This window comes from Dufourea novaeangliae, unplaced genomic scaffold (assembly GCF_001272555.1).
Source record: "Dufourea novaeangliae isolate 0120121106 unplaced genomic scaffold, ASM127255v1 scaffold56, whole genome shotgun sequence".
NCBI classification, from domain to species: domain Eukaryota; kingdom Metazoa; phylum Arthropoda; class Insecta; order Hymenoptera; family Halictidae; genus Dufourea; species Dufourea novaeangliae.
The window spans coordinates 517,390-793,495 of record NW_015373942.1 but is presented as its reverse complement, the minus strand read 5'-3'; the positions used below and the strand labels follow the sequence as shown (position 1 = coordinate 793,495).

The window sequence follows — 276,106 nt, the reverse complement described above, 5'->3', positions numbered from 1 at the left end:
TCAGTGTTGAGATTTTCGGGTAAATTAATTTTCCATTGTTTTGCAAGCATTCCGGTTAGCTTCATGAAGAGTTAAGTGACACACTGATATCGGTATGTGCCTGGTGGTGTTCCACTGGTCAGCTGAAAAATTGAAAATGATGGTTGATTGGTAAACAATGAACGTCAAATAAACAGGCTCCAAATTAAATAATAGTAAAATACCACAAAGCACACACCAGTATCAGTGCGTCATTTGACCACCGATGAAGCTAGCTGCAATGCTTGCGAAATTAATTCCAAAAAGGACACGGCTTAAACACGAAATCCTCAACAGTGAAAATGATACTTTCCTCTTTAGTTTAGTTCTTCGAGCCAACAGATATACGAAGCGCTGGAAGAAGGCCTACACAGTCACCTTGACGGGCCAATTTTATTCCGCCCCGAGTGCAATTCCCTGACAACGACGTCCGTCTCGCCCGGTTCCGAAACGTCGATTAGTGAAGCGTCGCGGTTAGAAAAGGTTTATTTTGGAGCGTGTGTTACGGTATATGGGAGAGGCGTGTGTAGTTACTGTAAAGGATCAGGTTGTGATCCAGCTTGTACGCTGTACATCGGCCATGTCCATCTATTTATGTATGTGGCAATAAAGTCGTTATTGTTACTATTATTATTAATCACGGTAGCCTTTTCTTTCTTGATCCATCAGATCCCCCCAATGCGGATCATCATCCCTGAACCCTGGTTACGTGTTCCCGGACTCAATGTTCCCAGTTCTTCATCACGAGCTTGAGAGGTCTCATTAACCGACCGTCGTACGATTTTTCGCTGAAGGGAACGGAACGGTTCGTTCGTTCAAGCTGATGAACGTAATACAGACAAAGACCGTCGGACGGTAGGGTGGTAACCGTGCTCAAGTAACGGGCGGCGCAGTCGCCGGCACGATAAACGATAACGGGCGCGAAATTAGGCGAAACGAAAATAGTTTCGAGGGAAGCTGATCTCGCTACATAATATAGTATATGTCAGGCGGGCTGACAGGTAGCAGGGGCAATCTCACCTAGTAGCCTCTTAAACGGCTCTGACGGCGAGGTAATTTTCTCGGAATTCGAGATTAAAATTGCATCCAGCTTGGAAGGGAACAAAGTGCGGCCCCACAGCCAACGCCGGTCCGGACGGAGGTACGGGAGAAGAAGGGGAGGAAAGGTGGTGGGGGATTGGAGCAATCTAACAAGCGGACCGTAGGGACTGTGGGCGGTGTGAATTAGCAGCGGACAAGTAAAAAAAGAAAACACTTGCACGATGAAAAATGTTCCTTAGATCCCACTGTATTACCCTAAAACGCGGAAACGGTCGGGGGAACGCGAGGGGAGAAGAGAAAGGGATTCTTAAAGCAGACTGGTTCAAGAGAGTTTGGTTCGTTACGTTGAGATACGTGAAATTTTAAAGAAATGGCGAGTTAAACATTCACAGTTATTTTTAATGGAGACAATTGTGTGTTATGCAAATCAAATATAGAGAATTTCTTCCCTTAATACAGTACAATTGGAATCGTCAATAAGTAATTCTAATTCAGTAAGAAATTTTTAGTCGGATAAGTAATCCAGGAGGCATTCTTACTCAGATGAAAAAATACGGATTCTTCTTCATTAGACAGAAGATGTACGCGGTTTTATTGGCCATACAAGTAGTACAAAAACTATGTCTGATCAATGAAGTTGTACACGACAAATTTCTGGTCAGGCGAGTAGTATACTTATCTCTTACCAGACAAGTGGTGTAACGAAATCCCTTACTAGGTAACTTGCATACGAACATTATTTTTCAGGCAGATGGTATAGATTATATTCCTTATCAGACAAATAGTATGTGGCTCGTCCTTGTCAGACAACCAGTATAAGAACATTCCTTGTTAGGCAAGTAGAACATGGGGTAATAGAACAGGATGCATACCATGTCAAAGAAGTGATGTGTGGAATCTCCTTGGTTCAACAAGTAGTATAAATGTATTTATGTCGGACACGCGACATAGTGAGCACTGCTGGACAAAAAAAGTACAGAACTCATTTCTACTCAAAGAAGTAGTGTAGACGGTATTCTTGGACAAAGGTAATGTCGTCAGTGGTGAGACAAGTAGTACAGGAACACTACATGGACAGAGACTGCCAATATGTGGTCAGTCATACATCCTAGAACGATTATAGAAACCGTCCCGCGTCAGATCAGTAGGACATAATGTAGACACAAGTCCATCCACTACCAGGCGAAAGAAATATGAAAAGAAGGTGCTAGTCCTAGTTCAACAAGTAGAAGACGAATCTTTTCTGATCAGACGAAGTCTTCTCAATATCTTCCCCCCGAATGTAGACCTACTAAACATCCACTACACCGAACCAGAAAAAAAGGAATTAATTCCAAGGTAACAGTACACTATCGAATCCACCTGCCTCCAATTTCTTTCAGCCATTCGCGTCCCGGACGTATTTCGTTGCGGGCAACCGGCCAACGGACCATCGCCGTGGCAGCGTATTTTCAACAAAATCCTAGTTACGCTCGTTCGGGGTAAAACTAATTACGGTATCGGTGGTAACCGAACGACTGACCCCCACCTCCTCATCGTCCCACTGAACCTACCCTTCTGGTAACCGAGTACTAATTATACCGGGGAGACGACGCGGTCCCGGATATCGTGTGCGCGAAACCGTCCGGGATGACGTAGCGGGACGCCAGGTTTCGCGTGGCACGAGTGCCACTAATTCGTATTTAAAGCTTTATCGGCCGCGCCAGTACACCGCGCAACAATTTCACGGTTCACGGAATCCATCTGACAGCCGCTGCCGCCATCGACTCGTTGCTCATCCCCCCACCCCTAACCCACCCTCCGTTCACGGTTTCCAATTGGGTGGCGGCGGCGGCGAGGGGACGTCTGAGGCAGCCTTAGCTCGGGCGGACAGAAAACTGCAACCATGTCGCGTCACCTGGTAGCATCGTGCAAGTAATTTAACTGGCAAAGTACTCGGTAATAGTCTCGGGACTACGTAAACAAAGCGGGCCGGGTTAATTAATCAGTCCCCGGTTTCGAGCACGGCCACCGCTCTCGAATAGATTCCAGATTAATTATCCTCTATCGCCTCGAGAACCCGCCTGTCCATCGCCGTGTCGCGTAACTTCTGTTCAATTATTTTCTTTTTTCTTTACCCTCTTCTCACCGGGTACCGAGAAGACTCGGATAGTGTGGGGGATGAGACAACGCGGGGTGGTCTTACGAGTGGGGGTAGTTTGGATCAGGGGATAATTTTAATCGCCGGGAGCCGAGGAGCGATCCTTGAGGAAGATTTAGAAGTGGTCGATCGTTTAGCGCTACAGGCTATTACTTTTGTAGTATCGTTAATTGGAAGATCTGTGCACGTTATTAGACAAATGATCAGATGATTATTAACAGGAATGATAGAGTGTGAGGGATGGAAATTACGGAAGTAAAACCGAAATGATTGTTAAACTTTATTTTTAATTATGATAAGGACCTACGTAACTATTTATCTAAAAGGCAGACGCCTTACGGTACTCGCATATGGGGATAGGGCAGTTAAGATGTAAAGTTATTTATTACTTACTTCAGGCATCATTAATGTACACGTTAATGAAATCTGTTGCCAACAATTATTACACAGGCCGTTTTATTAAAAGGGTGCCAGCAATCACTCCGATCAAAACTAGCTCAGTTGACTCGGGCACGACGCGATCGGAACAAGACGAATTACAGACAATGGGTGAGATCCCTCGAAGACGGAGAGGATCTCATAGACCGCAGTAATGTCGTCATTGGCTGGCGTGTTTGTTTAAAGTGTAAATGCAAATTACGGGGCCGCTATAACAGGTTGTTGCTTCGCGAAGCGGGGAAGTGGAGGCTCTAGTGGAACGATGGAAGGGTGGGTCGAGCAAACGTTTGCAAGGTAAGGAGATTGCGCCGGTCGGGGATTGTGCACTGTAGATCGCGAGTAGCTATCCTAGACAAGGAATTGGTCTGAGATCGGGGGTTGAAACAGCCACGGTTGGAGGAAGGGCTATCCAGACTCGATCAAACCCCTAGATAAATTACTCGATCTTCCACCGGTGACACTGTCGGGCGCCACGTCAGCTCCGTGTCGCGACCCTTTCGATTCGATTTAAGACTCGTGTCGTTGGACAAAAGTAACAGTAGCTCCGCCGTAGAAGCGACAGGACCAAAGAACAATTCGTCTCGGTGGGTCGTTGGTTCGATCCCTTTCCGGACTTGTTGAGTTCGCCCCGTTCACACGAACGGTGTCGCGTGAAAACCTCAGGTCGTCGTTTCTTTCCCTGATCCCAGTATTTTCTAGCAGAGGGGAGAAAATGGGAGGCACTAAAAGATTCACGAACCGTACGTTCCTGCATTCCGCGTACCACGTTACGTTTCTATGCGGTACGCCGCGTGGAATAACGATTCGGCTAAGCCGATGGAAATTTCACGAGCGAGCTCCCGCGGACTATTTTAATCACGTGAAGAGGACCGCGAATGAATTTACCAACTGGATGACGCCACCGACGCTCCGAGTCCGCGCCGCGGGCGTCGAGCTCTCCGGCGTGAAACATTCACGAGCCACCCGCCTGGATCTAGCCGATCGAAACCGAACGGTCAGGAAACAAAGGAGGATGTTCTAACACTGCCCAAACATCGTTCTCTCCTAAAAAATTCAACGGTCCGATTGGCCAATCGAAGACACAGACAAGAGCAGCCAGCACCTGAAAACGAAGCCTCACGGAACCAGGAACTTTACAAGCACGTTGAAACAATCTTACTCGAATACCCACGTCGGGACAGCGTCGATCGTTTATCCAACCGCGCCAGGTAAACCACGTCGAGTTGTCGAGTGCGATACACGGAAGTCGGTCAGGTCTCGATTCACCGAAATTCAACCACAGCCTGAAAGGCGTGATCCCTCAATGGTGACGCGCGAGGAAACCAGACACGCACGAGGGCCACCCTGGCGCGGGTTAGGTACGTTCAAGAGGGTGGGTATGACAGAAAGGGGTTTGGGGGGAGGGCAATAGACGCCGTAATGGCGGCTAAATTCCTGCAACGACCGGATGCAATTTAATGCCAGTCGTCGTGGCGCTATCATCGCCTCGCTGATGCAATATCTTTCGAGTTTCCGGCGTCTAGTTAGTGCGGAACGAGCTGTTGATAAATCTCTCCCTCCTCCGTTCTCCTCGCCCCCCTTTTACACTCCCCATCCCGCCCCCGCCACCTATGGCTTTGCACCGGTTCCTCCACCTACTCGTTCCCCCCTACGTTCAGCCACCCCCGGTGCCTCGGTATGTGCAGGCCATTTCTCCGGAGCGGAATTACATCCCCCAAATTGTAATTTTGTCGGGCACCACTCTCCGGCAACACCCGCATTATTTCCCCCGCTCGTTCCCACCCCACACCCCTTCCCCCACCCTTGCCCGTTCAGATAGACACCAACGTCCCCCCACTTCACATCAAGCTCGTTCCCCAGACGCGCTCTCTTTCCAACAGCTCATTCACCCTTGTGGAAAGTGGAACGGCGCAAAGGGGTAAGCGGAGAGGAAGGGCGAATTCTCCTCCCGCGGAATGACATCGTTCCCTTCGCGTGACACGTGTCTGCGAATGAGCATCGATTTCCGGTTGCCATCAGAACTCCACCGGTTCCCTATGGTGGCTGAAAGCCGTGGAAAACGGAATCAGCCGTTGAGGCAGGTTCACGGGGGTGGCCGACAGTTGGTTTAGAGGAAGAATGCGCAGAGTGGAGGTGAACGAGACGAGTTGAACGGTGATAAATGGAGAGGGTGTTCGATCGAATACTTAGTGGACGCTTGATAAAAGTTTACCGTATCTGACATTTATTGGGAGAAACTTTTAAATAGTTCGTCAGAAATATTAACCGGGAGCGCTGTTTTTTAGTGAGAAATGGTCTCCATCGAGGTCCTGGTGGGTGTGCAGTACGGTTCGTTCACAGTCCTCTTATCAGAATGCATCCCTTACCTTCTCCCCCTGTTCATTTATTATAATGAGTTTAGTTTATGGTAATTTATTTACTGTTTATTCTGTGCGTGTGTAGACAGTGCACTTTCTGTGGATTTGGCGTCCAACACAATTTCGTCATTCTTAATTTTCGTTATTTTTGATCGACAATTTATTTCTTCTATATAATTTCGAAAATGTTCGTTACAGACACAGTCATTCTTTTCAGTGGAATATTTTTACTTTCTTAATTAGATATTAAAAGTACACGAAACGGAGATAATAATAACTAGACTGCGGATTTTATGTATTTATAGACTCTAGAACTCTATGAAATACAGTAAAAGACAGGACGTTCATGGAATACAACGACTTTTCTATTTTATTCTTAACTCAATAATATACTTAAGAGAAGATAGAAATTCCTATTTTTGTCCTTGTCTTCAAGAATTGTAATTTTATTTTGCATAAAAATCCGCAGCTAATAATAACATAAAATATAGGTGAAAACTGTAATACCATTGAATGACTATTAATCTATATCGTCTTTCTTTCAGAACACTATCGCAACACTAGCTTCTCACACAGCATTTTCTCAACGAACATTCTTGAACACGCTAGAACGCTAAATACACGCTAAATACACGCTAAATACATGCTAAATTCATCTCCTTTCACGACCGATGTTTTGCCCCAATTACAATCGTGGCGACGAGAAAGCAATCTCTCAAAACCTGTCCGCGGGAACCCGAATAGGAAAAACCGCCGTAATGCGCGAACCGACAAACAAAACGGACGGTAAGTAGTTGGCGAAACGTCGGGGCCGCTAATTTTTTCCTCCGGGGGAAACCCGATTAAAGCGTCGGCTGACCCCGCCCGTGTCGTGAAAACTTTCCTGTTGCGAAAAGTCGAAAGAAAAGCGGCCGAACATGCGCAGCGAACTTTGGAGGGGCCGCGAGATTATCCTCCGATAATCGTCGTCGAGCGTCAAGTAGCCCTTTTCTGGTCGGACCACTCGAGGTTACAGGACAAATTGTATTGGATTACCTTGACGGTATCTCGTGGCTGATCCCGCGGAAGCGGTCCGCTTGCAAAATTAATGCTGGACGAGGATACTGGACTCTTCGAGTTTTACTTTAAACGTCCTCTAAAGTGATCCTTTAGTTACTGTATAGATGAAAGATAGATAGCAGTCGTAAGAAAGTTTTATGGGAGAACATGTTAGGAAAACGTATCATAACAGTGGTGTGACAATCAGTGCATCGTAAAGATTTATATTAAAGTGTCCCGTAGAATACTAACGCTCGAAAGTATTAAAACACTTATTTTATATGCAGTGAATGTTACAAACTATTAGAAAATTTGTGAAGTCTTCTCTGAACGTGGACTAGAGTATATAATTTTTACGAAACGTCACGTTTTCTAGTTTCTGACCAGGTGGTCTCATTCTTTTTAGCGGTAGTGGAAGAAGTATTGCAGGGATGGATTCAGGACACGAAAATTACCAAAAAAAGTTCATATAATCGTATGTTCGAAATGTACACACATACACATACATCACATTGTTAACTTTATATTAACGTCTAAGTATGTTACTAAGTTGTGTCAATCGTTTAAAACACATATTACCACACACCATCTTTCCAACAAGCTCCGCGGTATTAATTTACCAAAGAGCGGTGGTTAATTGCTAGCTTATCGCGAGTACAAGAGGCATAGCCATAGATACGTGTTTTATTTTGAGGATTTTTATGAACACAGGTATATACTGTAAAAATTAGAAACATTTGTCATTTCAACGGGAAATTATTACATATACCAATTCGTCGGAGAGACGTGAAATGAACACGGTACGGAGAGAATTGGAAAATCAGGTATAGAAATCTGTCGACACGAAATAAAAGTATTTTTTGTACTTCACTACGAAGTAGAATGGCTTTCTGGGCGAACAGAGACAAATTGAACGCGATAAATCAGGGTTCCTGGTCAATTCCCATACATAGAGAGTTCTACTTGCAAGTATTAATGAAAGTAGCTCGTACGGCGAGTGAGTTATACATGCGGCTATTGAATATTACCGTAGAAGTTTAAGAAGTGAATTAGTTCAAAGAATTTCAGCGTGACTTCAAAGTGGCAGTGAAGATATTAAAAGTAATAGAATATTAAAAGTATCAAAGCTATTAAATTATAGCACAAAAGTATTAAAAAATGTATTAGAATATGAAATTTTGAATTTTTTCCAGCTAACAAGAAATTATTCCATCAAATCCATATATAAACTACTAAACACATGGATCAAAATAAATCCTATGCATCGTCGTCCAAATTACGTATAAACAAAAAGCACAGTCCCGATATTCAAAATTCTTCTGTTTCTCAAGTTTTTATAAACATCTGTAAGTCTTCGACCTATTTCTTAACTCTCCATATGGATACCGAATACACGTGGAAGGAAAAAAAAAACAACCAGTGTTATCGTACTTCAACGGGCATTTTACGTCCGACGAGAAGATTGACGCAAATATAGAAACAATTAAACAGTCCGTTGTTCTCCGTCCGGTGAATCCTACACCGGCTTCGACGGCCATAACGGCGCCGTATTCCAATCGAGACTCGCTGCGAACGACACGGTCGCGATCGTTTTCCGAACTTGGAACGACGAGGCACTCGATGGCCGCCCGATTTTACGACGACCACCCCGGTAACACACCAGTTCGTAGTACGCTTCCGGTTGCCCGCCTGTGCAGGTTTTATCGCTGTGCGATGGACAACATCGAGCGCACGCGCGCGCAAACGCTTTAAAACTTCCGAGATAATTAAGTAAACTAATTAACGCCGGCGGACGATACGCCGACGTAGCGGAAAACTGACAACGGGGATGCCGGACCGGAGGCGTGATTGTCACGGCTGGCCTAATAAGTTCGCGGATAAAGTGACAAAGTTTGCGCGAACGGAACATAGGCACCTATTATCAATCATTTCCTCTTCGTGCATTTCAGTCTGTCTTTCGCGACCCCGGTGAAAAGAGTGACGGGAGGTTATTTGTATTTTAAGATGATATCGGATTTGTACGTTGTTCACTTGCATATCTTGCTCGGTTTATCAGAAATGTCTGGACGGTTTTCCATTGAATTATTACAGTTCCGTTTTGTAAAAATTAGGGCAAGCAGAGCGTTACGAAATTATCGATTGTGTGAAGGAAAATTGTTTAGGGGATATTAAAGCTTGCTGGAAAATATTCAGTTTCGAAATTTCAGTTTCCTATATTTTCTCTTGTCCGCATTAGTTGCTTTGTAAATAGTAATTTTTAATAAGAATCCATAGTCTACTTATAAATTCCTGTTCGCAATAAGTAGAAACAGAAGGTAATGACGAGACACGTTATTCAAATTCATTCTATTTAATCTAATTTTATACACACAGATTACAAAAATGCACACAGATTAAAAATATTAAAATGCGTTACGAGACATATTAATTAGCCATAGTAAGTATCCGGTGAATAATGCTTCCAAAAATATCCTCTTTCATTATCTCGTCGTTTGTCCAAAACACGTTCTATTAGTTAACATTTAGTGTCCTTCGGCATGCCTTTTATTTCCCACTTTCCGCCCTCGCTGTTGGCGCGTGAACCTCTCCAAGGCATCATTAACCGAAAGGAGCAGGGCGAGAGTTCGTAGAACGTTCAAGGAGGAGAGGTGGGTCGCGCGGTACCCGGGGCTATGACGACGTTAACGGCGTTATTAGTCCCATTGCACGCGCAGGAATGAGGAGGAAGAGGGTGGGAAGGATGGCTGGAGGGACACGGGGGCAGCGCGGCGGCTGCACGGTGAAATCGAGCTCGATCGTACTCAATCAATCAAACGGAGGCAAATCGAGTCCGGGTGGAGGAGGAGGGCAAAAGAAAAGGGTGGACGAAGAGGAGCGTAAAAAGTGCCGTGGAAGGGAGACAGGGAAGTGGATCGAGCGAGCGGGAAACGTAGAAAGAGACAAGATGAGAGGGCGGAGAAACATCACAAATCAAAGAAGCGGTGACAGTTAATTCATAACTCGCAACCCCCGTGCCTCTTTCGTATTCCCCTGCCACCGTTCCACCCCCTACCCCTTTTCAATCTGCACGCCCCCGGCAGTTGCGTGCAACGTATGCACCTCGACGAACACTGCCCCCCTCCACTCTTCTACAACCCCTCCACCCGTTGCATTGATACACGCCAGAACGGCGTATTGTTGCACTCTTGTTCATCCCCTTCCTTTCGCCTTCCGTTACACTACCACGGCAGCCTTTTTTTCTCCCACTCGTTTCGTGTTTCTGGCTTTTATGTCACCGCTACGTTCTGTCGTGGTTAGGGTGGGGGAGGGGGCACGAAGATAGACATTATAACAGATACGCGGTGCTAGTATTCTGCGGTATGAAACACGTGCTACTGGAGAAAATGATGTATATGATTATTCGTTGGAGACTAGCAGAGAATTTTTACGAGCTGTTTTTGGCTTCGGTTGGATTGGAAGTGACTTTGGTTCAGTAAATGGACTGAGGGCTGGTCCTCGTCAGGGAAATAGAATTAAGATAGTTAGTATCAGCCTCGACAGCTAGACACTGTATTCGGTTAGACAAGTGGAAGAGGAAACCTTTGTGGCTGAATTAATAGAATTGGGTATTCGTGGTCAGTCGTATACAGTAGGGACGATGTTGTTGATATTAGTAGGATGGGTGTTGTTCCTGATCAGAGAAATAAAGTAGACAAGATTCCTGGTCAGACAAGAGCCATGAATAGTTACGAAGCAACTAACTTTTTCTCAGTAGCATTGGGACAATTCTGAGTTTCGGGTCGAATGCAAACGTCGCCTGGAACTACTAGTTGTCAGAAACTTTCTACCGATGCTTGGATTTTTAATAGCAACTGTATTCCTCAGAGATTCTGGGGTAAGTGGAAGATGGAATAAATTTCATGCAGGTTAGATGAATAGATAGAAACAGTTCTTATTCTGTCATATGTACCAGACACGATCCCTAATCTGAGAAGTGGAATAAGGAATATGCTTGGCTAGACGATCAAAATACAGGTCTTCCGGATCAGATAAATGGAATAGAGGTCACGATCACAATAGTAGTGTAATTAGCCAAGTAAAATTGACACTATTTCAACTGAGACAGAATCCCTAGATTAAGGTACGTTCGTGTCTTCGTAAGTAGAGTAGGTATCATCCTAGGTAGGTAACTGGAAGAGAAGGTCCTGGTCAGGAAAGTAGAATAGTGGCAGTAGTATGATAATCGTGCCAGACCAGACACATGAAATGGACACAATCTCTATTTAAATCAGTAGAACGAGATCCCTCACTGTCACACAATTTTGAATGCTGGATCTCCTACGAGAAAACGACTTGTCCAACTCACCCTTGAAATATTTCACACTTATTCTGGGATACCCTGTATATACAGCCGTCCCCATATAGACAAGTGAAACCAAAATTCCATCTAATAAGACAGCTAAAATAAATTCAATATTTATCAAACACGAGTGGACGTTAGCAAATGACATTTCCAAATGTATCCGGCCCACCGTAATTTTCATGACGACGAGTGATCCAAACATCTAAATTAAATCCCATGAACGAAATTCCAAGTGTCTTCTCGCACGCAGAACATAAACAGAGAGTTCATTCTGTTATCCATCAATCAAATTTCATTCGGACTTCACCCGTTCCCCCTGATTGCTGTATCATGACAAAACGACGCACCGATAAAAGTGCTGTCGAGCTAAAGATGCGAAAGATAGAGCAGTTGACGCGAGCGATCGCGTCGCGAACACGGAGACGACGACGGCGAGCTCGGGCCGAACGATGAAAACGAATTACAGAAGCGCTTTCGCGCTGTATCTTTCTGTCGATCTGCTCCGCGCCGGCCGTGAGTTTCGTGCGGCGTACGTGCCGCGAATGGGCGTCCGTAACTCATTTACATTAATACGGGGCGAACACGAATGTCTATCCCTCGGATATCATCGTGCGCGATAAAAACGTTGGAAATGAAATGTACTAGACGGCCCTGCATCGCGCGTACATCGAAAATCCGGCCTGATACTTCCCGTCGCGAATTATTCGACTTTATTATACACTGATTCCTCGATAAGTGTTCGAAGGCTTCTTGGCACTGAACATTCAATATTTCATAAATTAATGGCCATTTGCGGTTGATGTTTAAATTTTGAAAAATTGACTTAATTATGTCATTTTGAAGGAAACAAACAAAATTTTACGTAAAAAATGTCCAACTTTATTATTGAATAATAGCCTGAAAAATTAGAAAATCAAATCAAATGGCTGAGTAAGTCTAACATAATGTTATTATTGGTGAAAAAATATTGAAAATTGACGATGTTACCGTGCAGTCTCCGAAAAGTGTGTTTCGAGAGAAACGCGTTTAATGTTTCTCCTCATTGCTTGCTGTGTCACGCTTTCACAATTTGCACTGTAACTTCGTCAATTTTCAGAATTTCCTATAATCGATTTTTTGAACCTCCCGATGGTAGGTACTCTTTTAATTAGATTTGTTAGTGAATGGGTATATCTGTATAAGATCTGTGTTACATACTGTAGTAGAATTGATTTATTTAAGATCTATTAGGTAGATCTACTAGGTGCTAAAGAGACCTCAAGATCTTTACGATCTTTGAGATCTTAAGGTCTATTATATAGAAAAATATAGTTCTACCCTAGCAACAGAAACACTACGAACTTTCCCATTGACCAAATATAAATTAAATCTGTTGTGTTTTTTTATAATACACACGGGTACTATACTGACACAGAAATTGATCCGATCTATGATAAGCATGGAGAATTGAAGTATCTACGGGATAGAGTAACAGGAACGATCTCCTATCAAGACGAGGAGTAACCCACCCCTACTATGTAACTTTGGCATCCCCCTCTAACGACGCGTTTCCATGAAACGGAAGTTTCCCTAATCCGTGGACCGGTAAGTAGTCAGAGCTAGCGCGTAGCGTTGAAATATTTAACAGCCACTCACCAGGTCTGAGAATACCAAACAGCCGCGTAGCCGTCTAATTTATGCCCGATGATGGAACTCGATACCAAATGCGCCCTTGGACAATCCATCCACGTGTCATCGCGGTCGATTAAGGGATGCAACTACGACACTTTGGTCTGTGAATACTGCTTATTGGTTACTTGGTCCGTTGAATGGAAGCTCTTACATTGGGTCTTGTAAAATGCGCTGTTGTTTACAGTTTTGCAGGATGTTTACAAAGATGAAAGGAACCTATTTATTAATATTAGAATAATATGTTACACACATCTTCGCATATTCTATTTACACTCCAATCATTATGCAGTTATTAGACTGTAGATGTTTATATAGGATGTCATTCAAATCGATCCCCGCGAATATCTTCGAAGCTGTTGACGATACTAAAAAATGTTTCATGTAAAAGTTGAATGGTCTCAAGAGGAGAATAATTTTATATCAGTAATTTTCTGGCGAGTAAACCATATGAATGTGTGGGGGCATATGAAGGTGATATTTATTTTTCTAAATAGAATCATACATTTTTTAATACATGAGTCGACGTTGCCAGTTATTCTCTATAAAAAAGTATGAAGTTATTTTGTCGAAAAATAATTTACCCCCTCTCTCACTTTCCTACAAGTGAGGTCAAGGGGTTGAAAGGGTCACCAAGAAAAAGGAAAGGTTATTTTTCCCTTTCGACGCGGTTACACTCTCACCACCACTCCCGGCCACTGACATGCTGGTAATCGTCTCCCGATTCGAGTAATTCGTCTAATGAGGGCCTGCCATAGCCGGAGGCAGCGCGATGCGCGATTGCCGGTGCTTTAAAGGGCCTAATCGATGCTTGATAGGGGCAACATTATTACCTAACCGCAGACCCCCGGACCGTGTCATTATCTTGGGGGGGAGAGGAGCAGCAGGGGTGTCATTACGCACACCGAAGCCGCCACCGTTCTCCTTTCCATTCCGCGGATTATGCCGTTGAATCACGCCAGAGCTCTATGCGCTGTCGGGCCACGAGACGCGGACTAATAGACGAAATTAAACTTACCGCTCTCGTGGATGAATGACGGGAAGGAAGTGGGCAGCCGGACGAAGGAAAGAGAAAGAGAGAGAAAGCCTCGACGAGTAGAATTATTGTTGGCCCCATAGGCTTAATAATGGGCTCGCAGGGTGTTTGAAAGAAAGGAACAGGAATGGAACCTACCGAGAGAAAGAGAGTCACGAGACTTCGCCGTGAAGCCGATTAATTCGAGCTCAGTTAGTATCATGATCGAGGACTCGATGATTTCGTGATAAACCACGTCACAGTCAGGATTTTACTTAATGGTAGCGAATTATTCTGCGAGGAACTGCGTCTATAGCACGTATACAATGTACACTTTGATGTCAATTTGACAATAACTGCTGGTATTATTCGAATTCTGATTTCGAAGATACATCATTCTGAAGCACGTTCTTCTACGGACATTACCGTGTGGTTGAACGTTGTGGTGAGACTTTATATTAACCGAAACTTTGAATGAATGTTCTTGGTGGTAATAAATTCTGGGCACTTTTTCTGAGGAAGTATAGATATATGTGTACTATGAAAGCTGTGAGAAATGAATTATGAGGTCTTAAAGACAGGTACGCTACGGGAAAAATGGAAATGGAATTATTCTAGCTGCGATGAATAGATTGGAGACAGATATTGATTAAACAAGTAGCACAGGAACTGTTCTTGGCCAGACGAGTAGAATAGTACTGTTCATGTTCAGACTAGTGGAATAATATCTGTTCCAGTCAGACCAATGGAATAGGAGCAATCACGATTACCTCAGTGGAATAAGATCATTCCTAGTCAGACAAGTATAATAACAAGTTTAGTATAATCATTCCCTACCTGGAAATGGATATGGGACCGTTTTTGATGACTAGAACGCGGATTTTTATGCAAATTCAGAGTTTTGGTAGAATAATTTACTGAATTCAAGTCTAATGCCTGAAAAAAAGGGATCATCACACTTCTCGAATATCGTCATAAAAAAACGCGATGGAAGCTAGTAATCCGAATATAATCCAATCCAATATGTACCAGGTTGATAAATAAAATATTGCACCCCAACGAGCAGTTTACTCGTCCGAGTGACAAATGCAACGCCAGAAAATTTTAACGAATTGAAACTCATGAATATTCCCGATTTACGGCGATGTAATGATTTATTGTGAAAGTCAGGCGAAATGCGCCACCTCTGTTCCGCCAATCAAAAGTTTTCTCCCGCGAAACATATTCGATCCCTTTTGCTCGCAATAATAGGTAAATCTTCATATTAATGTGCTCGATCATTCAAAAAGCATTTCACTCGTTCCTCTTGTGTGGAACATTTCCGGGGCAGAAATCAGCTGTCGGTTAGTGTCGGTGGAATTGACATTTCAACAGAGACATTTGGATTTTCGTTCATTAACTCCAAAATATGTCACTGTATATTGTAGTGTTCATTTAATTGTGTTCTCGTACCTGCCTGTGCCATAAACCCATAAATATTTGTAATCAAATCATCATCCGGAAATAATAAGGGCAAATGTAACGGGAAGAGAAAAACCAGACGAATCAGTCACTCCTATCACTCTAAGTGGGTCACACAATAAGGCCACAGCCATAGTCAACAGGTTAGCCACCGTATAATCAAACTTTTAACACAATGATCGATCAGATAAAAAATTATCGAAAATTCTAATTCCCAATTACTTCGCCCAAAACTTTCAAATCACAGTATACACGATAACAAAACCACTCTAGTTCGAATATAATTTACGATGATTACAAATTCGAAGAGAACAAAAGCAAATTGAACTCGTGACATATTTTTTACAGTAATGTTTCCTCAGAAACTCAATTTTACTAATTGCAAAAATAAGAAATAATATGTTATCGTCATTGAAAAAAGACCGTTATGCTAGCCAGGTAGAATGTAACGGGCGACAAAATGTTAGGCTGGTGCAAATTCATACTAGTGTGGTGTCCGAAGATTAAATTTCATTCATCGCCAGGTGCAAATTCGTACTGTTTCGTCCATGAACACCTGCGATCGATGTGGCTCAATCGCAATCCAGCACTTGCCCAGCTAGTTATGAATCCGAAGCGAACTGTACGACAGCCGAGAGGAAGACACAGGCGGCATCGACGCGCGCCGAACAAAAGTGAAGCGACGAGAATTTTCCGGCGGTCTCCCAGGGGGCTCTTGGTCGCGCGCGCGACGAGATCGAATGCTAATTCCTTTAGGCGCCCCGGGGCCGGAAATTTGAACGGGATTAGGTCGGTACAGGGCGCGCATCTCCCCGAAAATGTTCACCATGAATAACGAAAAAGCAGACCGTCCTGGTCGGGCTACAACCCTGGATTACCTATGCATCGGCCACTCGGAACGGGATTCAATTAAGAGCCTACCTGACTGTTACGTACCTCCATCGACTTTCACTCTATGCTCCTGGCCGTTTCCATTCGCTTCGATCTTATTTAGATGTCCTGAAAAATGTCACATTGGTCACTTCCTTCTCTGTTATTTTCATTTACATCTGAGAAATAGACTAACTTTTTCAAATATGAAAATAAACTATGTATTGATCCGGACCTGTCCGTTGTCAATTTAACACGTTTTTCTACCAAGAGATATATTTTCTCCTAAGTTATTCTGTCATATAAGGAAATTTAGTTGTGGATCGGTGAATTTATTTTAGAGAATTTGAAAATTTTTAACTATATATCTTGTCAGTATATTAATTTTTTACCACTGTGTCAGTCGTAAGTTTGAATAGGTAATATTTTCTGGAACACCATTTGAACGAGAACTAGATTGCGTGGATGAAATGTATTTCTGGCTTTCTGCGTGCCAATACTGAGTACAATTAAACGTTTAACAACAATTTAATGAGGTTTTTATTTTGTTGTGGGCCTGGTAGGACTCAACGTTAGATTGATATTATTAGTTTATGATCCAAAAAGGGAGCAGACCTTATTTCGGATTGTTCGGAATCTGGCTTCTCCAATCCAATCGATGTGACAAATTTGATAACCCAAGATTAGCTAACAGATTTTCTGTAATTAGAATCTGGTGACGTAACATGCATGACTGACACCCCAAAATGAGTCTAAATGGAATTTGGATCAAAAGATAGAATTTCGAACTAACATTACAAATGTTTACATTAAACTAACATTAAAAAAAAATAGGTCTCGACATAAAAGACTCGGGGAGTTCACGGAAGCAATATAAACAACGGTGTTCACGGTGTATTAAAGCACAAATTCCCTTCTATTCTTAACCAACACTCTTCTTCATTCGCAGAAAAAGTTCGGTCACGAACGCCTAAAATCATCTATTCGCCCCAAACACTCAGCCTCTTCATTTTCACCTAAGAATCTCAATCAGACAAGGCTCAAACATTCTCCAATTTCAATCATTTAAAATTTACGCTTGCTACAAACATTCACACATATCCTTCATTCCCGACGATATCTACAACAAAGAAACACTTCCGAAAATAAGCAAAAACCGAAGAAAGAATGAAGGAGAAATTGTTCCCGAGTGGTAAAACAATCTCCAGAGGGCAACGATTACCGTTGGGGGCGACGGGGTGGCGGCCATGAAGAAAGGGGAATGGATCTTCGGGAACGCACGTGCCGCGGATTGCGCGTGGAGACTTAGCAGGTCCGACAGGGCTTGCGGGGAATTCTCGGTGCAAAAAGCGTCGCGGGGAACACGTGCTTCGTCCTTTTCAGTTAGCGCCACGATGAGGATGGCATGCTAGGTTGGGTGGGCGTCGAAAGAGGGTCGAGGAGATCGCTGGATGAGCGACAATGGAAGGGACCAAGATGGAAGAAGCTTTGCCTAATGGCTTGGATCACACATCGCAGATCACTGCGTTCCTAGCCTCAAATATCCCGTCTCCCTTTCACGAAGGAACCTCGGATTTTCTCTCTATCTCTCTTAGCGAAATCTCCGCCTCCTCCGTTGCTCCTTGCCTCGTCCCAGAATTCTGTCGACGATCCCTCAATACCGAGGAACCCTGTGACATCCCCTGACGACGATTTGAATAATCATTATATGCACGGTCGTACCCTGCAAACGAATCCGTTGCCCCAGAGTCGCGGCGGCGCACCCTTTTCTGCGACTGCTCGGGAGATTGGAACCTGGAGGAATAGAGAATGAACCGGGCGCTGAAGATGCTGGAGAAAAGGTGAACGACGGGGGCTGGACAGAGGCGGGATTATATGGTAATTGCGAGACGTGATGAGATATAATTGATACCGTCTGAAGACTCGAGCTTGTCTGGTTTCCGGAAGCTTTTAAAAGATCGAGTGAAAGATCGTGGAACTGATCTGGTGACTCGAATCTCCTGCAGGAAGTCTACAGGGTGGTTCAGAAAAGTGTTAACACTTACATGGAAAGTTTGTAATACAAGTATATAATTCCTTTTTCTTTGATAATGTAATTGTAAGAATATTGAAAGAAGTGTGCCTCAGGAATCTGCAGATCAACTGCAGATGATTCTAAAAATGTAGTGACAACGATGGTGAACAAATGGAGACTCTAACCGTCAGTTAAAGATGAAATAACTAACGAAAGAAATATCATTCAATTTTTTACATTTTACTCAAATACTACAAATTACACTATCTTCGTTTGAAGAAAGGACAGGAAAATTGACGTTGTCAAAATTAATAGAATTTATGTTCGACAGTTAGTTTCTTGCCTCAAAATCCCGAATATACCATTACAGGGCGGATAATATTTCAAACGGCCAGTGCTATTAACGTTTCGGCGAATTTATTAAAAATCATTAGCGCAGACGCCACAAAGGGAATCGTCGTCAAATATCCCGCCTTTACCACGCCAGTGTAACGCGATACGCAGACAAAAATGACTGTCTCACGCTCGTGGGTGTGACGGCGCACACGCGCGTAAACGATCGTGAACAAACATTTCTTTTTTATATTCCTCCTTGCGTCTTGTCTGTTTTCTCTGCTGTCTGCAACCGTGTCTGTCACTTCTTTACTCTGCAAACTTAGTCACACGTCGTTTGCATACACAAACGGAAGTGCACAAAAATCGTTCGGCCTCTAATGGATACGCTCCCACGTGAATATTACTCCAGTAAGTCGCCTTATTGCTCGATCGATTGAGCAAACTTCGTTATAATCATTAATATTCCGACTGGCGACGCAGTCTTCGGGCGTTTCCATGATACAACAAAGACGATGTTTTTACATAGACGATACTACTATAATGCCTCACAAAATATTGCCTATTTAATCATTTATTAAATTCAAAGGTCTGCTTAAAGTTACTAAAGTGTCAGCAAATACCAAACTTTTGTCCCGCAAATATGACCCACTTATATTGAATGTAGGCATACTAGCGTCGATAAAACTTTCTAGAAAATATTTTCCATAATCACTAATTGCAAAACTAATGGTCTTGTCATTGGTCATTTCCAAACCAATGATTATTGTAAAGATAAGGACGGTCTTGCACCTTTCGCTAATAGCGTCCATGTGACCTAAGCTATCAGGTTTTTCAAACATGGAAGGTAACATTATTGTTGCAAACAAAACTAAAATAGCCGATAGAAATTTTAAAGGACCTTCGATTACTAGAACACGGGGTCTGGAGATCATAAAGCATAAGAAAGATGTTATTGAGAAATTCTATCCGATTGAGTGATCATCATTCGCAAAGATTTCTTTGAAGAAGGATATGGACAGATTAGAAGGGTTACCCAACCAAAGGGAGAGAGAGAGAGAGAGAGAGAGAGAGAGGAGGCAACCATTTTACCCAGAGAACGATCAGGATAAAGGCGAAGACCTTAAGGAGCTTACCTTGATGACAATGTAGACGCTTCGGAAACGAAGAGCGAAACGTTTCCGGAAAACGAAACGGTTCGTTTTCTTCTCTCATGTATTAGTAATCAACCGAGCACGGGATACGCTGCCAATTCCAAGGGAACGATCCTTCGGCTACATTCCGTGTAGCTGGTCATTTCCTGTGTCCGGATTATCCCCAACCATGAATTTTTAATCGCGTTACGAAGAATAACAGTCGCCGGAAAATGAACAATTAGAGGATGCTCGAAGTGAAACTTTGGAAAGAAATTTTATCTTCGTCCCACGATAAGAATCAGCTGAATCAGATTCAAGTCACAAATTGGCGAAAATATTTGCGTTTAGTTAATCGAAGCAGTTGACTTTGTTTTAAATTATACAGTCACATTAATTTGACGCGAAAATTTCGTAACGGTATTTAAATAATCCAGCCTCTTTGCAATGTACGTGTCACCCTTATTCGTATGATGTAACACTCAAAGTGTCGATAAAGTTCTATTACAATCCCGTTCGACAAAGTTTCCACCATCATTCCCCCCCATACAATATTCACAAACCTCAAACTCATAAAATCAACAGTCTAATCTCTATATAAACCACTACTTATCCTAAAAACCCTTCGTGCACAACCAATCGAATAAAAAACTCACCAACAACAAACTCGACATCCTCGTCAATCGCCATTCCCCATACGTAAATAAATATCATTTCACTTTTCGCTGTTCGCTTCAACAGTCTGCGATAATCCTGTTCGATTGCCCCACGCTTTCCAATGAGACCGTCGTAATAGCCGAGAAAAAAAACGACCGATACGTATGATCGGTCGAGTACGATTGAAACGTCAAATATGTAAAAGTTTTTTGGCCACGAGCGAAACAAACGTTTACACAGATCCTGTGCTCGCTTGTTTACCCCCTGCTCATTCTCTGTTCGGTCTAGCCCACAGGGGTTAAGTGGACGAAGAGAATTTCGGTGGGATCCGCGGGCGGTTGCGCGACCGCGGTCGCGTCTCGCCACGTTTCACGGCTAAATTGCCGTTCCGCGATTGGCAGCCCGTCACCGATTCGATGCTCGGTCGGTGTCCCGACCACTGTTATCATTATATGTACGCGTACCGGGAGGATGTCTGTGGTTGGCCGGTGCACGACACCGGACCGCATAAGCCAATGTGTACGGATTTTTGTCATCGGGAACCATCGTCGCACATGATCCCCCGGCCCGGAATGACGTTTCGGTTGAATGGACAGAGGGAGGGGGGCAGGATGAAGCCTGCGGGATGTGAAATCGACGCAAAACGACATTCTGACCGAATCGGAACGGTTACAGGGGATTCACACCAATTTCGATCTTTTCGCCGACTGACAGAGGAATCGAAAACTGAAGGCTGGTTCGGGTCGACTTATCCTGGGAGTGATATGTCCATGGGTTGGACGCGGGAACGAGTATGCAGAATTTATGACCGTCTTTTGATTGTATATGGACTGGTCAAAGTACTGTGGTTAGTAGATGGATGTGTGAGTAAGATTGTTAGTGGGTGGACAGGTGGAACAGAGACGGATGTAGTCAGACATTTTGTGTGGGGATTGTTTCTGTATGGAAGTATGAATAGAGTTCTACGAGGACTTGGGAGTCGGATAAGTATTGTAGGGGCTGTTTCGAGTCGGTAGAATTGAGTATATATTGTCAAGTGTGATGTACTGACAAGTGGAGCTGAAATATCGTTTGCATTCCAAGTGGAATAGTACCGTTACTGAACAGACAACGAGTGCAGTGTCTTCTATAGGCAGACATATAGAGAATGGGGATTGTTCACGGTCAAGCAAGAGAAATAGAGGTTTCTCCCTGGTATATCTAGTAGAATGGAGACGTTTCCTGGTTAGATATGTGGAGAATTAGGTTGTCTATGGTAAGATAAATTAAATAAAAATCTTAAGAAAACAGATAATCAGTATAAAGTGTTTTGATAGTCAGGCAAGTAAAATAGGACTGTTCTTGTTCAGGTAAATAGCATAGGTCCGTCCTGGTCAGACAATTGAAGTAAGAATTCGTGTCTGATCGGACAAGTTGATTACAAAACCTAGTTGGTTAGACAGGTAAAGAAGGAACCTACCCTCAGCTAGCAAGTTGATTGAAAAATAGTTTCTGGTCCGAGAAGAAGAGCAGAAATCCTTTCAAGTTAAAATAGCATAACAAGGCTACTGCAGGTAAAACATATTATAGCGTGACTCCAGTTTCAGATTACACAGATACAATAAGATGAGAATAGTTCCCAGTCTCGAAGATAAAGGAAGAGATCATTTTCACCCATCCAGTGAACTGACATTGTCATCATAAAACAAGCGAAACATGAAGTGAAACGCGTGAAATCAACGCGACCTATATCCTAATCTGTCAAATAAACAATCAATAAGACCTACAATACATTCTAACTACTTTGTCAAGAAAATGTTGCGAAAAGGTGCTCTTATAATCTTTCCTCGCCCCCACATCGACCAGACAATACCACCTAACTTGCTACACCAACTTCGCGAATATCCTGTCAACAGGACCGTTCGTATCATGTCCATCGAATCCCAGACACAGTCCCCTCAGCCCCCATAAACCATCCGCCGCCAATTGACCGGGGGTTCCTACCGTCGACGAATTCCTTCCCTCGTAAACGTGCCCGGCCTTTTATCACGGCGATCGCTTAACGAGTCGCCCGACCCGTAAACGCAATTTTACTATTACGATCGTCTGAAGAGTCTCCTTTAAGAGCAATACTCGTGCCCCTAAAGGATTCATGAAAACGGGGACGAGGCGAACGTAGTCGTCCATCCCCGTACCCCACCGCCCCTTTAGCAAAACCGCCATCAGTCTCCGCGGCTTGTCCCCGCAGCGACCGCGACGATAAGTCAACTCTCTAAAGAAAATCGAGCAGCCTCGAAAGGACGTTGGATCGTGGAGGTTTTCGGGAGGGGCGGGGGTGGGAGAGCAGAGGAAGCGTAGAATTTAATAACCATAGGCTCCGACACGGGGGTGGCTCTCCGCGTAAGACATGGATGTAATCTTGGCGGGGGTAACTCATACGTTACCATCCGTAGGACACATTCCGGCGTTGCTAACAAACGCTGCCGAGGCCCTGTCTCGCGTCGTCGATGCCACCCAGGAGCCAGGGGGGCGAACATAATTCTAATTTTATTGCCAGCCCAAAGGGGGTGGGGGCGGGACCGCTTCCTGTGAACGAGACGCGTTGAATTTATGGGCAATTTTTCTTATTAATTTTCATAACTTCGACATGTGAGTCGATAACGCGACAAAGCCAACCTTCCCCTCCTTCCCAGGTTCAGGCATCTTTTAGAGACGTACGCCATTGGCTTTGGGGAAAGCAGATTGACGGGCATGAACGGATTTTTACCCTCTTTTTCTTTTTCTTCGAGATCCATGGGTATTATCCGCCAACGTTCATTTATATACGACATTTATAACTAGAATGTGTATTATTAATTTTGGTAATGCGAATGTGTACTGGGCCCTTGAAGACTGTTGATCGAGTGGGGGATATACGAGGTTTTTATGGAAGTACGTGGGTAATGTATACTAATGTCCTGAACTTTGGGGTAACGTGACGTTGCAGGTGAAAGTACTGTGTAATCTGTGAAGTATTTGGAAAGAATGTTTTTTGGGAATTTGAGAGAGGAAGGTGTCGGAACTTTATGAGGTTGCAGAAACAACTTCCATGAATTTAAGGTTATTTGTAGTTGATTAATAAGAGAGAACCCAAGGTTATTCGTTTCAGACAACATATTCTTCCGAAAGACTTCATTTTGAACAATTCTTAACAATAACAGTACGGTAATGCAGTATGCCAACACTATCTTGGAATTTAATTTACAGTAGTCTAAGGATGTTTATGCATTTACGACAGAAAAAAGAGATTGAAACTGCAATGAAATCAAATTTTTAACAAAAGGTTGTTCATATACTCCTGATTTAATAAACCTTTGATCTGATTTAATAATACCCGTAGATCCCGAAGAAAAAGAAGACCCGCGTAATAATTAATTTAAATATTAATTAATCAAAGAATTTATTAATTAATTTAGAAATTAATTGTTCAATACTCTGATTTTTGTAAAATAGCATTTGAAAGGAGGTATTTGCACAAACATCCGTCTAATAATAAGCAATGGAATTAATTAACGCAAAATTCTGAATTTCTTGTTTCTCGTATTACAATTACTGAAACCAAAAATTTGTATTTACTATGTTCCAACTAAATTCTATTATCTATATCATTATGTGTATTTAATAATATCACTACGATTGTGTTATCTGCATCACTACATTACACGTGTCAGTTTCATACGCATTCAACGGTAAATTCTACTATTAATCCACCCGATTGAAAATCCCCAACGATGTTTCAATCGTCGATCGGCTCGATTTCATGAATGTTCGAAGTGCACGGCTGCGAATAAAAAAGAACCAGCGAGTCCTTCGAGTATTATGAACAGAGCAAGAGGAGGTCGGTGGATCGGGGGGCGGCCCTGACATTTTTCGGGCACGGCGAAGCGGAAAGGAGCGTCTTCGACGTTTGGAAGTAGTAAATAATGGAGGGTGACGAACGGATGCGGAGTGGCGGATGTGCAAAGAGGAGAGCGGGGAACAGGGAAAAAAGAAGGAATGGAAAATTGCACGGCAAACTCGTGCCACCGTTTCCACCTCGGCGTGGTAAATTGAGAATAAATAGGCACGGCCGGGAACGAGAAAATATTTCGTGGCGGAGGGACGGGGGAGGGGGAGGTGGAGTCGCGAAGGAATTTGCCAGGAATGAATACCTCGAAATCCATGCGGCGCATAATTGAAACGGAGACTTGACTTAATCAATTACATTCCATTCGCCTGCGACCAGTGGAAAATGAGATCTTTTTTTAATTATAAAATTTATGTTGCATCGACTACTAACAATAAGTCATTAGCGACAGCGAATTTGTTGTGTTATCAGTCTAGATAGAATTAAATAGTATAGTATCGTATAATTTGGCTTAGGGTTAGCTCTTTTCGTAGAGTAAAATTTCTTTGATACACAAAGAACCACCGAAAATACCCTAGTGACCTTAAAAAATCTTTGCGTCTTAAAATCAGACGCTCATATTTTCGCAAAATCCATGGAGAACTGGATCTTTGCGATGGCCTCTCTGTTTCCAGCAATATCGCGAGACGCGTACATTTCGGATTGCACATGTTGCATCCGGCTCGTCCGTCGACGAGCTGGTATTGCGCTGTCGGCGAGGTCTGTGTCCTCTCATCCATCACCTCTAGGAGGACGCGAACGCTCCAGATCCGCGACGGAGGAAGCCTTCGGCCATCGGGAAGGCGCTGTCCAGCATCCCGACGGAGACGTTACGATTCGTACGCTCGAGATCTAACCAATAAAACGGTCCAATAAAATCAGTCATATTCAATAGAAATCCAAGGATGATGTCGCCACGTTATTTTCTCCGTCTGGAGGACCATTCGCGTTTCTTTTCACGGGGATGTAGAATCGATAGAAGAACAGGATTTCATTGTAATATATTACAATTTTAGATGTATAAATATCTTTATGACGCAACGTAAATTTAACATTTGTTACCATCAAATTCTTTCGATAACGCTTGTCACAGACCACGCTAAATTTCCCTCTGCTTTCGAATCATCGTAAATACACGGATCAGTATAATAACTTCGCCAAAATTTTGGAAGAAGAACACGGTTGAAACATGTTTAAAAATTAAACTAAATTGCCAGAAATGATCGATTACTTATTGGTACATCTAATAATTACCTTGATCACCATGAATGATCACGTCGTGTGGCACGATCGTCGAAGAGGAGATCGTTGTAAATTCGCGACACGGTAAAATTTCCCCTCGTCGTACACGCCATTGGTCGTTGAACGGCCAGCAGCGATTAATCCATTTTATAGATGTTACCGATGTAAATGAAGTTTCCGTTCGAGTGTCCGGCCGACGCGATAGAACGCACGAGAATAAGGGGAGCAGGGAAACGGAGGCGGCCCGTTCGACGCTCGTAAAAAGACTCGAGGCTTTAACCGGGCCGGTTGTAAAACCCTTCTGGAAGCAATTAATAATAACCGCCCTTCGCAGCTTTTCCAACGATAAAACGAGCGCCCTGCATCGTTAACCGTCCAGATTCAACGTCGTCCTCGGCAAAGCCTTACCCAGAAATCATTGCTTCATCCCTCATTTTTCTGTTGATACCATTAGCAATTTATCAAGACATAAAATAGAGAATTCTTGATTCAGGAGACATTGTGGGATCTTCCTGTTGGTTATTTGTGGGTACTTTAGATCAGACAAATGGTATAGTAGTTGCTATTGGTCATATTAGTGATCCATGGACGGTTTACGAACGGACAAGCAGTATACGGACTGTTCCTGGGTGGACAAGTAGTATAGGACGATTATTGGTCAGACTAGGACTTGTATAGATGTAGCATTTGTAGTGTAGAAGTAGTATATGATCGCACCTGGTCAGACAAGTTGTAACTGGGCTGTTTCTGGTCAGACAAGTAGTAGGTAGACCATGTCTATCCGTAGAAGTAGTATACGACCGTTATTGGTCAGACGGAATGTTTGGAGCAAATCTTATTTAGGCGAAATATGTAAATATACCGCCTTATGACACGAATAATACATAAGATCCTTCTTAGCCAAACTAATCTATTTAATTTATCTAATCAACTGTGAAATTCTATTTTGTCCTGAGAAACAAATAGTATTGCACTTATTTTAATGTGACAACGTCAAAGTAATTAATTTAACCTATGGCATTGGAGACCTAATCGGAAAGGATTCGAAATTTTATTTATTTACCTACTTTCGTTCGGCGATATTCTGTCCACAATAATACTTCGCAAACTCCCTATTTTCCGTAAGGGAACGAAAGATCATCGGTTAGAGGAATCGCTGGAGGGAAATAAATATTCCTACGGAAGAAGTTCGAAATTGTCGAGCGCCAAGGGAGCACGTAGCTTTGCCGGAAACTGCTCACCCCTCCGACGGTATACTTCGGATCATTTGGCGAATTAACAATTATAATTTCTGATTAGAAGTCTCGTCGTTAGCATAAACGGTAGCCAACGAATCTTCGAAGTTCCTCGACGATCCCCGAATATCTGTGAAGGAAACCGCAATTGCTTCGGAACATTACAGAAAGCTTCCCCGAGAGATGGATGAAAATCATTGCACGATATTTGTATGGTCAATTATGGGAACATTTATAAATTAAAATAATTAAAGAAACTGCTAGAAAAAATTGACGTCTGATATCAATTATTCTGGATTACTTCGAAGAATTCTGATTGGTAAAACGATGACGAACATAACAGAGTGAGGGTTAAACCAATGGAAACACGTTTTATCAAACAATGGGTAAGTATATCGGGGACGATGGAAATTGGATTCGAAAGACTGGTACTCTGTATTAACTCATAGCAGGTATAAGAATAAACTAAACTTCAGACGAGTCTTCGTGAAATTAGGAATCTGTAACGCCGGTAAATTGGATATTTGTGAATTAAATTTCTGAAAAATTGCATTGGGTCGCCATCTATTGGTAATTTTCTGGAACAGGGCCAAAGAGGTTTAGTTCAGGAGTTGCCGGGAAATGGCGCCACAACTCAATTCTTAATTCTCGACCCATTCTGTTATCAGAAAGTTTTATTCTCGGAAGAATTGACATGTGACACCATCTTTTTGCGACCAGGCAAGCTAATTCCCTGAAACTTATCTGTATACACGAAATATATGTACATATTGCCAACTTTTCCAGCCAGAGAAAATTCAACGTCCTACGGTATTGATCCGAAATGTTGAGAACTCTAAAGGAATTTATTTTACGGACACCTGGTACATAGAAACAACTGCAGAATCGACACTGCATATCTCGTCTGTAATCGCAGACGATATTCATGCTTTGATGATACACAGACGAGATATGTGTCACAGACAAGATATATAAAATAGAAAAACATATATATCTATAGTAGGAGCTCGTTTATTGCAGACTATTTTATACTTCATAGAATAGACTTCGTGTCACATGTTCTGAAATACCGATTGAGCAAAAAATCAGAGTTTTCTGAGCCATCTACGTTATGAGAACGGTGCATTCGGGAATTACATTTAATTCAACTCTAAGCTAACCCAAAATCATCGTATAACTTACTTTATTCTTCTTAGTGGTTTCTATCAATCCAATCCTTTGTTGCAATAAATGTTCCCTATTGAAACAGTTGCTGATCAAATAGAACACTCGTTGAGTGTACCATCCTAAGGTACCGCCACCAACACATGATGCCTCCCTTAACGTTAGAATCAATTTCAACCCTATGCATGCACCTTGAATTCGGTCAGATTTTGTTTGATCGATAGTCGAAACTACCATGAAGAATATTTCTCAGTAGATGTCACGATGCAGGTTATAGAACCTGGTTGAAAACAGAATTTCGTCCTTCTAATATTTATTGACGTGACCGAATTCACTGTATTCGAAATTCTATCAAAATGAGTGATTCTTTGAGTAATATTTGTGAGGAATATATTACATTCGGCGAAAAAATGAAGCTGGATGGACGAAGGTACGCGAATCTTATGATAGTAATTTCATTCTTTGCAACCCTCGAATAATTCATCCTTCTATTGGCAGATGGGAATATCCAATTCCAAAATCCAAAGAATATTGGGAGAAGTTTTGCGAGAATGAAGAAAAGAAGCTGCTCGTAGTAAGAGATCCTTCTGTTAAATTATCCTATAGCTCCTTTTCCAAGAATGATTCTAAACCAGTTCATTTTAACGAATTCAGTAACAATAAAGCGTCTAATGTAAATTCTTATAAATTTCACGTAGATGATTCTGTTGTTTCCAAAGGCTCTTTGCATAAGTTGTCAATTGCAACATCGAGGCGTAAGTTGAATAAGAATTATAATAATGCTGCGGACTTATTTCCGAAGTCAATATCAAAGGTTCCATCCCAAGCACCATCAAAACGTCCGGATACATCGTGTAATCTTGGCACACCATCTAAAGTTGTACGAATTCCAAAATTAGATACTCTCAGCTCTCAACCTAGTTTCCGTAAAATTTTCTCCGGAAAACTGGATCATATTCGTAGCTCTTTCGACGTTCAAAATGAACTGAAAGCACAAGGTAAAAGTTTGTCTACCAGCTCTTCGACTCTTCCTCTATTGAATGGACATCCTGCAGTGTCCGTACAAGAATCAAAATTAACAAAATCGGATCATTCTAAATTAGCACACAGAGATAGCTTACCAAAAATAAAATCTACTCCGAGCACTAAACATCATCCGCAAGAAACGTTCTTACAAATACCAGACACGAATGTGAATATCCAAACACTCGAATCACATCAAAGCTCGTTAAAGTACTCCATTCGACGCGCTTACAAAGCGTTGAAACATTTAACACCTAATAAAAAATTAAACTTCGATCCCCGAACGGTCGAATATTTGTCCGATCAATCTGTTTCTCGGTTAAAAAATCATTCTCCTCACAGTGACAATGAAAGAATGAAGCTACTTGAATTCAGAGATACAGAAAAATCTACGGAAATACTTAAGGATTCACAATTCACTGGTATCGATGCCCAGTATACAACTTTGAAATCGGAGGAGACGACGTCGACGATTCCCTCGGGGTCGCGTTCTACATCAGGGCCGAGTCCTCGATTCATGCACCCAGAGCCATGGAAGAGTCCTTCGAGCTGCGTTCTATCATCGATCCCGAAACTGTCTAGCTTTCCAAGGAAGTATCGCGATAAATGCTTGCCGTGTATGCACAAAACGTTCGAAGTACAGCCAGAACGAAAGATTTCTCTCCCTCTGACCGCATTACAAAGAATTATAAATTCCCAAAAGACGCAAGTTGCTCCTCCCCAAGAAACAACCGAAGACAGCGACACAATTTCTATCAGCATTCCGGACTTCGAGGACAAAACCGAAAGAATTTTAAATTGCGAAGTCAACACCGAGGGCGTAATGTTTGATGAAGCGTATAATATTCAGGAGAGTCAAATAGTTAAAGAAACCCCCGCCTTGTCCCAGGAAAAGTATGAAGAAGTACGAACCGAAGTGGGACGAAGTGATCCAAATTCAGAATCTTCGCATAAAGCAATTACGCAGAAAGATAAAGAGTATCAACGGGACGACGAGTCAACGTCGGTGGGAAAAAATTTGAATGATACCGCGAAGTCTGAACAAGTTCCACCTCTGGAACGATTCAGAGTTTCCTCGTCGTTCCACAGTTGTAGTTCCGAGGAGGACGATTCTCTCGCTATGTCGATAGGCGAGGATCAATCCAAGCCTAAATATTTAGCTCCCTGTCACGCTCCAACGGTTTTTAAGCCTAGCTTAGAACCTCTAAAAGCGCTAAGAAACAGAAAACCGACAACATTGCAGGATCGAATCGCTTTTCTAGAGTCCTCGCCCATGAAGTATAGCACATCAATTGAAGATTTTGACGAGGCCCAAGAGAAACAGAAATCCAAAGACGTTCTTCAGAAAACCGAAGCAGGCAAAGGGAAAAAAGACGGTCCAACCGGCAGAATCTTAACGAAAGCGAAATCCGTTCCGGAAGAGTTCACTTTGGAGAAGGTAGAACAAGCTACGAGAAAGGAACACGTTCTCAGAAAAGGAACCAGCTTCGCGAACTTCAGTGTAACGAAAGACGACTATGACGCAGAAAAGGGTGAATATCCATCAAAGGAAGTGTTAAAGGAATTGGGAACCGATTCACCTTCGAAAACAACAGCCCAATTTTCAAAACTGGTATCGAAACTGCCATTGAGAGACGTAAACGAGATCGTAGAATTACTGAAGGACATTAAAGAAGTAGCATCATCTGCGTCTATGTTGGAAATCTTATGCAAAGAGTTTTCGGAACGACTTTCGCGGAATGTTTCGAACGACGATTCCGAGATGGAAAAGAATAGGAAAATGATTGCGACGCTGACAAGGTTGTTAGTAGATTCTAAACGGTATTTGAATCCAGACAAATTCCCCTCTGACTTACTTTTCTCCACGAATCAGCCGCCCCCGTGCAACCCTCGACTCCTGCAACGAATCCTGCCCCAAAACTCCTACAATCTCGTTGCGCCTTTGTTGGGATTGCCGGAATGGTATAAGAAGAGGCGCATTTCGTACGTGGACGATAACGATCGTACGAGTTCTAGCGAAACGACGATGACCAATGATGACCATAGTTCGGCGTCTCTAGAGGCACGTGTGTTCGTTATTCGGAACAAAAGTATAAGTTTTTATAATTTTGGATCATTGGCGACGACACTATTAATAGGTCAGCTGGTTGTCTTTATTTTACTATAAATCCTTTCAAAGACACTGCTTTTTATAATTATCAAGGTGCATCCGCCGATGCCGGGAGACATCGAATCACTCAGTGACGAGGAGAAAGTGGGTCACCATCGTACATATAATCCTTACACTCTATTTCTGAAGAAACCGAGACGCAAGGTGTGTGTGGTATCGTTGAATTAATGGGAAACGGGCGATTTTGAAATTACGAAGTAAGGAAGGATGAATTGAGAGGTAATTTCTTTTTATTTCTTTTTTTGCACGTCAGGTTATTACTTGGCGTCCTTTAAAGAAAGCTGATCTCGAAGGATACGACGCGGATGCGACCCTCAAAATGAGAGCGGATAATATAATGTCGAGGATATGCAAGGACTTCTGCCAGTGGCTCGAGACTTTAGGCGGAACGGACAACACTGTGGACGAGGAGATTCTGCAGGATATGTTTGAAATCGATTTCAAAGCGGAAGCTTGTAAAGCGATGCAGGTGAAAGAGAAACATTCGCTTCGAAGTCTTCTAGTTATTTCCTCGTGACGAAACAGGACTGTATTTGAGGAGCACGTTTTTAAACACGATAAATAGGTTGCGGTGGTTTCATCCGACAAACATTTCCGTGGACTAGGTTAGGATAGAGAGAAGTAAACAGAAATCCGTTTTCCCTCGTTATGAATTTAAGTGGATTAAATATGATATAAAAGCTTCGCTGGACTTTGTTAAAACTTTTATTCCAATTTATGCCAGTCAGGCAACTGACAATTACTACAGACTCCTCTCGATTATCGTCCCGAACTCGGGTCCGCGTCGGGACAATAATCTTATAGGAAGAAATGCTCTAGACTCTGATAAATTCGTTTTTTGTCCGAAGTCCGAACCTCGGCAACAAAAGCAGAAGGGCAACAAAGTATGCGCTTGATAGGTTCCAACCTCTCGTCCCCCAGTGGTGGGGATGACGCCTAGACAATAATCGTGTAGATAAAGCCATACAATAATCGAGAGGAGTCTGTAAGTAGTTTGTTCGATCGATGTGTTTCTTGTGTACAGGTATTGTTCAAGGAAATGCCGGTGGTGCCCGCGGAGGTAGCTTTCATAAGACACACTCCAGGCGCGAGTAAGCTCGCCATGACGAAGAAACACGTCATGAGAGACGCGAAAGCAGAGAGGACACCGGCGAAGACAAAGGCGTTTGGGACCGCGATACCGTGGGGACTTAAATTTGTGCCGCCTAAAAATCATGTTAGCAAGAACTGGCTGCAATGCGAGCATGTACCGATGGATCTGGAATCGATGGACATGGTTTGGAAGGATATCACACATTTGAAGAGCGTCAGAGCTTTCGTCGAATGGCTTCAACAGCATCCGGAGGTAATCTGAATATCAGTTATCAATGAAACTTGACATGACTATTGTTTCCGTTTCGATGTACGGTTTCCAATTCGAGAGAATTTCGGGATTAATTCTGAAGACTGAAATGAATTTTTGAAAAAATAACAAAGCGGTTGATGAACTACGTTGCGCTGATCTGCTGTAACAATGCTACAACTCCAAATTTGCCGTTTTTGAGCTTTTGGCACAAGAAAAACGGTTTTTGCTCGTAGTTTTTATTGACAGAACGGAATAATACTTTTCTCCCACTTCGATATCTTATTGTAGCAATTTAGCACTTCAATATGGTCTTCCTAAAAGTTATAATGAATATTAATTTTTTAAGTTTGTCATTGTTGAAGTAAATGAACGATTTACAGTGACCGATGAAAGTACTCGAAACACAAGTTTTCGTACCTCAAATTATTAATGAAGTAAATTCGCAACAAAATGTTGAATATTATTTTAATCAACAGTATTAATGTTAATGAAGGGTTCCGACATAATATTTTTATGTTTCATTTGTTTTGTTGTTTAATTAACTGTACAAACTAAATACGGCTACCAAAGCTAACATTCGTTCCTTTTACCGCTAAAATGAGAAATTTTATCGTATGCTTCCTATAGTCTACACCCTCTTCTGTAGGATAACCAATTATTTATATTTACATCAAATTTTTTAGCAAACCAGCATTTTAAATACACTTTAGTTAGTAATACTCAAGAATTTATTGTTAATGGAACTTATAATCTTATAAAACCTTAGAAATATTTTTAAAAAATTATGTTTGCCTGATGTTTGTATTATAAAACCATACGAACTTTTTTCCGGCACCTAGTAATGTTTCGTATCAATTCAAATTTATATAATACATATTTAATATACCTTTGTTAATATATATACGAATTTCTTCAGTCAAACATAATATTCGTTCAGCTGTTATGTACATAAAGTACCTTCTGAGTATTCCATACTATTGTTCGAGTGCATTCGTTGCACATTGCGCCAAGATTCTACGGAAACACCAGCCTCTCGAAAAACCACACTGACGATCGAAGCGTGAAACATTGCTTAAACGCATTAAATGTTACCCACCCGATGACTTGCCTCAAAATAGATCTTGGTGCACAATGTGCAGCGCGTTAGAGACAGAGGATAATTAAAGTCATCGCTTCCGAGTATTATAATATTATGCAAGGACGCATCGAAATCCTCTTACCTACTGTTACAGGTTCCACCACCGGAGGCTTTGAAGACACTCCTATCAATGGATATTGAAGCTTTGAGGCAGGTAGAGGACGACGAGGGGTTCGCGCATCTCGAGTTGGATATTTATCAAATTACGAGTCTGAGAGTGATAGACACCGGCGAGCAGTAATCGAACGAACATTTTACTTTATTTACATATTTTCGTATACATATATTTGTTTTTGTATATTTATTACGCTGTTGATAACGTACATAAAGAAATGACAAAACTATTCATGCAGGAGAAATATGGATATAGGAAGAGCTACATTTGTAATATTAATACTTAAAAAATAGTATTCATACGTCAGCGACTGATGATTACCAAGTAACGGTACTACTTGTAGTACAATATTATGTTAAAAATTATTTACTCCTGACTATTGTATAATAATATAGCATTTCATTTAACATATGGATTGGTAGAAATAAGCTTTAACTTGGTAGAACACTAAAAACAATATTGTCCATTGATGTTAATAGTTATCGGTCAATGAACAATTTTTTTCTATGTATTCATACGTTACACGTATTTCTAGACATTGGCCATAACAAATACGTAAGGACAGAAGTTAATTACTCTACTAACGGTCCCCATATATTATTCGATACGCACGAATACCTTTGACCTTCTCTGTACACATTTGTCAGTCTCCGTGAGTCTCCCCCTCCAATAATTTTCTCTTTTCCGCGTTCACGGTATTAAAACCGAATTATTCCAATTCCCGTGTAACTTTGATACTCGTTTCCCCTCTGTTTTGTCGCTTTATATCGAGCCGGTTGCATGAATATTTTAATTGCGTTTGATTGCGCAGCAGTAAATGTCGGTGCCGTATACGAAATGAGCGTCAAAAATCAACGGGGCGAACGTTTCAGAAATCTCTCGCCGTTCGTTCCCCGCTTATAAATGAGCGGAACGTGGTGCGTGTAACCGATACGCGACCGGCCGATGACACGATGTCAAAAGCACCGTTTCGCGTACGAAACGAAGGGGGTTAACCTCTGAAGCCTCGACGAACGGCCGGCCGCGAGGAATTTCTGACGGACCGTTCGGTATCATTATTTGCGCGAATATCAGGCATCGATCGTGTTTCAACCGCTCTCCGAAACGAAATATATGAAATCAAGTGGGGACGGAGGTCATAATATTCTCGGGGTTATTCTCGTCCGATAAATATACCCCGAAAAAATAAGAACAGAACAAAATAGCCGACGGGTCAAAACAATTCACGGTTTCAGAGGCGGACGATACGAAAATCAAAAATCAAAATTCTGCAGCTCAATCAGATCGAAAATAACTTTATTTCATCTTCCAAAAACCTGTAATCTACTTATTATTTACCGTGGAAGATTTGTTCCATGTATTATTGTTATCCTTAAACCCTGTGGTATCATTAATCTCAGTCAAAAATAGAAAAAAAGCTTTCCTAAAAATTCAGACTTTCGTGAAGATGTTAGGAGAAACTGTTAGTGAATGACGAAATTATCGAAGAGGATTTCTGAAATTCATAAAAATGTGTTCATTCAACTACTTCTGTTTGAATAAAATTTGTAAGTATCAACGTTTTTAATTTCTTGAACTAAATAAGCCTATAAGCTGCTAAGTTTCGATTTTGGATCACTGTGCGACGCCTCGGCTGCTTTTCGCAGGACCAAGTGGAAATGAACGATGCTTTCAGCGGGTACGATAATAAATTGCAAGCTAACGCGGCCCGCGATGTCAATCCAGGCCCCGATCCCTTTGACCGCGAAACGGGGGAATCGTCCTCGTTATTGCCGATGTCAATAATCTTGCGGACGGCATAATGCAAACAAGAACGTCGCGGGAATATTGGAAATGTATCAGGAAGGCTGACTGGTTTCCCCGTTGTTGCTCTGGCCGCGACAGCGGGGACACGAGACACGGAAGATTTTTCTTAGCGACTTGAGACCGGAGAGATTTAACGTAAAAAAAGGAAGAGGAAGAGGACCGGAAAGACGATGAGACGTTCTAAATCGCGCGCCGTTTACGAGTTATCCTGTCGACATCCGACACTGATTTCTTCCTTGCCAGTGAGCTTCAATGACATCACGATTCGATTCATTTCACCGGCGATGTTGGGGGGGGGAAAGTCATTGTTGAGGTGAGTGGAATAACGAGGCGAATACTGTTAAAAACACGAACGAGAAATAATTGAAAGGAGTGCATTAATAGTTGAGATTAATAACTTGACCACAGATGATATTCTGTCGTTTTTTTAGTCACTCTAGGATATGAAAGGTGAAAATACTCTAATCGAGCTTTGCAATTTTTTTATTGTTACTACTTGATTGGCCAAATCGTTCGTGCGAAACGCAAATAATATTAGTTCAACTCTTGAAAGCACATGGTTATTTCAAACCTGAAAAAGTTATACGATGTGTACGTATAGAATGGTATCAGAAGAATGCGTGTGCCAGGAGAGTGGTTTGCGAAATTTCGTTCCGGCGATTTTTCGCTCCAAGAAGCATCACGCTCTGCCCGGCCATGAGAGATACACAACAACCATACGAAGTGTTAAACCGACAATAATTCTCGTTAACGTTTAACAAAGCAAAAAATTGAAAAAATTCCTGAAGTATCGCACAATGAAGCGCAGAGAACCGTTTACATCGGCTTCGGCAACATCAGCCGACTTAAAGACGAAGCACGAACGTATGGCCAACCCAAATACTTCTGCAACGGTCAAGCTTTAATCCATCCCCTTATCGTTGTTCCCCTATGACTTTCATTCGATGTTAACAACGCCGATCCATGGATTCCTTAATCTTCTTAAATATATTCGAAAAAGACGGGGACAAGAATTTTCATGAAATCCCCGCGTCAGGACGCTTTTGTTCGTTAGCCGCGTCGGTCTTTATGCTTCCCTTTCAAGGGATTTCCCATGAGGTAGTAGTATCCATGGGAAAAAAGGAGGGGCGAGGGGGGGGGGTAGAAGAAAAGGGAAAAGACGACGAGGAGAGTAAAAGAGACCTTAAAAAAGAAGCAGAAAGGGTTCCGAAAAAGTCGACGTCGGTGAACGAGGAGGGAGAGAAAACCGACGGAGACGGGAAAGGGAAGCGGAAGAAAGACGGGAGTCATCATTGGCCATTGGCCATCCGTTTCGCTCCACTTGGAAATAGAGACTTGCGCTCGACCGAGAAATTTAACAAGGCGCGCACGCTCACGACCCGACAATAGCCAACTTTTCTGGCCCTCCTATGCCTGGGATTTTAATTACTTCAATTTAAACCTTCGGCTCTCCTTCTGTAGACGCGGCCGAAGAAGAAATCGCGACGGTGATTGAACCCTGCCGAGTGGAGCACCACCGTTCACGCGCCTTTGAGCGCCGACTAATAAAAGAAAAACTGATTGAGACGACGAAGAACTTATCACCAGGTTAAATTCACGCCATTCGAGACTACATTAACGAGTATATATGTATAATAATCGGAGACGAGCTAGGCAAATTACCGACCGCGCGTCGCTTATCGCATTTCGCATTCGTGCTCCTCGAACCGTCGACGTCGTCGCCCGGTGGGGATCTTTTATTCATGCGATCAAGTTTGCATTTAAAAACTCCGCTTCCTCGCGGGTTCCATCTGGAATCGCCCACTTTCGCGGTGGAGGGAGGTAACTATTCTCGAAAAAGATCAAGATTCAGTTCGCACACAGCGCACGAGAGAGCAAGCGAGCGTGTACCAGGTGAAAATGTCCGCGAGTCGTGTCGGTTCGGCGATTTTATGCGACGTGACGCGCGTATTACGGGCTGGCCGGAGGAAAAAAAAGAAGGATTGTCAAAAGTTTCATTTTCTTCGTCGACCGAATGACATTTGCGATTATGAAAGGAACGGAGTGCCGGATGATCGAATCGGATGGCCAGTTTTATGTTTTTTTCTCTCACTTCATCTATCACTCGCTCTTTTTTTTTTTCGTTTTGTTTTGTTGCGCGACATAGGCGCCGGAGAAGCGTAGTTCTAGGGCGATCCGGTTCGGTACGTTCATTCGACTTACACGAGAACTGGGAAACGTGTGAGCGCGTACGTAGCTATTCACAAACGAAATGGGAAGCACTTCCTGCCGGCCGTGCGCGCCAGTTCGATCTATTGTCGGCAAGTTTCGTGACAGTGTGTACAACAGGAGCAGTGTGTACGTGTGTGTCTGTTACGGCTCTATCTCGATGCATCTTTCTCATACATCCCGACCAATTCCACCTCTCTGTCTTCTTTCCTATTCGCGATCGCTAAAAATACAGCCGGGGGGCCGAGTTTAAATAGATTTCAACTCGCGGTATTAAGTCCTTTCATTTCACCATATTTTTTTCTCATCCTTCCCAGCCCCCTCGTAGATCGACGAAAACGCGTGTAACCATCCTCGAGGATATTTTAACGAATTTTCAGCCGGATAAAACCGGGCGAACACTTGCCTCCACACACACGCACACATCCTGATTGAATCGTTAAGACTCGAGGTACTGGCTTCGTATAATAAACAAGTTACGTGCCGAAGAGTGGATAACTTGGACAGGTGTAGGTGGGAGATACGGAAGAGGAAAAAAAAATTGAGAAGGCCGAGAGGGGTTAAATGAAAGTAGTAGATAAAGAAGCTACGGTGTAACGCGTCTTGTGTAAGATCGATCCTCGAGTGGTTCTAGGCAAAAACTGTACTAATAACCGACATGGAAGAAAGGAAGGAATAACCGAGATGGATGAAAAGAAAGAACAACCGACATGGACCGTCACTTTTCGAGCAATTTCCGATCAAATCGATAAAACTATGAAAGTGGTCTTGTTATGAAGCCATGAAGACTTAAAAAACTGACATTTCCATGTAGGTCGTTCCACGAAAACTCTTTAAATTCCATCGAACCGCCCGAACGACCAGGTTGCACAATGTTGAAAGGCGACGCGTAATAGACATGAACGAACATCCGGTTTCACCCGGAAGGCCGCTCCCATCACGGTTAACTCCCGGCATAGTTAGACCGTCATAGCTCAGTGGCATAACGCGATTCTTCTGTTTCTCTGTCGTGCGTCACGTTTTATTGCCAAAGAACGGCCGTGTCGTCGGCGACGTCCAGCCGGTGTGGATCGGGTCAGTCTCTCGTTGTCCTTTGACCCGATGACACCCGTCCATCGCCTCGTGCATGTACGAACACCGTTTGTCCGTAACCGGTCGCGATTAATCGTCGTGCAAACATCGGAACGTGTATCGACTATAATTTTCTCGAAATCTTTCGGTTCGTTGATTCTACAAAGACTAGACCGATGGTTGGTCTTGTCCACAGCTGGCTGCAGGAACGCACACGACGACACGAGAAGAAGGACAAGACTGGTTCACAGGGGTGGTGAAATACGGTAGTAAGTTTCTACGATTTTACGTTCAAAGGGAAACTAGGAGGGAAATTTTTCCAGCGGCCCGGTTTTAAGTAATGGCACCCGTGGCCGACACGTGACTTTGTATCCTGCCCTGCCACGGTCCCGTTACCGCGCGCCCGGCAAGCAAAGCAATTAGACGGAAGTGCGAAAGAAAAGGTGCGCGAGCGTAATGACGCAAACAGGGTAAAGTGTGACCCGTCCGGCGTTTACGGATGGATTCACCAAACCCTCCTCGTCGCAAGGATGTACGTATCGTAGGTACGTACGTGGTCTCCTAGTTTTTTTAAGTCCCCTCGCCGTGGACCCTACTCGGTCGCCGTTGCTCCAAACTGACCGTAAATAGGACGCGCGGATTCATCGACACCGTGGTGCACGGTAGCTGTACACACGAAAAGAAAGATGAACGGTCGATTAACCGGCCTCGTTTAATTTTAATTGACCATCGGTTATCGAGCTCCTCTGGGGCGGTTCCCTGACGAGAACCCCGCGGTTTATTCGTGGAATTTTGGATTCTTAACGCGATGAACATCGGGAGCATAGTTGGGTACCGTTGCCTATAATTATATTTCGATTTATTAGCTTTCGATATTAGCACGATGAACAGTTCTTTTAAAGTGATTTATACGATAATACCTAAATATAATTAATGTAATTGTATGTACTATTCAATACATAATATTCGTACAAGCATACACATACAAAGGAAGTAGTGTTGCCTGAAATCTTTAACACTTTGACTGCCAAGTCACCCATATATGCCCAATAATTTTGGATACAGTGGTTACAAAATTATTCTTTGGGGGAAATATTAAATTAAATGAATTTGTCTGTGGTTATAAAATTTAACAAGGTTAATAAGTAAAAGTCACGGCAAATTTTGTCTCAGATCTTTTGTAGTCTGTTAACAAAAAATATTCTCATTCCGAAAGAATTTTCATGGATTCGGTTTGGCGGTCAACGTGTCCAAAAGAAGAAGCTTAAACCGAACCGAAATAATTGATCAAACAGTCTGATTGGTGAAATTTACGGTATCGAGACTGAAATATTTGCAAATCTAAAAGAACACACTTCCATCGCGTGACCGAATCCTCAACGGACGTGTTGCGTTTCTTTTTCGGATTGAAGCGACTCGAGTGCAGTAGATCGATAGACAACCCTTGTCCGTGGACGGCGTAGGTTGGCATCATCGCCGAGAAGGCTGCAAAGTATATTTACATACGGAACCTCGGTCAAAGCCTTTACTTTGCGCCGATATCAGCCGTGCGAGTCACGCTACGTCGTTCAAGGATAGGCCCTTTCCATCGGGCTCACTCACCACCGAATTGGGGATGACCCTTTCCCGTTGCTCGCTGCTAGACTTTGCGGTTACAATGTGATGCTGAATGCATTTCCTGCCGCAAGCAAGGATATGATCCCCTAGAGTTTATTACAACGTTTTACATAATTTATTTCTTGCGATAGACAGCTGATTCTTTCAGCTTCTTCCACATTTCTTGCGAATTTCTCGCTCACACGAGAACTCAATCGTGTTGCTTTAAGAATTTCAATCGATGACGAAAGACTCCAATATGATATGCAATATCTCCAAGGTTCGATAAAAATATAATTGATTGAGTTTTGGGTAATTGTTAGTCCATGAGTTGAAGACACAATATTTTAAGCTTAGTGTATCTTCTTTCATTACCTGTAAGTACGTAATTGCTTTGATTTCTACTGATATGTTCAGCACATACGATTTCGCACCTTTAACGTGTTATTCAGAATTTTCTCTTTATAATTATAACCGTGTTACGTCATGTAATACATAAATCATGTGACGCCCTAACGCAGGTAGACAATGGTCGCTACGTTCGTTGCGTCCTGGGCTGTCAATAGGATCGACAAACCATCCTAAAGGGGAATTCCTGGACAGCTGTAGCTCACGTGTAAAATAGTCACTCTAGTCGAAACAGTTATTTATTGTAACTCAACGCTGAGTTCCAGATATCTCAGAAAACAATAACAAGCCGAACTTCTTCTACCTCGTATTACCACTCCCACACAACATATGTACACCAACCAAAACTCTTTATTTCCAACACCATACAAGTACTCACAACCAATCACAAGTTGATGCGCATCAAACAGTGACTATAAATGTAAACATCAGATAGAACACATTTAGCAGTCGAAGAGAACACACCCATTATTCAGATCAAGCATAATCAATGCACACATTCACTGTCTGTCAGTTTTAGTGAAGTTTTTAGTGCGTTACCAAGTTGTGTAAAATTATTCAAGATCACATCGTGTCACAATTCACAATCACACCAGTCTTCTAACGAACACCGCTGTATTACTTTTTCAACGAGCAATGGCAAACCACGAGCTGATCGCGATTAAGCCACAACAAATCATTCCGAAATTTCGCAAAGTGGTACTCGTATCCATCACAGCCTTCATCGAACGATACACGGATCCGTTCAAATTCTCCTATAGAAGATTCACACACAACGTAATTGAAACGAATTGTTTCATCGATACAAGGTTAATACACGAGGTTATTTAAATTAACTATTTCATTGATGGTTCTCAAATGAATCTCATTTCGAAATATTTCCCTAAGTCCATGTACATTTTCGGTGCCAACAATATTGCAAAAGTTAATAAGCGAAAGGGATCAGCTAAATTCATTTAAACTACAAAAACAGAAATTTTTCTAACCCATGGCGAAACGAAGTGAGATGCAGTGAGGATCGACCTTAATAAATCTCGTCGACCGCGAATACAGGCTTCACAGGTGAACGCTGAAAAAAAAGGGAAATAGCAAATTTTATGGTTCTTCCGCAATTTTCGAAAGAATAGTCTTTCGGAAGAGAAGGAAGCCTGACGTGGGAGGACTGGAGAGCCACCTTTTCCGGGATTTTTCGTCATTTTCAGGAGATATAACCGGGCCGAGGTCGAATCACGGCAGGAATCCCGTGGCGAACGATGATAGAGAGGGTTTCTGACGGGCCGAGGAGTAGGCGGGGATAATTGCGCGTCGGAGTTGACTTATAGCTTCTAAATCGGTAGCTTCTCCGCTCCCTCAGCCCCCAATGATCCTTGTTGCTTGGTTCTCGCCCAGGGATGGACTCTCATTAAAGTGATTTCGTTTATGACATGCTTTGGACGAGATATCTTGCAACGCAATGTCTTTCATGCGATGCTCTGTACGAAATATCTCGCATGCCTTTTTATTACAACGCGAGATACCTCGTCCAACGGTTTCTATCAAACTAAATTCGTAGGTCACTGTGAATGTGAATGTAGAAAAGTTTAGGAATGTCAAATGAAGAAAATGTTTTGTTTCTAGAAACTAATGATTTTATTTTTTATAATGCGATTCTTACATGCTACACTTACGGAATGCTCCGTGAAAACTGTTGTAATGAACTCAGTGTAGAAGCGGAATACCATCGTCTAAAAAGCAACCGATGAGTGACATTCAGTTGTAAGCAAAGAAAAACGGGAACGCGAGCGCGAGGTCTCTCGTTCAAAGCAGAATGCGAACGGTGTTCCTTCGCGAGATATTTCGTACGCAGCATCGCATGAAAGACATTGCGTTTCAAGATATCTCGTCCCAAGCATATCATGAACGAAATCACGTGGCGAGATATCTCGTCCTCCGATGCGAAGGGGTTAAGCAGTACAGTGACTTCGCAGAAACAAATATATATCGGAGCGAGAGTCTCAGCTTCATCCTTTGACGCGTGCCCGGGATCGTTTCGCTGACAGTCCATGTTTGAGGTACGGTTTCGATAACACGAATTTCCCAAAACCAAGGTGATCGATGGTTGATGACTTTCTGATGTGTCGCGATCGACGTCTCACAAGCTTCTCTCCTCAGCACGTCAGGTAGTCGTATTTATCCCCGGCGCCTTCCGCCGTGCGACCCAATAAAAGGAAAACCCCGTCAGGCCTTGCCGCGATGCTTATTTAACGCCGATTTGATAATTAACTCCGAAATATATAGAACCCCGCTTGCGTTCGGGCCCACGATCCTCGAGCTCTTAACGAACACCCCCACGGATGGACCACGCAAGAACGGAGATAATTTCGCGCGAATTGGTTATTCGTTTGGAAATTGTTAAACGACACCTTGCTCACGCCCTTACACGGGGAGAGGGGTAGGGGGGACAGATTGAAATCAAAGTAAGAGAAACTCCACGAGTTTCGCGTAATTACAAGTGTTTCCCTAGCGCCGGCGATAGATAGAGAGAGCGAGAGGGAGAAGGTAACCCAGGATCGGTTAAGCCGAGCCGTTGGCAGACACTTAGCGAAGTTTCGATTGTACTCGGTGTGCATGTTTTTAGCCGTAAAGCCCTCGCCAGGAGCCGGGTAAGGAGGACCTCGGCAGGTGTAGGAGGGGCGGGGGAGGGGGTGGTATCAGGTGCGGTGCGCGAGGCTTTCGGTGCTCCAACCCCAGGGTGAACTTTATTAAGCGATATTTCTCTAATTATCTTAGTCGGCCCGTGGCAAGTAAAACTCTGGCTACGTCGGAAGGGCGGGGGGGGGGGATGGCTGGCGTTGCCTGGTAGTAGCCCATATTCATGGGCCGCGTTAAGCGCCTCGAAAGCATAAACATTAAAAAGAGCCGGGGCATCGAAGTTAGCGGCCGCTCAGCTTACCTCCAACCCCCGCCGCGTCTTGGCAAACTGGAAAACTTCCCGCGGAGCATTTCGAGGGAAAAAAAGTTGAAAGATTAAACGCCACGATGCTATCGCCGCTTCGCTACGCACCGGCGCGCGGCGATGTGTGGAATCGCGAGGAGCGTCGAATGTAGTTTGGAGATGCCTATATATATACAGGGGAATCCAGACGTTGTAGATTGTAATAGAAGGTCACTAGTGTTTCAATTGATACACATTAGGAAGTGATCGATTAAAGAAGATGGGAAATTCGTGTTCCGATGGTATTTATTTCTTGTACACCTCGAGGAAGATTAACGTCGCGGTGATCGTTACAGATAACAGGGGAACGGTTCAGTAATCCAAGAGCCATGAAGCAACTCGACGAAGTGTCTTAAAAGCGACGGATTAAGGGCGCCGTTTCCTGTTTACGGTGGTGCACGACAGCGTTTCGAAATAATAGCGCGTCGCCCCGGTTCTCGCTGCGCCAGACGCGCGAAACGAAAGAGCGCGTATTCTAGATACATTACTGGAGGAAGACGCTCGGCCGACGTGGCTTGTTGGCGTCTGGAATGGGGGTTCGTTATCGTGCTCTGATGTTTATTATTAGACTCGGAGAGCACGGACAATAATTGGACGGTTTAGGTCGTTGAAAAACTTTCTTCTGGTAACTACCGCGCTGACGTTGCCCGCGATTATAATTGTAAATCGACCCGTTAAATAACGAAAACTTCGCCGATTGTCAACGAACGTTATTCGTATCGGGACCGGCCGGAGCAGCCGTGTGGATGTTGTGTGCGCGAACGAATATTAATTTCACGAATATCAGGGAAAATTCAAACTCGAAAAATTAATCACCACAAAACGACCAGCGATTTCGCGAACGATTAAATTCAACTTCCGCTCGACGGTCCCGGATGTTCGTCCACGAATCGCTCGAAGTGACTGGCAGCGCCTCGAAATAGAGCGGAATAAAATTCACGGCTCTCTCGAACGGCCGAGGTAATTACGTGTAATTTATATTACTTGCCATTGACATGCAAATCTGCGAACCGTGCATGTGTCTGTCCTGGCCTCAACGGTGACGGTCTCCCCCCGTCCTTCCGAGCCTCACCGCCATCCGTGCTACCATTTCCATCTGTCCCTGTCCATCTATCTCTCTATCTTACGCGGAATCATTTCTCCCCTCATTATATTCGATACCGCGGAAGTCGCCCCGATCAATCTGAGAAGATATTCCTGAAAAAGAGACGAAATTTCAAGCGAACTCCCGGGATCGGGAACAGAATTGCAACCGAACAAGGGAAACCAGCGATTCGGAAAAACTAGACACGACTCCAGGATTACTAAGCTAAACGAATTTATCTCGCTTACATTCTCGACTGTGGCGTGATCCTGGACCATCTTTGTCCTCTTTCGAAACGAACGAACAAGGAAGAGGGAACAAATGCCCCTGGCATTAGCCGCATACGTGCCCATTATCGAGACGCGAAGAGGACCAAAAAGCTTATTAACCGGCCGAATAAGTCGGTTCAATTCCAATTTTGCCCCCCTTTCACGCCGCTGCCGTCCAAGCACGAATTCCCCACCAGATATCAAAGGGTCGAACACGCCGAGATGCATATTCATATATGCAACAGAATTCGAGGAGGCAACGGCGGCGAAGGCGACGCAACAGCGATCCAGAGGAACGTATTTAGTGATAAATAAACGGGATCATGTAGAACGAGGACGGAAGAGAGACGGAGAGTGAGTCCGGCGGCTTAGATACGGCTGAATTGGCCAGTAGCGTCAGTCTTTTGATCTAAACTAAAATACCAGGCCGAAACAACGGCCAAAGCAAATCTGTTCAAAGTGCCCGGTCTCTTCAAAGTACTTGGTTTCGTCCATCTCGCTCCGTGCCGTTGCGACGGCATACACCGATGATCAATTATCTTTGTATCTTTGCCGATGACAAGTGAACCGCGAGTAAACCGTCCACCGACTGGGGGGGAAAGGGTTTGGGGTGATGTGTCCGGTTTATCGGCAAGGGTTGAACCCGAAGCCGACTCTCTTTTCGTCTCACTTTCTTCCACTTCCACCAACCATCCCCCCTCTACCCCATTCGCCACACCTGGTCGCTCGTCTCTACCTGATCTTCCTCTTTTGTTCCCGCAATTCCTAATTTCATGTACGTCCTCCGTCCCTCCGGCGTTTACGTCGATAATCCATCCTCCCGTCTAAGAGTTCCTTTTTTTTTTCTCGTTCCGATCAGACGGAACAACGAGACGCGAGAACTAAGAGTACTACGTCCGTTGTGTTGCGTTCAGGAAAGGGGGGGGGGAGGGATAGAATTAAATTAAAACTAAATTAAATCTATCCCCTTCCTCCCCGTGGAAAGTGATCCTTCCACACGGACAGGATTGAACCGGGGCCAGGACGGAACTTTAATTGAAATTCGTGTGTCGAACTAATTATACACGTCGTTTCAGTTATAGTTTCCGCGCAAAACGGCTGCTTCAAGGCCTCGATTCGAGGGCGCATAATCGAAAATACTACCGTTTTCCCGGAAGGTAACGACAGCGGATCGATGTTTTTCAATTTCACGGAACACGAAGAAGAGGCAGCTAACGCCCTCCCCCCCTCTCCCAGGGGGGGTGAGGGGATATTGGTGAATATTTAAAACGTGTTTTCTTCCATCCCCCGCTAACACCACCACGGCACTTCTTGCTCCGCTGCAACAAACAATCGCCGGCGAAACAATAGCTATCTAATGCGAAATAGGATGCCAGCCCTCTTGCGTTTCCCGCGAACTGGCTTCATTTCGATGCGCACCCGCTTACTGCTTCGAATCCCCTGTTTGATGTTCATGATTCTCTAACATGTCTCGTTAGACATTCACCAGACGATCTCTATTCACGTTGAAATTCGTTAGACGGATACGAAAGGGTTTTCTTCGGGAAACTCTTTTGCTCAGACATTATACTGTGACGTTCTTCTTTTCCCAGAATTCTTGCGTTCAGTCGGATATGTACAATATGGGAGTATTTCTTAACGAATGCAGAATATTGATGGGAATGGTTGAGGTACAACGGTCAGGCCGAGAACTTGTTCGCTACATACAATCTCCGATTTTCTTTCACGAGCTATTCGAACTGGCATGAACGCACCAGCCGAACGCGATAGTTGTCCATTGCAACGACCGGTAGAATTCGGGTCATCGTCATGTTCTATTAAATAGATGTCTGATTTTTGAGTCTGTTTGACCTGTTAAGTGTCATAGGTTCCCAACGTGAGCGCTACCAGCCACCAGTGAGCGCCGAGGAGATCTGGGGAAGTTCTTTATTTTGAATCTAACTGGTTAAATTCAAATATTACACGCACAACTATACTTGCAATTACACAGATTATCTACCAGAAGATAATAAAGATAGTTCACCAATAGGAGGCCCTGAACAAAAATGTCTTTGAAAAGGGGACGATGAGCAAAAAAAAAGGTTGGGAAAATATGATTTTGGTAAACGTAGAGAAAGATACAAAACATCTTCTATAATTAACTCTCGAAAGACGAGTATTTTTAAATATCGCAGCCACAGTCCATTTATGTACATCCTCACGTCTCATTACAAATCTTCAAAATAGTGTCCATAATCTCCTATCAGAAGCAAGATCATATCATAGCACCTATGAATTTTTATTTCAGTACTCGAATTCAACCCCATAGTGTCTTCTTCGCCCATCGAGGACCAGCTCGTGTATTATATCAACTCGCACAATTTTTCACGTTCCTTTTAACTCTTGCATACTTCTCCAGGAAAGACATAAATCATCCAGGTTGGCGGTAGCCCGGATTATTAATTCGTGGACGCGGATAGGTGTATCGTCTGGCGCGTGACACGTGAAATACGTCGTCGTCTCCCCCTTCCTCTGGGGCTAACGAGAAGAGATGGAACGGAGAACCGTCGGTGTTTTTGGTGTCCAGCACACGTACGTGAAGTGGTACGGAGTACTTATTGTTCTGATGTTGCCTTGCCATTTAACGCACCGCGATCCGGTATCTAATCTCGCAAGAGTAATCCCTGTGTCGTACGGACGCACGACTACCGGGACACAGCCTTACTGCACGGTAAATCGGACCAGTGACGTGATTGGAATTTGTTAGCAGGATCAGCCCACGCTGGAAAGAGCGACGACTTGATCGCACTTTTACCGATTTGCCAATTTCAACGGACACTGCTAACCATGGAACTACTATGCCCGTCAAAATAACGGATCGTAGATTCGATTTTGACACTACTGAAACTATAATAGGAATTTTGAGTGACATTATGTTTACTGTACATTCATACAATTAATACTGTACTATATTATACAATTTAATTTAGTATACATTCAATGCTCGTAGTTCCAGTGTTAACGCCTTTGAATAATTCAAAGTTAAGAACTATCGAAATTAATCTGACTGAGAATTCTGCTCTGATAAATTTCACTACAATTCCTGTAGCTTATACTAGTATAGATATTGCAGTATCGTCAAATGAAATAGTAATTAGGTAAATTGATAATAGTAATAACGCGACAGATTAACATCTCTTAATATTTATTTAGTGATTGTAATTGTAATTATAATGTAGTTTGCATAAGAACAGCTATTATATATTGGAGCCTATATTCAGATGACCGGAATATTCGAACGAAATCCTTCCAAAGTCCTGAACTATATAAAATTCAGTAATCCTTCAACAATTTCGGACGAACTATCGACGTTACAGGGAAAGTATCTTGGAGAATGTTTCGAAGTTTCCTTAAATAATTCTGGCACAGATTATCTCGTGTTCCAGAAAATGTTTAAAAAAATAATTATAATTGGACCGGGATCACGTGAAATTAGAATCTTCGTGATCCGTCGATATTTGACTACTTATACCACAGTATTTTAATAATCTGTTATTATAATTTTACGTTCGATGTAGACTTCTGTCCCGAGAGGAATCGATTGGTACGGTTTCAACTCGAGTACAGAATCGACAGACAAATCGAGAGAATTTTTTCGATGTACGTTTCGTCAAAGATCGAAGAACGGTCGTTGTGTCTCGTGAGCGGGCATCACGTTAATTTCGCAGGACGTTACATTAATTCCAAATTGGTTTTAGCCGAGCGGAGATCCTACGGTGATGCCGCGCCCAGGACGAAGGATCACCGATCCGCAGAATACCCAGCTTAGTTCCATCGTAATTACAGAGCAGGACAAGGCTTAGCCGATCTTTATTTATACACGCGTCACGGTGCGACGCGCGTCACACACCGATACTTCTTGCATCGAGATCAAACCTATAGCATCTCTCGATCGCTAAAATTCATACGCGTTATAACGAGAGCCACCTTTCAGTGACCACGATATTCAAAATTTATAATTTCATAAAATTGCGGGAGCCCAGTAAGGCCCGGATTACGGCAGTAAATTTGAGTTCGCCCGAGGAACGTTAAACCTTGGATTAACACGGTGTCCATTGGACCAAGAGTGTAAACCACATGTACCGATATGATGTAAAACAGAAGCAACTAAAAAAGCCAGTAGAGATATATCTGTTATCGATAATCCAAAGTTCACGAAACTTAGATTGACCAATCGAGATAAAAAATTATATATATACGATCCAGAATTACTCGTAGGAATATAAGGATGGTACATGGTTCGTGGTTCGGAAAACGTATCCCCCGACCGTCGAAGCTGTGTCATGAGACTCAAGTTTTTATTAAATCTCGCCAGGAGATTGGAGTTACGTAATAAGTCCCCGGGTTCTCCGGCCATTTGCAGCCGGAACTCTCGGTGTACACTTTACATCGAATCAACATCAGTTACAGATTTGCGAACGGTTCCGTTGGAAAGTTCTACGTCGAAACTCCGGGCATCGTCTGGGTCCCCGAGCGTTTCCGAAGGTAGGAGAATGTCCACGAGTACACCGGCGATCGAATCCCATTACCGAACGATTGAAAAATTAACGAGCGTCGCCTCCGCGTTTCTAAACTGTATGACGCATCGTACGAAGGGGATGGAGGAGGAAGGGAGGTTATTGGCTGTCGGGCATTCGAGCGGGAAGTCCGTAGGATCTGGCGGAGGCGCTAAAAGGAGCATGTAAGGCGAGAAAAAGAGCGGTCCCGGGCGATGAGAGGGTGGATGGGCGGTTGGAGGATCTTTTAAGCACCATGTCGCTATATTTAGGGCTCATCCTTATCTTCGACGACCCCTTCTAACCGCAGTTTTGAATCGCGGCGCGCGCATCCTCGCTAACCGCCGGTCCACATCGCTGGTGATTTCGCGACGGGGTCAAAGGAAGGGGCTGCTCTCGCGAGCGAGAGAGATAGAGGGAGAGAAAGAAGGAGAGGAATGTATCCGGGGACTGAAGGAGGACGCATTGTGGCGTGGAACAGTGAGTGGGAGGAGGGAGGGGGCGAGGATACGCAACCGGGGAAGCGGGAAACACAGAGACCAGGGAAAAACGAAGTAAAAAGACAAGGGTACAGGGAAGAAGAGGATCGAACGTACACGGGCAGAGAGGCGGGCGACGAAATAGACGACAGGGGAAGAGACACAGCCGAAGAAATAGACATAACGAGGACGTGAAAAAAAGAGCTGAAACAAAAGGGAACGACGAAGGAAGGAAGCAGAGAAGAGAGCAGAAGAGAACGGCTAGATAGGGGAAGAGAGATGGTAGCGTGGCCAGGTGTGGGGTAACCCAGCAAGTGGCCAGAGGTGAGGGAGTAGGACAGCCCCGCTGGTAGAGACAAGAGGGATGGAGCTGCTCACGTAGGAAAGGGTGTTGTAATAAAGCTGCGCGGCAGAGGTGGACGCTGGAGTGAGGTCGATGAAGAAGGGGTGGAGAACCGCTCGTGGAACGGAAGGAGAGGGCGGCAGCGCGCGAAACCCCGCTGGAGAAATAGGGGATAGGTTGATAGAGAGAAAGAGAAAGAGAGACAAACGAGAGAGGGAAACAGAGGAGTATGTCACGCTCAGAATTCTGGTGGGAGCATCGACCAAGGTGGGAGGGATGAGTGGCGCGCAGAGAGGGGTGTAAAGAGGGGTTGGAACCAAGGGACAGAGCCATAAGAGGGTTGATGGTGGCTCGGGTTGGCCCCAGTAGCACAGTCGCGCGCCAAACTCACGAAGGAAAGCACGTATTCGGTTCAACGCGCTTCCGCCACCTATCTTCCAGCCAGATTTTCCTCCCTCGACCCCTCGCCACCCCATCCACAACTACCCTTTCGAATTACTCTCTACGTAAAGCCCGTTCCCATCCCAGTTCCCGCTTCTTTTGGTCCGATTGCTGTCCTCCGTCCACACGCGCCCAAAGTCCAGCCTGTGACTTGCCGAGAGAACGATGCGACCGATCGACCAGATGCCTGATTCCAGAAGAAAGAACCTTCGCCGGGCGAGACGAGCGACCCTGGAGAGGACCCATCCAGGGGGCAACCTGTCAGGTGATTACTATCGCTTTACTCTGTTGGTAGCGTTTAAGTGGATCGCTGGTGGCGATACCGAATTCACGTGATCGTGGAAAGGACGGTAACGGTACCATCGAGATTGTTGGTAATATTTAAACCTGATATCGGCTAGTTAAAACGACGCTCATAAATAAATCGCGAACGTCGACACGCCTGCTCGCCTACACGATTATTTATCGAGCAACGAAACGGTTTTTGCCCCAGTCACGCGTGCGAATCTACTTCATCGATTATCGAATAACGATTTATATCTCGGCTTCCGTAACGATTTCCGTGTTTAATCAGCCACCGTGATTCGAAGTCTTCTCTTCGCTTATCGACGTATTGTATTTCTTCCCGCGCTAGCGTTTATCGACCCCAAACCACAGGGCCCTTTTCCAATTTCCATCGAAGTTACGCCAGTATAAATGTTTAGAATACCGCTAATCAAAGCGTTTATCGTTTCTCTCTCGTGACGTCGATGCACTAATAAAAATCGTTCGTCTGATAACTCTGTGGACGAGCGTAACAGCGAGGAGAATAGTTTCCGCCTCGAATCGATGAACGTTGGAACGACCGTCGTCGTACTGGTAGGGAAAAACTTTTCCAGGCTTTATCGTTCTCGATCGACGATATCTCTCTCTCTCTCTCTCTCTCTCTCTCTCTCTCTCTCTCTCTCTCTCTCTCTCTCTGTCTCTTCGGGATGAATTTCAATCGTGCACGCGGAAAATGCTTGCGGTAAAGGAAACGCTCGACAGTGGCCTCGCTCACCAATCATATAGGAACGCGTGCGTTCTTTTTTATAAGTCGCTCGAGTGCGCAATAGCTGTTTCATCGTTGATCGGCGGATTTCATCGACCAGCTTCCCGCGTAAAATAGAGGGAGAGAGGAAAAAAAAGGAATGTACGAGAGCTTTGTAGCCGTAATGTAAATCGATATTATGCCCGTGCACGGCGATCGAGTGACGATTAATTATTGTGTACCGCGGATGGACGCGTTATCAAATTCAGCTCGTTGTAGATGAAAGCTTGGTACATAGTGGCAACACGTTCCTGGCGTCAAAGAACATTGTCGAACGTTGTATCGTGGTATCGGTTCGATGGGAAATAAATAATCGTTTGAAAGGAGAGCAAAGTTAACAGGTCCAACGTTATTATGACAGGAATTGTTGAGTTTTTATAGTTATTTTTATACTACGGTGAAAAATTGATTTTCTAGAATTGTAATGAATTTCATTTTGATTAAGGGCTGTTCAATAGAAAAAATTGTTGATGGCGCCTGAAATGTCATTGCCAATTGATACATCGTAGGCTTAGAACGAGATACAGAATGTAGATCGTAGAGAACGTGTAATTCATTAAGTACTACTATATAAGCTTCTGTTCTTTCGTTATAATATCTGTCGCGCGATTTCTGTTGGTGATAAATATTTCCCTACGCAAATCATATGATACGTTTCTGTGCGTCGTATGTCCAAATACCCATCGGCCATTTATTTCCCATCAGTTGAATAATAGCATTGGCAATATCTCACTCGAACAATACGACGCAAAAAAGGCGATACTGTCATAGATTTATGGTTTACTCGGCACGATATGGCGCGAGACTTGTCCAAACGTAATTATACAGGATTGCCAATTATTGGCGTTGCAACCAGTCATCGAAAAATGAATCGAAAATCTGCAATACAATATTTTCTGATAAGACTCAGTTTTTGAGAAATCTGCCTTTGAACATTTATCTGCTACTTCCGCACGACTGCTTCGAATAAGTAGAAATGGCAGGTAATGAACAGACACGTTTGCCGAGTCCTATTCACTGACACGTACAACCAACAATTTGCAACTTAATTTTTGTCCATAAAGCCTTGTTTTCAAGAAAGATGTCTCTGAAAATTCATAGGGTACCATTCCCTCTAACTAGGATTCGACTAACACGTTTGCTTCTTACCTACCGTTTCTACTTCCGTTAGGCGGAAATGAGTGCGCATAAGAACAACGTTTAACCCTCGAACGACGTTGATTGGGTCATTATGACCCGAATTTTCAGGAACTTCATCCAACTCAACAGCTTTCGACAACTAATTTAAATTAGTAATTGTTTATTATTTTATTCGAAAAACTGTGTTTACTATTTGTTTTTATATTCAAGTAAAAAGAAGGCCAATTCACGAAGTAATTTCTTCGAAAGTATTTTTAAAAGGGATGATGCCCGGTCTGGCTCTCTCTTAAATTTATTTGAGATTAGAAGTAATTTTCTCGAAAACAAAGCTATACCTTCTGACAAAAAGTTTATCGCAGTCCTTCGACTTATTATTTTACGATAAATCACATTTTTGTCGGTTGTACAAGTACAATGATTAGAAGGGTCGAGTATCGTTAAACAATTTCATCGGCGAATAATTCTACGCGAGCCCGTTCGCAGTTAAACGCTTGTTTTCCGGGAATTAATTACTCCGTAAAATAGCCTGACTCAGGCGAAATGCACGATGTTTCCGGACGTAACCGGAAGAGCATGCAGGATCCTCGGGGCGGCGGAGAACTGGCCAGATCGTCCGAGGGGGCGTTTGCGTCCCCGCTAACGGGATTAAATGCCAATTAGGTTCTTAGCACCGCGAGATTGCGCGGCACGCCGAACTTTTAATTCGATAAGTATCCATTAACGCCGAGCCGGCGAGAGACGCTGGCTAATCGAACACTGATAACGAGTATAACGTACCCGCGAGTGTTGTGTTAAACACAGATGGTCTTTTGGCGCGAGGAAAGAAGAACGTTAGAGAGACTACAGGGTGTCTCAGGTCAAGTAGTACAATCGGGTCGGAAGAGAATCTATAAGAAAAAGTAACTTGAAAATAGGAATACATTTCTTCGTTTGAGGTTCCGTTTTCGAGGAAATTGTATTTGAACATTCATGTAAACTCTTATTTTTTTGTTTGGATCGTAATGGAACTCTTAATAGATTAAACACGTCCTATTTGATTATAGTTTCTATTAACTAGTACTCAAATGTCTACATTAGCATAAATATAAATGATCATTGCAGTCTGATCCCAGTATCATGACATTTTACAAGTTACCATTTTTGGTACTTCACCTAGTCAATGGGTTAACAAAAATTCCACTCGAGACTGAAGCATTACCATAGATATACAAAAGTCACTATGCACACTCCAGTCGAAAATACCATATAAGATTCAATTTAATTCAGTTCTTCACCGTATTGCGTGCGGATATAGGTCAGGGAGTTTACCGCGTCCCCCTTTCCTTTAAAGAGCAGAGTAATTATTGGAATTGTATTATGGACCCAAAGGACACTCGGCGATACAGCTGCACTTTATCGATGCGACACTCGGACGGTACTAACATGCTAAGAAATTACCCTGACACGTTTACCATGGCACGCAGGTCCCACCCAGGAAAAACATCATTCCTATCGCTCGTTAATCAACTAATGTCGATTAAGTAACGGAAATTTATCACCACCAATAAAATAAAACGCACCTCTGGATACCTCATGCAATTCGAGACGGCACTCTCGCATCGAATCTGGTAATGGAAACGCGATTTAGCTCGTCGACGTTCGTGTGTTGCGGAGCGGAAATAGGTAAACTATTCTCAGACAAGACCCAAGGGGGTTACATCGCGTTTCCCGACTGTAGGTCACGGAAGAAACGGATTCGTTTCGGGTTCGGGATTAAACGAACGAGTTGCTCGGTGCCTGCGTAAACAGAAGTCGATGTATCCAAGCGTCGCAGGCGAAATTAGTAATTAAATTAGAGATCGAAACAGCCCGGGATCGGGTTTCTATTCCACCCTCTGCCAGTCCCCAACCCCATCAGGATAAAACGACGCTCCTCGTTTCGACCACCCACGTCCTTGCTGCAACCCCCACCTCCCTCCTTCTCTGACAGTCGGTTTCAAAGTTTCCGGTGTAAAACCTTTTCCATCGCCACCGTAAAAGTGTACTTAAACTGGGTGTAATGTATTTTACGTCATCTCTCTCCTCTCTGCCATCCTCTTTCCGCTTCTTCTCGCCCTTACGCGCTTCCACGACGTTCTATTTTCCTTTCCCTGTTCAGCATCCCGAGGAAAATACACCGGCAATTTCTTAGCAACTAAGTATTTGCTGGGTAATCATCCTTTGATTCGCGGATAAATTTTTACTCGGTGTTTCATACCCGAAACAGCTTCGACTCTAATACTTCTGAACGTATATTTCCTCGTAATTAAGTTTCGAATGAGTATTTTCCATTCCGTGCGCAGCTTAGTTACCATGTGCTAAGTGGATCGCAAATGTCTGCATGTTCACAGTTCCTTGGGTTTACTTAACCCTTTAACGCCTAGACCTTTAAATCGTTATTTCAAAGTTATGACGTTGATATAATGTGTTGTATCTTGTTATTTAAGGTCGAAAATATTAATATTAACTCGACCTACTTTCTTTCATATATTCTATTTTCTTCATTTATTTCTGTAGGGAGAACTTGAACTTTTCAGTCGAAAACGTTGAGATCTATTTCACGTCGGCGAAACTAACGACAGACACTGATGCTCTTTTAAAATGACCGTTGCATCGGTGCAACACTGAGAGTTAAAGGGTTGGAGAAACTACTGCAAACGCTGTTGAAAGATTTATGAAATTCTATTAGCATTTCTATTTAATTGAATTTTGCTGCCTTGACTATGCACCGAATTTGTACAGTCTACAAATACAGTAACACCTGATCCCCTTGAAAGTGTCCAATCTGTTCAAATCCCAAAGTACCAGCCAGCTCCTCTTACCACCTCGAACCCGTGAAATGGTAAATTGCGGTAAATCGACTAGATTAAGTGTGAAATCACAGTCCCTTAATGCGCCCGGTAAGCAGACCGCCGTCGTCGCGACGAAAGAAGAAATACAAGACGTCGCCCGGCTTAATCTCCATCCCCTAACGAGCCTCTGCCCAACGATCCCGTAGAACCCTGAAACATCGTTTAAGGAAATCTTACCTTAAGTCGAGTACCGTGCCCGTTTAACGCAATTGAGGCTCATTTAAAAATCCCATCAAAAATATACTCTCGGTGAAATATCTGCGTGCTCCCGAGTTGCACTCGATTCCGTCGCTGTCCCCTCTGCCCCGGGTCTCTCGACCCTTCCAGGGCTATTTCCGCTGCCCTACGCCTCCGTCCATCTTCAATCTGACCGTCATCTCTTGTTCCTCCTACGCCCTCTCGTCTTGGTCTTCGCACACTCTCGCCACGATCTTTCTCCTGTTCCTCGTGTACGCCCTTTCTCGACTTTCCTACGCCCCCTCTCCAGCCCCTCGTTTCACTTCCGCCTCTCGAGTTGACGAAGCTCGTCCAGACCGAGACACCGAGGATAAAGAGGCCGGGGGAAGGAGGGAGGTACGGGCGGCTGATTGGATTGTAAGCTCAATTTACACTACCTTCGGTTTCCAGCTTTCTTTTTTCGCGGAAACGACGCAGCCCCGACCCGGTCGGACAGACCGGCGGGGGGGGGAGGGACATGCTGCCGGAGTCGTTTCCACCGAGAGCTCTCTCCGGTGTGTTTCAGAAAGTTACCAGTTCCGAGCGAGCTCGCGCTCAGCGACGGGGCGATGGATAACAAAGCGCCCGTTATAATGACCAGAACTGGGAAGAAACTTTCGACAAAGTGAAATTGAGTGTGCATGATATTTCACCGAGTTACCTTTTTTTTTCCCCCCCGTCGCCCGGAACGTTTCGTTATACCATGGACCTGGAGTTATTCACGTTCCCGGTACTCTGTATCTCTATCGTGCTTTTTCCAGGCTGTTCTCTCTGTCGGGAAAAAAGGAGCTCGTCGCTCGTGACGCAAAATCGAATCCCCTCGACTCTTCCAGTCGAATTTTCCCCCCTCCCGGTTCGTAAGAGGATCGCCGCCCAGGTAAATTCAGTGTCTTCGCGCGGTACGTCGAATCCTGCTTGTCCCTTTGACAGATGTGTTTACGTGGTCTCACGTCGTTCATGGTCCGCGACACCCTGTCAATTCGAGGACAGATTATCAAAGTGTCCTCGCGACTTGTAAAACGCGACCGACTGTCGACGATCCTACGCCACGGACACCATCGGGCTGGTGGATAGTTCCGCGTCGCGTCCAATAATCCGTGGAACGCTAACGGATCCATTGTTCTCTGGATACGCTTTTGTTTCTCCTGGAGCACGGCCCACCCCGATTACGTCGCTCTATCCCCATGCCCAGCGGTGATGTGCCCTCCGACATGAACCGGCGAACGTCGTCTTCTCCGTTCACGGGGAAAAAAAACACGAAAATTGGAAACCGATGGACGGGGGCTAGGTTACGTGAAACGCACGAATAGCTTTTTTTTATACCGGTTTGCACCACGAACGGACAAGGGAACGCGAGCTGGAAAACAGCGATAGGAGACGGATTGAAAAGGAATGTTGGTTGTGCCCCGTCTCTAACAGGGACAAAGAGCGCTCTCATTGTCCGCGGTCAACAGTTTGTTCTATTTCCTTGCTGGTTCTTCGTTCCCGTTCGACCGACATTCGCGATGGGCGAATCGTACCGAGAGCCACGACTGGTTACACCGATACCGCTACCGTGCACTCGTGATGGAAATTAATTCGCAAGAATTTCCTGATGCACGGGCACGGTGTTTCCTTTCCTCGATGTTTAATAAAAATCCTCCCGCGGCTGTTGGTGATCCTGGAATCCATTCTTCGCTGTGCGCGAATGGCTGCGTCGCGATTCGTTGCGGGATAATTAAAAATACGATATGAAAGGAACGCTTTGACTGCCGGAAATTTAAATCACGGGAATGATAATAAAAATCGGGAATCAATTTCCACCTGGTTTCGCTACGACGACAGACGAGCCCAACACTGGTTCACATATACTTTTTTTCGTGGGTACGATTTGGTGATTCGCGATCTGGTATTTGGAACGACATTTATGAAAACGTATACGAAACGTTTCACTGTCACTGGAAGTATTACTTATTGATTTAAGTAAGTGATCGGGTAAATTTGAACAGAAGCTGATGTTTCATTATTAATTATATTTTTTATTGTAGAAATTTGTACATTAATTTCACACCAATAGCTTGCATGTACTATAATCTGGCGATAGGCAAATGTATTTCCTTAATTCGATTTCAAATTCAGGCTCAATGTAATTAAAGGAATAGTAATGCAATTGCTTATTGAACAGTGCACGTTGGTTGGGCAAGGTGTCATATAACTGATGGTACAACGGGGTATGGGCTGATTCTAGGTAAAAAAATAAGTCGGAAATATACAATAAAATTGTTTCATTTGAGACTTCATTTTCAAGATAATCGACTTTGAAAATCTGCTGAATACGCGTGCAATTGAATAGGACTTGGTTAGCGCGTCTGATCATTGTATTCCGTTCTCCAAAGAGCTATTTCAATTCATTTTAAGTATGACGACTCTTAATTTCTGCGTTTCTAATGTCGTATACATGGTGGTATAACCCAAAAGGATATGATTCTATATGAAAAAATAAATCGAAAAGATACAATAACATTTCTTCTTACGACGCTTCGTTTTCGAGAAAATTGATTTTGAAAATCTGCTGGATACACGGGCAATTGAATAGGACTTGGCTAACGTTTGAACACGTCTGCTCATACTATTCTGTTTCTACTTCTTGTCACTATGCATACATACGCGTTAGATGGATTTTGAAAATTGATTATCTCGATAACGAAGCATCGTACAAAAAAACGTTATTCTACATTTTTCATTTTTTTTTTTACATGTGGAATCACATCATTTGATAAGGGTCGCTTCACGAAGACACCTGTACACCCTCGAGAAACGGCAATGCAAAACGCGATGCGAATGATTCACAAAGAGGTAAATACCGTTGGACTTGCATGGAAAAAGATTCTGTCAGCGAATTGTACGGCTCGGTCGACGGAGCTTCAGTCGAACGAACGAAGGATTCGATTCTATGTATATGCGACCTCAACAATCAGATCTACCGAATCTTCTTTTTCCTACAGTTCCTCAAAGAAACAGATGCCTTGCATCTTTATGCTTTGAGTCGTTTCACTTTGGACTCATTTAATTTTTCACATGATAGAGACGGGACTTCATGGAAACAGTTGAAATTTACGTGGTGACCACTAAAAGGTTCAAAAAAGGATTATACACTACTATTCAGGAATATTAAAGCACTGATCAAATTTGAACGAGCTTCGAAATGGGAATAGAAAGTTACTGAAGTTAGTGAGTAAATACTACCTAAAAACTATTAAAAATGAGAACTTTGTATTTTTGTTGCTACGATGTGATAAAAGTAATGTTTGTGAAACAATGCATTTCGTTCACAAGGAAAGTGTTTCAGAATGTGTACATTGAACACAGAAAGCTAGTGTTTTGATGACTCTAGAGTTCATGATGCTTACGAACCCTTACATCTCTATTTTTTTACGGCTGTTGCGCTACTGTTACTTTATTACTTAATTTGAGAAAAGAAACATAAACTACGAGATCGTTGTGCATAACTACTTGCTACGAAGATTGAACAGTAATAATAACGACTCAGCATTAAATTTTACGGTACGAGATAATCCTAATATAATAATATTGTATATTACCTAAAAAAACAACTATTCCAAAAAAATACATCGAGGAACGAAAGCTCTATGTTTTTAGAGAACCTCTCTTTGATTCAGAATGTCTTCGAAGAAATCGATGTTTGACAAACATCCAAAGAATTGAACCAAGATCAGTCTAAGACTATTTGCCACTCATATTAGCAATTTAATCCTTTTCCCAATACGGTATTACATTACACAGAAAACTTTTTACAATAGATGAATCTACGAACGGAAGCTCGAAGTCTTCGAAGAATGTCTCCACCGAACCCTATTCCACTCCTAACAAGAGGACTCAAAGGCTTTGCTAAAAGACAATTCAGCATTTCAATTAATAGAGGGATATGCCCCCTAATCCCTGCCAATAACGCACAATTCTCGTCCTAACGCGACGATATCCTCGGCAGTAGATTACTAGACAACGAGTTTTCCATCTAATTTAAAGAAGCGCCACGATGCGCCCGGAGGCGTTATCCTCGGACTCGCGCGTACACGGGACGAATCGATAAAATCCCCATCGAAAGGACCCGTCGACCGAGGAATGATGCCGGCGCGATCATCGGGCGCGACGCTGGCCTCTATATTTTCTGGTAAAGACAGGCGCCGATTACCCCTCGGTGCGAACGTAATTACGCTGCTGCGAGATACGAGGTGGAAGCTTACATGTAAATTGCTGCTTAAAGCCCGAACGTGCCCCCCGTCAATCCCGACGGCTAGATTAGAAAAAGCAAGGAGCCTCTTACACGGTTCACTAGCCACGCCGTTCAGCCCGCTGAAGAGTGAACCCGTGGGATGGCGTTAACGGAATGGGCGGAGGGGGGATGGGGGAGAATGAAACTTAAAGGAAAATAGGTATACGAAGGAGGAGCAAAGCTGTGTTGCTGAGACGACGATACTTCGATGCTCCGCTAATTCGACGCTGGATCGATAATCAGACGCGTCTGAAGATCCTGCCAGAATCTTTCAGGATCTAATCTCTCCTAATCTTGCGCGGGGAAATGCAATCAGCTGGCTGAAACACTTCTCTACGATCAATTTTTTTATTTAAATCGCACTTCTTCGTTTTCGTGCGCGAACGTATGGACCGAATGGTGAACGTGTTAACTGGAACGGTTCCTTTTACTTTCCTATTAGGCAATTCGGGAGTATTCAGTCTGTGTATTTGGCTTTCAGATTTAGACATTTCAGAAGAGAATGGAATTGTTTGATCTTTGAGTAATCCATATATAATTTGTTCTTTCGTAAAAGGTCAAATGTAACGGAAATTACTTGTCAACGTGGAATGCAAGAAGATACGAAATATGATCTGTCTGAGACGAAAGTATAACTCAGGGCGCATACAGGATATTATACAACTGGTTGTATAACAAGGAAGGGGATGGTTCTACGTGAAATGGGAACTGAAAGTATCGAATAACGAAACTGCAGATGACCTTTGAAGAGTACAAGAGATACGTGATTGAATTGATGAACCTGCGTTTTCACTATATAACAAAATAGCGGTATATAACAAAGTGTTACATAAATTTGCTATGCAACATGTTTTTATAGTTTCTTTCAAGATTATAACTTCTTGACAAGACTATAACAGGTTGGTATAAAATTTCGCATCTAACTATTAATAATGGCGAGACATTTGATGGATAGCATATAACTTGCTATATAACACGAAGAATGTTATATAACATCATGCCATAAAATTATGTTGTATAACACTTTTCTTCCTGTTTTTCTAACAAATTGTATAACTTCGCTATATAATGAGTTTTGCTATCGAGTGTAGACGCAGCGTAAGACTCTGTCTTCACCCTAAATTACTAAATCCTCGTTATTCCCAAAACCATAACCAGGTAAATACAAGACCCTTGTCAGTAGCTAGTAATCATACACCGTACCCATTTGCCAGCGTCATATCGCAGAAATTCAAAATGCAACGTTTGAAAAAGGTATTTAAAAATACATCATCGAACCACCGGTTGCGCCACATAATCCTAGAATCTCAGAGATTTCTCGGTTAGGCAAGAAATTTGGGGTATTCTCAAGTCTCCATGGATATTTTCCCGAGATCGCTCAAAGACATGATCCGTAATAACATTCGTCGAGGTATATCATCGATAAAATATCGCGCGACGTCGAATATAGAGAACGAACTCCCAGCGATGCCTTCTACAAGGACCCGTATATATTCCCCGATCCTATCTACGTGCATACGTCTATCTTCGTTTACGTATTTTACCGCCGCCGCCGGTTGCAAGGGGATCGAGTGTGCGTTCTGAAAAGAACCTGAAAGAGCTAGAGGGAGAGAGATAGAGAAAGAGAGCCCCAGGTTGACTCGAGAACGCAAGGAGGCCATAGGTGGTTACGTTGAATTCAGAAAATGATTGATTCCGCACGGAAATTCCTCACGGATATCCATATTTTTTTCGCGTTGATTGAAAACACTCCGACTGGTGAGCGAGGAGAGGGGGACGTGTACTCGGGGTCGCAATTAAGAGACGGAACCGTGGCGGATTGGAGGCGCGGAATCAGCGTTAAATGCGAGGCGAATTTCCGTTCGAAATAACGTTGTGTTCGACGTGAAACTCCATCGGCGAAGGCAAAATCGGATTTGCCGAATTTGTTATGCTCATGAAACACGAAAATCGAGACGGGGACGAGACCAGGATGAGGGCTGGGGCGACGCAGACTTCGAAAGCGTCACCCAGATTCGTGAGCGGTTATTAAATCAATTTCAGTCCGTGGGAAGCTACCGGGCGGGATGGTTTTTTGAAGGATATTAAACTTTGCCCCCCCCCACTCTCTCCTACGTTGTTGTATAGCATTTGGAGACTTTTACAATAAAAATTGTACGTATCCTGTCTTATGGTTCTTTTCAGTGTGGATACTGTTGTTGAAACTAATGGGAGTAAATATTATTTGTGTCGTCAGTGTATGGAGTGTGAGTACGTACAGCGTCATCCCCACCACTCGAAGGGGGGTGGGGTGATGGAATCAATCAAAGCAAAGTAAACAAAAGCTAAGCAGAGATTCCGCAACAAAATAAATTTACGAGGAGCTGAAAACATCTCCGTCTTTCAAATATAGTGTTTTCTACTGTTGAGATGCCCGTCAAAGTGAGTATATCCGTATTTCGTATATATGAAAAAAAAAGGCGACTGGGGAGTCGGACAAGCGGTTCTGTGATTTGGAATAGTACATCGTTCGACGACGCAGGGCAATAAAATCGACATCCAGGACTGGATCCTCGCAAAGACATTTCTAGACACGTCACCCCCGGACGAGCGACGAAAGTTTTCCGTGGCGAAAGTTCCAAGCGCGTGCACACGTCAAAGTCCTGACACGTTCGACCGATCGTGAGCAGCCGAGATAAATGAACGAACCGATGGTAAAAGGAAGCGAAGGATAACGATACCGTCTATCGGGGGAGCTCCGAATCACGAGCGTTCCGGCCGAAGTGAAGTAACTCCGGTCTATTAACGTAATGAAAAGAAAGCGCGTTCGAAAACTTTTTCCCTTCGTGAGCTCCTCCGGCGTTCGAGATGAAATAGAGGAGAAAGAATAATCGCGGGAGGGAAGGAGAATCTTGGACAATTAGATCGTTTGCGTCCGCCGTCGAATTCCCGGGATTACAAACGCCTGTCGCAATTAAGGCTCCTGAGATCGTTTCGATAGTGGCCGGCGACGATAACGATATCTGGACTTAGGAGAAACGATCTCCAGACGTTTACCTCCTTCCTACTCCCCCCTCCCATCATGAGCAAACCCCCGAAATACCATTTCCCATCGCGATCGCCGGGTACCGTTTCGGTATCAGCGTCTACGAGGATCGTTTGCGAAAACCAGCCAAAATTGTCGGCAGTAACGGTTAATACCGGTAGAAGGGGGAGAGAGAGAGAGAAAAAAAAAATTAAATTCCCTCGTAATGGGCCGTGATAGCGGCTCGTGGGAAAACGGGTTACGATCAAATTAGAGACGAAGCCTCGAAACGCTGTAAAATTTTATTTTACACCCCGGAAGGCAATTCGACCAGGTTCCAGTAGCGTCATCTCGTTCTTCCGAGGCCTGAACAGGCTCTTGGCTGAATGTCGCGCTTACACACCAACGATTATCATTAATAGTTGAAAATGCGGTCGAATTGTGCTCGAAATATTTGGCGAGTGAGGAGAACATTATACTTTCCTCTGATCGTTAGATGAGCTAGCTGATAGTATATGCAATTTCTTAAGATTTTTTCGTAAAGTGTCATTACAATCGGACATTATGTGATCCTGTAAGGAAAAATAAGTTGAAAAACAAGAATATTTTTCTTTTGTTTGAGGTTTTGTTTTCGAGAAAATTGGATTTGGACATTCATCTAAAATGCGTGTATTCGTGCTGGTAATAAGTAGAAACGGTCTACACTGAACAGACGCGTCAGCCAAGTCCTAATCTACTGCTCATATACCCAACAAAAATTAAAGTTCGATTATCGCAAAAACGAAGCATTACTCGACAAAATTATATTTTTTTCTTGGAATTATTTTCCCTTATAGAATTACCCTATGCCTGGTTTTACTATTCGACCTGAGACACTCCATATACTTTGAAGTTCCATTGCGAGCTGCAAAATAATCGTCATTCTCGTCATGTTTAAACAAAAAAAAAGAACACATGATTTTTAAACAACGAAATAACCAAATTCTAAATAAAAGTGCACAGAGTTGTCTACAGTGAACGAGTTAACCAAATGAATCCTCCTCAACAACTCCTTACGGTATCATCACAGCTTGAATGCTACAATTACAAATTCTTATTATCCCCATTCCACCACATTCACCCCTACATTCTCCCTCAAGCTGATATACCATCATTCCCAAAAATCCCACTTCACTCATTCTCCCGCCCCTTTCACCCACGCCCACCCCCGAACACGACAAAGACGTATTACGTTGCAACAGCATCGAAACAAAAAATAAAAACGACGCAAAAAAACAAAATAACGCCCAGTTACAAAACTCACTTCGACAGAGCGAGCGAACGGGGCCGCAGATTAATAGTCGGTACACGTAGGCGTAGCCGGGTTCTCTGATCTAACGGAAGCGCAAATTCGACGACAGTTTGATAGAGGCAGCTTCGAGTTCGACCGAGGGTGGTGGGCACGGTCCTCGCGGCAATCGCGCGATAGAATAGTATCCAGGCGCGAGTTCACCAATACCACCGAGTGTCCACGTATATATCTACGTACACGTGCACGCACAGGGACACGCGATCGCATTTGAACGCGTTCTCTCGGAATGGATTGCGGTTGAAGCACGGTGGGGGCCATAGGTGCTTCAATCCGCGCGGCAGACTGCTCGGTTATATATCCGAGCCGGTAACGCGCGCGTAGGTCGTCCACTAACGGCTGGCGCACGTGAGGCACCAGCAACAGCAGCGGGAGGGCTCGAGCATTCGAAGTAAATGCCTCTCTCCATATAACGGGTCGCGCACATAAAGGAGAGTTGTACATGGGGTATGAAGAGAGGAGAGAAGCGGATAGCACCCGGATAATAGCGGAGAACCATCCGCCAGAAAATCTCTTCCCCTGGTGGATATAGGCGTACGCGGGTCGAAAGGCGGCGTAGGTGGATAGGTGGAGGGATGAAGGGGAAGAAGAGGGATCCGTAATATAATGGATATACGCGGCTGGTGTCCGTGCAATGCATACTAAGCTCGCCTGACTGTCCGCTAAGCGTGCAACCCAGCCAATACCGCGGCGTTTTTCCGTGCCAGTCGTCCTGGCCCAGGCTGCGACGAGTCTGCGATTAAACCGCAGACCACCTGCGCCCCAGCCGGCTTGAAATCGCTACGGGATTAGACTATCGGATTGAACCTGATAATTGGGATCATTTACCAGTGCCTGCATCCGCCGAGATCTCTTTGACGATTCGGCTTAAGATTCGAGGGAGCCGCGACGACGAAGAAATACGGCTTATGAGAAAGATCGTTTCGCTTCGCCTACCGTGAATGTGAATTCAACTGCGCCGGTACCAGATCGCGTGGATCCGAATGTACTGTATGAATATTTCGGTGTTTTGTCATTTTTTGTACCGAGACCTACGGGATAATGAATGCGTAACATGCGGGAGGAGCAAACAGAGGAAATTTGTTGAAACTTTCAGTGGGATTTGTTAATTGAAGTTGTATGTGTGCAACTAGATGATAAAAATGTAACAACTAGCGTCGTCCAAAAAAGAGTTTCTAAGCCATTCAGTAGATTCAGAGACAAGAGCACAAATTATTCTTGCAACATATACCTATAGGTGTATCCTCTTAGTTTCCCTACGTTACACGAAAAATGAGCTTCCGGGGGTGTGTAAAGTTTACCGAGATTGAATAGAGAGGACTTTTTAACGAGCAGGACGAAAAGTGTTGCAAAAAGGGTTAACGATGTATGGTTAATATTAAAATAAAATTGCGAACACCGTTTGTACCCTTAAAAACGTCACGAGCCCTCCGCCCTATGCGATTAACATATAAACAAACTTGTAAGCTCCATTTTTACCTTTAAGAAGCCAGTAGTATCCAACGGACACATTTTCAAACTGATTTATTGATACGATACCCATACTGGATTGTTAAGGATTCGAAAAAGTCACGAATCCCCAGACGACTCAATAGCCCCATCCAACCCTGAATTGGTATAATTAAATATTCGAATCAATTTGCACGATTATTGTACGAAAGGTACGATAACCACCGAGACATTCCCATAATTCAGAAGTAACTCGTATCGCGCGTGACTCGGACGAATTAAATATTCGAACTGAATGCGATCGAACGTTAGAGCATCATTGCCTTCTATCGATCGTTCCAAAGTAGCCCATTCCCATTAACCGTTCCCGTCCACTTTCAAGATCTATCCGAATCAATGAAACATTAACCACAGATTGAGCCCCCGCCGTATAAACAATTAACGAACGACTTCCGTTACGATTGTAGCGGGGCTCGAGCGTAAAAAAAAAACACAAAATATCGCCTGGAAACTGTATAGAAATGAAAAACGAACGAGAAGAGGCTCCGAGAGATGCCTGATGCGGTCGTAGTCGAGAACGGGGGACTGTAATTAACTCGGGATCGTGGACCGCGATCGCGCTAAATGGATCATCGAGAAAGCCGCAATCGAATTCGGTTCACGAAGTTCTATAGTGGGAAGGGGGGTGGGGGCAGGCAAATCCGAAATGGATCCGGTCGGCTGTAAATTCGGTGAATGCGGGACGGGCACGGATTCACGCGCGTTGTTCGCCCAGTTTATACGCAAAAATTAACGCTTAAGCCCGCTGATAAAATGATACTAAACGACCGTTGATCCCGATAAGCTCTCCGGCCCGTAGCTCCTGATACCAACTCGTATCTAGTAGATAGGTATGTACCATGGTCTATGTACGGCCGTGTCTGTATAACGGTCGGATCCAGGGACTCGTACAAATAGATACAGCTGTGCCACTCGCCGTTACTCCCCTCTCTCTTTTTTTCCTTTTATTCCTTTCCCGGGGTTCGATCTCTATTTCCATCGGGCATACGTTCTCGTTATCGAGGCGATATTTCAGTTAACGGGCTTAACGGAACCGATCTCTTTCTCTCTCTCACTTTCCCTCTCTCTCTCTCTCTCTCTCTCTCTCTCTCTCTCTTCCTCTCTGTTTTCGTCCCTACGAAAAAAGGGGTTTACAGGACCATGGTCTCTGCGATGCCACGTAACACTCGGTCGATGGTCGTGGAATTTATGGCAGCGAGGTGGCGCCTTCACGGCCAGTTAAACTTAACCCCTATTTACGCGGAAAGTAACGAAAATTAACATCCCGCGTATTCGGCGGGTAACGACTGGTGAAATTCGTTCGATTGCGGAATCGGATACCGCGAATCGATTATTGCGCGAGAATAACGGTTCCGAGGTGATCGTTCCCGGACTAATTGCCGGAAAAAATTGCTCGTTTCCACGATGCGAAATGGCACCCTACCGCTGGGGTCGGCTCGTCGATCGGGAAGGGATCGCACGCGGAGTGACGAGCATTCAACGCCTCCGCCCCGTAACTTCCGACGCTTTTTTTCTCCGTGTCTATGTATAATCAAAGCCGTGGAACTTAGTTTATAGAGAATTCGCGACCGGTATCTCGCCTTTGCCGCTGGAATACGAGGAAATTGGTGTCCGCCGCGGCGTGAAACTTTGACGCGATCTGTAATTGGAAACTGCGATGGGGCCGGAAATGAAAATCGAACTTTGGTCGGACTGGTTTCGGGAGGAAAAAATGTTCTTGAACGTCTGAACAGAGGATTCGCGATTCCTTGGCTTCCGGCAGGAGTCCTAGACCTGGTGTCGTTTACACGCTACGGATATTTATGGAAATTCAGTAAATTTAGTACAACAAATTTAGACATTATTTTTATTCGATCTTCAAACGGCGCAAGATGTTGTGCTTCAATGGACATTAGATAAATGAATAAATAGCAGACACGAGTGAAGCTGTAACTGTAACTAATTTTATTGTAGTCGCTAATGTTTCGATCAATATGGCGACACCGTTTATAAATTATTATTTATGTACATTTTCTCTGATATTGTATAAATTACTTTCTAAAAATCTGCATTTACATAAGCTTCTGCCGTTTAATAAAAACAGTACATTTCATGATTGTATCGAATAGAAACATTGAAAATGATAAAGGGTTTTACTAAATTTAATAATTCGTCCCTTTGATTACATTAAAGGTCTTTAGATCTTCAAAATTACGTCGTACTGTACTATATAGGCGATAATATCGTAACACAAGTAGTATTATTCCCTTACAAAGCACTCTTTGATTTCTTCTATTATTCTCTATAACGAAACACTTTCGAGTGAAATTAATTAATAATGCGCGTAACAGCAGACCGTATTAAATTATTCAATTACGAGAGTAATTTACTATGCGAATTAATTTCGTTAATAAAACCACGGCAGCCGGTTAATAGTAATCTCGCTTTAATACCCCCATTATTCTCTCCCCTCTGTTATCCCAATGTTTCTTTTTCTCAAGCCGGGCGCGGTCTCTACCGCATGTTGAACTCTTTAAATTGTTTCGCGGCAGGCCGCATCAAACAATAAACACACCGACCCCGGAATTACTCGAACTTCCGTTCAACCGAGAGCAATTTAATCGGCCTTGTTTCATGGAATTCTGACCAGAAAGCGATTCGAGGGAAGCCCGACCCCAGACGTTTCCACGGGGTAATCCTCCTTTTTCTATGTAATAATTGAACGGTGCCAGAGGAGAATGTCTTTTCGCGACACGGAGTACAAAAGGGCGCCCGCGTAAACGGAGCGAGGTGGACCAGAAAAGGAAGGTAGTAACGAGCCGTAGAATATTTGCAGCCACGCCTTTCCGAATCGTAACATTCGAAATTACTTCAAGAATCATTTGCATACCGCTCGCGAGCTTCTAGGGTTCGCAAATTTATTCAGAATTCCGTAGCTCTCCCGCCCTCGTTTCCCTGCTCCCCCTCTTCATCTTTTCATTCCGACCAGCTTTTTCCTTCCGGTTCAGTCGGGTTTCGAATTCGTTCTCTCCTTTTGTCGTTCCTTCCCGTCGACCATTTTTCATTTCCTGTTCCTACGCGTGCACTTCCCACCTTTTCGGTGAAAAAGGGTGGAAGGGGAACAGATCCGATTTGCGATGATGGAACCGCACGACGCGTCGGCCGCGAATCGAAAATTTTGTATTATCACCTGCTCCCGTGAAAAACCCTCGAACCTGCGAAACCCCGAGACGGAACCGCGAATAAGAAATTGCTCCGACGCGATTACCCCTTGGGGGACGAAGGCACGCGCGGATATCGAAAAGATGGCCCACGGCGTTGTAATGCCATCTTTGATAACGCGGGCGGTCGTCGTGGTTTTAAATGTGCTGCGGGGGAAAACGTGATTCGAGGAGAGAGCGTGGATACTATCAAGTTTCGTAGAGTGCTACGGCTGGTTCTCGTACGGTGTCGCAATCTATACGCGTTCGATGGAATATTACATTCTGCGATCTTCCTATTCAACGTTTGTTCGAATCGAATGTTCTATTCTCGATGGCCAAGATTCCCTTATTTAGGATACAATCATATTTAATCCCACATACACTGTTTGGATCAATTAGACGCAAAAGAAAGGTTCACTTTTAATTATGTCTATTTGTTATAGAAATTTATATATTACTTTTGGTATGAAAACACTGCGAGTCAACTTCTACTTCGATAAAATTTAATTTAAGAAGGCGAGTAACTGTGCCCTTTAACTCCCTGTGTTGCACCGGCGCAACAATCATTTTAAAAGTGCATCGAAGTCTGTAGTCGGTTAATGTCTAACTTTTGTTATCAAGGATCTGTAGTTTCACTGATGCGAAGTAGATCTCAACGTTTTCGGTTGAGAAATTTAAATACTTCCTCCGAAGATAAATAGAAACAAAGAAAAGGAAAAAATTTGTCTAGGTCTGGGCGTTAAAGGATTAAACAGAGTAACAGAGTTAATAAGTATTATTTAGAATAGGAATGATAATAATAAAACGTCTTTATTACTGTATAAATAATAAGCATATACAATGAAGTATCGATAAGAAAGCAACGATAGAAGTTTATAAAAACGTAAAGTGCCGATATGTAGCAAGATATCTTATCTCATAGCAAGACAAATTGTCTCAACCATGTTCCTCAAAATACATATTAATACCAATCCACTTAGTAACGATCACCGATGTACCCAAAGAGCTGATGCCTGTTATGTGAAACGAGTAAATCGATCAAGCCAATCCAAGTTCAGAGATCGGATGAAACCGTGTGACGCACGAGTATTCAGTGAAACTTTATGACATCTCACGCCCACAGTTCGGTACTCAAAGATCTCGACACGCCAGCGATCATCTGAAAGACAAACTAAACCCTGTATGTACCGAGGACAGATTAATCAATGTCTGTTTACCTATATTAAATATACATGTATGTTATAGATTATCGTAGAGTTTGTCCAAAATTAAATATTTTTTTTTTCAACTCGTACATAAGTAACCAAATATATTTAAACAACGTTAGAGTAAATAGAAATGAACGCCGGTCAAAATATTTCACTTAGAGGATCATACGCGTGAACGTGACGTAGAATTTCCGAAAGTCTATTTACAAAAGCACGTATCACACAAGTGTAAATTTTTTCGTATCCAGCTTCATCCCATTTCGAACTCTACAATTTTAAACACGCATGGGTCAGTCAAAACTCCAATACACACTATCCTCGTATCACAAGCCCCCTGTATTTCCGCCCGTTTGATCGTCAACGTCCAATATGCAAATCGAAAGGAACAATAAAACCGAGGCCAATCGATAGAACGAGCGAAAACCAGAAACGAGATTGTACAGTCTGATCGCGAACATCCTTCGCTACTTACGGAAACGCTATCCACCGTTGACGCCCGGCTTGGAATTGGTTCGCGCTACTGCGACCGGTTTAATCTCGGGTCTCAGCAAAGAAGCTGTGAAATGCAATCCTGGCCCGGGGGAAGATTGGCAAAGCCGTGCCGCCTTTTTCCGCGAAACGCATCAGGATATCTATATTCATTAACGGCTGTTTCGCGAAGTTTAATTAAATAAGAAACTCTCGGGCCTTCTTTTGTCCGGTCGACGGGGCAAGAGGGTGGAACCGGAGGGTGACAACAGGAGAATCGTGGGGGTGGAATGGGGGTTGGAAGATGGATGCCAGGACAATCGAGAAAGTAGAAACTGTTCGACGATCGTTCGAACAGGAAAGGTTTACAGGGGAGCATTTATTGAGCGCGCAATTTATTCTTTCGTTCACTCCCTCCCTTCTGTAGGCCCGCCGCAATCGATCGATCAGGAACTTTTTCGCTCGCGGTTTCCGCAGCATAACGGAATGAAGCGCGGAAAAGTTACGCGAGGAATTCAAATATAAACGTTTGCCGCGGCCAATTTAAAAGAAGAAAAGAGTAGAAACACAGGCGCGGGTAGACAGAGAGGGATGCAACCCGCTCAGGTATCGAGGCTCGCGAACTTTCATAATTGGCACGGCGAAATTTCGAAGCGTGTAGCGCGCGTGGGTTTAGTTCGTTTTAAGCTCCCGGTGTTTCTCCGACTGCGTCACCGTCGTCCGGGCAATTTCTCAAATTGCAAAAGTCGCGATATCCGACGTGCCCGGGCCCTTATTAAAACGTTTCCAACCGGAGGTCGCGGTTAATAATGGCGACGACGCGCGACGGCGGAACAACAACGAGAGAGACGAATGCTAGAAAATGAAATCCTTTTGCGAATGGAAAAAACATATTTTGTTTGCTCGCGGTTTTAAGGGTCACGGTGCTCTGTTCCAGGCTGCTTTAATATTTCATCGCGATGCTGTTTGCGCGTATAACGTATCCATGGGTGTGTGCCTGTGTTTCATTTACGAGTGTGTGCATTAGACTCGTCGGAATCTGTGTTCTTTGTAACGAACATTTTTTATTAAATATTTGGTTCCTGTTTATGACAGTCTTTGACACACTGGTGCATATATCTTTGAGAGAGTTTTTAACTTGTCTTCGAACCTTCGAAATTCGAAGATAGGCACGTTTCGCCGCTTTAGGAATCAAAATTAATGCTTCCCGGAATGTTCTGTAGTTTTGTATCATTGAAACTTTAGGGGTAATTTTATCCCAGTAGAAATTTAGGTAAGATAGATTTTACGTAACAAGAAAATTTGAGTAAGAGTGAACATAATAGAAAAAGCATTATTCTTTTATTCACAATGTGTTCAAATACAATGTGTTTAAATTCAAATCCGAGCGAATACGTCTTTTCATCAATGTACAGAACTAAATACTGATTGAAGAATTCATCATAACAATCTTCGATCTAAGGCACTCCTCATGAGCTGAAGTGTCCAAAGAATTTCTCGCAAACATAGTGAAAATAGACCCAACAACAATTCAGAACGATTTCACTCTGAAAAAAAAACCTCAAAGCCGAAAGAACGATTCCATTGAATCTACGTACAGTATTTCTCATCTTTCCTCCCGAATCTATTAATAGAAAAGTCCATCAATGAAAAGAAACACAGTGTCATCCTCCACCGTCTCAAAACGTTGACACACAATTGAACGTTCCAGCTTTCATCCGAAAAGCAAGCATCTGACCATAGAAACGTGTCGTAAGGGCTGCACAGGAAAGTTTCCGTCGTCACAGAGCGCGCAAGTTTGGTCTCCCCGTGTATGGAGTAACGGGCTGAACAATGACATTAGAACGGGGTAGAGCGAAGAGATGGGGCTGTCAGATGGAGAAGAGGCGATAGCGACGCCGACTACCTCGCCCTCGCGACTGTTCGCGCGTGTGTTCCACGGGGCAACAATGTGGCGCCGCGTGCACAATTGTGCTGCGATTGCCTAGTCGCGGGTGCGGTACAGCCGACCAACCAGACGAGAAACAGAGAGAGACTACGTACGAATCGTATCTCAAGCGGAAGGCGCAACGTCGCCCATTGTTTCTGCGGCGTCGCGACGTTTGACATCGCCGACGTTTCCTTCGCGCTTTATACAAACCTATAGTTTACCAGCCGGTATCTCCGAACCGTCTGGCAATGCCGTTCCCATTTTATCTTGGACCATTCCACTCTAATCTACGCCTCTCCCTACGAGCCAATCGCGCATTAGAATTTAACGAACCTCCGCGCGGCATTCTTCCGGGACTCTGAAGGCAATTAATTGCCACCAGAAGACAGTACATCGCCAAACGTAATTTATGTACATCTATTCTACTTTCCCTAAATCCGTATAATAAAAACGATCAATAATCACATCAAGAATACCAAGAAACAAGATCCACTAACTCAGCAAAAATCCCAGCCACCGGAATATTACCTCCACCCACCCCGGGGTGAAGATCTGTAATCCAGAAAATTCAATGCACAAGGCTTCCCGAGTCTCGTCGAGGTTCCTTTCAATTCCACACCGCCGATAACGATTCCGTTCAACCTCTTTAATCCCGGTATACGAGGCGTCTCAAGATAGATCCAATCTCCGTCTCCGTTCGGTAAAATTAATTTCGAAAGGAATATCCGTGCTTCAGCGGCTAGAATTCGGACCGTTGGAAATCTGGTCAACCAGCCAGCAAAGCCAGTTGCGGAGGAGGCTGACGAAGGGACGAATGGAGGATCCCGTTCGGTCCCCGCTCTCAAACTTTCCACTCGGCCGCCCCTATGCTGCGAAACGTAATTTTATTTCTCGGATTTTAAGCGACGCTCCGGCCTGTAATTTTGTTAAATGAGTTGTTTGCTAACATGGTTAAATCCGCGTAGCAGTCGGCCGGGGCTGGGAGGTTCGGGACAGACAGGCGAGCGTGGAGCCGGTTGTGGCGACTAGAGGTTCCATCTCGTCGAGCGGCCCTGGGCCGTCAACCGAGCAGTAACGAACCGGCCGACAGGGTCTCGTACGGGTAATGGTTTGACATGGTTATTGACGTTTCAGGCCGAAATCTAATTATTTGATATACGTGCTTGTCTGCCGTCACTGCGAAATACAGATACGTCAGCCATCACCGCTTCGTGGCCCCCATCTCCCCCAACCTGATCACCCCCTTTCCCCTGTTGTGTCCGCCTGACACCCGGCTCGCCTGGATATTTCCAGGTACGTACGTTCACGTATGCTCGAGTGTCGATGATAATTGCTCGCCGACGCATTACCCTAACGTCCGTGCAAACGTTCACGAGCAAACGACGATTCTATTTAAACACCTCTCTGGGTTAATTGCCTTTACGAGTGCATTAGTAAGGTAAGACCGGTGGGTATGTAGAATCGAGCGAAGAGTGAAGAGGTAACGAGAAAGAAAACGAACGACGTTTGTTTTCTCGATTAGGCCCCGCTAATTGGTGATGATCGTGGAACCGGTTAGAGACGAGCCAATGGCTGGTTCTGATGAACGATGCCGAGTAGCCGGGCATCAATTTACGTACAAATGCGAATTGCACGGGGAAACAGTGCGTTATGACGAAATTAAGTGTCCGTCAGCTGCGTTGCAACGGTGCACGGGAACGTGAACATTATTCTTTCGTTTTTCCCGGGAGTCGAGACTCGACGGTGGAAAATTCGAACGTCGAAATGGAAGATTGAAATCTCTGTCGGCCGGGTTTAATTGTCTCGTTGCTCGAGAACCGTTCGCCGCCCGTTTAGAAAGGGATTAAAACGGAGCTGTCGCGGACAGGGCGATCGGGCTAATTGAATATTTATTTACACGTTCGTGATCGCGTGTCACTGACGACCAGACCGAGCCCCTGGTCTTAATTCGACGCGGTGAGAATCGAAATGAAACACCGTGACGTACGGTACACAAATGCACCTGGAAAATTTCTCGTTGCTCGACACGAATTACGTTCGCCGCCTCTGTGTGAAATACAGTGGTGGTTCGATCACTCGGGAAAGAGGTTATACGTACACTATATTTATGATAAGAGGAAATCAATAGCGTTTGTTTTCCTGCCATTTTCTTACGACTTAGACCAAGTGCATTAACTTTTGAGACTATATTGTTGGTGCAATTAAATAATGAAACTTTCACGATACGATGAGAATACACAAATTGTGACTGGGAATTCACAAATATTGTATTTCAAACTTCTGAGTCAAGCCTGTATTACCTAGTCGAGAATATTGTTCGACAATAACCTGGAACTACATCGAATACCACATTTTCTTGCTGGAGGATCATCCGTTGAGGGTCTGGTTCTATACTCGACGTTTGTTTCACTGTCTTACACTAATAAGCTCTCCATACATATGGAATATACCACACAGTACTATAATTTCGTTGCTACCTACATGAAGCTCGTGTAATATAACATGTCGAATATATTGCTTCATTAAACTTGCTCTTAACATTTACTACCTAATTATCTCTACCTATTTATAACAAGTACTGACAGAATAGAAATATATTACTTAACGCATCTCTGAAAACCGTGTAATTTACGAGAAAACATTTTGTTGTCTTTTTGAACCCTGAACATCATAATCTGCTCACATTGTAACACGTTCTCCAGTCATTCTCGATATTGTGTATTACACAATTGTAAGACATAATTATATAAAATATAATTATATCAAGGCGTAATTATATCAAAAGGCATGTTCAGGCCGTTGAGAGAGAGCGGTAAATAAACAAATGCTTCCTTAATGTATCCTTAATGTATCCTTTAATAAATTATTAATTTCTTTCGTTTACGACCATCCTCTATTTTCGGCCCCTTACAATCTTGATATAATTATGTCTTACACAATAAACATGAAATCTCTTTTGAAACAGACATAACTACATAAAACGACACTACTACATATTTTTGCTTTTAGTATTACTGCGTTTTCTCGATCATTTGAATATTTCCTGTTGCATCCCGTAACGCAGACGTTTCACATTAGCGTGCTAACAAAATGCACAGGAGCCCTCGCGCGCGCCAGCGACAGGGATGCGGTTAGTTACTATCTGATCACACACAGCGATGGTCGGCGGTGATGTTCCGTAACAACGTTAGGTTATAGGCCAGCTCGTAATATGCGCCCTTTCCCCCTCATTCACCCCCCTTCACTGTCTACAAGAGGGAATCTCCGTGAAGCAAGTGCGCGCGGCCTGGTTGGTGGTAGTTTAGTTGCCGTGCCATACTGTTTCCATGTTCCGGCGGCGTACTTAACATAATTATAGGATGCTGTCGCATTGTTCCGCGGCACGATGCCTTCGGGACAAACGGTGGCAGAGGTCGAACTTTGGTCCAGGATCCGCGCTAGCTGATTTCCGGCATCAATCTCCGTTCCCCGTGCCTTCCACTCGTCGCACAATAGGCGCGTATGCGGAAAATGAGAAACACAGGGGTTGGGTGGGAGGTAGGTGGCGTGTGAGGGTAGATGGCGGGTGGGGAGGGTGGACATCAATCAGGTCAATCGTTCAATCGGACGTGATTCGACGTTGGACTGATAAAGGCTACCCGAGCGATGATTAATTTCCAAACCGCTCGAAATATCAAAGGAAGGGAGGCTGTCGGTTTTCCACGGAGAACGCCGCGTCAAAGTGCGTCCTTCTCTTCCCCCTTCATTCTTCGTCCTTCTTTCTCGAACAAAAATTCAGAATAAAGAGAAGGGAACAGAATTTATTAATGGAGTTTCCTCGCGGCGACCGATCGATGTATCCCAGGCCCCGCTTTAAAGGTCAAAGGACATATTCACGATGTCACGGTGAAATCTGCATGTGAAGGTTTTATGACTTCAACGCGAGACCTCGCCACAGCCTGTTATAAGTGACGCAAGTTACGTCCCGCGCGGTGGTCATCGTGGAAAATTTAGGAATCCTGAAGGTAGGTAACCAACATTGAGGGCAACATCTGTGTATGTGTGCAAACTCGTCGCGAATCGGCGTATAATCGATTCGAGTTTTCCAGCGTGTTCGACAAAAAAAAAAAAAAGGCCGGAGCACGTCAAAGGACGCTACGCGATCGGACGGCTTCCCTGGGCGGAATATTCAGTATAGCTGGCACACGGAAATTTAGCGGCTTAATGGAAAAAAGAACGAGAACATGGTAGTAGGGGGTCGAATACTTTGCTCCGCGCCTCCTTTCCTCGTTCTTTTTCTCTTTTTATCCGGTTTCCCGTCGCTCCCACCCCCTCTATCGCACTTTCTCTCTTCGCAAGTGCACCACCTCGCCCTCCGACCAGTCTGCCTGCGCTATGACTATGGCCTCCCTCTCTCTCCTTCCCACCTCGTCTCGTTTTTTTTTTGCTACCCCTACACCCGATATCCCCTCGTCCACTAATAGGAAGGCCTGTCAATTGCGCTTTTCACAAAGCTCTCTTCCCGGTGCTTTGCGAGCAACTTTTACACAACGAAAGAGCATAGAGATGCACCCCCGGCACATAGCACGCGTACACCCGCAGACACACACACACACACACATGACTCTCACAGTTGCACACGATTCTGCGTTGGTGCTGGGGACATAACGTATACACATACACCTGTCGTTACGCATCTACGCGTACGGATCGGGAGCAGTGGAGCTCCCTAACCGAGAGCACAGACTTTGCACGCCCCGATCGCCTCTGCACCCTAGTCTGAATACCGTCTTTCAGGCAAGTGACATCGTAATTTCGTTAAAGTCCCAGTCTGCTTGCTTTCAAGCCACGTCTCCCTCTCTCGCCTCTCGGTTTCTGTGACATTATTTGCTGGAACCTATCGCTCGTTTGCTGAGGATGTTTTATAAGGATGCCGAAGGGGGGGGGGGGGATCGATCGTGAATTTTGATCGTGTGTTATATGGTGGGTAACTTTGTTGTTGTACACTTGTTACTGCTACTGTTTGTACATTAGCAATATATATTTGTTTTAACTTAGATCTTTTTTGTTTCACAGTTTTAACCGTACAAATACTTCTGGCTCTCACTCCATAGTGTATGTAAAACCATCCTTATATTATTTGTTAATAAATATCACTTACATTTTTCTATAACAATTTAATATATTCACATTTCAGAAGATAAAATTATAAAGATCAATGAAGACATTTCGTACAAGAAGAATTACAAATATTCGTGGACGATATCACAGATTCGCATGATCATATAATACTTAATTAATATTGTAATAATAATAAATATATGTCATAATTATATAAGTCCGGACACTTTGGGACGATAGTGTGCATAGAAATAACGGTTACCACAATCTAAATGAAGTTAAAGAAACTTAACTAAAATTATCATACTACCATCCATGGAATGGAAAGTCATAAGATTATCATCTTTCGATCTCGTTATTCTCTTTTGCACCAATAAAATAATCTTCGTAATTCATTCTTCAATAAAGGGGACAGAGCCACGAAATAAATCAATGAACATAAAAAGATTATTCACGGAACCCTAGACCCTAATAATGGAATCCATATAAAATGTGCTCATTTTCAGAACACGTCTATCAGACATTACAGTGAATCGACGTTAATTACAAAACGTAATGGACAATAAACGAATCCGTACATTCGTCCGCGAAATTATATCGATCACTATTGAAATAATACGCCCCGCAAGCAAATTCCTTCATCCCCCGGACCTAGCGATGGTCGATCAGACCGCGCCTGGCGTGCTTATTAACCATATTCGGTAGTTAATAGGGCGACGGAATATTCGAACGAGGCCGGCCGGATTATAATTTTGTTACGCGTCCGGCGTAATACCGTGCACGCCGATTAAACGCGAGCTGTATTTAACGATCGTCGCCCTCCTCCCTCCGATGACGACGGCGAGTGCCGCAATTTCGACGGGCATTAATGCGATGTAAATGAAGTTGATAACAATTACGCAGCGCATGCCGCCCGGACCCGGTCATCTAATCATCGGCACGAATCACCAGGTGGGGATCAGTTTCTTCGAAACGACGAACGATGACGCATGGAAACCAGGACCATTGGAAACCGAAATGAATCACGAGGAACGAGAAGAAAGTATGGACGCAGACGTCTGGGTTTCGTGACAGGCGAGCCGTTCTTTACGACTTGGTTCGTTGTCGACGAAACCTGCACGATCTGCAACCACATCGACGATACAACGACGACACCGAAGGCGATCGTTTCAAGCAGCCTTTGTCAGTGCAGTACTTTCGCCCAATAGTTCGCTTAATACAGTAAACAATTGATGAGAGTTTGAAGGCACCTTGGTACTGAGTATTCAGACGTCATCACCGACATTGGCGGGAGGGGGGGTGTCTCTGTGGAACTAGTCAAGCACCCAGTAGTGGGGATGACGTATCAACACTCAGTGCCGAGGAGCCTTCGAACACTCATCGATGTTTTACTGTAATTCACCTTACCCTCCATCGTACTCAAACGCCTCCACCGCCGCTGGTCAAGCACATTTGCGTTCACAATTAAAAACCGATAATCCTAATAGGTCCTTTTGCTTCGAAATGTCTACTATAATACAAACATCTTACTAGTAAATTATAAAACTATGTGAAACTAGGAAATATAAGAGCATCGAGAAGGTAGGACACCGTTGAAAATATCGACACGCCTTTTCCGGTAACAGCCGCGAGAAAAAAACGGAGAAAATCTCAAAATAGAGGAAAAACAGTGCGAGAGAAACCTGGTCCCGCGCGGTGATTAATATGTCTCCGACCGACGGGAAAAAAAAAAAGAAACCGGGGCTAGAGTAACGCGACGGCCGGTCGCCGTGCAACGCTTAATCGTTAATATTAATGAGCGACGACCAGGGGTAAAGAATGTGACGGTTCGCGCGGAGACAGTAAATAAATTGGGAAAGCAGCTTTCGCTAACGAACACGGTTCACGAAACGTTCGAGCCAACCGGTGGGAGGAAGGGTTTCAATTTCCGCGACACACATACGCCTCGGCGGATCAGGGATAGAGCAGCAACTAAAATAGAAAGATCCCCGAAGTTAGCGTGACTGATAACCAGAGGCTACACACAGAGAGAGAGAGAGAGAGAGTGGGCTTCGTAGATCCTAATCGTTAACGATCACACGATATAGCTCGAGCCGCATACTTGCGTCGAGTCGGGGCCGATGCCACGCCAGGAAAGGAAGAACGGAAGACACTCGAGGTCTACTTAGGGGGTTTACTTAACTCGAGATTAACTCGGGGGTTAATTCACTTAGAGGGAGTTCAGGCCCCGACACCGCTTCGGGCTGCTATTAGGTATTACCACTCGCATCAGTATTACCGCTTTACCGGGGTCACGCTCCGCCAGCGCATGTGGCAATCTCTTTCTCGCTCTCCGCCCTTGCCTCTGCTTCTACCACCCTCCTCCCCCAACCACCTTTTCCGTCTCCACCATGGCTGGTTCCGGTCCCCTTCTCCACTACCTTCGTTCATCGACGAAGCAGACTTCACGATGCACGAATCCGCATTAGAAATCAGACTTGTTCATAGGACCGGTTCACCCGGAGGCTATTACCCGATCATTACCGACACACCCATCCCCCAAGATGAAGTCACCCGTACGTTAAACGAACCTACAAGATTTTCGATGCCTCCAGCCCAGGACCTTTACGCGACTCCCTGCGTGGAACAAGAAACCAGAGAGGTCGTTATTCCGCGGGGTTAATATCCGATTACGGTAACGTCGTTATCGTTATCCCTCGTTACACGGTTTGCTCCCGTGTTTACGTAGGCGTACGCGCACCCTCAAACGGGGACGGGGAACGCGCAGGTGGGGTTGTGCGAAGCGTGAACGCGATACGAATTCCATCGGAGCTCTCTTCCGAATGAGGTCGTGACACAATCGGAAATGTGTCGCGTATTGGCCATTAACGGGACAGATCGAACGAGCACTCTTCTCTCTTAGCCCTTCTCCCCCTCCCCCGCCCGCCCTGTTTCGACCGAGTCATTTGGACGTCGACGGCCCGAATCAGCCACCGGCTTATAACAGCCTCCCTCCAACTGGCTATGATGTTCGTACGATCGGCAACATATTGGCAATCATAGGACGCGTTCGGCATAATAACGAGACGGACCAGCACGATTGTCTATCACCTGCGAACGACTGGGTAGCCCGAGGTAGAGAAAGAGCATGGACGCGTGCACACAAATTGATACAGGACTGATAACCGTACACCCGTTTCCGAGCTGGCTGCCGCCAGATCGGTCCACAGGTAAATTCCGTGTGCAGTAACACCACCAGTTCAATTGCTCACACGGCCCTCCTGCGTATGAATAGCGAACGAATCGGTTGGTCGAACAGTTTGTGAACTAGCGTCGCGAGCGCGAAAATCATTTAAACGTCACGAATTGTATCTGTCACAGAGAAAAGGGGGTTGGGAATTTTTCGCGCTGCTCCAGGCACGGTTCGCTGGTGACGAGAACCGTTGGCGCGACGTTGTTTCACGGGTGTACGCCAAAAACACTGCCGAGATACCCATCCCATCGCCACTCCTAACACCGTTCAGTTTCTCGTATTTGTTTTCTACCTATTTTTCTGGATTTTCATATTTTTTATTTCGCTTTTTTTTTTTTGCGAACGTGACACCTGGACCCCGAGAGATATCGAAACCGGGAGTCTGTATGTATATGTCGGACCGTCGACCAGTTCAAAAATCGTTTCGGAGGGAACGGCGACTAGTGGCTCGTTTGCAGAACCGTGACGCGCGTTCGAGCTAGCGAAGTGCAGTTTTCGGAAACAACTTTACGCGATCGAGAACGGAATTCCGTCGAAACGATGTATTCGAACAGGCGATAAACACTACTTTTTTCCTGCTATAGTGTAAATGAAAATTTAAACGACTGGAAACACAAGACCTGTGTTGAATACGGGATAGGTTTAATCGTTCTAACTTGGGGAGAATACGATGGTCGAAAGAAGATTGACGAAGAAATATGAAATGTAATGTGATAATGAAATATGAAGAATTCTTGAGGTAGTACAATATAACACAATAATGATCGGAATTAGTTCATTAGAGATCATGCCTGTATGAAAACGTTTCTTTCTAAGGATCTACAATTATGCATAGGGTAATTCTATGCTGAACAAACTACCGAACAATTGACTCGAGAAATTCCATTTACACATTACCACTTCGACTGCTACAGTGAAAGAGGCCAGTTCGTAGCCAGACACACTTTATTCCGTTTTTCAAGTCATAAATCGTCGAAGATAAATGCGTTCGGTTAATAGAGGTGGTTAGTCTTATTTTAAATTATACTGCGATATTAATTTTTCGCAAAAATTTTCTAACGGTATTTACATAATTCAGCCTCCTTGCAATGTACATGACACCCTTATTAATTAAAGAATGACGGTTTCTACATTGCGATGCTCGGCTTTTTTCACGGAACATCGTCAGCCTGCTTTCGTACAAAACCCGATCCCTCTGTTGCGACCGGTCGAACCATTTATGTTCCTCTAATTACTCAACATCGCCCACTTTGGCCCTTCTTTTTACCATCCTCCATCACGACCCACCTCTCCGTCCTTCTTATCCATATTTCGCGTTATTAAGGGTCATCGTGACGGTGTTGCGTTCAACCGGAGCAGCGGGATCGATTTTTGCCTCCTCCTACCGACTGCTTTCGTGCACCTGTACAACCTTCGATAGGAACCCGCTAGATAAGAATAAACCTGATCGAGGTCGGATGGCAGTTACTCGCTTGAACGGGTTCCCTGACGCTTGCTACGACTATGAAAACGACCCTGAGAAGCGTTCCTGGCTTGAATTAAAAAAAAAAAAATAAGAGCTCCAACACGTTGTCGCGTTCCCATTCGTCGACGCGTGGAACCACGGTATAATTAATCGGTCGGCGGGCGCGCGCACGGAGCAGGAAATTGCATTTATATCAATTCGTAAAGCCGGTGGCGTTCAATTTGGCCCGCGAGCATCCGCTAATTGATAGATCTCTAATTCCATAAACCCGTAATTCCTCCGAGCCGCAATTCCATAAACCTCGGAGAATGATGCGAGCCGAAACATGATTGCACCCCTCTATGGTGAATCTGTCGCCCGCGGTATCGAGGTACGGAACACAAAAGTTGCTGTCGAATCGTAAATAGAGAATATGAATCCCCCTCCCAGCCCTCCCGGATGCCACTCAAATTCCATTTTCACCACCTTCGACCGCCACACCCCGGCAGTACGAGTTCCGGTCTTGCCGCAGGTATAGGGCGTCAGTGATCGAACTGTCCGAGCGAATCAGTTGTGCCGTCCGATACGTACAGCTACTCGTTTGCTTCATCTGTTTCCCTCTCGCTCGATCTCTCGTTCGCTCGCACTGGCATGTGTGCAACAGGAGGCAATGACAGCTCTCGTGATAGCCAGGTGACGGTTGCGGCTATTCCAACGGGCATCTAATTATTGTTCGCCGTGCAACACACGGCACCGAAATTCTTTCGTCGATTCGCGCGAGATGGCGAAGTCCAGATTAGAAGAGAAGTTAATGTGTTAATTGAGGAACACGAATCAAGTCGTCGTTCGTATTCAACTTAGTGTCGCAATTCTTTCGTGAATTTAAGCAAGAAAGAAAGTACAGACTGGAAAAGGACGTAGTTAACACGATGGCAGCGAAAGTGTTAATTTAGGTAAGGTATTCTCTGATATTTCTTCGTCTGCTTATTAATTTACTTGAGAATTCGTGAATCTGAGCATAATATATGGAACAATATAAATGAGATCAAGTTTACGCGTATAATGGAATCTATAAATCATTTTGATTCGTCTATGATTATAACTAACGTTTTCATGGTGAAGAAAAACTCTGCATGAACAATGTCATGCTTGTTTCTGAGTATTTCAGAAAGTGTTTATGGAGAATTAGACAGCTTACTTATAAGCTCGTAAGGATCGGCCAACATTGTCGTTACAGTTAACTTAAACTACCGTTACGTAATTTATTATCAGTGTGGAGCGCTACGGTACCGTGACGCTGTTAATTAAGATATCCAGCCATTTAACTTACGTAACGGTAATTTTCACTGTCATCCCCGTCATCGAAGCGTTTAACGATACCATCAGAATAATTACTGTCGACGGACGACGAGGGAACATTTGCTCTTATTCGATTGTTCGGGAAATGGGAACACAAATTTATCATTGCCTTAGAAAAAAATTCAATTACGATGATAAGTCTTCTGAGAAGATCGACGTAAACTGTATGGAATAATTCATAAAATTATTCTAGATATATTGAGTGTCATAAATAGAGGGTCTAAAACTTTAGGGGCTCATAGTACTCACCGAGTGGAGTAAAAAATGCTTAATCAACATAGTTCCTAATATAAAACTACCTTTTATATTTACGTGCATTTAATATCCCGAGTCTATTCGCAACATATCGAATGTAAACAGAAAAATTGGCTTAGAGATACATCAATTCAAGATTGTATAAGAACAGGCAACACGAGATACGAAAGGAATATTTGAAAACGTGCGTCGATTTATAATTCACAGATCTGAGTGAAATGCAAGGAAGACATATGGAATATCTGCAGGAAATGTGAAAACAAACTTTCGATCTCTCACTTGTATTCTCTTGTATTTTTTACTCCACTCTATTAATACAATAAGCACCTAAAGTCTTGGACCCTCATTTTTAACACCCAATATACTGACACCTTAGATAAGAATAATATTAGGTTCTAGCTTCTGGACACTCTAACATGCCAAACAAACGAATGTTCATTATGTCTTTTCCTATTGTATTCGCTTCTAGGACATGTTCTTTTCTAACGAAAGAAAAAAAACAATTTTTCTTTTAAACGACAGGAATGCGACTGTATTCAGTCAGAGGCGTTAATTACATCGTCAGATCGGACAAAAAGTCGTCGTCGAGGTAGTTCTCGTACTCGAAGCGAAATCCTGTATTCTTCGTGGTCCACGGTCCCATCCCATCATCCTTCTCACCGTACCACCTCTCTCCCTCCTCCCGTCCCTTCGGCCGGTGTTCTCCATACACCGAGGACGTCCCCTCCTCGCCCCATCCCCGTGCGTCCCCTGTCTACGGTGGCGCCGTTGAAAGCCGCTCCTGATCATTCGCGCGTACTATATTATTTTTACCTCCGCAACTAGAGCGGTGAAACACGCAGGCGTTATCAAACACGGCTTTGTCTAACTTTAATTGAAAATATTGGAATAAATCTTCCAATAGACATTGTCGGGGCGAAACTGCCGCTCCACCGTTCTGTACGGGCGCCGCGCGCGTAGAGATAGGGGTGAGAGCGTCGGCGTCAGAAGCGCAATAGGGACGACGGTGGAGCCAGAAGGGTGAATGGGAGTTGGGGTGTGAGGGCGGTGAATAACTGGATAGCAGCTGAGTGGAACAGGGACTCGAGCATCGGCGAGCAGGCCAGAAGAGGTAAATAGCCATTTGTGGTCGAGTTTATAGGGAAGGTTCACTGCTCAAAAATGGCACCGGGACTGGCAGTCAACGAACCGTTTTGGCAATTCGAATCAATCCCCGGCACCTATATCCCCCCTGCCTACGTCGGGGCTCACCTTTTATTTTCGTCGAAACAGTTTATGCCGTATCAGCGTTTCCGACGGTGCGGCAAATGGACCTTCGGGGGCTCACTTTCGTTCCACGCGTGCTATGGTAGGTACGCGGAACACGCGCGTAGTAAAAGGTTATTATCGCGACGCAGGTTTCGACAATCCCGAAATTCATTTAGCCCGTTTTTTCGTGATCGTTTCTCGCGCCCATAATACACTCGCAATACGTTCTAGGAATTGCTTCGTCACGGAACGCTTGGTTGAACGAAGAATTCGGATTTCCGAAAGTTCGACACGTTTTTCGTTCGATTCGCGCGAGTCGCTCGATCGATCCCAATAATTACCAATCACCCGATCCATCGGGATGGTACAAAAAAAAAACTCTGGGAAACGTTGGAGAATTACAGATCGAAAAATCTTGCCCCGGAGGCTACGATTGAACCGTATTTCAGACGGTTACCACGGACCTCGTTCGCAGCCCCCGGTAATGACGATAACGAATCGTTGTAATGGCGGCAGACAGCCAGGCAGAGTCGGTCGTTGTCGAGGCTCGGGCGACAACGCCGCCGCTTTGGAATTTGAAGCGTGACAGGCTACATAGATAGGCACGAGCGACGACGGTTATCGGAGTCGATCATTCAATTTTCCGCTGCAAATTGTCCGCGCCGGAAACTCATATCCGGGCACTTCCGGTTCTGCCTGGTTCCGCCCTCCGGGAAGAGGAGTCTCGCGAAGGGCGGCCCCGTTGAATGGCCCAGTAAGAGAGAGGGCTAGAAGACCCGAGAACACCAAATGCGAGAGAGCGAGGGTGACAGAGAATAAGAGAAAGGGAGAGAGAAAAGGGCCAGGGACAGACAGGAGAAAATCGAGGAACGAAGAGGTCGCAGGTTGGATAGGCAGAGACTCTGGTTCGAATGAGCGACGAGGTCGCTTCCGGTTGATTGCTCGCCAGTCTGCCAGAACTGTTCCCGTCATTGGGATTCACGTCGAGGATGGAATCTCACCTGTACTCGGTTCTAACGCTCGGTCGTTTTATTGCTACCTTAATTCCACGTTGGACTACGAAAATTGAGTTAATTTTTAATTCTTTGCCGATTAGTAAGGACTCTGCGCAGCACTGTTCTGGTCAGTGATAACCTGGTTCAGCGTTATTCCAGATCTATTATTAAATCCTCTGTATCATGAACGTGTTTTAAACTAATATATCACATGATACTTTAACTCTAGAGAAAATGAAATTCTGATTTCTGAACTATATTGGATTTATATTTGAATTCTCCGTATCATGAATATATTTTGTACTAATATAATATAGTACCACATGATACTTCAACACTAGACAAAATCGTTTCGACAGGATGAAAATGTTTCCAAGCTCTGACGTCCGATTAACAGCATGCCTGACACGGTAGCACGGTTATCCGCCGTGTTACACGAGCGTTATCCCCTAAAACAAATGGTCCATGTATCATCCGATTGTTCCGCCATTCTCCTTTAGGATAACGAACACTCAATCCCCGAACCGATTGATCCCGTCGATTTACTTTTTCCAACTTTATGCATATAGAAAGATGATGGCTGGCTACTTTCATCTACCCAGAATCGCGGTAAAACGTGGTTATTAATCTGGAACCGTATCTAATCCGAGCATTACTATTCATCGCCACGTTGTCGTCAAACCGACGGATCAGCCGGAATTATTCTCGTCAATCGGGAACGTTTATTGGGAATGGAATTCGCGCGCGTAACCAGTCCGCGTGACCACTGTCGTCCGCTCTCGGTCCTCTTTGCTTTCGTGGATTATTCACGGAAAGCAATCGTGGTTGAAAGGTGGCGTGCTTCGAGGGGGAAGATGGGGGAAAACACGTTGATCGACGGGCGTTCGAGTCGTTGACGTTTAATTGACGGACAGACCGTCGTCATTGGGCCGTTTACACGGCTGAGATCAAAAGTGGCAACGGTAACGGGGCCCCAGGCAGCACCGATGCAAATCAGGATTTGTCGGATCGATCGACGCGCACATCGGTACGGTAATTAGGCACCAGGTACTAACTATTATCGGCTGCGCCTGCAATTAGTGCCTTTTAGCAGGATCGGTCTAAATTTTCGAACTGTTTCGGCAAACACATCGAGGCGTTCCGCGTCGATGATGATACTGGCTTCATTAACGGCTTATACTCCACTTAACCGGGGCTCGTTTGGTACGGATTACGCTTCAGAAAATCAGCCTATAAACTCTCCGGGGCTGGTTGCAAAAGTCCCATAAAATTATGCGAAACGCGTTTGCTACACCCTCACCCCCCACCCCCCCACCCCTCATTGCACCTCTTATCATGAGAACTTATAGATACGCAAACGTCTACCTACAAGAGGATTACATGTTTTCTGATCAACGCAGATTCGACGAATGGTTTTAACCCCGGGCCGACCGATCCACGGCACACAGTACCCGATAATTTTATAATCGTCCTACCACACCCCCGTTGTACTGGCTCACGCCTACGGAACGATCGACGGCTTTACCGGGGGATATGAAAATATCCAGTTCCCCGTCGCGCAAATATACGTCATTTCTTGCTTCAATTATTCCTAAAACTGCGGGGCCAGAAATTGAATTCTGAGGTAATCAAGCAATACAAATGCAAATACCTTCGGCTCGCGCTGGAATCGGCCGCGTTACCCGCGCTGTTACGCATTTCGAAATATTCCGCATAAATAAACAATCGGCGGCTACGAATTACATCCTGAACCGCTCCCATTAATATTGTACAGTCTTTAATGCACGACTCCATCGATGCATTATGTATAATACGAACGGAACAGTTTACTCCTCCGTTCACAACAACCGAAAGATTCTTGACGTTTCTCGCAATTTCTCGCTAATTTCACAGGCAATATCGACGACGCTTGTTTGTCGTTTGAACTTCCAGAGATGAGGTGCAACTGGACGCATTTTTTTCCCTCTGTCAGAAGTGTGCCGACCGCGGCCGAAATCGTTGATCCTCGCGCGTCCTCGTTCTCGACGTATATCCGCGTATACGAGTGTTCGTTGAACCGTTCGTCCAATTGACGTGTCGCCAGAGAGGGATCCTAATAAGTGTCGAAGGATTTCGATCGGTTTACCTTGACGTTTCGATACACTCGGTGTGACATTTCTTTTCTGTTCGATCGACCATCCTGGACCCCTCCGTTCCTCTCCGCGTGGTTGATCGCTCGTGAAACAACTGTTCTAGATTCCACGTGTCATCTGTGTGCCCACTGTATCCCCCGATTCGTTAATCAAAGCGACAATTTGTAACGCTTCGAAACGATATCAGGCTATAATTCGTCAACGTGAAAGGTAATAACGCGTCTGTTCTATTATGCATTACGGTTGATCGTACGTCGACGTGCCCGTGACACGCTTGGCGTTTTCGTAACTGGGAAACACTGTTGATTGCTGAAAACTCTGTTAAGAATTCTTGGCCCGAGATTACACGGAAATATTTCTTTCGAACTGTGTATTTTATTACGGAGGACGTTGAAATCTCTTTAATTGTGCAGAAGTGAGTTTAGAGTAGTGCAAATGATGTACATGAGAAATTAAAGCAGTTCAATCATCTATAGTATAAAACTCGATTTATGTGAACCCGTCAGGGGACAATAGAGTTCACGTAACTGGATCATTCATATAATGAGTTTAATTTCCATTTTCGATTTTCCACGTTACCTATGACTTTTCGTTCAAATAACTGGAGTGCACGTTCGACGAAGTAAATTAAATCATACGTTTGCTCGTTATTTTGCTTACAGTAATGTTTCAAACCTAATTTTGGAAATAAATTTATAATACTAATTTTATAATGCTTGATAGTGAGTCAATCCTAATTGCAAAGTAATAAAGTATGATTGTGATTTTCTTAATGCGTTGATCAACTGGTTTACATTCTACAGTGATTCCTCGATGAATGCGACACAAGCAACGGCGTTATTCCCACCACTGGGGGAGTCTCCCCGTGTAGCCAATCAAAACAGAGTAAACAGAATCTAAGCAGAGGCTCTGCTTCGAGCGAAAAACAAATTTATGAGGGGCTGAAAACCTTTCCGTCTTGCCACGAATGCTCCAAAGAGGACCAGAGTACGTCGCATTCATCAAGACATTACTATAGCTCTTGCAGATGTTCATATAACTCGAGTGACACTCGTCAGTAGTTCAAATAATAGGAACTCAGGAGTTCAGTAAATCGGGCACTACTTAAAATTTCGTCCCAATAAATAGAGTTCTACGGTATTTGCAATGAAATTAAACAATCTAATGTCAAACGTATAATCGTAAAAAATTCAGAAATAAAATTGTAATAGAAGCAATTGAAACATCAGTATGAGAAACAACCCTCGCCAGGTAACTTCGAGAATATCGTTCAAATCACCGTCGAAATTTTCAACTCTTTAGTGTCAAATTGTAACAAGTGATATTAGCTAATTACGGCCACGAAATACCGTTCGAGTCTGCTCGTGAGCCAATTGTTTTTCCATCAGCGTTCACTGTTCCCGTGCACACAGCAGATTGTTTAAGTCTAACGCACGGAAACGACCGGAGCCTACAAAAGATACTCGTTACCCGAGATTTCGTCGTGACGACGCGACGCCCGGCACCGTCGACGGACGCATGAAAGCGCTTACCTTCCGCAAAGGCGTGCTCGAAGTGGCTTTTGTGCAATTCACGTCGCCGGGAATAGTCGGGAGGCCCGGTGTGCGTAACACCGATGGCATTACCACGCCTAACTCGCAACGGAACGTTACGCTCGACTGACGCGCCGATAGCGTCACACAGTTCACCGGGATTCGTTTAACGCGATTCAAACGAAAGTTGGGGAAGTTGGTCCGGTTACACGACAGCCGCTGTCGGCAATGTTGCGCGCACAAAGTCAGGGGAATCGCCTTCAATAAAGTTCAAATTTCAATTCATCCACTGCTGTGTGTGCACGAGTGAGCTCCGTGTTTTTTACAGGGTAATACCATTAGGGTACGGGGAAAAAATTGTTTCTAGTTTGGTTTCGACAACCCCTTTATATTGAATACGTTTGGAAATTAATATAGAAAAATTATTTGACCTTACAAGTTATGGTAAAGTCGTGAAATGTTATAAGTAGACTGCGGATTTTATGCATTTATAGCCTGTATAGGTCTGTAAAATAGAGTAAAAAACAAAACTTTTCTATTATAGTTTATTCCGAACCTAATATGATACTTAAAAAAAAAGATACAAGTTCCTACATTTGCTCTTCTCTATATGAATTGCGTTAGAAAATACCATTTTGCATAAAAATCCGCAGTCTAGTTATGAGTAATCGTTCCCTAGTTAGTCTAGATGGTATTATTGTCCTTTTAAAAGTGAGTTGAATAAGTTTTTTTCCATAAGTCATATATCATGTATTTTTAAAAGAATAGCAAATATACCCAGAGTTAACTGTTTCGAATTATTTCAAACTTGTTTCCTGTAAATTTCGACATAAAGGTAACATGATTTTGAACAAAAAATGTACAAACTACATTATATCTGGGTTCTCTTTAGTACATAGTATATCGATGAAATTTTATATTTTTTTCCATTTCAATAATTTTCTATAAAGAATATATCCTACCAAATTTTAATGTATATTAAGTTAAATAAGATACAAGAATACTAGAAGGACACTAGAAACACAAATCAATGCCAAAAGTATTTTTTATTAATCTTCCCATGTCAAGAATAGAATATTTAACAAGATCAAATAACAACAGAAATATTCCGTGGTATAGCAGAAGTTCCATACTAAATGTTTATAATAATTTACTATACATAACATCTTTTTCACGAATGTTCTTGTGCAGACAATCGCCATGATTATGAAATAGGCCAGAGATATTCATTTTCATTTGAATCGCAGAATATTGTCAATCTGTATAGGGTTTCTGGGCTCACCAGAGACTGCCAGGGCTCACAATCAAAGGAGCTCCGAGAATCTCGAGCCTGTACTTTGGCAGATTCAAACTACCTATCTAATGGCAACCTGGTCCAGATACTAAGGGCACCTCAGAGAGCTATCTCCGAGGACCTGTAGGGCTTCTTAAAGAGTTCCCGAATCGTATCTGAGGTCCCTTAGAAAGACCCCTCGAAGATATTTTGAGATCCCTCGAGGTCATTTCTCTAGGGCATTTGAGGAAAGTTTTTCCAATGATCGCTGGGGGCATTAGAGGAAATTCCTCCAAAGTTTTTCAGTATCCCTGAGGAGAGGTCCCCTCGGACCTACTATGTAGCCTCAAAACAGAAGTCCTCATAGAGTAGAGATTTATAGTGATCCATTTGAACTCTGTTATTTTGTTCTCGTAATTATTAATTGACGACGCTTGCTCGCATTTAAAGATTCGAGATATTTCCAGTAAAGGAAATTGTAATCGACATCTTGAAGATCATTGCATTATGATTGCATCCGACAGTTTTATAAATATACAAGTCGCAACGAAGTAATCAAAGATGCCGTAAACGTGTCGCGGACAATTATCGTTCAGGCCCGCGTGCAACGTCTACGTTAAGCTTTGAGCGAAATCACTTTCTTCTAGGCGTTTAAGCGCGCCGGGGTCGCCGCGAGGAAAAGAAGTTGGCCAGCCTACTAAAAATTCAAAACGCCGGCGAATTTCCCCGGGAATAAATTTCCAAGTTTTTCCCCGCGAGAACAGCCGAGCAAATACAGCACACGGCGGGTTCGCTCAAACCCGGAACGAACTGGAAAGTTTGACGCATTGCCGGTGAATAAACCAAAACGATTGTTACGCAACGTTTGCGAGAAGAAAGAGTAAAGAAAGTTTCTCGGCGTATGTCTCGGTGTTACGTGTATTTTCGGCGACCTCGAAAAATATGCAGCAACAACTAGATGGATGTTACGATCGCGAACACTTCGTCTTTTTTTATTTTTCAGCTGATCACATTTCATCGATCCGAGGCAACGGGTGATAGACTATGAATAATACTCAGTCGAATATAACGATCAAGTAAGTAACCATCGAAATCAGATTTACATGGAAATTCCGCGATTCTGATCGAAATACCTTCAAGTTCCGAGTTGAAGAACCGCGACGCAATGCCAACGTTAACCCTATCGCCGGATGCTGATGGAAAAGACTACTTCGCATCGCCCCGGGGTATAACGTCGCATCTACGTCGACAAAGCATGTCGCTGACTGCCGTTATCAACCATAGAAGAGGCCTCCTCGGGTAAATATCGTGCTCGTTCCCCTGGATTCTCTGCCAGTATTTTCCGTTCGTCCGTGAAATAATCGGGAATCGTCATCGTCGTTATTAATAACGTTCGCCGGGGCCGAAATTCGACGGTACACCCGGGGCGCGGTGGTTCGCCGTGAATACGGCAGGTCGACGCAAAATGCGTATAATTTTACGATCATTGAATCCAGTTTTCGAGCGAAATATTTTCGATCGGACGGTTCAACGGGTTCAGTTAAATTTATATATACCGTGCCGTGTGAATCGGTGCGAGAGCGACGCTGGTACGCGGCTAAATAGCATCGGTGTAAACGATGCGCTCGCGTGTACGTGTGTATGTATATCGGAACACCGGAGCCAGAGTGTATTAAGTCATAGTTTTCAAACTTTAAACGAGAGTAAATCAAAGGTGCAAAAACTTTGTACTTTGGGAACCACTTAACGAGAATCGAACGGAAAACAATGACTCCTTCGAACTATTAAATGGACCAAATGGCCTAGTCAGGAGGCCGAAGAAGATAGTGATTTTTTTATTTTGTCTCGAAAACTGTAAAATAATTTCAATTATAAATAAATCTGCTTGAATTTTTATTTTCTGATGCTCCAATACAGAGCAGCAACGATCACCGCAAAATGCATTTTTTTGAGAGGACCTTTGGGAGATCGACCACAACTTCGTTTGTTGATAAATATTTTTAAATAAAAAAAATTGTAACAACTCTCTAAAATACACTGTTTCAAATACGGTAATATTTCTTTAAAAAGGATCTACAGTTTTTGAGAAAAAAATTCCTAAATATCACTCTTTTTCGGCCTTTAGCTTTTTCGTAACCCCTTAAGACAAGTCTCGATATATAAAAATGGTGAACATTGCATTAAATACCCTATGTCCTGGACTTTATACTGTTTGACTTGGAACGAGAAATGAACTTAATATCATATGCACACAATTATATTAAAAACTAAACCAATAATTTGTACCATTGAAAAAATTGATAATTTTTAAAAACCGTAGACTTAATACACTCTGGCTCTGGGGTCCAGATACATTTCGATCAATAGAATTGAAACAGACTCCGTACATACAAGATACGTGTACTTATCCCGTATCGACAGGGCGTTGATTTCAGGTATAGGTAGCAACATGTCCCTGCCGTCGTGTATACCTCAGGATCAGGAGTTCTTGACAGGTCAACCGCCTGGATTGAAGACTCTGGCGTTGAACAACCAAAGTCATCCAGAGAAGAACGACAACGATCCGCAAAAGCAACGACCGAACTTCTTGCCCCTGGCGCCCGTTAACACCGCCTGTGTATCAGTGAACGCTCTGGATGCTACGAGAAGTGAGTGTCTCGTGCAGTCTGGCACAGAACATCGTGAAATCGTTAGAATACAAACGAAACTTTCGCTCGACAGGTAAACAACAAATCATGGACCAACGATCAAAGCCGATGGGTAGGAGAAAATGCCACTCGGAAATGGTATCGGTCATGAGCACCCTTTACGCGAAATTGCTGATCGTGATCGGAATCGCGGTGCCGGTCACAGCCAGCGTGACCGATAGAGTACCGCCTTTTATGAATCAGGTGACCAAGGCTTCTCGCTTTCCTTTCGAGTTTCATCGGCGATTCGTTAAAAATCAGGGAAAAGGTCGGGGGAACACGCAGGCGAGAAGTTTTTTCCGAATAACGTGGCTTGCTAACGAGAAAACGTCCGTGGCCGGTTATTCCATTCGCTTGGTACCTTTCAAAGGACGCAGTAACCTCGTTTGTTTGTTTTTGCAGGGATTTTACCTCTATCTCTATTTGGTCAGCGTCACTTTCGTGGTCGCGATGTACGTGATCGTTTTGAGGGACAAGGCTGTGAGGAGCTTGACGCAGAAGAACCAGAAGAAGCAGCAGACGTTTGCGTTCAATGAGAATGGAAATCGCGAGAACATCGGTCAGGTAATAGTTCTACGAATTCTATAGTGTTCGATCGTACTATCTGTTATAAAATTCTAGTAGACCAAAGGATTAATTTCAAAAATTCGATTCGACCGAAGGATTAGTTTCAAGTAAGTTGTAGTAATAAGAGTTGAAAAGTTTGGATCTGGACCTACCATGAAATTCACAGAGAAATAAAACGACTGCCAAACAGTAACGAAAATACAGAAATCAATTTTAAAGTTAATGCATGTTAATTTCAAGAACAAGACGTACTATTTTATGAGTCGGTATAACAGGGATATAGATGTTTATATGCGACAATCAACTTAAACTAAAGATAGAAAAATATAAGATAGTTCAGATGTGCCCATCTTGCTCGAGTCACTCCCATGTTAATTTATAAAAGAGTTAAATCAATGTCCGACGTATTAATATTCTATGAATCTACTTACAGGTAATACCTACTTATTTTATGCCCAGTGAATCTGGATTAAAAGCCTCACTTGTAAAGAAGGTGCCAATAAGTGTCGCGGTCCAATCTTATTAACTCCTATCATTATGATACTATAATTACGTCTTGAAACTGGTATATTATTTCTCGCGAAATCTTCGCGTACGAAAAAATATCAGAGATATTTGGAAGTATCTCTAAAGCTTATACAGCTTTTGGATCGCAGCCTAATTACGTATAGCATTCTATCTTGCTACCACCGAATATTTTTCACAGAATATTTTTCGTTGATCGTACGAATTCGTGGCTCGTTCAGCGTTTTCTAATTAGCACGCGACACTCGTGAACGCAACACGTCGAATGAAACTTTGTCCCACAGACGCAACAGTACGGCAGCTTTTGTCTGAGGCTCGGCGCAGTGGGATTTGGCGCCGGCTCTCTAGTATTTACGGGATTGCAAATTGGGGCGGAAATAGCTTCCGGCCCGTTCAGGGCGATTACACCGGGTGCCAGGCTGCTGTTGGTCACCGCTCAGATGCACTTCATATTTCTGAACAGCAAGAGCCTCGAGTTGTCCAAGCACACCGCCTTCGCGAAGTTGGGCCTGATGCATATGATCGCGAACAATCTTTGCGAATGGCTGCAGGTAACACTTCGAACTCAGTTGAATTCTTAAGCACCTTCTTAGAGAAATCATAATTGTGATCGTGATAATGATTTTATTACAAATCAAAATGCAAAAGAGCAATGAAGTTAGAATTAAATACAGGGTGTAACAAAAATGTTGAACGACCTGGATATGGGAGACTCGTGAGGTGATTCAAGGGTTTTTTGCCAAGGGTCAACGGTATCTTCGCGTCTCAGGCCATCAATACGGTCGATAAACCGTCATAAACGAGGATTCATGGATAACGACACATCAAGTGCAAATTACTCATTGTCCTCAAGGCAATTATTTAATATAATCCACTGCTGAGTTCCAAAAATCCCAGAAAACAATATACACGTTAAACCCCACTTCATCTAGATTATAGTACCATACTCACAGAAACATAGACCAACCAGAACTCTTCACTTCCGCCGCCACACAAATACATACAACCAATTACAAACTGAACTACGTTAACGAATGACTACGAACACCAACAGACGAGAGAATACATTCATCCATCAGAGAGAACACACTTAACAATCATACAAAACACAAGTAGTAGACACTCACACATCAAATTTTGTTATATCAGTTGAAGTGAGTTACCAAGTTGTGTCCACTCACATTCAAATCACATCACACCGTCATCCTCGACATCTACTCTCCAACGAGCTTCGCGATATTTGTTTATCAACAAGCAGTGGCAAATCGCGAGTTCGTAGTGAACATAGGTAAAACAAGTACAACATATTTAAGTACTTACTACAGACGTGCAGAAGATGGTATAGCTTAAAGTTGTTATTAGACTTAGCTCTAGACATGATGCTAACAACAAGATATTGAGATAAGAATATTAAAATTAATATTCGTAAATAATATTAGAATTAAAAAGAAAAACTGAAACCTGTTTGTCAAATATCCTATATGTAAAGGGTCTTGCCGTTCTTAAATGGCTGATAAATTGATGTTTCGTTCGAGGTAATTATAATCTTCGATCTATAGCAACGCACGCGAATCAGAGAGTAGAGTATCTGCATAAATATTGTATTATACGAAGAGTGTATTACCCAGTGCATACAATATGCAATATAAAGTAGTTCAAGCCGGGAAATGGTAAATACACTTGTTCCAGATAACGAGACGTCGACTTGTTCGGTTTTGGCTCGCTGCTGATAAGATAGGGTTTAAATAATTTATACTTTTGTTCTTCAGACCGTAATATCTGGTACGGTGCTTCAATAAAACGATGTTAGTTGGTACACGATTTGTTGTGCAAAGACTTTAGCATACAAACCTCGCATATTTTATGGAAATGACGTATACACCTGCGTATTCCATACCTGTCTGGCAAAACTAGTTTCGTTTGGTATTAAACTTTCGAGGAACGTTGATAAGTATCCGCATTATACAGTATATACGGTATTGATCATGCACCAAACACATTTCCGAAATGTCCTTGGCAGACGTGAACAACACTATACCTAGGATCACTGCAATCAATGGATTCAGTTTATCTTTTGACGCGAAATTTCAGTTCCGCGACTAGTTAATATGCCAGTAGTATAAGTGCAGTTATAGAGGGTGCCGTGTAACTTTAAAAGTATTAATATGTACTAGTACGACCATATATGAAACACTTTTAGTTTTCACAAGCGATTGCAAGTACTTTGACACTAAATATCACAAAATGCGCGACCACACGTTCGAGTCAAAAATCCATCGATTCTCGACTCTTTTCTATCAGCTCGCGTGTACATTTCCATTCACGATATAATATTGTATTTAACATTCACCAAAGTCGAGCGGTATATTTATTCGTATATTTGCGGAAATGTATTCCGTGCCAGCGGCGTGCAGATGCCCGCGTCCCGTTTTCCCGGTAAAATCGAAGTAGTTGTGTTTATCAACGTCGAAATTATTCCGGGCGTCACGAGGCGATATCGGGGGCTTTTGATCCAGCTCGCGGCTCGGAAACACGGCAGATATTAACAATAATTCCGCGCGTCCTCTCGACAACGTTCTCTCTGTGTTCGACGTTTCTCGGATGCACGCGTGACCGCGTGAATTTTTCACAGCCGTGCTCTTCTAGTAATTCCGTTTGTATTGTTCGAAGGCTCTAGTCGAGGAGACGCAAAACGAGATCGAACAGCTGGGCCACACGCACGACGACGAGGTCGGGATCCTGAAATCATTGTTGCGAGACGCGAGCCCGTTCCTTTTCCCGTGCACAATCGAATTCAGTTTAATTTGCGCGGTGATACTATTCGAGATGTGGAAGAGGGTGGACGAGAAGATCGATGCAAAGGGCGAGTGCTCGACGAGATCCTCCTATCACCTTAGCATAGATTGCAGCAGCTCTCACAGGTCAGACGGGAATATCAGATGGAATCGATAAGCCTGCCACGGTTCATTTGTTAATGCGGTATCATTCAGATTTTAACACTAAACCTACCGACAATTAATATACCGGATGGTCCAATAGGAATCCAACATTAGTTTCTAATCCAACAATAGTTTTAGAATCGAGACTTCAGAGCAGATAACGTTATAAAAGGACACAAATTTTTCAACCGATCAGATGATCGATCGCGGTAGATAAGGGTAGGCTACATATCATTCGTTTTGCTATAACACTGACATAACTAAAAATTTTGTTTTCATCGGTTAAATCCTGTAAGTGAACTTCCAAAACTTATCACGTCAGAATAGTCACCTTAATATGATGTTCGTACAAAATTATTGAGATCAAAACATTCAAACTCGTTTTCCCTAAAATCGTGATTTTTTAGTTACGTTGTTATTGAAGCAAATGAACGATATATTTCTCAAAAAAGAGGAATAAGAAGAGGGATAGATATTGAAAAATTGATTGTACGTGTATTATAGGAAAAGTCGTGGAGTCGAGTGACGAAAGGGATAACAATGAATGCAAAATTGTTTAACCGACCGTGGTAGCTATTAAGACATCCAGACCCATCCCATAACACCCATTTCGTACATTTTGAAACATTTCCAGAGGTCTTTTCGGCGGGATTTTGATCGTCGCCACGACGGTGCTGAGTCTGATCATGTTCTTCGTCCTGAAGGAGGCCAAAATGCACATAGCGATCGTACAGGTCACCGCGTTGGACGCGACCATACTCGCGTTAGGTAAGGTAACCCCATCGAACACCGCGTGGGTGGCACCGATACGGACAAAGTGCTCGTTAACGGGGAAACTTTACCAGGTATGCTCGTTTCGATCGCCGGAACTTTGAAGCTACAATCGCTCCAGCAAAAAATAATCAAACCGTCGGACCTGGACACCACGTTATTGGCGGCAGCTCAAGCGGGCGTGTATCTCCATTGCCTTTTTGGCGTTGTCGGCGATATATTAACTATGGGGCCGACGTGGGTGCTGTCGTTGATCACGGATTTATTGGCTCTGATGCAGAGCACTAGCCAAACTTTGCTCATTAAAGTGAGTACCCTTCCCGTATCATCGATTCATCGTCGGAGCTAATCATTTACTCTAGTACTTTCAATTCTCCCCCCCCCCCTCTTCACCCCGTAATACGTAGATCGCGTGGGGAAGACGTTGCTCGAGGAACGACAAGCCCGGGAAGGAGTTGATCACATTCCTGATAGTCGTCAACATCGCCCTGTGGACCGTGAACACCTTGGAGAAGTCTCGAGCTGGCGTACGTCCAGATCACCTGCAATTCTTCGGCGTTTGGGCGTGGACGATCATCACCCACGTGTCGATGCCACTCGCTATATTCTATCGATTTCACTCCGCCATATGTCTATTCGAGATATGGAAGACGTGTTACAAGTGTCGGTCGACAAGCGTCATGCACACACCTTGCTGAACCTTTTACGTACCCCCTTGATATCTGGCCCACACCCGTGACGGCACGACGGTTTCGGATGTTAACAGACGAGCGTGCCAGTGTCTTTTAACGACCGTGTTGCGCCACACTGGAGCGCAAACTTGAACAAGCGCAACGAAATTGCATTACTCTTCGACCTTCCCTTTAATTACCGAGCTATTAAAAGGGCGGAGAGACGGGTGGGAGGGATAGCGACGAAAGGAAGAAGAAAAAGAAGAAAGCGGGGGCGACCTTTCGCAAATAACAACGTTACACACAGGGACATAGGGGGACGAAACTTCCCCCGTGGTGCCCGCCACCTGGCCACCGCACGTAACTTCTAAGCCGGCCACGAGACAAAGGGTAAAAGGGGGCGCTTCAAAGAGAGCCGAGCACACCGTGAACGAACGCGACGCGACGCGGGGCATGGTTGCCGAATCGATATAGAGAGAGGTGCGTTTTACTTTTATCGATGTACATGGAAGAGAGGGAGGTGAGGGAGGGAAGACACGGTAACCGGCGATGGTGGACGTCGACAGTTTGATACGGTTTACGGTAAACACATTTCGGTAGCAATCACATCACGGAGGCCAAGCAAGCCTCGCTGCAGCGAGAAGTAGGTGATGCTTCGTGGTGGCCGGAGGAAGCGAGCGAGCGGTCGGTGAAGAGGCTCTTAGCCAACCCTTTGTTGCTCCTACCACCACTATTGCTTCACCCACCCACCCCCTCACCCGCCACCCCTACCTCTGAACGGAGTGGAGGCTCTACTCTTGACCAAAGGCCTCTGATTTACTTAGCCTATCGAGTGCTCTCGGACTCGTCCACCAAGAATACCGTATATACCGGCCCGTTCGTGTACGTCGTGTTCCGAAATTTCGAACTTAATGCTCCACTTACTGTTCTCTCGCTTTCCGTAAGTCGTGATTTCGGGCTTCGAATACGGAGACCCCGTGTAAATAAGTTTTCCCCTCCCTCTCCACCACAACCAGCTTGTCGTGGATGGACGGAACGCCTATATTTACTTTATTTATTATTTAAAGTTACATGTATGTATTTGTCCGTACATATTACAGCGGTTTTTGCTAGTTCACCGATGTACAGGTTTCATATAAAAGTTCCGTTGCGTGCAGGAAAATCTATAATAGAGTCATATTGAAGGTAACAAATTAAACGTATAGGTAGTCCCTTTTTTTTAATCGTATATCTAGTATTCCAATAAAATTGGAATTTTAGAAAGGAAAGAATTTTAATTTACCAACGTTCGATGTTTAATCTTTTAATTCCTTTATTTTTTCAATAAGTTATGTGTAAAATAGTGCTCGTGATATGTGATGATGTTTTTAAAAAAATTTTGCAAGGACCGCATGAATCTTGGAAGAAGGAACGAAGGAAGGAAGGTGTTAGTACCCGCGTCACCAATCCCTAACGTTCGCCCGTATGTTTTGTGTTCTTTTTTTTTTTGCGGATTTAACGAGGATTTACCGTTCCTACCTCGCCGGGTTACAACCACCCACCACTACCAAGCACAACTATGTAGCACACGCGTGGAAATCTCGGGATGTCGAAGAGAAATCTTAGATTTCCTGCGCCGGCTGGATGTAGGAGAGCGTTAAAGCGATCGTCCAGGGTCGTTTTCAAGAATTTATTCGAAACGTTCGATTCGCGAAAGTCGCGAATCAAATTTACTGATCCGCTAACAATGTAATATTTCGATTTACACACGGCTCCTCATTCCCTTTATTATTAACGATCAAGATGATCGAATGAAGAATTCTTTCTGACAATCAAAAAGACGTCGAATTTCCAGCGGTTTATATGTTTACGTAAGGCCCTGTGTATGATTTTGTATAATAAGGGTAGAAGCTTTAATAACTTCTATCTTTCTTAATATTTAACTAATATACTTATTATACCGAATTGTACGCAGAGCCTTACGTAAACAATAAACTGCCGATGATTCGACGTTCCCTTGACTGTCAGAAACAATCAAGTCTGTCGGTGTCGATCCAAGTACCGACGTATCGGACACTTGAACTGCCCATGGTAAAATCTCGCAATTTATCGGGTTTATCTGTCTGGGCCTCCTGTGTAACCCCCGTCAAGTCTTAAAGTCCGTGATGGAGAAGGGAACAAGTGGTAAAGAAATAGAAAACGCGGCGCGACAGGAACGGGGACGAGGAAACCTTGATATATCCGCCAAACACAAGGAGCTGGGGCGGCTGGCCGGGGATTTATCGGAGTTGCGGATAATGGATGGTCTATCCCGGTCGGGGAAACTTTTTTAAATAATATAACGTACAACTAGCCGTGTAGAGCCTCGATTCCACAACGATCTGAAATACGCTTTGCACCGATGAACAGAACGGAATAATCGTCCGCGAAAGTGACTCGTGTAAACGGTTCGCGTCTTCTTCCACTTCCTTCCATCCGCCCCGTAGGTTCACCACGAAAAACGTATTGACACGTGAAATCGTGGAGCGTTTGGAACAAAATTATCTCGTGAGTACAGACGCGTAAAGCAGTCGTACAAAGGGTCAGCGGCGATTCTCCTTCTCGACCTAATTACACGGGTCTTTAATGAAGTTTCGATATGCTCGCCACGCCAACGGTATAGCTCAGCACTCTTGAATGGAAAAAAAAAGAGGGGTAGAGGGGAACGAGCGGAAAAAGGAGGAAAAAGAAAAACAATTATCGGAGAAGCAAATTATTCGGTCCTGTCGGTGCAACACTGGCGGGGGTGGGGGAAGCAGAGGCAAAAGAAATGACAGTGGTATTGGGCAAGAACAACCACCAGACAAAAACCACCACCGGAGGTCGTCCATTGGACGATCCTTCGGAATGTATTTAATTCGATTGGACTCTGCCGCCATCTGGACGAGACAAGGAGGGACGAGAGGCCCCGGAGGGTGACTATTCGCAGCAGTAGGGGGGGCTGAGGGAACCTCTCTGTTTCCGGCGGAAATGAGACCTTCGCGACTCGTACTCCCGTCCTCTACCCCTTTCACCACCTACCAGAACGCTCCTCTCGAGCCCCCTTCAACCCGCCCTGTGGCTGTTCCCCTAACCGAATCCCCCTATCGCCCTTTAGAACGGGGACGAGGGATGCAAATCGTATTTATATTCCATCTCTCACGGCCAGGTAAATATTTTGAGCTGGCAACGAGTTACAGTGTGTGTGTGTGTGTGTGTGTGTGTGTGTTGCGCGAAACTTGTTCTCTGGAAATCATTCGATATCCAACACTCAGGATGCGCTGTATTATACAAGACCCACATCACCCCTGCCTCCCGTAGCGCCGGTTAAATTGAACCGTCTCTTTTAAATATTTAAATTATAAATATTTACCAGCGTCGTGAAAATCGAATTTCTGGGCGATGGTCGAGCTCGCGCGCGATTAAAAGATGCAGAAGGGGAACGATATGTTGGCGTACCATTGTTTGTTAGTGCGATTTATTGAAGCACAGGTGCTGTGCACCCGTGAAATTAAAGTTTAAACGAATCCTATTTCTATGATATCGTGCTTTCTTTCGCGACGGATGGAGTTTAATAAAAAAAATTACGGGGAGAGGGAAGATAGGCAGATGAGACGAGGAAAAATCAAAGCTAGAAAGGCTTGCTAATGCTCTTCACCCCCGTTTGCGTTCTGACTCACTCCATCTTTCTGTCTCTGTCTCTCTCTCTTTCTCTCTCCTTCTAGCTTATCGTGCGAATGTCGCTTGCTCGGCGAGGATGTAATTTTCGCTGTATGCCCGGATTAGAAGCCAGCTCGTCGGGGTTCCTACGTTCTGCCGGTCTGATAAGTATTGGCCCCAAACCCGGCGTTGAATACACTAGAACTGGAAAAGGGATTCGAGATGATCTCAAAGCGATCGATTGGCCTCAACGATGACGTCACGGGTCACGGCGCGGCTGTTATGTCTCGTTAAGAATCCACGCAACCGTAATAGCGCGGATTAATGATAAGAGGGTGAGGGGTAAGGATCACCGTGGCGAGCCCGATGCAACGTGAGTAAGCTATTCTTAGGGGGAATCTGTCACAGTTACTTCGGCGAGATTGATTTTACCGGAACGCCGCGGAATAAAGAAAAAAAATAATTACGTCTAGTCCCCTTTAAGACCTAGATCTTAAGAACTCGGTATTGATACCCGTGGCTCTGTACATACAAGGCGCTCTAGTATTGGTGGTATAATTAGCAAAGAGATGATTCTTCGTGAAAGAATGAGTTAGAAATTTAAAATAAAATTGTGTACAGATAAAGCAGTGTTTTCGAAGAGAATGACTGTGGAAATTTATTGGGTACACGTGCTGTTGAATAGGAATTGGGTAACTGTCTGATCAGTAGGTGTAGTTTCTACTTACTGTAAGTAGGATTCCATACGTTTGAGATAAACGGTCAGGAACCATTTTCTAGAAAATAGTGCCTTACGTAAACAAATTGCATTTCTAGGCTTTTCACTTTTTTTAATTACTCTGCTTTCGATTGCACCACCAGTGAGAGTCCATCCTATACAATATCGTATACTTTTCATATTCCGATTTTTGATGTAATCGATTGGACTACCCTATATTCAGAAACGTTGCTCAACGTTGTATGCTGTATTTCGATGAAGCCGATATCTGTTTAAAGAATAAAAATTGCTGATCGAAAGACTAGATTACGGGAGTTCGTCGGTCTTGGGAACGGAGAGGACAAAACTTTTCCGGATGGTATTTCTTAAAATCAGGTAAGCGGATCATTGGAGAATTCAGTAAAATGCATCGATGTAAGATACTCTCTTTATCTCTCTTTCTCTCTCTGTCTTTTTCAATTTGAACTAATATCGCAAAAAGTTTTAAGCTGATAGTATGTTTAGTAATTAATTGAGTTGATTTCTGTATCACAAGGGAGTAGCAGCACAGGATAATTTAGGTTGAATTAAAGACGATCGTAAATTTAATCGTTTTTGTTTATTCGAGCACTTAATACTATAAATCATATAATGCAATAACCGATAGAATAAAAAATGTTTAGTAGCTCGTAACCTTTTTAGTACTTCCAATTAAACTCTCTGCACTCCATCGACGCTAATACGGCGACGCACATCACCTCAAAGTGCAAGTCTTTTTTATTGTAACACAAGATAAATTAACGAATAAAATATAAATTTTAAGGTTTTAAAAGCTTTTATTAGAAAAATCTTCGTTCTAATTCTCAGAAACAGCACCACAAAAATGTCACGGAGTTGTTAGTCCTTCGCATTAAAATATTCTTGGAGCGCAAAGTATTAATGAGTGTAGTAGTTTAAACTTGACAATGCTGGTGCAGTAACATTACAAACACTTTACTTGAAGCAGATCCTTAGTTTTGTGTTTTTTTTCACCTTCAAGGTGCTGCTACGACGCTTATGAATGAGCCACTGAGTTTACGTTTGCTTTTGTTTACTTTTGTTCAGGTATAATTAGACTTGCATCGGCTTTGGCATTCTTGAGGGTTCTGTTGTTTGTGGTAGTTGGATACACTTCGTTAATGACCGTATCTGAAACAAAAGCAATTACAAAAATTAAATACTGCAAAAAAAGTGGAACTTAGACTTTCTTTGTGCTTTTCCTACAAACACACAAACAATTTTCAAAGCTTTAAAAAGCCTGTTGTGTATTGTTGTAAGTTACAGTATTTACTCACTTTTGGAATTCCCACTCTCTATTGTCAAGTGGACAAACTTGTCGAGTCTTCAACCAACGTGAGATGCAATGGAAATGGAATGCATGCTATGCAAAAGAAAATTATCAAAATGTTAAAATAAAAAAGTCAGATCATGTCGCTTTTGTAATACTAAGTGTGTATTGTAATAAAACGTATAAGAGTACAATATATACATTGCATACACCCCAAGCTACAGTACATTCTTCACTAGTAGCTGATGCCTGATTTGCTTGACATTCAATACACAAATCCATAATATGATTACGGCAGATAGCACAATTGTCTACAACAATATCTGTAAAAAAGGTAAATACATAATTAACGAGAAATTTCATCAATAATACAACAAAATAAACATATTATATTTGCTACGAATTTACGATAATAGTCAAAATTCTGTACACATACCCCATGCCCAAAGTGCCACAGCATTCCACTGAAACAAGAAATAACGTACTTTTCAATAAAAGTTTAATACAAACCATGTGAGTGTAGTGTACGTAAATGACAATGCAAAGGTTAAAAATTAATTATGAAACTATTACAATTTATATAACACGTATACGTTTCATGGAACATATTGCTCTGCTTTTCGTCTAACCTTTTTAACTTCAAAACGTTTCTTCTCTCCTTTACTGCTACTCGAAGTTGGTAAATCACTTTCTTCATCGTCGATTTCCATTGCCGACGCCATATTTAAATTTTGATACCTGAAGCCAACTGACACCTCGTGTAAGCAAGTCGAAGTACGTTCAAAGACGCACGGAATGGAGTATGTACTACTACACTCGATTCTCTAATTATTGTGTAAACGCGTTGTGTATCCACAGTATGTATATTGTGCTAGTACTTCAAAGTTGACATCTAAAGCTTACAATACAAAATGTATGAGAATCAACATGGAGATAATACGGAAATAGTTATTTGTGTCGACATGTTGGATTTTGATTATGTTATCGAAAGAGGAACCGACATTTGAAGAAACATGACAGTTACCTTGATCATATGAAAGCTGGATAAGAACACTTTTGCATCGTATCGATATAAGAGGTTTCATTAAAATTTTCTAATATTAAACGTATTATAAACTATACATTACACGATGAGACGAAAAGCGGGCGTTGGTGCGATTCAAAAACAAAAGCTCGAGCAAGAGAAGTATAAAGACAAGGGAACAGAGATTCAAGAGAACCAATTTGAGCAAATGACAAAACAGATGGATACTTTTCGTATGAACCTAGAAGAATTCGCAACGAAACATAAAAATGAAATTAAAAAGAATGCCCGTTTTCGGCGGCAATTCACTGAAATGTGTGCATCAATAGGTGTAGACCCTCTGGCCTCAGGAAAAGGTTTCTGGTCAGTTCTTGGCATAGGAGATTTTTACTATGAACTTGCAGTACAAATAGTTGAAGTTTGCATGGCCACAAATTATAAAAATGGTGGGTTGATATCATTGGATGAACTCAGAACCAGGTTGGTTCAAGCAAGAGGTCGTAGAAAAGAACACCAAGAGATAACAAATGAAGATTTATTAGCTGCAGCAAAGAAACTGAAAATCTTTGGGAATGGATTTTCCATTGTTCCAATTGGCAGAGGTAAGCACTTGGTACAATCAGTTCCTGGTGAACTGAGTATGGATCACACTGCTGTATTGCAACAAGCCAGTTTATCTGGAAATGCACATGTTTCTAAGTCTACACTATGCAAAGACTTGCGGTGGGAAGCAGATCGTGCTCAGAAAGCTTTGGACCACATGGTAAAAGAAGGACTGGCATGGTTGGATGAACAAGGTGAAGATGAAACATTATATTGGTTTCCTAGTTTATTTACAGCCTGTATTATATCCAAAGAATAAGCACAATGTTCACCGTGCTATTAATAGATAGGCAATGTTAAGAAAAAAAAACAAGATATATGTGTAGTTGAAAATGTATTTTTAATGTGAATAAATTGACATTCTCTTATAATATTTACACAATCAAATTGTGACTGTAGAATAGTTTTAGATAGGAAACAATACTGTCACCTAATTTCACTTGTGTTGAATCTGAAAGAAAATATTTATAGTCATTTGAGAATGCTTTGACATTCAAAGAATATACCAAACATACCTTTGTATATCTTGCAATGTATGTTGTGCCAGTTGTTGTTTGCAAGCTAATAGTGCTTCACTTAATTCATTATTTTCTTTTTGCAATATGTTTATTTTACTCCTAAGTTCTTTGGTTTTTCCTTGAAACTTCACTGTCAATGATTTTACTTCATCTCTCCATCTAAAGTATAAATGCATATAAGTTCAAGTATACGTATACTTACTCATTTACATGATACAAAATTTTCATACTTTTTACTTAATTTCTGATGAACTTGAACATGATGGATTAACTCCTTTGTTTTTCTATCAAACTTCTCCTGCAATTTATTCACATGATCTGACAATACTGATTGGCAGCAATGACATTTATTTTCTACTCTGTAAGAATAACATCACATGTACTGGTACTCTGACATATTGAACAGTTACATTTACTTACGTTATATCCAAAGAATGTTTATTTTTTAGATCATATAGATAAGGATTCATTTCTTCATTAAGAGTATCTTTCAATTTAGACTCTCTCATACAATTTGCCTTGTGGAGATTCACTTCCAATTCATGAATTTTATTCTCAAGAGAATGCCTTTCATTATCTCTTTTCTGTATTTCAGAGTCAAAATCATGTTTTAGTGACTTTAACTGTAAAATGAGGTTCTCTTTGTCACCTAATGTTTTTAATAATTGACTTTCTAAGTCAGAGTATTGTTTTAGTGTATCTTTATTATCACGATTAGCTTTCTTAATCTGATCTTCTACATTAGTGGAATGCTGCCATTCTAATTTCTGTAACTTATCATTTGAAGTAGCCAGGTTATTTTCCAGAATAGTAATTTTTTCTTTCAGCTGTGTAATTTCCACATCATATCTGTTCTTAGCAATGGTTTCATCGTACACTTGTAACTGAACTTCCAAACGTTTTGCTTTCTGTTCATATTCGAGTAGTTTCACAGTGGAGTCCCTACGTGTCTTAGTCAGTTCCTCTTCGGTAAATTGCAGCTCTCTCTGAGTTTTTTCTAATAATCCAACCTTATTTTGTAATTCTGTTTTAAATTCTTTAATTTCCATTAAGTACTTTTTTGTGTTAAATTCAATTTCATCTTGTGTCTTTTTATTCAATTCCTGTATCTTTGTATCGTATTCACTAGCTATTATTGCCAACCTATGTTCCAATCGGGCTTTTTCTTCCAAAGCAAGACTTTCACGATGAAGCACCAAATCTTTTTCCCTAACTGCAGATTCTATTAGTTCAATGGCTTCTGCCATTTTATTCTTGGTTTCCTTATCTTTTTCTACTATATTGTCAGCATATCTCTTAACTTCATTCAGTTTCTTTTCCAGTTCTAATTTAGCTTGCACTATCTTGTTACTTTCTGTTTTGGCATAAGCTAATTCCATTTTTAGTGTCTCTATTGTCACTTGGCTATTCCTGTCTTTTAAAACATAAAAATAATGTTTGCATTCATCGTAGGATATTCTAAATATGTATTACTGACCTTTTTCTTGAGCATCTATTTGGAAATTTCTAAATTTCTCCATTATTTCGTCCTTTTCCTTGGTTAAACATTCAACTCTTTCCTTGCTTGTTTGATACAGTGTTTGGTATTTTACAAAATTATCTTTGGCCTGTGTAAGTTTTTCTTCTAACATTTTGATAGCCTCAGAATAACTTTCCTTAATTGCATTTGCTTGGTCTTGATAGAACTTTGTACCTTTTCCATTTGTACGGAGTCCTCTTAATTCTTCCTCTAAAGCACTTATGGTATTTAATGACATATGCCATAGCTGCAGAGCTGAATCTTTCTCAGTCACTAAAAGTGCAAGACGTTCCTGTAAATTTGCTATTTGCTTTCTATGAGAATCTTCATCACCACATTCTTTCAAATGAATATGGTCTAAAGATTCTTTTATATCATAAATCTTTTGGCTCTCATTTCTTAGAGTTTCTAACTCAGTCCTTATATTATTTTGTTCTTCCTGAAGTAAAAATATTTGTGTAAGTATAAATGTTAGCAGCATATAACAGCTCACAAGGATTTTTGTATGAAAAATATACCTTGCATAATTGTAAATCACGTTTGAGATCCTCCACAATTATATGATATTTCTTAAGTATTATATTCGGATCAGTGCTGAGAAGAAAAAGAGTTTAATATAATTATTGAGTAAAAATTATTTATATAGGTAACTTCAAAACTAACCCTTGTTCAGGGATCTCATACTGCTCAGTTTCGAGCATTTTATCATTGAACAAATTTTACACTTCACACTACTATCTCGAACGAAAGCGAATTATGTAAAACATATTGTCAGTTTAATTTATGTTTACGATTTTAGACGTGTTTTAAACAACACGTCACACGTTCGACGCGTAAACATCAACAGTTCTGCTGTTATCGACAGATACAAGTGAATGTGAATGCACGGTTGGTATTCACATATTCAGCACAGAGGTCGTTAATGATGCACAAACTTAAAGTGCATTAGAATACGTATATTTAAAGCAATGCAACAAAATGAAACATTGTAAAACTTATACCAAATAGTACAATATTGACTGAAAACTCCTAAAATAACTAATTTATCAATTCCTACTTCACATTTACGACAACAATTCATACCATTTTACGTAAGCATTAAAGGCAGTATTAATTATAAATTATCAAACTGCGGATGCCCGTATGCACCGCACAATAAAATAAAAGAATACTATAAATTAAGAATATTCTTATGTTTAACTAATCATCTAATAAAGTTATAAATAAAACATATAAATTTCTGTCCAATTTCTGTTTTCTGAATCTACACTGACTGACAGAAAGCACACAACACTCGAATTAATTCCCATATTGTAAAAACGAAACAAATTATATCTTATATCCTCTGTAAAACGAAGTATTCCATTTTTTGTGTCAGTCAGTGCATTTAGAGAATATAAATCTGCACAAACATCCGCAGTCTGTTTATAAAGTATGATGTACATATAATATGTATGTGTTTCAATCTTATACATGTATTCGTATTACCAAAGACCATTATAAATATGACTTTATCAAAATGATTTTCTTAACGAGCATCCTTGTTAAATTGTTCGAAAAAGGCAGCTGTCGGTTTGTTTTTGTAAAGGACTCGATTAAGATACTCCTGATGGGACTTATGTTCCTCGGCCAGTTGTAAATTCTCTTCGGCAATCTTCTTATTCGTCTCCCTGCAACAAAACATCGTTTTGAAGTATAATATTGTGATTCATGAAGTCCTCGGTATAATTCCTTACGCCCTCTTCTGGTCCATTTCACGTTGGTACGAATCCGCGATGATCGCGTGCGAATTCATCAACCGGTCCCATTCTTCGTTCATTCGCTTTTCCTCCAATTTCATTTTCTGTACAACAGAAAAAGAAGAAGCATTCCTTGAGCGAGCCAAATTTTCCCCTCGTTCACCAAGACCCCTTCAGGGTCACGGCGAAGCCTTGCATCGTTTCAACCTTACACGAGGGAATCTTTAAGGGTCTACATGCGTCCAATGCGACGAAAGCTACACCCCTTTGAGATTTCTTGCGGGTGATAGTAAATCATTAATAGGAAACAAACGTTTTAGCATTCAGATCTGCTCACATCTACAACTCTGTAAGTTATCGTAATCAGGATTTAGAATTTTGTAAGTTTGATTTCAAAGTATTGAAAAATTCGTAAAACAGTATTTTATGAAGAGTAATTCCTACAATAACTATTTGTATCTCAATCTTCGATGAAATTTTTCATTTCAGACATCGAATACTTGCAGATTCAAAGGCTACACGTAATTCGTTCTTAGAGGAGTCACTTTAGGGAATGTATACATGAACTTTTGCAGAAACGTTCCGGAAACATCGCCATTAAAAAAACAATGTGTTTTCAGAAAACCGATTTTTCGACCCTGTTCGAACGCATATAACCCATTAAAACTAGCTAAAAGGACGTTCTCAGGGCGTCTACCTCGATTTCTTCCATCTGACGGGCTTGGCCATCCCTGAAAGCTTTAAGCTCGTCCGGATTCATGCCCTTGTAACGGGAGGCCAGCGGTTTGAGCGGTCCACGAGTGCTCTCCGCCTGTTCCTTGGCTTCGGTCAGGAAGTCCCCAGTCACGTGATTGTAGATTTCCGCCTTCTTGTCCTCCTCGTCTAGAAGGGCTTCGCAGTGACGGCGACGCTCCTGCTCATCCGCCTACTCGTCGGCCGCGGGAGGAAAAGAAACGGAAAGAAAGAGTGACTTTCGGTCATTCGAGCTCTGTGAGCCCCCGAGCGCGTCCAAAGAGGCGTGACAGCTCGTGGAGAGGAAAAAAAAAAGTCAAGGACGGGGAACCGCGTGTGGAAAGAGAAGCGGAGCGACGATCGTTCTCTCTGTTATTACCGAGACTCGGCACACGGTGACGTCACCGAATTTGCTCATCGACCGTAGCAACCTCGTGCTTGCTGTAAACGGTGCTCACCTTCGAGGCAGGTTTATGTGAACTGCAGCTCGCGATCGTAACGATACGAGCAGATTTCGCTAGCAATTGGAGGATACGGTGATCACTTTTTTTTTGTGTGTTGCGAAAGTTAGGGGATTGGTAAGGTGTGGATTGATTACAGATCTACAGAACTGTTAACACCTCCGTATCGTTTAGCTACTTTCGAAACCGTACGCCTTGCCCCCTTTTGCTCTCAATTCGATCCATTGTCCTTTTTAATCGCTTCGTACATCATTATCGATCAATAGTCCGTCTAATGTACGACCTTGTATTTCGTTTTTAAAGCTTAGCAATTAGAGCAATGCGATTGTTCTTTATGGAAGGTGTTTGAACGATAGGATATTGAATAGGTGGGGTACTACGATAAATTGATGAAAATTGTACATGTACTAGCAAATGTTATTTGTGTAAATATAATATGGCGTTTTCAAGGTATCTATCATCAAAGCTAGATAGAGTGGCAGAACGTTGGAGATCTAGGACTCCCAGAGAACTGATCGACCTCTACAGACCGTACTCGGTAGAAAATCAGAACTGAAACCGCCAGTCGAAAATGAAAAAGGGGACAACCGTGGGCATTCATCACCGAAGCAGAAAGCATATCGAGAACGTCGAGATCCCTGCCGCCGTTGAACCCTGACATTTCACGGCTGGTAGTCGCTCGCGAGATTCAACGAGAGAGTACTTTAAATCAATTAATGCGATGGAGGGCCATCGAGGCGTTAATTATATAAATTCTCACTTTCTCGCCGTCCGTGAATATCGCAACGCTACAGCGGAAACAGGAACGAAACGGCCGGATCACGACTCCCGCAGGGCGGGAACGAGGTTCTCCCCCCTCTCTTGGGGAAGCAAAATAGAATCGTCAGATAATAAGATTCTTATCTATCCCGCGAGTTCCTGTCGCGCTTTGTTTTCTTCGTCGGTCCAACGAAGGACTAAATAGGAGAAAGCCTTACCAGGGCCCGATTGAATCTTGCGGTGGCTTCGTTCAACCTTCGACGGCATTCACGTTCCATCTGATCTAACGCCATGGCACGCTTGTCCCTGGAGATGACGGCTTCCTGGTACGCTTTCTCGGCTTCCTGGCAATCTCTCTCGGCCTGCACACGTTCCTCCTTTTGCTTCTCAATCCAGTACCGTCTCTCCTCCTTTTGCGCCCGTAAACGTTCCTTCGACTCGCCCATCTCGCCCTCGAATCTGCATATAGGTTCCCCCAAAACAAATATTTAATATCGTTCTTCAACCCGGACAGGGGGGTTAGAGAATTTTCGGAGGGAGGAAATTGCCGACGACAATATTTACTTTTGCGCGCAGCCCAAACCGAACCGCGGATCGTCATCCCCGAGCCGTATTGGAAGCGATTTTTTCAATGCCTGCGGGTCGTAGAGATCGTAATCTCGTCGGTCCTCTGTGCGCTGGTAGTGCCGACGAAAATCTTCGATCTCGAGATTGATCTTCCGTCTCTCCTGCGAGATCAACGCGAGGAATATGAAATAACTCCTTGGTTAGTTTAGCGGTAGCGTGACTAATTTTATTTTCGTAGCGAAACACCGCGTGTCGTGGAACAATGAGGGCGACGAGATATCGTTGAAACGATACCCTGTCCTGACTCTTCGTACGACGACACTCTATGAAAGACGGATTATTCATCCGTGTTTTCTTTTACCTCATGCTGTTGCTTCTCGAGTAGCAAGGCGACGTGACTGCTCCGAACCAAATTCTCGTCGAGCTGGGATTCCCGAGCCTGTTCCAGCTGCCGTTGCTGCTTCTTTTCCTCGACCTGTTTGTCCAAGGATTCCTTGTCTACCTGCGGACAGTACGGAGAAGGTGGGGAGGAGCAAAAATCACGACGCCTAGATCAACGAGCACGATAAAGTCGTTCGATCGCGTGCCGTGGTACGTGTATCTCGAACCCGCGATAAATCTATAAACAGGTTAACTAGCTCCGTCCAGTTGGAAATAAACCGCTGTGTGTGCCTTTGGCGCTCACCCCGATTTTCCGGAAACGTGGATTGAATATCCGTTGTTTTCTCTCCGCCTCGATCTGCCTGCGCCGTTGAATGGACGCGGCGAGCTTCAGGTCCTCCTTGGTCGCGGTCTGGAACTTCAGCATCGTGCCAAAAACTCGATTCGTGTTAAAAACAAACGTGACCGGGGGCTTGTGCCGAGCTTGGCCGCGAGGATCGAGTGGAATTCGTTACCATGGAGTGTTTGGGCGATAAACGCCACGGCGAATCGTAAACTTCGGTACACGTACACCCACGAGCAAACTCGGCTTCCACTAGGGGAAAAAGCGGCGTAAGAGTAAGGGGCTCCTACCAGGGACTTATTATAACGGTATTTTTCGATTGTACCTTCGTAACCCTTATAGAAACCGAAATACGAAAATATCGGTATATGAAAATAGACCCTGCCATGTATACGATAGAAAAACCGAAAAAATACCGGTATTTATTTCGGTTTTCGGTAATATATCGGTTTCGGTATACCTTTACTGGCATAATACCGGTATCAAAATTATTTCGGTATTAAGTCCTTGGCTCCTACAATTTGGTATCGGGAATTATTGAAATTTATGCCAAATTGACATTCGATTTAACATTTATTTCAGTGCTTGAAATAAATTTACCAAGTGGTAGATTTAGGCTTTTCTCCTATCTCACTTTTTCCCCTAACGGAAGTCGAGTTTGCTCCTGAGTGTACCTACCTACCCTGCCATAGTACACACACGGAAAGCTGTCGTAGCGTCTACTGTTCAATCGATTTACCAACCGAAAGTCAACAGTTATTCTGTTCCAATTTCCAATATAGCCCACACAGCAATATTATTTATAGAAAACAACGAGAAAAGGCAACGCTCCGAGAACTACCAAATTTGGTGATTCGACACTTGGGTCATAGCATATCGTTCATTCCACGATTACCGATCTGTGATTAATCCGTTTCCTTTCTGTAAAATTCGTCCTTTCCCGGTTGTCACGATGAGGTCACCGTCTATTCGACACATATTCCAACCGACGATTATTCAGCCGCGCGCGGCGAACAGGACATTTTCCATGACTGTGTCACGTGAAGAACAGCTGTCGAAGGCGTAAACACGCGTGCGCCGCCGCCGCTATCTGTTGATTCCGGCGAAAGTCATGTCATTATGCACGGCTCGCGACTACACGGATTTCTCGTGTTTATCGGGTCTGGACGCGTATATTGATCGTGTAATTGTAGTGTCTGGCGAGATCGCTGAATCGAAACGGGGGAGAATAGAAGGAGGCACGACACGGATTTATTATTCTTCCCCGATTTCTTTGTTGCACCGCGATTGTACGCGCGTTGAGTCAGTCCTCGGAGAAAACGTCTTCGTTTTTTGTGTTTTTTTGTTTCCTTCCTAACAATGAGAAGTCGGCAATGAGAACGGGTGCGCTGGCACGCGTGGCCTCATGTGTTCAGACTCCTCTCGATTATCGTCTGGCTTGTTCTACACGATTATTGTCTAGGCGTTAACCTCACCATTGGGGAGGGGAGGCCCTGGAATCTGTCAAGCGCATACTTTGCTGCCGTGGCTCAGGTTTCAGGCAAAAAATGAATTTACGGGGGTCTGAAGCATTTCTCCCCATTCTATTATTGTCCCGACGCGTACCCGAGTTCGGGACAATAATCGAGACGAGTCTGTATACCGCGACAGTTGTATTAAATATCCCAGGAGTCAAGCAGTTCGTTGGAAATCACGGGGAAGCTCGAAATCTAATCGTCGCGAAAGCTTCGAAAGCTTTTTTAAGGCTTCTAGACTGGGACACACGATGGAACGGAAATATTATGTATACTGTGTCTGTGCATGTGTGTGCACTGGATAGATTTTAAGGAAGTAATCCGTCTCGTTTCCCCGTCTATCGATCCGACGACGACACCTGGCAATTTGTATCGCTTCTTTATTCGCCCCGTGGATTTACCTGTCCGCGTATACCTATTCCTGGAAAGCACAAAAAGAAAGGCGACTAGTCGCGAGAGTTTTCACTGATACTTAATTGCGGAGACGTAACTAACAAAAAAAGGAAATGAAAAAAAGAAACACGGAACGTTTATTACCGTCCGATAGTTGGGTTTCCTGTTAATCACTCTCGACAATTACGATCGTTATCCGGGTAGAAGAAAATTTAAGGACAGCCAGTCTTTCAGCTGGTAGTCGCCGTGGAACGTTTCTACCTTTTGTACGCGGCGTTACGTGAAGCTAAGTGCGAATAGAGGACTGCGTTGGAAACAATGAGAACAGATCTGAACGGGTGTCGTGAAGTGTTTCTTTTTTAGAGCGTCTCGGTGTCGTCGATGTGCCAAGCCGACGGATAATAATCGTAATTGTCTTTTACCTAGCGAGAGAACACACACGTGCCTCCGCGTGACCTACATTCACGTCGTATCTGGCCATATGGCTGCCGATTGCCAGTCGAGATCACTAAAAAGGTAGTACACGCGGAGGGGAAATAACGTCTGCCAATCGCGGGAAAGGGATACGTGAGTATAAAAAGGAAAAAAAGGGCCGTGAAAGTACCAGTAGGCCTACAAGTATTAAAATGAGAAAAATGAAGTATAACGGTGTAGTAAATCTGCCAACAACAGAAGGCATTAGGGGCCAAGATTTAAGATCAAAGGTTTACGAAGGTCCTGCTTTTGTAGAAAGGTAACTCTCGGAGGATTAAATATGACTCGTGGACCTTGGAGGACCATTGACTTCGCGAGAGTCGAGGATGTTATTTCCACTTTCTTTGGCTTTATTTATAAAATCACTGAAGAAGCAAAATCATCAGAACTTACCTGATTAAAATATTTGTTTATTCGAATAAACACATCTGTCAGTCGGTTAATTTTAAATAACACACATCAGCCTAGTCACCTAATTTTTTCCTCTGAAAACCATCGGAATGGGATGCAAGAATGTATACGTATACCTACTATTTACGTGTTGCGAACTGCATCAGATTTTGAATAATTCATAATCCGACTATTAAGTCATAATGATGTATAATATTTCCATGTAATTCGACCGGAAGTACATTGGTGTCCCGAATTAATTATCCTTCAAATTTTGATAATATGCTCTTAAATAGTTTTTGTTTCTTTTTTTAGATAAATGTATTTTTGTAAAATAACGTAGTTTATCTTAACTTGTATATCTTTGCTTACTTTCAATGAAATTCATTTAGCCTTAAGAATATTAATGAACGTAAATTATGCAAAAAAATTCGTGTATTCGTAACTTTTCGAGTTATATGAATACCATTCTTTGAATTATTAATGCATACATGTGAAAACCTCCAACTATATTACAACACTTACTTTCCATACAGGTCAGTGTTTAACCGATTATTTACTTACCACCACCGAGCTATGTCAAATAATGTTTACACGACTGACAGTTCTGTCATACCTTGTTATCTTTACATTAATACACAGCTAGTAATCTTAGAAACTCGCAAGAGATGCATTTCTACACTCAACTCCGCGTGACATACGTATCCCCATCCGTATAATTAGTAGAATATGCTAGCAATGTACAGCCAATGAGTTCCGAAGCACTCTCTAAGTATTACATCCGTCGCAAAAATAACCTTCTGCAATATCTACATAAATTCTTCCTGCTATATAATACGCGAATAATTTTAAAATTACACTCAATGACTAACTCTCCATGTAGCATAAGTACACTTGAAAAACGAAAGAAACAGAGCTGATTGCGTAAGAAATTGAATAAAACTTCTTACAAAAATCACTCTCACATCGTTTCATCTCCACCCATTTCCAACCTACAGCGAAACAGAGTCAAATACACGCATTCGAAGCAAGAAAAATCGCAGAACTTATCGGATTCGATCGCTCTAACTACGGCAGATATGCCATTAGCGAAGTACGTCACGACAAGGAAACAACAGTAGAATTTTACGCGCGACGTAAAACGAATCCGCGAAGAAAATCGCGGAAAATCGCGCATGCGTGAGCGAGCTGGTTTTCGCGGGCACCGCGGCACGGCCGACCCAGAGAAGATGCCCCGAAGCGTTAGCGAGACTCGACGGCGCCTGCGTGGCCATGTGACGTCATTGGTGAACCGGGCAGCCCGTCCGCTAGACATTCAGTCTCGCCTCAACGTCGAAGGAGGTTGTATCACACGGCGCACGTTGCTCGGCCAAGTAGTATCACGGAAGTAGTCGGACATTGAGGGAGTCGGCTATCGTCGCGCTTATCAGTTCGAAGCTCGACAGAACGGGATCGAACGAGAGCAAAGTGGGGAATCTGAAGTGCGCGACAAACACATAATTTTTTCCCCGTTGAGCGACGAACGAGGATCGTACAGATCGATCGAGGACTGCCCATGTAGGCCGAAGAAAAAGAAAAAAAAAACGTACGACAAAGAAAGGTGCCAACAGAGGTGAAGGAGATCTTAGCTCACTCTCCATATCTCTCTGTCGTTTGTACGGCCGATTAGCACGCGATCCGCGCGTTTTTCTTTAACCAGTAACGCCGCGGCCTGTACGTACCCACGTACGTACTGTGAGCTCTGTGTGTATATACGCGAATCCTCGCGTACGCCGTTCCAATTAACGTCCGAGCGAGAAACACGTGTTTGATCAGTGGTACGAAAAAATTGTAGCAGAAAGGAACCGGTACGTACTATTTTCTTTGTTTCTTATCGCGTTCGGACGATGTTATTCGTACAAGTGACAAGTTTCTGATCGAACAAGAGAGAACAGAATCGGTGCGCGTTCCGCCTGTATCGCTCGGTGTACATGCTACGATCGTCGTGCGCGTTACCGCGATCGCAATCGCTTCTAGGTCTTCCCTACTATGCACACTGAGAGTATCGCGATTACTATGAGAGAATGAGCTGCTCGGTGAAGATCTCGTGTGGCAAGGGCTGGAGTGGATCGCAGCGGAGGATCAACTCTCTGGCGGAGGAGACTACCTGCATCGTAGCCGGTAGTGCCAGTTGTTTGTCTATACAACAAGGCGGCGGTGTAACGTCAACGACGGCCGCCACAACGAATACCCTCATCCCGGGGACGGTGTCCAGCCAGAGGATCGGGCCGCCGCGTCCCGTCAGGTCGATCGCCGCTAAAAAAGGGGAGGATACCACGAAACTGCTCAAGTACATCGAGGATAACGTCATCGGCAAGAACGGCACGTTCTTCGGACCATTCGGCCGCAGGAAAGGTCAGTGATCAATATAGAGTCTTTACACCACCCTACACACACCCGTGATCCCCCTCCAGCCCTGTGTGTGCATGTTTCATACGCCCTTCTCCTCCTCTTCGCCCATGGCCGCCGCGGCACGCATATCTCATTCGCGACACAAAGAGGCGCTAGGCGTCTAGGTTCCTCTCTCGGTCCCGCGCGAGAACTCTCTCTTCTCTCTCTCTCTCTCTCTCTCTCTCTCTCTCTCTCTCTCTCTCTCTATCTCTCTCTCTTGTTAAGGTCGTCAACATCATGGGTCCGATTAACACGAACCGAACGGCTTATTTGTGTCCTATCAATAAGATCGAAGGTTCTCGCAGCTTCGACGAACAATTCGTTTCGACTCGAGGGGAGTTGACGAGGCTGATGTGCTCGGTCGCAAAAATATTCCCTCCTCCACAAGCTATAAGACGGACGGACGAGTTTTTCTAGAATCACCCGTGGGGAGAACTACGAGACCGTTTCTCGAGGCGGTTCGCGGACAAAGTCTCGCTTTGCCGGCCAGCAGAGGGATACCCTGCAAGTGTACTTGGCATATACCTTTTCGTAACACGATACCTCTCTGAGAACCGTGTACGGAAACCTCTCGCGTCGTGTGTGTCGGAAGAGTATCTCCAATTAGGAGCATAAGAACGCGCGTGTATCCACTCGGGTCAATATATTACGAAGGAAATGATCCCTTCTACGATCTTTTAGTGTCATTCTTAATATCGTCGCGTGCGTGTGACGCGCGAGAATCCTGTCGTAGAACACCGCCAGAGGTCTTCCATCTATCGGGCTGAATGGGCGGGCTTGATCGCGGAACGACGCTTGCATAATTAATTCTCCTCAAGTATTTTGCTTTCGAGAAACAGAGTGAGAGGGATAGAGCGGAAGGTGGGGCTTACGGAACAGAGAAAGAAAAGCGTCGATAATATAAGTGTTTGTCAACGTAAACATCAGCCATCCTGTTACGGGAGCCTCGTATACACCGGGGTCCCCTGTTAAATATTCAGAGCCAGCAATGTTTGCGTCCGTCGTATTATTTAAGAGTCGTTGGCCCGCGGTCGTATTCCGAAGGCCACCCAATTTTTCTGACCCACCGGAATCTGTTTAACACCGTTCAGAGGTTTGTGTATCAACCGCGCGCGTTCAGTTAACTCGATTCCCCTTCTATGATTTGTGACCACGACTGAACCACTCTTTAGGAGTGGCCAGGCCTCGCCACGGAAGTCGAAGCCTCTTTCTTCCGGGGTATACACTTCTTAGTAATCATGCCGCGACGTCATGCGTCGTTTGATCGAGTTAGGTTGTCCCGCCTTGAGAAGTTGCTGAGAAAGAGAAAATGAAAGAAAGATAGCGTCGACTATGATGATGCTTTGAGATCCAAGGCACGCGGTTTCCTCGATCGACGCCCACGGCGGGCCACGCGCGATGCAAATAAATTGCCCGGCGTCGGCCATTTAAATGGTTCCATTAGCAAACGCTCTCGCGATTCCGGGCTGCGCGCACGCACGGTCGCGTTCTCATTCTCGGAGCAGGCTTCGAGAAGCGTCGCGAGCAAAACCGTCGTTTAATCGTCTCAGCGTCAGGTGCGAGGCGATTCGAGGCCGATCAGGGTGTGGGACAGCGGAGTAAATAATAGATAAACGGACGTTTCGTAATTGGCTAGAACCGGCACGCGTCTAGTGTCTTCTTTTTCCATCATCGAACAATGGCTCGGTCGAAGAGAAGGATTAAAAGTCTGCGTACGGTCGTGCGTCATTCGTTCGCGCGAGTTATTGTGTCTCTGGCCCCTGCACTTTCGAGATGCAACAGCAGCAGTGTCGTCCGGCTGCGATACGCTAACTTTCAATTTCAGCATACACGCCTGTGGAAAAGAATATATAATTTCTTCTAAATAAATCGCTGATGAGATCCATCTAGGTATTGTATTCGTTTACGGTTCTTTTCTCTGTACTTTTTCGAGCAAAATTGTTTTTTGTTGTACTTGATTAGTTATGCAGGGTGGACCACGAAACGTTATCAGCTTAGATTATTCTACTGCTATCTGTTCGATTGAAATTTTTGTTTACTAATATAACATGATTCGAGGAGAGCGTTAAGATGAGTGTACTCAATTTTTTTGTCAACCCTTTACTTCCAGAATTCTCAAGGTCACTTTGAGATTTTTTTATAGATAAATCTATAGTATTTCAGAATAAAAAAATTATTTCTTATGATATTTCCGAATTCGTCTCTGTATCCGCTTAAAGATGGATGCAAACAAATTATAAGTTTATCTAAAAAAAACTGAAGGTGACCTTGAAAACTCTGGAAAAAGGAGGTTTACTAAAAATTTGGTACAATCATTTTTAAATTTTCCTTCAATCATGTTATATTAGCCAAGATATTTTCGATTGAACAGCTAGCAGTAGAACAATCTAAGGCGATGGCGTTTTGTGGTCCACCCTGTATATTGACCCTTTCTGTGTATACACGGATCGTCGTTTGATCTTCTTATCATTCTTCACACAAGATGAAAATCAATTAAGGTCCGATTGTAGATATTGTACGCGATAACCGGACGTCTAACGAATAGCATAGAAGACAAGAAGGTTTACAGGCGTTAGTAAATTATTATCGGGTGTATATACTTCTTCGATTCGCAGCTGACACCCGGCACACCATCGATCGTACCGTCTCAGATTAATCCCCCCTTCGTTCATAAAATATACGTTATTAGCGCTAATAGCTCAGAGCGTGAACGGGACGCGTGATTCATTGAACGTTCGATAAAAAGTCACGAGCTGAATACGGTGGCGAGTCTACGCAGTCGAAAAACAAGTTTTTCGGACGAGTTGACGGACCCGGGGGCCAGATGTGCCGCGGTCGCCCAATTTGCCGATGCACCGATTCGTTCCGAGAACGCCTCTGTACGCAAGGTCGTCCGTCTTTGCTCGGCGTTGTTTCGCCGACCATAATGCAAGATTTGAATGGGTTTTATAATTAGTGAACTAAGGCTGGTCACGTATAGCATAAAATAATATGTATTTAACTGAGTATATAAAATGTCTAGCTATGCTTGGATTCACAGTCGTTAACTGTAAGATTGTTGCACACTGTTTTAAGATTTTCGACTATGAAATTCACACTGGCATCCTTCCATTCGACAACCAGTCAGGTTGCCTGTCTCTGTCCCTCATACCCTTAAAACTAACAGTAGAATGTATTCTTAAAAGAAGGCAGGTTTTTCCTTTTCTTCACGACATCGATCTACAGTGCTTATAGATTATAGGGTCTAGGGGTAGTTCTGCTATATTTTTTACGTTTATGACCTTCAACAAATCGTAAAGACTACGAGCTTTCAATAGGTCTGAGTTGTACGTTTCTCAAAACGATTAGAAGATTGCTACCATTTCCTATTCGTTCATATAATTCAAGGAAACGGAACAAATGTTCATAGCTCTAAGTTAATACCCCAATATCTATGGTCCGTCCATCAAAAGGCCAAGACATTTGCGTGCTAAGCCAGTTATTGGCTGGTAAATGTCTCTGTTCCTGTCCCATAGGAATAAGTTCGATTCCATAACAAAATTTCTGAGATTTAAATACGCGGTATTGAGAAACATAATGGCTGATAATCATATAAATCTTTCGAGCGGTGTAAAGGGGTGTGTGGTCCAAACCGATAGGCCCAAAACGTGAGTTCTGAGCTGTCGATCGTGCGAAGCTCATCGCGAATGGTACGGAAACGACGGCGAACTCCTAGTGACTCACCTCTCAGATGCGAGCCGGGAACGATAGCGACGAATGCATGAAAGCGATAAGACGGTTTACTACGCTAGTAGCGTTATCGGAGTAGCCACAGTCAAGGACTCTACGAAGAGCACAGCACGACGCGACAGAGAACGAAAACGAAAGTCTCCGGTCGTCGGTTGTGCTCGCTCCTCGGCATCATCGGTGCCGTCATCGCGCGGATATAGCCGCGTGGATATTCTTCGTCAAGTGCAAGGTCACCCGGTAAATAGGCCGCCCGAACTTTAGTCAATTTCGCGGGTTCGTTGTGTCTTCCTTCCCTCCCCATCCTGAGGATCAATAGAGGGAGACAGTCTCGTGTTTTCGAAATTCACGATTTTGGCAGATTTGCCTCGAATGAACGCAAAAACCTGCCCTGTCCATATAATGAGTAATTAGGATGATTTAGGGAATCCCAACTGCTCGCCAGAAGTTTGGTATTGCGGCGAGGAAATTGGTAGCTTGTATGAGAATTCTTTTGTGACTCATTATTCATCTTTGCAGCGATATTTTTTACTTCTGATTATTATTCATGAATACTATTTTTTACAGTAACTTAGAGATTTGGTTAAAGTTGAAATATCAACAGTGACTTTGAATGGCACTGAATTTTTACGTAATTTATTTTTCTTCACTGCAATCTTTTTTGTCTTTCTCGTATATTTGTTGTGAGAGTGCAGATACTCCTTGCATTTACCGTACGTCCCTTATTTCACGTCGTAATTTCAAAGAGACATTTTTCTCCGAAGATCGATAAAGTTGCTAGGGAACCATGTATGAAAGCAACCGATCGTGTGGACGAAGATCTGCTTCATTAACCACCTTTGAGGCGGACAGCAAAACAGTCCAAGTGTGTAGCTTCGTGATTAATACGTAGCTAGAAATCCGATAATGATTTTCGAGTAGGAAAGCAGACGTAAATAGGTTGAAAATCAGGTTGTAACAACTTCGAAATAAAGACTACCCGAATCTGGCATTACGTATACAAAGAATGGCATCATTAAAATACGAATTCGCAAAATAACGAGTAACGAAAACAGCTTACGTAAAAGTTTCTTGTATTCGACTTCGTCTCTGTGAGTTATCAATAATATTTTTTAATATTCTCCGCTAAGGTGCCGTTAGAAATTTTCCACGCGCATTCGCTTTTATCAATAACACCGTTACGGGGCATTACGTAATTGTGTACAAATAGTCGTCAAAGTTACGCGTAAGATAGCAAGCGCCGATTGTAAATCACTCTGTGAAATCAATTACACCCAGCTCCGTTCGGAATGAAAGTTACCGAACCGCCTTGTGGAAGACTATTAAATCAAAGTCAAATACAACAACCGTTTACACAAAACATTATGCCCTCTGCGCGTGCTAAATCCCAATCCTCGTGAGACACGTTCGTATTTTACGAGACAACGCGTGTACGTCAGGGACTATAACTGCTCGACAATTCTTCTTTTTTTGTTGGTAAACAAATTTCTGTAAACGCAATTTCAAACATCAAATTCTCTGTTAGCTGCCAGTAGAATTGCACTGACATTATATTTAACCCTCAGACATCACACCACTGCGAATTGGGATTTCGAATTTTCGATTATTAAAACCTTACAAAGAATAAAAGCAAATTGGCCTCATAAATATTTGTTAGGGTAAAATTTCCTGAATAATTTAATGGTAATAATTGTAAAAGTAAGAAGTCTAGCCAGATAGAAACAATGTTTCGCTGGTGAAAATTCACATTAACACTTTGACTGCCACGTCACCCAAATACGGGTGACACGTACATTGCAAAGAAGCTGGATTATCTAAATATTATTATAAAATTTTTGCGTAAAATTAAAATCGCAGTATAATTTAGAACCAAACCAACAGCCTCTATTAACCATATACATATATTTTCGACGATTTATGATTTAAAAAACGAGATAAAGTGTGTCTGACTACGTACGACCATTTTCACTGTGACAGTCAATCTATTAATCCGATGCCTAAGGGTTAAAAAACGGAAAAACAACCTCACTTTCCAGTAAATCGAGGTGAAAAATATTCGACAAGGTATGGCAACGGAAGGACAGAACAAAAAAAAATTGAAAAATCGAAAGTGAGACACGGTTCGATCTCTCTTCCCTCGACCGGGTTTTGTTTGCGCACGCGAAACGAAGTGTTTATGTTTTCGTTGCGCGCGTATCGGCCGAGTAATGCTGCGCGATAAGATAATCGTGTCCGAGTGAATTCCTACGCCGGGTTATTTCGCATCGACGTCCAATGTACATATGGAATATACTTTCTCCTGGGCGCGTTGTAACATTTTCCAATAAACTGGAGTCGACCGATTACACCGCGGTTGGATGCTAATCCGCGTGGATAGAACGGTCGCCGCGACCTAGTTCGTTGCACGTTATATACCCGTCACCTCGTTGACCCGATTCTAGTTCGACCCGACGTGGAGAATAGTGGCACAACGCCCACCGATGTCCTATATTAAAAATAACGATGTTGCACGCAACCGATTCGACGATCGTTGCTCCGTATCCAAACCACGGAAAAAAAAAACCGAAATAGAGTTCCCTATCACAAAGCACGGGTTCGGGTGTCCCGTTTATTATAGATCGAAACTGTTCCGCGTGAACGCGATAAAACTGGATCGTCATAACGACAAGCATTGTGTCAGGAAACAACGGCCGGCATTCACTGGTAATAATTCCGTTCAGGCCGGATACGCTTCTGCCTCGTTCCTCTCTGTTCATTCAGATCCGTTTGAGATTCCAGATAGATCGCCGCCTCGATGGGTCGCCTCGAGGAATATCAAGTTCTTCCGTCCCGTAATTACGTGGCGACGAGTAAACACCACGTCGATGGAAAAATTTGTTCTGTCGTTCCTCGTAACGCGAGCGTGTCGTGCCTCGGTTTTGGTGAAAGCCATCGACGGAGATCTGATAACGCTACCGATATCCTACAGATATCCTCGATTACCGAAATCACTTCAGGCTCTGGCTAATCGATACGTTTTTATACCACTTAAGCGCCTGGTGTTTTCGCGTTACACACCGATTACCCGTTCTGCCCGCGAACGTAATCTCGCGGAGCTGAAAGTCCAATAAGCGCGGGACATTGTAAAAAATCCTCTACCACACGCGCACGTTGTTCGTGTATTTATCTCGTTCACGTGTTGGAACGATACCCCCTCTCCGGTACGAGCGTGGCTTGCTTGGATTTTTGTTCCTCTCGCGAAGTGAAAACAAAGATCGTGCGATCCCAGGTTATCAAAATGCTGTCACCGTTTTATTTATCTGAATCGTGACTCTTGTTTACCGAAACCGTGAATTTTATTTACCGAAACCATGAATCTTATTTACCAAAACCGTGAATCACGTGTATGTACTTTTTATTTCGTTTTTGTTGCATATTTCTTCGCGTTGTTGTTTCGTTCGTTTCGATCGCGCAGAAAACCGACTTTCGGGCCCGAGAATTTCATTCTGCGCGGAATTCGGATAACACCGTTCGCGGCGTAGAATTTTAAAACGCGATCGTGTTGAATTTCGCTCGAAGCCGTGTTTCGCGGGTCGTATATAACTGCGTTTCTGCTCCTGAACTGGCCCCGTAGACAGAGACTCGTGTTACATCACGACGAATCGAGTTTGCGCGAAATCCGTCGCGCCTATGTCCCAAGGAACCCGAGCGCTAGCTCGCTATCATTATTCACACATTCTACGCACGTTGTTCTCACGGTCTCTTGAGAGTGGGCACCTTGACGATCGTCGTATCTGCGGGACCGACTACTGTTGCAGCCGGTGGTGTCTTCGTTACAGAATCTTCTTTATTCTCTAATCGGTTTTCTCGGATTCTCGACAGCCTAGACATTTAGTCTCTCTCCTAAGCTGCCTACCACGAACAGATTCGTGACCAGATCTTATCAAGGATTACGGGATTATGATTTATAATACTGAACAACCTGTTTATCCACTTCATCGTTCACACCTCGTGCATTTTATGTCGAACAATTTTTTCATGACGTAACTCTACTTTAGTCACATACATGTTTGATTAAGTCATTCTGTTGAGTCGTTCGGGAAGTTCATAGCGTTTCGGGCAGTGTCTTACCTTACTACAGGACGAAAGAAAAATCATTTGATCTAGTGACTAAGTACTATTTTCCAAGTGTCGATTAAATGTATTTGCGAAACAAGTTACATGTCAATTTTTTTTTGTTGGAATTATCGACAAAACGTGTGAAGCACAAAGACCATTTTCATCGCGTGCTATCAGAATTGTAAAGAAATTACGCTATTTCGACTGGAGCATTATATAGCATCTACTCAATTAGTTAGATTTTTTCCTCATCAGATGATTATTTCTTTAGATTACTAGAATATTCTGCATCGAGAACAAACTCCATCTAGAAGCAGCTTGAAGGGTTCTTTAAAGCTAACACAATCGAAATTGTACATAACTGGTACAATGAAATTAATTGAGAAGTGCAAAGACATTCTACAGAGTATATAAAAATTATAACATAAATTGAAAAATATAGATTTTAATTCTGCCATTGGAAACGCTACGAACTTTCCGAACAGCCCAATATCTCTACGTGACATGAATTCTTTATAAATTTTCATCCGTATATTTTTGGAAATTCGTTGCGACGTTCATCCAGAGGCTAACTAACTGTCTGTTACAACCGGAAGTCTCAACTGGTATTAAACTGGTTCTCTGAACCGAAAGATACCCGACTCGTTACCTTCGTTTTTGCAACTCGATCGAACATCAACGTCCTGCACTCGACGTTCGCTAGTTCGATACATATTAAAGTCATCCATGTACTTACCGTTGTACTTCCCTTCGTCACGCGTTTCCGTCGCGCAGTAGTTGAATAAGACATGGTAGATAACAATTATGTTTGTTTATACCGAGCGCGCGCAACGCGATCTCAGGTTCCATTGCAGCGGATGTCCGACATTAGATATCTGGCGCTACAGAATATAGATATGATGTCACTCGTTTGCCCGTAGAACGAGGAGAAAACCGGCACACCTATCTAAAGGACTCTTCTAGAACTCGCGCGACAGGTACCTAAACGCGAGAAGCCAAAGCGTGGCCAGGTCTCGGCGAAATCGATGATCGAGCGCCGCCGCGGTTTTCTGTCGCGCTCGCGTGTATGTTCGCTTGCTCGATCTCTCTGAAATCGGCCTGGGCCGGCCTGGTACACGTAAAGAACCGGCGAAATCGTTTCACCACACCCATTCGCCAGCGGTTCGCCGCGGTCCGCCATAATTCCTCGCCACATAGCGGACCAGATGGGCAAGCTAGCTGAAATTAAGTTATGGGATACGATTAATAGGTCTAATGATAGTATTTATTATTTTTTAAAATATTAAAATTTACGAAAGACACTTTAAGAAGTCATAAGTGTTGAATTTTTTGCTGCAGCAACAGGTTTTTCATTGTGCCACTTCGGTATTTCAATAAATAGTATTTTCTCTTGAAGGGACAAAAGAAGGGAGTTTTGTGTGAATAATATTAATGTATGAATCAACAAAACAGAAAAATATAGAATTGCCTTTTTAAAATTTGATATTGTGTAGTACAAAGTGAAACTAGTTCTGAACAAACAGTTCACTAGTACACGTGTATTTGCAAACTTTTCGAATTTTGAAGATGATACAATTTTAAAAATTATTGTTTGTGCATTAGTAACGGACTTTTTTACAAGCAATTTCAATGGTGTTATCAAGTGCTCGCATTATCTATTATAAAAATATGGCAAAAGAAAACATTTCACCACGTTGACTGCCAAGTGAAAAAGGCTGTACGTAGTCAGACACACTTTACTTCCTTTTCTGAGTCATAAACCGTCCAAAATATGTGCGTTTAATTAATACATGCTGTTGGTCCTGTTTCAAATTAAACTACGATATTAACTATACGCAAAAATTTGGTAATGGTATTTAAATAATCCGAATTCCTTTCCATGTACGTGTCACCTATATTTGGGTGACGTGACAGTCAAAGTGTTAAGCATGTCGTTATTTAAATTAAATTTAGTTAGATTGCCATTCTGGCCTACTGTGCGACGCGGGAAAGCAGTAACGTGGCGCGCCTGCGTGTACGCATTGTCGTCGACGGGCGTCATTTATGCATAATGTCCTTTCGCGGCTTGGAAAGAATGCGCAATCGTCGTCGGTCGTCGCGCGCGTAATCTCGCTGCATAAGGACGGAATTACGCCCGGCGACACGCCGCAAGCGACAGAAAGAGAGAGAAAGATCTACTTTCACAAAATGGTAAACCGCGAATAAGCAGTGGCGGTGTGTGTCGGCTTGAATTTACGCGTTTCGAGACCTGTCCTCGAGTTTCACCGCTTTTCGACAGGGACCGTGGAACGAACGATATACATACATATATCTCGTCTATGTCGGACGAGCGTGTGTGGTGTGTCTAATGTCTAAATAAACCTAGTCTTTTTTTTTTTAACGGGGGAAAACCTTCGAAAGGTGCACCGCCTCTGCTCTGCGACCAGCCCCAAAATAAAACTAACCTAACTTAACCCAATCGGCCCCCGAGAGCACGCTCTCGGTCTTTTCCCTCCGGGGGTCGAGGCACGCCGATAGTCACGGTCTGTGGCGCTCGCGAGGGCGCCGATATCCCTGAGATTTTTCGGCACGACGAGCGTTAAATCGAGGTTGAACGAGCAACTCGACCAACCCAGAAAGATATACATGAATATATACATATATACAGGGTGACCCATTTGAATTGATACACGCAATTGTCTCTTAACAATTGGTTTTAGAAAAAAACGTTTCAAGTCAAACTTACTTCATACCAAGGGGGACATCTTGTGGGGATCAGAAAACTTATCTAGGCGGACGTGCCTTCGAGATTTCAAGGTGACTTTTGTTCTTTCGGAATGGAACCATATGTTTTTGGAATACCAATTATAGGTCGATGAATTCGCCATGGAATCAGGTACACATCTATCTGAATACAAAAAAAAAAACAAAGGTCACCTTGAAATCTTCAAGGCACGTCCACTTAGATAAGATTTTACACCACCATGTAAAATGTCCATTTTAAAACCAAGTAAGCTTCGGTTGAATTAGTTTTTTCCCCATAAGAAATAAGTGTAGGAGTTATCAGAGATTATTTAGAGTATATTTAGGAGACATTAGGGTTATTCAGGTTATTTAGAGGGGTATATTTAGGAGATAATTTCGTGCATCACTTCAAATGGGTCACCCTGTATACTCGCGGGTATGGATTCAGGTCACTGGACAACGCGTAGAGTCGATTCGCGGGCGCCGAGAACGGTGTTCGCCGAGCGCACGAAGATGGGAAACGGGAACGGAAAACGATCGCAATCTAGGCGCGTATGTAGGTGATGGATGCGGCGGTGTCGTGTCGTGTGTGTCGCGGGTCGAGTGCCCGGTGTAACGGGATAAGATGAAATCCGGGAGAACCGGGGTCTCTCGTCCTCCGACGTCCTGATTTCCTCATAAGGACGCCAGAGGCTGAGAGACGTTATTCTCGCGGCGAACGGACTCCGGCTCGGTCGAAGAGGACACACCGGTGGGTAAAGGTGGCCGAGAGACGAGAACGAACCAGAGAGTCAAACGGGACGCCGTTTATTCGCGGATCTGACTCACACGACTCGATTCGTGAATTGCAGACACCGTGAATTTTTGTGTTTGGACTATCGCAAAAGGAGCCATGATGTCACAGCTTTTGAATGATCGAATGCGATGGGGACGGGTTTTCTCTTTCTTTTGTAGGGAACGTCGGTGTACTAGTCTTTTTCGAGGAATCGCTTAATTGGAATGAGTCGTGGTTTGTACAGAAGGCGACCGTGACGATTATTGCCGGTTTATCGGTGTGCCTGCGTCATCTCGCGTGTGGTTGTTAATTCTGACAGTTCGACAGACACGTGGAAACACTTCGAGAATAGGCAATTATCGTCGGATGATTGTAAAGTGGTAACGATTTATATGTTTGAAATGTGGAAATTATTTCAAAAATTTCTGACGATTCAGAGTGGAAGGAACAGTTTCTTCGGTTTTTCAATGTGTACAGGATACTTCAAGAATGCGATATAATACAGAAAATATTTCAAAGAAATGCGCAAGAATGTATGTTTAAGTAAATGGTCGTCGCTTCAAACGTTCATTAAAACATGTTTATCTATTTAAACATTTCTATCGGTTGTATCTACAATTTTTGTACGTAAGACAGGGATTTTACGGATCGTGCTTTTCTTAACCTCTGAATATTCGGAATAGTATTCCAGAATTTGTATGCTGTTCTTGTGGATAGACAACGAGCTTTTTGTCCGCGTAATTACATATTCTCTTAACCGGTCCTTGACATGGTAAAACGTTTGCCCTTTGTAGAGAATTTGACGACGCAACATTCATATGCATGAGGCTAGATGTCTAGCAAATTAGATGTCCTTTCGAAGGATATCCTTCTTCATTTAGGACACGTCCTAAACACGTTCCGTGCTGTGTGAACCACTGTTGATTCACGCAGAACTTCTACTTTAAACATTTCGACATTTTGGTTATAAAAAGTAACCGCTATACGTGACTTGAATTATTAATATACTTTGTCATACATTACGTTATATACATTAGACCATCTCTTACATAATAATAATGTTTATACATTTTTAACCATTGTAAAATATGGTTTATACAGGATGTTTCCAAAATGGTAGTACAACCCGAAAGGATGCAAATCTACACGCAAAAATAAGTCAAAAATATAAAATAATTTTCATACGATGCTTCGTTTTCGAGAAAATCGAACTTGAAAATCTGCTGGGTACGTGTGCAATTGAATACATACGTCTTTATTAACGCGTCTGGTCATTGTAGCCTGTTTCTACTTATTCCCTCTATGAATGCATACGCGTTGGATGAATTTTAAATATTGATTATCTCTGACATTTATTACAGAAATGTCAAACTAAAATAAAACAATAAACAGAATTGTCAAGAATCTTGTTTATTGAAGACTCACCTCGAATGTTGTTATGTCCCGGATACGGTCCCACGGTATCGGAGGGTTAAAAGCCAGACGAACTACGTCAATATCTATTAGAACAAAGACCTCTTTTACCAGCTGACTCAGCAATCCCCGTGTACCCGTCGTTTCTTATCCGACATTCGTTTCGTAGCGACGAGGCCCACGTGCTGGGCGTCCGCGCATATCGAGCAGACACGTTTTCGACGATCGGCATTCGCGTGACTTTCCAACCGGTCAACTGGTAATGATCTTACGCCTGCGAACGTCCCCCGTCGCCTCGTTAACCCTCAAATGCATGAGTTTTCCAAGTAGAATAAAACAATTTCGACATTGTAAATTTATGCACCAGAAAATAATCGAAAAATAATTTCAAAAATCCATCTCATTTTTCTGTACTGTTCTACTTCAAACATTCTTTGTTGCCAAATGTCAACAACATTATGTAAGACATATATACAAATCGCAAACTAATTCTTCCTAAAATTTTTGAAAAAATTATCATTTCTGTTTATACACAGTGTAACTTCACAATTTTCGCATTCTGTATACATGTAAAGCCTCGGTAAGTGAATAATTTATACTTCATTTTTAAATCTCGGATTTTAATCCAATGTCTTGGTCTTGCTATTCTTCTTGTGATCTGTCTATTTGTAGAAAGACGCTCTATCTATTCGCGTATGCGAATATATTTTATACTTTGGTAGTGTATATACATTGGAATACATCATGCAATAAGTATTTATATGTCTGTTACATTAAGAAATATAGGTATATTGCCAAATGGCAACACTATGCATTTAAGGGTTAATTAATTCCATCGGCGTTCTTTGAAATATTCGACCTTTGCCATCCGGTTGCTTATTGAGCGGACGCAAACGAAAAAGCCAGCGTGCAGACCGACAGCGCCGTTGGAAACGCGGCTTGCGTGAAATGCAACCAGCCGGTCATGCCGGAGGCCGTTAGCGAAAGAAACAGTGGATAGGTCGGAGCACCGGCAAAAACGGCCGCGTACGCGCATTCGCGGAAAAGGGAACGGAGAAGTATGCGGCGTGCATTGCACCATGGCTGAATACGTAACGCTGTATTGTCACGCGCGGGCTGAAATTCCCGTGGGGACGTTGCGCCTTTACGTCGACGTGTTCGCATTGCCAGTCTAGGACACTGTGCCGGGCGCGTCATTTTTTCATTCGAGAAAATTGATTATGAAAGTTCACCGAAAATGTGTATACAAGGTGTCTCGGGTAGGGTATTGGAGCCATTTATTCCATAAGAAAAAATAATAAATTTGTTTCATTTAGGGCTTTGTTTTCGGGAAAATTGAGTTTGGATATTCAATCAGAAAGCCGTGTATTCGTGCTGGCAGTAAGTAGAAACGCCCTGCACTGAACAGACGCGTTAGCCAAGTCTTATTCTTGGCCCGCGTATCCAATAAATTCTCAAGTTCAATTATCTCGAAAACGAAGCATCACCCGAAAAAATGTTATTCTTTTCTTTCGACTTATTTTTTCGTACAGAATCACCTCTCATCGGTTGTATCACCTAACCCGACCTGAGACGCCCCATATTTGCTATAGCAATAAGTAGATACGGAATGCAATGAACAGACGCACTAGCAAGGTCCTATTCAGTACCACGCGCATTCAGTACATTTTCAAAAGCGATTACCCCAGAAACGAAGCCTCGGATGGAATAATTTTATTCTACACTTACGGTGTATTTCGGCATAAAAAATCGCCTTCTTCCCGCTTGTGCCATACTTTCGGCCGCGCCCTGTACAGTAACATTTTTTCGTAACGTGACTTAAATTTTAATCAACATTACACAGCGTATATCTACATAATCTCGTATTAATATGCACATAACATTATTTGGACAGTGCTTCCAGTAACCATAACTCATTGCTTCAGAAACAAAAAAACAAATCTCACTGATTGTGAGATCCTAAACTGCAACAAGCTCCTAAAGTCAGAATGCCTCTTTTAAATTAGATACAGGTGGTATGGACACGTCGTGATCGACGAAATTGAAAGGTGAAATACAGTATATTGTGAAAGCGGTTTAGCGTTCGTCAAAATGGGGTTCGACAGCATTTTGAAACCCCAATAAGCCCAAGTGGGAAGAGGAAGGAAAACGCGTGCTCGGGCATCGCATAATGGATGATCGGAGTCGAATCACGGCGGCGAGAGAAGCCGAGAATACTCGAGCCTTTCCGAACGTTCACCCGCGACCGTGCGTAGATTCGATAGATTGTTCGGTCCGCTTCTCGTGCGTTACGTAACGCGTCTTTACGCACTACGTAAGCGGCGCAACCGGAAGAGAAGCGTCTCTGCTATCGAAATTCCGCGGCCACCGTGGGGAAGCCACTGCTATCACCACGGGACACCCGATAGCTATCTGCTCGCAGCGGCTTTGCGCATACGTCCGGCTGAAAAGGAGCCTTTTGCTCGTGTTTGCCTGCTCGTTTTCGCGGTTCGGATCCAAATCACCGTCGTCAGGTCCGCAGTAACGTAGGTGGGAGCGATCTCTCTGCCAATTATATCGATGATTCATTGCGTCTCCGTTTTGTAAACTCGGTTTAGACCGACCCGATGTATTTTCGAACCGTAAAGTCCTCCTCCATTGGTTAAATACTTGTATGATCGATAAAGTGAATCCTTTTAACGAATTATTACTGAATGATCGAACAAAGGGATCTACGCCGTACTTGTATATTTTTAATCTTGCTCTTACGTTTCTTTCTATGAGTCGTAATATTAGGGGATTTATGAAAGTTCAAGGTGGATAATGAATTTTAGGATGATTGACGCAGAGTTTGTTTTGTTGATAGTAGAAAGGGGCATAGTTATCGAGTATGTGCTTATTAGAGTTCTCTATAATGTGCATGGAGAATATCGGGATTATGTATGGTGTTGTATGCCAATATGAAATTAAATATAGACTTTGGAAAAGAAAAATAGACTTTATTCGTGATGGAGAAATTTATTTTACTAGAGCTAAACTGGAACTCGTACAAGTATACGTTGTTACATTTAAGGAACGTTCACTTTCAATTCCCTAGAAACGGGATATAAAATTTCGAAATTTAGATTTTCAATTATTGTACACGACTTCCGACACTATGTCCGGCGTACGGCAAGGTCCACCGACCTGGGACACGTATAGGAGATAATCCAAATACAAGCTAGGGTCTAAATATTCGCTAGTTGAAAGTATAGGCTCATATTAGATGCTTCATCCCAACGGGAATAGTGTGAAACTACGGTTTAAGAAAAACAAAAACTTCTTTTATTAACTCCATATCATAAAGCAATGTGCCCTGACAATAAACAGTGCTCCAACAATGCTATCTCAGTCCAAAGTTCGAGATGGACCACGAATTTTCTCGCTGCTGAGTGTTAGAAGAACCGTATAACTTCCGCATGAATAAACAAGCGGTCCCGCGCTCGTCTTAATCCACCGGCACGACCAAGGAAACCGAAACTCCGCCAACCGAGGAGCGGAATCAAGAAACGAACACAAGGGCTTTCGTTCCAACCCGATACGTGCGAACCGTGAATGTGCAGTCGCTCGCGACGCAGCACAAAACCGTGTGCACCGGATGCACGGTAGAAGTTTCCCCATTTCGACGAGAGTACGCGCGACATCGGCGTTGGACGGTGAATGCACCGTCGCCGGTAGTGGGTTCTCCATTCATCTTTTTTTTTCTTGGTCGTATGAAAACCCATTCCGGTCTGAATGAATAATTGGGCTCGATGTACGGTTTTCTCGTTTATTCTTTTTTTCCCTCTTCTTTTATTCACCGGGAGAACGAAACGAAGCCAGAACAGGTAGTCGATACTGATTCTTACTCGTGGTATAAACATCTGCCTCGGAGAATAGAACAGATTCGAGCGTCCAATCCTCGACTTTTGCGCGAGTGTAGTATCAGAAGTTAAGATTAAAAGATTTTTTTTCAATTCGCATATATTTAAAAAATTTTTGAGGATGTTTCGTTCGATGGTTATATAAATGACGCAACTCTTCGAGTTCATATCGTTTAGTACTAATGGGATGTAAACAATATTTACTTTTACTACATAGCCTTTTTTCAATATACCATTTTGCAGAACTTGAAGATAATAATAATTCTTCTTCAGAACCACTCATGTTTAAGTGGTTCATCTTTGCGAATCCTTAAACAACTGAAATTGTATTATTATCACAGCTCCACTATAAACAAACGAAAGAACGATATTTTTTAGCAGCTTCTATCGCCACTCCAATATAAACAGATCCTAACACGTACACTAACGACTAAAAGTATGGGACTAGGTCTGATAATTAAAGAATGGGAAGTGATTTGTACATGTACTGATTCCGTAATTTTTATTTTATCATAACAGAATACTGAGTTACTGTTCCATCGATCATGAACTCGGGTCCCATACTTTTGGCCGTTAATGTATGTGTTATAAATCGCAGTGACTTGTAATCCAAGGGAATTGATCTTCTGAAGAATCTCGAATCGGAATCGAGCATCCCTAGTGTAGTCGTTGATCGATGGAGGCCATGATCACAACGACAGAACGAGGAGATAATGGATGGGGAAAATCTGGTCCGTAACAGCGCCACGCGACAAATGACACGCCTTTCTCCGTGCTTGTTTCCCGGATTCGGCGGCAGACGTCACCCTCTATTCAAAATGGCCGAACCGTCAAACGATGCCAGGGTTCTCGGGTATTGGAGAAGCAGAGGTTGTCCCTGCATTATCTGCGGGCGTTGTAGACGCAAATAACCGTCCTGTTGCGAGAAAAAATATATTCGACGAGACACACGGTCGTAAAAGTATCTCTCGAAATAAAACGCCTATATACATTCGCGACACCGTACGGTCATTCGATTTCTCTTGTTCTGCCTCTTTCCGTCTCCTCATCTTTTGCACCCTGTCGGTAATCCCAGTCGTCGCTTCACCTTTTCTCCTCGTTCTTGTCTCTTCCACCTCTTTTGTTCCCTCGCCCCACCAAAGGACTGTTGTGCCGACCCAGAGAACTTGCGCGTTCTTGTGTACATACGTACGTGTACACTACGTCCACCACGCGTTCCTGTCCTCTCTTCCCAACGGTAATTCTCTTTTATGAGAACCGGAGGTTGCTCGAACGTACCGAGGCGACGACGAGTCTCAAGGTCGTGCTATCGATCCGCCACCCCTCGCAGCTCCCTCTCGTCACTCTTCTGGTCCGATTTACTTTGCTTTCCTCCGCGCGTATCTTCAAGTGCTTCTCGACTTTTTTTCTTTTGCTCTCTGTCCATCTCGCACGGTCCACGCGATGCAGCCCTTCGCCGTTACGGGATGACGTCACCGGTATCGAGGACGCCATCGGAACCGTACGAAACTGGTTCTTCGTTGTGTAAGGGAAACGTTTACGGGTTAAGATCGTTCGTTGACATTACGTGTTCAAGTAAGTAACACAGTGCGCATAATTCCAAGGGGGGGGGGAAAGGCCGTTCTGGTGTACAGTAATGTCTCGACAAGTGCAACGTACTCGGGCCCACTTTGGGTAAAATAAATTTGTTTTTTTCCCCAAGAGGAGCCTCTATTTAGCTTACCTTTATTCTATTTCGATTGATTCCACAGGCGGACTCTCGCAGCTGTGGGAATAACGTCGTTACTCGTGTCGCATTCATCGAGGAATCAGGAATTCTGGATCTTGTCGAAAATATCGGTTAATAATCTGTGAAAAATGCCATGCCGAATGGTACAGGAGTCGACGTGAAAGGTGTCATTTTTACGTTGGTTCAACGTGAATTCACGACCCCCGACAAGGGAGAAAAATCACCAGGGGCTGGATCCACGAAAAAGGTTAAAGTTCCTTGAAAAACGGCTCGTGCAGTGAGCGCGATGACGTAACGCTGCCGGGCACTTTTACCAACCGAATACATAATTCAGTAAGGATAAACGGCGTGGATACGATTATTACGGGTCTCCGGTCGTATCGACCGCCGTACATCGACGTTTTCTGCGCCGATTGAAGCGCGTTCACCGGCCCCGCGCTCGATTGCCGCAAAAACATTCCGTCGTATATGCCGGCTGAACAGTTATCTGTGTCAATTATATCTCTCTCTCGATCCGCCGGTGCCGCCGTTCCCGTGGACCACGACGCCTATGGTGGCCACGTGTGGTGGCTGTTTCACGGGGAATTCAAAAGTCCCGCGGAACGTTCGATCTTTATCCACGAGCTGAAAGAAAAGGAGAACTCGCAGCATCTACTGAATCTACGCTACACGCGTTTCATAATGTGTAATAAAGGCACGAAGTAGATAGGGGGAGTTCATTTAAAGGCGAACACTTATGGTTTTCCTTAGATAAGTAAACAAATAATATATTATTTTCTTTTTATTCTGCATTATTTGCAAGTTAACAACAGTAGGAATTAAAGGAAAGTAAAGTAAAACTGTTTTTATTTCTTAATGCGATACTTCGTTTTTATTGTAATCACAATACATAAGAATTTAAAATTTTAGGGTGGTTTTATAGTTATGCCACATAACTATAAATATAATCATCAGAACACTCAGAAATATCGACACAAGCCTCGTGCACCCATTCTTGGTAGCTTGAGCATCGAATCCAGTCTCCATCATTGCTCTTTAAGCAATCCACACAAACAGTTTCATTATTTCTGATTTTCGGTGTCCACGCTCTGGTTCTCTCTTCATTCTTGGGACCATTTGTCCTTTGAAACTTGTTTCCCAAGTTTCTCTTCTGTTCTTTAAATCTTTCGCTTTTCAATTGTCGAACACACAGCTAATGTCCCATACCAGGTGCCGTCCGGGGTGAGGGGAACTCCCCCTGTCCTCTATCCCAACGAAATAATCACGAACCACGATGTTGTTTTGCAACACGATAAAAAAGGGAACAGCGCGCGGCTCGGTTCCATGCCGACGTCCAATTTCTAAATCACTACGTTACCACGCTGGATCCAGAAGAGTTCGATCGACACCACGGGTCCAGGTGAAAGTGCTCGAATACAGCGTGTGCCGCATGATCAACCATAAGGCTCCTTCGACTATTCGCGATATCCATTGATTTCCCTGTTTCTGCCTGTTGCCCGTTTATCACCGAGGAATTCTTAATGGCAGCCGTAGGATTCGCGGCAGTTTCTTGTTGGGGAGGCAAGGATCCAACTTCACCCGCGACACAACTGGTTTGGTAATCCCATCTGCCGGCTCCGTTTCTTTCGGTCACTTTCCCTTCTCTATACAAATATTACGAAAGCCCCAGAGCGCGCTGCCAAACGGCGATACGCCCGGAAGAGAGGTGTGCGCATGCGAACGGTGAGAGTATGTATTCCCCGCGTGGCGTTGTGGGACGGGCTCGAAGCGTGGCTGCAATTTCACACGATTCACACCGGAGAAAGAGAGAGCGAGTTTTCCATGGAAATGTGCAAATGAGGACCCACTCGAGTTTCGATGTCTAATCAATTTCGCTCCTTAAATTATACTCGAGCGCGGTACGGATTTGCGTGCTCACACGACTGATAACGATATCACCCCGGTCACTTTCCACGGTTCGGTTCGCACCGGCCTGTACCGGTACGAAACTTCGTGGTTGGATATTCGCGAGAATGGATCGGATGAGAATGGGAATACGAGCGAGATACGCGTTCCACGAACCGTGTAATTCATCATTCAGGACAGCTAAATGCCTGGGTCGTTCATGGTAAAAGTTGGGAAATTAGGATACGCTTGTACACTGCGTGGCATAACTTATAAATCTACACTGAAATTTTCAATCATTATGTATTGTGGTTAATCTAAAAACGGACCAATTTTTTTTCTAGAGAATATGATCTATCTTTTTCTGGAGAAACATTATTTTTCAATGCGATTGCAGTCATGGCATACGTGGTTCGTTTTTATTTTAACCAGAATACATAAGAATTGAAAATTGTAAGATGGTTTGATTGCTGTGCCTCGCAGTGTAGTGTACATATTTGGATTTTACTTTCCTCTCTATCCTGGAGAACACTTCGTCTATGTACGAGGTGTTTCTCGAAAATGATGAAGATGATTATTAAAAAAATGCTTTTATTCGAAAACCATATTAAGCTTGATCGCCTTCAAAATAAGTCCCTTGGGAGTGAACGCGATGGTTCCAACGACATTGCTATTCTTCGTAGCAGTGCAGGAAATCTTTATGCGAGAAACTGTTCAGCGCCCTCGTTGCGTGGATCCTCCACCATGACAGTGCGCCGAGTCAAACATCATCGGCTGTGAGGGAATTTTTGTCATAGAACTAATTTTTGTATCCCAAAATCAAAACCCGACCGGAATGGACATAATTTTGATACTGGTCAGAACATCCAGTAAGCCTCCCTGCACGAAGACTGCTACGAAAAAGGGCAGCTCCACTGTAATCGTCGTGTTCAGTCCCAAGGGACTTACTTTGAAGATGGTCAAGCCTAATTCCATATTGTTCGAATAAAAGGATTTTTTTGAACATCCTTTTCATTACTTTTCGAACGCAGTTCATATTTCGATATTTGCTAATTACCTACTGGACTCCTTCTTCATTCCTCGGAGTATACCATATCTAATGACACCAAAGTATCGAAGAATCGTCCGCCTGACCCCTCTCGTCCCATCCCCGTCCGACCTTCAGACAGCGTCTAAAAGCGTCCCCAGAGGACAGCTCGAGACGTCGATTCTTCTTTGAAAGAAATCGTCCACCAGCGACGCGCAATCAAGTCCATCGATCCTGAGGATGGGGGATCGACGACGACCGAGCGTCGACAAACATTTGCCAAGGGATCGGTGATCGAGCACGCCGCTCTATCGCTGAAACAAAAAAGCGCCCGGTACGAGCTTCTTTCCCGCACCTTGCCCCCGATTACGCCTTCTATTTTCATCCCACGGTTTCGCGACGTGTCTACGTTGTCAGCCGGCCCAGGCTGTGCGTCACACGGTAAATATGCCGTCGGGGGGACGCACTTGTAGCGAATGTTTTCGTGCCGCGCGGGACATTCACAGCCGTTCGTTCGTTCGTCCCCCCAGGTAAGGCGAATTCGTTTTTCGGCGAACAGCAACGGTGGATTGGTCGCTAACGGTAACGCACACACTCGCGCGAAACACGGGGACCGGTTCGGGGATCGGCGAACGGCGGCGCCGCGAACCGCAAAATATTCGCACGTTACACGCGTCCGTGACCCAAAACTGTCCGTCAGCTCGGGCTGATCCTGGGGATCCGCGCTAACGAGCGGCCGACGTCTCGTGAGGTGTGACAGGTTGGTCACGGTAGGTTGGTTGAATTAGACTGGAATCTGATTAGAATCTGATGACCACCTGGAGTCTTCGACACCTGGTATTATACAACTTCTTTGAATGGAATGTCTGATGTTCAGACCGGTGATTATGTGAAAGTCCAATCGATTCACGCAAGTGATGCTTCGTTTTACTTTAGAGATCTAGAGGTAGATGGAGGAGATGTGTGAGATATGAGTAATTTGTTTATTTATTTAGTTATTAAGCTTCGTTTTCGAAATAATCCAATTTCTAAAACCTGTTTTGAATACGCGTGCAATTGAATAAGACTTGGCTAGCGTGTCTGTTCATTGCATTCCGTTTCTACTTACCACAATGCGAATACACGTGTTTCAAATGAATTTAAAATTCGATCTTTCCGAAACTAAAAAAAAATTGTTCGTCTTTTTCGACTTATTTTTGCATATAGAATCACCACCCGGTTGGTTATACCACGATTTTGGGTATGCCTTCTATAATCAATTGGCGTTACAATCTATATAGATAGTTTTAGCAACCACAATTTTTCATATTATCGTCTTTCTAAAAATGTCTTCTCTAACTTCAAGAATTATTACACTTGCCCAGCAAGTACTTTCGTTTAGCGATGTATTTTAAATGCAGTCGTACAGGAAAAATTTTCCTCAGCTCTATTGAGAAAAATTTCCAGGTCTATCGACAGGATGTGTCCCATTCTTTGAATAGACGTGGACTCCGATAGGAGACGGTGAGAACTATTCATAACGTTGTTTCTTGGAGTGTGCAATTCAACGATGCAGCGTGAACGGGGTCACTCGCGGGAACGGAAGCGTCGATTTAGAATTACAAAGCACCGGTCGTCGACGTTACGATCGTGTTTCGGAGCGCCCTTTTACGAAGGGCGTCCACTTCGCCGGCTGCGGTTTTCATTACTCCATTTCCTTTCAATTGGAACTCGTTAGAAAGATCGTTGGTCTCCCCGGCTGTGGTAGGGGAGTACATTTTCTCGCTCGTTACGTCATCGACACCGAGACGCCAGCTCGCCCTCCCGAATTAGCAGACGAAATGCGACATTTTATAGATTACGGGCTACCTTTCAACTCGCTGATTCGAACGTAATTCCAGATTATACGACGAACCGTAGGATACTCAAGGACAAGAAAAATCAAAGCTCTCGAAGAGGTCGACCGTTAAACGATAACGGATATGGCTCTCCCGTTGCGATATACGTTTCCCAATAACCAGGTCTACGATAAACGGACCTTGGATTATAAATTGACCTCTATGCTTATGCACTCCCACGAGCATAGAAGTAGGACAGTGCTTCTAAGCTTATTGGAAAGCTATCGTCTAAGAAGCGAAAGTAAACAGAAAGGGTTCTCCAGCAAACACTTGCGAATGTCGAAGGAAAATTTTAATCGTCCAAAGGATCTTCTTAAAAACATTAACTTTTCCATGTATATCTCACTACTTAAAATGATTCTAAAAAAGTATCAAACGATGTCTTCATCCAGCAGAAACTCATTTTTTTTAACTGTCAGAACGAATAGAATAGGTTTCTGACGTTCTACATCCGATTTGATAGGCACACTATATACACAGTGGCCTAGTTCGCCCCCGTTCCAGAAGTTCTTCATAACCGTTGGAATGAAAAGGGAAGAAACGAACCAACCGGGCTTTTGTTCGAACTCGATAATTAGAATCTGCAGAGATGGATGGTTTCCCAGCGAAGTCGACGGATGTGCATCGGTCGGCTCCAATCAATTTCTCTCTTTCCGTCCGGCTGCGTTATATACTTCCGACTTCCACCCTCGTATGTACAGTTTATCTCGACGATCCGGAAGAAATGGCGAGTATCGGGTGATTTTTTCGCAAGACCGTTTCACTGCGCTCTCGATTAAAACCTCCCGCGGCGAACGATCTAATAGAGTCGATCGGAGTTCGCGCAACGTAATCCGCGTGACCGATTTTGCAATCAGGAGTGGAAGTATGCGAGCGACGGGGAATTGGCTCGTTATCGAGGCATAATGGTGAAATTAATTGAACTGCGTCGAGCGTAGCGCCTGCTTCGCGGCGAGGGACTCGTGTAAATACGACAATATTCATAAATGCATTCTCGTTGACGCATAATACACGGTAGCGTACGTTCGTTTAGCGGTAAATCACTGTAAAAATTTCTTATGTAATGTAATTCCACTGTTCCTAATTACTTCTGTATACACGGTAGAAATACACGCGAGAGATCATGAACACGAAATATGTTTACAGTTAAAGATCGCAGCGAAAGGGAGGCGTGGCCAAAAGGAAATGAGAATAGTTAGCGACTGTGTTTTTGCTACCGTGTATTTTAACGATATTTTGTATCGTGTTGTAAGTCGTTTCAGCTACTAGAAATCCCATTTCGTTTTATTCTAATCGATTTTGCTCGAATTATGCTACGTGCTCTAGAGGAAGTTAGGTGTTTCGAACGCGGTGTTGCATAAACTCTGCTGGAGAGAGTATATTTCTTAAGAGAACAATCAACGAAATTCCTACATTTCGAAGAATAAACGATCGCAGTAAAAATCCTCAATCGTATCAAATTTCTAAGGTATAGAATTAATTCGCGTACGATCGTTAAATCATGAATAACTCTTTGAAGCATGACGATATGAAAAATGTCCCACTTTTGAATTTTTGACCGTGGGACTTTATTCATTCCACTACCAAAAATAAAATATAATTAAAATAAAACTATTTAGTTATATTTTATAAAAATACAATTTCCCTGCAACAAGGTATTCTCTTGTTACAAAATCCTGTGTGTTTCGTAGAATTAGACGGATACTTCTACCTTCTCTATCTTCGTTTATATCATTCTCCTCTCTACACCTACCATTATTCCCGTGGAATCGTAAAAAGCATTGATTTACGAACCACCAACCCAATCATAAATCCCACCGACGCAAAGCGAACGTTCGCGGCTAAAATGTATCTCCCCCTCCCCAACCCACTCGATATCAGCATTTTTCATCGGGCACGCGAAACAACGTCGTAGGGGAAAAGTCGCTAACCTCCCCCCCCCCCCGAGGACTCGTCAGATAAACAAGAGAGACTGTTCCGCCGCAATGCACACAGCGCGCAGTGGAATAAGCCACGCATGGCCATTACGCTCAGACACAACGCACCCGCGGACTATGCACTTTCACATTTGTGCTGACAACCACGTAGCGCCGCGCGCATTGGGATGGATACTTATTTCAGCCAACTAGGCGGATTCCTGGCTAAGTGCCTGTCGAAAGGTGTCCGAATACCGGTGTCCGTGTTCCGCCTCGGGAATCGAATATAATTCGCACGATCGATCGGAATTTAAGTGTCCAACGAAGAAACGATCACAGTCGCAAAAAATAATATTTCCAGTATTTGACACACAAACATTGTGAACTCCAAATTATATTATTCTTCTTTATTATAATGGTTTCCTGGGGCTGTTGATAAATCTTGTTTTATATAAGTCCGCATACATAAAAATAAGTATGAACTCTGATCGATTTTCACTAGGAAAAAAATTCTTTATTCTGATGGGAATGAAGGTCATACTGGCAATGATTTAGTAATACAAAATAAAAGAAATACTAAAAGATTTGTATTATGAAGAGTTACAGTGTGACAAAACACAAGAAATATAGAAACACCACAATTCGTACTTTGATCATTATTCCATTGGAGAATCGTGGCAGTGATCCTTTTTCCCCGAACCCCAGGATTCTTCCGTCCTTAATTCTTCTGGACTGGGCCTGTTTTTTCCTCTTATTCTACTACAGTTTTATTTTATCACACGATGCTAAAATCTGAATTTCGATTTAGAATGTACTACGATCATTCTTCCCCTGGGCTCTTCAGCCGCGTTTCCGCTTGCGCCGACGACGCCTGATCGACCCGCTCTCCTCGCGCGGAACATTCCCTCGCCACGGAACTTTTCCACTACGACTCGTCACGCTCGTTTTGCGATCCGACACGACGAACTCTAGGCAACGCCGCGAGCTGTTGTCACGTTGCGAGGGGAATACGTTCGTGTTTACTGTCATCGGTAACAGACTAGATGCTTCTGCGACGTTTTAGTTTCGTTCTACGTCTACGCAAGCTTTTTGCAGCCGGAACGGCAGTTTTACGACGCGACAGCGTTGACCGTGGTCGCGCAGAAAGAAACAACAACACGCGTCACCGGTGTAGCCGGTATCACGCGTATCGAAACGCGACAATCGACGTTGCGCAACTATTCGTCGAATTAAAAAATCCCAGCTAGGCTTTCATCGCGATCGAGCAGTGTCTTTGCTCGATCGATTGATCTTTCGAACGACACTGGAACGCTCTTTCGAATCGTCGAACGCCTCCGTTCATCGTTATTTCCTTTGAGTCACGTCAACCGCGGCCTCCGTGCACCGATTCCCGTTTATATTTATACCCCTCCCCCCACCCCCTCCCTTGTGATCTAAAAGCGACCGCGCGAGAGTATAAAAAAAGAAAAATCTCTCTCCCTCTCGTCCGAACGTTGACCCACACGACGTGATCCGTTCCAGGTCGGCAGATCCATAGACGCTCTCTCTGCGTTTCCCTTTCTTCGTCCGTCGCGGATTCTCGTTCCTTCCGAGGGCTCACCCCCACGGGCGTCGCCGACCGTGTCAGCCCTCCGTGCACTGCTTGTCATCGTAAAAAGACAATGCCCTGGAGACGAGCCAAGTCCCCCCTGATGCCTATAGACTCTCCTTGTTCGAGCAAGCTATCTATCGCTCAGACGACATCTTCTTCCCTCGGCCCTCCATCTTCGATATGCCGGTAGTCGGTGTACGCGTCCATTACACTTCTTCTTCTTCCTGCGCGTCTCGTGTCTTCTCTGTCCTTTTTCCCGAACTATCACTCGATGTATAACCATTCGGTTGGTCGCGATTCTATCGGCGTTCGTGACGGTCGTCGATCTCCTCCTGTAGAAAAGCGAGCATCTATTGCTCGGGCAGAGACACACACGTGTGCCAAGTGGACCGTATCGAAGCTGAACTCATCTCCGCTTTCCCTCGTGGCTAGGGTCTCGTGGACGTGTCCTCGTCGATGTCGTCTGACTCGATGTCGTCGCTTCTTCTTATTCCTTCATTGCCCGAGAGTGTTCCGTTTGCTCTTCCCCAAGAACGGCCGGGACGAGTCGCGCACGATTTCCCGTCGTCCTCTACTGACTCGCCTCTATAACCTCCTCCTCTCCCCCTTCTAAAAACGTCTGTCTCCCTCGTCTTCCCTTTCGTTATCGTCCGCGAGGCCAGCAGCGAGAGCCGGAAACGCTCGATCACTTTCTACGCCCGGTTCGTGTACCCCACGTACCGTCGTGGTCAGTGATTCTGACGGCTAGAAACTGGGTTGCGTGAGCGCCGCGGATGGGGATCGGCGAGATCGTTAAACGTGCTTCGGGGAAAGTCAGCTAGCTGGGGGACACGGATGGTCGGAGATGCGATCTCACGGGTCACGGAGACGATAATATCGATCACGAACAATCCCCCTCCTCCTGGCGATTATAAATACTAGTCGCGTCCTCTCTCGAAGTCCTTGCGATTGACCGTGAACACCGAGCTCGCTTTCATTGATTTTATCCGACCACGGGATAGGGGAGAGGTAGAGAGAGAGAAAGAGAGATAGCATTCTACCGTCGATAATGGTGTTGAATTATTTTCACCGCGTTCGTTCGTTCGATTGATCGATGGACGGGGTGAGGGGTGGGGGTGTCTTGGAAACCTTGGGAGGAGGATGCTCTTATCCAGCCAGAACGTCCGAACAACTCCTGTTTACACGGACGTTTATCGAAAAACAAGATTCCCGATCGTATTAACGGGAGCCTGGATAAACGAATCGGGTCAAGGATGTCGTTATTAGATTCCGTTGAAGGAAATTTCACTCGACTTCCGTTTCTTCCTCCGTCGTAAAGCAGTACCATCCCGCTACTCGTGGGGGATGGTGGGAGAAAGAGAAAGACGATCGCTAACGCGGTTTATATACCCCCTAGCTCTCTGCGACGTTAAAGGTTCTGGTATATATATATATATGTATATATCTAACAGGATGAATTTTCGCGACGAAGATTCCATTTACGCTCGTGTTTACGAGCGGCGGAATACGGTTTAACGGGGAATTCGATAATCGACACGGCGCGTTGAGGGCGAGCGTGGTTTAAGCCGGATGCGTCTACGACTCGATCGATCGGCGAACGTGACAGGAAGTGTGCGAGCGCGCGCGCGGGAGCCGTGCAGGCGGGACAGGAAACGGGAAGCTGAAATTCCGCGGCGGGTATTATTCAATTTCGCTGACAATTGTCAGCGACGGCATTAAATGGCCGCGTTTCTAATAGCGCCGACTGCCGATTTCCGGCTACCGGCGTAACAAGGCTCTTTCTCCTCGCGGGTTCCCCGCATACATACATATAACTTCTCCGACGCGGAAGCTCTCTGGCGTTCTATCGCGAGTTTCTTTCGCGGGGCAAATTGCACCATTGTCCGCGGTAGCACACGCGAGCTTGCCTTCAACGGGCGCGCAAGGCTCTTCAGCCTTCGTTAGCTCTCTGGCCATTTCACCGTTTTGACGCGCCACCGGCTCGACATCCGCCGGCGCAATCCGCGGCGACATTGTTTTGCTTCCGTGCGAGCGAATTCTAATCGCGTGGGAGAGGGCGTTGATAGAAAACAGCGGCCCAACCGGTACACTGTATGCAAATGCCGATTCTACTTGTGCAGCGTGTGTTACCCCTCCTTAATCACTTGCCCTGTAACATCGAGTCAGACTCGTGTTGACGATTCCAAAAATCGATTCAACAAAGAAAAATATTATTCGGTTTTCTTTGAGTCGAAATGAAATGCCACGCTGCTGGCATTAATGTTTAACTTTTACAGTAAAAATTCAGTTACGATAAGTACAGAATTCTTTTCGTTTCTGGGAAACTATCGACTACAATGTAATCCAGGAGTCTGCAGACGTCATGGAAATCGTAGGGCAAGGGGTTAAATTGCCGTTTGAAGGGCTAGTCTACCCTGGTCGCTTGAAAATTATAGGTAATTTTGTGTAACAAAAATGTTGGAGGACCCGGACATGGGAGACTCGTGAGGTGATTTGGAACAAGTTTTTCCTTAACAAAAACGTCTGTAAAAAAGAAAGTTTATGCGATATTTGAAAAAATCCTACGTACGTACCCGGCAAAGTTCTACTGGAAAATGAAAAATTCTTCTTTTATTTCAAGCGGTTATAGTGGGTTAACCCCTCGATGAATTCGCTGAGCTCCCGGACGCCGATGTTATTGATTCTTCCTGGGGCATCAAAATTTCCAGTCCACTTCGCGGCGCGCCCCCGGCCCCCTATAACCGTGCACTTTACGCGATCCCGCTCGCAATCTCCCATTCCCCGTCGCTTTTATGCCGTTTCCGGATTGTATCGCCCGCATTCAGAGCTCTTAAATGGTGTTTAAAATTTCAGACCGACGGGCTCCGAGCAACCGACTGATATGTAAGCGACAGGCGATTGTCGAGGAAGTGGTTAGGGTGTTAAACTTTAAATTCAGGGGAATAAGTTGATATTGAAACGACTTCACTTCATTTTGACAGAAATTTTCGAGAACTTCTTTTAAATTTATGATAATCAATTTGTTAACGGTTGCTTATATTAGGTCCTAAATAGATGGAGCGACATTTTTGAGGAGCATAAAATGAACAAAAGAAATCTTTGTATAAAGTAATGTAAGACAATGTTTTGGTGACATAGTCTAGAAATCTGTCAAATTGTTCGTGTAAAATTTGTGTCTATGAATACGTTCCAAAATATATATGAAAAGAAAGATCCGCAGGGATGCAAACGTATAGACAGAAGTGGGCAAATTCATGATTCAGGTAAACGGTTTCCAATTTGTAAAACAAACTAATATTTCTTGTCGAATGACGATCTTCGAAGTACTGTTGTTTCACTATATATTATTCGAATAAAATTATGCCCAACTCTGCGTGCAAACGCCAGCGTCTGTGTGGGTCTCCGAAACTGTTCATCTTCCGAGGGTTCAGTAAAACGTAAAAATGTTTACACGAGATACTTCTCGAACTGGGTCAAAATTTCTCAACTAGGTCATTTCTTTTTCTGTTTCTCAGAAAAGAAACACGCGGCTCTGTAGCGTCGGTTAGTCAGAATCACTGATTCGCACTGGCGAAATTTCGCGGGTTAATACGGCACACGGCAGTAGACACGGTTGGAGGTTGTCCATCCTTTTAAGGAGCAGACCCGTGAATGCAGCACTCGGTTTTAAATGGAGCAATTAACCTTCAGGACGGACTCTTTCTGCCTTTTACTCGACTTTCTCATACACACGGCGAAACGGCGTTTATTACTTCCGAGTTGTACGCGGTTGAGGTATAGATACGCCTTTGTGCACACAAAATAGGGAAAAGGAAGGTGAAGGGTTCCATCAACGCGCATTACCAGATATATACGAACCATGCCAAATGAAGAAAACCGAATGACCGCGTCACTGTCGAATTACCTTGACGTCCTTGCAGTTTCAGTAGCTATAAATTTCTCGAAAATATCTTATACAGCATGTGATATTCAGACGAAAACGAAGTTCGACCATACTTTTAATTCCTAACGATTGTGAAATGTCCGTGTGCTTGTTATCAACCATACATACGTCAATATTTTGCCTTTCCTAGCGCCGTGTATCTGACTCATAACCCCACAACACTGTACTCTAAACTATGCCATACCCTATTTCGCCGCCACGCTAGAACCTTCAAGAACCCAAGGGATTCCAACAGCCTCAATCTAATTCACAACCTTTGTCATCATTGACAATCCCACTCCGCAGTTTACTACTCTACACCGCCCACATATCACAAAACAGTCTCCATCTTCATCAAACTACCTATACTATCCCTATCCATCGTACTCGGTCTCATTAACCCACCACAGATCGTCCTCTGAAAGAAAAACAGTCTCATGCATAGATCACGCGAAGTCCCAGTACGATAGTCGAACGAAAATAATCGAAAGTCCTTGGAGCAGCCAGCCAATGTAGCAACAAACTGAGAAGCTGAAAGCAAAAACTCTCCGCGGAGAATCAGCTCGTCTATCAGAGAGGCGAACGGAATTCAGCCGAAAGGGATCCGTTGCCAAGCGAATTCAGCCTGGGGGCGGGTATCCTTGATCCTGGGCTAAGGAACGAGGCCAGCGAAAGGATCGTACACGCGGCAAGCCGAGGAACGGACGCGGCAAGTTTTCCCATTGGTCGCCCGGCTATCGGCCGACTCCGGCAGACCCGGCGTCGCCCCGCGGTTTACGTTACCGATTACATCACCAAACGCGCTTGGCTCCTGATAAGTGTGCGCACGTGTGCGTAAAGCTCTCATGCGGTTACGTATTCGATTCGGGGCGTATAATACGAGTATCCCGCGTGCACCGTGCTAAACACAATGGCGGTATCTGTCCAGCTCGCGGCTCTGTCCTCCGCTCCAGCGAAATATGTAGGTACGTGTTCTCTTTAACGGACAGACCTTGAATGGTGACTGGGATTTATCGCCAGCGATTCAACGACTTTCCTCCTTGCCCCGTTTACACCGTTCCCGTGCAATTGATCGCGATTCAATGTGAATTTTTCGTTCATCGAGACACTCGAATCGTTTTCGAATTGCCAGTCGGGGATCAGAGATGACGTCACTTACAGCTGTTTGGGGATGTTAAGTAGGCGGTTCGACGGGAGATAAAAAGAGTTCTGGTATGCTGGCGGTGCTTGTCTTTAACCTTCTCGTCGTTGATGCTCTGAACGCATGACTGGGAAATCGGTCGCTAAATGCGGACATGGGATGTACACACCGGGGCCAGAAACAATATACAGGTACAATGGATTGCGAAACTGTTTGCATACAACCACTTCGCTGAAGTGATTTTGTACAGTTTTAGACTGTTTAAATAAGGTTCTTCTTGACATTTTATTTTTGTTTTGTTTCGTTCAATATATTTACTGTAAAAGATTGAGAAAATACAATTTGTATGTATGTTAGACATATAAACCTCTTGTAGACTTCTAATGTCGATAAATCTTGTATAGAATAGCGTGAAAGATATTTATGGAATTTATTTTGAGAGTATGTTTAATTCTTCGAAATATTTAATAACCCGTGATCGGTGTGCGCATATCGTTCCGCATCACTGCGGATGATGCCCAGTTGAGGCGTGTCGCGGAGAAAGGGTTGAAGCTGCCTAGCAGATCTTGCTTTGATGTGATGATTCGTCAGTTGTATAAAAGGTCAGCACATAGCGATCGAATAGCAGCATTTTACAAAGCATTTAGTATCGTCTATTTTAGATGGTTTAAAGATTCTGTATTTATAAGCACAAAAGTTATCAAGGATTAAAGCCTTGTTGGATTATAATGAATAGCGAAAAATGCAAGTAACCGACTAGATGTCGACCTTGTAGCAAGCGGAGAGAAACACTTTGGCAGTTTTGACCTACAATGGTGTCAAATTAACATACTACTCGAGAACGCCCCGGGGAGAACTGTAGCACCTCCCATCGACTTTTTTCTATCACGCTTTTCAACCCTCGGACACCTTCTATTAAGAAAATGAAATATTTTAGACTAGAGTTTGTACTTTTACAGTAGTTTTAGTTTTAATTGAACTTTTCAGGAATATTGGTATTAGATTTAGGTAATTCACATTAAACGATGATATTTATCCCGCCTTTCACCTGACATTCGAAGCGTAACGATATTCCCAATGCGTCAGGGGGCTGAAATCCTATCAGACAGCTACGTAACCCCGTTACCATTAGGCATCCGAGTCGCGTGAACTAACACACGTTGACAGTCGTGCATTATTCATCCGTGCGCATGCAAATCGACTGATTTCGCTGGAAACAGTTTTATACCAAACGGAATGTGTGTGTGCGTTCGGCTGTCAGTTCGTCTATCGAACGTCCGTTTATTAGGTCAACGGGAATCAGGGCGTGGATTCACTGTCTGTGGATGCGTGGGAGCTGTACCGTTCGTTTTGCATCTGTTATGAGACCTGGGATTTGTATTTCAGAGCTCACCTTGCTGGAAAATAACAGTGTTCTTTTTGAAAAATAGAACACCCCTGAAACGAAGATAATCCAATCCATTAAAATAGATATCCAGTAAATGAATCATCTAGTCTCTCGATTCAATAAACTACAGCGAACAGGAACTGAGTAATATAATTTTCGTTTTGGGTTATTTATACGCTTTAGTATAATGATTTTCAGCCTACACACTTTCAGCACAGGAATTATAATACTGACTGGCAATAGATACTTCATGTTCAACGTTCATAGTACTTACAAGTACATCCACAGATAATGAATGATTTGTAAATTGTTTTCGAAGAAACTAATCGCGCTATCAACTTGTTCCGATCTCCATTATTGTGTATTTATCAGTGATTATAGTTGTAGTAGCAAAAATTTCATCTTCGTGTCTTTACAATTATAGCTGATAGGAAATTTTCTTCTACACGTTTAATACTGTTAGATATTCATCATTGCTAGGATAATGATTGAAATTATCTGATATTGCTCATAATCTCTAGCACTAGTTAAATGATTTAACTTCCATACGGTAATTTCATCGCACAAAACAGAGTCCAAAGATCTATTGGGTCGGCCAAAAAGTTATTCCGTTTGAAAAAGTTATTCAGTTTGATTTTTATTAACAATAAAAATCAATCTTTTTTTCCACCTGAAATATTTGATTTTTAACATTGTTTTCTGTTATACAAGTACTCTTTAATTATCGCCGGAACCACACGAAATTTTTCCCAAACCTAATACTCCGAATTTTAACCCGAGACACCTGTCATCGATTGTTTTCATTCTACTCGAACGGTAATTGGTGACTCGCGAAAGTTCGCGAATCAAATACAAGCGATGCGAAACGGGCTCCCTTTATTCCGCGAGTTGTTCCATAGTTCTCTTCATCCTACCAACATCCGTTCGCTGTTTACCTCGCCGATGAGATTCTATTTACGTCAGCCCGGTGTCCCGCGATACGCCCTAGACGCGGGTAAAAGCGGAACATCGTCGGCGACTGCTCTCCTGGAGGGGCGTGTTCCGTCTTTTTTTTTGCGCGTCGCTTCAGCGAGCTGATCTCGATTGGACGGAACGGGGACGTGATCGTGGACAGAAAAAGTTCGTTAGTTAAGCGACGTAAAAATGGCGGACTGTGCTCTCGTTGGACGTTCGGACGATTGAATTGGTTTTCCAGGTAACCGATGGATGGTCTGGAAAATGGGTCACTTCCAATTGTTTCCAGGGCACAAGTATCGTGAACTTTGTTTTGCTTTTGAACTTTGTTGTGCAATGAAGATTATTGTAACGTACGTGTGTGTACTAAGAGGAAACGCGGTCGCCTGCTGCAACTTGATAACCTTTGTTGATAACGGAATGCCCTCACCTTATCCTCTGAATGATTGGCGAACAGATTTCAGTTGTTAATAATAATGTTAATTGTTTTTGTTGTGGGATATACGACGAACGTAATATGTATTAATTAAAAATTGGGGGATATGTAACAGGCGAAGTCTAGGAGGGAAGGTTTGTTTCGAAATGTAGGTTTGTGGCCTTCGGTTTCCGATCTACATATATTTTATTATAGCTAAGTATTAGTGTAGTTTTCTTTACTTCTTATCACTTTTACCATTTTCGGATAATTCTGTTATAGTTGTTACGCTTTCTCTTTTCTCGATGTATTTTTCTCATACGGAGCACCTTAGCGACACGTGTAAATGATTATCGGGTAGTGAAGTGTCTCATGAAGAGAACGAAAATAACATTTCTCGAGGGAAATGGTATAGTTCTTTTATATCTTCAAACTTTAAAAGCCACCATAAAGACAACCCCAAACTTGTGGGATATACGACGAACGTATATCCAATAGTAAGTAATTGTGTTTATTACGTATATTGTAAAATATGAAAGTGAACTAATTGGTTTTATAATATTATCATAATGATAACATGTATAAACACCTAAAACACCGACACACGGTAGCCTCGGGTTCATTTTCATGGCGTGTGTTTACCGGCGAGACCGTTGAATTCACGCGAGGCGATTTATGGGTCGGCCTTGCGCCAAGTGGATCGAGATATCGACGCCCCGTCGAAATGCCGCGTCGCGACACTGACTGGTAGATTTCCATGGCGGCAACGCTACGCAACGACGACGATCCCTTCATGGAAAATAGCACCCGGACCCGATTTCACGGTAACTTCACCGTCCCGTTACCCGAGATTAACAATCAATCCCGTGGACCCTCCATCGGTCGAGATTTTGTTCGTTGTTTAACACTAACCGTACCGACCACCGGTCAAATGACTGATTTTAAATACGGTACAAATAGGTATATAAAAGTCTCGGTACGGTTAGTGTTAACACTTTGACTGTCACGTCACACGGTGCATTTTACTGATCTGAGTTAGTTAGAGCTAGTTAAAAAACATACTGGTAGAATAAATACTTGCTTATTTCGTCTTTAAATTCCGCCAAAAACCCACGTGGAAAATAATGATTCTTTTTTCTTGAACTGTCTAACCAATTTTGAATTATTTTTTCGTTGAACTGTCTTTAATCAACTTTGAAGCATTATTCACTGGCCGAAATTTCTATAAAGTCACCATGCTTTTGGATGAATTCTTATAATTATTCCATACCAATGAAACATTTGCGTTTGGTAACATGTTGGGATTAATTAAAGAATGTTGAATTATATTTATTTTTGTTTTAAATACATTGTATATTTATTTCTGGAAACTGATGTATACGCTTTCTTTAATTAATCCCAACATGTTACCAAACACAAATTTTTCATTGGTATGGAATAATTATAAGAATCAAAAAACATTTCCTAGAAATTTCGACTAGTCTACTGATCGGAGTTTAGACAGTTCAAGCACTTTTTTTCTTCACAACTTTTTAACGACCAATGATCGGCGGTTTGAACCTTTAGAAGGTTATTCGGGAGGAAAATCTCGATAACATATGTCAAGGTCAAGGTTATCGGCTGTGGGTGCTTCTCGGAAGTCTATCTGTTTACTTGATAAGGTTATAGTTTTCTTTTACAAAAATCCTAAAGGAAGCCGTTTTTTACAGCGTTTGCACCAAAATGTACTCTTAAGAAAAAGATGGCTGATTTCGTGGGCAGTGTCGTATCGACGGCGTAATTTTGGCACGAGTGTCCCAAGACAAATGTGACGCTACGGGTTATTTCACGGGCTCGTGTAACATTGTTGCAACATGTTCGCGTGGCCGGCATAGTGGTTGGCTCGATTTACGCGCCTGCAGATGCATATTTAATGGCGTGCGAGGATCGTTTCGCGGGGCCATTGTAAAGGACGGGTATCTCGCGAGCATTAACATTCCACAGATACCGTCGGGAAGATGAATTTTATTTTCCGCCGCGCGGAACACTTTGGAATTTGTCGGGCCATTTCGTAAGTCGGTCGTCTCCGTTGATCAAGGGAATCGTATTTGTCGAACGAATTCTGGAAGGATTGCTTGGCGCGATGTTGTCCACGGAAGACGTTAATCTTTAACGCTAACATTACCGAAGATGAATGTGCTTCTATTTCAGTCGCGTTGGTAAAAAGAACAGCTTGTTGAATATATGCAAATCGATAACTTTTTCACTTAGACATTGCAACGAAAGTTGCGAGGAACCTCAAAAAATACACTGTTACGATATTTTAATCGTTTTTAATAGTTCTAGTGTTAATGAATATTAAAAAATGGAAGTTTTCTAATCGTAATCGCAAAGGAAAGAAAGCCTAGGTATATTGTCTTCCCATATTTCGAAAATCGTTGCCATTCGACAACCATGGTAATCGGTGATATTTTTTAAGGAGCCACCATTACCTTCAAATATTACCTGTCCTTTATATTATGGTAATCTAAGTCATTTATATTTCTTGTTTAATCCTCGATATATCAAGCCTTTTTTCGTTACATAGACCACAAGGGACGGGAGAGGGGGAAGGGGAATATTTTATGTCCATCTAATAAAAACATATAATATCTTATAAAAACTTTATATTTTGAACATATCTAGAAATAAAGGGTTTTAAATATTCCATTCAAATGAAAAGAAAGTTATTGCAAATAAAGAGTTTTATTAGTAACTTTTTTAGCATGATCGACATAAACTACCACTGGCTGGTAGTGGAAGGATTAAGTAAACTTTATTTATTCAATAAAGATACTCGAAATGACTCTCGTAGCCCTAATAAATTCTAATCTCTAACGAACACTGAAACATCGATCTTCCAGTCCTCATAGTTCAAAAGAGAAGATTTACATCCTCTAAAATGTAATATTTTCTGAGTCATAGTGGTTAGCAATATTCCACGACAAAAAAACTGTCTTCTCTTTTCGTAGTCATATGCAGATTCCGACGTAATATCGAAGGAAATAGGACAGTACAGAGTTCAGGACACATTCTCGAGTCTGATTCATACATCGATGACGTAGATAGGTTCAACGCAAGGTATCGCTGCACGATCCTTGCCTATCGAACCGTCATTCTGACGCGATGCGTCCAGGTTCTCCAACGATTCGTTCGATCGAGATACGTACTACGTGATCATACTTTCCAAGCCGGATGTTTATTATCGCGACACCGTCGATAACACGTGCATACACAGGGGCTCTATTGTGACTCGTCCCCCATGACTGCGAAACGCATCCCGATTCGTGAAATAAATTCTCCTCGCTAATGTGTGCGGTTGCGTTCAGAGAGACAGCTCGAAGCCGTTTCCGACGAAATCGGCAGATCGATCGGTGTGTAATTAAGCACGCTAATGGCGGCACATCCGCCGCCTGGTTGTTTCGCGGCCGGTCGTTGCGTCATCGCGTGGCTCGCGGCATTTCCGGTCGTGCATTTTTCCTCGGGCTCTCCTCTAGAAAAATGGCCTCGGTAGCTCGAGAGCGCGCAGGAGTTTCCACGTACACACGTATTGTTCCCACACGGGCCGATCGTCGCGGGAAGACGCTCTTTACGTAACGCCGCCGCGCGCTATTATGTACGGTCGAGCAGCGTCCTCGTAGCTGCGCGAACGCGAAAACAGTCCCGTGCACGTAAATATCTCGAGCGTTAATCATCCCGGTTGTCGAAGGATCGACGCGCTGAGTGACACGATGTCGGGAAATCGGCACGTATTATGGGTATTTTTTTATATCTATTTTATTTTTATTTTTATTATTGTTACATCTCACGTAAACTTCATTCGATGAATTGTTGTATCAGTGTGCCGGTACGTTTTAATTACATATTGTAACAAAGGCTTTTCACCCGTACGAATTAAAGTGTCTATTAGTCGAATGAAATTATGCTCAACTCTGTTTTACAGAGTCCTATAGGCTATAAATGCAGAAAACCTGCAATCTCGTTATTAGGGAACGATAGTTGAGGCAAGTGTACTTGTAGAAAATAGCGTGACTTGGATGATTAATGACATAATGACTTTAATCAATTTAGATGAAATATATCGAAAGGAAAGTGTTTCATAAATTATTTTTACCCCTTGAAAATTGTTTAGCGGAAAGTTTGAAGGTATTCTATCGCTCTCGAATCACGAATTATAATTCCCCCGACCAAAAGGCTTCCGTGTCGAATGAATTTTCACCGGCAGCATTTAAGTGACTCTTTATCAATGCACCGAGCATAAACAGCTCAATCTACACGACAGAAATTGTCAGAAATTCCGGTCACGGGATGCTTAAAATAATCTGGTTAATTACGACTGTTTACCTCGACGCTGCCTCTATCTATCTGATAGGAGAAATGACCTCATGTCTCGAAGAAGCAAACTCGTAACTATATATAATACATACTTCATAATACGACTGAAACTAATTACTTGTCAAAAATTCCTTCTTTTATCATTTTTCCGCTCCGAAATACAGCCGAATTAACAGAGACGATACGGTAAGCTGCACGAGGTGAAATGATCGATAGATTAATCATCGAAAATCACAGCTCATCGGAGCCACCGAATAATTGGTGGTTTTATCGGTGACCTAAATCTCTCGTTAATAAACGGCCCGCGGTCGATCGAATCGGTGTCGGTTTTCGAACACGTACATACTCCCTCGATCCATCCACAACGTTTCTATATTCCCGGCCGGTCGTCGCCGAGAGAGGATTTACTTTTACGTAACCGTGTAACCCATGCAAGTGCGTGCATGCGCGCGTTGTAATTCGAGAACCGCGACGCTTATCGCTTTATTAGCCGTTCTTTATTGCACCGACGACCCCGTTGACAGTCTGTGCCACTGTGACAGAGTCACGGAGACCCGACCAGTTCATAGCTATCGAGCGAATCGGGTGGCGGGACTATTTTTCGCGAGGAAAGCTCATAGGAGAGGCGACTCGCGGCGGCGGCGAAGCGTCCGCCATTTTGACGTCGGGAATCACGCTCGAGCACGGATAGACAAAACGTTCGCTGAAATTTTTCAATGTTCTAAGACCAGTTACGGTAATTTACGAGAGAATAAATTTCCATGAACATCAAACTGAGTTTTGATTTATCGTGTGCGTTTGTCTAAGATGAAAATTGGAATTTATGACATGCAGATACAAAACGGATTTATACTACTTTTTACTACAATCACGCCTTCTTTGATGTAGATCTTCCTAAAGCATATTTTTAGCGAGTTAAATTGTATTTTCTAATGCTGAGGAACGTGTGCAGATTGAACGTACATATTAAATTCATGAAAACATGGAGATTTATTAGAACGTATGAATAAATATAGTTTATATGTGAATTAGTCGTATTAACGTATGATCATTAGTTTCAATCACAGTTGAAGTCATCGAAAGAGACTGTGCAAAGAAGTGCAGAGGCATAGATAAATTTCAGTTGCAAGAATATTCGATGAAAACTTTAGGTAAAGAGAAGACCTACGGGAAGCAGGAGTGGACCACGTCATATTAAAAATAAACGGTTCACGGTTCATATATAATCAACCGTTGATTTATTTTCAGACGTATACGAGTCGAGGTTCGCGATGTACACGTGTCGTTTTTCAGAAACTATGGAAAATCTCCGTCGCGTGCGCCTGTGCGAACTCAAACACTGTCTCGTTTCACAAACGGTGCGTTTTAAACGCGTTTAAAGTCGCTCTGCGCGGCCTGTTGCTTTCGTGTGAACACGTTTTATCAGTCAGACGCATGTGCCCGTTGCACATTTCATTGTTGGTTTAGTTGATTAGCGTTAACCAGTAAAAAAGTTTTCTCGGTTCTTGTGATTTCTTCGCCGTCCTCTGAAATCATCCCTCAGAAGGAAATTGTAATTTAAAAAGAGTATATTAGCTATATAGTTATAGGGATTACATCAATACAGCTTTAATAATATTACTTATCCTGAGTATTAAATCCAATCTTCCACGTTATCAGTAAAATGTCAATAAAGGGCTTTTGTATGCCACCAACAATAGATATATTCGCTTATGGTACTGATTTAGGTATGATCACAGAGCGTAATCGCACTATAATAAAGTATAGTATAGGTATACGTGTTTATTGGTAACAGTATATGAAAAACAAAAAACTATAGTGATAAAATAGCCGATCAGATTAAGCACGGACGATAAATGTCATTTATCGTGACTGCACAGATAAAGTGAAAGATTAGCCGTGACTTCCGTAATCATTTCGGATTTGTTACTGGAGGGGATTAATAAAATTCTAGAGTTATATATGTACTGAAGTTATATATAAACCTGAAGCATATGTACATAATTATCGTCCAGTACTTTTACCATAACATACGTGAAAAACAATTATATAAGGGGAGGGAGAGGAGAAGGGGGGCCGTTGCAAGGGTTATATCAACACTCTCCACCAGATGCACGTTATCTCAAATCATAAAAATGAAAACAACAGCGTAAAACATTACACAGATCTATATTCCGCGTCTTATATCATCGGTTGTCGTGTTATGACTGCAATACTCTGCATGATTCGATGCAACAGGGTGAAAAATTAATTTAAAACAAACGATTGTGATAAAACTCGACTATACGCAGAAAGATATTATACTGACGAAACTTTTTGATGGAACTATTGTGTTTAGAATATTAAAAGCAGCGATGAGATATAATAGTGGAGCGCAAGTACATTATCGCTCGCATGACGAACCGTGGCCGGGTCACTCGTGGTCCACACTGTATAAAACTGCCACATTCATTTGCAAGAATTTCTACAAAAAATACTGTAAAATTTACCTGTTCATAAAAATTGATTTCTGTTCATTCGTTAGAATTCGGTTAGATGCATCGTTTTCCCGGAAAAAAATCGCAGCATATCGAACAAATAACCCAGTCATCGTCACACAAGAATTAATTACATATTATATAAACACGAGTAACAGATATGACGTTCATCCAAGTTGTCTTCTTTCTCAACTATTGTCGATAGTTGCATGTAGATGGACGATAAATCGAAGAAAAAATATTAATAACAGTCACGACGTTTCGTCACGCGAAACCAAGAGGACTTTGGCGCTCGTCCTCCATTGAAACGATGCACGAAGAATCGACCGATTTCCGTGCCCATCGGCCCCGCTGTCATCGTCCAGGCGTCACGTATTTCCGTGACACGCGATCGCAATTGAAACTGGTTCGTCACGGAACCGGAGTCGATACAGTTACGCGTGATTCGGCGATTCGAGCGCGGCACGTGTCGTCGCCGTGAAAAATGCGCTCGATTCGCCGGAAGCGCCAGTCCGACGGCGAAACGAACGGGCGAATATATTATCGAGGATGCGAAATTCCTGTCGATGTCGGAGAGATAAATTGCGGATCGGAGGACCACAGGCGCGTGCCGCTGACGTCGAAATAGATTTCAGTCAAATCGACTGAAAATATCCAAAGCAAAAATAGACATTGTCGAAAAGGCCACTGCGTTATTTATACGATCCTCAGCCACGTCTTTTGTGCGGTATCGTTTGCACGTCGGCGAAATTCACCGAGGTGTATCATGAACAGCCGCTAATATACCTACCCGTGTTTCGGCAATTATTCACTCGATCGGTGATATTATCGAATCTGTTCATCGCAGATCGGACGATGTACTTTTCATCGTCCAGGGAATTAATGCATTTTTATTCGATATACCTGGTGTACGTAAGAATATTTGGAAATTTTTTGGTTCATTTTTTATGGAATTTGTGGTATTATTTGGAGGATAATATAGATAGAGGGTGTTCACTCTATAGGAATTAACGATTTTCCAATTGTTTGTGACAATGTAATGGAAAAACGTTACTAACCAAAATTTACTTGTTTTAAGTGGACAACGTATAACGATAATAAGTATTTGGAAAATACAGTTATTTTTGTAACGAAGCCAAGGTCACCTTGAGTTTTTGTAAATGGAACCATACCTTGTTTCGCGAATTATATCGCATTCTTTTCACTTCAACTGCTGTAGATTTAGTATTGTGTGAATAAAAATACCATATTTTGTTCTGATCGAGTTCGTCTGAATGTAAAAAGCTTAATGTGACCTTGAGCTTGCTATGAAAAAAATGTATTTTCTAAATATTTATTATCGTGATGGGTTGTCTACTTAAAACGAATAAATATTGGTTAATAATTTTTTTTTATTACGTAGATGCCGTTGGAGTGAACACTGTATAGTTTAGTTGTGAAATCAACGGGGAGGTGAAGTATTTATGTTTCGGGCGTTGGAGCAAATAAATTGAGAGAAATATGAGGTGCGAAGGATCTTGGGCTCGGCTCAAGATCGTTCCAGTTGCCTGAACTTTGCTAATGTTTTCCTGTTTTAATTCAACGTCAGTGGCTATTTAAACGCAAAAAAGAAACTTCAACATTGCACGTGACTATATCGTTTTGTAGTTTACAACCACGCTATAACGGTTTCCTATGTTCTACATTTTGTATTTAATTGATTTCAAATTCTATATAATTTCATTAATGTTATTTGTTACTTATCGAATTTCAGCGATCGACTTAGTCACTCGTACACTTGTTTAGTAACCAATTTCAACTTTATCTTCCTTACTTCCTTAGTCATCCATCTTCTCCGTCGGTAAAATTGAAAAAGAAAACGAGATTGTGCACATAAGTAAGAGAACAGTCTCGCGTGCATAAATTTCTGAGTCATTGTATAACGAGGGAACAGTGTCCTTCGGTACAGGAAGAAATTGCAAGCTTGTTCACGAGATTGAGCACCAAGCCTTTATTCTTTCAGTAAAGTTAAATCCCACACTCGACTCAATCATCGTAACCTACATCTTACATAACCGAATCGTGAACAACATATGAATAAACGAACGATTAACAGGTCAACATTATTAATTTCAAAATTTTTAGATAGTGTTAAGGAATTCCAAATGGATTCAATTCCAATGTGTATGCATCTTTCTTGTTCATTTAACACAAACTAGCATCGAACAGACATTTTTTTACTCTATTATAGATTCTATGAGGTCCAAAATAAAATGAAGATCTCATCAAACTTCATTAAATGATTTTTGTGTATTGAAGTTCAAACAATCATATACCAACGCTATAAATGCATAAAAATCTGCAGACTAGAAATAAATAATAGTATACCACCTGGTCACTCTCCGAGAAATCGAAGTACACGTATACACTATAATTTTCTCTAGTCCGTGTCCGTGTACATGTCTTAAGGAAAAAACGTCACCTTGAAGCCACGGTGATTTGGAATCGAACTGGTAGTCTATGTTGCGTTCTCCGTGTACAACGCACAAGAATTTTCCACAAAAAACGAACCGAACAGAACTCGCTCAGTTGGTCGGTCGCGCGATGAGCAACACTCGCTCGGAAACATATGTGTAGATTTTTGTCGCGGAACGTTAATTGTTAGATAACGACAACTCGAGCAGACGTTGTGGCACCAGAACGAAAAGAAAAAAAAGAGGAACGCAACTCTTATCGTCGCTCGACTCGACTTCGCGTTCTATCATCGTGGAAAGTCGTTGGAATCGTTATCTGCAGGAAAAAAAAAACACGATTATCTGTATATACACCGACGACGAATCGGAATTCGAGATTGTTCACGGTGTACGGAAACGGCAGAAATTTCGGCGATTCCCGTAACGTCGGCCTCGTTCGTCCGCCATTGTCGACAAGTTCATCTTCTGTTTTTTGCGTGATCTCATCTTTTTCTTTCCGGCAGTTATTAACGATTCCCTATAGATGACGTGAAGAGGATTACGTCGAGATTGAGGTAATAGACGTAAGAGGATCCTGAAATTGCACGGTCGGCTACGTTGTTACGATCTCTTCACGTTTTTCTCTTTCTATTTCTTTTTCCGCCTGAATCGAACGAGTTTTATGATGTTCCGAGTCCGTAAGAATTGACGTTAACACGTGAACAGGCTGTCGCGAAAATATATGATCGTAAAGTGTAATCGAGCCGGGGATTTCCGTTTCTTCGTTACAAATTCAGCTGGATTATAGAAAAGGAAAAATAAGTCGGAACGAAATAGAAGAAGCCAGGCCACGATTACCTCACGTGAAACAGCTGTAAATCGTCTGATATTACATCAACCGTTCTAAATACAATGCCGCGCGGTTCTATAGACAATGTACGTCTGTTGACGGGTGGATGTAGCATCGATGCATAACTGCCGGCTCAGAGACATTTAATAACAGAGACCCGCTGGCGAACAGGAAATCATCATTCTCCCCTCTTCCCTCCCGTACTGAAATGGAAGATAGAAGAGTCGATTAAATTGTCTTAACGACGCGTCGACGAGGGGATTAAATATAAATCGATTGGTCAAGTCCCATCGAAGGCTCCCGGTTTATTTTAGAATCGTCGCCCGATGACTAATTCAGTACTCGTTTCCTACGGTTCTTCAGTCCGTGAATTATTTGATCGATGCCAGTTGGAACGATGTCCAGACCAGTTTCATTGGAAATATTATATATTACGAGGGAAGTACTAACGGTGTAATCTCGGGTAATCATTACGTTCGTGTCAGAATCACTTTTTAGAGTAATACAAGTATTGACTCTTACAAGGTCGACCTTTAGGGCTCAATTTTTCTGACATCGAACTCTTTGTGAGAAAGTAAGTTTTGTAGAAAATATTTTGCTTAAATTTTAGAGATAGCAGCACTTCTATATAACCAGAAATACACATGCATTTCCGTTTAAATATACCTATCCAAAAGGTATCAACAAAACTGAGATAATATGTGTAGAAGTGTATTCTTCACCCAGCGGGTGAAGGTATTTCGTACTCTGCCACTTCTGAGTTCAGTTTCAAAATCGTAGTATTTTTTCGTTATATTTAAGAACAAAAACCAGTTTCACAAATCAAACGTGAATAAAATAACACAGATTTCATAATATATTAAGAAATTATATAACACAGAATTTCAATTTTGTAAAAAATTGATGGCGGTACGTGTCGGTTTAATATCCGAATTTCTGTTAACAAGGCAATACGAGGTCCACCGTGCCCCGGATTATCATATAAATCGTGATGTGCTCGCGAAAGCAGTTCCATCGTTTAAATACCAAACTCGTGAAACGACAACCGAGTCGGAAAACGACGTAAACATCCCCACGCCGAAAAAGACATTCGAACTGGCAATGCTGCCACATGCGCTCGCTGGTTTCCGACGTTTATTCAATGAATCACGGTCGGACCTCTCTATTGATACGTTTCCTTTTGCATACCGTCCCGAAAATTGGAGCAAGTCCTGTCATCCAGGATAACGAATGGATCTGTCACGTGGCTGGCGCACACATAAGTTTGTAGAAGCCAAACAAAAAGGCATTCCTCGCGACCAGCCACCCACGCCCAGAGGGGGCATCTCGTCGTGTGATCTCCATTCGAGCTCCGATATCGGGTGATCGTTGCCAAATCTTTGCGCAACACTCGCTCGTCCGTTGGTCCACGAATGTTTTTCTCTCTCGTGATACGACCAGAAGATCCAGATTCTGCGTCACCACGATTTCCCTCCGCAGCTTTGGTCGAAGCCAACGGGTTCGTTTATCATATGGTATTCGGCCTGTATGGATCGCGCGCAGAACTGTGGATCAGAGGCCGCGTCTACGCCAGTGTGTGCAGCTTCTAGCCTTGACATTGTCCCCCGGTTACCTACTAGTGCTTACGTAACACACAGCCAACGGACCAACCACGTGCTAATGCAGCACACGCCTAATGTGATTTGCTCGCGTGGCCACTTGCTGCTCACCACGTAGCCGTCTGGTGTGCGTGCAACGTACGTGTTTCTGTCACCTCGCGAGACACGAGACCGCACGCGTGAACCACGGACCAGAGATGAACACACGTGTTTAATTACGATCGACAGCTCGATGGAGCTTCGGGGATGAGTTGACGGTCTTTGGACAAGACAAATTGATTTGGTGGAACTGAAATTTCTATGTGAAACTATTGGGTGGAATCGAGGGTAGAGAGTGTTATTTTGGAAATATGTGGAATATGGCAGCAATCGATCCAGTTACGCAATGCTTTTCAGTTGTTTGTCTTGTTACCTGTAGTGTATGCCTGGTGTATATTGTGTGTCCGTTTTTATGGGGAAGTGGTGGAATATTTTTTGTGGAAAATTGAAGATATCAAGGAGTCAGGTTTATCAAAATTGTTTGGTACGAAGGCACACAAACAATATTCCTAGATACAGTGTTTGAATACCCTCCGTTTAAGAGTCGGCAGATGCTAAATGGGTCGCATTGAAAATGAACATTGAATGGTCCCTAATTCAGCTAAGTAGTATATAATCGGGAACTCGAAAAATTCCCAAACAGCTCGTCTCGTAGGATCCACCTAAGAGGTTCAGTAACCATCGTTAAAAATATCAACCGTGTATAAGAAACATATTTGTCATGCGTCATAGTTGCATGGAGATTTGGCAAGTGTTACCAAACTTTCGGCCAGCAGTGTGTATCAAATAAATAAGATTGGCGACCCATCCAGACTAATCCCAATAGCGTGGCTGAAGCAGTCGTCGGAAACATCTAAGATTCTCACAATATCGGATAGCTCGACTAGATTTAACCTAACCGATCGATCAGTAATCTCCGATGGAGTCAAGGTAGACGTTTCCAAGAGATCGATGGGTAGCATCGTTGAACTCTGACTTTAAGTCCAATCGACCGGTCAGCCGTTTGAACGGTTCCGGTGGTTTATCGTGCACAAGCCGATCTCGTTAATAACGTTCCTAGGCGATGCCCGATTATCGCGAAAGCGAATCCACGGGCCCTAACGATAAATCCTGGCGGAGCGCGGAAATTATCGGTGTGGATATCTCACAGAGGCGGAGTGCCGCTCGATCACTTCCGTTCAGCTCCGGGATTACAGAGCCCCCCTGCATAAAATAAACGCGCGAGTCTGGCCGAGGTTTAATCGAGTTTGCCGCGGTAATTGCGCCGAACCGAGTACCACTCTTACGGTGATGAATTGTTTACGTAGATAGGCTACGATTGGATTACTGCGCTTCTAGCGGAAGATTCTTCTGCAGCTTCGTTCTGAAAATTAATAGCTTCGCCATCCATTATTGTAGCGGTTGGTAAACGCTTCTTTCATTTGAGTGGAGTCGAATAGCATGAAATTTTGAATATTTAAACTTTGACCGTGCCCTGGCACCGTTAATTCCCTCATTAGTCTGTTCTCCACTGCAAAATTACAATTATTTTTATTTATTTATTACTATTATTTTTTATTATCAAAATTACAATTATAGTCGAGCTATTTTTTATGATTAAAAATGGTAGTAATTTAATTTTTGTTGGATGTTCGTGGCTAGCCTACAGAAACTGTGCATGTACCTTTTGTATATTAATACTTTTTTATTGACAGCTCGCCAGCTGGAGACAGAAATGGACTAGATCTAAGAAAATTCATTATTTAACCATTATTATAAGAATATACCAAACAGTCATTTTGACTGCTAGCTTAAAGAAGTATTGTAGTATTGGCTTCCGTATATGCAGTAAAGTATGATCGTTTATATTAAATTCTATCAGCTTATAAATTTACACAAATTAAATATTGTCATCATTAGACCCACAGTAGGAAGTCTTGTTACCTCCAAAAGGATGAGAGTTTGATGTTTTCATTTCAAAGGACGTTAAGGTTATTAAAGGGTATTCGTAAGTGAATGACAGCAATAATGAAACTGATTCGTACATAAAACATGATACGTCAATATCTCTTACGACACATTTTCCTTCGATCGCTAATAGCTGGCATATCTGACGCACTGCCTACACGCCTTGCATTTATTACAATCGATATTTATTACATCAAAGTCTACTTAACGTTTATTACATAATCGACAACGCATTTCACGGGATCAATGAGGTTTTCTTTGTTCCTACATAAGTCTATATTACTCGCACACAATACTCGAATCAATGCCATAAGTCAACCCCATAAGGGTTGTTAGATGGTCTTACGGAAGTGTTCCCCAACAAGCATACACGTTTTTATATAAGACTCCGTTATCAAATAAATGAAATTTGAATTTTTGTTGGGTAGAATTGCTGTTGAATAGACTCGCAATTAACTAACCTGTCTGTTCATAACGCACTGTTCTCACTTATACCAACCAAATATGTGTGCGTTAAAAATGGGATGTAATTCTTCACAAAATTATATTGCTTATTTCCGACACATTTTACCATGAGAAATATTACCTTTACTTTCCAGTCGATTGTACCACAATTTCAAATACACCCTGTAGATTACTTCTCAATGAACCGTGTCATTACTACATAGGACCATCAATTATCATGAGTTAACGACAAATTAGCCTACAAATGACTTCTGTATTCATGTAATAATACAGTCCTACTAACACGATCCATCGAGCAGGCTTTCATCAATCTTCAACAATTGCCTTTCACGCGTCGCCCATGTGCTTTTCATCCATTTTCAAAGTCAGTCATGATACCACCGTCCCACACCCGTGCGATCTGTAAACAAACATCGATGCAACGCGGCTGGTGAGCTCAACTGGCAGTTTGATTAATGCTTGGTTCCATCGTCGCATCGCGTGCGATTGGTACAACCGACGGGGAACACGAACGGATCGCATCGTGACGGGGAGGGGCTGGAGCGGAATTATGCCGAGGCGCTGAGCACGGGACTCAACCGGTTCCGCAGCCGTGCGTAAATTATTATTTGTGTCCCCAAGTTCAAACGCGGACCGGGTCGTCTCCATTCATGCGTCATTGCTCCGGGGTTAAACGGTCCAAGGAAGTGTGACAGTGATTTAATCACTTTCGGTTTTCACCTCTCCCCCCGGTCCTACCCCTCTCCACCTTGGTCGGTGGACAGTAGTTAGATCCAGTTACGATCAACGGGGCTTGGCGTCCTCGAACGTGCGCCGTTCGTTTCTGATACCAGTGACGGATCGAGGCGGAAATTCAGATACAGATCGGGTCCCGAGAGGCAAGACAGCCGGCTGGCTGCTCCTCCAGCATCCTGTCCGCCATTTCCGTGTCATATCAGGTTGTAGTAGGATTTATAAAATATGTTCATCTCGTTCCCTAAAGCTCACGATTTGTTGACCTTTTATTAGATCAGCGAAACGAGTCCATAATAGGCCACTTCTTGCACTTTTATGATCAGTATTATTTATTTCATCTTTGACAGTAAGGAATATTTCCCCCGTGTATTCTATACCATCTGTAGATGTTCATAATCTCTAAGTCGGCTCACCCCTTTAAAGAAAGATTAACCCTTTAATTTCTCACTGACAACTATATAGATCTGTGACTAGTAAGAAATGTCGGTATTGACTAGCAAAAAATATTATGGTATAGTAGGCTCGCGTTAAAGTAGCGGTGTGGGGCTTTCTATGCGGTTTTTTTCTTGGAAACGCTACTTTAACGTGAACCAATGGGTACGCAGGATCTCATGGCAGTTCCACCAATTGGATCAGAACTTAGTTGTGGCATTCCTACCGCTACTTTAACGTGAATCTACTGTACGTAGAATCTATCTAAGAGGTTCAGGTGACCATCGTTAAAAATGTCCATCCAGTTACGATCAAGCGTGCGTCGCTCGTGTATCAATACCCACATGACAGATCATTGCGGGAGGTATCATCATTTTGGTCCCGAGAGAGGAGTCAGCTGTCCGGTTGCTTTTCCGTCGTGTCCCGTCCGCCATTTCCACCCGTCATATCGATCGCAGGGAGACCACACGGTGACCTATTCCCCTCGGCGGGAGTCCACCGGAGTCCAGCGACAGGGAGACACGGTGAGACAAAGCCACCCAAAGGTAATACTTACGTTTCGTCGCGGGTGCGCCGCGTGCACGGTGGGACGAACAAAGAAAGACTATTTTCGTCCGCGGTTTCATGGAAGTGACCCCGCAGTCGATGGCACGTACCTCGATCCCTTCGTATTTAGGTCGCAAGCCAGGCTTTCCCCTCTCTTTCTGCTTCCTTCTGTCTTTCTCTATCTCCCACCTTCCCCTTCTCTCTTTCTTTCTCTCTCACACAGCCCTCCGTCGTACCGCGCGACGTTGTATATAAGCCTTGTTCCAAATTTAGTGCCGCGGGGCTCGGTCTCTCGTAAGGCTTCCACCCCCTCCGGCGAAGGTTTTTGGCGCTCGTAAAAGATTCGGAGAACGGAACCGCCGCGCGACGTTGCCGAAACCCCGTGGTCCGACTGTTATCGAACGCTTAAGGTACGTTTTCACGTGGCGGTAAATGTCCATGGCGTTTGCTGTCGTGAACACTGTATGACAATGTAAATTTGTATACCAATGCCACGACAACGCAACAATCCAGTTTTAACGACGATAAAAGTCGTAACGTTTAGTTGTCATGGCCGTAACAGTCACGATTTACTGTCACGTGTAAACGTACCTTTACTCTCCGTACATACACGGTGACGCTCGTTTCGATTCACAGAATGTCAGGTGCGAGACCCCTGGTCGCGATCGGCTATTTTAGTTGTTAATTGGTTGCACGATAATTGATCGTGCGATGTATACCGTAGGAATCTCGGTTACGATTAACCGGACGCGTCGAATTTATTTAACCTGTTAATTGCAGCGAGATAGGATTGCTTGCTCTTCGCACTTGCGTGTTTTTGTTTGTTGAGTTTTTTCACGTGTCTGCCGTCACGAGCCACGAATTTGTTACATCTCGATTGTGGACAGATTGACGTCACGTATGTATGTGTGACAGTGAGGGATTTTATTTTAGACTGTATCATATTGTGTACCTTTGGTACGTATGATGCAGCAAATATTCTAAACGAAACACCATTCGTCGAAACAGCTTTTACTTCTTCTATTCTATTACAACTAAGGTCTAACAACCTGCGCGCCCTTGTGCCCCACAACAATGTCCGAACGAAATGTCGAGCAGTTGATTCCCCTGCTTGAAATTCCTCACGTTTCCTAGCGTCTCTTCAAGGAGCCGTTCCGCCCGGAGATCATGAATTTTCATGGTCACCGTGAACCGAAGGAACTCGTTTGAAACTCGTTGGAGAACCGTTTAAAACTCGTCCCCAAAATTTCCCATCACGCGTCCGAGATTATTCCGTATCTAGTAGATACGGGACGGTGAACATCGGCGCGCAGACGTCGTACGGCAAGTTGTTGACTAATCGGAAATTTATTGTTCGTGTCGAAGGTCAGGTGTGGGGACGAAAGTGGGCAAACCAGCGCGGTGGAATCGCTTTTGCACGCCCACACACGCGTGTACGGGCCCACGCATGGCTTCGGGATCGCGGCGAAGGGCATCGCACGATCCGAATTACGCGATCGCAAAACTTGTAAATCAACCGTGCGTCTCGGTGAAGCAAACGCGTGGTAATTTTATCGGTGTACGTAGATTCTACGGGTTATAGCGAGCTTGGACTCGATCGAGCACCTTATCTCTCGTTTAGATTGCTCCGTAATCTAAATTGCCTATCTACGCAGCGGAAAACTTTGACGCGGGATTCGACGTGTTTTCTTCTTTTTTTTTCACCTCTTTCCCGTTGGACAGGCTCGCTATGAAAAATAGTTAATAATAGACTTTCCAGGTGCGTACCATTTCCCCCTCGCGATCGATAATCGACCTTCAGAAGGGAAATGACGTGCGAGGGATTGTGGGTGAATGGTAGTTTTATTTCTGGGGAAATTTTGTTGTACATACATAGTGATTCAGAATAAATGGATGAAGAGTCCGTAAGAGGTTGTTCGAGAGATAATTCGGAGTAAAAAATATTATCTGAACATTGATATAATTATTAACCCTTACTTGTCTCAGAGATGTATTTCAATGTTTCTTTCACTATCACAAATATACAATAGTTTTAGCGTTTGTCTATCTTCGATTGACAGTAAGTGGCACATTGTTTCCAAAACGATAACGAAAGATACCATTCAATTAGTTATTAAACGCGACGATTAAAAGTTTAAGATAATACGTACAAGACCGATCGTTCAACTTCTGATGCACTGAAAAATAAGCGTGTTACTATTATTTTCTTTTGGTATTTGCCATAAATGTTCTCCAATATCTATTCTACAAGATATTGCAAACTGTCGAACACTAAAACAAATTTCTTCAATTTTAGCAAACCGTCAGTGTTTCACTCAAGATTATAACGTTTTCAGTCACCTGACACTTACTGTATGTCTTTTATCGAACAAATCTCTCAGTGAATAATATAGATGTCATGAAATGAACCCAACAATAATTAGACTACGGATGTTCATGCAAAATAGAATTTTATGGATTAATTTCTCGAAATTGCAGGTAAAGAAAAATGGATACATACCCTGTTAAGGGTTCGAATAGATTCAAAATAAATAGAAGACCTTTAAAATAAACTTTCTGAAAATTGTATACTCTATAAATGCATAACTTTTGAATGAACAATATGGGCGTTCGTTGGTCGAGAGTTAAACGAGGAAGTCCTTCATAGTAGAACGAGGACAGTCTTTTTCGAGCCAGACGTTTCGAACGTGTCTACGGCGTGGCATCGATCGGAATAGGCGCAAACAATGTTTCCTATAACAGTGAAACGAACTCGTTCATCGGGTCGACGTTACCGCACGATCCAAGAAGTTCGAAGAACACGGATCAGCTATCGTCAGGGGCGTGACGCTCGGTGGGGGTAATCGAACTCGAAACTGGGACGCATTCGACTTGATCGGCATAGCGGAGCCTCTATCCTCGTCTCATAGATCATGCATTTTTCTATCGCTTTTCTTTCGCTTCTTATCCGTCGTCTTGCCAACGAGCGGTTTCTTATCTGAAATTACCCTGTGTCGTGACACACAATTGCCCGGGAGGGGATGAACGTTAAATTCATGGACGATTCTTAGTCTTATTTACGGTATTGATAAATTGTTGCCCGATAGAAAGTGTATAAATTAATTGACATTCATGTATCTGGAACAGGATAACTTCGTGCACTACAGTCTGCATGTTCGAAATCACTGCTTCGTCTTTTATTTTATTTGGACTTTAACTGGTAGTCTAGCCTCCTTACAATTTCTACATAGTTAGTACTGTCTGATAGAATGACAGTTGATTGTGGTTTATAGAACTTTATGTAACTTATATAACTTAAGCAAATTTTCTTCGTTCAGTATTTTTATTGTAATTATTAATTTTGAGTTACAGATCGAAAGATATGTTATCCAACTTTTTAGTAGATTATTATGTGTACGTACTTTTATTTCGAATGACACGTGACTCCAAATTTCAGAACAATAGCCTACGTTATGTATTTCGATCGAAATGGCATTCATTGTGAATTCATTTCGTTCTTTCCAAGTCTGGCTAAGTAATCGGAGATACTCAAGAATTTTTAATATAATAACGCAAGTAATAATTTGTATTCAGTATTGTAATCAGTATTTGCTTTCCACCAATTTAATATTATCGTGAGATATTTGAAAATTTCAAGATGTCAAGGGGTAAACATCTCGATTCCGAGAAGTGCCAACAAAGTGACGATTCCCAAAGCAAACATTTTTCGATGCCTGACGCACTCGTCATTATTCCCAACTCTGGAACTGGAACCAGACGACCGGAATCGGCGTTTCCGTTCTTCCGAAGAATCGTGTTTTTTTCGGGCCACGGTGACGCTTAATGTTCCGCAGAAACACTCGAAATAAGTCCTTCTGGTATTTCACCGCCGAGAGAGCCGCGAAAGCAAATAAAACGGATTCGAGGGAAGCCACGCAACAGGCGTCAGCGACTCGTTTCGCGAACGCAGCTCTGATTGGACGTTAGAGATAGGAACAATTTTATTGGAATAATCTATTGAGAAAAGAGACGGTACCGAAAGATTTCATTCTGACATTCGAACGATTAATCTGGTTAAAACATTTGTTTTGCTAGGTATCAATTCATTCAGTATAAAACTGTAATTTATTTTGTTATCGAAATTTTCATGTTCAACGCAATAATAAATAGGTCACCACTTTTCTTATGTTTTATTCGTTACTCGAAACAAATTGATAGCCCTTGGTAATGAGGCAGATCAAATTTTCACAATGCATTTTTCTTGTTCGAGAACGTAGAGTGTTTAATAATTGTAATAACTGTATGAATATGTCGACCATTACGTGCCATACCAAAAACTACAAATGAGCACGAAAATACGCCTTAGTCATTATGCTGCAAATATTATACAGTTATATCATATATAAATGTACGGAACACATTTTGACACAGTTTGTACATAAAATTTACATAAATAATTTGTCCTGTTTTCAATCTAATGAAATCCTGTGAAGTGGAAATAAACTTTCTTTTAGTTTCGGTTTTTAGAAGTTGAAGTATAAAAATATGAATTTGCGTAAACAATCGGAGAATAGTGATTGTTTTGATTGCGCTAATGTGTTTACGTCAAGTGGACAGCTTAGCCTTAACATACATATTTATTACGCATGGGTCACGGTAAGTCTTGTTTCTGCGTTTCTCGATGATTAAACCAAATGCAATTCTCATTGTTCACGATATTTAGATCCAAAACGATTACTTCACCTCTACTCCTGTTTCATGATACAGTGATTTCTAAAGTAACCTAATACCAATAGTTCTCGTACAACATGATCTAATTACATACAAGCAGATTGTGCCATAATTCGATTTCAACTCCGACCCAGGCTAATTCAGGCAGTACTAAATGTAACAATTATTCGATCAGTAGTCAAGAGATGAACTAGGTCAACATCTTCAGTAAATAAATATAAAAACACAACTAACCTTTAACAGCTCACAAAAGAAAGATGTCAAAAAATCGAGTCAAATATGACTGATATACCATCTGGTGTATTATTAGTACGCGTACGGTCGTCAATGGGTTAATTAACGAAACTTTTAAAACTTATGCAAAATGAAATTTTATGAAGTAATTTACCAAGCTAAAATTAAAAACAGAAACTTCTTTTTCCTTATAAGGAAGTTTTTGTGTTAAAAATAAAATTAGAAATATACCAAACCTCATAAAAGTTTAATCTTCTGTTGCATTTAACATAATCATTTATACTATGAATGCATAAAATCCGTAGTCTACTGATTAGTGACCTGTATACCACGCCGACTGTATATCAACCGAACAAAAAGAAGTCCTCTAGTCCGTCCGCTATTGAAACGCATCACAGCGGCGTGTACACCGTGAAAAACGTTCGGTCTCGCGGCCCCGAAGCATTGTACGCGGCGTTTTCAATTACGAATGGTTCGGCCGGTTGCTCGACCTCTGGGGGCAAGTTCCCGGATTACCCAGTAACAGGAGGCGTAGTGAATGGCGGCCGCCGGAACGGTTCACGAGCGACGAAACACGAGCGTCGTCGGTCGCGGGTGCACGGTTGCGCCTAATCCAGTTAGCGGATAGCCGACCGACCGACACACCGAAACGAGCCCAGAGCGGAACGGTCGTCCTCGAACCGGCGATGGAGACGACGGTATTCCCGGCAGCTGCCAGCAATAATTGCGTGCGTTAATTTCGTTTCATTTTCCACCCCGCCCGACCCCTCCAGGATCCGTGGAAACGTCGAAAGTCGAGGAGTGGCGCGGCCCGGGACAACAATCGATCGACGCGTTCCCACGCGACGCGGCCACAGCTCCTCCGCGCGGATTCGCGTGCAACGAGTTTGAGCTTGAGGAAAATCGGCTGTCGCTCGGCTGACACACGCTGGTAATTATTACAGGGTGTAATGGGAAGAAGTGGAGGAACACGGGGAGCGTGTTGTACTCGTTGGAAGAATTAAGTAGGGGATGATGAGGAAGGAGTCGAAAATTGTAAATTTGTTATGGGATGAAGTGGAGGAACGTTGGTAGCGTGTTCTACTCGTAGGAAGAATTAAGTAGGGGATGATGAGGAAGGAGTCGAAAATTGTAAATTTGTTATGGGATGAAGTGGAGGAACGTTGGTAGCGTGTTCTACTCGTAGGAAGAATTAAGTAGGGAATGATGAGGAAGGAGTCGAAAATTGTAAATTTGTTACGGGATGAAGTGGAGGAACGTTGGTAGCGTGTTCTACTCGTAGGAAGAATTAAGTAGGGGATGATGAGGAAGGAGTCGAAAATTGTAAGTTTGTAATGGGAAGAAGTTGGAGAACGATGAGAGCATAGTTCACTCATAGTAAAGATAAAATAAGGGATGATGGGAAAGAAGTCGAAAATTGTAAATTTGTAATGAGAAGAAGTAGAGGAACATGGGGAGTGTGTTCTACTCACAGTAAAGGTAAAATAAGGGATAATGAGAAATCTATTATATTTTTCATTCCCCTTTTTCAAATAACATTATCGCGTACCTATAATTATAATTCGTTAGAACACTGCACAGCAAGTTTGATAGAACTAGTAAGAATAAAAATAATAAATATTATTAAAGCACAATGGGAATATTACTAATATATACAATGGAAAATATTACAAATAACAATAAGTAATCGAAATTTTTATAACATAATCTAGGGATCTATAAAATTATTTTGAATACTGGGTGCATGCCAATGTTTGCTTTTAACCATTGTATAAACGTACAGTACACTGAGTCTTGTAATACATAAATCATTAGAATTATTCTGACTAATCCATATGTGGCAGTTCTACTCTACTACTAATTGCGTGACGCTTCCGTAGATCAATCCTTATCGTGGCAATCGCGTTCCATTTTAATCTCTAAGTGGACGTATTCCGCGATGTACATGGAATTGGAAAAAATAGAAAGCATAGTCGGTGAATACGACAGAGGTAGTAGTTAGGGATCTCCAAGGAAATATTATTAAGTGGAAATGACGGAAACACTTGAACGTGTACTGCGTGCTTTGAAGTACAATACGTACTTGTGTCTTTTTAAGGTAAACAGACGTAATGAAACTTGTTCGGTTATGTCGTAGGACTTATTTACGGAGTAATCAGTGATATTTATGTAATTGCTTAAACATGCAGCCTTGAATTTTAACGCTTGTTTGCAGTAGCTTATTGAAACTACTCTCAGCGGCCAGACTTTTCGAAAGGATGCTTTAAAATGCACTGATAATTCGCAGTTTTCTGTAGTTACTGTAATTAGGTGTTAACTAACGAGCAAACCTTTTTTTCAATGACCTTACGAAAGAAATGTAAAAGAGCAATTCATGGATGAAGAGGAATGTATAAATGATCTTGAAACGTCCTTGACTACTAAAGTTTATTATCCTGTAATTCAATAAATATTCTGTTTGTCGATTTTTATAATTTATAATTCCTTCGGTATGAAAATGAATTTTTACATTGGAGAAAGAACAACGATCGACTCTGTCGTCACAGCTGTTACCAGTCTATGATAAACAGAAGAGCATGTCACGAACAATTTCATAGTGTGCGTGAATTATAAATGTAGATTTGAACACTCCGTACTCTTTCCTGTCTAGATTATCAAGGATGAATGCGTCTATTTCATTCGACTCCTATCAGCAATGTCGGATCGACAGAAACAACGAGCATTTCTGGAACTTTCTAGAAAGCGAAATCACTATCATTCGCCACGTGGAAGCGAATTACATTATCAGCATCACATTTATTGGCGTAAATATAGACCCAACAGGCGCAATAAAATGCTGCATATCTCTCAAACAGTCTCTACCCAAACACACGTGGACTGTTATTGTCTTCGAGGAGCACTCATTGTCAGTACAAAGATATTTCTAAACGATTAAACAAAATGTTAGTCGTCTAAAATGTTGGAATATATTTTTGACTTTGATTGCATATGGATAGTTGATGTATTAATATATTTATTGTATCGTGGGAACAACTTTTCTATGCTTTAACCAGAAAAGACTGCAATGCTATTGTCAAACCTGTAACACTTGTTTCGTTTCCTTCGCTTGTTTAGCGCAACAGAACCGCCCAGTAGCAATTCTCTAATTGTTTTGACCAATACAGATGCGCATAATTTTACATAATGTGCCTACTAAAAACCTGTTCCTATCATCCACCGTGTCTTCGTCGTGGAGTTAACGTATCTGATCAATTATATAAAATTACTGAATCGAGTTGCCTCATCATATTTTGTACATTTCCTTTGTTGTGTATTACCGGTTTGTGTTAAAAAATTGTTAGTATTAAAATGTTTACGAAAATTACTACTTATTCGATATATCACTGTACTGTATAAATAGGTATCGTAATTAATTCTAACATCCTTGGTTATCTATGCCTACCCTGATAGAGCGTCGAACTTGATCTTTAAACAGTTAATGGGGTCAAATAATCGTTTGCCAAGTGTCTACTCATTCAAGAATAGGTATTCCATTATTATCGAAATTTCCAAGTTTATTCGATTAAAAATAGCAAAATACTTTTCACAAATTACAAACTCTTAATTCAGATAATGATCTTGCCCATCTCTGCATCAATGTTAATTTTTTTCCAGACGAACATATCCACTTTTACACCATTAGTGCTATTTTCGATCTTCGTGTCAATCATTAAGATTGTACACCCAACAGAACACATCTTCTTTTATCCACAGAAAAACCAACTGACCCCAATAAGACTGCACGCAACAGCAATGCTTGCCTTTCCGGACGTGTCCCCTGTCATCCTCGAGTTAATTCGCGTTGCGCAAAGTTTCCCAGTACATACTTCACACAAACCGCTTGTCTCCAAACAACAGGCTGGAATTATCCAAGAATCGGTCAGTGTTCCGACCAGATGTTTCTGTCCATCCACATGTTCCTGTCACCCCTTACACCCCCCTGTTTCGGCTTGGCAGTCAGTTAAATTGAATCGAGTCGCGAGCAAAACTTTTCCCCGAAGCGAATTGCGCCGGCTGGAGACTCGCGGTCGAAGAGAGGATCACCGTCGTTTAGCAAGTTAAACCGTCGCCGGACGCGTGCCCGTGCTTCGTCGGCCAACATCTCGTATACACGTGTAATTGAAGGCTAATTGGAAAGCGGACTGCCCGGTAATTTACCGTTTATCCGAGACGAACCGACGGCGACGTCGTCCCGGTGTCGTTGCACGTGTCCCGTTCTTTTCTACTCCACGTCTGACTCTCGATTCTCCTCCTCTTCTTCTCTGGTTCGTTTCGTGGTTTTTCTTCTTCTGGTTTTTTTTTTCGTCTCTTCTCGGCCCCTTCCCCCTCCCCGTTCGCCAGGTCACGTTTCGTTCACGCATACAGACACACACGTCCGTGCTCTAGTTACGGAGGAGTCGACGGTGCGCTTCGACGCGAATAGTTGTTCGGGGTCAAACGGTCGTTCGGGCAATCGTCGTCGTTGCCTTCAGGATTTAGGTCAAACTACGCCCAGAAGCGAATCCCCTGCAGTTCCTGGTACCTTGAACCCGCCGTGGAAACGAACTGTCGACGTACACACATACACACCCTCACACCGTTGTCGTTCATTGTTCCGTGAGGCGGTTCGCGATGAGAAAGTATACTACGAGAGTTACCACTTCGTGGTGGTCACTTTGAGACACGTGGTGGAGTAGAGACAGAGCAACGTGTTATTCTTCATTGAGAAAAGTCTTACATATGGGAGCTTAATAGTAGTTCGCGAAAATAGTATAAAAGTATAGATGTACGAGATGCTTGGTTTGTCTGACCAGCACGTACAGTTTCCACTTCTAAAGACACTTTTCTCGAAACAATGACCTAAATGTGAAATTTATATTCTATTCGTTCTAATTATTCTCTTTATAAAGAACTATTATCGTTGTTTTACTACCAATAATAGACCACCCTGCACTATCCCCGAACGATTATTATACTACAAATTAACTCTTGAAGGACCATCTTTAATATTAGGTGTACCACTAAGTAATCCACTATATGTTATCGGTTATTGAATACTTATTTTCGAGGAAATTAGAAGCTTATTCGTTTTCATTGTTGTGCTACAATGTTCGCCATCATTTTGAAATAAGAAAAGGGTAGAACGATTTATTAAATTTAAACTGTCTTACCAGTTTATGAAAAAAGAAATACCGAATCACTTATTGGTCTAACTGTACTTTTACGTTAGCACTCTAAACCACAGAAACAACAAAAAATAATGAAATAAATTCCGAATAATTGAACGTCATCTCGCGGGCGTTTTTCAAGCGATCATGCCTTATAACTTCCGACGAAGAGCACGTCTGACGGGCTGCAGTTAGATCAGAATGACCCTGCACTCGCCGGCCGAGGGTTAACCAACATTCTATCCGCTCTTTTCTGCCTTCTTCCCTCTCCCCCGTGAACCTTCGTATGGAATGCAAGAGGCTAGGTTCCATGCCTGCAAGCTAGAGAAAGCGAGTTCGCGGACGTATGCAAAAGATTCGTGCCTGTGCATCGAGGTTACGAGTCTTTCGAATCCATCGCCGTCGGGCAACATGCAGCGGGGATTCCACCAGGATTGAAATCAATTATTTGAAATAGGCGACGCGATGATGATCGTCGAAGTAGGCTTGCCATAATTCCACCGATGATACGTCCCTGGGTCCCTGATATATTTCTCTCACGGGAGGGAAACAACATTGCAATCAGTCCGTGTCTTTCATCGTATGCTCGCGGAGGCGCGTAGCTGACATTAAAGCTGGTCAATGCGATGCATTCCAATCATGTCCATGGAGTCCCGTGACGGTCACCAACGCACTGTCGTCCGCCATAATCACGGATGGATTCAGTCGCGTGGATCGACGACAAGAAATTGCAACATTAATAAAGACGCCGACGATGCTTCCTCGGGGTACCACGTGATTTTGACGTCACTGTACAGTATCACGAAGACGGCTCGAAAGATGAATCGAGCGGTTAAATTGCCACTTTCTGCTGTTACAGCGTGGATACTTCATGAGAGCAATTTATAAGCGTTCATTCGTCGAACGCCAAGTTTAGACACGGAGAAACGTTACGATTCTTATCTTCTAATTCCACCGAGCCCGATAACGGATCGGGAATTTCTATTGTCACGAAAACACAATTCGATATTCCGATTTGGTATTTCGATCATTTCTCACGGTTCGTTTTGCCAGGGTGATTTTTGTCACCGGAGGTCTGTATCGTGCTTGATCCACATACGAGTCATACTATTTCCAACATCGGGGATAGGTGAGTGTTCGCGTTATGTAAAGTAAGACGATTAGAGAATAGATTTTACTCCAATATTTGCTCCGTCGATCAACGCTGGGAAAAGTCGGTTTATCGGAAAAGGACATATTCCATGTCGATCTTTTCAAGAGTCGATCTTTCCGATCTTCATCAGGCCGGTCTTTCTTAAGTACCTTTGATCTCTGTGGTTACGAAATCGGTCGTTAAATTTCGCTTGGCTCCGCGTTTTTTCCTAAACAAAATCAACGCGCGATTCACCCCCCTCGCGCCTAAACGCTTCGAAAGTCGCGCGCGGGCATAATTTCGCCCGTAGCGTGGACCGGTTGTCGATCTGGTGGTGTTTCGTAAGAAACACCTGCGAGTCATTATCCCTCGCCTACCTTGGCTTTCCCCGACGATATAGCGATTCGATTTGCCCTCGCGAAACCGCCATTCCCCGCACGTCCTCCTCGCTCGCGATCAATGGAACAGAATAGCCGCCCGTTTCTATACGCTAATCCAAGTATTTCGCAACCGTTCGAAGGCTATTCGGTCCGAATCCCCCACCCTCTCGAACCGATGCATTCGGCTGCGATTTGGCTCTCTCTTCTCGCGCTTTCAAAGAGGATTTTTTGCAGAATCCTTTTTTGCGTCGAACGTTTCGTGTACAGACGTAGGTATACTCGTGGAGAGGTCTGTAATGCTCTTCTCTATTTGGACGTACGGAACTGCTTTTTATGTAGGATGTATCTGGAATTGTGGTTGAACGGAGAACAAAGTGATTTTGCAATGTGAAATGCAGGTTCCCAGTACGGGGTATCATTTTATTTGTTGTATAATTTATATTTGATGTAGGATTTAACATCCCTGGAATTCTTTTTATGAAAATTTATATAGTTTGTGAATAAAATGCTACTGGTTATTTTCAGTTGCACCACGATGCTTTACTCAGCTTACTGTTGAAAATACCACATATTAAGAGGAAATTCCTCAAATACGGTTTACGATCAAAGTCACAATGTATATAAATATTCTTTTAACAAAAATTACTGTGTAAAATTGTATTCCATATTTTCATTTGACTTTCATAGAAGGTATTCTTCGTCGTTTCCACCGCAATTCCTGAATACACCATGCATACGTGATTAATCTCATTAAGAACACTGCCTACTGACACGAAATTCCTCCAGCACGGCTCAGAATGAAGATTGCAATCGTACAATAAATATTCGCAAGAGAGCAAGCTTTCTAAACACCGAACGGTGTTCCAAGCTTATGGACGACAGTTTACATACATACGCGTCCCATTTCTGGCGGGAACGGAGAGACGCCGAGTGAAACGCGTTCATCGTTCCTGAATAAACATTTGCCATTTTCTGGTAAACTCCCGCTGGCCGGGGCTGGAAATAGCCGGCAGCTTCCGCGCCTCGACGCCCGGACCACGATGTGCAGAGTGTACCCACGACCCATCAGCTGCGAAGACCGATATCGAGATCGATTCAGCACATAAAAACAATATGGAGGGGGCAAAAAAAAAGTTCACGCAAAGATGACCTTGTTTTCGTGCCACGGACATTCTTGTGCTCCGACGAACTGTGCCAATGAAACCGTTCCTGTTTTGTAGATATTGCCGGCGACCTTGATACCATTCGGTAAACACGATTCGTCGTCGAGGAAAATTGAACGCGTGGCGTTAAAGACATTTAAAGGTCACTAACGTTTTTTTTTTGTATTTTTTTATAGAACAAAGGTTTTTGTTACTGTTTCGGGTGGGATAATCTAAAAAGGAGTACCCTGTTATTGGTATTTAGTATGTACCGCTACCAAAGTCTAGAATGTTCATCCAGTTTTTGTAGTTCTTATAATATTATTTACATTATTGATTACATCCTTTTTAAGCTTTTAATGCCTCATTGAAGAAGTAAATACATTATACTTAATAGAATATTGGAAATCTGATGAGATCTGTGATGAAATGGTTCCAAACAAAATGGCGATATTGAACGTGTGATGGGAATCCTATTCTCAATGTAATTCTTGGGTACAGCTCAAGCTGCATATAGCATACAGGGTATTAAATGTTTCTAAAATTAAATACAACACGAGTATTTCATCTATTGAGACATGTTATATATTGAGTACATAAATTACTGCCAACCAGATTTTTCCTGCCAAACAAATCTTTCCAGGTCATACAAACTCTCATTGACCGCTACAGCGAAAAAGGCCGTACGTAGCCAGACACGCTTTATTTCCTTTTTTAAATCATAGATCGTCGGAAATTCGTTCAGTTAATAGAGACTGTTGGTTCTCTTCTAATTTATACCGCAATATTAATTTTTCGCAAACAAATTTTTGTAATGGTATTTAAATAATCCGTCCTCTTTGCAATGCACGTGTCACCCATATTCAGGTGACGTTGCAGTCAAAGTGTTAAACACACCCTGTACATCTCTGAATAGATCACGATAAGCCGAGATTGCAGTCTTTCGACGACGGCGACGGACAGTCGCGAATAATGACAAACCGTCGCGTCGTCCCGCCGAACCGCAACTTCTCTGTTGACTGAAAACTATTTCGGTGTTGAGAACGGGGCCGATGGGGGGAAACGATCAAATAAACGACAGGAAAGCAGCGATACGATATATGGTTGGAGAGAGTAGCATTGTGACGTTGTTAGTCTTCGACTTCTAACTGTCTCATCCCCTGCTTGAGACTAATATTTAAAGGGGTTCCTGTTGGTGGAGTAGACGCTAAAATTAAGAAATTTATAAAGCGCTACCTGGGAAATAGGAATAACATAGAAACACACACCCCATGAATAAAACACACGTCCGACGAGATGTTATCTCGGGGCGACGATCGATTTCCCGTGCGACTGAACTCGTCCAGTCAGGGGAAATCCGTTTCTGTCTGCACACGGCTCACCCAGGTCTCTAATTCTTGTTACAGTGGTCTACTGCGACTACACCGCCTCCGGGAGGTCGTTGCAATTCCTCGAGGAGTACATCGCGAAGGAGGTGCTGCCATGTCTGGGCGACACCCGCGCATCCACGTCGATCTGCAGCCTGCAGTCATCTTTGTTCAGGTAAGCGGATCGTGTATAGAAAGATTGAGACATCGTATATATGAAGAGAGACTAGAGAGATTCGTTTGTAGTCGAATAGTATACACTGATCACGATCATCAAAGGATCGCTACTGTGGGCGGTTTTGTTGCGTCAATCCATTGAAAGAAATGAATATAGATTTGATAAACGGAAAGCTTGTCTGCACGATACTGACGATAGTTTTGTAAAATGCTTTTCAGGTATTCTGTGCAGTATTGACAGATACAGTGACTGCAGTATGTGGTTCTCTAATTGTTTTCAGCAGTACATTAAGGAAATGAGATTTACGGGCCTGGACAAGTTCGTGGTACAATCGGACGGAAGTGATTCATGAATTATGTTGAAAATAAGTCGGAAATGAGAAAGAAAGTTTTTTTCGTTCGAGATTTTGTTCTCGGGATGATCGTCTTGTGTCAAAATGCAAAAATACAGTCGAAAATGCAAAATAAAGTTTCTTTTGTTCGAGATTTTGGTCTCTGGATGATCGTTTTGTGTACACAAGTAGATGCAGCGAATCATGATCAGACATATTACCCAATTGCTTTTTAACGCTAGAACTGCTAAAGCGGTCAATACGACTGGTTCGTAAACTCTTGTAGGAATGATTAATATATCACAACATAACATTTTCTCAGATTCTTCGCAATATTTATTACGACATACAACTTAAGAATTTCGTTAATTTATCGATTTCTATATTTTCACCAAGCTATCCCTTTTACCAACGTCACAGAAATAGAGGCACGTTCATCTTCGGTAGTTACAGTGTTAATAGCTTATGTACGGAACAATTTTTACTGACATTTTTTTGAAAAACAAAGCTGTAGTTATAATACTATTATCGTAGACATTCGACTTATTTTTCATTATGTTTTGTCACCAGTTCCGCTGTATCACCAGTTTGTCGTCATTTGAAAAGAAATGTACATTCGTAAATGTACGTGTGACAATCGTGTGGAAATTACATTGCAACGTTTAAGCCATGATTAAGACTGAAATTCTGTTTAAATATACTTTCGATAAACGTCGACGAGCGCAGATTTTCTTATCGTAAAGAATTCAAACGATTTACTGGAATCTCGAGTCTTCACATCCTTCCACATCGACTGCTACCCAATCGACCTCGTGGATAGCTACGGCTTCAAGGTCACATACATAGACCAAATCGAAGATACTATCTGATACTGTACAATCAATTCCAACCAAGTCTTACTAAATCGACAAAAAAGTGTGTCACGCAAAAACGTTTCAGTCTATCCGTGTTCAGTATTTCTCAGTGATTCACGATGTTATTAAACAAAATTCGCATACCTATTTTCTACAGTAGCTGATGTGGACTTCAACCTCATGACTAGACGTCGAATGTTTAAGCAAGTACAGATATTCATACATTAACGTGCAGAAATTAGCCCACTGCAGTAATAATTCTTTTACGTTCCGATTAAAACAGAAAGCACACGTAACCCCCCGTGACCTCCGTTATTTTTATTGCTTCCATCAGCCCCCTGGATCTCTTATATCTAGACCTACTTATTTTTATCTTGTAGGCTTCCAAACAATCTGAACAAATTCCAGGATACTTTCCAAGGTCTCTATTACATGATCCAATAGTTTTAAAAGTTGAATGTTAAAAGATTTTTTTTAATAACAATTCTTTCGTTTCATAGATATTTCAGTGCGATATTTTGCGTGCGCCATAAAAAATCCAGGGGGTCACGGAGGATTAAGTTTTATTAAACTATTTGCTGTACTAAATTTTAGACAGTAAGATGTACTATAAACGCAAAAATATCCACAGTCTACCAGCGACAATATAAATGATTGAATGGAATTGTAAGAAGAGGTTCTTCCTCGCGACGTTGGACCATCGAACGATCGCGATAACGATCGAGGTCGCAAACGCAACGCGTCCACGCATTAATGCATGCCCGCGCAGCTAACGACACATCCGCGTCCTCTAGCCAACCGCTTCCCAGAACCAATTCCAGTTACGGGTTACTCTATTAATCGCGGAATTGAACCAACTCGCGATCCATCTTCCGTCGGCGGACGATCGTTTTCCTGGCCGTGGCCACGCCACCGATCGAACGCTTCGACACGCCGGTTCTTGATGGACAGCCCCGTGAATCATTTATCCAGTCGCTATATTTAAACACGTTACAAAAGTTGAGGAACCGTTCAGGCGATACTTCGTCGATGCTTTCAGCGAGTTCGTAATAGGCAATTGAAGAGGAAGTTTGCTAATCTAATGGGCACTGGTAGTACTGTTCAGAATTGATGGAATGTTTAAGAAAGTTGCAGAGTATGTAATCGCTTTATAATTAGTTGACTGCAGGCTTTATGTATTCACGGGATACACGATTGTCTAATATTAGGCACAGTTCCATTTGTCAAATTCCTATTTGACTCTTATCTTTATAGATTAGTCTAGGAAAATCTATATTTGCATAAATCTTCGAAGTTTATTGATTACCGAATCAGTGAGGAATTGTTCAACATTACGAAATACTTCATGAAACGAGGAATTCAATTTTCGGGAAAACGGTATCTGAAATTGATACATTTTTTAATGGACTTATATGTATAGTATCTGGATTAAAGTAAGTAAATTATTGGGTTCAGTTATAAAAGGGACTGCACATTTTATGCAAATATACACTGCGCGGCATAACTATAAAACCACCCTAAAAATGTTCAGTCCTTATGTACTTTGGTTAAAATAAAAACGAACCACTTTTTTCTAGGGAATATAATCTATCCTTTTCTGGAGAAACGTTATTTCGCAACACGATTTCAGACATGGCATACTTGGTTTGTTTTTATTTCAACCACAATACATGAAAATTGATTTTATAATTACGCCAGGCAGTGTATCATTTCATAGATTCTTAGTAAAACTGAATAATGTTCCCATATCATATTCAATTTAATCCAACATTGGACCCAGACAAGTACATTTCTGTGTAATTCTTCTTTCATTCAATTAGCCCCTCAGAACACAAAGCGAAAACTACGATTAAAGCTGTTGAAAATGACCGAATACTAAAAGGAAAAGAAATCGTTGCAACAGTCGACGCAGAACAGCACGGTGGCGAAAGTGTGAACTTGTAAGCCGTCTCGAAGCGTAATAAATTCAACTGAAAGAACGACGGAAAGTTGTTTATAACACAGCCCAGTGATAATCACACGGGGGAAAGCGAAGCATGTCGTCGTTGCATTAATTTCACTTGGACAACGCTGTAACTGAAAGATTAATTATTTTGAGCTCTGAAACGTTCCAGCTCGAATGCCATATAACAGCGAGCTCTGGAAAGTATCAAACGCTAGGCGCATTATGAATTTCTAATTATCGATTTTCTATGCACACAGCGAAATTAGCATGCGAGTACGACTCCGAGCTGACGTACGGTTTCCGCGATAAACCGCGGACTCGTTCTCTGCGCCGCTCGAGACAGTTCTCGCCTTTCTATTTCGCACGGATTCGGAATTATGCTCGCGGGTCCGTGTCACTCCGACCGATTTACTTGCACGCGTGTCGGTTCGACACTCGAAACATGCTCGAAGGGTATTTTTTTCGCACTGGAATCCTTTGGTAATGTATTCTGTTATAAATTTTTAATTAATTCTCTTACGCACAGAAACCTAGAATTGGTGTAACCTAAAATTCGGAACGTGCAGGTGGGGCCGAAACGGCCCCTTTATTTCCTTAAATCTTATGCAGCCGAGCGTTAGGGGTGGCGCTGACGTCCCAGATCAATATATCCAGTGACTCGAGCCCCCCAACATTTATCAGCCGGCCAGTCGTTACGCTACTACAACAACGATTACGGTTTAGTATCGCGCGACTTTTGGAATTTGTTTCGTTTGCTTTGTTCCACATTTGTAGCGAAAATATTTGTTATTTGATGGAGATTAATAGGTTTGGGTGGAGATCATTGATTGTAGCTGTTGGATGGAGGTTTTAACACTCGTATGGATTATTGATAACAATTTTACTGGAAAGGGTATTTTTTAAAACCCGTATTTTTGTATTGTGATATTAAGATACAGACGCAAATATTTCGCATTGAAAATTTATTAGGTTATGAAGATGGAAAGAATGAATTTTGATCGTCACAATGTATCTTTACTTTTGTTCATTCAATTAACTGGTGAGTCTATCCTTTCGATGTTATATAAGTTTGTTATTATGAAGAAAATGCAGATAGTCTTAGAGATGCAATACTAGGAAATTGCTGTAAGATAATTTGTCTCTATCCTACAATTAATATAGAAAAAACACTAATGTGTGTTATCTTGATGCTAGTTCGATTAATATTTATCAGAACTGTTAATTGACCTAATAGATAACAATTTTTGTTTCATACACAGAGAAAAAAGCTTCTACATTTGTTGATATCAATTCCCCATGCGTTATTAAAGGAAAATGATTAAATAGGGACGAATTTTTTTGAGGGCACTTTAATTATCGAATTGACATGTGGAAGAAAAATTATTGAGTATGCACAATTTTTTGGAGCATTTTAGTACTTATGCATGGTTTAGAAAAACATTTGCGTCAACTGCTACGTGTACTCTCGCGGACACGTCAATTCAACAACCGTGTCTTTTTATGTTAAGTGACTTATTCCGTATTCTTCGTAAGAAAATGTTCTAGACCACCACGTGCATATTATCTCTGGAAGATGAGTTCACTGCATACAATTTTGAATTCAGATGTATCTTAAAATACACTGACTTCTTTCAAACTCTTGCAAACTTATTACAGTGAAGAAATAGTTCCTTAAATTCAAGAGACTTTCTAAATATATTCTATTTGATTCAGTTCTTTACTAGCTTGAGCCAAATCCTTTATTGTACGTATGTATAAACATATACTTGTGACATGTCGAGTCTAACTAGTCAGAAATACCCAAGTAATTAAGACTCTCGATCCACAATTGGTACACTTTTTGGTCTAAAAACACCCGTGAATATCCATATGGATGTTAAATCCGAAAAATAGTGTTCAACGACCTTACGTGACCTCGAGTTCCAGATAACTCTAGATATCGCATTCTCTGACACCGAAAAATCCTCAAAGCGATTCTTGTTTCTTTTTAACCCATCTAGATAACATGCGTCACGTGAAATCAGACATGAAACAGAACATTTTATATATTCTATGGACCATATCTCAGATGGATAAAGATAACAAACGCGTTCAACTAAAAGTATAAATTTCTAACTTTCTCTGATCACTGTACCAAACGTCGATTCTAGCATAAAGAAACAGAACCGGTATTTTCGTCGGTGTTCGTACTCGTAGAATCGTTCCTCGCTCTCGCGGTTCGATCGCTGTTGCTATCATAATTGCAAGAATTATTAAATTGGATTATCTGGATCAACAAGTCATCACTGCCATTGAAAACATAACACTTCAGGTAAAACTTCATCTCTGCCAACTCCGATTATATCTGGCCCTTATCAAAACAGAATTTATAGTTTTCACCAGTAAAAACCACCCTCCCGGCTCTATCACAATTAAAATTGCCAACACTTATATTCATAATTCCCAATCAGTAAATTTTCTAGATGTCCAAGACTTAAATTTCCATCAACACATTAACTCTATCTGCTGTTCTGCTCAAAAACATCGAAATATAATCAGGTTCCTAAGAGGTACCTAATTAGGTACAGATCCCAAAACATTAATCACCATTTTCAAAAGCCTAATCCGCTCAAGAATGAAATATTGCAACAAAATTTCACCGTTAAAGGATTAATTACATAGAACCCAGCTGCAAGCCGACATACGGTTCCAAGTACGGCGACATGAATCGTTGTCGCCGTCTCAAGGCGCTAATTCACGACACCACGCTATATCTTCACAAGGACTATACCGACAAACTCGAGACGAAACGACCCCCGTGTCGAGGTTTCCCCGTGCACGGACGAAATTTCCCCCGTCGTTAATTTTTTCGCTCGATGTAAATCGCATTGCTGACCTTTCCGTTAAGAGACGTTTCAACGAATCGCGGTCTACGGCGGTAAGTCGACCTCGCGCAGTGGCCTTAAAACGGCCGAGGAATCTGCCGCGCGCGATCCGGCAGCCGAGATTCTTTTACGATCGGTGCACGTCAACGGAAGGACGAATCGATATATCCTGACGACGACGTATGTATATGCTTGCAGACACGAGGCTCGAGACATCGTGCGGCACGCGGTTGGGGCAGGCGAGCAGGATGCGGTGTTGTTCACGGGTCAAGGTACGGCAGCTGCCCTTCGCGCGTTCCTGCGACACCTCGATCTCACAAAGTCCACGGTGGTGTTCGTGGGCCCGTTCGAGCATCACGCGAATTTACGTCCTTGGCGGGAACACGGCGTCAGGGTAAGAACATTATTCATGGGGGCACGCGCCCGAGTTTTCGTTCGGACACACGGAGGAAGAGAGACAGAGTGGGGATTTGTCGTCGATGAGTCGAAAGTATTCTCGTTCCATCGCTCGATCCCACACTCGGGGGGTGGGGATATTCAAATGTCGCGGAAGACATTGAACGGTGTTTCATTGAGAATATTTTTGACTCTGCGAATATCGCTTCCACCGAGGACACCATATTTATGTTTCTTTTCTTCGAGTCCAGGGATCCGTATCTGGTGGAAGATGCGTAAACCGTTCTTGAAACACGTGGCTTGGTTTTTTTGTTGCCCTTTTACAGACAGCAGCAGAGAAATGGTCTCTGTTGAATGTGCTTTTTTTAGAGGTGGAGATGTTTTCTCGAGGGGTTGTTTTAGCATTTCACGAGTTATGGCACGTGGGAGTCTGGCAGTTGTTTTTCGCGGTGCAACGCCATTTTCGGTGTAGTTGCTTTGCCGGGGGATTTATTCTGGCGTTACACTCTTATGAATTTGCCCAGCGGTTTTGTATTACTTTGGCGCGAGCAGTACGTTCGGGTGCACGCTGAGGAGCAGTTTAATGGGCTTTAAACTTGAAACTCTTAGGAGTGTTAGACCGAAGTGGCACAATCTTATGTTGGCACTTTAAAAGGATTGAAAGGGTACTTTTAAATTTTGTCCGTTTAATTTCATTTTCAAAGAAAAAACACATAGGAAATTTAGATGAACGTGAGACCTTAGGTCGACATAAATATTCAATGAAAGTAACATTAGCTTGTGAGTAAGATCTAAATCAGATCGGATTAAATATAACTTCAAATGTAATTCAGCTCAATTGGGACGCTTAATCGAGACCTAACTTTCGTTTATATTCAAACTTATTCGACATGATTAGCCGAGATTAAATCTCCCTCCGATATTTAACGGAATCGACTTCCAACATTGACTCACGTATTTCAAGAACATCCAAAAATTCCATAAATATACACACTGAAAAATGAATGTGCAGAAATACCGAGTGTAGCCGCAATAATAATACAACGGGCCATGGTATGATTCCTCGTGTAAAAATAAATCGAAAACATACAATAGAGGTGTACTTACAGTAATCTTTGTATTCGTAAAATACGATTTTGAAGTTTTATCCGACACATGTGCATTCGGTCATCCGTTACAGTCAGTAGAAACAGTGAGTAACGGACAGACACAACAGCCAGGACGTATTCCGTAGACGAATTCAAGGCGAAAGATTACATTTTTTTTAAACAAAGCCCCATTGAAGAAAACTTTCTATTAGGTTATAATATAATATATAGGGTGTTAATACAAATGAAGAGCACTTTCACAAACTGAAACGAAACTCAAGAATGACGAAATTGCGCTCCAGGCTTTGCTTCCGAATAATTAATTGCTGAAAATACTGACGAGATACGCGTGAAGTATGTCTTATTTTCCTTGAGAGGAGCGCGCTCCAACTGTTCCACGAGTTACCTCCGTCCATTTCATTTTAATTCGTTCATTAGTTTTCACTGGGTCATCGATCGAACCCGCGTATCAGCTGGGAATCGTCTGTTCAAGTAGTATAACCTATCGCGCCAGACATATTTCATGTCTAGTCTACCCGTATTTTAACAATAAATTACTCGAAAACGAAGCCTAGAATACAATTTCATCATTATTGATTTTCATCTTACGATTAATTTGGAATGTAGAATCCACTCTGTGAATATGTCCTACATTTTTATTAACACCCTATATGTAATGTAACATAATAATATTACATGAATCGTGAAATATAAGAATAATACTCCTAATTTTTCTCTAATAAACCAAGATTGAATCGGAAAATTTGGAACCCTATTAACTATCAAATGTAATTTAATATCGACCCACATTACCATAAGTTTGATCAATATTATCTTTTCGTACGAGGAATCACCCGATACCCAATCGTAAAATTATTGCGACCACGCCCTGTCTAAAACCGAATAATAATGTTTCATTGATGATCACAGATAATACGAGTCTCGGAGACCCGCGAGGGCTTCTTAGACCTGAACGATCTCGAGCGTAGACTGGTCAACGTGCGAGCCGAGGGTGTTACGCAAATGATTGGATGCTTCAGTGCTGCTAGTTGCATAACCGGGGTTTTGGCAGATGACGTCGCCACGACCCTTCTGCTGCACCAGTACGGTGCACTTAGCGTCTGGGATTACACTACAGCAGGTAACGATCACCGGCCGATAGAAGCCCGTGCACAGAGGTCGAAACAATAAATGATATCGAGGATTGACGCCGATGTCTGTCCCCGTTCGCGATAAAAATACATTCCATTTATCGTCTCGAGCCATTCAGTCTCGGGACAAACTGATTATATACAGGGTGTCCCAGAATAACTGGGAAATATTGTAGTGGTGACTTCAGCACATCTAAACAATAAATCTGAACTCCATAGTCAGAGTGTATTAAGTCACACTTTTCAAACTTTAGAGGAGAGCGAATCAAAGGTACAAAAACCTTGTAACTTTGGATCTGTTTGGTTAAGAATTCAACGAGAAACAATCGCTACATTTGAACTATTCAATGGACTTAAGACGAGTTTCGATGTGTAGAAATGGTGGACATTACATTGAATCCCTTATGTGATAGATTTTACATTGTTTGGCTCGGAACAAGATACGAACTTAAAATCATTTTCACACTGTAATTATAAGAACTTAACAACCTAGAACGAAATCATTTTTACTATTAGGAAGAGTGAAAAATTTGATACGAGAAACATGTAAAATGTCAGTTTCTCAAAAAAGTGGACTTAATTGACTCTGGCACTGGGGTCCAGATAAAAAAGTTCATACTACCTTATTATATCCTATTTGACCTTGCTTTCGAGTTACAGCGGATTTGATTTTGAACAAACTCTATCTGCTTACTTTCATAAGAGATGCTCGAAATGATTTCGCATCTGAATACAAGCCTGAAGACGTCTTACCAATAACTCTTTTACTCACTCCATATGTCCAGATATTCTTTCACGAGCTGTTCACAATGAATTTCAAATAACCCCACAAGTAAAAACCCATCGGACTTTATTCATAAAATTTTCCATTTTAAAAACTGCAAAAAATAATGACAACGTAAATGTCTTATTTTCTCTTTGCAACAGTTGGGAAAACTAACTGCCACTACGTCAATCTATCCAAAGAATTATTACGATACAAAATTCGCCATAACTCGAAAATATATATGAACTTTTGTTATCGTTTTGCTGTGCTGAAACCACCCCTAAAATATTTCCCACTTATTCCAGGTCACCCTGTATACATTATCGACAACTGTCCATCACCGAACGTCCGATCGTGTGAATGATTAATCGTGCCTCGTCGCCGTTCGTTCTCACCACGTGAATTTTCCACTCCTATCTTTCAGCCCCGTACGTGCAAATCGACATGAATCCCCATTTACCGGGCGTCGGCGAGACGGCGGTGCACAAGGACGCGATCATATTCGCCGGGCACAAGTTCATCGGCGGAGTTCAATCCCCCGGCGTGCTCGTGACCAAACGGTCCCTGTTGAAGGATAAAATTGGCACGGAAGACATGCGGGACTCCCATCACTACCATCGTGATTGTTCAGCTGAAGGAGAACGTCACGCCGCGTGCTATCGTCGCCCGTCAAGATAAGATTTCTAGGTAGGGGATTATTCTTAAAATAATCCATTCACAATTACATAGGTACAGCACGCTAAATACGCTTTGGCCGGTTTTGGACGCTACCTCGAGACCGATTGACGTCTGTTCGATTGGCCACTTATAGTTTATCTACGCACGTGGGCGAAGACGTTGCGACTTGTAGATTGGAGTTGTTGCAACATACGTTAGCGAAGAGACGAGTGTTTCGTTTGTTGAAAAAAATACGGATAAGAGCTGACGGATAAAAATACATTTTATCGTACGTCGAATCGGTAGGGGAATTTTAATTGCGAAATACGATAATGTTTTGTCTTTTCGATTGAGTATAGATTAAGTAATTCTTTTAAACTCACCTACAGTGAGAGGTTTCCGATAGTTTATTCAGGCTTTCTTTTCAATATTGTACGTGCTTCTCTTCAGAACTAGTAATTCTGACTTACACTCCTGTGTTCACCTACCAGAGAGTGGGCGGGAACGAAAGTATAAGTCAGAATTAAATATTATAGGTGCTCCTCTTCGAAACTAATAAATCTGACTTACACTCCCGCGCCCGTCCACCAGAGAAATATGGCAGTGTCTACAGAACAAGGAAACGAAATCTAGATCGTTTATCACATTTAGCCTTCATTTACCCAAACTGGGCCAAAGTGTTCAGCGACGACAGGTAAAAAGACATTCAATCGCGTAATGGTTCCCGTTAAAGTAAAAAAAAAAAAAAAGACGATCGGGTTCAGGGGTTCGTATACTAAAACGTGCTCGCTTCTTTTCCCCCTTTAGGCAAGTGCTGGCCCACGTGCGCACGATTCCGGAACTGATTCTGCTCGGCAGCGGCTCGCAGAATGTTAAGAGGCTACCAATCTTTTCGTTCATGGTGCGTCACCCGCGGGGCACGTTTCTTCATCACAACTTCGTGTGCGCCGTTCTGAACGACGTGTTCGGGATTCAGGCGCGGGGCGGCTGCGCGTGCGCGGGTCGTTACGCTCATGACCTGATGGGAATCGAGCAAGAACTCGCCAAGGAGTACCAGAAAGTGCTCGTAGAGGGGTATGAAATTGAAAACCGACACGGTGTTATCGATTACAGGTTCCCCCGTAGGGACATCGGTCGTTTACACTCGACTTTGCTTCCTTTCAGCGAGAGAAACACAGAGAACGAGGAGAGTAATGCGGAGGGATTGCGGCCAGGCTTCGCGAAACTATCGTTTCCGTACTTCATGTCAGAGGCGGAGGTCGCTTTCGCTTTGGAAGCATTAAAAATGGTGGCCACAGAGGGCTGGAAATTGTTGCCGCAGTACGTATTGAACCCGGACACGGGGGAGTGGCGACATCACACGAACAGCGTGTTCAAGGAGCGAAAGTGGCTGAGCTCGATCAGATACACCGACGGGAAGATGAACGCGTCCGAGAGGAGGGTGTCGGGGTCAGGTGTTCTTCCGCAGAACTACGGGGATTGTTTGCAAACCGCGCGAAATATTTTCAATCGGGCCAGGAAAATGGCTCAGCGATATCCCTTGCAGATCGATCGTAGCTACAATTTCGTGTCCGAGCGTATGGAGGCTTTGCGATGGTTCATGCTGCCCAGCGAGGCCCAGGATCTGTTGCTGGGCAACTCGCAGAACGTGAAGCAAGACGTGCCTTTCAATCCGATGCTGTCGTTGAATCGAGTCGGTCATAACACCCCGACCACCACGCACGACAGTCTGGTGAACTGTTTGGCCCTGGCGAACAGCATACGTCGACTAAACAGCGACATTCCACGAACGGGAAACGTACCGATCTCGTCCACGTCGCCCAGACATCGTAGTCTTCCGGCGTTGAGCACGGTCAGGCGGACCCTGCTGAGCGCGGTCGAGTTTCAGACGTCTTACTCGAGCGCTAGCAGCGGAAACGAGGAGGAACGATCTACGAGCACCGATCGAAATCATCGCGAGAATAACGATTCCGCCGGTCAGAGATCACCGGCCACATGCCCGAGTTCACCGATGCCTGTGAGATTCGCCGTTGGCGAGGTGGTCACGCCTTCGATCCTCGCCGCGATGTCACACCCAGGCAACAGGCCAATTAAAGAGCAACGAGATCTCATGGACGTTGCCAACGCTGGTCGTGCCAGGTGCAATTCACTCGGCAGCACCGGTGGCGGGGAGAACGGTGCTGAGAATCGCAAGGTGGTGTCCTCGTCCTCCTCCCCTATACCGCCGCTTCCGTTGAGTCCTCAAACTCTAACCAGTTTAGGATTGAGCGGGAACAATCGGGACCCCGCGAAGCCCCGGCGGCATCATTGCAGCTGCAGCAGTCAGACCGAGTTGAATTCACTGGAGCTCGATAACGGTAGCCCGAGTCACTCGATCCTCTCCTTGAACTATCACAACGCGGCCTCACCGCCGTCCTCGTACTCCTCCGTGAGCGACTACACGGAGAAGTTCGTGGGCGGCGGCAGGTCGTCACCGATCTCCGCGAACGGTGGACAAAGATCGGAGGACGATCTGAGCGCGTACGTAAAAGAGGTGACCAAGGAACTCGCGACGGAGATCAAATCAGAGATTCGTGAAGTAATATCGAAGGTGGACGATGCGCTGTCCGAGAGCAACACGTCCGAGAACACGCCGCAGCATCATTCGCGGAACATCAGCGCGATCAGCCTACTGTCCGCCGAGGACAAACAGATCAGACACGACTCGTTCACCGCGAGCAATATAGCCGAATATCTGATGGAATTCTCGAAAGAGATGGCCAGCGAGGTGAAGTCCGAGATCAGATGCATGGTAAACGCAGTGGATGGGCTACACAGGCACTCTCCGGACGCGTCTGCTTCCGACGTTTCCTCGAGTGGATGTGGTTCACCCGATAGAGGGAGGGCCGTACAGTCCTTTACGTCGCCTAGGCTCTCGAGCACCAGACGTAGCGGACCCATCGAGATCTCGGGGAAGGTCGGCGAGCTGACGCAGCAGGAGAGCAAAATGTCCAGCGAATGTTCGTCCGACGAGACGGTGATATATGTGATGAAACCGTCGGAGAACGAGCAACTGGTTTGCAATCAATCGAAAACCGATGACGAAGAGGTGGTGCACGATCTGGACGATGATCTGAACGACGACGACACCCACGAGAGAGGCGGTTTGGAGATCGGTGACACGCGAAAGATTCTACCGAAAATCTACTCGGCGGTGAACTCGGTCAGTTCTCAGGACAGCGGGATCAATCTATCCTTCCACGAGAGCGACAAGTCCTTGGACTCGGTCGATTTGAAGCGCAGTAGCAGCGCGGAATCGAATTCCGCGAACAGCTACGGTCGCAAGCCAAGAGCTTCGTCTATAACCGCTTTGTCGAGTAAATCGAATTGCAAGCAACAGGTGCGTCAGACCGACGATTTCTCGGAGGACGAGGAATGCTCGAGTGACTTGAAAGAGGTCGCCAAAGAGCGTCTGGAAGCCGACAGTGGAGGCCATGCAAGAGTTCGATATGATTCGTGACAACGATAGAGTGTTGGTCTGTCTGTCGGCCTCTGGCAACGTCTCTTTGACTTTACTGCACACGTTGCATCAGTATAGATTTTACGCGAGATCAAAGGGCGTGGACTTCGAGATCGCAGCGGCCACCGTAGACTCAAACGGATTGGATCCGATCGAGATGATGAGCTACCTGAAGTCTTTAGACGTTCCCTATTTCTACGAGGAGCACAATCCTGAGTCGAAATGTAACTCCGGGGAGAATCAACCGGAGGAGTCGCTGGACGCGAACGGGGCGTGCAGCTTTTGCAATCGGACGATAAGAGCGCAACTATACTCGATCGCCAAACGACACAATTACAACGTGCTGGCGATCGGCCAGCATCTAGACGATCTCACCGAGGGTTTCCTCGTCTCGGTGTTTCACGGCGGCAAATTGAAAACGATGAAGGCCCACTACTACATCCGCCGACAGGATCTCAGGGTCGTCCGACCGTTCGTATACGTTAGAGAGAAATCATTAAGGCAGTTTGCCGAGAGCAAGAAGCTGTTGGCTTCGCGGGAAACCAGGTCGAGCGACCTTCCCGAGGTGAGCTTGCTATTTATACCGTCAATTGTCACCGTTCCGCGCGTCTTTAATTAGACGCGATCGATAACTCACGTATTACTCCCCCGATGTCATTGCACTTGACCTGCTCCAATTGACTTACACCTTAGTCACCTTAAATCATCCATTGTTTTCGTTGATTCCTTCATCTTCCTCTTTTATAGATCGATCGATTGCTGGGGGATAGAGAACTGTGCAATGTATTCGTTTTTTCTTCTCGTTGATTTGCAATTGTTATCCTGCATATGAAATACGTTTATAATTCATTAGTCGCACTGTACCTCTGTGTTCGCATCATGTTTCTGTCATTTTCATAAATCTGTTTAGAATTCTGCTGAATCTCTTGAACTCTGGAGTCCATTAACAGAGTACTAACAGAGAAATGCGCAGTAAACGCTAATCTTATGATAACGCAGTGTAAATAGATTCATCTGCACGATAGCTTTTAACACTTCTACGACTTCTGCAACGTTTGCTAATACTGCACAGTTTTGTAGATACCTCACGGTTATCTACAATGTTTTCATTTACCTCATTTTTATGGTTCTCAATCCATAGACCACTCCTTCGAGTCTTACCATTCCTGTTTTCCTTCTGTCTAGAGTAATCAGTATCAGAGTCGAGTCCACACTAAAGCGATTCTAATTCCTTTCGCAGAAACAAAATCGGAGCAAAGAATTGATCATCCAACACGAGCGCACTTATCCTCGTCTCTCGTGGTCCTTGAGATCCGCTCTTCGACCGTTGATAGACGCCCACAGACTGCAAACGGACCTGGACGTCGCATGCGGGATCGGCAGCAACACGGGGAACAGTTCGAACAGCTCCAGCGTGAGCAGCAACGGCAACGGGGCCAGTAGCAGCAATCAGCAGAAAAGGCAGCGACGATTAAAAACGAATTCATTGTCGGCTGGCTCGGGTGTTCAGTGTCAATCGCAGGAGCAAGAGGAGAACGACGAGACCGATGAAGAGCCGGTCCTCTGAGGGAGACCCATCGCGAGATGGGATTACAATCGTTCCTCGATCTCATCCTCGCATCGCCGTCGAAAGCTAGCGTCACACTCGTTTTCCGTCGTCAGGAGAAGGCGACAACGGTACGCCGCTGCCGCAGCAGTCGCCACCGCGAACGTTCATAAACCGGAGGGATAATGTTAAGCGATCGATGGGTCAAAGGATTGCGACGAATGGATCGATGACACTCGAACGAGACACGAAAGAATAGTCTCGCTTCCATGCGATTAAAATCGCTAGCGGTTCGCACACGTCGGCCAGTTTACACCGAGCCGCTTATCTTTGTCAGTGGTGTGTTTTGACTGTTTTTAGACGGTCGACGCTTGCCAACCAGTCTAAGAATTTTATCCGACAATTCAGGATCGCAGATGTATCGCGGACCGACCGTCACGCGTTGACTGTCTCGCTCGGCGCGACGACACGTGTGAACATTCTCGATCGGCGGTTAGAATTGGTTCTGTGAGACGAAACGTTGATGCACGAATGTTAAGAAACGAACGCAACGCGACCGGTGTAACAGACGTCGAAGCCCCTCGACCGTATCACTGCGTCGTTGCGTACCGTATGTATCTAAAGGATATCGCTTCAAAACTACATAAGGAAAAGAAAACACGTTGTGCGCGGTTAAATGTTACTTACCTAAGGACACTTATAGCGTTAATACACAACATGTTGAGACTTCGGTTGTACTTCTCGAGTTCGGAGCACACGACAACAGCGTGGAATTTCTTGAGAGGATCCCTGTGTGGTTGTCCCGGTTTTCCACGCACGGTTCGCCTAATGAAATCGTAGTTTCGTTGCTGGTAAACGGGATGAAACGCGGAAATGAAGGTTCCCTCGACGAAGGCAGCGCGCGCGCGCGCAATTCGAGAGCGCCCCTACCGGGCGGAAAGGAAAGTCACTCGACCGACAACTTCGCCGGTAACGGCGTGAAAGCGCGGGAAACGAAGTGACCCCAGAGAAGCCACCCAAAACCTTCGACTGCTCGAAACGGGACTGCAGCGCAGTTAACGGCGGACGATTGATCCTTTTTTATATGTAATTGTAATTCGATGAACCATGCGAGATGTACGCGTCTCGCTTCGACGATAATTTAGGATTAGTACGACTGAGACAAAAAATTTTTTCTAAACCGCGAGAACCCGCCGCCAGAGAACGGCCGAGACGTGTCTTCCTTTTTTGGTACACTTTTTTCTTGACGATCGAAACGCGTGTGATTCCGTCGCGAGGCAGAACATTCTCTTTTGAAAAAAACCGTAAATAAAGAGTGGAAGAGACGCGCGCCAGAGGTTGTGTTACCGTTACCGAATCGATAAGGCGTTCATTTTTTTGCGGTCAAGAAAAATGCCGTCCTTGACAATCCGGGAACGTTAACCTCCAAGAGAACGGAGTTAGCCGCGCGGAACATTCGATATATTGCCAGGCGCAGGCAGAAACCAATACTCGACGACAGAGTGTGTATTTTCGTTAAAACGGCAACGATCCAGACGGAGTTCATTATCGTCGCGGTGGCAAGAAACGGGATCGAGGGCCGATGGTTTTGGCTGATTCTCAGCCGGTGCCGTACTTCGGATTGCACGCACACAACGATACGCCCGCCCGCCCGTGTGCATACTCATAAATACGGTGTACATATGTAGACGCTTCTGACAAGTAAACCGAAGGAACATGGTATATCATTAAACGAAAGCTTTTTCCTCTTAACTGGTACGTGCGTATGAATATACATGTATAAATATATATATCGCCTTGTTCGGGATCATTGGCGGAACATATTTTTTGACTATTGTATAGCCTTTTTTTCCGTCGCCGAGGTGAGAAGATCGATGGTAATCGCGCGCGACATGATACGATTCCGATGTACAATGATCCCTCGATGAATGCGACACGAGCAACGGCGTTATTCCCACCACTGGTGGGATTCCCTCTGGAATCAATCAAAAACAAAGTAAACAGAAATTAAGCAGAGGCTCGGCTTCGAGTAAAAAAAAAACAAATTTATAAGGGTCTGAAAAACTTTGCGCCTTCCCACGAATGCTCAGAAGCGGACCCGAATACGTCGCACTCATCGAGACATTATTGTAAAACGGAAATGAATTAGCTGGGATCGCGGATCCGGTTGTTCTCGGGGGCAAACGGGGGAAAGGATGGGAGAACAGAATGAAACAGACAGACCAGTTAATGGCAAAAGCTAGATGGCATGGAGAAACTTAAATTGTAAGACAGCCGGACGTCCGTGACTGAGGAACTCGAAGCGACGTGGCGGACGTCGACGCGTGACGGTCGTTACATCGGCTCGATACTTAACGAATGTCTTACGTTTCTCGATTTCTTTCTTCTTGTTTTTTTATGTTCAACAGTTGTACACGTTTGTACGCTCGCTATTGTTAGGATTGTAAACTGACGGTAGAAACACGGTCGCTGTCGCGTCCCGTGTACTCTCGCGTGAACTCGCCTTGAAAGACGCGAACGGAGGTTTACGGTAGTTTGTGAACTGTTTGGCGGCACATTGCTATCACTAGACTGTGGATATTTATTCGAGTTTACATTTTTCTAGAACAGTTTATGGCAGCTGAAATTCAGTGAAAGAGGTTACTTCTTCCATTAAGGGTGTTAGGCTGATAATAAAATAAAAACTTTATCGGGTTTTATGAAAGTTTTTATTTTATTGTATTCTGTCCGTAGTGTAGTAAGTAGTGATTTTATTGTTAAGCCACGTTTGCATATGGCGAACGAGAATGAACGGAAGTGAACGAATACGTCTGGATGATACTGAAAGCATAAATAAATACCCTGAAACGCAAGCGAATGCGATTCATCGTAATTGTTAGTAAATCGTAGGAAAATCGTTCGTTTGTGCTCGTTTGCTAGGTGTAAACGTAGCCTTAGGTAATGTCTGGTTAAAACACGGACCAACTAACGCCTCACGTGTCTCTAATTTCTCTTCAAATACACGTGAGACGTTTCTTCCGACACTACAGTAGAACTCCCTTTATTCGAATCTAATCTTTCTGAATCCCGGATTAATTGTCCTTGCAATCACTGCAAATCAAAGTTACTGCCATATAGGAATCCTACCATTTAATCACCGTGATTTTTTCTATTCGAACCATATTCTACTAAAGTTCCAAGATGTATAAACCATATTCTTCCAAAACGTTCGGATAAGCGGAATTCTACTGGTACAATTTATTGAAAGGAATACGAGATTTGTAGATTCATGTGAAATCATTTAAATCGATGCGATATCTGTGTATATCCTATTAATACGTTCACGAGACGATTGCATCTCAGAGATTTATAAATGACGCTTGATTGAGAGCAACGAACATTGCGCGTACTGACGCTCTGATTGTTTTTAAAATAAATCAAAAGGATGACAATTCGTAATAATCAAGAGGATATCAACATCTCCGTAGTGATCGTCATCTGTGTGAAAAGTGATAATTATGGATCTAGACAGTGAACGTGCCGAGTAACTTTAAAGATTTGAATCTGTGGCGATGTGACGCGCGAGTTCACGGGACGCGACGATGACGCGCTTCTTCTCGAAGGCTCGTAGCCCGCCATTGTAAACACACACATACACACGCAGCCGTAGAATTCTATTTTGTTTGTATTTTTTTTCGTAAAGAGCCCGTCTGTTTATCAGCGTGTTACGGGGGACGTGAACGTGTCGCGGACTACACGCGGACACGGTCGAACAACAAACATACATAAGCGACATGAATATAAGATTATACGAAACACGACAGAATGGAAGTCTTGATCTATATTGTATTTACGCGGATAGATATTACCATATTTTCCGAGAGTTACGAGAGGATGTTGTTACTGTAAAGATATGTAAGTTTATTTATCGCTAATAAAAAATGAACGTTTAAGAAAAATCCGTGGTCTCTCCGATGTTCGTCGACGGAAATCGGATATCCGCCTCGTTTCATTACGTTTCTCCGATTTCACGGGAATTGGAAGCGACGGAAAAACATTCTCCTTTGACTAGGAGCTACGTGATTATGCTGGAAAGAAGACTTCGCTATTGCGCTGACGCAACCAATAAAAACGAAATTGATTCTCGCATTTAAAATTACTCCATGATGGTAAAACCACCTTCTTTAAGGAGAAATTGGAGATATTTCACTTGTACTTGCTTTTTTTTATAAATGTACTGTTATTTAGAAAGTAAGGGAATCTACAACACCGACGGTTAAAAATATTCAAAAAGAGAACAAATTCTTTTTGTTCGAGATTGTGTTCTTGAGAAAATTGGGTTTAAACATTTATCTAAATCACGCGTATTTATACTGGAAATAAGCAGAAACAACCTGCAATGAACAGACGCGTTAGCCAAGTCTCTGTTCTATTTCCCGTGTGTCCAACTAATTTTCGAATTCGATTATCTCGAAAACGAAGCATCACCCGGAAAAATTGTATTTCTTCTTATAGAATCACTTCCTGCCTGGTTGTACTATTCGTCCCGCGACACCCTGTATAAAAATATGAGTACCTACTTCATTAAAGTGAAACATGAATAAGTGAATTTCATTAAAAAAATACATTACTATTTAATATTCGAGTTTTCTGCATCTTCAAAGAAATCATATTCATACTTTATATTACATTAAATATAGACTCGAACAATCGTCTCTTTTATTTCTAGGCTTATTCACCAATTTCACTCACCATCACCAAATACTTTACGATAATACTTCTCGGAATTACTTAGGGTAAAATAGTTCATAAATGGATCGTATAATCAGGAGGACTGGATGGATCAGAAGAGAATGTCAGTTTATTAGATTTATTAGACCCTTTAAAATATTTGAAACAGCGTGCGTCGGTTGTTATTTGGCGTAAGAGTGAAGTATCGTTTAATAAGGTACACAGTACGAAGCTCGAGGAGAGCGAAGCGATCAAGATCGATTTAAAATTCCACGCAACTTTTCTCCGACCGAGGTCCCAATGCCTCCGCGGTAAGTTTCCGGCCCCGAAACGTTGGGGCGAGAATGAGGTTGAGGGGGGGAACGTCTGAGAGCCGTTCCATCGAGAGTCGTAATTTTTCAAAAGTAGAAGCGCTTTTTTTTTACTTTCTGATCGTCGACGATCATTGTTCCGTTCAGGTAACGTCCAGTTTTGCTGCGGTGCTCGTGAGTTCTTACAAGATATTTTATTGGTGGATAACAATGCGATCTATATTAGACGAGAGTAAAATCGAAAAATCCACATATCTTAGAAGAAAATCGATTACGATCGAGATCGTATGTGTGTACATCGAGAGATCAAGACGAACAGCCACGACGAAGGAGGCGGGGAGGATTTCGAGTGAAACGTGATGTCCATCACTGTCCTACCCTCGCCGATTTCTCGCTTCATTACATCACGTAAGCCACCGAATACAGTTCACGAAGATTTATCAGTAGATACTTTTTTTCAGCACAGTTAACGAAAGAAGTTAGACGCCTCGCTGGCTGGAACTTTATGTTACGCGAAATGTCGAATCACCGTTGTTCGCTGCGAGCTTTACTTCGTTTCGCAAATTGCACGACGTCCGGACCATCACACGTTTTATTCGTTAGAGCCAACAAATCCGTATAATTTATACGCCATTTTTTCCAAAAAAAAAACGTTACAATGAACATTTAATAGAAGAAAAATAGAAAGATCCTCTTATTGTGTCCATCGAAATTTCGCGAAATCGGAAGTATCTACTGAATATCTCTTGATTCGATCCTATACCAATCGTATTGTACGAGAGATCTGAGAGTGTTTTATTGGTGCTCGAATAATTGAGTGAAAGAGAGTATTCTCGGTCGACGAATCCAACGAACAATCGGGTAACATAAAATCACAGCGGGCGTTGTATCTACGGATCTTACGGTAGAGGTGAGATTAGGATTTGTCGAAACGAGGGTCCTCTGACATTGACCGAAGATAACGAGCGTCACGGCTAGGCAGAAATATCGGATTCGAAAACTGTACCGTGACCTCGTTGCGGTACCAGAGTGTGGCACACCCTGTCGGTTCGAATCGTAACCATCTTCCGCGTCAGCGTGATTTCCAAATATTCTGGTTTTCAATTTTCTTGTTTTTATATTTTCCTCGCAACAAACGCGTCTGACGCGAACGATCGGTAATTCGAACGTCTTCATTCGGACGAATATTGGTGCACGCGACACGCTGTATCCGCGAACAGTGAATATCAGAGGGGAAAAACGGTGAACACGTTCGTTCGTCGCCGTTGGTTCATTGTTAATTCGTTCTATCTAACACAGAGACGAGAATAGATAAAATTCTAGTAGCCCGGGGACAGCACCTCCTCGTCCTCGTCCTCCTCGTCGTCGTCGATCCCTGGCTCACCGAGAGCGTGCACGAATTCTGGAACAGTGACATTCTTGGTGAGTTTTACTCCCATGCATACTTTGTTCAAAGGGTTGGAGAGTTGTTTAACGTAATGATAGCCCCTGGCGGCTGTAACGTTTTTTACGGTATTTTTCATTGCTAATAATTTTGTAGCTTTTTGGTTTCAAATTATTCTATCTATTACGTTGGTGGAAAGTAAATGGCCGTTAAGGTTTTTAATAGTACTGCAAGAAGTTTCAAATATATAAAGTCTTGTCAATTTCTAACAAATTAGAAATACTTTGTAGAATTAAAGTAAATTTTATATAAAATTATTGCACTACAAATATGAACAGCGATCGGTCATTGATTTCCTATCAATCTAATTTATTGGGTGAGTCAGAACAGGTAACACGACCGAATGGAAGATTATTCTACATGAAAATATAAGTCTAAAATATACAGTACAATATTTTTATAAGTTTTTATATATTTTAAAAAAATCGTAAATATTTTATATCTCGAGTTGTCGAGATAATCGAATTTGAAAATCTGCCGGACACACGTGCTACTGGATAGGGTTTGGCTGAAGAATTACATTCTGTTTCTACTTATTCTCAACATTGAGACGTACTATACATATCTATGTAGACGTTTACAAATTTGATTATGTCGAAAAGGAAGCATCATACTAAAAAGTTTTATTCTACATTTTTGACTTATTTCTGTATATTAATCATTATGTTTTGCCTAGTTCTTTTCAAATAATACAAGTTGATATGTGATTCAATGCACTACCAGTTGGTAACTAGATGATCAATGTTCCGAACTTGTGCTACCATGATCGATCAGTGTAAGATTTAAGTCCGCATTTAAGAGTGATCTTACAAAATCAAAGTCGGTTACGCTATTCCGTATGCGAGGCTCCTTGTTCGAATTGGGTCGGACGCGAGAGGGAATGCGATGAAACAAAATAGATGGAAAACGTGGAAGCATTCGTCGAAACCCATCAACCGAAAAGAAAGAAATGGAACGTCGTCGAAATCACGCGGGAAAGTGTTCCTGTTTATCGCCCCGAATGACGCTGCACATCGTTCGCTCCGTCAACGCAAGATTCCTGAAAACGAAAAACGGCAGAGAGGGAGTCGAAAAGATTTTTTACTTTCGATTCTCCGCCCTACCATCGACGGCTCCTCGTGTGTTTTCGCCAGTTTCATGGTCGAGGTCGCGAAAAACGAGAAACATTCCTGTCCATGTCTGCAAAAAGTCGGCCAAACCCTTACCGGTGGAAATACCATCGCGTTCTCCCCCAATTCTAGCTCCGAAAGGCTACAACGTCGATCAATTGCGGGACGAAACACAGCCCAGAAGGGTCACGACCCGTGTGAGCCAGGTACGAAATAATACCGTGTATACCCTCCGACCGAGTCGTTCATATTTTTCTCCGATTATTAGAAACTCTCGGGGGTAAATGGCGATCGGGCACGGAGCTGCGGCTTACCATAGAAATCGATCCGTCCGTCCCCGTCCACGTCCACTTCCTTGATCATATCCTCGACTGAAACACAGTGAAAGCGGCTTACATCCTATGTTTCGTTGAATTTAAAAGGTATCGTTAACGAATCTCTCGGACAAGCTGAAGAAAACCATTATGGTCGAATGAACCACGAGAGTCGTCGTTCCTCGTCTCGGTTTTTATAGCAATACCTTGATATTTGTACACTATTCTAGGGGACACACGCAGGGGAGTTTTAACATCGAGCTATTCCAATGACAAGCGTGTTCGTTGTCCAAACCACCGGATAAGGGTCGCGGATATAGCTTATTGAGAATAGGGGAGATAAAGGATCAGCGAGCAGCCTGTTGCCATCGGCGGACAGTTACAGGGATCGGAGTGTACGTGGAGTTTTGGTAAGTTATTTATAAACAGAAATACAAATTTTTGTATAATAATTCCCAATATACGTTCTTGGAGTTCTGTTCCTTTTTTTTCAATACACAGTGAAAAAGGATACACGTAGCCAGACACAATTCATTTCGATTCTCAAGTTATAAATCGTCGAAAATATATGCGTTTAGTTAATAGGCGCTGATGGTCCTTTTCTAAATTGTACTATTAATTTTACGGAAAATTTTGCACGGGTATGTAAATAATCCAGCCTATTTGCAATGTACACATCACCCATATTTGGATGACGTAGCAGTCAGTGTCGAAATAAGTTCACAAGAGACAGAATTCGGTGTGTCTTTAATTCACACAAGACATTCAAGTATATTCTATCTATATTTAGTTATGCGGCAATAGTGTTATACGTGTCTGTCCATTCACGATCCTATTCTACTTGTCAGATTAATGACAAACACTCTATACTTATCTAGCCGTTAACACTGTGCTAGATACTCTACTTATCTGACCAGAAATAAAATCATTTTGTTCGTCTGACAACTAATAACCCTATTCTACTTACAGATCCGGCGGGAGTTCTAATCCATACGTCTGATCCGTGACTGTTCTATACTACGTATCTGGTCAGTAACTGTCACATACTGCTCATTCGACCAGTGACTATCATACACGACTAACCTCAACAGTAATGGCCGTATGTTACTCGTCGATCCATAAATGATCCTACACTACTTATCTGACACGAACGACCAATTCAACTTATTCTGCAAGGAACTCAGAATTGAAGCAGCGGATACACGTGAAAGTTTGCATCGTGTGCAAGTTTTAAGTCTTCACTTATATTCGTAATTTCGGTATTAAATCGCGTGCGAATCTACTTGCGCTGGATGATTACAAATTGGTCAGACAGTCTGATGGAAAGTAGAAATTAATATCACTGCCAATACCGTGGCGCATTCGCCGTGGTCACTCGCTGACACGGCAAATATTGCATTTGGCTCGATTAAAACCACCCATGGACGAGCATATGCTAATCGACGTGACGGATGTCCAATTTAATTTTTAAGCGAGGCCAACAGCGGCTCTCTGGTTTTTGTATAATCTGCACCCGGTAAAGTATTAGCGGCGTGAAACATCGCGTACTGGTATTAATATTTCCGTGTTACAATTTTTCGGTTACGCGCGCGAAACGCGTCCGATAATTCCTCGCGTGAAACCGATAACGCGTGGATCACGAACGGGATAAAAAACGATCGTATTCCCAGCAGGGGGTTATTTTCCATCCGTTCGCGAGGTTTTCAGCGCGGAAACGCGAACAATTCGTTTTTCGATTCGAATTTAGCGTTAATTGGTACAACGATTGTCACGATTTGACAACGGTATACTAGCGTTTAGATACCTGGTTTTGTCACGAATATTTTTGTTTTGTAATAGTACACGCGCCAGAGGTTTATCCGTCCCGAGAACGTCAATCGGATTCGTTGATTTTTTCCCCTCTCCACTTGAACATTAAGCATCACTTACGATATCGATTGTCACGTCATTACGAGTTTCCATGAAAACAATTCGTTCCTCTCGGTTTAATTTAATTTTCAATAATTGCGGATAGCGCGGCTGTTGCTGCGGGACACAGGGAGTTCACGTCGAAGTTTCGAATTCCGTGTGTTACGGTTGTCTACCTTTGCAATTAATTCTACGCCTCCGTTGTTATTGTATTTGTATTAATTTCCATTTTGAACAAGGTGGGGCAGATGCTGCTGAGAAGCCACACGTGTTTCTAGTGGTACGAACTTCGTGCCAATTCGCGTAATCGAGACCAATTAGTCGGTCGCTTTTCCGATCCTTTAATTCTGTGTTAATTCCAATCACGATTGGCCCGGAGGGTCGTGGAAAGAACTCGAGGAAACTTCTACGTTCCGGGAATAAGTTTCTAGCGGCCATTGTTATTACTTTCTGGGATTTCCCACGATCGGAAAGAATAAGGTCAGAATCTACGGTTTCTAACCGTCCCTACAATGAATAAGTAATGGTAATCGGAGAATCCATTAGGTCCACCTTTCGAAGTCTTTGTTCCTATTAAATTAGTTAATTTATAAATTTATAATGCCTAGTGTTAAACTCTAGTTCAAACTATAACAGCAATCTAATGATAAAAAGTAATTAAAAAGAATTACTACAGGTTATTTAAGTACTACTACAGGTAAATTAAAAGAATTACTACAGGTTATTTAAGTACTACTACAGGTAAATTAAAAGAATTACTACAGGTCGTAGTAAGTATTTCCTATTCTACTTATTATGAAACTAACATATTCTGATAGTTATATATTTAACTGTATTACAAGTGATAAACAAGTTAAGCTGTTCCAATGATAATAACGGTATTCATCTCATTAATTTATTTCACTAAATGTTAATGGAAACCATTTAATTAATACATTAAATTTCATCAAACGGGTACTCTTGCGATCGCCTGTACAATCGGCAATTTTCTCGAAGATCGTTACTAACCATATTGTAATCTGTTTGATACCCTCTGGCAATTATTAATACGGACAGAATTACATGTACAGTACAAATTGATTCCGGTCAATTAGTAACCTCATCCCCCGCACCGACGTATTATTACGTTGGTCACTGTAGATGAAGTTCAATACGGGGAACGCAATTTACGTCTCGCGGGAAGGGGCGCAAACGCAACCGTGTCGGAGTTATTAACGCAGCGCGGGCAAATTTACACGGCATGCTTCTTGATTGTTCTACGGTGAAAGTTTCACGGGAAAATTCGTTGTTGTTTAGCGTGGCTGGACCATTATTATTTTACCAGCTCGTTCGAAAGGGTTAACGAAGTTACCGGGCTCATCAGACTAGACTGATCGTTGTAAACGGATGGAAAAACGCTCGTGAGCTTTATAGACCGGCGTAAATTGCAACCGACACTTTGTACCAAATTAAAGAAAAAATTAAACTCATCGAGTAGATATAGCAAATATTTTTCTATTATCCATAGGATTGGAAAGCTTCACAGTACTCGAGGACAACATAAATATTTGTACAAGCTAGTATCAAGCGTGACCTGATTCTTCGGTACATATTTTTCTAGTTCTTTCGATTCCTTCCGGAAACAGATGTACGATAGCCAGGTATCACTTTTTCCAGGATTTTTGAAAATCTGACTCGTACAAATGTTACTGTAAATCAGTAGTGATTTATCTGCAGATATACGAGGAACTTCCAAACTGATACATATAAGAAAAATATTCTTCCAATAAATCCGCCTCGAAGAAATGTCTCATTACATTATCTTCTTTCATAATTTGTTAATGTATTAAGTGATCTAGAAGAACTGCTTTAATATTTTATTATCTCCATAATATTGTTGTCTGTTACCTACAAAAGTACATTAAGTACAGCCCCAGACTGCAATTTCACTAAAAAAAAAAATAATAGGTCCTAATTCAATGACCTGTATAAAAAAATTATATTGCAAAATGAAAGTTGGATTCGATCCAGAAACATTTGAATCTTCCTACCCCTCCGATGCATACCCACTTACGTTCTCCGCGAACTCTGATTTTCCTCGTAGCGACGTTCTCTCACAGGTCAAGAAATTTTCTTCGAAATCAAACGAGCTTCCGTCACCCGTTCCGTTCCGTCTCGTCCAATGCATATTACGCATTCCGCTCGACTCGCTGGACGGATTCGTTATTCGGCGAATCCCCGATTCTTAAAACTGTTCCGAGCGTAATTGCACGGGACCAGAGGTTCCGTCACACTTTCACGCCGTCGAGTCGCGCGGAGATAAAAGATTCCGGACGATCGGTCGAAACGAGCGGCGCGGCACACGGGACGTGACGCCCGCTCTAAATTGCAAAGAAGCTTGCGAGATTACCGTGACGCCGGGGCCAGACTCCACGGACGGATAACGAGAAGCTCTGTGCCGGGGGCTTCGCCGTTCGCCATTCGGACGCGCTGTTTATCCACGTGACTTATTCCCCCGACGATTCGTTGGAATCTGGCGGGAACGCGGGCATGTCGCGACTTTCCGCGCGCGTGAGACCACGTATCACCGGCTAATCGTGGGGGATCAGTGAACGAACTGTTTCATACATGTTCGATCGAAACGTCTGACAAGAAGTTTAACCCTTTCCTCGCTACTTGGAAATTTTGCTCTGAGTGTACTGTTGGCGCCTGGAGGCATCCAACCGATATCACTCATTTGCATAGGCATGGGCGTTGCCAGGTTATCGGTCGAAGGGGGAGAATTTGTCCTCATCGTAGGGCAAATTTCATAATATTACTTAATGGATTTTAGATTTATTCTTATATACAAAATATTAGTTAATATAATATTTTTCTCCTCTGACGGAGAGGGGACAAAATCTAATTTTTTCCTCTAGGGCAGGGCAAAGATCACTTTTTTCTTCTAGTAGGAGGGAGGCAAGTTCTCCACCCCCCCCCCTCTGGGTATATCCATGTACAGTAAATCATCGATAAGTGCCCACCCCGTGATAGACATGACGTCTGAACAGAAGTGCCGAAGAAGTTTCGAACACTCATCGAGGATTGACTGTATTTGCATGATTTTTAAGAGCGTACTTTTACTTCAATTGTTACCGCTGACGAAAAGTTTTGCTGTTCGCAGCGTTCACCACGGTTAGATATCTAGTCGTCTGCTACACATTGAGGCAATGCAGAGGAACATCGATGCTGTTCAATTATGAATAGATGGACGCGTTTATATTAATAATGCGAATACGTCGATGTCGGTCCGATGTCGTTAAAGTGCTGTGCTATTAAGCAAGCGACGGCTGTTAAACTCCTCGTCAGATGGATTAAACACGTTCGAAACGGTTTGATTACCCGTGACTAAATCACGGGAACGGTCCGTAATAACGCGTCAAATAAAATTAGAGAGTAGACGGAGGTCGCGAAATCCAGCGAGATAACACCTGAGCGAAACGGGAGCAACGGGAACAAATACCTCCTCATCCGCACCAACGGAATCCTATTCTGTTTGAAGTAATAACAGTTCTTCTTCTCTGTTTCCTTATACGCTGTAATCCACGAAAGAAAATTAGAGAACAACGTCTCCGTTTTTCCTCTTTCGCAGAAATAACCGATTTCTTTTACGATATTCCTCGCTTTGATATGGCTTCGGTATATTTCTTTCCTCGGCTACGAAATTTCGCCCGAATCCTGTGCGGGGGTGGGCAAGTTATGGAAATCTCTGGCAGTCGAATAACTTGAGGGATTCCGTCCGAGAGCCAGAGACAACCAGTTCCGCGTGCATCGTTCGAACTTTTCTCGAAGAATTCGCGCCACCGTTTTGCGCGTCCCTCGAGTCTCGTTCGCGTATCGGCGAAGGTGTCGAGGATGCGGGATTGAAGTCGATTTGTCGCGGTGATGAAGAATCGACGGGAATGGATACGGTGACGGACGCGGGAAACTTTTGTCAGCGTTTCATGGCACGTTTTTGTTACTGCGACGGGTCGTCACCTGGAATACTTTTCTTCGATGTCCACGGATTTGGAAGAGACGTATCGGTTCCCGCGTAACCCATTGTTCTTGTAGCTATCGAACGAAATATCTCTGTTTAATTGCCACTACCTTGGGATTCTTCGATTTATTGCATTAACCCTGCTGTTCTCATCACTTATACTTCAAGTCGTATCCCGTCGAAGAAAATTATTGCAAACTTTGTAATGATTTGTTCTTAAGAAATGGGAACTGCACAAACAGCAGACATAAAATTTAAATAGATACAAAAAAGAAATATTTAAAAAAATAATACCTAGTGAAGTATAATCTTCATTTCGGGTCACATAGACTTGAAGAGAATAACAAAGTTAAAGATCTTTGGACTGAAAAGTTGCTTTGGATGTTGTGGATTCTTCTGGTCAATGGTATTTATACATTAACACTTTGACTGTCACGTCACCGAAATATAGGTGACACGTACATTGCAAAGAGGCTTGATTGTTTAAATGCCGTTACACAATCTTTGCGTAAAATTAATCTGGCAGTATAATTTAGAACAAGACCAACAGCCTCTATTAACCAAACGCATACATCTTCGGCGATTAATGACTTAAACAACGAAATAAAGTATGTCTGACTACGTAGGGCCTTTTTCACTTTGGCAATTAATGTGTGGGGAATAGAAGTTATCGGTTGACTGTGCAAACGATCGGACATGGACTAGACTTTTCTTCAGCCTAGCAATTTGCATAGTTTTGTTGGTAAGTTTATGGTATCGCGTAAATATGATTATACCTTCACAAGATGCATTACGCAAAGTTTCGAAGCCTGTGAACGGCATTATTATGCCACGTTCTTCGGGTGGTTATAAATAATTTGAATACTAATAGCGCTGTTGTTCTTGAGCTTACTGAATTTAATACCCGTCTTTCTGCGTTCGTATATAGAAGCCACTGAGAAAATCTCTCAGTCATTGATATGCAATTTCGACAAGTTTATAAAGGATCAGTGAGAAATGGTGTCTAAATCTGCAGGTGTATATATTCATTGGTTTGGAAATGTACGTTACGTAAACTGCCTCAAACAAATGGTGAGTAGGTAGAAACCCATAATACGGGTTCATAGTTCTAGAAGGGTGAAAACGATCCACTAAACAGTGAATAATTACAGTAAAACTTCCATTAACTAAACACTCCCGTTATTCCATTACTCTAACGTCTAAACACTCTGTTACTCGATTCATCTGTTATCTGCACAAGGTATGTTTTTATGCAATCGCGTGTGCGACTGCTGCTAGAACTGTTTAGATAATTATTTCTGGATTCACATCGGTATCCATAGTAAGATCTACAAGTTATTAATCAAATCGTATTTAAGTAACATATTTAGAAAGTAATATATTTATACTACTTTGTATTTTTATTATCAATATTTGTATTCTACTTTCTAAAATATATGAAGGGTTGGCAACACAAATATAAGTGTTATATTATATGTATAAAAATTCGATTCTCCTTGCAATCATGTCTTTGAAAGCGGGAAGCTCTACCGTCAATTATCGAAGTTTGCCAATGTTTGTATTCTTCCGTGCAGTATTATATAAAATCAACATCACAGAGATATATGTTGTATCACACCAAAATTCAACTATCCTCACGGTCATATATCTCAATTAAATCCAATGTAGGAAGTTTTACTACGGACGTTAAAGTTTCCGCTACCAATTTCCCAGCAATTTCTGCGTTCTTTTTTTTTTCATCACCGTTAGTATCCACACTCCCATTTATTCCCCACTCCGGCGTGTCATGTTTACCATTTCATAAATAACAATATCCCATAATCGAATCGTTCGAGCAGGTAACCGAGTGTATTCGTTAAAAATCCCACCGAGGGAATCGTCGGATTGGTTCGTTAGAATCGATACGTACTTTCCTCCTCGGACAGGTCCTCCCCGAGGCATTGCAGCACAGCACGCAGGTCGGACGCGGTAATGTATCCACGATTATGCTTGTCGAACACCTGCAAGTAAACAAATAGAAAACCGTACGAAATAGTAGAGGATACATTATTATCGAACGGTCCAGGCCGCTGGGTAGTTTAATGGAAACGAGATAGGGTGTGGGGGAGCACAAATCGCCGCCTGGGATAGATTCTTTTATTTCGCGGATAAATGGAATATCCAGACCGGGGAAAAACGGCAAAAGGCTTTCTTCGTCGGCCGTTTCCCCGGTGGGAAAGATGACGCGGCCCCTTTTGAAGGTGTCGATTATTGCGGCGACGTGGACCGACCCGAGCCTCTCCAAAAAAAAATGCCACCGCGGGAATAATAACGACGCTCGCTCACGTCTATTATTTATCGACCGTTACTGCTTCCAGACGCGGCAAACGGAAAACGGCTGAACTTTCGCGAGTAATAGAATTGGGATTGATAACGCTCTGGGGAACGTTCTCTGCGGGCTTCGACTCATTCGACCGGACCCCGGCTTGATGCAACCTGCCTGGCCGCCCCGTCCCTCCTTCCCGAGAGCTGGCTGCTTCGTTACGACCGAATTAATGGTCTCCCTGGGAAGATCCGGAGCGACCCGCTACGTGGAAGTTTGCTTTGGCAATTGTCCGCTCCGGTGTAATTTCGTATGACTTTCTCGTTGATACGCACGGATATGGAATTTTCTGGCAGAATTGTCTCCGTCTGGTTCGATCTTTTGTTACGTAAAGCGTGACTGGACTGTAGAATGATGCAAATATTAGGTGTACGTGAAAGTAATGACTAGACTGCGGATTTTAAGCATTTATAGTATACTCAGTTGTCTAGAATTCGGTATAGTAACGAATTTAATGGAATTCAGTGAGGTTTCTATTTTAGTTAGAGTTAAAGTTGGGCAAATTTATTATCTCTATCATACGTTCTGAACGTGGGCGCTGATGAGATCTGTGGGGTGGGCGTTCTAGTTATTGTATTTTCTTTATTTTCAATCTAATTTTTCAAGATTCTAAGATTACACGCACAACTACGCTTGGAAAGTTTGATAATAGAAAAAAGTTTATCTGAAGGAGGCACTGATATATGAAGAAAGTCAAGCATAAGAGGTAAAAAAAAAGTATTTCGCAATTTTTAGTTGATTGAACGTGACAATTCCTATCTTTATAATGAAATAATGGTTCTTCTTGAATGAGTAGACACTTGGCAAGTACTTCATCTCGTTAACTGTTTAAACGTCAAGATGACGTTCTTAGTTACTGCTGCTTTTCACTGTGCATTATTCGAATAAAATTGTACCCAACTTTGCTAAGAACCTAAAAGAATCCTGAATTGATTAAAGAAATTTCTATTCAATTTCAGTTGCCGTAAATTAATCCGGAAAACATTATATTTGCATGAACGTAATTGCGTAATGACGTATTTGCGTTGGTATTGCGGTTCCACTTTATTTTATCGCCGGAAAATTCAACCTTTGCCAGAAAAATAGGAAGAAGTCATAGAAAATGAGAGGAACTGTTATCAGTAATAGATATTCTGGCAATTATTCCTGATGTTACAAACAGAAATCATTTTTCCAAAACGATTAGCTAACCACTGACTGTTCTATTTCGAAAGACCCTCAACTATCATTTCCATCACTATGTCTGATTTCACTTAAAATGAAATCGAATGAATCTGAAACACAATTTCGACACGTACACGATTACGAAGACAAGTCAGTATACATAACGAGAGAATTGACTTTGCTAACCATGCACGACGATCATCTTCACGGTCTCGATCATTCGTTGGGCGGCGGTGCATTTGACAATCGACCACGGGGTATTTACCGGGAACTCTTGCAGCGCGTAACAAACAACAAATATTGTTTCGCGCCACTTTGCTGGCTCTCGTGAAATGTATTTAAACGGTACACGTAATTCGATCTCGTTATTTAACACGCGCTGTTTGTTCGTCGATCATGTTTCACGATCAACACCGTTTATGTACGGCTACACCGTGAACCATCCGTGATTGATGTATGGCCACTAAACGGTAAATGTACGTTATCGCGGTACGGGCATGTATCACTTGAGTCTGTTAGGACCGAGTGAGCTCGCACGCTACGCTGTGTCTGTTGACACATAATCTTGTTAGTAACATCATTGTAATGCAATTAGAAGTGGCAGACGATATATCATGCAGATAGTGTCAGTAAAAGAGTATATGTACAGAATCACTTTACTACGATAATTTTGTGGATTTTAGATTATGGTCATTAAAATATTAAGCGTATGCAAAAGTAATAGTTGATACATCATTTTTGTTGGAATTGTAGGTTTATTTTATTTTGTTGGGAATTCAGCCTTTGTTTTAAAAAATGGCGAAATGTCATAGAAAATGAAGGGAACTATTTCCAATAGATGTGACAATTGTTCGATGTTAATACTAATTTTCGACTGTAACACAGTTATTACTATTGCATACGCTTAATATATAAGGTGTCTCGCGTAGACGTTTTGATATTTTATAGAGTGGTAGAAAAGATGAAATGGGACAAAGAATTTTCTGATATACACGCACCTTGTCAATGTATCTTAAATAAATTCTTCAATAGTCTTTTGCGAGTTTACACTCATAAAAAAAAATAAAAAGTAGCGACTATTGGACAAATTGGAATTTTTATTTTTCCATAACTAAAAAGAGTTATTATTTTTTAGTTGAGTTATTTTTGAGTTAGTATGTTTTTCTAGTTGATCCTCAAATGTTTAAAATTCCGCAGAGCCCTGTAGGCTATAACTGCATAAAATCCATTATCTAACTATCATATTTCTTCAATCGACAGTCGATTTCTTTAGTCTCTACAGTGGATTCGTACGTGTACAACTAGACAACCGTAATACACAATAGAACCAATCGCTACTTTTCTTTGCCATCCCTTTATTCTGAGCATTATTCACCATTAAAAACTTCGAAAATAAGAACACGAATCGAAGAAAGCAGCCGTGGAACAACGAGTTGCAGGCATCTCCGCGCAGAAATTGCACAATCCGTTCTCGTTTCTAGAATAGAAACCTTGTACGCGACACATAGAAGAGCCACTTAGTGCTCAACTAAAGCGCAACGCTTCTTCAATCCTTTCAGTGTTTTTTTTTTTTCTTAAAGCCAGTCCCAACACCTATTGTGCAGTGGACAGGGAACAATGTCTCGGGTCACCATCTGCGAATCGATCAGCCCGAAGAAACCGGATGTCTCTGATTCTCCCATTACAGTTTAACGATTACCTGCACACACTTTTCTGTTTCTTCGCCAGGTGGAAATCACTGGCATGGCTCCGTTTCCGGGGCCAAGAGAACGAACGAAGGAAACGCTGCCCTCCCTCCGTGGAAGGAAATGGGAAAAGCCGGAATCTCTCGAGAAAAAGGCGACGAAAGATTCCGGTCGACGACGCGTCAACGAATGCCGCAAATTCTGGCCTACGCTTGACGCGCCTATTCACTGGCTATATAAGCACAGGGAATCGCAATCAGCCGGCCCATTAAAGCAATTAGTAAATCATTTAGCTCCCCTGGCTATTCCATTGTCTCGCGGAGCGGATCCTCTCGTACTCGCCGGCTGACAAACCCGAACGTCATATAATCAACACCATTGTTGTTCGCATAATCGAAGTCTCGCTGTTGCGTCGCAGTGAAGTCAATATATAGATTTTTCGAAAGGTTTTTTGGAGAAGATCAACCGTGGCACGATCGATTTGTTCAAGCGTCACTTGTTAGCTTTCAAACGTGATCGACTGATAAATAGTCAATTAAACCGATCGCTTCAAAGGTTAAGGACGATTAATTGCCTGCGTGCTTTGGCGCATTTATTAATGACGCGCTTAAAGGGTGTCGTGATCGTGTGAACACGTAGATAATTAATCAGAGAAAATCTGACGTTATTTCGAGCGATGTCCTCATCTTTGGGTTGTTTGAGTGGAATCGAAGGGTGGAATGGTCGAAGTGGATGGGACGCAGCGGATGTTACTGATTAAACCGCGAAACGGGGTTTGTAAAGAGAGAAACGGGGATTGAAGAATTCTTGATTCTGTTATCGCGTTTGTGCGGAGAGAAATATTAAAGGTCCTGTGGATTAATCTGAAGCTGTTGGAGGAGTTGATGTATTGTTTGAGTTAGATTTTTGTTACTTATGGGATTGTTAATACGACCAACAGTACTTAATTCCTTCGTTGTTTGAACAATTTTGAAAAAATATGTACATTATATTGAATGTCGTTACATATAATAAAAAAGTTATCACTTCTCTGATTTTTGTATTTATATTAATTCTTGATATCAAATGTGTAATAAAATTCGTTCATAATATTCAGGAATAGATCGATCTAACATAAAAGAAGAGAGAAACTCAATATTCTTGGTTCTCTGAATTTTATTCGTTTATATCAAGATGATGAATCAAAGAACAATCAATTCCAGCAATTAGGAAATACAGTATTTATATAGCTCTTATTGTTAGTGCCGAAAATTCGCAATTTTGCGTGTGATATATTATCTAATTTCATATACTAGATTTAAATCTGCACTATCTTACTTATTTAAAAAATTGTTGCAGTGAAAATGGTTAATTTTCATTAGTTACATTATGACAATCAACGCGTTAAACACATATTAACGACCTTATCTGTCTTCTCAAAAAGTTTTCCCCAATTTTCAGTCCCTATCTTCAATTCTAAATGCGGGAATCGAGTCTTGGAAACGGGTCAAGAGAGTGACAGATCAAACAATTACCGATAATCCACTGAGCTCTTCGCAAATCCAACCATGCCATCAGCATTACGATCCCTGATCCAAGATTTCCAGATGTTTCTACCCAATTTCAGGGCTCATTCGTCTCGCAGGAGCACCCGAATAGTGAAATAAATCATGTCCTTTCTCGTGTTTTTGGTTCCCAAGGAGCATATCGCGCACCAGATAAGACAAGAAACTTTGCAGACGCTCCGATTGCTTTATCACGTCTGCTAGAATTCTGGACAAATCGTCGAGATCTACCACGAATGGGGAAGGGGGAAAGGAGCGAAAAAAGGATTACCTTCTTACGCGAGCACAAGAACGCGATAATCGCGAACTTTAGAGCCCTAGAACGTGACGAGCCGGGTATCGGGGCCGAGGTACCGAGAACTTCACAATGAATTCACCGTGAGTTAGTGGCGGTATTACCCGTGATCACAGACGGAATGTTAACACTTGCTCTAATTTTGCCAAACCCCTGTAATTCAACCTCTGTGATCATTAATTGCACTTTAATTCTACTCGTCGAACAGACGGGATGTTAACAGTGTCTCGTATGAATTAGTTACAAAGGTATCGCTGTCAATTAGGAAATAATTGGTTATCGTGTATATTAATATAACGATACACAAATACGTAGTGTTCCATTGTATAGTAGTGTCATTACTATTACATAAGCGTTACTGAAATAGTATATACGATCATTAATTTTATGTGAAAAATCTAAAGGCAATATCTATATCTCTTATTGTCTTGTTTTTAGAAACACTTCAAGGTCCTCCTGAATTTCTACTAAACAGAAATAAACTATATGTTTGATTTACAATCTTATAGGATTCTTAACCATTCTAGCAATTAGATTTATTGAATGATTGTATATATAAATCATATTAAGGTTATATAATAAATGATTCCCGTAGAACTTGAAAAGACTGAAGTTATAATTTCAATGTTAATTGCCACAGTTTTATGCAAAATCAGATGAAAGTAGACACAGGATAGATAGTGCGAGTTATTTTATGGTGGAAGGTAACACGAATCTCTCATATAAGAATCACTGTTAGACGCCATATGTGACTGGAAAGTTCGCGCCGAAGTAATACGCTCGATCGTTGATTTACGATCGACGGAGTACATTTGCGGCAAACCTCTCGTGGTACTTTCCATATTCTTCCTCATTTACATTCGTTCCATGTGTTACGCTCAGTCGACCCATGGACACGCCGAGCCACAACGTATTTACCCTCCGATACTCCTGGGATACGTCCTGAATTTTTCACCCGTTCCTTTGCCCCGATTCCTTTAGCTCCCGGTCCACACCACCGGGGGAACTCCCTGTCTGCGCTTTGTATTCTATTTAAACTTCTTTTCTGTCGGTGATGAGCTATTTACTTAACACGATTCACGCATTTGTCACTGGTGGATCACAATAGCGTCTTGTTATAGTACGAAACTGGCTGTGTGTTTTAGAATTTTGTGAAAGCTTTGGAAGGTCATTAAAAACTTCTCTAAATATACCAAAGGAAAAATTCCGTTTAATTATTACTAAATTTGTTTCCTATTAAAACGACGACCTTTTTTTTGTGACACAGAAGTATTCTGCAACTGCTACGTCAATTCCCTCCTTGGACTTCTAAAAACCAGTCCACATCGATAAAGAAGCGATCTATGGTATTTTATACATGATACCTTTATAAGATTGGATTTAACTCGAATAGATATTGTCCTAATAAAAATATAAGCTTCCAAGGACTAAATGTAAGATTTTTTCACTAAATCACTGTTTCTAAACAGTGACTACTCACGATGTAATTATGAATTAATTGCGTACTACAACATGACGTCATCACAATCTACCAATCAGAAACAAAAATTAGGGTGAAGCAAGATTAATGTATACACGGTGCACGTTAGGCAAGAATCGATTGTGGATATATTGTTTCATTATCAGTGTATTCATTTTCTCCGTCTACCACCCTCGAACGTAATAAATCTTACTAACATTCTGTTATATCTTCCGCAGCTTCATTCCAGCCTCCCCAAGGATCCTATGTCTCTCGTCGAGGCTCTTGTTTATTCGCTCTTCTCTATCAGTTTTCCGCGGTTTTTCGCAATTTTTTTTCCCCCCCCTCCAGCGAAGCTCGACCACGATCCGGCTGTCAGCGCGTTAGCCATCCCGCGGAGATTAAAATATCGACTCGGTAACTGCGATACGTCGCGTCTGACCCCAATGCCGACCCGCTAAACTCTTTAAGCGCCGCACTAGGCGATTTAAAGGGATCGAGGTGAAGCTTTCGACGGGAGCTCTGGCCCCCCAACGATCCGATCGTTAACGTTCTCGCGGCTGCTGGAGAACGCTTCGCCGTGAGACGGAGAGATGATTCATTGTACTCTACTCGACTCGCTTTTGTATGGTGCAGTTTGTGTGACGATTCGACAGTGCATTTGGGTATTCTAGAAATTCTACGGTTTCTTCTTTTTTTTAATAGTTGAATTTAAGACTAATTCCGAAGGGAATGTCTCCACGATTTTATTTGTAAGTTCTATGTTAGTTAACTAACTAAAAAATTAATTTCTCACTATGTATTTTAAAAAGATAAAAATAAATATCAATGGCATAGTTGATGGATAACACCAATGCAAAGTGACTTTACACGAATTGATAAAATGGTTTTCCTCTCTCCTACAAAATGGAATTTCTTGCAGTTTCGCAACTTTACTTTTTGAATAAGTACACAAAATATGATAAACGTAGTTCAAGTCAATTATTTTACGTATATATCTTACCCTTGTAAATTTCATAAACTGATGATTTTATTCTGGTATATACCGTAGGCGAGACATGAACAATTCATTTAACAATGAACATGGTAATAGAGGTCCTCAGACAATGTTATATCAGAAGCCCACGAGTGTAGATCAAATATTTGACTAGATTTCAGTTTCAGTTATTACTGGACTGTGAATTTTATGCATGTATGACATACACCATTATCTAAATGTCAATGTGGTAAATGGTTTAATAAAATTTAATGAGATTTTCATTTTATTTAGGCATTTAGAAATTTGGTCAATCGGGTTCCAAATTTAAATCTATAAAATCCATGGTCTATTACATTCGCAATAGACGTTCAATTTCACTTCATTCTATCCTTTGAAATTCGATTAGCCTGTAATAACGCTCTCTTCATTATCCACAAAAGATTTCGCAGTGTATAAGTTCCGTGTTTAATCGGGTTCCACAAAGTTTCTCGTAAGATCACGGAAGATGAAATTGAGTTCGAAAATTGAATGTCTTTCTCACGGGGGTGACTGTCAATGAATAATGCACAGACGAAATTACAAACGAGAAGAACGGCGACGGAAGCAAGACAGATGAACGTCGCGGCACTGAATAATGGTCTCGTCTTAAAAATTCTAGATTCTAGATGATTGCATGCGGTTCTCGCTGGAAATAAACAACGGCACGATGCAACTATCGATTCTACGCATACAAAACTTTACTTTTTAAATATGCAGTGTGTTATTACGGGTTACAGAATAGTTTTAGCTCCTTAAATTCTTTAAACGTCTCTTTTCGACGAAAAACTGACGAAAAAGTTTTACCTTATTTAGCTTTATAACGTCAAGTACCATCGCGAGAAAGAATACAACTGTTCAAAATGCTGAATAGTTTAAGCACAACCTCGGAACTCAGAAACTATATAATTAGAGCAAAAGAGTGTATGGAATGTTTTCCAGTTTCACCCCTCTCCCAACCCTCAATCTCTTTCAACCTTGAATCATATATATTCTCTCTCAATGAAAGAGGAATTATTTTCCGATAAATACCATGATTCACCAGAGATGCAAAGTATATTACTCACGCATCGAGGAAAGAAAGCTCGATCATTGGTATGATAACAAAAAGACTCCAAAAAATATCTGAGCAACCCCTTGAATAATTACATTTTAATTTGTACTAGTTGACGTCTACTTGCATCTCTAGACTAATAGTTATAAAACTTACGTTACTATAAATTCATAAAAGTGACGTGAAATATCATTTCTACGAAACATTACACTTTCTTCATACAGATTAGATGTCTTAATACTCATGAACAGTAGTGTACAATTAAATCTATGTAAAAGCTCATATTCAGACCGCACGTACGAGGCGATCTCGTTCGAAAAACACCACGACAACGGCGCGGTAATTATTTCAGAACGAGCCGGGAATTACTTTCGATGAAAGGTGAGTGTAAATGGAGCGATAAAAGGTGGCCGACGACGATGAACCGGCTGGCCGTGCGTCCGCGCGTAAACACGTAATGGCCGCGCGGCACTGGAAAGAAGAGCAGCAAGAAGAGGAACAGATAATAGGGAAGTACAAGCTATATACAATACTATACAGCAAGGTAGTCGTACCGAACGCACGTATGGTGCACCCGAGACTAAAGCTACCACGATGAAAAAGGAAACACGATATCCGTGACTCAGCATCGAATAACAATTGGAATAATACGGGCTTAGATTCACTCGACTGACAAATTGACTCCGGGAAATGTAACCAGAGCCTCGTTAACCGTAAGGGAGTAGGGGGCGAGTATCGTAGAATTAATATGCAACGATCCCTCTGGACGGAAGACGACGGATAAATTGATACCCAGAAAAACAGGCCGCTTCTTCGCGTTCTTCCCCTGAATATATGCATGAAGGATCGGCGACGGCTGAAAATTTTCCCTCGGTAATCGAGAAACGCTCGAGGAAATGGCATGAACGGGGCGAAAAGAGCGGATCGGTTAGCGAAAAGACGTACGGAAACGACAAAGGGCGTCAGGAATATGTAGGCTGAAAAAGTGTAGGGCCCTACATTGTACGCAGACGATATCGCGGAAGAAGAATGGGTACGTGAAAACGACGGGGAGTGAAAGTCCTTCTGGGTAGGGAATGTAGAGTTACGGTCATTAGAATGTATTGTGGCGACGATGGTTTGACACGCTTCCTTTCGCGACACTGTTCTCCGTTACAACCCCGCGCGTTCAGCCGAAATTCGTCTCCGTTTCCGTTGTTCCGGCCCCCACGCATACCCGCGGCTGCACAAACGATCGCGCTATGCATAGAAAGCGGCCTGTAACGCGTCAGGTAATGGGTATACAGTCGATCTTTTTTTATTCGGACACGGGAACGTTAATACGAATTTCCATATTGGACGGGTGCTTGAATATAGAAGGCGGGGATCTAGGCAATATTTGACAGGCGGTTTTCGGGGGTTCGGTGCGAGGGTTAGGGAGGATAATCGACGCTTTGTGGGGATTAGGGAAACATTGTAAGATCGAAATTCAAATTGGAGCATTTCTTTTTGAATATCGACACGAAGAAGTGTTTCGACGATGAATAAATCAAGGATTTTTGGTATCGTTTAAATCAGACTCCGTTCTGTGGGATATCATCGTATTGACTATATCATGATTCAGCAAATTTAGAATTTTGTTCTTCCAAAAATAAAGCCTGCCAAATACTATCCGGAATTTCGAACGTATACTTTTACGTATACTATTTGGAATCCATCAATTCGACTAAAGTGAAACAACAGTCACAATCTCTAAAGCAAACTCTCGACAACACGGCAACATATTTTCCCTCGCGATTTCGTTTATAATTCCGGGCCCTTCATAAACAAAGCAAAATATAACGCACAAATAATGAAAACAAAGAAAACAGGAGCAACTTTTCTCTCCGAAAACAAAATTCAACTGTTCATACAGTCGCGCGAATTTTCCCCGTATTTTCCCAACGGTTGTCCACCATTCTTACCTCCTTCTGTCCAGTAACCACGTTCAAATATTTACACTTTGTTGTTCTCTCGTATCGATTAAAAAAGGGCAACCCATATTTTCTGTTCTTTCCCGCGTGTTAACGTCAGTTGACATTTTTTCGACGCGCCTCGACTACTACACATTTCGAACGCGCAAAACTCGATCGCACGGTCCTCGCAAGAAAACACCGTTTCCGTCGACCATTTCCGAAGGTATGTTCGGTGAGAGCGCGCCCCGTAACGTTCCAGAGAATACAGAAACCAGCGATCGAACACGTCGCTGGACGAGCAAGAAACCGGGCTTTAAAGCGACCGCGAAGGCGGAAGTTAGTTCGTGGTATGAGCGTGTATTGAGGTGGGCTAAGCTCGTTCGACTAACTAATATGTACGATAACGGCGCCTGGATAGTACATTATCGTTGCGGTGGAAACGAGGACGAATAGGTACGAGATCGCGTGTCGAAAGCATATTATCGACTTCTGGAACTCGAGCACGCCGCGAGACGCACAGCTCGTCAGGGGGAGTAGAAAAAAAAACGATGGGGATGAAAGTCGATCGACTCTTCGTTAGAGGGAATTTTTTTTTCCACCGGTAATGAATAGTACCTGATTTTCGGCTGAATCGTCCCTTGCACCAGCGATATCACTGCTGAAAATAAATCACGTTCGAGTGCGTGTTTCTGGCTCTCTGTATGAATCGACGCTCGATGACTGTGGGAAAGATGTGGGAACCAGTGTGCGAGCGGTAATAAAGAAGAGGGTGTCGCTTGTTAACGTCTTTGAAATTGTGATATATGAAACCGAGAGAACACCGTCGTTATTGTATTTCGTTTCGATGGTCTCGTTTTATTTTCATGTTTATTGATAGCGATTTACCGGTTACGAACGGATCAGGAGTCTCACACCTTCAGAAATTGAAATGGAAACAGGTGCCCATTGTGTACGTTACCCGGCGTTTCGAGCCGAATTCAATAACTTTGAACTAAACCCGACGAAAATAACGTGTGCCTTCGGCGTTACGACCGACTGAAAAACAGCGAAGGAAAACACCAGGAATATCAATAGATACTTTTTCGTGCCCTTTCATACGAAGCGAATAGTATTTTTTTGCTTCGCGTCGGCGTTTCGATTATTCGGGGATGTAATAGTCACGTTACTGTTCGAAGGTAAATTACAGACATTGTATTCGATAATTCGTTTCAGGCTTTGTAAATACGACAAGCACGAATGTTTCTTCGTATTATACATTGAAACTTCTACAGGAGTAGTACATTTCCTTTGAATATTATCAACAATTAATTAATAACGATTAGTATGAAATGTAAAAAATAATACCTTGTCTTCAAGATTACAATAGTAATCGTATTTCTAACACGTTCCCTCTGAAATCATTTTACATGTTCTTCACAACATTCCTTGTAAAATTTTCTAACATTTGTAAACAAAATATCGTAAACAGAAGAGTCATAAAAATCAGCTCGGCACTTATCGTATCACAGATTCGAAACGTTTCGAAACTCAATGATTTAAAGAAGTCTATCGTTCCTATATCCTCTAATTCTCTAAGATTCCATTATCTTCTGCTTGCAAATTGTAAGGATCACCGTTTATCAATAATTCCGTTGATTCGTTCGGTTGTCGGCCCGAATGCTTCGCGGAAAGAGAGCTCGGTTGGATGCTCGAAGAATTGAATCGTGTTACGATTCCGTGGAATTACGGTGCCGAGGACCTAATGGAGGTACGCTTTTATACGAAAACAGTATTTTCCCGTCCGTTTCGTTGCCGGTATCTGCTCGGGCTTAAAAGGTATCCTTTAGCCGGCGCGCAGGAACTGAAAGATTGTCGGTAACTGGAGTACCAGCCATTTGTACCCGAACTTGGATTAGGTTCCTTCCGTGGCGGCAGTGGTGGAAGAGGGGGGAGGGGGCAGAATGTTGTTTAATTACGGATGTAACCGTGGTTTCCGGGGCTACTTTATGTGTCTACCCGCCCAGAGAGATCCTATGACTACTTGATTATTCATCGAGGTGGCGTCGTTACACCACCGTCGGCTTTATTAACGGGCTTGATAGCGGATACAAAATTCTAGATATGAAAATTGATTGAAGATGGTTTCATTAACGGCACCCTTTACCCGCGCATATTTTAACATCCTTTTAACTAGATTCGCACTAACTGCTCGCGGTTGGCGACAACCTTATCAATTTCACTCTTGGAAACTTACCACGGTGTGTACGCCAATCAGCGGAAAACTTTTGAACTTGTTCACCGGTGAAGACGGGCAAAGGATGGTTTTCAAGTGAATCTTAATTACTATGGAGCCTCTTAAACTTCGTCGATTATATTTTCGATTTAACCCTTGTGTAGAGGTTAAATACGACTAAATGACGAAATCTTTTTCGTACATGTCTGCACCCACACTTTTCATCAAATTTTGAGCCCCTCATATAGGGTGAAACGAAAAACAAGGTGTATAACTTCTGGGGTAGATAGTACTTGCCAAATGATGAGAAAACAATTTTCAAAGCTTTAAACAATTTTTGGTTTCGGTCAAAACGACCGATTTTCTCATTTCGGGAACTATCGTACCGTATGGAAACAATGGGTTATCATTTCTTCTCTTCCTGGTTACAGTTAGTAGTTTAATTTCATAGGCACTCGTAATGGAAGTAGGTCATTATATTATGCGGAATTCTCTCTCTTTTTCATTGTCACTTCAGATAAGCCTGAACCAACTTAGAGCGACGAGATGTTAAGCGGCGTGACTAGGGGAACTCGTGAAATCCCTGCAGTGCGATTCGAAAGATTACCAGACGGAATTTCTTTTCACCCGACGTCGTAAAGCCCGAGATGAACTGAAAAAGTGGGAGTAGAAGGAATCCGGTAAAAGATAAATATAAAATCACTGGGAATAGAGTTCAATTCTAAAATTTATAATACGTATGTCGCGGTATATTTAAAGTTTATAATTTATCACGGTCGCGATGAATAAGAAAAACACCTGTGTGATTAAATGAATATTCTAGCTGTAAGTAAATCATACACACGAATGTGTTTGGCATCTGGCAGGTATGCATATCTATCTACGCATTCAGGAGTGTACTTACTTGTGTATGTATATTAGAAGATATGTATCCATATGCCTCTATACGTTTGAATGTGTATACGTAAGTGGTTGTGCAAATACCTAGGCTCATTACAGAAGCAGATATTGGATTGGGCTCTTGGCCAGCAGGGTGAAACACATTTTGCTGATGGAATCTGATCAATTCGATCTCGATCAAAATCACAGAAAACTAAAGAGATATCGAATATAGATTTTCATTATCTGAATATAGAATTATTCTTAAATAACTACTAGTATCTCTTATTGTTACAAATGATTCCCGACAATTTCATTTAAAAGAAGTAGTATTACTGATGCTACTATCTGAAGTATTACTATCATTACCAAATTCTAACCGATTATGTTAACGAACTCGAGATCGTTGAGAAACATTATAACCGAGGAGTTTGTCGACCACACACACTGATTGTATAAAAGTAAGAAAGGAAAATGGCAAAAATTGTTCGCCTGACTTTAACCCTGAAACTTTATCACAAGTCCAACAGACTCTATTATAAGTTTGTCTTCCAGTATAAGTTCTTGCAAAATCTAAATTTCTTGTTCTTCCAACAGTTTATCATAGATAGAATGTATGTACGCGTTGTATGAATGAAAATAGTGACAAGCAAAAACGGTTGAATCGGATTTGTAAGAACCTACAGCTCGATCCTGCTGTGATTACGTCACCCCATGCCGGCGACCGGAAAAGTTTCTTCGTTTTCTCTTGTCCCACTGTCACCTTCTTCTTACCCGGATGCCCAGGCGAACTTTTCCCTCGGGGGAGGAAAAGCAACCACCAAAGGTTCTAAACTGGTTCCTGCAGTAAATGTCGTCCGTTTCGTACACGGGGGGGGGGGGACGTCTGCAGTCGCATTCCATTCGTTGCAAGAAATTCCAACTGCTCATTGGGACAAGGCTATTTCTTTGACACTGATCCCTATTTAGTTTCGCAATGTGCATCAAGTGCCCCTCGACGAAATTAACATTGCTTTAACGGAAGAAAAAAAAAACTTTTTAAAACCCATCATCTTTAACGACGAAGCATCTTCGACGAAATAAAGGAGGACTGAACGAATCACCAACGAGGAATACTCCTTGGACGTTAAGGAAATTGAATTACTCTCACAGTTGCGCCAGGCTGTTCCAACGAGACTATCGTTAACTTCGCAAGGAATTAAAACTATGGAAACCAGTCGTTTTCAATTGAAGACGCAACCGGGGCTCCGGCTACACGAAATCAACGGAAGATTCGCCGTACCTCCCAGTAGAATACAGTTGACTCGAGCTAGACGAGTCACAAACGAGAAAACTTAGATTCGAGGGAATTTTAAATTACTCCAGACGGGCCCCGGAACGCTTTGAGACGATCCACCACCCTACTCGTGTTACACAATAGCTGAAAGCCTTCGCCTGTCCCCGCGGAACTCGTTCAGACTTCAATTTATCAATTAGAACTTTGAAATGGACAGCGATCGGGTCCTCTCTGTTCGTTATTAACGCCGTCCACGGGGAGATTCCTCGTTTACTCCTCGAGGATACGATCTCGTTCACGTTCGTGGCGCGTGTGTAAGTATTCTTTCGAAATTTAAAATTAGTCCAGGAACAGGTAGACCCCTAGGGTTTAGCGATTTCACACACTTCAATTACTCACGGACCGCCGGCTTTGTAGTTTCTCGTGAATTTTGAATTCTTTTCCTTTAAACTCGTCCGGCATCTTGATCAAAGTTAACCCCGTACTTTGCCTCCTGCGTCCCCACGGATGAAGAAAGTATGGACAAGGGGCAGCTTGTTAGAGAGTTCTTGATTTTACATAGGGTTTATGAAATGAAATCATAAGACGTTAATTTGGTCGTTTATTTTTTAATGTGACGAATAATAATTGCCTTCTTGTTGGGACTCGTCTGAATCGCGAAATACAAACCACGTTTTGCACCTGTAACCCTCGAAATACCACAGAGGTACTTTATACCCACCACATTACTATTTTGAGAATTCTCGTTAAAATAATTAATAAATTTGTTTAATTTTAATGGAATACTTTATAAGAAGAAATATTCAAAACTTTTTATAAGAAATTATTAGCATTTATTAGGTGAGCTGAAAATACAACCCATTGGTAACAAAAAAATCTTGATACTGCGTGGATTAATGTTCTCAAACGAGAGACCTCTCGATGCGTAATACTTTAAACTACATATACCCATTTCGCCATAAGAGTTAATGACGAACAGCAATCAAGTAATTACTACGGTATACCAGTTGTTACTGTAATATGCATAAAATTAGACGTTAATTCATATACCCATTCATGAATAATAAAAATTCGTATTTTAACGAGCCCTGGCCTCGTCAAGCTGATGAGCAGGTCACGTGATTACAATGCGGCGCACATACGGGATTGTTACGACAAAAGGAAAACGGTGTCAAATGGAATTTTCCAAAATGAACCTGCCGAGTGCATGGTAGCAGAGAGAACTAAATAGAGTAGAAGACACGGTAACCATTTGAAACGTCCCAGGGGACCAGACAGACGTCTCGAGGCAATAAAATAATGTGCTATCGTGTGCTGCGACTTCGACGAACCCTGCATTCGCGCGTCGTACTGAAAAGCCTCCCACTTAACGCGCTTCACTGTACACCGGCTTAAAGTCGACTGTTCGTCACGACGGCTTTCACAGAATGCACATAGGGCACGCGAGTGTTACGTTTTCTGCGCAAAAAGGGCACAGAATACGAAAGCAATATCTGTCACTTGACTGTGCTCTGTGCCAGGCTTCTTGGATGCCTACAGAGGTAAAAGGGTCTCGATCGATGGGATTGTTCAATTTATTCGAGCTAGTAGAGATGTTTTTGCACTCTTTTCCTTGAGGACTACATTCTATCCATTGTATCGAGATTCCGAGATTATATTTGTATCCGTACATGAAAAATTCGAAAATTGTAGCAGGATAAAAATGGAACCTAAGACAGACTTCAGATTTAAACTAGTGGAGGTATTTTGATTTTGTTTAGTCTATCGAAGTTGTAAAACAAATTACACTTCTACATGAAAAGATTAAAAAATTGTAGCTATATGAAAGTGGAATGTCCGGTAGGCCTAATTGAGACTTGGTGAATGCTAGTTCAGATTGTTTGTTTTGAGATAAATTATTCTGGATCAGAACGTTCAGACCAGTCGAGTAGAGTTATGAAACTAGGGGAAAGGGGAGGGTGCTGTACCTCTTAATAATGGCAACAATGTGAACCAATTGCAGGATCAAAATTGAGTTGTTTATCAGCCTGTGTCGATCGATCGGCCCAGAACGCTAATACATTCCGTGGCTCTTAGCGAGCTATCCCAAAAACGCGTCTACGTATCATCGCCTGGTCAAAAGCTGGTTAAAGCGCGTTCGACGGACAAATTCGCAGCAGAATTAATTGGAATCAGTCGGAACGCAGAACTGGTGCAAGCGGCTGTTCCTTTATGAACGCCTCGTAAACGCGCCGACGCGCACAAAGCTCTGTGCCGTGAAACGAAATCTGTCGTTACTCGTTACCTGACAATTATTATTAACGTTCTCTATTCGTAATACGCCAGCCGGAGACCGATTCACCGGCAGGCTCGACAGGCACCCGTCTGTAACAAAGCTGGTGTTAACCATATTTCCTACGATGTCTTTAATATCACGCGGATTCACTCTGTCGGTGTAAAACAAGAGACACTTGTAGCTGTTGTGTTCAACGACTGAAAAGTTCTGTCTTTGTGACGGTTCTTTCCAGATATAGCCGTAGATCGCTTTAGTTCGAGCGTTTAACACTCAACCGTCTTCGTAAATGTAAATGACATTGATTATACGTTTGTACAAACAATATTTACTCCTGTTCTTTCATACCTTTCCATTCTTTCTGATAATTCATAATAACTATACTGCGGATTTTTATGCAAAATGACATTTTCTAAAGTAATTCATAAAGACAAGAGCAAATACAGGAATTTCGTTTTCCCCTTAAGTATCATTATTATTAGATTCAGAATAAAACAGAAAACTCGTTGCATTTGACGAAAAGTTTGTTATTGCGTTTCACAGAGTCTTATAGACTATAATTGCATAAAATCCGCAGTGTATGAATGACACTGTGGACCCAAATACAGCCTTGATCGGAACGAAATGGAAATATTTACGACATGACAAAAAGTCAGACGGGTTCGTAAAGTATTCCCACGCGAAGGTTATCCACGTGACGTCAGACACTGGGATATTCATGGGCCATGTACGCGCATCCAGCGTCATTTTAAATCCGAAGCTTTCTTCCGTCCGCGGGATGAAGCCAGCGGAGATTTGTTTTCCTTAACGGACCACTACTTCTCACGTAGAGGCACTAAGTTATATATGCGCATAGGAATGCAAGCTACCGTCATCGGGGCTTTATATTTTGCTCGGGCGAACGTGCGCCGAAAACTTCAACGCGGAAGACCCATAAGAGATATACGATCCGTGGCACGGATTCAACTCGCGACCAGAAACATCGAATACGCGCCGCCTCGAATCGTGATCGATCAATTCATAAATAAGTAAATTCGATTATACGCGCACGTGTTACCCCCCATTCGCTAATAGATTTCCGACTGTGTACATCACACGTTTGCTTATGGAAAACAGTTGGATATCTCTCGAAAAATAATTTCCCAAGTCGCACGATTTGTATGCATCTTTGTAATTCTTCTGTTAAAACGGAAAGTTGTAATTTAAGCTCGTAGATGCCTTTTAAAGCAGTTCCTGAATTATTCAAGGGCTCTTGAATATTTCAGTGGAATAATAACCGATAAAACTTTGTTCGTCGCGCGTTCTTTTTTTCACGAATGTCACTTTCCCATCAATGACGAGACTCGTGTAATATTTAAAACGACGAGAAAATATTTGATTAATTGTGTGTAATTCCATGTGCGAGTGAAGGCGAAAATGTGCTGTATTGTTTCCAAATTCAATTACAAGGATATACGTATGTGCAATTCCCCGTTCTTGTGGTTTAATTAATCCTTCATTTTGATTTACGAAACGCAAATTCATACAAATATCATTCATTTGCAATTTTGAAAGCCTCGGGGTATCTTTGAAATGTACAAATGAAAACTCTTTTTTGTGTTGACGGCTTAAAACAATGTGAAAAATATCAAATTTTACACATAGGTACTCTACAGATAAACCAAATAAATGTAAATTCATATTTCTTGCTTGTTTCAATTTTCGTTATGGTTAAATGTAATGGATAAAGATATAATTGCTTATTCTACGAAATTTATAAATTTTAGCCTGTGTTAAACCGTTATCAAGTTTAACGAAGCGAACAATTATTGGACCATCCAAATACAATTACTGACGCCTCTGTTATTATTAATTACATTGGTGTGGATTTTGCATCGCGATTGGAGGAAATTAATGATAATGTTTATTTTACAATGAAAAATCATTAGACGTGCTATATAAATAAAATTATCTCCATTTTATAGAATAATATGTCGATAACACAAACATAGAATCAAAGTAAGCGTCAGCCACGTTTGAGTTACATTCTTAATTGCCAGAATAAATAGTGTGATGATAATGGTCTACCTTATCTTTCTCAACCTCATCTCTTTCAATGTGTTCTTACGTGCTTGATTCTTTATTCCCTACATTCAAGTCTCCTGCATCTTATCCCCCTAAATTGAAACTAGTTTTGTTTAGGCTTAAGTTTTATAGGCTATACCTCAGTCTTTGCGCACCATTCTATATTGTATACCACAGGTTTATTATTTCCTTTTACGCGTAATAAAGACGTTGTAGAAAATAATAATTGCTGGTGTCCTAATTGCATTCTATTTTATATCACCCGGTATCCTAAAACCCTATCTTCATGAACACTATTGCACTATACTCTTGCATCCTATTCACCTGTAAACTGCTCCCTTGAACATTATCCTCTTATTCACCTATACATATACTGTCCCATTGAACACTATCCTATTACATCATATTCACCTGCATCCCCTTGAACAGAATCCTGTTGCACCCTATTCACCTGCGTATTTTCCACTTGAACATTATCCTCTTGCATCTTGTCCCTATCCTCCCATGTACCCTATTCATCTAGCCCAAGGGCTGAACAAGTTTTTTTTGCCTGCTCGAGGACCTCAAGGAATACCACCTCATCGGTCAAATTTCATAAAAAAATAGAAAGTTCAAGGCAATTCAGTTTCAAACATTGCCTCGTCAAAACAGCCCGAAACGGCCCTCGTTCTCCGTTAGCCCCGCCAAAAAAACGTATCGTGCCGGATATTCGAGCGTTATCGCAGGGAATTGTTAAATCGTTAAACGAACACCGCGTTCGCTCATTGTAATCTATAGAGTTTTCCGTGCCGGCAATTTTATTGAAAACGACGGAGGTTCGGGTCGGGCTTTCAAGGAACAAAAGGTAGGTGTGTGGTAGAGATAAAAGGCAAAACGTACCCGAAACGCATCCCTCAACTCCTGCTCTTCCTGGTCCTGATCCGTGGGGGCGGTCTCGTTCGCGCCAATGTTGCTCACGATCTCCACGAACTCTTCGAAGCTGACATTTCCATCTCCTGGAAAAAAAAGGAAACGGGGAGAATACATCACGTCTATTTCGTGGTCGTTTCCATCTCGTTGTTTCGGGGACATTTTTTCGCGACACGGGCTACAACAAGACGAATGGAATCCATCCCCTTCCACCCACCACCCAAAATGTTCCAGGGTTACGATCCACCAGGGCGAGAACGAGAAATACCGCGGACAGGGAAAAAACAAACTTTATCGCGAACGGCGTGTCGTTCCGTTCCGTTCCGATAAGGACCGTTCCCGCGGAAAGGGTTTCCTATTTTTACTTTTACGTTCCCCAAGCGTGGAAAACTCGTCCTTCCAGCGGCGGCTGTCGCGAAGGCACACTGGGGCGAAGGTGAGAACGCCAGAAGCCACAGGCATCGAGGGATTAAACGAGCTTCGCCAACTCTGGACTATAAGCGGCCCCCCGTTTCTCAAACGGGCAAAGCTGCTTTCCCCGATGCTCGACGCTTTCATCCTGGAAATCGTGTTTTCCGTCATTTGCACTTTTCACTTTTTTTTTCTGTGTAACCGCGAAACGGAGCCGGGAAAGACTGAGAGCAGACAAGATACGGAGTCAAAGGAGGATTCTTTGGACGAAGGGATGTTGGGAATTTCTTAATGGGCAATTGCCGTGAGAATTTTCGATCCTCGAGAAAAGTGGCTGTAATTTTCAGTGACGGGAATTGTACATGTGATCCAACGATTTGCTGCTATCATAGTTTCGTTAAGTTGAACGATTCTTTAAGAGATTAGTGCCTAATTTTTGGCCTGTATGGCTTAATACCTGCTCGTGTCTTATTCTGGTGAATATGGAGTACATTCGCAGATCTCTTGCACCCCGTCGATTGAATTCGAATATAGAGAGTCTTAATAAGAATGTGGGACATTATCACGTGTTGTATTCTACATGCCAAACGGTAGCGAAAATCAAGAATAACGAAATTGCGTTCGTTTTGAATTACTTTTCATTTTCCCATTTACAGTGTTTACAAATGACTACATCTGCTTGTCGTAGATCAAATTACGTCAGATCCTCTTTAACCGATTCTAATTGTTTCCACGTAGATTTTTAGGACCGAAGTATTATTCGATTAATGAGTAAACATATTTATCGGATACTTTATCTTCTTTACTTTACTTAAACGTTTATTGAACAACAACAATACCAAAACAACGTCGAGATCAACCCTGTATCCGCCATATGGTTACAGCTATTTGAGATTTAAATAAACACTCGAGGTTCTACTCGGAAAAATCCTTTTAGCTGATCGCCGTGAGGCAAAAAGTCGACCCTCTATGTACACAGCGCACAACAGCTGTTGTCTCGTGGTTCTGACATTGCCGACAAACCGAAGAGGGAGGAAAATATTTAGAAAGGGATTTCCATGCCACAACAGCGCGTAAGTGGCTATTGCAGGCTTCCACGTGCAATTAATTTTAATGAAATGAAAGTATAAAAGTAGACAAAAAATTCAAGACATACCGATGGAAAAATCATTATTGTTCGGACACGCACGAACGTGATATACGGATAATCGCAAACGACATAACACGATTTATCACGGTCGAACGTGCCAGTTTCGGCTCAAATCGACGCGTCTCGTTTGTCGCTTTTGGGATTTTGCTCCTCTTGTCGGCAACCTAAACGGATTTAACTCGGGACCACTGGGCAAATATTAGTTACTGTTGCGTGCGTGTACTAACAAACCACTCATCGTTTAAGCGGTTAAACGTCACGAATTTATCCTTTGTTCCACCTCGAACGTATTAGTTCGCTGAAGTTCGAGCATGGATCTTTTGTCCGCTACCTCCTAGACTATAGTATCGATCTAAATTCAGAGATGTTCCTTTTCCCAAAGGCTTTCTCAAGTTAGAGCCTATTTCTTCACCTACAATTACGAATGATACTGCAACTATGACTACTCAGGCATGAGTAATATTTATCGGCCAAGTGGACCTACGAGGCACAACAAGATCTGTACTTTTATTACGATTTACAAATAAAAGGCTTCTCCATAAAACCGAAGAGAAATTCACCATATAAATAAATCTGTCTGTGCAGAGCTACGTTCAATCAAAAACCTACTTTTCCGTCCATCACCATCATGATCCAAATACATCAAACGCAGAGGAAGGTTCACCGACTATAACAATTCAAGAAATTTGTCGAATGAGAAACACGTTATCCATACAATTTATTCAATCGAACTTGTTGAAACGAATATGTTCCTAAATTTATCGGAAGCTACGCTGGTGTTTTGTACGGTGACAAACTCGCGACACGATGCAGTTTCGATCGAGTTGATATACCCATTGATCTCGTGGCAAATTAATCTGGAAAGTGCTGGTCGATTCGAGGATGTTGGAATTAAAGGAAACTTGGAAACAAGAGTTCCGGTTCAATAGAATAACTATGTTTTCCACTGAGATAAAGGTTTACTTTGATTCCCGTCGAAATGGTGTAGGAGAGGTGGAACTTTTCGGTGAAAAGTTAGGTGTAGTTGGTGTACGATTGATTATATTTGTTTATAACTTTTGTTACTAGAAATTTTCGAGGGAGTAAGTAAGCGAGTGGAGAATGGTCGTAGATGGAGAAGTGAAAGTAGGAAAGATTGTAGAAAATGATGCCTTTAAGGTTCATGCGTACCACAATGGGTGTTTTAGGGTTGTGTTTCTTCTGTCCAGAATTAAAAAACATAAATTCATAATATAATACAGTATTTCTATCAAAGAAAAGAAAAGGGTGACACAATAAAATAACACATGAACACCCAATCAGAGAAAGAGAACCTCCCCATTGCAACAAGCAAATATGTATACCAAAATATAGTCTATCCAGATCCAACGTCGTCGTTAATGATCTTTCAGTCGATACGTCGTAAAACGTACAAGAAAAAGAAAATTCTGGCAAATTCGTAATGAAGTCCGTTGAATTACGATGATAATCTAGCTTCGTTGGTACTCAGGAATCCACTAGATATGCAACCAATTATCCAAGTTTTCATTTGCCTACGATTGCGCCGAATTGGTTCTTTGATGGCGTGTAGAGCCTTATGAAATTTTGGCATATTCGCAATGAAGTTCGTTGAATTTCGGTAATAGTCCACTTCGTTGGCATTCGGGAATCCGCCCAATTGTGCAACCAATTATCCAAGGTTTAATTTGCCTATGATTACCCCGAATTGAATCCTCCGTGGTGTGTAGGAGCGAATGAAATTCTGGCAGATTCGCAACGAAATCCGTCGAGTTGCGGTGATAGTCAGCTTCGTTGGCAGTCAGGAATCTGGCAGATTGCTCTGGTAGCCACGTATCCGTGTCACACTTGCTCGGTGGCTTCGTTCGCCCACGTGCATACGGAACACGCAAGCTGTGCATGGGGTAGCTAAGCGGTTGGATTTCGGATGGTAAATTCCGGGGCGACGTAAATTCACAGGCAACATATACACTGGGGTAACCGTTCTCTCCTCCACTGCTTCGGAATCTCCTGACGCATCTTAAACGGAGTCCGCCGTTACTTCGTAAGTTCATCGACAAAGACCGTACTGGGGGGAACATCGTAGAAAATGAGCTCGAGTCGTCTTGGAAATTAGAGTCGCTGTCTCGTGAGTCTCTTAATAAACTGGGACACGTAACATACTAGCCGAGGGATTGTTGTTTCTTGACTCGGCTTGTAATCTCTTTACAGGGAAACATTGCAACTGGTGGAGTTTCTCACCTGTCGCTGTGGAATTGTTCGAATGAAGGGTCGTTTTTATGTGCAGTTTGATGTTGAGAATTTTTTGTTTCTTCGAATTGTTTGTTGAAAAGAACCAATTGGAAATTTTATCGAGTACGCGTGTATTCACGGTGACGGTAAGTAGAAACGGAATGTGATGAACGGACGCGTTAACAAAGTCCTATTTAATTGCACGCGTATCAAGCAGATATTCAAAGTCGAGTATCTCGGAAATAAAGCATAAGGGAAAAAGTTTTATTGTATATTTTTGATTGGATTTTGCATGTAGAATAATTTCCTGTCGGTTGTACTACCCGATCTGAAACACCCTGTATATTACAGTGTTATACATATAGGGTGTTAATGTAATTGATGTCTGAAGTCTAACTGAAGTCTCAAATGAAAAAGTTTTATTCTACATTTTCGACTTATTTTTTCACATAGAATCAACCCGTCACTGGTTGTACCAGTTACATCACAGCCTATATATCCTACATCATTTTATCAGGATCAAATTGGGCTCCCAATTCAAAGAAACGTTACCAATTGAATAAATTTAGAAAGCTTACAGGGGAAAATATAGTCACCCTACAATGTTTTACACAGAAATGGATGAATCGTGTCGTTTTACAAACAGATCTCGTCCAACAAACGAGAATTCATTGTAACAGTAATTCCCAACCAACCGATTCGCATAAATTATCCAAAGAAACAAATTGCTCGAAGCGATTCCCATAAATCCCATACAAACTCTTGCTCGCTAGGAATCCAGAAGCGTTCCATTTAAATTCCCGATGCGCTCGTCAGGGCCAACAAAGGCGATACCCAGCACGTGCGAGTGTAAACGACAAAGTGTTCGTCAAAGTCGAAACCGATCGGCAACGCGTGCAGGCATAAACGACAACGGCCTGGATCGGGGGGGCTAAACAAACTGCAATTTGTCGAACGACGTCGGTCGAAACGGTCGCGAGGAGTCCGTAGGAAGAGATGCTAACACGGAAATCATCGAATGGATACAAGCCCAGATGCATTCGGTGTCCTCGTCCAATTCGTTTTAAACTCCGATCGTGGGGAATGTTTCGTCGGTAACCCGTATCGATATCGCCGGCAATGAAATCGTATTTCCGAGCGTGTTTCCAGCGAACGAGCTCCATTCGTTCTGGTACGGTTCAGATATTCCAGCATCTTTCGCATCGCTTTTGCGAGCACGAAGACGCCTATTTCCGTTAACGTGTTTTAAGTAGAATCGAAGGCGGATAGCCTGTAGCTCATTGACCTTTGAAGGATATATAATAGGATTTTGAAATACGCATGGTCTTAAAGGAGGGTGCATAAGACTAAACAGACTTGACGTCGCGTTGTGGCTGAAGACCACGTTGGGTCCTCCAGCGAGAGGGGGAGGGATGTCCTGGGTGAACAAGAGAATTGTTTATATGCAACAGATGTGAGAAAGATAAAGATAACAAGCAGCTGGACATTGCGTTGCCTTTAGAATAAGTTCCTGAAGGACCACGAAGTGTAGACGGCAAGGGTCTAGGAAAGGGACTGTGATGGGCTCTGAAGCCATTAAAACATGTACATTTGGTGAAAAAGTCGAATCACTTCGAACATGATTCGACATTTCAATATCTTGAAAGTTTTGATAAATCTTGACTGGTCTTAAGTCTTTAAAAAGATTCGATAGATCCTGAAGGTCTTGATGGTCATGAAAGTCTTGAAATCTTTGACAGGTCTTGAAAGCTCGGTGAATATTCAGAATCCCATAAAAGCATTAGTAGACACTTAACTTTATGACATCACAATATCCTGTCCGTCGATAGTAAGCTCTCGCATATAGTATTCAGATGCACCTTACATTCAGAATGCACACACGGCCTATTAGTAATGGAACGCACGGCATTTGCTCCAGAATCTTGGAGGAGTGTGTTATTTGGTAAAAATCAGGGCCACCGTATAACATTTCTAACACGCCGGTTGTAGCATTGGGATGCCACGTTATCGGGCGCAGTTAGAAAGCTCAGGGTGCATCGATATTCCCGATTAAGTGGATTCGGATTCTCCGGAAGCGGCAGCCCGGCAGGGAGATCACAGAACTTAATACGTCTCTCGCGGAACGCGGCCGCTTTGAAATATGTACCCGACGAGCTTTGAACCCGAACGGTTCGTCCTGTATTCCGTGACGCGGTAGTCGTGATGTTTCCGACCAATCGACTATCGATGGCTTCCAGTAATTCACGCGTTTTGTAAATCAGAGTCGTGGCCCCCTTGATGATCAACGTCGATGCTTGTAACGACAGGCGGGGAGACACAATGGAATCGAAATGAAGAGGCATTACACCGGAACGCGTGCCTCTCGTCGCGTGGAAGTGTATGGAGGTCTTGTTTTATTTTCCTTGCCATTGGTTTTAAATACGCTGACTGTTTTGGTGATCTGCTCAAAGAGATAATAAGAACAATGCGAACGTAAATCTGTGTCCGATGTTGCATTCGAGAACATTTTACAGGAAAAATGGATAAAAAAATTTATAAGCAAATATTTTAATCTGAGGCTTTGTTTTCGATTAAGTCAGTATGGAAAATTGATCGTGTATGTTTGGGTGGTTGATTATTTAGGTCACTTGTCTGATTGTTACTGGTTATTTCTACTTCCTGTCGTATTTAGTATTTTCAATAATAATAATTCAATGACAATGAGACCAAATTAACACACGGTATAACCATAATCAGTGTGTGGTTCAAGTAGAAATAGTGAGTAATAGTCAGACACAATATTAATTACATTCGAACGTACGTGTAATCAATAATTTTGCAAGTTGGTTGCATAGTTATAATAAAAATTATTTTTTCTTGTATAACCACGCTCTTTTGGGTTGCACAATTATAACAATAATTTTTATTTCATTTTCAACCTACTGAATCAGTTCGTGAAGTGGATTTCAGATTCTAGACTTCTGTACATACACACAGCATGTCCACACCGATAAAGTTAAATTTTCACTTTAACTACTAAAGAATATGCGTCTAGATTTTCGTATATCTTCCTATGGAAACAATTCCTCCAACACTTCCTTCCTCTGATCGTTTAATCTTTTTGAGGCAAACATAATTTAAGGCATAGAGACACAATGTCAACGTGGAGATACCGCACGATTCCGGGATTTTATACAAAGTGCTCGACGAATAACTCAAACTTCAACTTCTACACCCCGCGAGAACACTTTATTCGAGTGAATTCGGTCGCTCAGCTGGCGAAGGTTCTTCAAAGTCGACTCGACGAACTTTCAATGTAACGCTTCCCGCGCGTTTCACTCCCCAGGATAAAAGACTGGCAAATATACTTACAATTACCTTAACTGTGTGCTGTATAATTTTCCAGCGAACGAGCTGCTTCGAGTGCGTCCTAACTTTTACGCGAATTAAACGCATTCGTCAGCCCCGTAGCTTTGACTAAATAACGTGTCATGTGAAGTGTGATAAATCAGGAGGTTTCTCTACTAATGTCGTTAAAGTCATATGTATGAACACTGTCGGTTACAACGAAGTAATCATTCATACACAAAAAGGATGACAGAAGACTAAATAATAAAACGAAAAATATAACATTGTTAAAATTAGAGGGATAAATAGTGCAGGATGTTTGACCGATGAAGTGAATACCCATACAGAGAAAAGAGGACAGTAGAGTGTGAATTCCACGGCGAAAAAATAACTGTGCCAATTCGTAGAAAAACTGTAAAGGAACAAAAAATTAGAAGCACAGTTTGAAGTATCGAGGTCATTCCATATATTCTTTTTCTTCATTTACTCCTAAATAACTGGACTCACACACAGAATATCGAGACAGAATGAGGAAGAGAGCACTTTTAATAACAAAGAACGAGTGCGAACAATTCCTGGAGCTTTCAGGGAAACAAGTGTGCCTTGTCAATATACACGTATGATTGCCATTTTTCCTCGACCAACGATGCATTAGATGTTACAAGAAAAATCTGCATCTAAGCTATCCCATAAACAAGAATGGTCTGCCTGTGAAATCGCGTAGAATTTCCCTAAGTTTGTATCTACTTATGTCATTTGTCTTATTACAACTGACACTGAATGATCGTTCAATTGTTCCTGTTCTAAGTTTCCACTTGTAATGCATCATCTTACAATTTCATTTTCACGTCAGTTCTTACAATTCCTTTAAAACCATACCCATCATTCAAACACCACCCACTTACTATTATGTCCTATCATTCCTTTCCTCCTTACATTTGACAGAATTCTTATTTTCTGTGTTTACTTACTTCTTTCTTCCTATAATCCCTTCATTTCCTATTTATACAGAGTGGTTCATCTAACTTATTAATATTAATAAAGAAACATGGTCTAAACTATGTCATGTTTTTCATCATTTAATCTCTTATTTACAATCTACCTAACCCAAACCTTTTTATGCAGTGTTTGATACTATATCGAAACACGGGAAGAAATATTGTACATTCTATTTAAAAAATTGACGATGACTGTTATATCTTGATAAAAATATAATACAGTAAAACACATATTATTACATTACATTACATGTCCCCCTTAACACCAGGCAACTTTTGTTTAAAATAATTTGTTAAAAAGCCAATAATTTACGAATAATTGAAGTGGTCACATCTGATAAACCATCCTGTATGTAACAAACTTTTCATTCTTTCTGTCTGCTTACTCTTCACGTACACTTTACAATTCATCCGAACCAACTGAAGTTAGGTGTTGATCTTTTAGGGTGCGTTTATATTGGAGCTGCAATAACAGCGAAGAAAAAGAAATATTTATTTCTCGTCGCTCTTATCGTTCATCGTACAAACTGCTCTAACATAAACACTTCCATTATAAAACAATAGATTGTATTTCTACACTTTCCTTTATCACCGCTCCGATCGTTTATCGCAGCTCCAACATAAACGTACCCTTACACGGTCCCCGTAACTTAGACACCTTCCCACGCGTCTTCTTTACCACAAAATTCCACGGCAAACCTGTCTCTCACACCACAATAAAATCGTCGCACGAAAAGGACAAAAGCCTCAACACCAAAATCCCTGCCGCGACATTCGATTCCCCATTGAAACGGACAAAAGACGCGCGTCCGTTCAAAGTGGCTCGATCGGTACTCGCCGAAATCAATTCGCGGCGGCGGCTGCTGGTTCCACGGTTCCGCCGTTTCCCGAACAGCTCCACGATGAATAACGATCCCCGGTCCATAGGCGTGTGATTCGCCTCGAAGTTGTCGGGGAGTCAACTTCGATGGTCGTTCTTGGCTATCGACCAGTCGGAACTTCCGTCGACACCACTAAATACAACGACGTAACGGCCGTTCAATTCGACGTGTCGTCGAGCCATACAGACACACACACACACACACATACATGGAACAAGTCGTCAGGTATACGAATCGACCAGTTGCCCCGAACAAGTATTCCCCTTTCGTAGACCGTGCATTCAATGCGTAACGTCGCATCGGCACGTTTCTATGAACGCGTGTTGATTCCTATATCGACTTGTACATATTTTTTTTCTTCCTCTGCTTTATTTGCCTCCTTTTTTTTTTATTACACACACGCGTCACGATTCCTATTGATCTACTTTTTTTTTTTCTTCTTCCTCTGCTGTATCTCCGGCCTGTTTTATTACACACACGGTGACGGTTTCACCGTGTGTGTAATCAGGTACGAGCGTTATTCACCGAAAAGAGGTTCTAGCATCTACGGTGCAACGAGTCTCGGATCACGTAGGCGTGGCAACGGTCTCGTTTCGCGTGAGGCTAGCATCGATACTTCTAATTAATCGCGCCCACGTTACGACCTTGTGACGCGATACTTTTAATGCTCGAGAGACACATCCCTAGGATGAATATTCTTCATGATCGGTATTGTCGAACCGTTCGTATTGCTGTGGAACGCATTCCCATCGGTGTAGTATTTGCCGCGGGAATTAATCGAACCGGCCGAGAATAATACTCTGGAATACTGATGATCGTTGTCCATTAATATAGACGCGGTGAACGGAGACACGTAAAAGAATTGTAATTGCTCCAGTGAAGGCTGTGAAATTTGCTGATTGGAGAAGAATTGGAGGAGAGGACAGAGGAGAAATATGATCATCCTGGTATTGGAGACATGTAATGAGAAGTTCCTTCGTTATGTTTAATGGGTTGGGAAACCTAAACCCTAATAGGGGTATTCGAAGATCTTTGTTTAAGTGTGTAGTATTTCTCGTAGGTGGTATTCAATTTCATTATAGGGATACTGCTTTCCAGTACACCTGGTCTGTATAAAGAAATGTAATGTTTCATAAGAATTATATACTTCGATCCACTTTTATTACTTTGCAGTATCATAAGTGTTTACCTTTATATCCCTAAACAATATTTTTTTAGAATTCAATAGTTTTCTGTTGCTTCATTACATCGACTTCATATTCGATAGGTGTCTTAATACTTATCAACGGAGGTGTATGTTCATATTTTCACGGTATAATATCGTTACCCACTATCGAAGAAAGAATTTCTTGTTGATTCTTAAAGAAAATAAATTACATGTTTTTAATTTGCGAATCACTTAAAGTCGCTGTACAGTTTACTAGTATAAAGTTTCAACCAATTCAAGCAGCCCCTGGGGTTAAGATAAAAATTCGAAACTGTTCCCGCAGGAAAGTCCAAGTTATAATTACTATACCCTATAACTGACAAGAAAGAACTAAAAAAAAATCGTGAGCCAGCAGCGTTACAGTTAATACACTGCGTAACCAGGAAAAAAATCTTCGTTTTTGTAAACATAACATTAAAAATGGGAAAAATGACTTTAATTTACTCTTGACTGTTCGAATGAAACAAAACAAAAAATATCGTGTTACAAGATTGAACCTTTTACAGTCGTATTTACATCAGACCTGGGTACCTTACTATTCAAAATTATTTTTCATTAAACGTACGCTAATTGTATGAACTCTGGTGGTTGAGAGCAGACATACGACCGGAACGGTAAAAGTGCTGCGGCGGCTGAGAGTAGACACACGACTGCCATGGGTTAAAATTGAGTTTCCAAACCTTTTAAAATGCTCGTTGCTAGTTTCTAGTAGCAAGTCAGTTCTGAAGCTCTACTGTTGTGTGTATCGTAGCGAAAAGAGAAAACCGTCTATAATAATTGATTTTCAAAGGCTTCTACCAAAAATACCACAAGAAATTATATTTCTAAATATTTTAGAACATTAAAATATGGTTTTCCGATTGTGTCTCATTTCTTGATGGGACAAGAATACTAGAGACATGATACTGGAATAAGCTTAAGGGACATTTTTGAACAATGTTTTTCCGAGCGCAGCGACACGGTAGTCCACTATGCATTCTATTAGTTCCACTGGACCGTGGAATTAATAAAAATTCTGTCACCAGCGTGAAGGCTTTCACTGGCAAAGGGATACAGCCGAACTAGCGTGTCGCGAACCGAGGTGTTACGCGTATATAGAGAGGAAAAATTTTACGCGCGGTAAACACGAGTCGCAATTGACGACGACAGGTTGCGAATTCACTGCAACGAATGACTCGACGTGACGGTTGTTTAGACGTACGAGTAATTTCAAACCGGAAAATATTTCCGTCTCCACGAAGAAAGAGAGACACTTCCTCGCAGATTCTGTCGAATTCGTCGACCAGTCTCTCTTCCAAGTAACAGAAAAGTATAACAGCCATAAAAGAGGGCGCGAACGATACTTTTATTATTGCGATAAAACCAGTTACTTGCTCACTAGGTTGGGAATCAGCAACAGGTACAGATTCCTTTTCACCGATCGTGTGTACAGCTCCAGAAAAGTCCCTCGACCTAGGAAGTAATCTTCCTCCGTCCCACGCGATCCAATATTCAGCCCCACGATCTTAATTTCAACGTTTCACTTAACAGAGTTGTTCCGGAGTAACGGTCGCGATTTAATTTTCACCGAAATTCCCGCCTTATCCCCTCTAAATACCTCCAAGTTTGCTAACTGGCCGGGTGGAAAGGTTAAGAAGATTTCGGTCACGGATGCAGCTCGAATCGAGCGCGCCTCAAGATCGAGAGTGGCAATATCGTCGCGGGGGCGTTTGGAACAATAGAAACTTTTAACCGGCTGTGCGCATTCGGCCAAGATTCTTGGACGACTCTCTTCTCGTTTCGCCAAAACACGAGGGGGACGAAACGGAATAAAAAGTAGAAGAAACTGTCTGGTCGTGGGAGAGAAGAGTGAGGATACAATTGAACAATAAGGAGGAAAGAAGTGTACGGCCCGGTGGAAGGGGTTCGAGCGGGTGCGGATCTGGCTTAATAAAGAGGCTCCCCGTTCACGAACGTCCTTCCCATTGTCAGGCGGGGGTGGAACACTTCGCGAAAATTACCCGCAATTAAGACGATGCCGTCGAGCAGAAAGGTTGTAAGTGGGCCAACGTGGTTACACGGACGATTGGTAAACTTCGAAGGCCACGTCTAATATCAGATTGTTGGCTACGTTGTTTACGAGCCCCGCTGAACCCTTGTAAAAGTTGCCAAGTGAAACCATCATGCTACCATTCGATGATCCATCGCCCTGAGAAATATTTATTGGTCGGTGGATTTTATTTGAATACGATGCGTAACGGTTACAGCGGTCTCACTGAACATGTTTGAGAAATACTATACACGTATAGTTAAAGTACTTACTGAACACATACAGGGTGATTCATAAGTACATATCAATACTTCAAGGGGTAAATCTACACACTAGTATAAGTGAAAAGCGTCATACGCACATTTTTCCTATATACTTTAGTTTTTGAGTTATAAATGATTAAAGAAAATGTTCAAAATACCCATCACGTGCCTCCACACAAGTTACTGCACACTGTAGCATTAAATGCTACACTCATTCGAAAATACCAAGTATACTTCGAATAGTCTTAAATACGTTGTGTATCCTTTCTTGCAGATCATGCACATTACTCACTTTTGCGTTGAATACACAATATTTGTAAATGGCCCCAAAAGTAAAAGTCTAGTGGGTTGAGATCGTGCACGTCGAACATTATCTTACTTATCGACTTTATCTTACTAGAAGGAATTTATAATAAGAAAGAAATTCTTGTAATCTACAACTGCGTCCAGAGTCTGTCGACAGTGTACGTTAAAAAACGAACTGAACTTACACCTATTAAGAATTTAATTCCTAGTTTCATTATACATGTTACGTATAGACAGACTCACCGTCGATGTCGATCTCCTGCAACATGGTACGCAGCTCCTCGGCCCTCGCGAACTGTCCAAGTGATCGCATCACCCTGCCCAGCTCCTCCTTCGTGATACTCCCGTCGCCATCCTTGTCGAACAGCCTGAAAGCCTCCCTGAATTCTACAACAATAAAATTCCACGCGTTTAATACACCAGGATCGCATTAATTCCCACCCTCGTCGCGTATAAACGGCCGAGCAAAGGTGCACGCGCTTTATAACAAGCAGGATACACTGAAAGAGAAAAGCTCTGAGTACCGAAACGCGTTCAAGACCCGTGACGCATAATGTCGTGGTAAAGAGGTTCGTTCCGGTCTTAATGCAGGTTGGTCCAAAATAAAATCATATGGCGATTAATAATTACCCGAGACCACGACTTTCGTTATCCAAAAAAGGCCCTTTCTCGATGGTAATAGAATTGAGAACAATGCACTGAATGATGTATAATTGTGTAGTATACATCAAAATTGTAAAAGATGTTGTTTGCAGTTCGTAACACTTAACAAACATCATGAAAATTTACATTTTGGGACAGATCTCTTTAAGGGTGGATTTTACCCCCTAACCACCCATTTCGATAGAAGTGGTTAAAAGGTTTAGAAAAAGGTCTTCGATAAAGCAGTTTAAGGGATCAAAAAATAGAAAGTACAGTAAATTCTTTATAACTGCTCGGAGAGATCTTTAAAATGCAATTCATGAATTGCAGAAATTGTGTCTCTCTACGATAACTGCTCAAAGGGGGCCGTGTTTCAAGTGTTAATCGAAGCTTTACTATACAACTTTTAAAATAGGTGTTCGTTTCATCAACTTTGGATGAATTTCAACAACATTATGAGAGTTTAAAGATTCAGCAAATTTTAAAATAGTTATGTCCGGCTTTTCAGTGAAAAATACCTCACTGAACAACAGCTCGAAGGGATCCCGCGAGAAATTCTTCTCTTTTGATGTAGCTAATTGCTTGACCCGAGTGAAATCGACAAAACCCCGTGATAGAGACTGGATCACAATCGTGGAAGACGCCGGAGGAATCGTAAAGCTCGCCCCCCAACCGACAGGTACTTGGCGTATTTTTTTTTTTTTCAAACGGTTCGATTTACGAGGCACGGTCGTTCGAGCTGATTAAATGCTCCGGTCGATAACATTCCGCGATGTTTGATGCCCGCGGCGGTCACGATGAGGCACAAGGGACACAACCGGCGCGCGGGTCAGACATCGGTTCGTCGGTGCTTGACTCGACCGTTTAATAGCCTCGTTTCACGGCCCATTGATTTTGCACGTACCGGAGGCTATGGTTTTCCTATAAGCGCACATTCCGCGCCCCGCAGCGTATCCATGCGCTATTGTGCCGAGAGGACCAGAGAGAGAAAGAGAACGGAGAGCTCGAATAGAAACGAGAAGCCACGTGATTTTTCGCTAATGGATAACGGTCGAAGAAAAACCGCGCAGGAAGAACCGTCGACAAATAGGTTCTGCTTAACCCGGTTACGGGTTTGCGGTCTCGCGTTCCCTTTTTACTCATCGTTTTCCACTGCCCCCTCCCCCTCGCGGTACTCGTTCCCCCTTTTTCTTCTTCGAACCGTATCTCTCGAGATAAGTTCTACGATAACAGAGGATACTCGTAAGCCATGGGCACGATTAGGGATGATTTCTTTGGATAGAGGTATTACAGGTGAGTATCTCCTAGACTGAATTTTAAACGTCGCTTGAGAAATGGTACGATGTAAGTAACGATCGAGTTAAATCGAGGATTGAGCGATTGGATTCTGTTCGTCGTTCGAGTCTCCAGCTGGAAGCAAAACGTTTAGGCGCTAAAGCACGCGAAAAAGGTCGTGGTGACAGTTATTGGTTCACGCCAATTGTCAAACGCTGATCAATTGTCGATGTCAGAGACGGTTCTATCGTTCCGTCGAACGCGTCTGGTCATTGTAGTCTGCGTCTTCGTTCGCTCCTGCTTTTTTTTTATTTCTTTTATCTATATTCGTATTTGTTTTATTGTATTTGTCTTACGTTCGTTTCATTCTTTTATATTTATATTATGAACCCATTAAGGACCAATGCTCATTTGCAATATTTCGTCAGTTAACTTACATCATTGAATACTATTTTCTAACATTGGGGTTATGAAAGAGAATCCTAGAAATTGGCTTAATAATCTTTTCATCACTATTTATTGTTCCATTTAGGTATGTAATTTTGCAAAGAATAAAAAATCTTATCACTTCACTGCTTGGTCCATAAAGGGTTAATAAGTGTTACAGTACCCGAAGATTGTGAACACCCTCCTGACCCACCTAACTGCCATATCTCGTATGTTTATTTACAACTGGTGACTCGACTCATTGAATTTAGTACAGTATTATTAAGAATACACTCGTTTTGCTTCTACGAGAATGATAGAATACACGAATCCCGAATGAAGTTCTTTCCGAAGGGAAGATATGATGCAAGTAAATGTCTCTTCAAGGACATGGCAAGTGCTTTCCGTGAAAAGCTTGTTAGTTATTGGTACAGAAAGTAACTCCGCCACGACGAATATTCGAAGTTTTTAATGCGAAGCTACGCGCTTAAAGTTCCTCGATAGCGTCCCAGAAAAAAGAAAAAAGGAATGGAAGCTGCAGAATTTAAGTCGTCGACGCGTGTGGCGTGCCTTTGCAGCAACAGAAAAGGCAGATTCGCGTCCTCGAGATACGACGCTGACAAGATTTTCTTTTGACTCGAATTCCGTTTGGCGAGATCCCACGCTTTTAACGGCGTCACTCGCTCGCTCATCAGTGGCCGACCTGGCGATTTCCACTCGGTCCCGTGAAACGACTTGACGATGAAAAATCGTTTTTACAGCTGTAAAAGCCCGTTTCGGATTCGTTGAAAGTTCAATCGTCACCCGTTTCCTATATTTTCTTTTAGCTTTCTTATTTAACCGCGGCAGATGGGGGACTGAATAGGATCGGATATAAAGTTTCGACTCGTCGGCGTTGGAAAGATGGGAAAATCGAAACAAGAAATTCGTACTTCCGTTCGGTGGCGACGCGTGCGTGTCAACAAATTCAATTCTCGCGAGACCTCGCGTTAATTGGATATTTAACCTCGCAGCGGCTACGATCTACTTGTTAACGGACGATCGTGATGGTGAACGAAATGCCTGGATCTGAACGCGTGTGACGTATGAGCGTCGCTACGACGGAACTAACGAACTGATGGGAATAACGTCGAGCGAACGCGGCTCGCTGAAAATATCGGAAATACAATTTTTCGATTCGTCTCGAGGGAATGGTTTCGAATATTGCGAGAATATTTCTTCGAAGACTGAAAAGGAAACTCGTCATCGTGTTGTACTGGATTTTCGAATTTACAGGAACAGTTTTAACGATGGAAATATGATATTTTTAGCGAAACTTAAGAATATGTAGAATGCTGATGACTGAATACCTACTCAGTAGAATTTTGACTAAAAATGAAATTAATCTGTTTTCCGTTTACCGTAGGTGGATATAATGAAATGATTCAAGAACCTAGCATTTTGGTAACGAAATGACATCTTACATATGTGGAATGTTTGAAATTAATTATAATAATGATTCAGGTTAGTAAATATGAAACCGATTTACCTACCATAATACACATATAATGGAACTTTGAACATATTGGATAATGTATATCCATGACCCAGATCAGAACTTTCAAGGTAATTGTTCCAATAATAGGTTACGATGCAGTTATCCTGCATACAAGGTTATTTAAATGTTTACCCCGCGACATTTGTCTGACTACTTTCAGCAAATATACTTAACTTCCAAGAAGAAAGTAGACTCTACTGTTCCAGCACCTACGTCAAATTGAAGTGGAACATTCGCTTTAAATGTAACGTTAATATTTTCGTAAATCTCAGGAAAAAAGAAATTCCTCGATATACTTCTCTAAATGAATTAATTGAGGTGGACTTTGTTAGATTTTGAAAAAAATTCTGAATCAGTTATTCCCAGCATTATTCTGTCAATTATCTAAGTGAGTTTTCATTGAAGAAAAATAATACAATGCTCTAGAGAATACAGAAAATTTTCTAAAATCCCTTGTTCCCACGTTAAAAAGCGTCCCTACCGCTCAAATGTCATCTCTGCCTAGAGTACTTATATGTTCGACGTGCACCCCATTCATTCCGACAGGCGTTTCAACACGTTTCTTCGGAGAATGTCGTACAAGCGCGGAGGATTCCACTCGATCCTCCTATTTCCCGACAACAACGTTGAACATGCTGAATCAGCTCTTCTACCATATCAATGAATGCACTTTTAACCACAGAAATACAGGACTAAATACAAAATAAACTTCGTGTAATTTACACAGAACATTCTTCTCCAGCAATACTGTTTGAAAAGTGACTATCGCAAACACTTCCACGCGTCGTAAATATCTATTTCCAATTTCATTCCCCTGAACTCACCTTTCATCTGCGACTTGGTTATGTTCGGTGTTTTATTGGACGAGACAGGGGCCGGTCGTTTCGGCGATGCGGGCAGGGAGAACAGGACGTTCGTCGACAGCTTGCTGGTCTCCGCGGACGAAGAGGCGGACGAAAACATGGCTGACGTGGTGGTCGTCGCACGCGACTGACCATCTTGCAGCTGCCATCGACACGGCGGCGACTGCGAGCCCGCCGCGGACGATATCGACGGACGTGATTCCGCGGGCAGGAACGACACCGGCCCTGACGTTCCTGTCACCGTTGACGTCGGTGTTGTCGGCGGCGTCGTCGTCATAGTCATCGTTATCGTCCCTGTTGACGTCCTAGGGGAACAGCCGCTCGCCCCTTCTTGCTCCTCGCTGTTCCCCACTGTCCCGCTGCTCTGTCTCGTCTGCAAACAGTTTAAACGAACCGAGTTCACCAAGATATCCCCGGTGAATTGCTCCTTCAATAATACATGCAGCGAATCTCCACGTTTTAGCTGTTGATATAGACTGAACAAAAGAAAGCAGACTTCGTCTAAGTGGGCTCAATTCAAATTTAAAAGGAAGGACATTTTTTCAGGTCCAGCGAGTGTATATAGTCACGGCGGAACACGTTTAACGAGGTTAACGTGAGAATTTTGTAGGTCAGGATTTAATGCTTAGCGACGGTAGTGGATCGGGCAGGCTCGATAGCCACAGGTGGCATGAAGCGTGTAGCGATGGACAGTCCACCGTGACATAGGGGAATAATGAAGCGCGGTTGGATAAAGTGCTGGGAAACGGAGTTTGGTATTATGCTTTTCTCTGGACAAAGGCAGTTGAATCCTGGTTATTGGTAATCGTATGGGTCGCGACCTAACACAGGTAGGCAAAGGTCTCAACGATCGTCGCGTCTGGGGCTGTTAATACAATCCACAAACCGTCACCAAAAGCCTTACTTCTTCTACCTCAAATTGCCATCATCACACAACATCTTTACATCAACCAAAAATTCGCCATTTCCATCACTACAGAAATACAAACATCAGACAAACCACATTCAGCCATCGAAAAAAACACATTCGGCTGTCAAGGAGAACACATCGATCATTTAGATCAGAGGTGTCCAACTGCTACTCATGTGCAAATCGTCCCCTCCGGAGGAACCCTTACTGTGATCGTCAGATTGACTCGCTCAAGTGTCCCAATCGTCTTCCAAACACGACTTCAGCGTCTTAGCCTGAGTCCCATAGTGAAGGTACTTTCGGAGGGGAAGATTTGCTCGTGAGCAGCAGTTGGACATCTGATTCAAATCAAACATGTATGTACACACACATTACAAAACATGTTTGCTAGATTCATTGTAGTTTAAGTGTGTTACCAAGATGTATCAAATTATTCAAAATCACATCATTCAATTTATTCAAAATCATATCATTCAATTTATTCAAAATCACATCATTCAATTTATTCAAAATCAACATTCGCAATCATATCATGATCCAATGAGCTCACCGATATTAATTTACACTGGGACAGACAGCAACACGGTGTGGTTTGATGTAGGAAGAAATAAAACGCGGGTTAGCAGAAATTTTCCTCATTAAGTACCCTCGCGAATCACATTACCGGACCCTGTGTAATAAAAAGCTAATACGGATAGGATACGTCGCGTCGAGAACTGGGACGAAGTTGATGTAACTGGAGCGGAAAAAAGTACACATAGTTGTGGTAACGATCACGAAGTGTCGAGGATCCGCAGTTTCACGGCCATAAACATGGAGGCACGTTCCGCAGGCGTATCAGTTCGAGAAGTTTATCGGCGTGAAGGTCTGGGAGGCCAAACCACGGAACGTGTTTTCCTGTCGTTCACAGTAATCGTGTCTCCTTGGTCGTCGAATCGATCGAGTGATTTAATGTTCGACTCGTACAACTTCCTCCGTCTGAGATATTATCCTCGGTGTCATCGGAGAGTAATTGAAGGCGGGACAGTAGTCCATGGAATATCAAACAAACTTGATTGATATTCCATGGCATTTTTAAACTTCCTCGATGTATAAAATAGAAAAGCTTCCTTATAATTCAAGATTCTCGAGAATGAATCCATAAATTAAATATACATTTACCGAAAAAGAAAGTTCTACTCTCATCAGTACACGAGCAATCATCGTTCTTCGTGATAAAGCTTGAAAAAGGATTGCCTGACGTGGGGGTTAACCATCCATCGCTGCTATCCGATTGTTCAAAAATTTTTTGAACTCCAGAATGGAGTACATCCATCTCGAGACGTATGGGAGTGGTGTACAAAAAGGAATGAAAATGTCAGACGGAATTGTCGGAGATTCACCGATAAACCGACGTTGATATCGAGTCAGAGTGTCTACGGGGTTGTACAAGTCGGTTGATTTATGAAAGAAAAAAAAAGTCACGCCACTCGGGAATCCAGAACGCAGGGGGTTCCGATGCGGTTAACTCTGTTTAGGGACTGGGGACACGTGCGCGTCTATTCGAGCGACAATAAAACTCTCCAGGTTGTTCCACGGCCTTTTTCCCGGGGTTGTTCGACGCCGTGCCGCGCCACGTCACATCGATAAACCTGAGAACGGACAGCCCGCCAAATTGCAACGGTTTTCGTTCGTTTCGCACGCAGAATGGGAAAGAATCCCGCTGGAGAAACACAATATCCGCTTTAATCTTCCGCCGAGATCGGGCTCACGTATCGCGAGGATCATAAATTCGGGCCCCGAAGAGAACCAGCCCCTTCGTATTATCGCAATTCTCGCCTGCGAATATGTATTTCCGTTTCGTGGTCATGCTGCTACAAAAAAAAAAAAAAATTGAACTCGAAGCCGGAAAGAACAAGAGAAAGAGAAAAGGAAAAACAAAAAACCTCGGAAACGTTCGTGATGAACGCGACGAATTCGTTTCATTAAATTCCAAACGCGGATCTCCCGATACCGACATCGATGGCTGACCCAGAACGCGAGAAGTATGTGGACGGTCCAGCCGGATAGGACTTTCGAATCTGATGTTCCCGCTGCGGGGGAAAGTTCTGCGAATTTAATAATAAAGGGGTGACGTGTCTCCGTCGCCATCGGGAAACATCACCGCGGACCACTTTTTTCCACGTTTATTTGTCGAACGAAAGCACAGCGGCAAAATCGAATTCTCGTTAACCCGTCAGAGCGGTCGCTGATCGATCCTGACATTCTTGTCCGGGACGACGATTCCCTTGGATCGTCCCGACCCGATTTAAATTACATTTCATCGCTCTGCCACCCTCGTACAAAGCGGACCCGTCGCTTATTTTGCCAATCTCGGGGTTCGGGGATTCTTCTGTTCGGAATCGTACGATCCGTGGCCGAATCCACCCCACGAACAGTATGAGGAGGCGTCTCCGATACCTAATTGCAAAAGGAGCCTGAGCTTCGTTCCTGAATATCGTCCCATTGGTTTGCGGGTCTTTCCCATTTTGGGTTCACTGTTATCGACACCAACCCTTGGTTAACGGTGAAATAAGACGAAACGAAAGTCTTCGCGGTACGGTGGGGTAGGTACTTTCCTTGGCATAGCAGTAGACTGTTCGTTAGAGTGGTTCTTATATGGATAAAAAAAGGTTTTCCTCGAAATTTCATTGTGGCACTTTTTGAACATGTTTTATACCCCTAGGAAACTACTACGGTATTTTTTTTATATCTTCTAAATGAATTTTAGGGGTCGCTACCACTTACAGAAAATTTACATTTTTAATGAAAAAACCGTATTACATAATCAAGTTGAACTTTTCATTTTTAGAAATGAAGATACTTGGTTATTGATACTTATAGTTAATAAAGATGGCGTTTCTAAGAGAAAATAGGTACTAGAAAATAGGAATCTTCAGTATTGATTCAAATTCAAACTGAGGACAACGAGCACGTGTCGGTCCACTACAGTGGAATAAATTTATATTAACACGAAAACTTTGATACCCGATAGCGACCTGTAAACACTAATCAAATTAAAAAAAAAATTACATTCACTCAATTTTCAGATGGTAGAACTAAATAAAAGGGTGCCCCGATATAAGTTTAAGACTTCGATTCTAAAAACCACCCTATTGTTCATAGCTTCCATTTGCATTTTAATTGACTCATCAACTGCAAGCACAATGTACCCTTTCAGCCTTTGCTGGTCTTACAGTTAGTTTAATTATATATTTGGATGCTTTCCCGGCAGGCTTCTGTTTGAGTAACTTCTCGAGTCTGACAATTTAACAGAGAATATTGTAATGGATACGTTGATGCTCGAATTTCTTTTGTGAAACATTATATCGAAAAACAGATTACTGTTTAATACCAACGAACTGGAAATACGAAGTGTTGTATAATTTCAGTGAAGGTGAATGTGCAAAAAGATTCACAGATGAATTGTTTGATAGGAAATCAGAATAAAAGAAGAGAATTCATCCACGTCATGGACAGATACATTAATATCTGTGATATGGACTATTTCAAGTTTCTGTTGATTCGAAATTGTTTCAGTCTCGCTTATCAGGAATGCTAATTAGTATAAGTCAATCTCCAGATGAGAAGTACATTGGTAACACAATCAGTATTAACGACTTGATAAACGCAATTATATAGAATTATGGGTTCTATACGAGGCTCGCTAATTTAAAAAATAAATCACAGTCCTGTTCAAACACAATTAAGTCATGAATCATGATATAGCAAAGAAATCATAGAGGGCAGATAAGTCTCCGCGGGATCAAAAAAGAAATAACATCACCACGGTACATTAGCTTCCGCAATCTTCCATATAGATAATTCAATTACAGCGATCACCCAGCCTCGGCCATCCACTCAGCGACTATCTAATTGAATAACACGACTCGGTGCTTCTTGTGCAAGCGTTCAAAAGGCCGAAGCTTCAGGAAATTACTTTACTACCGATCTTCCGAAATATTATTCCGCAAAACACGAGGCAGGGATGTTTATCGAAAACAAACGAAGGTGAATCAACGGCAGAGTTTACACTCCATGCTTTATAATGGTAATTTGCTTATGGATCATAACTTATGACCTATTATTCACTAAATAATGACCTATTAATCTTGGCCCATTACATTTACATCTTAAACCTCTTTCATAATTTTTCTTTAATTCCCTTTCGTCTTCCACATTACTATAGCCGACAATGTCCAGCATTATTAACTCTCGTCACTGAGTACTCTAAGTAGGTGAGACCATTTTTAAAAATACACTAAAGGTTCAAAACTTCGAGGTATCGGCAGTAAGAGTACTAAATATTATTCACTCGTTATAATACTAATGATAAAATTATGAAACGTTCAAGTGATAACATTAAGAATAGAAGCTACTACGCATGCTTTTCACTACTTACTGCAGAACCTGATAGGGATGCTAGATGTACCAGCATGGTGTGTCTAGGAGTTTATTGTTCTTTTGTTCAAAAACAACAAGTAATCGTCTGCAGACTCTAGACTCCTCGTACCAAACTGTGCTATTGCCATTATAATACCTTCATCAAAGTTCTAAAGTTGCACATTTTAAGATAATCTTTCAAAGTAATGTCACCTAGTTAGAAGCTTAACTACACCTGTATTATAACTGGGTGTTCAACTACTAGTGTCAAAAACATTAAGAGGTGATTCTACGTTTCAAAACGAAAATTTAAAATGACGAAATTGTGTTGGGGATTTCATTTACAAGTTATTTACAGTAAGAAATTAGTGTAAAAAATGCCTAGAACTAGGTAATCTGCGTACAAGTGGTACGCCTAGGGCAAGACAGTCACGGCACGTATGCTATCAATGTTTGAGAAAAATACACCTTTACCTTTTGGTGTAAAAAATGATCCGTAACTCCTGCACCCAAGCCTGGACTATCTTCTTGCAACATTTCATAAGAAACCACATACGAATCGTTGCACGCCATTAAATCTGGATATTCGTCCAAATTCACAAAGGAAACCACACAGAATAAACAGAAAAAAGAATTAACACAGAATAATTTTATAATTAACACAGAATTCACAGGATAAACACGAAATAAATGAAGTTAAATTGAACTTAAACCCGCTATAATAAATAAATGAATACTATAAAAGAACACAGATACTTTTCTACGAAGGCTATTTAGCGCCGATTACATGCGTTCGCGTTGACAACTGGCACTGAACTGAGGAAACGTTACTGGAATCCACGCAAAAAACAGAAAAGTAATAAAAACGTGTAAACAACGTGTAGGTATAGAACTACCTGTTCTTCGGCCGGATCGTCACCGTTCGTGACTGACCTGCAAATGTTGGGATTGTATCAAGGGACATATCACATGTTTAGCTACAAACCAAGGGCGTTTTTTTAGGGACTCCAGTGTACGCGTCGTAACTGTCGTAACCTCCGCTTACCACTTGTATCCAGATTGCTTGTTTTCAGACCTTTGTAACCCCAATTTTTGATTGTCAATACCTTTAAAACGAAGCCTCCAACACAATTTCGTGAATTTTCGTTTTATTTTTACGTGTAAAATTATTACTCGTAGAAAAATATCTATTTATATACGATAGTATAGGTTTCAAATAGTAATTATTATTCTCTATAGATCTACTATACGTCGATGCTTAATCTCATATTTTGATCACGTTCGAATTACATGGTGAGTCGACCCATATATTCGAATTCAAATTAAATTCGATAATAGTCACTGGGAGTGAGGCAGAGACTATCCGAAGAATGGTGGGAAATTTCTCGACGAAAACTTCTTGATCAATTGAACCGTACAAGATTCTACAGGCGGATGTACGTGATCCTGCATAAAAACGGTTTAAACCATTTATTAATTCCTTTCCAAACTTAATTCTTTAACAAATTGCCCTCAAAATTGTTTTACCTATGGGGAGCTAGAAACTTTACGGTTTTTCGCAATAGTGAACTACAAACTCATCGAAATTTTCTAAAATAAACATATAAAGAAATAAGGACACTAATCTTAAAATAACAATGTATTATAAGCTACACGAAAGCAATGTACTATTACCAGATCCACCAACACTATACCCTTACTCATCCAAAGCGTAAAAATAAAAGATAACTGTAGCAATTGTTTCTGATCGCTTCTCATTCGAATCGTTGTATTAAATTATACGGCGACTGAGTTTCGCCTCTCGAGTGCAAACAGTTAGCTCTAATGACCGATCGCCCATCGCTTTTCAACCTTCCCTAAAAAATGCCCTACAAACCTTAAAACGGTATTTCGATCGGAACCGTTAATCCTGAAATTCAACCGTCACTTAGTCCCGCGGCAAATTGGCGCACACACGTCGCGTGGCTGCATCGTTGAAAGTCTCCTTATCCCCGACCGTTAATTCCTTTCTGAATACTTCACCGTCGACGACGAGAAACTTCATTAGCGGCGACGACACTAATTGCTTCGCTTGATATTCGTCGATGCCGGGGACAAACGGAGGCGCACGATGGCTTTCGAAGGGTTCTTCGTGGTTAAAGCCACCACGACTATTATCGTCGGCGGACCGACACTTGGCCGTTCCTTCTGGTACTTCCTTGCATGAACCGGAAAGAATCGCGAAATTTTCATCGCCAACCGTAGCGAGGCGCGCGTTGTAACTCGATTAAGGTCTCGCGAATGTGTACCTTAATTAACTCGACGCAGGATTCGAGTGTCTCGACGACCAATTCCACAAAAGCCAGGCTAGGAGGTGGATAGTTAACAGTTCGACAGACAATTCGAGGGGTCGCGTAACGAGTCTCGAGGTTGGCGCGCAGCAATCTACCTGGCGTGATGAGGTGGCACAGTCCGTGGATGATTAAAATAATGCTTTCTTCGAATACCGATGAGGGAGAACACACCGAAGTCAAGCGGAATGTTTCGACGACATCAAGCCCCGATTGTAATTTTCCGGTGGGTTAAGTCGTTTAATTAAACCGCGCGATCGGGAAATACCATCGATTCCGGTGATTGCTCGTCATAACGAGCCGTTCTGTTACGCTGGATTACGTGTTGTCAACCGTTAATTACGAAAGGTGATCCCGGGGTAGGGCATTCGAAAAATAGCACGGTAACACTGGCAATTAAACGTTCGGCTTAGTCAACCGTAGGTATTGTAACTGTAATCGTTCATGGGGAGATTTATCAATAATACACTGAATATCCCGTTCTAGTGAACCGGAGCCTCGAGGATGGTTCAGTTTAATGCTCGAACGGAGCAGATCGCGGGGTACCTGTAAATCAACGATTTAAGTACTGGAAACACGGAAACGGAAGAAAATACTCGAGAGAACTGCCCAGTGGTAGAAGAACGCGCAACCAAGCAACCCCGGGGTCAAAGAAAGAAGACAGCCGGGTAAAAAGGGAATTTACGAGCGTCGGGTGGAAAAACGATAAGACACACCGCTCGATCACGCTGTCTCGCGCGTTTTGATTGAACATGAAACGAGGGAACTTGAACTGACTTTCACGCGTGCCTGACAATTTGCATGCGACAACATCGTGGCCTGCATATAGGAGATAACGCCTTTTATGTTGCTGTTAAACCGTTTAATTCCCCTCTCAGTGAAAGGATCGTCGGACTTCTCGAGAGTGTTGCAACTAGTGTGAAAGGTGCGAAGAAAACGATACACCTGTGATTGGTGTTCAATATTCATGTCCTTCCAGTGGCTCCTGGCAATGTGTCGATGTCGATTTTCCGTGGAAACATTGCATATTTATGGGAAAAACTAACTGCAGGCGACACACGCGCATAGCTACTTTCAATTGCAAACTGCCACTTCAATTTTCATTTTTTTAAATATCTACATGAAGGAGGGGTTCTCATATAACCGGTTCAAAAATAAAAAAATTTGTTACGTAAATCAAAGGTACAACATTTCAAATATATGCTCCAAAAATTGCAAAGCCGAATTCGAAATAATAAAGAAGTTACAGCCTTGTTAGTGTGTCGCGCCAAAGTTCGAAACGGCAAGTGACATACCTTTAAACATATTTCCAAAATTGGCATGCAAGATAACTTAAAAGCTAATCAATTACATAGTCGAATAGGATCACAAGACTCGCATAATATCGGCTTCATATATTTCAAGATCGTTTACTCTCACATTATCAGAAGTTTTTTCAACAAAAAATTCGCAAAAATCACTTGCTTCCAGAGCTGTTACACGAGAATCCTCCTTAACTCCGTGCAATTCTCGTGAAAAGTATGACTGAATCAACAACGTTAAACTGTCAAAGAGATCCATACATACAGCTTTGAATTTAGATAGAATGAAATTAACGTACACTTTCGCTCTTACCGAACTTTAACAATAATTTTCAAGATCCAGTGAAAATTTCGGATAGAACGTTCCACGTAGTAAATTCCAAAGTAAGCGTGAAATGCAGTTCAAACACCGAATATATCCGTTTCGCGGTGGCATCTTCGGTGTCTCTAAGACAAATCGTGTGTCGCTTTTAAGCGGCTCGTCTTGCACAGTAGTCGCACTGTTAGTCGCTGGGATCCCGTGACAGCCAGAACGGCAAATTTCAACGGTTCCGCTCGGGATTAGCGTAATTTGTGGACGACGACATGCAGTTACCAGCTACCTTAACCGTTGAAACGGCACAACGACTGGATCCACATCGAAGCAAACAATCCGTGGCAAACTTGTACATATCTTGCGGGGCGACGAGTAACTGGCTTCGTTGACTTTATCGGATCTGTACGATAGGGCCACTACCTACGTTGGGGATCGCGCACGCTCCCCCGTTTCAAAGATCTTCTTAATATTCGTGGTCATTTTTACAGATACCCAGATAAGACACAACCTACTTCACGTCGGCTGTGAATCACGCCGTTAAGCTGCGTCTACACTGTACAGCAAAACAATGTTATATAGCTAGACTGCAGATTTTTATGCAAAATGAAACTTTATGAAGTGATTTCTGAAAACATGAGTAAAAATAGACAATTCTTTCCCTTCCCAGGAATTTAATGCGATAAAAATAAAATAAAAAACTTGTTAAACTCGATCGAATTTTTGTCCTTAAAAGCCTTTAAATTTTCATTCCAAAAATTTGTTGTGTACCTACTATAGCGTTTAAGGCATACAGAAAAAAAAAACACACATTAAATTTTAAGGGGTGTTTTCACCCTGAAGAACAAACAAATTGCCTAAAAGAAATTTGCCTACTCCTTGTACTGAGTTCTCCATTAAATCTGCAAAGTTTCAACTATCTGAATTTTCAGTTTACCGAAGTTCCCTAGTCAAACTTGCAGCACTTTCAGTCATAAATATATTAGAATGTATACAACTTTTTTAACGTCGACGAGTTCTGACCGTTAAATGGAAAACTTACAATACACCCTTTCCACAACCAAGTCCGCACCGACTGATGCATCGTTGGGTGAAGGTCAACACGTTCAACATTGTTTATACCATTTTATAAAGGTTGATTTTCAGTTACCATGTAAATATATTTGAAACATAAAAGGTAAATCCAAGGAAAATGTTATTTATCTACAATTTCATTTATCATCCCCTAAAAGATTAGGGAGACTTCCCCTCGTAACAAGCTGATCGGTGCGATATCGCATAAGCTGATACTTCTACCGACAAACTATAACCACTTTTACATACTGTAATATTTAGGGGAGGTGTTTCAAAGAATATGATCGAACTGGTAAACGTAGAAAACAATCCTGCGTAGTAAAGTTCGGTAAATTCGGCAAGTTGTTTGAGCCTGATCGGGGAGAGGCCGCATATTCGTCGGCCGCTAATTGGGAATGCGCGAAATTACCAAGAATTAACCGATTAATCGGCCGGCTGGAAAGGGAGACAAACGCGTTGAGGGAGAACTCGTTAGCGCTGCGGCTGACCGCCCGTTTACAACCGATTTCACGCAGCGTGCCGCCGCTCGCGACTATAATTTCGTTTATGAGAAAGGAAATGATTACGGATAAAAACAGGCACTGATGTGTCTTACCTTTTATTTTTGAATTGGAACTAATTTCCATTGCAAAGAAATTTAAAATTACGGTACGTATGTATACGGCTGACAGTTTCCTACTAATGAATCGACATATGTATGTATAAACTCGAATGGAAGGATCTTTACCCCTTAAGTGGAAATGACGAGTCTCGCTCGCATATATTTTCTGTACTAAACTCGACTTTGACGGGCGACGCCCGCCGAATATTTAAATGTTTAAAAACCATATGAATTTCTTCTAACTTGTAAAAAAAAATTATTATAATATTTACACATTCTTTTGCCTTCTTTGCTATTTAAAATTGTTTCATTGTAGATAACGGTGCTAGGCGTTTTGTGATAACTCCGCGCACAGAGTTGCGCTAAATTAAATTGTCTGCACACGCACGTTTCTTTAAAAGTAAATCGTAAGGCAATGTGTTAGTCATGTGCGTACCGAACAAGTGACGGACTAAACGTCATCGCTATTTTCCCTGGCGTAAAATAAAGATATATCTTTTGACGGCACACTCCTCGAAGATGTCGCCAGGAACGGTTAGTATGGGAATAAAGGAAACGAGGTCGATCGAAAGAAAACACACGGCCTATTCACCGGCATATAATGGCAGGTGCTTTCTTTCCCTCCTTTTATTAACAGGCTTTTTGCTGGAACATTATTTTTTAATAACGGACCACGCCGTTACGTAAACTGCTAGAATTTCAACGATGGAACAAACACAGGTAACCCTCGTATAACACGGTATTCCCATAACACTGTTTCGTTTTATATGATTAGAGAATTTTCGATGCTCTCGAATTACTCGGTATTTCTACAACGGTATCTGTATTTTTAAGAATCCTCAGCCTACAATTTGACTCGGCCACTTTCGTGTACAATCGGACAATCTGGCGGTTCTTTGAATTCAAACACAGACTTTAAAGACTAGATTGTTCAACAGAAGTACAATACGTGTCGGTTTGAGGACGAATGCATCTGAATAGCTACAATGGCTACAAAAACCGCGTCGACAATCGTCCGACACACGTGTAATGTTCCACTACTTTTTTTCCACTATCCACGTTACCCCCTCAGTAGATCAACGAGATTCGCCCGGTAGCCTCGTCCATTAAACCCTTTCCCCTGTCGTCCATTCGACCGAAAAACGCGTTAATCGATTCTATCTCGTGAACGCGTCTATCTTGTAAGCCGCGGTAGATGAATCGAGACAGGAATATATGATCGGGCTTCAAGGTTCGCAATAAAATCGCTATCTAAAACGGAGTATTTCTCGTGGCAGACCGCGCGCCGCTGATTCGAATCGCTCGAATCATGGGCCTAAGTGGAGGGACACAAGCTTATGTGTCAAGTACGACAACGTGCTCCAAGGAATTTAGCTACGTCCCCATTCTCCTAGTCCCCCTGTTACGCCATAGGGGCGGGTTTTATCCTCAGGCGTGTCTCGTGCCTCGTGTACCCGGTGTATTTTCTCTCCGAAGGGCTTTCACCCGACCGAGAAGAGAGTCGGTACGTGTTCTGGCGTTTCCACCTTTTTGAAAAGCGTTCTAATGCGAGCGCGGCTACATTTTCACCGGAGAACTCTGTTTTCGCCCGGATCAACGTGTACAAAGCGAGGAAAGAAGGGTCCAGGCGAGACACGAAAGTGTGTGGCGCACATAACACGGTTGCAACGAATTAAGTTTTCCCTCGTTTAATCGTTCCGACAGCGTTCCATCCGTCTCGAAAACGTCGTACGGAGAAATTATTATAATTAACGAGACGAGTACCCCTATGCGACATACAGCAATGCCGGTGAAACCTTATCATCTACTTGTGCAGCAGACTGGAACCACGGAAGTCTCGGGCTTCCCTGGAATCATAAATTTCTTCGTCTGTGAAATACACGGAGAGAAATATAGCCGTTGTGATGCAAGATTGTGAGCACGTATGAGCGGAGTCCAGCGATGAAATTAAAAATTTCATGCGAGATGTCTACAACCCATGGAAGTTCGCGCCAAAAAGAGGCTGTAACTGCATCAGCGGTTGCGCGGAGGACGCTTTGCATCGCACTGGGGTCGCGCATGCATGTTATATGTTTCATTGTATAAAGGTGGAAACTTGGCTATGGAAATCTGACAAATAGAGTGTACTTTTGTTGCTAGGTAAATAGCAATGCTGCCCGAAGGACCGACACCGTAATGATCTGTATCAGATTCCGATGAAGAGAAACTAACGGTCTCCTCGGTTCGGTTTTCGTGCGCGTATCAAACAGAAGAGAACGGGCATTTCGAAATTGCCGCTTAGTCAGCGACGTTTCGCGTTACGATTCTCTCTAGTCTCCACCTTGGGGAGAACTCGTTAGCCACATCGAATTGTCCTCGAGAAGCTCGCGAAAATGGAAGACAATGCGATTCGACGGAGAACTGAAAAGGAACGGGCGGGCATCTTGACTGGGCAATTACAGCGAACGCAGTTGCTTGTCCGTTAATTATATAAAACTACTGCGATTACTGGGGCAGATTTTTAATTGTGAGTCAGGAGTCGTTCTAGGTTGAAGAGTCGAGAATGGATGCACCCTTGCAGAGAGATCTCAAGAGATTTTTAAAGGCTGCGTCGTCGTGATAGTGATTTAATCAAAAGTAGTTTAACAAACGTTTTCTGAGAAAACTGCGTACAGGCTGTCTCAGGTCGGGTAGTAGAATTGGGCATGAGGGGATCCTACATGTAAAAATAAGTCGAAAATAGAGAATAAATTTTTTTTTCATTTGAGGTTTCAATTTCGAAAAAATTGGATTTGGAAATGCATCTAAATCACGTGTATTTGTGCTGGTAATAAGTAGAAACGGCCTGCGATGAACAGACGTGTTGGCTGAGCCTAGTCCATTGTCCGTGTAATTAACAAATTTTCAAATTCCATTATCTCAAAAACGAAGCTACACCCGAAAAAATTTCTTATAAATCCATGAAGTTGTCTTAGTATAAAAAAGGGAAGCTGGTTGAAATCACTCTAGAGTGTAAAGTAATAATCCACACGTGGCGGTATATATCGACGGAAACTGTCTATTTTTCTGCGGCGTTATTCGGAATAAAACGTCACTCTCGTTTCTCGCTAGAAAACGCCGAGTATACGAAAAACATTCAAGACCAAAGGGAAACTGCCTGGTTTCGTAAGTGGTATTTCGCGATACACGGAAATGTTTCCATATTCAATCGATGGATATGCAGATGAGACGCCGGACGTGGTTGCAGGCGGTGCTGCGTGCATCGGTGAAATAGAGAGTTTTATATCGGTCTCCGAAAAATATTCCAGATGTGATTGTAACACGACAGAAATCCATCGCAAAGTTTCACTTGGCGATATCGATTTGATTTAAAAGAACGCGATGATATGCAAACTACCTAAAAAATTCGTTAAATCGTTGTGAACTGACTACGAAAGAGAAAAATTGATCGAGCTTTCTCTTGTAATACTCACTTGTTACAATTAAAACAAAATATTGGGTTGACGGAATACATAGTGATGTCGGATTTTTGCAGTAGAGAGTTGCTATATTTTTTAATTTAACTACAGAACACTGCTCGTAGCTAATAAAATATGTACATATTCAGAAAGTTGACGTTTCAACGCGTCGTTCTAATAAAAAGTTATTACGATTGGGCTTAAAGTTTCTTGAATTTACCTTGCTTTAAAAGTAAATGAGCAGAATAGTTTATGCATGGGAGTTAAACCGTTGCAAACTATTCTTCATTCGGACATTTAGCAAGGATCTTTAACAAAAAATCATGGATTTAGCAAGAATGGTCACACCAAGATTCGGCCAGAATGGCTTATCTCAGAGCCATGTAGCAATGCGATAAAATTACTGCCGCTAAACTGCTCGAATTATCATCGTTGACGTGCACGATATCGATATACCGTGCCTTAATTTAAATCGCCGCAAGCCGTCTTATCGCGATGCCCCCGTGTGTTAATTGCCCGCCGATCTATCTCATTTTTTCCCGCCGCTTCTCGAACAAAAACTGACACGTGTATACGAAGCAACTGTGTCGATTCAACGCGCAGGTATGTACACGTATATGTACACACACGTTTACCTGAGGCGTTCAGTTTTCGGTTCCGAACCCAATATAGTCTGGGTGTTCGTATCATCCGAACCTCGAATAAACGCTATGTAATTCCGTGAAACGCGTCGCCTGCAGGTATCGCGTATACACCTGGCCTTCCCAATACTGCCTTGATAAACCTCAACGGTTTATCGAATCGCTTCGTTTCGTCCTTCCTCTCTTCAATATAACAAAAAGACGTTGGCGGTTGGTTTTTCATTGGCACGCTTCACCGTTGGATCCGCGTAAAATATGATTACGTACGGTGCAACGCTGATACGCCGCTGGTATACACCGTTTCTCATAAAGATAACGCAAATTTTATACGTATGTCCCGGGTGTTTTATTGCACGGAACCGAAACTTTATTTCCAGCATCGACGTATTTTTCAAAAGCTGCCAACGAAACCGCGCGTAAAATCCTAACGGCAGCTTACCCCCGAGGGCCGAGCTCATGTATTTTATTAACACGGGGCGATAAATGGCCGAAACATTATAGCTGATCACGTTACGTTCATATCGAAGCTGGTATTTGCCGTCCGAACGTACGACGATTTTACTCGTCGCGCATGTCCCCCTCCCAACCGAGTTATCACGACGAGTGTTCCATAAACAACGAGAGCCCGGAGTGCTTTTAATTTAACGCGATCGCCTTTGAATTTCTACGGCGCACCGTAAAACCGTAGACGAAGGCACAATGCCGTTTGAGGCGACTCGTAAACCCAGACGGCGGAGCACCTTAATCCTGTGTTTTACATTTCATCGATTCTTGCTGTCTCGGTCGAATACAATTAGGACAGTGGGACAGAGTCTTTTTTTGATCGTTCGAACGGTACATGTTCTCTACTGACGAACTGAAAAGAAATGAGAAGTAACAATAGGACAGAAAGAACAATGGATCTATGCATATACCGACTGTTTCATTTATCTAGGGTGGAGCATGACAGGTGCTACAATCCGACAAGAGAACATTCTACGTGCAAAAGTAAGTCGAACATGTAGAAGAAAATTTTTTCGTATATTGTTTCGTTTTCCCGATATTTGAATTCCAAAATCTACTGCATACGTGTGCTATTGATTGGGACCTGGCTGGCGTGTCTGTGCAGTACAGTCTGTTTCTACTTATTGTCGGCACGAATCAAGAATACAAGAATTTTCAAACTCGATTAGTTCGAAAATGAAGTATTATACTAAAAAAATTTATCTTACATTGTCGATTCATTTTTGCATTTAGAAGCTCAAGATCCAGAGTTGTACCATCCGTCCTACCCCACTCTGTATAACCGTAACTTCAGCCGAATGAATCCTTGGAACTATAAAGTCTATTTGCAGAGCATCGCGCTCATACATCTAACCATTTTCATGTTACATAAAATCTGAAGACTTGGATTTATAAATGATTGAGAAGTAATAAACATGTTGTTGATAAAAGTGATTGGACACGATTTTACGACATCAAACAGGCTGCTTTTGCAATCATACGGACAACATACGTATGTCGTGTCTTGAAAGATGACAGAATTTCCATTACTGCTGCGTTTCTGCCAAGCTTAATCCACCAAGTATTACAGTGTAAGTTGACAAGCATGCATTACAAGCGATCCCCTTTACATATCTTGCACAACGACCACACCAGCTCTATTAAATGTATATTCTCGTGTCCCTATTTCATGCGGCTAAGTGGACCATTTTCGAGCAAGAGCAATTTCGTTTCAACTTCTTACCGACGTCTATTGTTCCCTTGTAAAACCTCCATTGTCCAGAATGCGAAATCCCTGTCCTCTGATTCTTGCCTTTTGCATATTCCTCATTAATCCCACGAATATCTATTCGCGGTACGCTCCTCCGTCGTCGCGGATTTTTCATATTCCTCTTTTTACTGACTCCTGTGCCCACGTACCGCGAATCGACGGGGGGAGAAATCGCATACGGGAGCCCCCAAGTTCGTGAGAAAGTTAAGGTAATGAATAGAGTTGCCTTGGGAAGTTACCACGGAACGCCTTTCGGCAGTCCGTGAACGATACCGCGGACGGCGAAGTTGATTTAAATGAGAGCTCGTTTGCTTAATATATTCAGAGGGAAACAGACATTTATTCCGTCTATGACGTCATAAAAATACTTTTGCCCCCCCCCCTCCCCCACCCACCTTTGAAATCTGCTTTGGTCCTTCGCCAATGCCGCATCCTTGAATCCAGTAGTTTGACTATGGTTAACTAAATTCCAGGACGAAGACGTCGCGAAGATAGTCAGACTTCGCGTGTTGCAGATATTGTTCCCGTCTCTTTGGTGTACGATAATATTAATGGTATTTCGTAAAACAATTAATAAGACAGATAACGGAATTGAACATGATATATTGCACTGTGGCTCCTTAATGCCTGAATTATGAATTTTTAATTCAAAAAATTAATTACTACTCACTTCAGTTTAGTTCTAAAAAATGGAGTTTTCAACTTTTTCTCAATTCGGTTGAAAATGGTGTAGCACCTGCTTACAAGTGTTGCACAAACACACAATGAGTATAGTAGACTGACTAGTCAGGACCATAGTCTAGTGCAAAACTATTCAAATCCTTTGAAAATTACATCGTTAAATATTATTGTTGATATATACGGTGTATATAATGTTATTATTTAGTACCTAATACATAACTGCTACAAGAAAGAAACGAGAAAACGGGATCGAATTATGAAGATGGCCTTAATACCTTCGATGTAACACCACTCGTTGTTTGTGCTACGTCATAAAAGCTGAATATGTTTCTTTATGGTCCATAATAAAACAAGCACCCTATATGCTGCACTAAAATTCGTCTACAATGGTAGTGGAGGTGTCCAAACTTCTCGTGCTCCAGAAGTTGTATTCCCGCGTCACGCGATATTTATGGTCGCGTACAAACTAATTAACTAGACAAATTGCGGCAATACAAACACGGTCAATTAGGATTCAAGCTGTTCCAGCAACGGGACTAAAGACGCGGTTAGTAGAATATTCTGGTACGTTCCGCCGTGAAATAATTCAAAAAGCAACCGTTCAGCTTTTCGACGCTTCCGAAAACATATCCGAAATAAACACCAACCGGACGCTTCGCCCGCGAGCTGCGCTCTGTTTGTATTGATACACCAATACAATTTTTCCATACACGCAAGTCAACCGTAATGAATATACGGGGCTTAATTAAAAAAACTCGCGGGTTTAGCTATTCGTAATGTAGAATTTATCAACGATCTGGCGGACCTTCTTGCATCGAAAAACGATAAGCAAACTTTCTTAAATAATTCAAGAACGGAACAATTTTCATTTCATCCACAATTATACGGGAAGGTTAGGGGAAGGTTTTAATGAATTGGGACTTTAATGTGACCTCTTTCTAAAGAATTAAGAAGAGATAGAATCGTCAAACCACCGTTGCGATCTTTTCCAAAACTACCAAGAGCTATGGCGCGAATTTTCTGAGGACCAACAAATCTCCAAGGATTTTCAAGAGTTGACTACATTTTTTGCTGACTACCAACACCTTTAGCAGGTCCCGTCTAAGGATCACTAAGATTTTTGGCGTATTCTCTCGAAAAACCACCCATGTCCTTGGTGTGACCTCTTCGAAGATCCCCAAGGTACTTAAGGTTCCTCGTTCCAAGGATCCTGGCGCCCCAGAGGTCCTTATAGTGGCCTTCTCAAGGAACCCCGAAAACCATAGAATGTTCTCCCACAGAACGACCAAAACCCTTCAAAGATGACTGAAAACAATTCCAGGATCTCTCGTGAGGCCTCACGTTCAATTTCTCAGAGGTCATAATATACTTCGAATTCGAAAACTCAATAGGAAACGACGATTTTCGATTGCACTATTTATATAATATCATCCGAGCGAAAACAAAAGCTGCTCCTCTCTTTCAACCCATAAACAAAGACGACAATGATTTGTCTCCTCGATTCACTAACTTTTTTTACTCCACGAACAGTACTTTATGAAAAATTTATGTTTCTGGACGAATAATACTAACAATGATTCTTCGATTTATCGATTCTGTGAAAATTATTATGGGTATTGTTTGACGACAATTCTTCGTGCTTTTTGTTGAAAGGACCAACGTATAAGGCAATTAATTACGCATCCAAACCGACAGTTTCCCCGCGATATAAAAATATTACCATCAGATACGAAACCCCATGAAATTTAAGGAGCGATATCAATTAAATGTTTTGCCGTCGTAAATTGTTACGGTTTCGGGAACTATCGCTCGTTCTACGGTTTACTGCAAGAAACTAAATTTCTCGATGGGTACATTCCTTTTATCATGGACTCGTCGACATGGGAACTTTTACGGGCATGCGATCCTGTCCAATCGAACGGTTCACGTCGTTAATTAAATTCTAATTATTGCCAGCTAGATCGACTATTAAATAACAATGCTCGTTCCTCCGTGAACCAAAGATGAACCTCGAAGAAAATATCGAAGATCGCGTACCGTCTGCGTTGTGCATCTCTTACGTATGCCTGCGTCACCGTTTCGTCTTTCTTTATGTATCTCCATGTAACACGGAACGCGAGTCGAATCGGAAGAATAGACTTCGAGGAACGCATTTTCCATACTTACGTAAAACGAAAAAAGGTACGTGAGTGGTCTGCGGCGGATCGTAAATTTCGCATAAAAACCATTGTTACACGCGCACAATACGTCCGGAAAAATCTGCGTACCGGTGGTTTTAAACAATTCTCAACGACCGTTCCACCGACGAAATTACCCTGGCTGATATCGTTCCGATAAATTACGCGTTCGTTTTGCGTAACGTGTTTCACGGCGCCGGTTTTTTAATCAAAATTGGCTGCAGTGTGGCAAGTTACGTATTAAATTAGAATCAAGTGTGCCAGTGCTTCCTCCGTGATCCGAGCGAATTAAAATAACGGAATGTTCACCTATCTCTTACAAATTACCGGGGAAAATGGGATAGCCTAATTAGATTCGGCCTTTCCTTCGCCCACTCTCTGGTCCTCCCCTCGCTACCGCGTCTCTCTATCCTTTGCTCGTTCCACGGCCAGTGTAAAAAGAACCTGTTAAAGCGCTCTAAATGGGCACCGCAAATGAATGAAGAAACGGGCGAGATGCGCGCGCGCGCGATCAAAAGGGAAGGATGTGAAACTGCCCCCGCGAGTTATAGCGTTGTAACCTGGAGATAAAGTGATGGGATGCATATTTTCCCCGGGTATCGCGTACGCGTATCGCCTTCGGAACGGTTATCACGAGGTTTGATAAAAATCCCTCTGTGGTATAAATAAATTATTCTTATGGCCGGATGAATAGAACTGGTGGTGGTAGAGCGAATGGTTTCGGAGCTGTTTGATTAAACCTTGGAGGCATTCCCTTTGTGTCTTTTGTATGACTTTTTCTGGGTTATAAATTCAGTCTTTCAGTTTGAAAAACTGTTCAGTTCTTTGGGTATATAGGGTATTCGGTTACTGGTATCAGAAACTTTACGGGGTGAATTTATGTGTTAAAATAAAACGAAAACCAAGAATAACGAAATTCTGTTGGAGACTTCGTTTACGAGTTACCAACAGTTAAATTTCGTGTAAAATGTGTACACCTTTACCTCGTAACCAAAAACGTGATGTGTAACACCTACGCTCGAGCCTGGACTATTTTCTTGCGACACTTCATAAAACAGCACACGCGAATTGTTGCGCGACATTACACTGAGTTACTCGTTCAAATCCACAAGAGACACCTCAGTAGACACACAGAATAAGGGCTAAATAAACGTATTTAAACTAAACTAAAAATTACTATAATAAATAAATTAAATTAATACCGTACAAAAATCGAGGGCTATTTCGCATCGACTAGATGTGTTCACGTTGACGACTGACACCGAAATGGGGAAACGTTACTTGAATCCCATGCAAAAGGCAGAGAAATATCAAAAATGTATAAACAGCGAGTAGGTATAATATGACCTGCTTTTCAGCAGCGTCGACAACGGTCACGAAAGACCTACAGATGTTTAGGTTGTACTGAGGGAAAAGTGCATGTCACATGTTTGGCAACAAAGTAAGGTACATATACCGTTTCTACGCAGATTACCTAGTTTCAAGGGTTTCTAGCCTTAATTTTTCCCTGGTAATAAGTTGAAAACTAAGCCTCCAACACAATATCGTCATTCCTGATTTTTTATTTATTTTGACATCTAAACTCACGGTTAAAAGGTTCTGACGCTAGTAGTCAAACAGCCTGTATAAACTGCATTATTATATAATTATTTGAAACGGAAACACTTTGGCTTCTCCAACATTGGCGATTATTAAAGCTGTGCTGATAGAAGTTTTATTGAATAGTTTAAAAGTACATTAAATTTTAATTATTTTATGAAGTTATACTTACACCTCTTATTGTATAATGACGTCCCAATTATATGCTATTAGATAGTCTCTCAGTTTCAGGATTAATTAAAATTCACAGTATTGTAGTGGTAATTGAATACGTTACACCAACTAAGACACTAGTATGCGCGTTACTGTGATACCTTAATCTTCTCGGAGAAACCATTATGGAATATTTCAAATCAGCAAACGTACACATTAATGTACATGTGTTCCATGTCTAATGTACGTTCTCTGCTTACCTAACAGTCATCATCCTTTTATTAACAGTGTCCCTTTTCCACTAGCAATTTTCTATGTGTAGAGGTGGATGAGTGTAAACGATTGGTGGACTGTTAACGATCAGTGTACAAGGAAATCAGCTAAACGACCAATCAAACAAGTGTCGAGTATACACCTGTCTAACAAAAGAAACCGTAAGTCGTTGTCTGGAAGATAATAATTTTTATGATGCTGTTAGGTTACAATTCCTAAATCATTATATCATCGTCCACTCTTTCATTACTATTCGTTAATGTAAACAGTCCAAAAATAATTTACCTAGACGATAATAATCACCAACCAAGTTTGGGTTGATCCCAGCTGATTACTAAAAAATTAGTCCCAGCTGATTCACAAAAAAGCGACCAGCTGAAGCGGTTTTTATTATAGCCCGAAATAGAACTGTGGTCAACGGGCATGCTCCTTTAATCTACATTTAATGACACGAAATTGCAGGTGGACATGACACGTTGGTTTCAAGCCCGTGTGTTTTAAAATACGGTTCGGCTTTCGGCAACTCAAACGGAGATGACCAATCCAGACCACAGCCCGCAGAGTTTGCTTCAAACATTTGCCGTTCACGATCGTCCCGTAATTATTTTACGACGTAAAACAAACTTTCGCCCGAACGAGAAAAATAAGTTTACCGCGAGGGGATCACGTTGAGAGCCAATTAAAACGTAATTACGCGTTTTAATTCGGTGACCCGAATTGATACCGTCGTGATACGAAGGTCAGTTTACCTGTTAATTGATGGAAACTGATGCATTGCGGAGGGTCACCCGTACTCTAGAGCATCCAGGGGATTTCAACGCGCGGGAAAATCCGGTTGAGATTTTGCGATAGAAATTTAGTCGAACACTAAGTAAATACTCGTCGTATTTGTAATTGCAATAGACTGCACGCTGCATTTAAATTTAACTAATTTCGATAACGTTCCGATAACTTCGGAAATTCTATTGCCGGGAAAGATTACAATCTTGGCCCGGAGAACTTTCTGCTCGCGAATTCAAGAAATATTTTGGATATAAAAAAATTGTTGAATCTTCTAAACAAACGCCGATTCGAAAATAGAAAAACACACATTAACACGTAAGGCGTGGTTTCAGCCAAAGGAATTAAATATCAGCAGAAACGAAACCTTCTATCGAGGTCCTCTACAAATCCGTGAAATTTTCAAGGCACCAAAGTTCCTTCATGAGTTGTCTTAACCTCCAAATACTTTGAGATGCAGACATACAAGAGCGAACTTCGCAACCTAAGCGTTTCAATTTTCCTAAAATCTTCACCCCCCTTTTTATCGTAGTTCTTTACTAGTTCCCTAAAAAGTTATTCCCGTTTCCCTAGAACGGAAATCTCGTTTTACTATCTCGGAAGTGGAATACTCCTGGTCCGGTTGCGCGGGAATACATGTCCAACTTCAAACTTATGCAACAAGGAAACACGAATTCCCCAAGAAACCACTTTGACCAGACGGTATTTGACCGTCTTTACGAACCAGGAGCCACTGCATTATCTCGTTGACTACAATCAGCGATAAAAAACATCAAATATGGAGGCCGCGTAAATATGTCCTGATACCAAAAATGTTTAAGAAAATGGTCGAAAAGTTCAGATGCAAGGACATCACGTTAACTTCCCTCAGAGAGTCAACAGTCGTGACGAAATTATCACGAAATTCAATT

The 276,106-nt window shown here is 42.5% G+C and overlaps 8 protein-coding genes across 9 annotated transcripts; 4 read left to right on the top strand and 4 right to left on the bottom strand.

Moving 5' to 3' along the window:
* Window positions 1-30,786: 30,786 nt before the first annotated feature.
* On the top strand, window positions 30,787-33,987 carry LOC107185731. Its single transcript, XM_015573487.1, has 5 exons — window positions 30,787-31,155; window positions 31,297-31,407; window positions 31,517-31,732; window positions 32,288-32,608; window positions 33,841-33,987. Exons 1-5 carry the CDS (start codon window positions 30,787-30,789, stop codon window positions 33,985-33,987), a joined length of 1,164 nt encoding a protein of 387 aa, XP_015428973.1.
* A 58,919-nt stretch (window positions 33,988-92,906) lies between these two features.
* LOC107185864 (otopetrin-3-like) lies at window positions 92,907-100,500 on the top strand. Its single transcript, XM_015573635.1, has 10 exons — window positions 92,907-92,938; window positions 93,003-93,161; window positions 94,284-94,510; window positions 94,584-94,753; window positions 94,952-95,113; window positions 95,926-96,192; window positions 98,312-98,562; window positions 99,215-99,348; window positions 99,426-99,658; window positions 99,759-100,500. Exons 1-10 carry the CDS (start codon window positions 92,907-92,909, stop codon window positions 100,047-100,049), a joined length of 1,926 nt encoding a protein of 641 aa, XP_015429121.1. The 3' UTR covers window positions 100,050-100,500.
* A 4,539-nt stretch (window positions 100,501-105,039) lies between these two features.
* Window positions 105,040-106,437, bottom strand: LOC107185805 (RING-box protein 1A). Its single transcript, XM_015573566.1, has 5 exons — window positions 106,333-106,437; window positions 106,140-106,167; window positions 105,905-106,026; window positions 105,711-105,796; window positions 105,040-105,564 (listed from the first exon to the last, which is right to left on the bottom strand). Exons 1-5 carry the CDS (start codon window positions 106,423-106,425, stop codon window positions 105,552-105,554), a joined length of 342 nt encoding a protein of 113 aa, XP_015429052.1. The 5' UTR covers window positions 106,426-106,437; the 3' UTR covers window positions 105,040-105,551.
* A 62-nt stretch (window positions 106,438-106,499) lies between these two features.
* On the top strand, window positions 106,500-107,617 carry LOC107185804 (vacuolar-sorting protein SNF8). Its single transcript, XM_015573565.1, has one exon. It carries the CDS (start codon window positions 106,834-106,836, stop codon window positions 107,587-107,589), a length of 756 nt encoding a protein of 251 aa, XP_015429051.1. The 5' UTR covers window positions 106,500-106,833; the 3' UTR covers window positions 107,590-107,617.
* A 139-nt stretch (window positions 107,618-107,756) lies between these two features.
* Window positions 107,757-110,068, bottom strand: LOC107185730 (sodium channel and clathrin linker 1-like). Its single transcript, XM_015573486.1, has 7 exons — window positions 110,031-110,068; window positions 109,886-109,961; window positions 109,326-109,806; window positions 108,269-109,262; window positions 108,079-108,207; window positions 107,846-108,007; window positions 107,757-107,781 (listed from the first exon to the last, which is right to left on the bottom strand). Exons 1-7 carry the CDS (start codon window positions 110,066-110,068, stop codon window positions 107,757-107,759), a joined length of 1,905 nt encoding a protein of 634 aa, XP_015428972.1.
* An 827-nt stretch (window positions 110,069-110,895) lies between these two features.
* LOC107185900 (RIB43A-like with coiled-coils protein 2) lies at window positions 110,896-114,433 on the bottom strand. The gene is made up of 7 exons (XM_015573674.1): window positions 114,311-114,433; window positions 113,987-114,127; window positions 113,623-113,786; window positions 113,277-113,517; window positions 111,804-112,031; window positions 111,104-111,210; window positions 110,896-111,037 (listed from the first exon to the last, which is right to left on the bottom strand). Exons 1-7 carry the CDS (start codon window positions 114,431-114,433, stop codon window positions 110,896-110,898), a joined length of 1,146 nt encoding a protein of 381 aa, XP_015429160.1.
* A 4,738-nt stretch (window positions 114,434-119,171) lies between these two features.
* Window positions 119,172-199,612, top strand: LOC107185908. Its single transcript, XM_015573684.1, is given in 10 exon segments — window positions 119,172-119,514; window positions 184,075-184,210; window positions 190,406-190,601; window positions 192,622-192,832; window positions 194,033-194,232; window positions 194,234-194,295; window positions 195,073-195,339; window positions 195,430-197,703; window positions 197,705-198,329; window positions 199,005-199,612. Coding segments are annotated over 10 exon segments (4,629 nt in total). The 5' UTR covers window positions 119,172-119,183; the 3' UTR covers window positions 199,332-199,612.
* Window positions 199,613-205,138: 5,526 nt separating this feature from the next.
* LOC107185799 (probable calcium-binding protein CML11) lies at window positions 205,139-258,757 on the bottom strand. 2 transcript variants are annotated; one of them, XM_015573560.1, is made up of 7 exons: window positions 258,557-258,757; window positions 252,733-253,144; window positions 248,272-248,415; window positions 235,198-235,313; window positions 215,013-215,103; window positions 207,199-207,255; window positions 205,139-205,733 (listed from the first exon to the last, which is right to left on the bottom strand). In XM_015573560.1, exons 1-7 carry the CDS (start codon window positions 258,653-258,655, stop codon window positions 205,651-205,653), a joined length of 1,002 nt encoding a protein of 333 aa, XP_015429046.1. In that variant the 5' UTR covers window positions 258,656-258,757; the 3' UTR covers window positions 205,139-205,650. The 2 variants fall into 2 exon arrangements, with proteins under 2 accessions (XP_015429046.1, XP_015429047.1); XM_015573561.1 differs by lacking the exons at window positions 207,199-207,255; window positions 215,013-215,103.
* Window positions 258,758-276,106: the final 17,349 nt, after the last annotated feature.

Bases quoted from the DNA above. Each gene is read 5' to 3' on its own strand.
- LOC107185799 (XM_015573560.1), bottom strand. From the start codon at position 258,655: ATGGCGTGCAACGATTCGTATGTGGTTTCTTATGAAATGTTGCAAGAA. The intron at 248,416-252,732 runs GTGAGTTCAGGG...TTATTGTTGTAG, and splicing joins AACCAAGTCGCAGATGAAAG to AATTCAGGGAGGCTTTCAGG. The intron at 235,314-248,271 runs GTGAGTCTGTCT...TTTTTTTTCCAG, and splicing joins GCAGGAGATCGACATCGACG to GAGATGGAAATGTCAGCTTC.
- LOC107185864 (XM_015573635.1), top strand. From the start codon at position 92,907: ATGAATAATACTCAGTCGAATATAACGATCAA. The intron at 94,511-94,583 runs GTGAGTGTCTCG...TTCGCTCGACAG, and splicing joins CGCTCTGGATGCTACGAGAA to GTAAACAACAAATCATGGAC. The intron at 99,659-99,758 runs GTGAGTACCCTT...CGTAATACGTAG, and splicing joins GCCAAACTTTGCTCATTAAA to ATCGCGTGGGGAAGACGTTG.
- LOC107185805 (XM_015573566.1), bottom strand. From the start codon at position 106,425: ATGGCGTCGGCAATGGAAATCGACGATGAAGAAAGTGATTTACCAACT. The intron at 106,168-106,332 runs GTTAGACGAAAA...TTCTTGTTTCAG, and splicing joins AACGTTTTGAAGTTAAAAAG to TGGAATGCTGTGGCACTTTG. The intron at 105,797-105,904 runs GTATATATTGTA...TCTTTTGCATAG, and splicing joins TAGCTTGGGGTGTATGCAAT to CATGCATTCCATTTCCATTG.
- LOC107185900 (XM_015573674.1), bottom strand. From the start codon at position 114,433: ATGCTGAAGTTCCAGACCGCGACCAAGGAGGACCTGAAGCTCGCCGCG. The intron at 112,032-113,276 runs GTAAGGCTTTCT...GCCGACGAGTAG, and splicing joins CAAGATTCAATCGGGCCCTG to GCGGATGAGCAGGAGCGTCG. The intron at 111,038-111,103 runs GTAAGGAATTAT...GTTTTGTTGCAG, and splicing joins GAAATGGACCAGAAGAGGGC to GGAGACGAATAAGAAGATTG.
- LOC107185804 (XM_015573565.1), top strand. From the start codon at position 106,834: ATGAGACGAAAAGCGGGCGTTGGTGCGATTCAAAAACAAAAGCTCGAG.
- LOC107185730 (XM_015573486.1), bottom strand. From the start codon at position 110,068: ATGCTCGAAACTGAGCAGTATGAGATCCCTGAACAAGG. The intron at 109,807-109,885 runs GTATATTTTTCA...TTTTTACTTCAG, and splicing joins GTGATTTACAATTATGCAAG to GAAGAACAAAATAATATAAG. The intron at 107,782-107,845 runs GTATGTTTGGTA...ATTTTCTTTCAG, and splicing joins ACATTGCAAGATATACAAAG to ATTCAACACAAGTGAAATTA.
- LOC107185731 (XM_015573487.1), top strand. From the start codon at position 30,787: ATGTTGGAAATCTTATGCAAAGAGTTTTCGGAACGACTTTCGCGGAAT. The intron at 31,733-32,287 runs GTGAAAGAGAAA...TCTTGTGTACAG, and splicing joins AAGCTTGTAAAGCGATGCAG to GTATTGTTCAAGGAAATGCC. The intron at 32,609-33,840 runs GTAATCTGAATA...CTACTGTTACAG, and splicing joins GGCTTCAACAGCATCCGGAG to GTTCCACCACCGGAGGCTTT.